The following is a 232,217-nucleotide window of genomic DNA, read 5'->3' as shown; positions in this document are numbered from 1 at the left end:
GCCATGAACCTTCAGTGTGCACCTTACCCTGTGAGGGAGACAATGCATACAAGGGAGAAGTGGGTTCACCAACACAACCTGGAGTTAGCAGGCGGCATTATGGTGAGAAGGGTGAGAAAGTATGTAATGAATCCCACTCAACAAATATTTACTGCTGATCTACTATATGTCAGGCTTTAGGGTAAGGCTTGATTAGGAGAGAAAAGGCATTTCCAATACAACAAAGTTGAGAGCTGGAGAGATGGCTTGGTGGTTAAGGTGCTTGCCTGCAAAGCCTAATGACCTGGGTTTGATGCCCCAGTACCCATGTAAAGCCAGATGCACAAAGTGGTACATGTGTCTGGAGTTCATTAGCAGTGGCTAGAGGTCCTGGGGTTCCCACTTTCCCCTTTCTTGCAAATAAATAAATATATAAAATTTATTTATTTATTTATTTGAGAGAAAGAGAGAGAGAGAGAGAGGCAGAGAGAGAGATAGAGAATGGTCATGTCAGGGCCTTCAGCCACTGCCAAATGAACTCCAGACGCATGTGCCAACTTGTGCGTCTGGCTTACATAGGTCCTGGGGAATTGAACCTGGATCCTTTGGCTTTACAGACAAGTACCTTAACTACTAAGCCATCTCTCAAGCCCAATAAAATATTTTTAAAATAAAAATCAAACTTTATTGAACATAGGCATAGATGGCTTCTTAAATTATTTTTGTTTCATGGCAGTTCTATAAACCATCTGGTCCATGGTAGTAATTACCATATAAAGATGCTTATCTGGGGCTGGAGAGATGGCTTAGCAGTTAAGGTGTTTGCCTGCAAAGCCAAAGGACCTTGGTTCAATTCCCCACAACCCACGTAAGCCATATGCACAAGGGGGCGCATGCATCTGGAGTTTGTTTGCAGTGGCTGGAAGCCCTGGTGTGCCTATTCTCTCTCCCTCTCTTTGCCTCTTTCTCTCTCTCTCTCAAATAAATAAATAAATAAATAATAAAGTTTTTGAAAAGATGCTTATCTGTTGTTGTCAAGTTTGTATTTTGTTTCAATTTCATATTCATAAAAATATATTGCAGTCTCGGTAGGAGCCCTTGTGACGGGTGACTAGTGCAGGGCAGAGCATGGTATAGACACGGTAGAAACGTTCACATGGATGTACAAATTGGAATTTTAGTGAATATTCTGGCTTTATTCTTATTTTTACATTAGCATAGTTGATATAAGTTACAGGCAATTGAGTACTTTTGTTTTTTACCTTCCAGCTGAACAAAAATACCCAACATGCCTTTTTCTTTGGGTTAAACACACTTTTTTTTTAAGACACACTTTTTATATCTCAACAAGAATGCCACATAAGGGCCGGCCGTGGTGGCGTACGCCCTTAATCCCAGCACTTGGTAGGCAGAGGCAGGAGGATTGCCGTGGGTTTGAGGCCACCCTGAGACTCCATAGTGAATTAACAGGTCAGCCTGAGCTAGAGTGAGACCCTACCTTGGAAAAAAAAATGCCATATAACCCTTCTTTGAACAAAATGACCAGGATACTAATGCAACTTTCTTTGGAGGAAGCTTAATAAGCATATTTAAAATACATTCTCCAGTAGTAAAAATTGGCGAGCTCACTGCCTTCACTTAGAAAGTAGCTGTGTAAATTGATACCTGTCAAATTTTTATGTGCAGTTCAACATTCCCATACTGGAAATGCAAGTTTGCACAACACAGTTTCCCCCAGAAAACTGAAGTCTCAAAATTCTGTGTTTCCCTTGGCTTGCTTCTCTCTTGATCCCACCCAGACTTTATTAATGGTTTGCTTCATGTCATCATCTCCATAAATTTTCTTTTTTAAAATTTTTTACTTATTTATTTGAGAGCAACAGAGAGAGAAAGAGGCAGATAGAAAGAGAGAGAGGGAGAATGGGTGCACCAGGGCCTCCAGCCACTGCAAACGAACTCCAGATGCTTGCACCCCCTTGTGCATCTGGCTAACGTGGGTCCTGGGGAATCGAGCCTTGAACCAGGGTCCTTAGGCTTCACAGGCAAGCACTTAACCGCTAAGCCATCTCTCCAGCCCTCCATAAATTTTCTTTAGGACATTCATTAATCCCTCACTAGCATCGGGCTCCAGGTCCTGTGAGGGCTTTGCTTTCTCTCTGCACTCCTTCCCAACTTGAGTCAAGTAGTCCTAGTGTGTGTTTTCTGCTTTCTTTCTAGGTAAGATAACTGTGTGAGTCTTGACTCTTTTTGAGCTGCCTTCCACAGAGGTGGGTTTCAAAAGATTGTTCACAATCATGGAGTAATTCTTCCCATTTCGATTCTTCACCACAAGATCAAATGATCTCTCTGTGAAATGCACTTTCACAAACTCACCTGACTGATCCCATCCACAGTGTCTGATCCTCACCTCATATATATCCTGCTGTAAGAGGAGCAACCACAGCAGCTGGCTTTTCACTGCCAACAAGTTCTGGTTTCTTCAGCAATTTCTGCTGCATCTTGTTCTTTATTTCTGTCTCAATTTTGGTTGATCCAACTGTAAAGGCATCACATAATCTTTTCCTATTGGACTTTCCCAAGAACTTTACCTCTTTTAGGTCTTTCTGCAACTCCTTCAACACGGAAGCCCTGGTTGGGCTAGGTCAGGCCACACAACGTGCTCCCCATGAGAGGGAAGCCCAGCCACCTCTGTAGCCTCAGCACCCAACTGGGAGTCCCAATAAAAATTTTTTTTAAGGGCTGGAGAGATGGCTTAGCAGTTAAGCGCTTGCCTGTGAAGCCTAAGGACCTGGTTCAAGGCTCGATTCCCCAGGACCCACGTTAGCCAGATGGACAAGGGGGCACATGCATCTGGAGTTCATTTGCAGTGGCTGGAGGCCCTGGTGTGCCCATTCTCTCTCTCTCTCTCTTTCTCTCCCTCTCTTTCTCTGTCTGTCAGTCTCAAATAATTAAATAAAAATAAAGACCAAAAAACATTTTTTAATTTTTTTTTTTAAAGTTGAGGGCTGGAGAGATGGCTTAGCGGTTAATGCGTATGCCTGCAAAGCCTAAGGACACCAGTTTGATTCTCCAGGTCCCATATAAGCCAGATGCACATGGTGGCACATGCATCTGGAGTTTGTTTGCAGTGGCTAGAGGCCCTGCCACATGCATTCTCACTCTCTCTCTTTCCCTCTCTCTAATAAATAAATAAAAATAAAATCTTAAAAAATATATTTAAATAAAAGCAAAAAAAAAAACCAAAAAACAAAGTTGAGTTTGGGCTAGAGAGATGGCTTAGCTGTTAAGGCACTTGCCTGCAAAGCCAAAGGATCCAGGTTTGGGTTCCCAGTACCCACATAAAGCTAGATGCACTAGGTGTCACATACATGTTTGTTTGCAGTGGCTAGAGGCCCTGGCATGCTCATTCTTGCTCTATCTGCCTCTGTCTTTCTCTCTGTCAAATAAATAAATAAACTGTAACTTTATTGCTAGGCATGGTGGTACATGCCTATAATTCCAGCAGTTAGGAGGTAGAGCTAGGATTAGGAGTTCATTATATATGTGTATGTGTGTGTGTGTGTGTGTGTGTGTGTGTGTGTGTATGTAATATGTCATATATATATGTAATATATGTCATATATATAATATATATAACATATATTATATATATATATAATTTTTGTTATTTATTTATTTTTGTGTTTTGAGATAAGGTTTTGCTGTAGCTCAGGCTGAGCTGGAATTCACTATGTATTCTCAGGTAGCCTTGAACTCACAGTGATCCTCCTACCTCTGCTTCCTGAGTGCTGGGATTAAAGGCGGGCGCCACCACACCTGGCCAGGATTAGGAGTTCAAAGTCATCCTCAACTACATAGCAAGTTTGAGGCTAGCCTTAGCTATATGAGACTAAATACCAAACGAAAACAAAACAAATAAAATGTGGGTTTATTACGCACACACAGTTCCTAAGTACTTTCAGCTAATGCACTTGCACATCAGGGGAGGAAGTGGGCTTGGAGGAGGTGTCCCAGGACCTTCTGTCCCCAGCTCATAGTTATTGTGGCTTAAATGTACAACATGCCCCATAGTCTCATGTGTTTGAACATTTGGTCCCTCACTGGTAGCACTGGTTTGGAAGATTGTAGAACCTGTAGCAGGTAGAACCTGTTTGGGGGAAATAGGGCCCTGGAGGTGGGCCTCGCGACTTCATAGCCTGGTCCCACTTCCTCTCTGCTCTCTGCTTCCCGACTGTGAACAGTGTGACTGACTGGCCATCTCGCTCTTCTGCCACCATTCCTTCCCTGCCATGATGGACTATAGTTCTTCTGTTCTTTTTCCCCAAATGAGCATTTTGTCTTTATTTTAACTTTCATGTTTCAGGTGTGTGTGGAATGCATGTATGGGGTGTGCCTGTGTGTGTGCACTCACCCCATGTAGATGCACGTGGAGGCCAGAGAAGATGACTTTTCTATCATTCTTCCGTGATGTTTCCTTGAGAGGAAGTCTTTCACTGAACCGGGAGATGCCTTTTTTTTTTCCAGTCAGACTAGCTGCTTAGCAAGCCTCAGTCATTCTTCCGTCTCCATTCCTCTGAGCACAGGAGTTCCAGGCATGCATGGTGAAGCCTAGCCCTTTATGGGGTACTGGAGATCAAACTCAAGTCCTCATGCTTGCACAGCAAGTGCCCTTACCTGCTGAGCTCTCCCCCAGCCCCACTGTGCCCCTTCTTAAACAGGGAATCAGAACAAATCCTTCCCCCGTAAGTTCCTTCTTATCAGTTATTTGGTCACAGAAACAAGAAAAGTAACCACCACAGAAGGCTGGGATCAGGAGTAGTGCTGTTGCTATGATAAACCAACAATGCCATTCATTCATTTGTGGTTTGCTAGAGAAATGTGGAAGAGTTTGGCACTGCAGGCTAGAAAAGCCCTGGAATGCTGTAAGCAGTGTTTACTGTGTAATTCAGAATGCTGAGAAAAATGTAGTCAGTAAAGGTCCAGCTCATGAGGCTAAGAGCACTATCAGGTCCTGAGCTAGAGGCCATTCCTTTGTGTTATAGCAAGGAACCTGGCTTCATTCTGCCTATGTTCTGAGAGCTTGAATGAGACAATTCAGAGTAATGGACTGAGCCAGGCATGGTAGTGCACACCTCTAGTCCCGGCACTTTAGAGGCTGAGGTAGGAGGATCACATGAATTAGAGGCCAACTTAGGGCAACAAAGTGAGTTCCAGGCAAATCTTGACTAGAGTGAGACCCTGCCTTGAAAAAAAAAAAAAACAATAACAACACAACAACAACAAAGTAATGGACTAGTTGTTTGGTAAAGAAAATCTCAAGAAAAGGTAATAATTAGGATGGATCATAGTTATTCCTTACTGCTGTTATCCAGGTGTACAGTGAGACAACAAGTACAGCAGAAAGAGATTTAAGGGCTGGAGAGATGGCTCAGCAGTTAAGGTGCTTGCCTGGCAATGCCTAATGACCCAGTTGCAATTCCCCAGTACCCATGGAAAGCCAGATGCAGAAAGCAGTACATGTATCTGGAGTTCGTTTGCAGTGGCCGCAGTCCTGGCACAGCCGAGCTCTCTTTCTGTCTCTGTCTTTCTCTCTGCTTGCAAATAAATAATTTAAAAAGGGAAGATATTTAAAGCCTGTATACTTTGGAGAGAAAAGAATCAAGGATAGGGTTGGGGAGATGTTTCAGCAGTTATTATAGGCATTTGCTTTCAAAGCCTGACGTCTTAGGCTTGTTTCCTCAGTACTCACATAAAGCCAAATACGCACAGTGGCGCATATGTCCGGCATTCATTTGCAGCGGCACAAGGCCGTGGTGCACCTATTCTCATTCTCCCTTCTCTCTCTCTGCCGTATATATGTATGTGTATATATGTATATATATGTTTTATTTATTTACTGTTTTAAGTAATTAATTTTAATTGATAACTTTCATAATTATAGACAATAACCTATGGCTCTTTACCCATCATAAATGCCACTCTCCATCATATGCCCGCTCCCTCTCAATCAGTCTCTCTTTTATTTTGATGTCATCATCTTTTCCTCCTATTATGAAGGTCTTGTGTAGGTAGTGTCAAGAACTGTGAGGTCGTGGATATCCAGGCAATTTTGTGTCTGGAAGAGTGCATTGGAAGAAGTCTTAGCCTTCTTTTGGCTCTTTTTTTTTTTTTTTTTTTGAGGTAGAGTCTCACTCTAGTCCAGGCTGACCTGGAATTCACTATGTAGTCTCAGGGTGGCATTGAACTCATGGTAATCCTTCTACCTCTGCCTCCCTAGAGCTGGGATTAAAGACATGCGCCACCATGCCTGGTTTTGGGTTCTTATATTCTTTCTGCCACCTCTTCCACAATGGACCCTGAGCCTTGGAAAGCATGATAGAGATGTTTCAATGCTGTGCACTCCTCTGTCACTTCTCAGCACTATGGTGCCTTCTGAGTCATCCTAGAGGTCACTGCCATCTGGAAAGAGAAGCTGCTCTAACCAAAAGTGAGAGTTGCATTAATATATAGTATGAACGTTAAGAGAAGTGTTCACCAGGCAGTTTGGTGAACATAGTATATACATTTAGCCAGACACCAGCAGACGTTACACCCCTAGGGCTCACGACTTTCCCCATCATAGGTTCTCAGTATCCGGTATGTTTTCCCTCCAGTGGAGCGGGTCTGCCATCCAATTAGAGAGTGGTTGGAGTCCCCCATAACAGACATGCCTCTATTGCACCTGTTGGCTCATTTGACCTGGCTGGCCAAACTTATGGCTTGCAGTGTACACTGTTGAGTATCTTCCACTGATGACTTCTCTTTCTCTCCCATGGAGCTGCATGCAGCATAGCTTTTTCCAGATTTCTGTCAGCTAGTCTACATAGAGGAGGTTTTCAGCTCAGCTCCAGCAGGATTTCTCAGTACTTTGCAGCCCAAGCATGTGTAGTCTTCAGCAAGAGGGCCTTACCATCTATTCCTGGGGGAAATCAAGAATCTTGTAAATGGCCTGTAATGTTTCCTGGGGGTGGGGGGCATATCAGGGACCTCCCTGGTCAACAAATCACTGGAAGGTATCCCATCCATGGCACTGAAAATGTTCTGGTAACAATCTATGGCTTCTGGGTGTGCCATTGTCCAAAAAAGTAGGTTTCCATACCCTCTTAGATTTTGATTAACCCTGCCCCTACATTTCCTTTAGTCTCTTCCCTTGACCTCAATTAGGCCTTTCCACTCTGAGCAATCTATTCTTCTGCTTACCATCATACAATACCATCCCCTTAAGTCCCCCTTTTCCTCCTGTCTTTATGTCCCCTTTCTAGCTTACTGGCCTCTGCTACTGAGTTTTATTTCAACTCACATACAAGTTCAAACATTTGTAGCCAGAGAACATACAGCACTTGGTTTTCTGGTCCTGGGTTACCTCACTAAGTATAATCCTTTCCAAGTCCATCCATTTTCCTACAAATTGCATAATTTCATTTTTATTTACCACTGAGTAGAATTCCATTTATAAATGTGCCACATCTTCATTACCCACTCATCATTTGAGGGACATCTAGGCTGGTTCCATTTCCTAGCTAATATGAATACAGCGCCAGTATACATGGGTGAGCAAGTATCTCTATGGTAGTATGATGAGTCTTTAGGATATATGCCTAGTAGTGCTATAGCTGTGTCATATGGTAGATCAATTTTTAGCTGTCTGAGGAGCCTCTACACTGATTTCCACAATGGCTGGACCAGATTACATTCCCACCAACAGTGAAGAAGGGTTCCTCTATTTCTGCATCCTCACCAGCATTTACTGTCATTTGATTTCTTGATAATAGCCAATCTGACAGGAGTGACATGGAATCTCAAAGTAGTTTTAATTTGCATTTCCCTGATGGCTAAGGATTTAGAACATTTTATTAGATGTTTATATGCCATCTGTATTTCTTATTTTGAAAACTTTCTATTTAGTTCCAGAGGCCCCCCCCCCCTTTTTTTTTGAGGTAGAGTTTCACTGTAGCTCAGGCTGAACTGGAATTTACTATGTAGTCTCAGGGAGGCCTCTAACTCATGGTGATTCCCTTACCTCTGCCTCCTGAGTGCTGGGATTAAAGGTGTGCGCCACCACGCTCAGCTTCCAGAGGCCATGTTTAAATTGGGTTGTTTGATTTCTTATGATTTAGTTTTTGAGTTCTTTGTGTATTCTGGATATTAATCCTCTGTCAGATGTAGAGCTGGCAAAGATTTTCTCCCATTCTGCAGGTTGCTTCTTTGCTCTATTCACAATGTCCTTTGCTGTACAAAAGATTTTTAATCTCATGAGGTCCCAGAAGTTGATCTGTGGTTCTATTTCCTGAGTAACTGGGGTTATATTCAGAAAGTCATTACATATGTTGAGGGATTCCCCTACTTCTTCCTCTAGCAGTTTCAGAGTTTCAGGTCTGATATTCAGGTCTTTGATCCATTTGGACTTAATTTTTTTTATAAGGGTGCTTGCCATTTTTTAATTTTATTTAACTAATTTATTTATTTGAGAGAGAAAGAGGCAGATAGAGAGAAAGAGAGAATGGGCACACCAGGTCCTGTAGCCACTGCAAATGTGCATCTGGCTTATGTGGGTCCTGGGGAATTGAAACGGGATCCTTAGGCTTCTCAGGCAAGCGCCTTAACCACTAAGCCATTTCCCCAGCCTATGGACTTAATTCTTGTGCATGGAGAGAGATAAGGATCATTTTCATCCTTCTACATATAGATATCCAGTTTTCCCTGCACTATTTGTTGAAGAGGCTGACATTTCTCTAATGAGTATTTTTGGCTTTTTGTCAAAGATCAAGTGGCTGTAGCTACTCAAGAGTTACATCTATATCCTCCATTCTGTTCCATTGATCTATGTGTCTATTTTTGTGCCAGTGCCATGCTGTTTTTGTTATTATGGCTCTGTAATATAGGTTAAAATCAGGTATGGTGATATCACCAGCTTTATTTTTGTTGCTCAAAATTGTTTTGGATATTCAAGGTTTTTTGTGCATCCAAATGAATTTTAGGGTGGTTTTCTCTATTTCCATGAGGAATGCATTGGAATTTTGATGGGGATTGCATTAAATATATAGATTGCTTTTGGTAAGGTTGACATTTTCCCAATATTGATTCTTCTAATCTAATAATATGGGATGTCTTTCTATGTCCCAGTGTCTTCTGAAATTCCTGTCTTTAGTGTTTTATAGTTTTCATTGTAGAGATCCTTTCACTTCCTTGGTTAGGTTTATTCCAAGGTACTTTATTATTGTTATTATTATTAGTTTATTTAATTAGTTTTGTACTCAGTGAATACAGTCAAGTTTGAACCATTGTTAGCCTCCTCCCTGTCCTCCCCCCTTTCTCTGCCCCCTCCTTGTTAGGGTATATGGGTCATGCATTGTGGGGTTAGCCCTCAGTAGTGGGTAGGAGGAAATGTCTCTGTGTATCATGACTCAACATGTGGCTCTGACATTCTTTCCACCCCCTCTTCTGCAAATTTCCATGAGCCATGTTGGGTGCGTTTTTGGTCTGCTTCAGTGATGAGGTCTTCGGAGCCTTGGTGTCTCTGGATATCTGATTTTGTAGTAGTTGATTGTTCTCTGTGTTGATCTCCTTCACCCCTGTGCTGGTACCAGGTTCACCAAGAAAACAGCACCCTTGTTTGTTTTGCCAATTATTCTTCGTTTCAGCTGGGGCCCTTTTGAGGTATGACAGGTGGTTCTCTCCTTAGGATTTGAATCTATCTGAAAAAGAGAAGCAAATTCTCTGATGGAGAGTAAAGTTAACACCAGATAAATGCAATAACAATTACTTTTTAAAGAGAGAATTTAATAGGTATAGGCCCTCTTATAGCCCACAATTGGTGGTAGGTTGATAATAGAGAGTGAGCTCATTTTTGGATCTGGTTCTGACTTGTATCCTAGCTCCAGCTATTGGTTCCGTTCCACTAAGCAGATCAGTTAGCCAAATGAAGAGCAGTTGGTTTTCCACCATGGCTGTGCACCACTATTGCACTTGTGTGAGAATCACAACAGGTTATTTGCTTCTAAGTAGGTTAGACCATGAGTGGCTTGGACAGATATTGGTCCATTTTCCCCGTTGCCCATGTAGCACCTTCTAGCACTAGACACACTGACTGTCTGGGGACTGACTCTCTTCCAGCTTCCAGTCATGTCACTCCATGTTACATGTCACCTGCACATGGTGTCTTCAGCAGTGGGCTCTTACCACTAACCTTTAGTGGGTCATCAAGTACTCTGACAGAAACTTGTCATTCTTTTAGGAAACCCTGTAGTTCGCTCTGATCAAAAGCTCACTGTGGATGGTAGCCACCTGCTGGTACTGGGAGTTACAGGTCAGTGCCCATGAATAGAAGGAGGAAAAATGTAAGTAATATAAAAGAGTTAGAGAGAAGAGGGAGAGAGAGAGAGGCAGAGAGAAGCAGTAGAAGATTAAGGTCAGTCTTCATCGCACCCTTTCCAGGGCCTTGTGAATCAGGTGTTCCCTTGAAGGGCCTGGTGAAGGTTCAACCATTTAGTCTGTCTTTTAGGATGTAGAATTTTATGGTACCATTGCCATTGGGTCCAGATTTGTGTCCCCATCCCCTCCTTTACCATCTCCTCCCTCCCCACCCTCTGTATTGTTCAGTTCTCGAGATGCTTGCTGGGTATGTCAGCATCTTGGGTAGATTCAGGTTAGGTGTTGTAGATGAGTGAGACTATGTGGAGATTATTTTTCTGTGATTGCATGAGTTCACTGAGAATTATCTGTTCCAGGTTCGACCATTTTTCTTCAAATTTCATTGTGTTGTTTTTTTCTTACTGCTGTGTAGATCTCCATTGTGTAGATATACCACATCTTAGTTATCCATTCATCTAGTGACAGACATCTGGGTTGATTCCAGCTCTTAGCTATTATGAATTGAGCAACTATAAACATGGCTGAGCAAATCTCTCTGGCCTGTAGTTTGAAGGTTTTAGGGTAGATGTCCAGTAAGGGAATAACTGGGTCTGTTGGTAATTCTATAGTCCGCTTTTTCAGGAGTCTCCATATTGCTTTCCAAAGTGGTTGTACCATCCTACATTCCCACCAACAGTGGATGAGGGTTCCTATTTCTCCACATCCTCGCCAGCATTATTTTCATTTGACTTTTTAATGTTTGCTATCCTTACTGGGGTAAGGTGGAATCTCATAGTTGTTTTAATTTGTATTTCCCTGATGATTAGGGATGATGAACATTTTCTTAAGTGTGTGTTTGCCATTTATATTTCTTCCTCTGTGAACTGCCTGTCCAGTTCTTTGCCCCATTTTGTGAGTGAGTTGTTTGACTTTTTATTATTTAGGTTTTTGAGTACTTTGTAGATTCTAGAGATTAGGCCCCTGTCAATTGGATATTCAGCAAATATTTTCTCCCATTCTGTGGGTAATCTATTGGCTTTGCTTATTGTGTGTTTGTCTGTGAAGAAACTCTTCAGCTTCATGTGATCCCATTGGTTGAGAGTTCGTTTAAGATTCTGTGCTACTCTGTATTTGTTCAGGAAGTCTTTTTCCATTCCTATATCATGAAAAGTTCCTCCTATATTTTATTCCAGTAGTACCTGAGTTTCCAGTCTTATATTGAGGTCTTTGATCCATTTGGACTTGAGTGTTGTGCATGGCAAGATGTGTGGATCAAGTTTCAATTTCTTGCATATGGTTATCCAGTTTGTCCAGCACCATTTGTGTAGTTGCTTGACCCACAGTCCAGCCTCAAGTCTATTCCATTGGTCTATACTCCTGTTTATATGCTAGTACCATGCTGTTTTTATTACTATGGTTTTGTAATATAGCTTTAGATCAGGTATGATGATGCCTCCAGAGGTATTTCTTTTGCTGAGGAAATGCTTGGATATCCAAGGCCTTCTGCCTTTCCATATGAATTTTGAGATCATTTTTTCTATCTCTGTGAAGAACAATGTTGGGATTTTGATTGGTATTGCATTAAATCTGTATATTGTCTTTGGTAGGATTGCCATTTTTACAAAATTAATTCTGCCTATCCAGGAGCATGGGAGGTCTTCCATTTTCTCAAGTCCTCCTCAATTTCTTTTTTGAGTGTTTTTATGTTTTTGTTGTATAGATCTTTCACTTCCTTGGTTAATGTTATTCCAAGGTATTTTACTTTTTTTCTTGCTATTGAAAATGGGACAATGTCCCTTATTTCTTTCTCTGTATCTTTATCATTTGCATATAGAAAGGCTAATGATTTTTGCAGTGATTTTGTATCCTGAGTAGTTAATCACTTTCAAGAGTTTGGGAATAGAGTCTCTCAGGTCTCTTATGTACAGAATCATGTCATCTGCAAATACAGCTAACTTAATTCTTCCTTTCTAAAGTGTATCCCTTTTATTTCTTTCTCCTGTCTTATTGCTTGAGCTAGGACTTCCAGTACTATATTGATGAGCAGAGGTGAGAGTGAACATCCCTGTCTTGTTCCTGATCTCAATGGAAATTCCTCCAGTCTCTCTCCAATAAGTATTATTTGGGCTTTAGGAGCTTTGTATATAGCCTTTGTTATGTTAAGATATGAACTGACCATGCTGATTCTCTCCAGTGTTTTGATCATGGAGTGATGTTATATTTTGTCAAAGGCTTTTTCTGCATCTATCAAAATGATCATGTGGTTTTGTGTTTAACCTTGTCTATGTGGTGTATTACATTGACAGATTTCCATATGTTGAACCACCCCTGCATTCCTGGGATGAATCCCACTTGATCAAGGTGGATAATGCTTTTGATGTGTTGTTGGATTTGGTTTGCAAGGATTTTGTTCAGGATCTTCACGTCTAAGTTCGTCAGGGAAATAGGCTGGTAGTTTTCTTTTCTTGTGGCATCTCTGCCTGGTTTTGGAATTAGGGTGATACTAGCTTCATAGAAGGAGTTGGGGGAGCTTTACCTGTTCTCCAATTATGTGACACAGTTTGGGAAAGTTTGGTTTGAGTTCTTCCATGAAGGTTTGATAGAATTCAGCTGAGAAGCCATTTGGTCCTGGAATCTTTTGGAGAGGTTTTTTATTACCTTTCTAATCTTGATGAGTGTGATAGGTTTGCTTAGGAGATTAATCTGATCTGAGGTTAGCTTTGGTAGATGGTATGTGACCAGGAATTTATCCATTTCCTCCATATTATCCAGTTTTGTGGAGTAGAGGTTTTTTTATTTTTATTTTTTGGTTTTTCAAGGTAGGGTCTCACTCTAGTCCAGGGTGACCTGGAACTCACTATGCAGTCTCAGGGTGGCCTTGAACTTATGTGAACCACCCACCTCTGCCTTCCAAGTGCTGGGATTAAAGGCATGTGCCACCATGCTTGGCTGGAGTAGAAATTTTTGAAATAAGTCCTGATGATTCTCCCAATTTCACTTATATCCGTTGTGATCTCTCCTTTTTCATTTCTAATTTGAAGCATCTCTCTCTCTCTCTTTTTTTTTTTTTGCTTGCATCAACTTAGCCAAGTGTTTGTCAATCTTGTTTATTTTTTCAAAGACCCTGCTCTTTGTTTTGTTAATTTTCTTAAAATGTTTTCTTAGTTTCCAATTCATTAATTTCTGCTCTTGATCTTAATTATTTCTTTCCATCTGGAGCTTTTTGGGTTGGATCCTTCTTGCTTTTTCAGTGCCTTTAGGTGGATGTTTAGGTTATTGATTTGGTATCTATCTGTATTTGTTATGAAGGTATTTAGTGCTATTACTTTTCCCCTGAGGACTGCCTTCATTGTGTCCCAAAAGTTTTGGTACCATGTGTTCTCATTGTCATTCATGTCTAAAAATTTCACAATTTCATTTTTTATTTCATCCACTACCCATTTATTGTTTAAAAGTGTGCTGTTCAGGGCTGGAGGGATGTCTTAGCAGTTACGACACTTGCCTGAAAAGCCAAAGGACCCAGGTTTGATTCCCCAGGACCCACGTTAGCCAGATGCACAAGGGGGCACATGTGTCTGGACTTCATTTGCAGTGTCTGGAGGCCCTGGCATGCCCATTCTCTCTCTCTCTCTCTCTCTCTCTCTCTCTCTCTCTCTCTCTCTCTCTCTCTGTGTGTGTGTGTGTGTGTGTGTGTGTGTGTGTGTGTGTGTGTCTTTCAATAAATAAATAATAATAAAATTTTAAAAATTATGCTGTTTGGTTTCTAGGAGCCAATGGGATTCTTGGTGAGTCTTTTGTTGTTAATTTATAGCAATGTAGTATTGTGATCTGATATGCAGGGAATTATGTCAATCTTCCTAAAAATATGGAGGCAGGCTTTGTGACCCAGTATATGATCTATTTCAGAGAATGTTTCATGGGCTGCTGAGAAGAATGTGTAGTCTGTGGATTTAGGATGGAATGTTCTGTAGATGTCCGTTAGGTCTAAGTGATGTATGGTTTTGTTGAGCTCTCTTTCTTCCCTGTTGAGTTTCTGTTTGGATGATCTTTCTATTACTAATAATGGTGTATTGAAGTCCCCAACTATGATGGTGTTGGTGGTTATTTCTGTTTTATTGTCAAGTAAGTTTTGATTTATGAACTGTGGTGCCCCTGTGTTTGGTGCATAAAGATTTATGATTGTGATACCTTCTTGATGGATCATTCCCTTGATAAATAGGAAATGGCCTTTGTCTTTTTTGATTATTTTTGGTTTGAAGTCTATTTTATCTGATACTAGTATAGCTATGCCTGCTTGTTACTTATTCCCATTTGCTTGGAATATTGTCTTCCACCCCTTTACCCTGAGGAGGTGTCTGTCTTTAGTGGTGAAGTAGGTTTCTTGACAGATTGAGCATATAATTTTCTGATCCATCTTGTTATCTTGTGTCTCTTTATGGGTGAATTAAGGCCATTAATATTTAGGGTAATGACTGTAAGGTTGGATTTGATTCCTGCCATATTGTGTTGGTATATGTGGTTTGGTGTTTTCATGGACTTTGAAATTTTTTATGCCTTCTCTGAGTTGGGTTATTGTGATCTGCTTCTTGTAGGCAATTTGAAGTTGATTATTTGATTCTTCTGTGTGGAGAATTTCCTGAAATACTCTCTGTAAGTTTGGTTTTGTGTTCATGCAATTGTAAAGCTAGTTTTGTCATGGAAAGTTTTTCTTTCACCATCTATTATGAGGGATACTTTTGCGGGTTAAAGTAGTTGGGGTTGGAAGCCATAAGTTCTTAGAGTTTGCAGTGTTCCATTCCAGGCCCTTCTCGCTTTCAGGGTTTCCATTAAGAAGTCTGGAATAGTTCTGATTGGGTTACCTTTAAAGGTGATGTGCTGTTTTTTCCCTATCTGTTTTTAGGATTTTCTCTTTGGTGTCAATGTTTAGAGTCTTAATGATAATATGTCTTGGAGAGTTTTTCCTTTGGTCCAATCTGTTTGGAGTTTTGATAGCTTATTGTATCTTGATGGACATTTCTTTTGAGAGAGTGGGAACATTTTCTTCAATTATTTTGTTAAATACATTCTCCATGTCTTTGGTCTGAATTTCTTCCCCTTCTGGTATTCCCATGATCCAGATATTAGGACATTTAAGGGTATCTACAATTCCCTCATGTCCTATTCACAGAAAATTTTGAACTCACTGAAACTTTTGAACTCTTGAACTGTTTCTTCCATCTTGTCTTCCAGATGTGTGTGTTTCTATCCTCCACATGGCTGACTCTATTCTTGAGAGCCTCTAAAGAGTTTTGGGCTTGTTCAATTAGGTTTGCATTTTCTACTATTCTATGCAGTTTCCATCCCTGTGACAAGTTCCCTTTTAATATCAGTTTCTGATTTTCTTGATGTTTCTTGGAATTCATTCTTGCATTTCTTTATGTCTTCATTTAGCATGGCCAGCCAATTTTTGAGGTTCTCTTTGTTTTTCACACTCCTTCATATCTTTTAACTGTGTTTGAATTCCTTCCATTTTCTTATCTATCAGAGCTAGTCTAGCAATGGTAGCATCCACATGATTATTGGTCCTTTGTTGCTTTTCTGCAAGTTCTACCAGTAGCTTGGTCAAGGGTTGTATTGCTCATAGCTTCATTTTGGTGTTCTGTTCCTAATGTCTCTCCTATGTTTTTATTAGAGACCTCCACTGTAGGACTGGGTGATCATACTGGATTTACTTGCATTTGATTTTTCATGTTATTTCTTTTGCACTGTGGTCTGCCCATCACAGTGTATGGGCAGGGAGAGTAGGGCTGTGGTCCCAATGGGTGGGACAAGTGATGCTCCTTAGGAGAGGGGGCCTGAGCTCACAAATGGGCAAGCGGATGGGCAGAGTGGTCTGAGCTCACTCATGGGTGGGTGGGCAGAGCGGTCCTGAGCTCACCTGTAGGTGGGTGGATCAGTCTGAGCTCCCACATGCAGTGGGCAGAAGAAGGGTTGGCTTGCATGGAGGATGGGCAGAGCCGGCCTGAGCTCATGCGTGAACAGGCAGCCATAGTGGCAAGTGGGCAGATGGGTAGAGCAGGCTGAGCTTGCATGGGCGAATGGGTGGCATGGGCCTAAGCTTGTGCGCGCACAAGATGGATGGATTGAGACCAAGTTCACAGGGGCCTCTGGGTGGAGCCAGCCCAAGGACACGCATGGGCAGGGGTAGCTGGACAATGACCACTGCACAGTGAGGCACGTGTAACTATGCTGGTCTGGGTCCCTTTTCCTGCAGTAAGTGTGGGAGTATCCTGAGGCTGGGACTGCGGCTAAGGCAGCTGTTTGGGAGGGTTGGGGGACTGGTGGGCTACCTGAGAGCGAGAGAATCAGCTGATTTCCCTTTTTTTCACCCTCCGCGCCCTCCCACTGGTGATCTATTAGAGATTGCTCTCCCCTGAAAGACCCAGTGAATCCTTAATGCCTTGCCTTTCCTTCCCTGGGAGGTGTGGTGCAGTTGGGTGGATGCCATCTTGACCAGAAGTCTTCTGTGGCACCTATTATTTTTTTAAGGCAATTATGAATGGGAGTGATTCCCTGATTTCATCCCCAGTATGTTTGTTGTTAGTATATAGGAAGGCTACTGTTTATTTTATTTTATTTTTTAAAAGACAGAGAGAGGGGCTGGAGAGGTGGCTTAGTGGTTAAGGCATTTGCTTGCAAAGCCAAAGGACCAAGGTTCAATTCCCCAAGACCCACATGAGCCAGATGTACATGGTGGCACATGTGTGTGGAGTTCATATGCAGTAGCTGGAGGCCCTGGTGCTCCCTGTCTCTCTCTCTCTCTTTCTATCTGTCTCTCAAATAAATAAAAATAAAATACATTTAAAATAAATAAATAAATAAAATAAAAGACAGAGAGAGAGGGCTGGAGGGATGACTTAGCAGTTAAGGCATTTGCCTGCAAAGCCAAAGGATCCCTGTTCAATTTTCCAGGACCCACGTAAACCAGATGCACAAAGGGGGCACATGCATCTGGAGTTTATTTGCAGTGGCTGGAGCTCTGGTGTGCCCAATCTCTCTCCCCCTTTTTCTTTCTCAAATAAATAAAAAAATATATTTTAAAAGAGGGAGAGAGAGAGAGAGAGGTAGAGAGAGAGAAAGAGAATGGACATGCCAAGACCTCTAGCCACTGCAAACAAACTCCAGACACATGTGCCACCTTGTACATCTGGCTTGCATAGGTCCTGGGGAATTGAATATGGATCCTTTGGCTTTGCAGGCAACACCTTTACCACTAAGCCATCTCTTCAGCACACATATATATATATATATATATATATATATATATATATATATATATAATATTTTATTTATTTATTTGCAAAGAGAGAGGGAAAATGAGAGAATATAAATGAATATGGGCATGTAAAGGAACTCTAGCTTCTTCAAAGGAACTCCTGTTGTATGCACCACTTTGTGCATCTGGCTTTATTTTGGTACTGGGGAATTGAACCCTAGTTGTTAAGTTTTTCAGGCAAGTGCCTTAACTGCTGAGCCATTTCTCCAGCCCTAATACATGCATGCATGCATACATACATACATGCATACATATATACATATATATATATATATATATTTTTTAAAGGAAGTGTCAGGCGTGGTGGCTCATACGTTTAAACCTAGCACTTGAGAGGCAGAGGTAGGAGGATCACCATGAGTTTGAGGCTACCCTGAGACTACATAGTGAATTCCAGGTCAGCCTGGACCAAAGTGAGTCCCTACCTCAGAAGAAAAAAAGGAAGCAAGTGTGAAGTTGCAAAAGATGTGGCACAGGCTCACCCCCAAGCAGCTGTTAAAGAGATCACCACCATTAATGTGAAGCCTCTTGCTCCGCACTAGGACCACTTTAAAGGTGCCTTGAAGGAAAGCCCCCCACCCATCAAGCACTCTCTTTCACATGAAAATGCAAATTTATTTGAAATGAGAGACCTGAACTGAGAATGCTACTGAAGGGGTTCCCTCCTAAAGCAACTGTTTGGTTCAGCTACCAAGGCACATAGAGGTCACTACAACTTTGTTCCAAAGGACCAAGCTGCATCTCAATCTCAAAGTGGAAACACAACTTGATAGCATGTGGTACTGGTTTTGCAGACATGAATGATGCTAATGTAAGGGGGTTACAGACAACTGTGCCACAGTTCCAGAGAGCCACTGAAGCCAAGCAATGTGCATAAAGTTGGAGTACCTGCAAGGAGGTTCTGGGAGAGCAATGTATGAAGCTGTGGGGGTGAAACCAAAGTTGCAGTGGAGACCCCAGGGTTTGGAAATGCCAGGACTATGGCAAGGAAAAGCTGCAGGCATGAAATGGAGCCAGTCCAAGAGAGCTTTGGGTGCTACAGGCAACAGAGCTAGAGGTACAGGGCTACCAATACTCTTTGGAGTCCAGATCATTCGATTATGAGTCCTAGGTGCTGGGCAGGGAGCTGAAGAATTTAGTGCTTGCTCCTCTGGGTTTTAAAATATATATGTTTATTTATTTGCAAGCAGAGAAATACAGAGAAGAGGAGCAGAGAGAATGGGCACTTCAGGGCCTCCAGCTGCCACAATGAACTCCAGAGGCATGGACCTCCCTGTGCATCTGGCTTTATGTGGGTACTGGGGAATTGAACCCAGGCATCTAGGCTTTGCAGTCAAGCATTGTGGTGGTTTGATTCAGGTGCTCCCCATAAACTTTTGTGTTCTGAATGCTAGGTGCCCAGATGGTGGCAATTTGGCAATAGGAGCCTCCTGGAGGGGGTGTGTTATTAGGAGTGGGCTTCTGGGTGTTACAGCCAGCTTCCCTTTTCAAGTGTTTGACACACTCTCCTGCTGCTGTTGCCCATCTGATGTTGGCCAGGAGGTGATGTCCACTCTCTGCTCATGCCATTGTTTTCCCCTGCCATCATGGAGCTTTCCCTTGAGTCTGTGAGCCAAAATAAGCCTTTTCCTCCCACAAACTGCTCTTGGTTGGGTGTTTTCTGCCAGCAATAAGCAATGGAAGCTAACTGCAACAAACACCTTAACTGCTGCGCTATCTCGCCAGCCCTCTGCTGGGTTTTGGTCTTGCTTTGGTCTGATCTTTCCTTGCTATCTTCCTGTTCCTCACTTTTGAAAGAGGAGTGTTTATACTATCCCATTGTATATTGGAAGACTGTGACTACTTGCTTTTGTGATTCTATAGGGGCTCACAGATTACCTTGAGTTTCAGAAAAGATTTTGGACTTTTGGGCTGGAGAGATGGCTTAGCAGTTAAGTGCTTGCCTGTGAAGCCTAAGGACCCGGTTCAAGGCTTGGTTCCCCAGGACCCACGTTAGCCAGATGCACAAGGGGGCACATGCATCTGGAGTTCGTTTGCAGTGGCTGGAAGCCCTGGTGCGCCCATTCTCAATCTCTCTTTCTGTCTCTTTCTCTCTCTCTCTGTCACTGTCAAATAAATAAATAAAAAATGAACGAAAAAAATTTTTAAAAAAAGATTTTGGACTTTTGAATAGTGTTAAGATAAAGACTGAGAGGGCTTTTGAAGCTGTACTGAATGCACTTTGTATTATGAGATGGCTGTGTGCCTACAGAGAACAGGTGTGGAATGTCATGGTTTGACTATAAACTGTCCCCTACAGGCTCATGTGTTTGAACACCTGCTCCCCAGCTGCTGGTGCAGATTTGGAAGGCTATGAAACTTAGGAGGTGGAACCTCGCTGGGGGAAGTGCATCACTGGGAGTGCATCTGGCTTATGTGGGTACTAGAGAATTGAACCAAGGTCCTTAGGTTTTGTAGTTAAGTACTTAACTACTGAGCATCTCTCCAGCCCTTTTGTTGTTTTGTTGAGGTAGGGTTTCACTCTAGCCCAGGCTGATCTAGAATTCACTATGTAGTCTCAGGGTAGCCTTGAACTCAAGGCAATCCTCCTATCTCTGTCTTCCAAAAGTTGGGATTAAGGCATGTGCCACCATGCCAGGCTCCTCCTTCTCCTTTTTTTTTTTTTTTCTGGTTTTTCAAGGTAGGGTCTCGTTTTAGCCCAGGCTGACCTGGAATTCACTCTGTAGTTTCAGGCTGGCCTCGAATTCACAGCAATCCTCCTACCTCAGCCTCCTGAGTGCTGGAATTAAGGGTGTGCGCCACCACACTTGGCCACCTTCATATATATAATTTATTAGAGATGAGAGGGAGAGAAAGAATGGGTACACCAGGGCCTCTAGCCACTACAAACTCCAGATGCATGTACTACCATGTGCATCTGGTTTATGTGGGTTCTGGAGAATTAAACCTGGGTCCTTAGGCTTAACCTCTAAGCCATCCCTCCAGTTCTCCTTCCTTATTCAAAAAAGATTATTTATTTATTTGAGAGAGAGACAGAGAGAGAGAGAGAGAGAGAGAGAGAAGAAAGTAGTGGGGGGAGAGGGAGAAAATGGACATGTCAGGGCCTCTAGCCACTGCAAAAGAGCTCCAGATACGTGCTTCACCTTGTGCATATGGCTTTATGTGAGTAATCAAACATGGGTCCCTTGGCTGCTGGCAAGTGCCTTAACTGCAAAGCCATATATACACATTTTTTGTCATATATATATATATATATATATATATATATATATATGGACTCACTCTAGCTCAGGCTGTCCTGGAATTCTCTGTATAGTCTCAGGGTGGCCTCAAACTCACAGCAATCATCCTACCTCTGCCTCCTGAATGCTGGGATTAAAGGCATGTGCCACCATTCTGGCCTTGAAAATATTTTTGTTGATTTATTTGCAAGTAGAGACAGACAGGCAGAGATGGACTGGGAATGCTAGGGCCTCCAAGCCACTGCAGATGAACTCCAAACACTTGTACCACCTTGTGCATCTGGCTTTACATGGGTATTGGGAAATTGAACCTGGGTCCTTTGGCTTTAAAGGCAAGCGCCTTAACCACTAAGCCATTTCTCCAGCCCCTTCAATCTTATTTCTGGTAGTTAAAACTTTAAGTGACCAAGATAGTTAACAATCAGGAATTTTTGAAACAAATTATATTGCCAGTAAGTAACTTAAAATGATGATTTGGCTCTCTATACATACTGCTAACACAGAAAGATGCCTGTGATCAGTTAAATTTAAGAAAATATTGGTTTGAAAATTGTATGGCCGGACATGGTGGTGCATGCCTTTAATCTCAGCCCTCTGGAGGCAGAGGTAAGAGGGTTTCTGTGAGTTCAAGGCCAGCCTGGCAAATTATTAAAAAAAAAAAAGTAAATAAATAAAGCCTTGAGGAGCTGGAGAGATGGCTCAGCAATTAAGTCACTTGCCTGTAAAATCTAAGGACCCAGATTTGATTCCCCAGTACACAAGTAAAGCCAAAGGCACAGAGGTGCATGCGTCTGGAGTTTGTTTGCAGTGGCTGGAGGCCCCGGTGTGCCCATTCTCTCTCCCTCTGTTTGCAAATAAGTAAATAAATTAATTAGGGAGCACCGGGGGCACCTGGCCTTCCTGCCGCCCATGGACGGTGCGGTGGTCGTGGAGTTTGGGCGGATCGCCGTGGAGTTCCTGAGGCGGGGATCGAACCCCAAGATCTACGAAAGCGCAGCCAGAAAACTCAATGTGAGTAGTGACACGATCCAACATGGTGTGGAAGGGCTTACATACCTCCTCGCTGAGAGCTCGAAGCTCATGATTTCTGAGCTGGATTTCCAAGAGTCTATTTCTGCTCTGGGGTTCTCTGAAGAACTGAACAACTTGTTACTTCAGCTTTATTCCGACAACAGAAAGGAGATCAGAGCAATTCTGAGTGAGTTAGCACCAGACCTTCCCAGTTACCACAACCTCGAATGGCGACTGGATGTACAGCTCGCCAGCAGAAGTCTCCAGCAGCAGGTCAGACCGTCCGTGACAATGAAGCTGCACCTGACGCAGAACGGCGACCGCGACACCAGAGTCCTGCAGACAGACCCGGCCACCTTGCTTCACCTGGCGCAGCAGCTCGAGCGGGCGTTGGAGGAGATGACCAGCCACTGTGGAAGAGTAGTCCGCAACATCAAGTAGTGCCACCGGGGCGCCCTGCTCCCTTTGACGGGATGACGCACATCTTAATTTGATTGCTTTGGTTACTTGAGGCAGCGTCTCACTAGCCAGGCTGACCAAGGCAGGCTTCAGATTCAAGGAGATCCTCCTTCCTCTGCCTCCCAAGTGCTGGGGTTAGAGTCCTTTGCCATGACGCCCAGCTGCAAGTTTGATTTCTTATTAATTGAGGGTGTTCATCTAGAATCCACGGAATTTCTTTTCCTAAACAGGATACTGAAGTCGGACTGGAAGCTACTGTAAAGTTCCTTTCTTGGTGCTAAACGTGGTCAGCTTCTTGAGTGATTAAAATGCATCTTAAATGTGCAAATGGGATTCAATCAACTAACATGAATCTGCATATCTGAATATTCTCCTAGTTTGGGTATTTTTGGTATGCTTTATTATTTTCTTTCATGATCAAAATTTGAAAATAAAATTGACAATGCAATACTAAAAAAAAATTAATTAATTAATAAAATTTTATGTTTGTTTGTACCAACACTCTTCATAAAGGTGAAAATGAGAAATGTCCCTCAACTGATGAATGTATATCAATAAAATAAGATGTGGGCTAGAGAGATGACTTGGTAGTTAAGGTGCTTGCCTACAAAGCCAAAGGACCCCGGTTTGATTCCCCAGTAACCATGGAAGCCAGATGCACAAGGTGGTGCATGCGTCTGGAGTTCATTTGCAGTGGCTGAAGGGTCTGGCATGCCTATATTCTCTCTCTGTGTCTCTAATAAATAAATAAATGTAGCTGGGCATGGTGGCACATGCCTTTAATCCTAGCACTCAGGAGGCAGAGGTAGGAGGATCGCCATGAGTTCAAGGCCACCCTGAGACTACATAGTGAATTCTAGGTCAGCCTGGACTAGGGTGAGATCCTATCTTGAAAAACCCAAAAGATAAATAAATAAATATGTAATAAGTAAAAAATAAATAAACATAACAAGTAAATAAATGTAATAAATAAATAATAAAAATGTAGCTGGACGTGGTGGCGCACACCTTTAATCCCAGCACTTGGGAGGCAGAGGAAGGTGGATCGCCATGGGTTTGAGGCCGCCCTGAGACTACATAGTGAGTTCCAGGTCAGCCTGGACTAGAGTGAGAATCTACCTCAAAAAAAACCAAAAAAACAAATAAATAAATAAAGTAAAAAATAAAATGCATCCATGAAGTGCACATCATGCATGTTCTGTAGAGAAAATCAGTGCTCTAGAAGAACTGAACCAATGGAATGAATACATATGTAGAAGTGAGTTATTAGAGTGGTTTGTATATGGGCTGGTTGTCCAACAATTGTTATAGAAACACAGGAGGGTAAGTTTAGACAGATTTATCTGGGGAAAACAAAGCAGAAGTAAGCAGGAAAGTCCAAATCTAGGAGGGGAGCCAAAGCAGGTAACCAACCCACCCGCATGGTGACTTGTATCAAGTCTTCTTATGACCTCAAAAATGTAAATGAGGCATCCAGCTGGGATGCTCCTCAAGGCCAAGTCCAAATTATATGTAGGGCCTTGATTGGCTGGTGGGTGAGGAAGGAGAGTGCAGACTCTGAAAGAGCTGCTGGCAGGCAAAAGCAGTGGAAAAAGAACCAGAAAGCTGTTTCTTTTTCTTTTTTTCTTTTTTTTTCCAGGCAGGGTCTTGCTGTAACCCAGGTTGACCTGGAATTCACTATGTAGTCTCAGGTTGGCCTCAAACTCATTGTGATCCTCCTACCTCAACCTCTTACATGCTAGGATTAAAGGCATGTACCACCACACCAGGACAAGAAAGAGAAAGAGAGAGAAAGAGAGATTGAGAATGAGCACACCAGGGCCTCCAGCCCCTGCAAACGAACTCCAGATGCTTGGGCTGCTTTGTGCATCTAGTTGTACATGTTACTGGAGAATTGAACTCCAGTTGTTAGGTTTCACAGGCAAGTGCTTTAACTATTGAGCTGTCTCTCCAGCCCTGAAAGCTCCCTTACTGTATCTAATCTCTAACAGTAGCATCAAGAAGAGTTTGTTAAATGACCATAAATGCTGGCGAGGATGTAGAACAAGAAGAACCCATCTACACTGTTGGTGGGAATGCAATCTGCTCCAGCCATTGTGGAAATCAGTGCGGAGGTTCCTAAGACAACTAAAGATTGATCTACCATATGACCCAGCTGTAGAACTCCTAGGCATATATTCTAAGGACTCATCTCATTACCTTAGAGATACTTGCTCAACCATGTTTATTGCTGCTCAATTCACAATAGCTGGGAAATGGAACCAGCCTAGATGTCCTTCAACTGATGAGTGGATAATGAAGATATGGCACATTTATACAATGGAGTTTTACTCAGTGGTAAAGAAAAATGAAGTTATGAAATTTGCAGGAAAATGGATGGATCTGGAAAGGATTATACTAAGTGAGGTAACCCAGGCCCAGAAAGCCAAGCATCATATGTTGTCTCTCATATGTGGATCCTAGCTACAGATGATTGGGCTTCTGTCTGAGAAGGAGAAAAACTCAATAGCAGAGGCCAGTAAGCTAGAAAAAATATATAGCTATAAATATAAAAATATAAAAAATATGTAGATATAAAGGGAAGAGAAAGGAAGGGAGGGGGTACTCATTAGGATGGTATTGTATATATGTAAATAGAAGAATAGATTAATGGTGAAAAGGCCCAAAATGAGGTCAGGAGAAGAGATTGAGTAAAGGAAAGGTAGAGGGAAGGCTAATCAAAATCTAAGAGGATATAAATAAATCTTATGGAATCCTACTTTTGGGGGCAATGAAACACTCAGGAGCTATAGATTGTTGCTAGAAAATTTTCAGTGCCAGGGATGGGATACCTTCCAGTGAGTTGTTGGCCAGGGAGGTCCCTGATGCCCCTAAAACATTGTAGGCCATTGCCAAGGCCCTTGGTTTCCCACCAGGAATAGATGGTAAGACCCTATTGCTAAAGACTCCACATACTTGGGCTACAAGGCCACTGAGAAATCCTGCTGGAACTGAGCTGATAACCTCCTCTAGGTAGACCAGCTGACAGAAAGCTGGAAGAAGCCATTCTGCATGCAGTTCAATGGGAGAAAGAGAAATCACCAGTGAAGATACTCAACAGTGGACACTGCAAGCCTTATATTTGGCCAGCCAGGCCAAATGAGCCAAAGGGTACAATAGTGGTATGTCTATCATGGTGGAAACCAACTGCCCTCTAATTGGACTGGAGGCCTATTCCATGGGAGGGAATACATCCCTGATACTGAAAACTTAAAACAGGGGTAGTCATGAGCCCTATGGGTGTAACGTCTGCTGTTTTCTGGCTAAATGTATATACTATGCTTATCAAACTGTCCAGTAAGCATTTCTCTTAATGTTCATACCCTTATATTAATGCTACTCTCACTTTTGGTAGAGAATCTTCTCTTTTCAGATGGCAGTGACCTTGGGATCACTCAGAAGGTATCATGGTGCTGGAAAGAAGTGACCACAGTGCTCAGTACTGCAATATCTCTATCCCACCTTCCAAGGCTCAGGGCCTAATGCGGAAGAGGTGGTAGAAAGAATGTAAGAGCCAAAGGAAGGTTAGGACTCCATACAACATGCTCCTCCAAACACACAATGGCCTGGATATCCATGGCCTCACAGTGCCTGACACTACCTGCACAAGACCATCATAAGAGGAGGAAATAATCATGACATCAAAATTAAAAGAGAGAATGATTGAGATGGGGAGGGGCTATGACAGAAAATAGAGTTTCAAAGGGAAAGTGGGGGGGAGGGAGGACATTACCAGGGGTTATTTATTTAATTTTTTTTGTTCATTTTTGTTTATTTATTTGAGAGTGACGGGACAGAAAGAGGCAGATAAAGAGAGAAAGAGAGAGAGGATGAGCACGCCAGGACCTCCAACCACTGCAAACAAACTCCAAACATGTGCGCCCCCTTGTGCATCTGGCTAACTTGGGTCCTGGGGAATTGAGCCTCGAACTGGGGTCCTTAGGCTTCACAGGCAAGCGCTTAACTGCTAAGCCATCTCTCCAGCTCCCATGGGGTATTTTTTATAATCATGGAAGTTGTTAATAAAAATTTGGAAAAAAAAATAAAGGGTTTGTGAGGGCTGGAGGGATGGCTTAGTGGTTAAGGTGTTCACCTGCAAAGCCAAAGTACCCAGCTTTGATTCCCCAGGACCCACATTAGTCAGATGCACCCAGGGGCACATGCGTCTGGAGTTTGTTTGCAGTGGCTAGAGGCCCTAGCACATCCATTCTCTCTCTCTCTCTCTCTCAATCTCTCTCCCTCCCACTCTCTCTCTCTCTCTCTCTCTTCCTCTTCTCTGTCAAATAAATAAATAAAATATTAAAACAAAAGAGGGGTTTGTTAGATTGATAGAGTTGAGGTCAGCAGCCAACAGAACTCTACGTGTCCTATGGAAAGACACCCACGACAATAAAAATACATTGTGTGCATAAAGAACAAGACTGAAAATGCAGTGGCTCAACTTATAACGCAACACTCAGATAATTGTTGCAGAGTTAAACACAGACATTTTCAAATGTAAAGTTTCTCTACAAAAATGAATAAAGAATACAAAGAATGGCTTTCCTCTGACTGGTGACTAGAGCAGAGAGGGGTGGCCTCCCTGTGTGCCACGTCTCTGCCTGTTTTACTGGAGTACTTCTACACATGCCCTGGGAGGGTGATCGTGGTACTTTCAGACAGATACTTTTCTTTGTCCCTGAGCACTTGCTTTATGTAATGAAACAAGTTTCTGAGACAGAACAAAGCTGTCAAAGGAAAATATGCTTTTCTTATTTCTGCCCTGTTTTGTATTTACTAAATATTTATTTATCTTATTTATTTTATCTGAGAGAGAGAGAGAGAGAGAGAATGGACATGCTAGGGCCTCTACTGCAAATGAACTCCAGATGCATGCACCACTTTGTGCATTTGGCTTTACATGGGTACTGGGGGGATTGAACCCAAAACATTAGGTTTTGTTTTTGCTTTGATGACATTAGGTTTTGTAGGCAAGCATCTTAACAACTGAGCCATCTCTCCAGCCCTACTAAATTGTTATGACAAGACATTTAACATGTAAAAGAAAAACCAAATAAATCTTAACACATTGAAACAACCAGAAATGTTTATAGTAAAAACAAAACTCATCTCCCAGCTTATTTTCTTTTTTAAAATATTTTATTTTTATTTATCAATTTGAGAGAGAAAGATACAGAAATAGGCAGATAGAGAGAGAGAGAATGGGCATGCCAGGGCCTCTAGCTACTGTGAATGAACTCCAGATGCCTGTGCCCCCTTGTGCATCTGGCTTAAGTGGGTCATGGGGAGTTGAAACTGGAAGCAAGTGCCTTAACTGCTAAGCCATCTCTCCAGCTTGCTTTCAAAGGGGAAAAAAATTTATTTGATTTTATTTTTTCAAGACAGGATCTCACTCTAGCCCAGGCTGATCTGGAACTCACTCTGTAGCTCCTTGCTGGTCTTGATTTTAGGGCAATCCTCTTACCCCAGCCTCCTGAGTGCTGGGATTAAAGGCATGAACTTCCATGCCCAGCCCTGAAAAAAATATTTTTCAAATATTTTATTTTTATTTCTTTGAGAGAAAGAAAGAAAAAGAATGTGTATGCCAGGGCCTGGAGTTGGTGCAAATGAACTCCAGATGCTTGTGCCACCTTGTGCATCAGCTTATATGGGTCCTGGGGAATTGAACCTGGGTCCTTGGGCTTTGCAGGCAAGTCCCTTAACCACTAAGCCATTTCCCCAGCTCCCCCCACCAAATATTTTAAAAGTCTTTCTGCCAGGCATGGTAGCACACACTTTTAATCCAGCACCTGAGAGGCAGAAGTAGGACTATCACCATGAATTAGAGGCCAGCCTGAGACTACATAGTGAATTCCAGGTCAGCCTGGTCTAGAGGAAGACCCTACCTCAAAAAAAAAAAAAAAAGTATTTCGGGCTGGAGAGATGGCTTAGCGGTTAAGCACTTGCCTGTGAAGCCTAAGGACCCCGGTTCGAGGCTCGGTTCCCCAGGTCCCACGTTAGCCAGATGCACAAGGGGGCACACGCGTCTGGAGTTCGTTTGCAGTGGCTGGAAGCCCTGGCACGCCCATTCTCTCTCTCTCCATCTATCTTTCTCTGTCTGTCACTCTCAAATAAATAAATTTAAAAAAAATGAACAACAACAACAAAAAAAAAAGTATTTCACCAAGTGCCATGCACAATGAATATACAACAGTTAAAAAGTATTACTGGCCAGATGTGGTGGCCACACCTTTAATCCCAGCACTAGGGAGGCAGAGGTAGGAGGATTGCTGTGAGCTTGAGGACACCCTGAGACTACATAGTGAATTCCAGGTCAGGTCAGCCTGGGCTAAAGCAAGACCCTACCTCAAAAAAAAAAAAAATTATTACTAATAAAAAAAGAGAATGTTCCATGGGTGACTGAGAAGGATGTGTAGTCTGTGGATTTGGGATGGAAAGTTTTGTAGATGTCCATTAGGTCTTAGTGATCTATGGTTTTGTTGAGCTCTCTTACTTCCCTGTTGAGTTTCTGTTTGGATGATCTGTCTATTACTGATAATGGTGTATTGAAGTCCCCAGCTGTGATGGTGTTGGTGGTTATTTCTGTTATATTGTCAAGTAGGTTTTGTTTTACGAACTGTGGTGCCCCTGTGTTTGGTGCATACAGATTTATTATTGTAATATCCTCTTGATGGATCATTCCCTTGATAAGTAGGAAGTGGTCTTCTTTGTCTTTTTTGATTATTTTTGGTTTGAAGTCTATTTTATCTGATATTAATATAGCTACGCCTGCTTGTTTCTTATTCCCATTTGCTTTGAATATTGTTTTCCACCCTTTAACCCTGAGGAGGTATCTGTCTTTAGTGGTGAGGTGGGTTTCTTGAAGGCAACAGATTGAGGGGTCTAATTTTTTGATCCATCTTGTTAGCTTGTGTCTCTTGATGGGTGAATTAAGACCATTAATATTTAGGGTAATGACTGTGAGATTTGATTTGATCCCTGCCATATTGTGATGGTAGATGTGTGTTGGTATTTTCATGGACTTTGAAATTTTTTTGTGCCTACTCTGAGTTTGGTTATTGTGATCTGCTTCCTTTAGGTATCTGAGTTTGATTATTTGTTTCTTCTCTGTGGAGAATTTCCTAAAATACTCTCTGTAGGTTTGGTTTTGTGTTCATATAATTGTAAAGCTGAGTTTTGTCATAGAAAGTTTTTCTTTCACCATCTATTTTGACTGATAGTTTTGCTGGGTAGAGCAGTTTGGGTTGGAAGCCATAGGTCCTTAGACTTTGCAGTATTTCTTTCCAGGCCCTTCTAGCTTTCAGGGTTTCCATTGAAAAGTCTGAAGTAATTCTGATGGGGTTACCTTTGAAAGTGGTGTGCTGTTTTTCCCTAGCTGCTTTTAGGATTTTCTCTTTGGGGTCAATGTTTAGAGTCTTAATGACAATATGTCTTGGAGAGTTTCTCCTTTGGTCCAGTCTGTTTGGAGTTCTGTTGGCTTCTTGTATCTTGATGGGCCTTTCTTTTAAGAGACTCGGGAAGTTTTCGTCAATTATTTTGTTAAATAAATTCTCCATGCCTTTGGTCTGAATTTCTTCTCCTTCTGGTATTCCAATGATCCTGATATTAGGACGTTTAAGTGTATCCCACAATTCCCTCATGCTCTGTTCACAGGAACTTTTAAACTTACTGAAATTTTTGAACTCTCGAACTGTTTCTTCCATTTTGTCCTCCAGATCAAAGTTTCTATCCTCCACTTGGCTGACTCTATTCTTGAGAGCTTCTAGAGAGTTTTGGACTTGTTCAATTAAGTTTGCATTTTCTACTACATTTTATGTATAATTTCCATCCCTCTGTCAAGCTCCCTTTTCACATCATTTTCTGATTTTCTTGATGATTCTTGGAATTCATCCTTGCATTTCTTTATGTCTTCATTTAGCATGGCCAGCTGATTTTTAAGGTCTTCTTTTTGTTCACTCTCCCTCAAATCTATGAACTTTCTACGAACTCCTTCCAATTTCTTATCTATTAGTTCTAGTTTAGTGATGGCAGCATCCACATGATTATCGGTCCTTTGTTGCTTTCCTGCAAGTTCTACCAGTAGGTTGGTCAGGGTTGCATTGCTCATAGCTTCAATTTGATTTTCTGATCCTTTCTCATCACTGAAGCAGACCAAAAATGAACCCAACATGGCTCAGGGAAATTTTGTGGAAGAGGGGACGGAAAGAATGTCAGAGCCACATGTTGGGTCATGATATGCAGAGACATTTATCTTACCCATAACTGTGGGTTATCTCCACAATGCATGACCCATATACCTCAACAAGGAGGGGCCAATGGGGAAGAGGTGGGTCACGGATGAGCCTAATAATGATACCAAACTGACTGTATTTGCTGAATACAAAACTAATTAATAAAAAAATAAAATAATAAAATACCCAGCTAAAAAAAAGTATTTTAAAATATTTTGCTTATTTATTTATTTGAGATTGAGAGAGAGAGAAAATGGGTGCCCCAGGGCCTCTAGCTGCTGCAAACAAACTCCAGGTGAATGTGCCACCTTGGACATCTGGCTTATGTGGGTATTAGAGAATTGAACCTGGGTCTTAGGCTTTGCTGGCAAGCACCTAAACTGCTAAGCCATCTCTCCAGCCAAAAAAAAAAAAAAAAAATTTAAGGGAGAGGAACAGTTTCTCCCACCTAAAATTTTCTATAATGTTATCTATTATTTTCTCTTAGAAAATATCTGTAATTATTTGAGTTTTCAAACATAAAGCCTAAATTCTAGGCAGCTGGGAAAGCAGTGCTGGCCTAACCTTGACCTTCAACAGTCCCCTCTGGCCCTAATTTCTCTGTGGTTTCCTTGGCACAGGGCTGCCTGTCCTCTGCCTTCATGTGGCTGCCCAGCCTGCTAAGGGGAGCCCTTGGGACTCCTGGGGAGAGCTGGCCCAGGACGTGGGACAGCTTCAGAGTCTCTTGGTGACACAGGGGCTGTTTTAAAGCCTTGTTTGTTCTAGAAGCACCATATTTTTACCTTAATGATATATTATAGACCAGAAAAATAAAGCTTTTTGGCGTATGGTATGCACATGTGAGTGCAGATGTACATGTCTCATGGTTCTCCTACTTGGGCAACAAATGGTCTGACCTGTTGAACCATCTTCCTAGACCCAAAGTAATATTTTCGGTTTTCTTTCTTTCTTTTTGAAAGTGAAAGGAAACATTTTCTTTTTTTTCTCAAGGTAGGGTTTCACTCTAGTCCAGATTGTTCTCAAACTCTCTGTGTAGTCCCAGGCTGGCCTCACACTCACAGCGATCCTCTGCCTCCGATGCACCGGGGTTACAGGCGTGTCCGCGCGCTCCACGCTCCGCGCTTTGTGCATCCGGCTCTACGCGGGCACTGGGGAACCGGACCACTGAGCCATTTCTCCGGCCCTTTAAAATGTTTTTATTTTTTTTGTTTGAGAGAGAGAGAAAATATATATATATGAATGTATATCAGTGTGCCAGATCCTCTTGCCACTGTGAGCAAACTGGAGATTCATGTACCACTTTATGTGTATAGCTTTATGCGTGTACTGTGACTCAAACTCCAATCAGTAGTCTTTGCAAATAAGTGCCTTTACCTTCCTTTAACCACTGAGCTATCTCTTCAGCCCCTTGGTTAAAAAACAACAACAACAAAAAAATTAAAAAAAAATTTTTGTTTTATGTTTATTTATTTGAAAGTAACAGAGAAAGAGGCAGAGAGAGAGAGAGAATGGGCACACCAGGGCCTCCAGACACTGCAAACGAACTCCAGACGCGTGCGCCCCCTTGTACATCTGGCTAATGTGGGTCCTGGGGAATCTAGCCTCGAACTGGGGTCCTTAGGCTTAACAGGCAAGCGCTTAACCGCTAAGCCATCTCTCCAGCCCAAGAAAAAACATTTTATTGACAATTTTCATACATGGACATAATGTAATTTGGCCATAACTCCCAAGTATTTCTTTTGTTCTCCTCAATTTGTTTGTTGGTTTTTCAAGGAAGAATCTTGCTCTAGCCCATGCTGACCTGCAATTTACTCTGTAGTCTCAAACTGGCCTTCAACAGCGGTCCTCCTCCCTCTCTGCCTCCTGAGTGCTGGGATTAAAGACATGTGCCACTACACCCTGCACAATAGAATTTTTGAAAGAAAAATTTTTATTTTTGCTTTTATTAGATTGAACAAACATAACCTAGCTATTTTAAAGACAAAAGAGGGCAGAAAGATTGAGCTGGGTGTGGTGGCACACACCTTTAATCCCAGCACTCTGGAGGCAGAGGTAGGAGGATCACTGTGAGCTTAAGACAGGGGGCCACTGGTGTGGCTTCCAGGGAATTTGCCCACTTCTTCCCTCCCTGATAAGGGACAGGGAAACACAGACCCCTACCTCCCCACATCCACACACGCCATTGCAAACACCCCAAGGGCTGCCCAGTGACCTGAGCTCAGCGGGTGTCTTCAATCCCAGGTCTTGTTTCCTGGGCCTTTCTCCACCTTGGCTTCCCGGAGGTGCTGTTAGGGAACAGCACACGTGGGCAGGGGGGGGGGGGCAGGTGACGCTCGGTCAGATGGAAGCAGGCCAGTGAGAAACTTTCCAAAATTTGCTGGGAGCTGCTCCAGGCAAGTACCTACTACTTCACAAGATCCCTCCAAGGCCTGGAATCCCTCTGAGAGCCATCATTTTATATCATTAATTCTGCATGGCTATGTTTTTAAATTTTGTTTTGTTGTTGTTTTATTTTTATTTATTTATTTGAGAGCGACAGAGAGAAAGAGGCAGATATATATAGAGAGAAAATGGGTGTGCCAGGGCCTCCAGCCACTGCAAACGAACTCCAGACACATGTGCCCCCTTGTGCATTTGGCCAAGTGGTTCCTGGGGAATCAAGCCCCTAACCAGGGTCCTTAGGCTTCACAGGCAAGTGCTTAACTAAGCCATCTCTCCAGCCCCTGCATGGCTATTTAATAGCAAGCAGAAGTTTTCTACTTACTCTGAATAATAAAAATATGTCTTTATGGTTTGGGGTTTTTTTTATTAATAATATTCTTTAAAAAAATTTTTTTTAGCTGGGCGTGGTGGTGCACGCCTTTAATCAAGCACTTGGGAGGCAGAAGTAGGAGGATGGCTGTGAGTTCGAGGCCAACCTGAGACTCCATAGTGAATTCCAGGTCAGCCTGGGCTAGAGTGAGACCCTACCTCAAAAAACAAACAAACAACAACAAAAAAAAGTTTTTTTAAGTATCTTTATTTATTTAAGGGAAAGAGAGAGAATGGGTGTGCCAGAGCCTCCAACCACTGCAAATGAACTCCAGATGGGTGCAACCCCTTGTGTATCTGGCTTATGTGGGTCTGGGGAATCAAACCTGGGTCCTTTAGCTTTGCAGACAAAAGCCTTGACCACTAAAAGCCATTTTTCTAGCCCATGAATAATATTCTGTTTTTGTTGTTTTTTGAGATAGAGTCTCACTCTAGCCCAGGATGAATAATGTTCTTAACTGATGTATATTCATGGTACTTGGTAAAGTACTTCTTTGTTTGTTTGTTTGGTTTTCTTTGAGGTAAGGTGGTGCTCTAGCCCAGGCTGACCTGGAATTCACTTTATAATCTCACACTGGCCTTGAACTCACAGTGATCCTACCACCTTGGCCTCCAAAGTGCTGTGATTAAAGGTGTGCACCACCACACCAGGCTTAAAAAAACATGTAGATAGCAGGTGCTGTGTATCCTAGCATACTGAAATAACCAGAAATGTTTACAGTAAAAATAGAATTCTCTTCCCAGCTTTCTTTTTTTCAGATTTATTTACTTGAAAGAGAGAGAGAAATGGGTGTGTCAGAGCCTCCAGCTACTGCAAATGAACTTGCCACCATGTGCATCTGGTTTATGTAGGTTCTAGGGAATTGAACCTGGGTCCCAGTGCCTTAACCTCTAAGCCATCTCTCCAGCCCCCTCCCAACCTTACTTTCAGAACACTCGAGTTCAAGGCCACAGTGAGACTACATAGTGAATTCCAGGTCAGCCTGGACTAGAGTAAAACTCTACCTCAAAAAAAGAAGTAAAAAAGAAAAAAAAAAAAAAAAGTAAAAAAGAATACTTTTTTTTTTACATATTAAATGTTGTCATGTTAGAAAGTATCAAAAAAGTAGAAATAAATTGGGTATGGTGGCACTTTAATCTCAGCACTCAGGAGGCACAGGTAAGAGGATGGCTGTGAGTTCGAGACCACCCTGAGACTACATAGTGAATTCCAGGTAAGCCTGGCTAGAACAAGACCCTACCTCAAAAAAAAAAAAAAAAAAAGCAGAAATAACCTTTCTTGAAACAAGGTCACAAAACCCCACACAGACATCCAGGACCTTAAATGAAACTGTTGTATTTGGCAATATTTCATTGAAGTCTTTAAATATATTTCAGAATCATTTTTAATTAATTTACTTATTTTAAATATTTTATTTTTATTTATTTATTTGAGAGAGAGAAAGAGGCAGAGAGAGAGAGAGAGAATGGGTGCACCAGGGCTTCCAACCACTGCAAATGAACTCCAGATGCCACCTTGTGCATCTGGCTTACATGGGTACTGGGGAATCAAACAGAGGTCCTTTGGCTTTGAAGGCAAGCACTTTAACCACTAAGCCAATCTCTCCAGCCCCTCAGAATCTTTTTATTACTGCTTTATCTAGTTGTGATCTTCCCATATATCAACTTTATTTCTTCTTTTTTAAACAGGGTCTTATTACATAGACCGGGCTAGCCTTGAACTCATGGTTCTCCCACCTTGGTTACTAGGTATTGCCACACCCAGAAATCTTTTTATATGTTTTGTTATGTTTTTCAAGGTAGAGTTTTGTGGTAGCCCAGGCTGACCTGGAATTCACTATGTAGTGTCAGGGTGACCTCAAACTCTTGGCTATCCTTCTACCTCTGTCTCCTGAGTGCTGGGATTAAAGGTGTGTACCACCATGCCAGGCTCACACCCAGAAGTCTTAATCCTTTGTTTTATAATAGGAAGTATTATTATTAGAACCCTGTCTGATATTCATTTAGCTGTGTGATCTTGGGCAACCTTTTTGGGCTGTTTCCTTATCTGTAAAATTGGATAAGGTCAGTATCCATCTTACAGGTTCTTGCGAAGATTCAATGAGCTGATGCTGGCAAAATGCCTTGCCAATAAACTGATGCAATAAATGTCAGCACTCATCTATTGCTAATACAGGCATGGTAATTTCACTTTTCAGCTGGCCCAAATAATGTTATGCTCTCCACTAGTACTTGGCCTAGAGCTTTGTCCATATTAAGGAATAATTCCTACAAGAGGTTCCCAGAAATGGCATTGCTGGATGGAAAGGGTCTGGATCTTTTTAAAGTTCTCATTTTAAATTGCCACTGGCACCTATGCCAGAAGAAATTCTCTGTGTTGATCTGTCCTCTGTGTTGAGTCTCTGTCCCTGATGTCAGCACACACAGCTTGAATGGGTGTGAATTAAAGAAGCTTCCTTCTTAGAACAAGCCTGTGAAAGAGACTGATAAGGCATCCTGGCATCCTGTGGGCCTCCTGGAAGAACCCTGAGACATCAGTTTCACTCTGGAAAACTAGAGAAAGGATCTTGCCCAAGGTGTGGTGAGGAGTAATCAATGGCTAATGGCTAGAGTTGACTTTTGTCCTTCTGTTCATAAAAGACCTTTGAATTGCTTGGTCACTTTTGAATTTCTCAGGAAAAGTGATAACATGTGGCCAAAGTTCATAGCAGTTGGTGAGGTTGCCTCTCTCTCCAGCACCCATGAGGCTGGAGGGCCAGAGAGGGGAACCAGTTCCATGAGTGTGGGAACAGGTCATCAGGTTGGGGTCACCAGAGCAAAAGTCATTTCTTCACTGACTCTTTCACACATCCCACCACAGAAAATGCCACAACTGATGGGTGTAAGCTTTGGCACCCAGTGCTCAAAGGACCCAGGTAGAAGGAGATAAGCCTGGACTGAGCCTGATACAAAGGACACATGAAAACTCCCCGCCTCCCACCAGCGCTTCCTGGAATAGCGGACTCAAAATTCCCTGTCCCTGCAGCTGGACATGTGCACTGTGTCCATCTCCTCAGACTGTGTCATCCAGCAAGTCAACCAAGGAAACACACCACCTTCTATCTACTCAGCTCTCCTCCGTGATCAAGTGGAAGACTCCCTGTGTCCCAAAGCGTCAGCTCTCTGCATGGGGTTCCTGGCCTCTGTCCTCCTGGGAAGACCCACCTTCCAGTTTTCCCTAATTGGTTGCCCACAGCAACCACTCTGGGAAAGGACTGGTGCCCAAACAGGCTGTGGACCTTACCTTTGCTGTGTTATCTTGTTAAGCCCTTCCCAACATTTAAGCCCCAATTTGAAGGCTACAACTCCAAGAGTATATTAATTTCCACAAAATTCCCCAAATTTCCTTCTTTCTTTTTCTTTTTTTTTTTTTTTTTTTTTCTGTTTGTGAGGTAGGGTCTCACTCTACACAAGGTTGACCTGAAACTTACTCTGTAGCCCCTGGCTGGCTTCAAACTCATCGTAATCCTCCTACCTGTCTCTCAAGTGCTGGGTTTAAGGGTATGCAGCACACATGGTTTCTGTCATTCATTTCTAATTTCACTCCACTTTTGTAAGAGAACATACTTTATATGCTTTTGACTCTCCCCCTCAATTTTTTGTTACAAAAACCAAAATAAATAAATAAAATAAAAATTGATTTCAAGAGACTGAGAGGGGAAGGGGATATGATGGAGAGTGGAGTTGTGAAGGGAAAAGTGGGGGAGGGAATTATCATGGTTCATTGTCTATAATTATGGAAGTTAATTTAAAAAATAATAATAATAAATTGATTTTAGAGCAAGGCATGGTGGCGCACTCTTTTAATCCTAGCACTCAGGAGGCAGAGTTAGGGTGATCACCGTGAGTTCAAGGCCACTCTGACACTACACAGGGAATTCTAGGTCAGCCTGGGCTAGGGTGAGATCCTTCCTCAAAAAAAAAAAAAAAAAAAAAAAGTTGATTTCAGGACCAGAGAGATGGCTTAGTGGTTATGGCACTTGCCTGTAAAACATAAAGACACAGGTTCAATTCCTCAGTAACCTCATAAAAACCAGATGCACACATGCACATAGTGGCGCATGTGTCTGGAGTTCATTTGCAGTGGCTTAGAGGCCCTAACATGCCCATTTTCTCTCTCTCTCAAATAAATAAATAATAAAATATTTTTAAAAAATTGGCTTCACAGGTTTTCAGGTTTTCACAGGTTTCACAGGCTTAGCTTTGTAGTCCTACCTATCCAGTTGCCCAAATTTAATGTTTTTCATAAGAACAGATTAATCTAACATAGACTAGTTAAGGCTTGAAGTACAAACTCTCAATGAAAACAGACTCCATATCTGATCCTCCTGGGGCAGTGATTGCTATATTAGGTTCTGGATGAACCAAACCTGGATGGTCCATTCAACCAGGACACATTTGTGTGTGTGTGTGTGTGTGTGTGTGTGGTTTTTTGAGGTAGAGTCCCACTCTAGCCCAGCCTAAACTGGAATTCATATCTCAGGCTGGTCTTCAACTCTTTTTGTTGTTGTTGTTTGTTTGTTTTGTTTTTCAAGGTAGGGTCTCACTCTGGCTCAAGCTGAGCTGTAATTCACTATGTAGTCTCAGAGTGGCCTCAAACTCATGGCAATCCTCCTATCTCTGCCTCCCAAGTGCTGGGATTAAAGGCGTGTGCCACTGCACCTGGCTGGCAGGCCACACTTTTTATTGACAACCTCTTTACATATAGACAATACAGCATATTAGTTGGGTGTGGTGGTATATTGTTGGGGGAGGGCTTATGGGTTAACACACTCTCCTGCTGCTATTGTCTACCTGATGTTGACTAGGAGGTGATGTCCACCCTCTGCTCATGCCCACATTCCCCCCTGCCATCATGGAGCTTTCCCTGGAGTCTGTAAACCCAAATAAACCCTTTCCTTCCATAAACTACTCTTGGTTGGGTGTTTTCTGCCAGTAACATGAAGCTAACTGCAACACTATCCAAGACTTAGGGAACATCAAGGAAGAGAAGACAGTAAGAATGTATGAAGCCAGGCATGGTGGCACACGCCTTTAATCCCTGCACTTGGGAGGCAGAGGTAGGAGGATCGCTATGAATTCAAGGTCACACTGAGACTATATAGTGAATTCCAGGTCAGCCTGGGCTAGAGAGAGACCCTATCTCAAAAAAAAAAAAAAAAAAGGAAAAGTGACTTTATGAGTCTGAGGGAGGAAGTACTGCAGAGTGTTGTCTTCAAAGCATTGCACTCTTGAACTCTCAGCAGTTATGACAACCTGCACAAGATCTGCACAACACTGGGCTCACCAACATTCCATTATGGAAGGGGGGAGGCTCATGAAGCCTCAACCATCTCTGAGGAGCTATTAGGAACTAATGGTTGCTGAGGAAGGGAGAGGTGTATCAATTGGTAAGTTGTCCATGCTCTATAAATAACCCCTCATGCTCCTGTAAGCCAATGTAATTAAACTCACTGGAAGCTGGGCATGGTGGCACATGCCTTTGATCCAACACTCGGGAAACTGAGGTGTGAGGCCAGTCTGGGCTACTGGATGGGCTTCAGTTCAGCCTGCGCTAGAATGAAACCCTGCTTAATAAAAACCAAAACATAGGCTGGAGAGATTGCTTAATGGTTAAGGTGCTTGCCTGCAAAACCAAAGGACCCAGGTTCAATTCTTCAGGATCCACAGAAGTCAGATGCGCAAGGTGGCGCATGCATCTGGAGTTCGTCTGCAGAAGCTGGCGTGCCCATCCTCTCTCTCTCTCTCTTTCTCTCTCTCTCTCTCTCTCTCTCTGTTTACTTCTTTCTTTCTTTTCTATCTGTCTCTCTCAAATAAAATAAATAAATAAATAAATAAATATTGAAAACAAACAAACATGCAACCCATGAGAGAGAAGTCATCAGTGGTAATAAAGAGCAGTGGACCTTACAAGCCTTAAGATTGGCCAGCCAGGTCAAATGGGCCAATAGTAGCATATCTGTTATGGGGGAAACCAATCACTCTCTAATTTGACTAAAGGCCAACTCCATAAGAGGGAATACATGCCTGGTACTGAAAACCTAGTCAAAACTCTATTGCTAAACTGAGCGTGGTGGTGCACGCCTTTAATCCCAGCACTCGAGAGGTAGGAGGATTGCCATGAGTTCGGGAGCACCCTGAAACTCCATAGTGAATTCCAGGTCAGCCTGGGCTAGAGTGAGACCCTACCTCAAAACAACAACAACAACAAAAAAAAGTGTCTTGCTGAGGAGCTCATGAACCCTAGGGGAGTAATGCCTGCTGTTGTCTGGCTAAGTGCATATATTGTGCCCACCAAACTGCCCTATGAACACATTTTTAAGGTTTATTAATATTACTCTCACTTTGGGTTAGAAAAGCTTCTCTTTTTAAATTTATTGTTTTTATTATTTATTTGAGAGAGGGAAAGAAGCAGAGTGAGAGAGAAAGAGAGAGAAGAGAGAGTGAGAATGGACACACCAGGGTGTCCTGTCACTGCAAACAAACTCCAGATGCATGCGCCACTTTGTGCATCTGGGTTACATGGGTACTGGGGAATAAAACTGAGGTCCTTTGGCTTTGCAAGAAATCACCTTAATTGCTAAGCCATCTCTCTAGCCCAGAAAAGCTTCTCTTTTAAGGTGGCAGTGACCACTGTGGTGACTCAAAAGTCACCATAAGTGCTGGAGAGATGGCTTAGCAGTTAAGACATTTGCCTGCAAAGCCAAAAGATACCAGTTCAATTCTCCAGTACCCATGTAAACCAGATGTACAAGGGGGTGCATGCATCTGGTGTTTGTTTGCAGTGGCTCGATGCCCTGACGCATCCATTCTCCTCCTCCTCCTCCTCCTCCTCCTCCTCCTTCTTCTTCTTCTTCTTCCTCTCTCTCTCTCTCTCTCTCTCTCTCTCTCTCTCTCTCTCCAGCCCTCTTTCTCTCTCTCAAATAAATAAATAATAAAATATTTAAAAAGTCATCATCGTGCTGAGAAGTGACAGTGAAGTGTTCAGCACTGAGATATCTCTATCACACCTTCCAAGGCCCGAGCCATCGTGGAAGAGGTAGCAGAAAGAATGTAAGAGCCAAAGGAAGGATTGGACTGTTCACAGTGCATTCTTTCAGACACAAAATGGCCTGGATATCCATGACCTCACAGTCCCTGTCACTACCTATACAAGACCTTCATAAGAGGAGGAAAAGATGATGACATTAAAAGAAAAGAGACTAATTGAAAGAGGGAGAGGATTTGATGGAGGATAGAATGGGATGGGAAGGAAATTATCATGGTTTATTTTCTACAATTATGGAAGCTGTCAATAAAAAGTTAAAAAAAAAAACAAAACACTTCATTGGAACACCCTTTTCCACCAAAAAAGACATGAAAGTAGAAGGGGAACTAGTTGGGAAAAGGAAGAGGAGTGGCAAGAGATCACACCCTACAAGAGTCCTGCCAAACCTAAGACCAGAAGGAGGTATTCAGTAGGTCACTACTGACTACAGGTGGCAAAGGAAGAGAGTCCAGTCCAGGTGGCCACCTCCTCTGGCTTCAATAGCCATAGCAGCCTCCTCACTGGTCCTCTTAGACCACTCCAGTTGTTTTGGGACCATGCCATATGCAGTAGCCAAGTGTTGTAGTGGTCACCCAAAGTCCAGATCCTTCATCAGGCACTCCTCATGGCCCCATATTCAAGTCCAAATTCTCAGCATGGCTCACAGAGCCTGCCTCACGTGACACATCTTAGGCTGACAGAAGATTGACTAGTGATATGTGAAATCTAGTGGTCCTGCGGGCACATAAAGGGCAGGAGAGAATGGAGCAATATGATGTTTAAGAAACAAAAGAAGGGGCTGGAGAGATGGCTTAGCAGTTAGGCTCTTGCCTGCAAAGCCAAAGGACCCAAGTTCTATTCCCCAGGACCCACATAAGCTGGATGCACAAGATGATGCATGCATCTGGAGTTCGTTTGCAGTGGCTGGAGGCCCTGGTACACCCATTCTCTCTCTCTCTCTCTCTCTCTCTGTCTGCCTCTTTCTCACTCTCTCAAATAAATAAGTAAAAATATTTTTAAAAAATAAACAAAAGAAGAAAGAAGGAGAAAGAAAAGGAGAGGGAGAAATGCAGGCCTCCTGGGTTCTGGGTCTGGCTGTTTAACCCAAGCCTCTGTTTCTCAGATCATCTAGCCACTAGATGATCTCTAATGGCCCTTTCAGTTCCAGGACTGTGATTTTACCTTGCTTGGTCTGTCTCTGCCTTGCTGTATGCCCTTATCATTCAACAGACACCTTTACAAAAATTGTTATCTGCAGATATGAGTCACAGATTAGACTAGCTCCAGTCTGCAGGAGGCTCTCAGCCCATGTTGCTGACATGATTCTCTGTCCAGAACAGCTCCGGGGTCCTGTTACAGACCTGAAGCTCAGATGAATCCTGGTGAGTGTCCTTTGAAACGGGAGAAGAGGGAATATACTTCCAGCCACCAAGACTCTCCTGGGCATAACTGTCTTGTGGAATGCAGCCAAAAGTACTAAGAGTGAGAAGGCCAGGCCCAGCCCTCAGATCGCAGGGTGCTGTGAAAGGAACCGGTCAAACTCCACAGGGGAAGTCATGGGCGGGCCATAAATCAATGGGCCACTCAGTCTTTGCCTTGACCTTGACAGAGTTGCTTGACCTCCAGCCCAATTTCTTTTTCAACTAGTAAATTCCAATCAGAATGGGTACAGTTTGGGTGTCTGGACCCCTAAAACTAAAAAAAAAAAAAAAAAAAAAAAAAATTAAAAAGGCAGGGAAGTCTGCACTTGCTGGAAATCAAAGATGATCTGACTTCTTACCTCTTGCCTAGTTCCCTAGACTTGTTTCTCCACAAACAGCCAGGACCCCTCCTGGGATGGAGGTCTTTCATAGGATTTAAACATTGTGGTCAGTTTAGTTCAGATCCTGGAAGTTGGTGTCACTTGGTGTCTTTCTGAGACAGCCCCTAGCCCTAACCAAGGAGCTGTCCCTCTGGTTCGCCTGAGCTGGCAGACAGCCCTCCACCATAAGGTTATAAATACCTTTGCAAGGGGAGGGCAGGCTCTCTGACCACTTGGGAACTTCCAGCTGTGGATGAGTTCTTCTCTCAGCTGGACCTGGACTTGTGGCACAGTGGCTTGTAATGGAAAAAGGAAAAAAGGAGAATAGAAAATAAACTTAGAAGCCATTTTGGCCAGCTGCCTTTGGCTCTTGAACCTCCATGAGAACTCCCCGTCCCTCCCTGTCCCCCGCCGCGCTTGGCTCAGCAGGACAGCCTCAGCTGGCTTGAGCTGAGGGGAGGTCCTTACTCTCCACATGGGTCCTTTACCCCTCCAGTTCCCCACATGGCAGGAGCTCCTTGAACTTTCTTTTCTCTCTTTTCTTTCCATAGTTCTCCCAGGCCTGTGGGATCTCTAGCCACATGAGTGCCTTTCCTTGGTTCTGTATTTCCCTCAATAAATACAACAATTTGATAATTATCCTTCTCAGTCTTTTTAAGTTCAATTCTTTGATTATAACTAGAAATGAACCTAGGGTTTGAGGTTCAAGGGCTTTCCTGGACACCTAACATGCCATTACAAGAACAGCTCAAGCTCATTCAATATTTCACAATATTTTCAACTTTACAAATAGTAGATATTGAATTAAAGAAAAATATAAAGCATGCATAGTCAAAAGGGGGAAATTCCTCAATCTCACCATCTAGAGATGAGCAGATGTTTTTCTATTTTAACCAAAATGTGGTCACAGTTGTGCAACCCCTTCTGTATCCTTTTTTTGCTTTAGGTAGAGTCAGACTCTAGCCCACACTGACCTGGAATTCACTATGTAGTTTCAGAATGGCCCTGGGACTCACAGCTATCCTTCTACCTTGGCCTCCCAAGGGCTGGGATTAAAGATGTGTGCCACCATGCTTGGTTCCAATTGTTTTCTTTAACAGTGTGTTGTGACATCTTTCCAAGTCATTACATTTTCTCCTGCATTGTGTTCCTCAGATGTGATTGGATGCCCGTGAGCATTCTCCCAAAATGTATATCAAATCCTGAAAGCACATTCAGGCACTGTATATTTTATGGACGACTTTGAGGGCCATGGAGAAGACAGTTACCTTGCCCACCATAAACAAGTGACCTCAAACATTCCCCTCTTTTGGAGTGTTCAGCACTATGACATCTCTGTCACACCATTCAAGAATCGGTCCATTGTGGAAGAGGTGGAAAAAAGAATGTAACAGCCAAAGAAAGGTTAGAACTGCTTACAAAGCAATCTTTCAGACACAAAATGGCCTTGATATTCATGACCTCACAGTGCCTTAACCTACCTACATAAGACCTTTATAATAGGAGGAAAAGGTGATGACATCAAAATAAAAGAGACTAATTGGAAGGGGGAGTGGGTTTAACAGAGAGTGGATTTCACTGTAGTATTAGTTACATATAATACATGCACTCACTTTATTGTATTAGAGTTTGACAAGCATACACAGTCACATGACATATGATATCAGCATAGACAGTCACATAATTTGCACCATAAAGAATATTTCTAGCATGCCCCAAAATCTCTTGTGCTCCTTTGCAGTCAGTCTTCTCTCTCACCCCTGTCTTCTAGTTCTACAATTTAGCCTTTTCTAAATTTTCATTTAAATAGAAGTGGACACTAGGCTTTAGTTGGCCTTTATTTTTTTTTTAATTTTTGAGGTAGGGCCTTGCCCAGGCTGACCTGGAAAATTTACTCTGTAGTCTCAGGATGGCCTCGAACTCACAGTGACCTCCTACCTCTGCCTCCTGAGTGCTGGGATTAAAGGTGTGTGCCACCACGCCTGGCTTCTCAAGGTTTTTTATTTTTATTTATTAGTTAGAGACAGAGAGAGGGAGAGAGAGAGAGAACGGGCATACCAGAGCCTCCCAGCCACTGCAAATGAACTCCAGATGCACATGCCCCCTTGTGCATCTGGCTAATGTGGGTCCTGGGGAACTGAACCTGGGTCCTTTGGCTTTGCAGGCAAATGCCTTAACTGCTAAGCCATCCCTCCAGCCCAGCATTTTGCATATCTGCAAAATTTGAATGAAAGGTCCAGTGTCTTACAATGTCGCAAAGATTTGGTATTGCCTGTTTTAAAATCTTATTCACTACTACAGTGGTATCATGTGGTGATTTTCTTTTTCTTTTTTTTTATTTTTTAGTTTTTTGAGGTAGGGTCTCACTCTAGGCCATGCTGACATGGAACTCACTATGGAGTCTCAGGGTGGCACATACTCACAGCATCCTCCTACCTCTGCCTCCACAGTTCTGGGATTAAAGGTATGTGCCCCACCACGCCTGGCCTTTTTTCGTTTTTTTAGGTTTTTCAAGGTAGGGTCTTGCTCTAGCTCAGGCTGACCTGGAATTCACTATGTCATCTCAGGGTGGCCTTGAACTCATGGCAATCCTCCTACCTCTGCCTCCCAAGTGCTGGAATTAAAGGTGTGTGCCATCATGCCTGGCTATTTTAAGTATTTATTTATTTATGAGAAAGAGAGAATGGGCATGATGGGCATGCCAGGGCCTCTAGCAAACAAACTTCAGATGCATGTGGTACCATGTGCATCTGGCTTATATGGGTCCTGGGAAATTAAACCTGGAGGTCCTTTGGCTTTGCTGGCAAGTGCCTTAACTGGTTGAGCCACCTCTCCAGCCCTTTTTTTTTTTTTTTTTTTTTTGGTTTTTCAAAGTAGGGTGTCTGTCTAACGCAGACTAACCTGGAATACACTATATAATTTCAGGGTGGCCTCAAACTCATCACAATCTTCTTACCTCTGCACCCCCCCCCCCCACCCGCCAAATTCTGGGATTAAAAGCATGTACCACCACACCTGACCTGAACTTTTTTATTGCCAACTTTCATAATTGTATACAATAATCCATAGTAATTCCCTCTCTCCCCACCTTCATTTTTTTTGAAACTCAACTCTCCAGCATAGCTTCTTCCCCTCTCATTCTCTCTTTTATTTGATGTCATCATCTTTTCCTCCTATTATGATGATCTTGGGTAGGTAGTGTCAGGAGCTGTGAGGTCATGGCTATCCAGGCCATTTTATATCTGAAGGAGCACATTCTTTCTGTCACCTATTATGCAACGGAACCTGAGCCTTGGAAAATATGATAGAGATATTTCAGTGCTGAGCACTCCTCTGTCACTTCTCAGCACTATAGTGCCTTTTTTTTTTTTTTTTTTTTTTTTGGTTTTTCAAGGTAGGGTCTCACTCTAGCCCAGGCTGACCTGGAATTCACTATGGAGTCTGGAGTCTCAGGGTGGCCTCGAACTCATGGCAATCCTCCTACCTCTGCCTCCCGAGTGCTGGGATTAAAGGCATGTGCCACCATGCCTGGCTTTAAGCACTATGGTGCCTTTTGAATTATCCCAGAGGTCACTGCCATCTGAAAAGAGAAGCTTCTCTAACCAAAAGTGAGAGTAGCATTAATATAAGGGTATGAACATTAAGAGAAGTGCTTACTGGCAGATTGGTGAGCATAGTATATACACTTAGCCAGACACCAGCAGATAGTATACCCCTAGGACTCATGACTACCCCTGTTGTAGGTTTTCAGTAACTAGGATGTATTCCTTCCCATGGAGTGGGCCTTCACTTCAATTATAGAGCAGTTGATTTCCCCCAAAACAAATATGCTATTATTGCACCTGTTGGCTCATTTGGCCTGGCTGGCCAAATTTAAGGCTTGCAGTGTCCACTGTTGAGTATCTCCACTAGTGATTTTTCTCTTTCCCATTGAACTGCATGCAGCGTGGCTTTTTCCAGCTTTCTGTCAGCTGGTCTACATGGGGGAGGTTTTCAGCTCAGCTCCGGCAGGATTTCTCAGTGACCTTACAACCCAAGTATGTGGAGTCTTCAGCAATAGGGTCTTACCACATATTCTTGATGGGAAACAAGAGACTTGGCAATGGCCTGTAATGTTTTAGGAGTATCAGTGACCATCCCTGGCACTGAAAATTTTCTAGTAACAATCTATGGCTACTGGTTGTTCCATTGTCCAAAAACGGTTTCCATATGATTTATTTATATCCTCTTAAATTTTGATTAGCCCTCCCTCCACCTTCCCTTTACTCAACCTCTTCCCCTCACCTCACTTAGGCCTTTTCACTCCCATTAATCTGTTCTTCTACATATATATATATATATATGTAAATAGATATATACATATATATACATATATATATATATATATATACATATATATATATATATATACACACACAATACCAAGTCCCCCCTTCCCTCCTTTTCTATTTTCTTTATATCCCCTTTCTAGCTTACTGGCCACTGCTACTGAGTTTTCTTCCTTCTCACATCATTTGTCCAATCATTTGTAGCTAGGATCCACATATGAGAAAGAACATGTGGCATTTGACTGTCTAGGCCTGTGTTATCTCACAGAGTATAATCCTTTCCAGATCCATCCATTTTCCTGCAAATTTCATTTTTATTTATTCCTGAGTAGAACTCCATTGTATAAATGTGCCACATCTTCATTATCTGCTCATCAGTTGAGGGACATCTAGGCTGGTTCCATTTCCCAGCTATTATGACTAGAGCTGCAATAAACATGGTTGAGCAAATATCCCTAAGGTAGTGAGATGAGTCTTTAGGATATAAGCCTACAAGTGGTATAGCTGGGTCATATGGTAAACCTAGCATTTTTATGTTTTTATTTTTATTTTTATTTATTTATTTTTTTTAATTTTTTATTTATTTATTTGAGAGCGACAGACACAGAGAGAAAGACACATGGAGGGAGAGAGAGAGAGAATGGGCGCGCCAGGGCTTCCAGCCTCTGCAAACGAACTCCAGACGCGTGCGCCCCCTTGTGCATCTGGCTAACGTGGGACCTGGGGAAGCAAGCCTCAAACCGGGGTCCTTCGGCTTCACAGGCAAGCGCTTAACCGCTAACCCATCTCTCCAGCCCATTTTTATGTTTTTATATATCTATTTGCAAGGGGGGAGAGAGAGAGGCAATGGGGTTGGGCTTGGTGGCACATGCCTTTAATCTCAGCACTCAGAAGTCAGAGGTAGGAGGATAGGCTGTGAGTTTGAGGCCAGCCTGAGACTATGAAATGAATTCCAGGCCAAAAAAAATAAACAGAGAGACAGAATGGGCATGCCAGGGCCTCTTGCCACTCTAAACCAACTACATATGCATGCAACACTTTGCTCATCTGACTTTGAGTGGACAAGGAATGGAACCTGAGCCAGCAGGGAACTTAAACACTGAGTCATCTCCACAGCCCTATTTAGTTGATTTTAAATTTTATTTTATTTGTTTATTTATTTATTGGACAGAGAAAGAGAGAGAGAGGGAGAGGGAGAGAAAATGGGCATACCAGGGCCTCCAGCCACTGAAGATGAACTCCAGATGCATGTGCCCCTCGTGCATCTGGCTAAGGTGAGTCCTGGGGAATCGAACATAGGTCTTTGGCCTTGCAAGAAAATGCCATCCCTCCAGCCCTATTTAGTTGCTCCTGCTGCTGCTGCTGTTGCTGCTGCTACCGCTGCTGCTGCTGCTGCTCCTGCTGCTGTTGCTGCTCCTGCTGCTGCTGCTACTGCTGCTCCTGCTGCTGCTGCTGCTCCTGCTGCTGCTACTGCTGCTGCTGCTGCTGCTGCTACTGCTGCTGCTCCTGCTGCTGTTGCTGCTCCTGCTGCTGCTGCTACTGCTGCTCCTGCTGCTGCTGCTGCTGCTGCTCCTGCTGCTGCTACTGCTGCTGCTCCTGCTGCTGTTGCTGCTCCTGCTGCTGCTGCTACTGCTGCTCCTGCTGCTGCTGCTGCTCCTGCTCCTGCTGCTGCTCCTGCTGCTACTGCTGCTGCTGCTGCTGCTGCTCCTGCTGCTGCTCCTGCTGCTACTGCTGCTCCTGCTGCTCCTGCTGCTGCTGCTGCTCCTGCTGCTGCTGCTGCTCCTGCTACTGCTGCTCCTGCTCCTGCTGCTGCTGCTGCTCCTGCTGCTGCTGCTGCTCCTGCTGCTGCTCCTGCTGCTGCTGCTGCTACTGCTGCTGCTGCTACTGCTCCTGCTGCTGCTACTGCTGCTCCTGCTGCTGCTGCTGCTGCTCCTGCTGCTGCTGCTGCTGCTGCTGCCTCTTCCTCCTCCTCCTCCTCCTCTTCTTCTTCTTCTTGAATTTCTTTGAGAGATAGAGAGGGAAGGAGGCAGAGAGAGAGAGAGAATGGCCCATTAGGGCCTTCAGCCACTACAAATGAACACCAGACACATGTGCCCCCTTGTGCACATCAGCAACATTGTGTGTTTGCATCAGTGTGAGTCTGGCTTATGTAGGACCTGGAGATTTGAATATGAGTTCTTAGGGTTTGCAGGCAAATGCTTTAACCACTAAGCCATCGCTCCAGCCCTGTATTTCTTTTTCTTTTCTTTTCTTTTTTTAAATATGTATATTTTTATTGACAAATTCTATACTTACAAACAGCATACCATTGTATTTCCCTCCCCTCCTCCACTTTCCTCTTTGTAACTCTGCTCTCCATCATATCCCCTCCCTCTCTCCATTAGTCTCTTTTTAAATTTGATATTATCATCTTTTTCTCCTACTATGAGGGTCTTGTGTAGGTATTGCTAGGCACCTCAAGGTCTTGGATATTGAAGCCAAGTTCTGTCCAGACAGTTGTATGTAAGGAGTGGAACCCTTCCTTTGGCTCTTACATTCTTTCCACCACCTCTTCAGCAATGGACCCTGAGCCTTGGAGGGTGTGAGATGTTTTGGTGCTGGGCACTCCTCCATCCCTTCTTCTCAACACTATGTTGCCTTTTGGGCCATCCCAGTGGTCATCACCACCTGAAAACAAAAGCTTCTCTAACCAGAAGTGAGAGTGGCATTAATATATGAGTATGAATATTAAGTATAGTGCTTTAAGGGCAATTTGGTGAGAGTAATATATGCATTTATCCAGACAAGAGCAGGCTTTATACCCCTAAGAGTCATGACCTCCCCTGCCATAGGCTTTTGATTAGGTTTTCAGTACCAGGCATGTATTCCCTCCCATAGAGTGGGCCTTCAGTCCAGTTAGAGAGCAGTTGGTTTCCCCCAGAGAAGACATGCCATTATTTCATTTGTTCAGTCATTTGGCCTGATAGCCATACTTGGCGCTTCCAGTGTCCACTGTTTTCACTGCTGATGAGTTCTGTCTACCATAAGACTGCATACAGTGCAGCTTTTGCCAGCTTTCAGTTGGCTGGGCTATAAGGAGGTTTTCTGCTCAGCACCAGCTTAATATCTCAATGACTTTGCTGCTCAGGCATGTGAAATCTTCAGCAATAGGGTCTTACCATCTCTTTCTCACAGGAAAACAAGGGCCTTGGCAATAGCCTATAATGTTTTAGAGGCAACAGGGATCTCCCTGGCCAACAACTCACTGGAAGGTATCCCATCCCTGGCACTGAAAATTTTCTAGTAGTAATCTATGGCTTCTGGATGTGCCATTGTTCAAGAAAGTAGATTTTAATATGTCTTATACAAAATATCTTGAATTTTGATTGACCCTACCCCTCTTCCCCACTTTTCTTTTATACAATCTCTTCCCCTGACCTCACTTAGGCCTTTCCCCTCACTGTAATCTGTTCTTCTAGTTATATATACCATCCCCTTAAGACCTTCCCTCTTCTCCCTCCCTTATAGCCTTTTTCTAGCTTATGGGCCTCTGCTACTGATTTTTAGTTCCAGATCACACAAAAGTCTATATATTTGTAGCTAGGACTCACATATAAGAGAGAACAAATGACATTTGGCTTTCTGGGCCTGGGTTACTTCACTTAGTATAATCCTTTCCAGATCCATCCATTTTCCTGCAATTTTCTTTTTCTTTTCTTTTTTTAACTGCTGAATAGAACTCCATTGTGTAGATGTACCACATCTTTATTATCCATTCATCTGTGGATGGACATCTAGACTGGTTCCTTTTCCTAGCTATTGTGAATAGAGCAGCAATAAACATGTTTGTGCAAGTGTCTCTAAGGTAGTGAGGAGTCATTATGATATATGCATAGGAGTGCTATAGCTGGATTACATGGTAAATCTATTTTTAGCTGTCTCAAGAACCTTCACAATGGCTGTACCAGATTACATTCCCACCAACAGTGTAGAATGGTTCCCCTTTTAGCACATCCTCACCAACATTTATTGTCATTTGTTTTCTGTTTTTATTTATTTATTATTTATTTTTTTATTAACAACTTCCAAGATTGTAAACAATGTCCATGTTAATTTCCTCTCTCCCCCCACTTTCCCTGTTGAAACTCCACTCTCTAGCATATCCCCTCCTCCTCTCAATTAGTCTCCCTTTATATTGATGTCATGATCTTTTCCTCCTATTATGATGGTCTTGTTTAGGTAGTGTCAGGCACTGTGAGGTCATGGATATGCAGGCCATTTTGTGTCTGGAAGAGCATGTTGTAAGGAGGCCTACACTTCCTTTGGCTCTTACATTCTTTCTGCCACCTCTTCCGCAATGGACCCTGAGCCTTGGAGGGTATGATAAAGATATTTCAGTGCTGAGCACTCCTGTCATTTCTTCCCAGCACCATGATGCCTTCCGAGTCATCCCAAGGTCATTGCCTTCTAAAAGAGAAGGTTCTCTACCAAAAGTGAGAGTAGCATTAATATATGGGTATGAACATTAAGAGAAGTGCTTACTGGGAAGTTTGATGAGCATAGTATATACATTTAGCCAGACAGCAGCAGACATTATGCCCTAGGGCTCATGACTACCCCTGTTGTAAATTTTCAGTATCAGGGATGTATTCCCTCCCATGGAGCAGGCCTCCAGTCCAATTAGAGGTGAGTTGGTTTCTACCATGATAGATGTGCCACTATTGCACCCTTTGGCTTATTTGGCCTTGCTAGCCAAATTTAAGGCTTGCAGTGTTCACTGTTGAGTAATCTCCACTGGTGTTTTCTCTTCCTCCCATTGAACTGCATGCAAAATGGCTTCTTCTGTCTTTCTATCAGCTGGTCTACAAGAGGGAGGTTTTCAGCTCAGTTCCAGCAGGATTTCTCAGTGGCCTTGCAGCCCAAGTATGTGGAGTCTTTAGCAATAGGGTCTTACCATCTATTCCTGGTGAGAAACCAAGGGCCTCAGCAATGGCCTGTAATGTTTTGGGGGCATCAAGGACCTCCCTGGCCAACAACTCACTGGAAGGTATCCCATCCTTGGCACTGAAAGTTTCCTAGTAACAATCTCTGGCTCTTGAGTGTTCATTGTCCATAAACATAGGTTTCCATATGATTTATTTATATCCCTTAAATTTTGATTAGTCCTCCCTCCACCTTCCTTTACTCAATCTCTTCCCCTTACCTCACTTAGGCTTTTCACCCACATTAATCTATTCTTATACTTACATACATAAATACTATACTATTAAGTACCCCTTCCCTTCCTTCCTATTCCTTTATATCTCTGTTCTAGCTTACTGGCCTTTGCTACTGAGTTTTCTTCCTACGCACACAGAAGTCCAATCATCTGTAGCTAGGATCCACATATGAGAAATAACATGTGATGTTACGCTTTCTGGGCCTGGGTTACCTCAGTTAGTATAATCCTTTCCAGATCCATCCATTTTCCTGCAAAATTCATAACTTCATGTTTCTTTACGCATGAGTAGAACTCCATTGTATAAATGTGCCATAACTTCATTATCTACTCATCAGTTGAGGGACATTTAGGCTGGTTCCGTTTCCCAGCTATTGTGAATTGAGCAGCAATAAACATTGTTGAGTAAGTATCTCTAAGGTAATGAAATGAGTCCTTAGAATATATGACTAAGAGTGCTATAGCTGGGTCATATGGTAGATCAATTTTTAGTTATTTCATGAAACTCTACACTGATTTCCACAATGACTGGACCAGATTGCATTCCCACCAACAATGTAGAAGGGTTCCTTTTTTGCTGCATCCTCACCAGCATTTATGGTCATTTGTTTTAATGATGGTAGCCAATCTGACAGGAGTGAGATGGAATCTCAACATAGTTTTAATCTGCATTTCCCTGATGACTATGGATGTAGAACATTTTTTAGATGCTTATATGTCATCCATATTTCTTCTTTAGAGAACTATTTTGTTCCATAGTCCATTTTTTAATTGGGTTGTTTGAGTTCTTATTATTTAATTTTTTGAGTTCCTTGTATATCCTAGATATTAGTCCTCTATCAGATGTATAGCTGGCAAAGATTTTTTTCCCATTCTGTAGGTTGCCTCTTTGCTTTACTTACAGTGTCCTTTGCCATACAAAATCTTTGTAATTTAATGAGGTCTCAGTGGTTAACCTGTGGTTTTATTGCCTGAGAAATTGGGGTTATATTCAGAAAGTCTTTGCCAAGACTGTTGAAAGGTTTTCCCTACTTTTTTTTTTTTTTTTCTAGAAGTTTCAGAGTTTCAGGTCTGATGTTAAGGTCTTTAATCCATCTGGACTTAATTCTTGTGAATGGAGAAAGAGAAGAATTTATATTTTCATCCTTCTACAGATACATATCCATTTTTCCCAGCACCATTTGCTGAAGAGCCTGTCTTTTCTCCAATGAATGTTTTCGGCATTTTTGTTGAATATCAGGTGGCTATAGCTACCCAAACTTACATCTGGGTCCTCTATTCTATTCCATTGATCTACATGTCTGCTTTTGTGCAATACCATGTTGTTTTTGTTACTATGGCTCTGTAGTATAGTTAAAATCAGGTATGGTGATACCACCAGCCTTATTTTTGTTGCTCAGTATTGTTTTATTTTTTTTAAGATTTTTATTTTTATTTATTTATTTGAGAACAACAGGCAGAGAAAGAGGCAGATAGAGAGAGAGAGAGAGAGAATGGGCATGCCAGGGCCTCCAGCAACTGCAAATGAACTCCAGACGCGTGTGCCCTCTTGTGCATCTGGCTAATGTGGATCCTGGGGTATCGAGCTTCGAACCGGGGTCCTTAGGCTTCACAGGCAAGCACTTAACTGCTAAGCCATCTCTCTAGCCCTCAGTATTGTTTTAGATATTTGAGACTTTTTGTGCTTCCAAATGATTTTTTGGATTGTTTTTTTCTATTTCTGTGAAGAATGCCATTGGAATTTTGATAGGGATTGTATTAAATGTGTAGGTTGCTTTTGGTATGATTGCCATTTTCACAATATTGATTCTTCTGATCCAGGAACAAGGGATGTTTTTCCATTTCCTAGTGTCTTCTGCAATTTCTTGCTTGAGAGTTTTAAATTTTCATTGCAGAGATCCTTCACTTCCTTGGTTAGGTTTATTTCAAGGTTCTTTATTTATTTTTTTTTAATGCACTTGTGAATGGGAATGATTCTCTGGTTTCATCCTCTGTGTTTGTTGTTAGCATATAGGAAGGCTACTGATTTCTATGTGTTTATTTTCTATCTTGCTACATGGCTATAGGTGTTTATCAGCTCTAACAGTTTGCTGGTAGAATCTTTAGGGTCTTTTATGTATAGAATCCTGTCATCTGCAAATAATGATTACTTGATCTCTTCCTTTCCAATTTGTATCCCTTTTATATGTGTCTCTTGCCTTATTGCTATGGCTAAGACTCCCAGTGCTATATTAAATAAAAGTAGAGACAGTGGACACTCTTCTCTTATTCCTGATTTTAGTGGAAAAGCTTTCATTTTACCCCATTTAGTAATATGTTGGCTGTAGGCATTAGGTCGTTTACTTGAGACCTTTCAAATTTCTTAACATAGGCACTTAAAGCTATTAATTTCCCTGTTAGGACTGCCTTCATTCTTCAGTGTGTCCCAAAGGTTTTGGCATGTTTTGCTGTCATTATCATTTGACTCTATGAATTTTTTTATTTCCTTCTTGATTACTTCATTGACCCATTCATCATTTAGTAGTGTATTGTTTACTTTCTATGATTTTTTGTATGCTCTATAGCTTTGCTTGCGATTTATTTGTAGTTTGATTCCATTGTGGTCAGATGGAATGCAAGGAATTATTTCAATTTTCCTGTATTTCTTAAGATTTGCTTTGTGTCCTAATATATGGTCTGTTTTAGAGAATGTTCCATGTACTGCTGATAAGAATGTGTATTCTGAAGCATTTGGATTAAATATCCTGTATATATCTATTAGGACCATTTGTTCTATGACTCATTTAATCCAGATGCCTCTCTGTTTATTTTTTCCGGGGATGACTTGTCAGTTGATGAGAGTGGGGTGTTGGTGTCACCCACCACCACTGTCTTTGGTGTTATCTGTGACCATAGTTCTAATAGTGTTTGTTTGATGAATTTGGGAGCCCCCATGTTAGGTTCATATATGTTTAGGATTGTAATGTCCTCCTGTTGGAGTGTGTCTTTAATCAATATAAAGCGACCTTCCTTATCTTTTCTAACTAATATTGACTAAAGTCTACATTGTCAGATATTAGGATAGCAACTCCTGCTTGTTTTCTAGGCCCATTTGCTTAAAATACCATTTTCTAACCTTTCACCCTAAGACAGTGTCCATACTTTGTAGAAAGGTGAGTTTCTTGGAGCCAATAAATTGAAGCATCCTGGCATCCTGCTGTTTAACCCAGTCTGCAAACCTATATCTTTTGGTTTGGGGCATTGAGGCTATTGATGTTAAGAGATATTATCGAAAGGAGTGTATTTATTTTTGCCATTTGTTATAGGTCTTCTGGTTTAACATTTGTATTAACTAGTATTTGAGTATCTTTTGTTTTTTCCAGGTTCCTTATATGTGTGCTTTTCTTTCTCTTCAGCATGGAGGATTCTTTCAAGTATTTTCTGTAGAGCTGGTTTTGTCTTCAAATATTCCTTTAGCCTGCTTTTGTTGTGGAATGTCTTTATTTCTCCATCTATTTGAATGAATAGCCTTGCAAGGTAAAGTAACCTTGGCTGGCAGTTGTTATATTTTAGAACTTGGCATACATTATTCCAAGCCCTTCTGGCTTTTAAAGTTTGTGTTGAGTAATCTGCTGGGATAGGTGTGGCTCTTAAGACTCTCAGAGTATCTACAAAATGACCCTTGATGTTGGGTTTGCCTGCTATGAGAGTATTCAAGTAGGCTGAGTGGAACAAGATACAGGCAGATTCTAAAATTTAACTAAACGATGTAAACATTCAGTGAAAAATGGTCCAGAATATTTATGCAGGAATAGGTATTATGATGACCAGATTCTCTGACAAAGTCACAGTCCCTTATGGTGTGTGTTGCCCCACACCCTTGACCTTGTCAACTAGGAGGCTAAGATTTCTGGTCTGTTGAGGGTTCCAAGTCAGCTTGTGACCAACTAAGATTCTTCCCTAATGAACAACAGAAGAGGAAACAAAGCCACTGTAAATCAGAAATCAACAAATGACAAGCCCAAAATATAGCTTTTTTAAGAATTACAAATCCGAGCCAGGTGTGGTGGCGCATGCCTTTAATACCAGCACTTGGGAGGCAGAGGTAGGAGAATCACCTTGAGTTTGAGGCCACCTTGAGACCACCTAGTGAATTTCAGGTCAACCTGAGCTAGAGTGAGACCCTACCTCGAAAAACCAAAGGAAAAAAAAAAAAAAAAAGAATGGCAAATCAGACCATCTCTCAGATTGAACATATAATTTATCCTGATATGGAAAGTGCAATTAGCACTTCTGGTTTATGCCTATATACCAGACTTATTCACGGGTACTGACCTGGTATAACCCAAATTACCTTTTGGGATTGTTTTGGTCACAGTTATGCTGTGCTCCTGCTTGGGTCCCTCTTTGCTCTGCTGTGGGTTCAAGTAGGCTGGCTGGGTCACTGGATTGCTGCTCTGATCGCAGGTGCTGGGTGCTGTGAGCTCCCTTCCCCAGGACTCTGGTGCTTGCTGGCATTTGTGCTGGCAGTGGAGGAGAGGCGGCTTTGGATGGTGGCTCTAGTTTTCCAACTGGTCCACGTGATCCTCTACCTCATGATTTGCTCCTCCATTGGTTGCTGAGGTCCTCCCTTCACATTTCTAGAGTTTGCGAGAAGCTCTGGTGTGAGTAGCAAATACCCTCACCTTGCTTTTCCTGCGGCTCAAGCCGAACCTTGCAGCTGTGGCCCTGCCGACCTGGTGCAGCCACTGCTGGAGCTGCTTCTTCCTGCCTGTGCGGGCTCTAGATGCTCCTCTGGATCTCTCCTACTTCCCTGCTGCCGTTGGTAATTCATTATACACCTCACTTTTTAGTAGAAGAGTGTTTTTTGCTGTTTTTTTGTTTTTGTTTTGGTTTTGGTTTTTTTCTCCCCTAGGCTACTTTGGCATGGTTTCTATACCGCCATCTTAATGGGAAGTCCTTCATTTGTTTTCTTGATGATAGCCATTCTGATGGAAAAGAGATGGAATCTCAAGGTAGTTTTAATTTGCATTTCCCTGATAGGTAAGGATGTAGAACACTTTTTAGATGCTTATATGCCATCTGTATTTCTTCTGATGAGAACTCTCTATTTAGTTCCATAGCCAATTTTTTTTAATTTTTTTTTTTTTAATTTGAGAGCGAGAGCGACAGACACAGAGAGAAAGACAGATAGAGGGAGAGATAATGGGCGCGCCAGGGGTTCCAGCCTCTGCAAACGAACTCACAGACGCGTGCGCCCCCTTGTGCATCTGGCTAACGTGGGACCTGGGGAACTGAGCCTCGAACCGGGGTCCTTAGACTTCACAGGCAAGCGCTTAACTGCTAAGCCATCTCTCCAGCCCCCATAGCCAATTTTTTGATTGGGTTGTCTGATTTTTTTTATTGTCCTGTTTTTTGGGTTCTTTGTCTATTCTGTATATTAATCCTCTGTCAGATGTGTAGCTGGTAAAGATTTTCTCCCATTCTGTAGGTTGTCTCTTTGCTCTATTCACAGTGTCCTTTGCTATGCAAAAGTTTTGCCATTTCATGAGATCTCAGTAGTTGATTAGTGGTTTTATTTTTCTGAGCAATTGGGGTTATATTCAGAAACACATTACCTATGCCATTAGGTTGAAGAGTTTCCCCTACTTTTTCCTCTACCAATTTCAGAGTTTCAGGTCTGACATTAAGGTCTCTGATCTACTTGGATGTGATTCTTGTGCATGGAGAAAGACAAGGATCTATTTTCATCTTTCTACATATTGATACCCAGTTTTCCCAGCATCACTTGTTGAAGAGGCTGTCTTTCCTCCAATGGATACTTTTGGCATTTTTGTCAAAAATCAGAAGACTATAGCTGCCTGGATTAACATCTGGGTCCTCTGTTCTGTTCCATTGATCTACATGCCTATCTTTGTAATACCATGCTCTTTTGATACTATGGCTTTGTAATATAGCCTAAAATTTGTTATGTTGATACTACCAGCCTTATTTTTGTTGCTCAAAATCTTTTTGGTTATTTGAGATTTTTTGTGCTGCCAAATGAATTTTAGGATGGTTTTTTTCTATTCCTGTGAGGAATGCCATTGGAATTTTACTGGGGATTGCATTAAATGCATAGATTGCTTTTGGTAAGGTTGTCATTTTCACAATATTGTTTCCTTCAATCCAAGAACATGGGATGTCTTTCCATTTCTTTGTGTCTTCTGAAATTTCTCACTTGAGTGTTTTAAAGTTCTCATTGTAGAGATCTTTCACTTCCTTGGTTAGATTTACCCCAAGGTACTTTATTTTTCTTGAGGCAATTTTGAATGGGAGAGATTCCCTGATTTCATCCTCCACATGTTTGTTGTTAGTATATAAGAGAGATACTGATTTCTGTGTATTTATTTTGTATTCTGCTATGTTGCTAAAAGTGTTTATCAGCTCTAACAGTTTGCTGGTAGAGTTTTTAGGGTCTTTTATGTATAGAATCATATCATCTACAAACAGTGATAATTTGATCTCTTGCTTTCCAATTTGCATCCTTTTTATGAGTGTCTCTTGCCTTATTGCTATAATTAAGACTTCCAGTACTATATTAAATAAAAGTGGAGACAGTGGACACCCTTGTTTTATTCCTGGAAAAGCTTCAAGTTTTTCTCCATTTAGTATTATGTTGACTGTATTTTTGTCATAAATAGCTTTTATTATGTTGAGATATGTTTCTTCTATTCCCAGTTTCTGTACTACTTTTACCATGAAAGGTTGTTGGATTTTGTTGAATGCCTTTTCTGCATCTATTGATATGATCATGTGATTTTTGTCCTTCAGACCATTTATATGATGCATTACATTCATTGATTTGTGTATGTTGAACCATCCCTGCATCCCTGGGATAAAGCCTACTTGGTCAGGGTGAATAATATTTTTGATATATTTTTGTATTCTTTTTGCCAGTATTTTGTTTAGGAATGCAAGGATGGTTCAACATACGCAAATGGTTTTTCAAGGTAGTGTTTCACTCTAGCACAGGCTGACCTGGAATTCACTATGTAGTCTCAGGGTGGTGTCAAACTAATGGCAGTTCTTCTATTTCTGCCTCCTGAGTGCTGGGATTAAAGCAGTGTGCCACCAAGCCCACCCTGATATTTCTTTTCTATTTTTGTTGTTGTTGTTGTTGTTGGTTTACATTGGTTTAATCCATGTCAAATGTAATTTACAAAGGGAAAGGACATGTACCTTTGTATAGAATATACAGACACAGCATCACACCATGGGGCCCACAAGAGAAGACAACACTTTCCCCTGGGAACAGCAGCTCTACTCCCAGGAATGCTTCTCAACAGAAGGCTGGGCAGCCAGAAGCACCTTCAGCCACCCAGATCTCAGCCTCTGCTTCAGCTCAGTCCCATTTCCTGCTCTGCCCCCAGCTCCTTATAAAGAGCCCCATGAGCTAAGACTAAGGAGAGAATCCTATCCCTTGGGGCATGTGCCCCATGTCTGGGAGAAGAAATGTACACCACTGAACACCGAGAGCATGGGAGTGGAAAGGGACACCATGGGAGAAGGAAAGGCAGGCCCCCTAAGACATGAATGTGCCGAGCCCCCAGCCAGCCCTGAAGGGGGCACTGCTTTCAGGGATCCTTAAAAAGAAAGAAAGAAAATCATACAATCAAAGGAGAAGGGGTGGAGGGCAAAGTTGTCTCATTTATACACAACATTGTAAACATACACAGTCTATATTACATGTGCTTCAGTCCGGTGTTTGCATGTCCGTCCGTCTGAGGGCTGGTTCTCAAGAACCTGGCCCTGCTACTCTCCACCCCCACCTCCTGGCCCCACTCTGGAAACAGAGGCCAGAATAAGCATGGTCCCCAAGTTGGGAGCCAATGGGCATGGCTGCTTCACTCTGGTTCCAGAGTCTCATGTGTGTGGGTGTGTGTTTATGTATGTATGTACACGGGGAACTGTGGGCAAGTATGTACAAAGGGAGAAGAAGGTCACTGTCACAGAGGTTGGGGCAGGTGCGGTTGCTCTAGGCAAGGCCCGTCTGGGTGGCTAGCTCACAAGTCGATCCTCCAAGGTCTCCAGGCGCTGTGATCGTGTTGCACTGAGGGCAGAGCTTCTTGGCACCAGCGTCCGCACCCAGCATTCCTCACAGTGCTGTGTCAACACTGAATTGACGTTAGGGGCATGGAGTATGAGTCCATGCAGATGAGGCATTTGTATCGGTTCCCCCGGGATAGCTGCCTCTCAAGCTCCCTGACCCGAGCCTTCAGGGCCTCAAACGTGGTGACAGTTGAATCTTCAGTAATTTTCTCAATGTCACTGTTCTTGCAGGTCTTCTGCATGGCCTCCTGCTTACTGCTTTCATCGTTGATGGTGGATGACATCTCATCACTGGCCCATTTAGAGAACTCAGGTGTGATGCGGGTGCTGCGAGGCCCACCATTTAGAACTGTGCCTCAGAGTGCCTCTCTCTCCTCGGCTTCCCCAGGCTGTTCACCTGTGCAAGGGGTGACATCAGCCTTGGTGTCTTTCCAGAGTGTCATCCCCATCCACATCCAAGTCAGCATCACTGTCGGCGTTCTCTTTGCCACTGCACATGATGAAGCCAGAGCCTCAGAAGCCACCTTCCAGGAGTGTTGTGTCCCAGTATCCGCTTCTGCCCACACCATTCATACTCCTCAAAGCGATTGCTATCCTCGTCCTCGATGTCCACGGCATCCTCCTCAGCCATGCAGGAGCCTTCTCTCTGCCCTTCATCTTGTTTCCTCCGTTTCATTTTCCCAACCTGAGCTTTCAGTCGGGTTTGCCGGTTGGCTTGCACTCGCAGGAAGATCTACTTCCTCCCTCCCGCAGGCCCCCTGCACCGCGGGGGGGGGGGGGGGGGTCTCTAATGGGACCCCGAGGCTGCCGCGCAGTGCTCTGGGACCCGATTCCCCCGACTGCCCACCAGCAGTGGCACTGCAGCTCCCAGCAACGACCGCAGCCATATTCTGATATTTCTTTAAAAAAAAATTATTTTTATTGAGTCAGGCATGGTGGTGCATGTCTTTCATTGCAGCACTTGGAAGGCAGAGATAGGAGGATTGCTGTGAGTTTGAGACCACCCTGACACTACATAGTGAATTCCAGGTCAGTCTGGACTAAAGTGAAACCCTACCTCAAAAAAACAAACAAACAAAATATGTTTTTTAATTTTTTTGTTTATTTTTATTTAATTATTTGAGGGCAACAAACAGACACACACACAGAGAGAGAGAGAGAGAGAGAGAGAGAGTGCATGGGCATGCCAGGGCCTACAGCCACTGCAAACGAACTCCAGATGTATGCGCCCCCTTGTGCATCTGACTTGCGTGGGTCCTGGAGAATCAAGCCTTGAACTGGGGTCCTTGGGCTTCACAGGCAAGCACTTAACTGCTAAGCCATCTCTCCAGCCCCTATATTTTTATTTATTTGTAAGCAGAGAGAGGGAAAGCGAATGGGCACACCAGGGCCTCTAGCTGCTAGAAATGAACTCCAGATGCAGGCACCACTTTGTGCATCTGGTTTTACCTGGGTATAGGGGAATTGAACCTAGGCCATTAGTATTTGCAGGCAAGTCCCTTAACCAGTAAGCCATCTCTCCAGCCTGACATCTGGTATATCTATCTATGACGATTAAGATCCAATCCTGGTCTTGATTCATTTGCTCTTGCCAGGAAGAGTGGGAACTTCTCTCAGTGTACCAGCGCATTAAAAACTGAACCCAGATGCAGAGGAAAACAAGGAAGAACCTTTACCTAGTCAGGCCTAATGGAGGCTAGCAGTGTTTAGGGAACTTGCACCCTGGTTCTGAACTGTAACATCAAGAAATGCAAGGCTGTTGTTATTCATTCCTTATCCATGCCTGAGCACTGTGCTCACGGGGCGGGTGGGGGATGGGGGAGAATGACACGAGGCAGGCAGACAGTGCCCCCGCCCGAAGGATCTCACAGAGTGGGGGCTACACATTTTCTTCTTTTCTCCAGGGCAACTTTTTTTGTTTTGAAAAAAAAATTCTACTTTTTTGAAAAAAAATCAGTTGTCATGGCTCACACTTTTAGTACCAACACTCAAGAGGCTGAGGTAAGAGTTTTGTTGTGAGTTTAAGGCCAAAGTGGGCTAGAGTGAGACTGCCTAAAAAGAAGGAAAGAAAGAAATGATACCTTATTAAAGAATAGCTAGCTGGACATAGTGGCGCACGCCTTTAATCCCAGAACTCAGGAGGCAGAAGTAGGAGAATTGCTGTGAGTTCAAGGTCACCCTGAGACTACATAGTGAATTGCAGGTCAGCCTGGGCTAGACCAAGACCGTATTTCAAGAAAGAAAAAAAAAAAGAAGAAGAAGAATAGCTAAGTGATGGGCTGGAGAGATTGCTCAGTCCTTGAGGTGCTTGCATGCAAACCTGATGGCCTGGATTCAATTCCCCAGTAGCCATGTAAAGCCAGATACACAAAGTGGTGCATGCATCTGGAGCTCGCTTGCAGCTCTAGAGGTCCCAGCATGTCCATTCTCATTCTCTTTCTCTCTGCTTGAAAATAAATAAATAAAATTAAAAATAATTTACAAAAAGAATAGTTAAGTGACTAGGAAACAGCTGAGCCAGATTTATGCTAATTATAAATGTTAAAGCCAGCCTGAAACTACATAGTGAATTCCAGGTCAGCCTGGACTACAGTGTGACCTTACCTCAGAGCCCCCCCCCCACCCAAAAGAAAACATTATAATTTCATACCAACACTAATGATTATGATTTTTTTCATTAAGTTCATATGACTTTTTTTTTTTTTTTTGAGCATTAAGAGCAGGCCACATGATCCATGAGAGGCGTCAGGATGGCTGTCATTGAAACTGTGAGTCAGAGACCTATCACGCTGACCCAAAGGCACTCAAAAGCAGAAGCAGTCTGAGTCTAAATCTGGGGACTTTAAGCTCAAACACTCCACTGAATAGTCTGACTACCATTGGCATAGTTTAGTATAATTTTAGGATTAAAGTACTAACTATAATCACTTAAAATGAAAGTCCAAGGGATTATGGTTTGGATTATTAAACAGGCTTTTCAAAATATCTACCCAAATCCCTCATTTGGCCTGAGAGGCACCTGAGTCTCAGTGAAAACGGCTCAGAGTGAGTCAGAGCCCAGGCACAGGTTTCTTGATTCGGCCCTGGTGCTGTGCAATAGCAGAGCCTCCTGGTGCTCACTCACTTGTCTGATCATTCCCTGTTTATTTAGTACACACACACACACACACATACACACACACCAGCTTGTACTGCCGTAGGCCAAGGACTGAAGGATGATGGGAAGGCAGACTCAAGAGCCCTGATCTCAAATCTCAGCTCTGCCACTTCCAACAGAATGATCTGGCAAGTAGCCTAACCTCCCAACCTCAGTTTCCTCATCTGTGGAATGGAGATCATAACAGCATTGACATAAAGTGCTGGAAGCATCAAAGAACTGCTATGTGGAAAGCCGTCCCCTTGAGCTCTGGATTTGCTTTTTATTGAATAACTGAAGATTGCAAATACCTAGTTCCCTGCTGGGCCCTTAATTAAGCAGTGGGCAAATTACAGGAGGGCCAGTTTTTCTGTTTTGTAATTATACTAAGATTATTCTTAAAACATTTTATTTTTTATTTTTAATATTTTATTTATTTATTTATTTGAGAAACACGTGGATAAAGAGAGAATGGGCGTGCCAGGGCCTCTAGCCACTGCAAACAACCTCCAGATACATGTGTTACCTTGTGTGCCTAGCTTAAGTGGGTACTGGAGAATTTAACCTGGGTCCTTAGGCTTCATAGGAAAACACCTTAACCACTAAGTCATCTCTCCAGCCCAAGATTATGTTTTTTAAAATAACTTTTTAAATTTTAATTTATTCACTTGAGAGAGAGAGAGAGAGAGTAAAAGAAAGAGAATGGATGTGCCAGGACCTCCAGCTGCCGCAAACAAACTCCAGACGCAAGGGCCACCTTGTGCATCTAGCTTATATAGGTTCTGGGGAATCAAACCTGGGCCCTTTGGCTTTGCAGGCATGGGTCTTAACTGCTAAACCATTTCTCCAGCCCCCAAGATTATTTTTATGAAGATCAGATTAAAGGAAATTTTAATAGAGAACATTTTCTCTAAAACATAAACTCAAATATGCTGCTTTCATCTTTTTTTTAATTTACTTATATATTTTTTAGTTGTTGTGAGCTAGGGGCTCACTCTGGCTCAGACTGACCTGGGTCAAACTCACTGGGATAGTGAGATCCTCCAACCTTTGCCTCCTGAGTGCTGGGATTAAAGGCATGTGCCACCATACTTGGCCTTTCTTTCTCTCTCTCTCCCTCTCTCTCTCTCTCTCTCTCTCTCTGTGTGTGTGTGGGGGGGGGGTGTTTTAAACTTTACCCGTACTTAGGTATTTCATTAAATTTATCATTTTACTTTTTATTATTTTTTGTTTTTTTGAGGTACAGTCTCACTCTGATCCAGGCTGACCTGGAATTAGCTATGTAGTCTCAGAGTGCCCTCCAACTCATGCAAGCCTCCTACCTCTGCCTTCCAAGTTCTGGGCTTAAAAGCATGCACCACCATGCCTGGCAAAATATTTTATTTTTATTTATTTATTAGAGAGATAATGAAAATGGGTGCACCAGGGCTTCCTGCCACTACAAACTCCAGATGAACGTGCCACCATGTGCATCTGGCTTATGTGGGTACTAGGGAATTGAACTGGGGGTCCTTAGGCTTTGCAGATAAGAGCCTTAACCACTAAGCCTTCTCTCCAGCCCTATTTTGCTTTTTTAAAAAATTATTGAACAGCGTGGTACTGGCACAAAAACAGACATGTAGATCAGTGGAACAGAATAGAGGACCCAGATGTAAGCCCAAGTAGCTATAGCCACCTGATATTCGATAAAAATGCCAAAAATACTCATTGGAGAAAAGACAGCCTCTTCAGCAAATGGTGTTGGGTAAACTGGATATATACCTGCAGAAGGATGAAAATAGATTCTTCTCTCTCTCCATGCACAAGAATTAAGTCCAAATGGATTAAAGACCTTAACATCAGACCTGAAACTCTGAAACTGCTAGAGGAAAAAGTAGGGGAAACCCTTCAACATATTGGTCTTGACAAAGACTTTCTGAATGCAACCCCAATTGCTCAGGCAATAAAACCACAGATTAATCAATGGGACCTCATGAAATTACAAAGATTTTTCACTGCAAAGGACACAGTGAAAAAAGCAAAGAGGCAACCTACAGAATGGGAAAAAAGTCTTCACCAGCTATATATCTGATAGAGGATTAATATCTAGGATATACAAAGAACTCAAAAAGTTAAATAATAAGGAATCAAACAAGCCAATCAAAAAATGGGCTATGGAGCTAAATAGAGCATTCTCAAAGGAAGAAATATGAATGGCATATAAGCATCTAAAAAAATGTTCTACGTCACTATTCATCAGGGAAATGCAGATTAAAACTACATTGAGATTCCATCTCACTCCTGTCAGATTGGCCACCATCATGAAAACAAATGATCATAAATGTTGGCGGGGATATGGAAAAACAGGAACCCTTCTGCACTGCTGGTGGGAGTGCAATCTGGTCCAGCCATTGTGGAAAACAGTGTGGAGGTTCCTAAAACAGCTAAAGATTGATCTACCATATGACCCAGCTATAGCACTCCTAGACATATATCCAAAGGACTCATCTCATTTCCTTAGAAGTACTTGCTCAACCATGTTTATTGCTGCTCAATTTATAATAGCTGGGAAATGGAACCAGCCTAGATGTCCCTCAACTGATGAGTGGATAATGAAGATGTGGCACATTTATACAATGGAGTTCTACTCAGCGGTAAAGAAAAATGAAGTTGTGAAATTTGCAGAAAAATGGATGGACCTGGAAAGGATTATACTAAGTGAGGTAACCCAGGCCCAGAAAGCCAAGCGCCACATGTTCTCTCTCATATGTGGATCTTAGCTACAGATGATTGAGCTTCTGCGTGAGAAGGAAAATACGTAGTAGCAGAGGCCAGTAAGTTAAAAAGGAGACATAAAGGGAAGAGAAAGGAAGGGAGGAGGGTACTTCATGGGTTGATATTGTATATATGTAAGTACAATGATTGAGATGGGAAGGTAATATGATGGAGAATGGAATTTCAAAGGGGAAAGTGTCAGGGGGGAGGGAGGGAATTACCATGGGTTTTTTTTTTTATATTCATGGATAATGTTAATAAAAAATTTTAAATTAGAAAAAAAAATGGGGGCTGGAGAGATGGCTTACTGGTTAAGGCACTTGCCTATGAAGCCTAAAGACTCAGGTTCGATTCTCTATATTCCACATAAGCCAGATACACATGGTGGCACATGTGTCTAGAGTTCTTTTGCAATGGTTAGAGGCCCTGGAGCACTCTCTTTCCTTCTTTTTCTCTATCTCTAATAAATAAATCATATTTGGGGCTTAGGGGGGATGGCTTAGCAGTTAAGGCATTTGCCTACAAAGCCAAAGGACCTAGGTTCGATTCCCCAGATCCCACATAAGCCAGACGCACAAGGTGGCACATGCATCTGGAGTATTTTTGCAGTGGCTGAAAGCCCTGGAACACCCATTCTCTCTCTCTCCATTAAATAAATAAATAAACAAATTTAAAATAAATAAATAAAATTTTAAAATTATTTATTTATGTGTGTGCCTGTGCACTCACCAGCATCTCTTGCTGAGGCAAACGAATACCTATATGGCTTTATGTGGGTGCTGGGGAGTTGAATCTGGGTCAGCAGGCTTGCAAGGAAGCACCTTTAACTATTGAGCCATATTTCCAATCTTTCTTTTGCTTTTTTTTCCTGAGGTAAGGTCTCACTCTGGCACAATGTAGTGTCAGGGTGGCCTTGAACTCATAGCACTCTTTCTACGTCTCCCTCCCAAAGTGCTGTCTTTTGCTTTTGAGACAGGATCTCACTCAGTAGCTCAGACTGGCCTGGACCTCACTACATAGCCCAGGCTGACCTTGAACTCTCAGCAATGTTCTTCCTGACTCAGTTTCCCTAGTGCTGGAATGGCAGTCATGCGCCAGCATGCCTAGCCAAGGCTAATTTTTTAAAAAGTATATTTTATTTATTTATTTGAGAGAGAGAGAAAGAGGTGGGGTGGGGGAGAATGGGCATGCCAAAGCCCCCAGCCACTGCAAATGAACTTCAGATGCATTCACCCCCTTGTGCATCTGGCTTATGTCCTAGAGAATCAAACTGGGATCCTTTGGCTTTGCAGGCAAACACCTTAACCACCAAGCCTTCTCTCCAGCCCCAAGGCTAAATTTTTACATAAAGCCCAGCACAGTTTTTATCTTTGCACACTGCTTCTCAGTATTTATCCAGATTTTATTTTTTTTTTTTGGTTGTTTGAGGTAGGGTCTCACTATAGCCTAGGTTGACCTGCAATTCCCTGTGTAGTTAGAGGCTGGCCTCAAACTCATAGAAATCCTCCTACTTCTGCCTCCTGAGAGCTGGGATTAAAAGTGCGTGCCACACCTGGCTCAGATTTTTTAAAAATATTTTTATTAGCTGGGTGTGGTGGCATATGCCTTTAATCCCGGCACTTGGAGGCAGAGGTAGGAGGATCGCCATGAGTTCAAGGCCACCCTGAAATTACATAATGAATTCCAGATCAGCCTGAGCTACAGTGAAACCCTACCTCGAAAAAAAAAAAAAAAGATATTTATTTGTAATAAGAGAGACAGAGGAGAGAGAGAATGGGCACACCAGGGCCTCTAGCTACCGCAAATGAATTCCAGACACATGCACTACCATGTGCATGTAGCTTATATGGGCACTGTGGAATCGAACTTGGGTCCTTTGGCTTTTCAGGCAAGCATCTTAACTGCTTAGCCATCAACTGGAGAGTCCTCAAGTTCTTTTATAAAATGGCATAATTTTGCATATAACCTATGCAATCCTCCATTTTGATTTTTTTTTTTTGGAGGTAGGGTCTTACTCTAGTCCAAGCTGGCCTGGAATTCACTATGTAGTCTCAGGGTGGCCTTGAACTCTCATCAGTTCTACTTCTGCCTTCGGAGTGCTGGGATTAAAGGCATGCACCACCATGCCCGGCTTACTTTAATTTTTTGTGTGTGGTATGCATGTATGTGTGCATGTTTATCTGTGTGTCCACATGTGTATATGTGCATGTAAAGGCCTGAGGCTGATGTCCATTGTCTTCCTCTTTAACTCTCCACCTTATTCTTTGAGACAGTATCTCTTGATGAACCTGGAACTTACAATTTGGCTAGACTAGCCACCCAGTGAGCCCCAGGAATTCGGTCTCCACCTCCCTACCGCAAGATTGCGGGTATATACCATCACGCCTGGCATTTTATATGGGAAGTAGGGATCTGAACTCAGGCCCTCATGCTTATGTAGCAAGAACATTAACCACATATCCATTTCCCGAGCCCCTCCAGTGTAATCTAATCACAGCAGAATCATGTTTACTGAGTACCATGCAGTGCTGTGTAAATAGTTGTTATGTGGCATTGTGAAGGGAATAATGACAAGAAGTCTGCACGTGTCTACTTTCTCTCCTGAATATTTTCAGTCCATAGTTGGATCTGTAAGTGGGAAACCTGTTATTGCAGAATGTACAGATCTGAAGTGTTCATTATATTTTATGTAAACTACAAAATCATTAAATGTTTATTATATACATAGACCTTAACATCACTACAATTCTATAAAGTAAGTACAAAAATTATCCCATTTTGCAGATGAAACAACTAAAGTCCAGGTTGTATGAATAAATTGTCAGAATTCATATAGCCAGTATTTCAGTTGTCTATTACTCCATCTAAAAAGAAAGAAAGAAAGAAAGAAAGAGAGAAAGAAAGAAAGAAAGGAAGGAAGAAAAGAAAGGAAGGAAGGAAGGAAGCAAGCAAGCAAGCAAGCAAGCCTTCAGAGCTGGGCGTGGTGGTGTACACCTTTAATCCCAGCACTAGGGAGGCAGAGGCAGGAGGATCGCCATGAGTTCGAGGCCACCCTGAGACGATATAGTGAATTCCAGATCAGCCTGAGCTAGGGTGAGACCCTACCCCCCCCCCCAAAATAAATAAGTAAAGCCTCCAAGTTGAGTGGCTTAAAAACCACAGGGTTGCCAGGCATAGTGGCACATGCCTTTAATCCTAGCACTTGGGAGGCAGAGGTAGGAGGATCACTATGAGTTCAAGGACACCCTGAGAATTCCAGGTCAGCCTGGGCTACAGCAAAACTCTACCCTGAAAGACCAATAAATAAATAAATAATAAAGACATTAAATTTTAAAAGGAAAATAAAAAATTATAGCCGGGCATGGTGGCGCACGCCTTTAATCCCAGCACTCGGGAGGCAGAGGTAGGAGGATCGCCGTGAGTTCAAGGCCACCCTGAGACTACAGACTTAATTCCAGGTCAGCCTGGAGCAGAGTGAGACCCTACCTCGAAAAAAACCAAAAAAATAAAAATAAATAAATAAATAAAATAAAATAAAATAAAGTAGGGCTGGGAGATGGCTCAGAAGTTAAGGCATTTGCCTGCCAAGCCTAAGGACTCAGGTTTAGTTCCCATGTAAAGCCAGATGCACAAGTTGGTATATGGGTCTGGAGTTCGTTTGCAGGGGCTGGAGGCCCGGGTGTGCCTATACTCTCTTTCTCCATCTCTTAATCTCTCTCATATAAATAAATAAAATATTTAAAAAACAAAATAAAGGGCTGGAGAGATGGCTTAGCAGTTATGCACTTGCCTGTGAAGCCTACAGACCCGGGTTTGAGGCTTGATTCCCCAGGACCCACGTTAGCCAGATACACAAGGGGGCGCACACATCTGGAGTTGTTTGTAGTGGCTAGAGGCCCTGGCGTGCCCATTCTCTCTCTCTCTCTCTCTCTCTCTCTCTCTCTCTCTCTCTCTCTCTCTCTGTATGTTGCTCTCAAATAAATAAATAAAAATAAACAAAAAATAAAATTTTAAAAACCAAAATAAAAGGCCACCATTACCACCTGTTTCTTCACGACTGCAGGTCGGGCAGGGCTTTGTGGTGCTGATCAGTACTGATGGAGGTGGCCGCACCCCGACCGCAGGATCAGCAGAGGAGACAAATGGCTGGGGGCCGGTTCTCATCTTCCAGGCTCCTCTCTTTCCACCGTTGTCTGTACAGCTGAGCAGAGCACTTCTTCCCATGGTGGCTGGCTCACCAGAGACAAAATCAGACCTAACCCTGGAATCAGCACACTGCCCTTTCTGCTGCATTCTCTTGGTCCAGTCTCCTCACAAGGCCATCCCAGAATCAAAGAGAAAACAAACAGATCCTCTCCCCCTGCTCTTGGAGGAGCAGCACCCCCTAGGCTGGGATGGTAACTATCCAATGACAGAATGGAGGTGCCAACACACTTGCCTGACCCCAGTTCCCAAAGTCAGCCTGCACACCTATTTCACTGGAGTCACCTCTTTTGTCTTCTGTCACTCACTTGTAGAACTGGTCAAAGGGCAGTGCTGTTGCTGTGTGCTGAGGCTGAGATCAATCACTTCTGCATAGCAAGTGATCTCATGAGAGTGCCTTCCAACACTGGATTTTATTTAAGTCTTTTTTTTTTTTTTCTGTTTTTGTCTTTCAAGGTAGGGTCTCGCTCTAGCCCATTCTAACCTGGAACTCACTATGTAGTCTCAGGGTGGCCTTGAACTCATGGCGATCCTACCTTTGCCTCCCAAGTGCTGGGATTAAAGGCATGTGTCACCATGCCTGGCATTATTTAAGTCTTCTTCTCACCTCCTCCTTTCTCTTTACAAAGAAGACTCAGGTTTAATTTTGTTCACTCCATTGTTACATCTGCTTTGGATGGGGAGATCTTGGCTCCTACCAAGAAAACCTCCTCAGGACTTCTAGACAACAGTGCAAGCAGAGAGTCATGATGATCAGCTGTTCCTGAGCTACACATAATGGTGCTTCCCGTGGCTCAGGGGCACTTAGGGAAAGCAACTTGCTGCTGACTTTTCACAGGACCTGGGATGTAGTGGAGAGAATACAGCTTAGACTTACCAGTCTTAAGTCCTCCCGCTGAAGAATAGCCTTGTATCTTTGCTTACTGTATCTGCTGATACCTTAAGTCTCATGTCCTGTCCAGTTTAGGGTTTTTCTCAGTAACACACACACACACGTTTGGAAATTTATCTGGTGCTGACTTCACTCTCTCTGTTGGAGACTTTGATTCTCTTTTTCAGATGGACACAGAACCTGAGGAGATAATCAGCCTATTGCACCTCACCAGGGCCCCAGCTGAAACCAAGAGTAATCAGGGAAATGAGTGCTGCTTTCTTGGTGAACCTGTTACCAGCACAGGGTGAAGGAATAGACACAGAGAATACCCAACTTCTACCAAACCAGATATCCAGAGACACAGAGGCTCCCAAGACCTCATCACTGAAGTAGACCTAAAATGAACCCAACATGGCTCAGGGAAATTTGTGGAAGAGGGGGAGGAAAGATTGTTAGAGCCACAAGTTGGGTCATTATGCACAGAGACATTGTCTCTTCCCCATAACTGATGGCTAGCCCCATAATGCATGACCCACATTCCCCAACAAAGAGGGTCCCTGCAGAGGGGGGAGGACAAGGAGGAGGCTAATGATGGTACCAACATGGCTGTATACACACTGTGTACATAACTAATAAAAAAGAAAAAGAAAAGACAGAGAGAAGTAATCTAGGGATATAGCTAAATGGTAAATCCAAGCAGATATGAGGACCTAGGTTCAGTCCTCACTGCTACTCCTAAATCAATCAATTTTTGAGCTATCAATCAGTGAAATTACATGGACATGTAAACAGATCAACTTCAAATCTTCTACATATTGTCATTTTTAAAAGGAACTCATGGGCTGGAGAGATGACTTGCCTGCAAAGCCTAAGGACCCAGGTTCGATTCTTTGCAGGACCCATGTAAGCCAGATGCACATGGTGGCACATGTGTCTGCAGTTCATTTGCAATGTCTAGAGGCCCTGGCATGCCTAACCTCTCTCTCTCTGCCTCTAGTAAAAATAAATAAGTAAATAAATAAATATATATGTTTTTTAAAAAAAGGACCTCATCTGCTCTTAGGCATGAAAAAAGGCAGAATACAAGCTGACCCGTTAGCCCCTCTCTGAGGTGTCCATTAGCTCTGCTGAGACTTGGAGTTCCTTTCCTGGTGCCGTCTATGCAGCGATGAGTTCCTTTCCTGGTGCCCGTCTATGCAGCGATCCAAACAATTTTCTCTGAGTGTATCATCCAGTGCCAACTTTCTGATATCTCAAATATCTGAGTAAGCAAATGGGATTGTTTCAAATACTTGCCTCTAATTGTTAAGTATTTTTATTTATTTTTATTTGGGGGGGGGATTTTCAAGAGAGGGTCCCACTTTAGCTCAGGCTGACCTGGAATTCAGTATGTAGTCTCATGGTAGTTTCGAATCCACAGTCTGGCTCCCAAATGTTGGGATTAAAGGCGTGTGCCACCACTCCTGACCATGAAGTATTTTTAACTTGCCTTCTCTAGTGAACTATTAAACTACTAAACTTTAACAGCAATTGTGTGTGTATATGTCACTGTGTAGTTGCAGGTTGGCCTCAAATTCATGGTGATCCTCCTACCTCTGTCTCCTCAATGTTGGGATTAAGGCATGTGCCACCATTCCCAGCTTTTCTTTTGTTTTGTTTTTAAATATATTTTATTTGTTTATTTGATAGAGAGAAAGAATGAGAGAGAGAGAATGGACACACCAGGGCCTTCAGCCACTGTAAGCAAACTCCAGATGCGTGTGCCTCCTTGTGCATCTGGCTTACGTGGGTCCTGGAGAATCGAACCAGGCTTTGTGGGCAAATGCCTTAACTGCTAAGTCATCTCTCCAGCCTTTTTTTTTTTTTTTGAGGTAGGGTCTCACTCTAGTCAGGCCAACCTGGTACTCACTGTTTAGTCCCAGGCTGGCCTTGAACTCATGGCAATCCTCCTACCTCTTTTTCACAAGTGCTGGGATTAAAGGTGTGTGCCACCACACCTGGCCAGTTTAATATTTATCTAGAGCACAACTTCCCAATTTGGACAATAATTATATGATCACTGCCTGTCATAGGAACTTGGAAAGTCATGTCTTCTTCAGGAGCCCCGGCTTCCCGCCTCATGGGGCTGTAGCTCATTGTTCATTTAACAGCATCTTCCACAAGGCAGGAGCTGTCTTGGGTCCAGAGACACAGTATATGTAACCCAATACATAGTTCCTTCTCCTCCTGCCTTATTTGTTATACAAGCAAACAAGCAAGATCATTTCAAAGATTGAATTTCTATCAGGTAGTCAGCCAGGGAGGGCCTCTGAGGAGATGAGATGTGAGCTAGGATGAATGATGTGAGCAGCCTACAGGGGGAGCTGAGGGAAGAGCATCTCAGGCCAAGGGGACCACAAGCGCAAAGGCCACGAGGCAAGAGACAATTTAATGCAGAAAATAGAATGGTGCTCCTGAGTAAGGTCATGTTCTATAAACTGCGAAGAGCCCTGATAGTAATTATCCTACTAGTGAGTGTTAAAATACTCTCATATCATTTATCTTAAATGATCTTCAAAATAATTGCAAAAAGGTTGGGGACACACAGCAGATAATTATTATTAATCTTGCTTTATGAAACAAAAATTCTTATGAGTTTTCTTTGCATATTTTTCTTAAATGGTCCCACTCTGCTTCTACATTTAAATTTAATTTACTGTATCTCCATTATCTTTTATTACTTTTGATGATTGGAACCTTTTGGGAACCAAAGACATCTTTATACATATCTTTCTGTTATAAGATAGTTCATTCCTGTTAAGTCCTCATGTGCACAGGTTTTGCATAGGTACTTGTAAGAGATAGTTACTTAGATGTTTTTTTTTTTTTTTTTTTTGTGGTAGGGTCTCTCTTTAGCTGACCTAGAATTCATTATGCAGTCTCAGGCTGTCCTCAAATTCACAACAATCCTCCTACTTTGGCTTCCTGAGTGCTGGGATTAAAGGCCTATGCCATTATGCCCACCAGAGAGTGAAGAGAGAGAGAGAGAGAGAAAAAAAAAACATGGGTACACCAAGGCCTTTAGCTGCTGCAAAGGAACGCCAGATGCATGTACCACTTTCTGCATCTGGCTTTATGTAGGTACTGGGGAATTGAGCTTGGGTTATTAGGCCTTGCAGGAAAACATCTTAACCTGCCTAAACCATCTCTCTAGCCCCTATCTTTGATTTATCTTGTGATGTCTTTGCCTGGTTTTGGTATCATAGTCAGGCTGTCCCCAAAGAGTGAGGCAGTAAGTGCTCCCTCTACTTTCTTTGGAAGAGGTTATGAAAAATTGGTATTGATATTTTACTTCATTTGTTTTGTTTTGTTTTTTCGAGGTACAGTTTCACTCTGGTCCAGGCTGACCTGGGATTAACTATGTAGTCTCAGGGTGGCCTCACTCTCGGTAATCTTCCTACCTCTGCCTCCCAAGTGCTGGGATTAAAGGCATGTGCCACCACGTCCAGCCATATTTTACTTTTTAAATATTTTTATTTACTTATTCAGAGAGAGAGAGAGAAAAAAAAGTGCAAGAATGAGTGTACCAGGCCTCCTGCCACTGCAAACAAACTCTAGATGCATGCACCATTTGGAATTGAACCATGGAGCCATCTCTCCAGCCCCTGATATCTTAAATGTTGATGGAATTCCCTCGTGAAGCCATCTGGATTGGGGCTTTTCTTTTTGGGTAGGTTTCTCTTTGTAGTGCTGGCAATCAGAGGACTATTTGTATACTAGGTAGGTGATGTACCACTGAGCTAACCTCATCCCTTGACTTTTTTTAATTTGAGATAGGGCGGGGTAGCCTTGAACTTGCAGTCCTCCTATATTTTCTTCCTAAGATCTGGGATGACAGGTATGTGCTGCCGGGCCTGGAACTTTGTGGGTAGTTTTGTTTTAATTTTTTTTTAAGGTAGGGTTTCACTATAATCCAGGCTGACCTGGAATTCACTATGGAGTCTCAGGGTGGCCTCGAACTCATGGCAATCCTCCTACCTCTGCCTCCTGAGTGCACCACCACACCTGCCCCCACCTCCCCCTTTTAATGCAAGAGAATGAGAGAGAGAGAATTGGCATACCAGGGCCTCCAGCCACTGAAATCATACTCCAGACACGTGCACCATCTTGTGCACATGTGTGACCTTGCGCACCTGAATCACCGTGTGCATCTAGCCAACATAAGCCTGCAGAGTTGAACGTGAGCCCTTTGTAGCTAAGCACCTAAACTGCTAAGCTATCTCTCCAGCCCTTTTGTTTTAATTTTTTTGGGGGGTTGGTTTTGAGGTATAGTCTGACTCTAGACTAGGCTGACAATTCATTATGTAGTCTCAGGGTGGCCTTGAACTCATGGCAATCCTCCTGCCTCTGCCTCCCTAGTGCTGGGATTAAAGGAGTGCATCACCACATGTGGCTTAATTTTTATTTATTTATTTACATGTTGGGGGGGAGGCACCAAGGCCTCTTGTTACTGCAAACAAATAGTAGATACTTATGCCTAGCTTACGTGGGTGGCTTGGGAATTAAACACAGGCTGGCAGGCTTTGCAAACAAGTGCCTTTAATTGCAGAACCATCTCCCAGACCCATGGGTAGTTGTTTCTTTTTAATTTTTATTTTTAAATATTTTACTTATTTATTTATTTGAGAGAGAATGGGCATTCCAGGGCCTTTAGTCACTACAAATGATTCCAGATGTATGTGCCACCTTGTACATCTAGCTTTATGTGGGTATTGGGGGATTGAACTCAGGTCCTTAGGCTTTGCAGGCAAGTGCCTTAGCCACTGAGCCATCTGTCCAGCCCTTTTTTATTATTTACTTATTTTGGTTTTTTGAGGTAGGGTCTCACTCTAGCTCAGGCTGACCTGGAATTCACTCTGTAGTCCTAGGGTGGCCTTGAACTCAAGGTGATCCTCCTACCTCTGCCTCCCAGGTGGTGGGATTAAAGGTGTGTGCCACCACACCCAGCTTTCAGCCCTTTTTTAAATTAAATTAAGTTAATATATTTCTAAGCAGAGAGATACAGACACAAACAGAGAGAGTTATAGAGAGACCGTATGTGTGCACCAGGGCCTCTAGCCACTGCAAACATACTCCAGATGCAAGTGCCACATTGTGCATTTGGCTTTACATGGGTACTAGGGAATCTAGCCCTGGTTGTTAGGCTTTGCAGGCAAGCACTTTAACCACTGAGCCAACTCTCCTGCCCCAGTTTCTTTTATTTTTTTATTCATTTTTATTGTATATTTAAATTATTATTTTTTTCTTCCAATTTTTTATTGACAACTTCCATGATTATAAAAAATACCCCATGGTAATACCCTCCCTCACCCCACTTCCCCTTTGAAACCCCATTCTCCATCATAACCCCTCCCAATCTCAACTAGTCTCTCTTTTATTTTTATGTCATGATCGTTTCCTCCTCTTATGATGGTCTTGTGCAGGTAGTGTCAGGCACTGTAAGGCCATGGATATCCAGGCCATTTTGTGTCTGGAGGGAGCACGTTGTATGGAGTCCAGCCCTTCCTTTGGCTCTTACATTCTTTCTGCCACCTCTTCCGCATTAGACCCTGAGCCTTAGAAAATGTGATTGAGATATTGCAGTACTGAGCACTGCAGTCATTTCTTTCCATCACCATGATACCTTCTGAGTCGTCCCGAGGTCACTGCCATCTGAAAAGAGAAGATTCTCTACCCAGAGTGAGGGCAGCGTTAATACAAGGGTGTGAACATTAACAGGAGTGCTCACTGCTGCCCCAGTTTTTTGATGACTAATTGAAACTCGTGTTTTAGATCTATTCAGAGGTTCCACTTATTTTCTTAAAATTGTATATATTGGGGCTAGAGAGATAGCTTAGCAGTTAAGGTGTTTGCCAGCAAAGCCAAAGGACCCAGATTTAATTCTCTAGTACCCACATAAAGCCAGATACACAAAGTGGCACATGTGTCTGGAGTTCGTTTGCAGTGGCTAGAAGTCCTGGTGTACCTGTTCTCTCTCTCTCTCCCTCTCTCTTTCTCTCTCTCTCTTGCTTCTCAAATAAATAAAACATTTTTAGGAAAAAAATATACATATTTAGGGCTGGAGAAATGGCTTAGCAGTTAAGGTGCCTGCAAAGCCAAGGGACCCAGATTCATTTCCCCAGGACCCATGTTAGCCAGATGCATAAGGTGACACATGCGTCTGGAGTCCATTTGCAGCAGCTGAAGGCCCTGGAGCACCTATTCTCTCCCTTTATCTCTATCTGCCTCTGTCTGTCTCTCACACTCTCAAATAAATGAAAAGCAAATAAAAATTATATATATATATATATATATATATACATATATATATATATATATATATATATTTTAAACTAATATGTGTGTGTATAGGTGCTCATGCCGTGGCCCTGACACCATTGTCATTGGCACATCACAGATGCATGCACCACTTTGCATCTGGCTTTATGTAGTTGCTAGAAATCTAAACCTGGAATGGCAGGCTCTGCAAGCAAGTGCCTTTAACTGCTGAGCCGTCTTCCTAGCCCTCCATGTCTTCTTGAGCCCAGCTTTAGCCAGACTCAACACATTGTATTTTTGCAGGAATTTGTCTATTTTATCTGAGGTTTCTCTCTCTTCTCTCTCTCTCTCTTTTATTTATCTATATATTTTTGAGGTAGGTCTCAATTTAGCCCAGGCTGACCTGCTGGATTAAAGGCATGTGCCACCACACCTGGCCATATCTGAGTTTTCTAATTCATTGCTATAACCCTTTTAGTAAATTGATAGTCATGTCCCCTTGTTATATTTCTTATTTTGTCTTGTTCTTTTATTTATTATTATTATTATTTTTTGAGGTAGGGTCTTGCTCTAACCCAGGCTGACCTGGAATTCACTATGTACTCTCAGGGTGGTCTCAAACTCACAGTGATCCTCCTATCTCTGTCTCTCAAGTGCTGGGATTAAAGGCATGTGCCACCATGCCTGGCCCACATTTCTTATCTTAGTAACATAAATTTCCACTCTTTTTTTTTTCTTGGTTATCTCACTAAAGTTTTGTTAATGTTGTTGGGTCGTTTTTTTGTTTTTTCAAGGTAGGGTCTCATTCTAGCTCTAACCCTGGAATTCACTATGCAATCTCCTACCTCTGCCTCCCAAGTGTTGGGATTAGAGGCATGCACAACCATTCCCAGCCTCTCTTGTGTTTTGATTTTATCCTTTTTTCTTCCTATTAAGCAGGTCATATGTATGTAGCATCAGTCATTGTGAGGTCATGAATACCATAGACCCATTGGGTCTGAAGACAGTATTTCCAACATTCCTCCCCTTCTTTTGGCTCTTACATTCTTTCTGTCACCTCTTCCACAATGGAACCTAAGCCTTGGAAGATGTGATAGAGATGTCTCACTTAACGCTGAACTTCTCACTGTCACTTCTCAGAACTTTGGTGAGTTTTGAGTCTCAATAGTGGTCACTGCCATCTGAAAAGAGAAGCTTCTCTAACTAAAAGTAAGAATAGCATTAATATATGGGCATAAACATAAGTATTTACTGGGCAGTTTGGTGAGTATAATATATTAATTTAAACAGACAACAAGTAGTAGTTTCCCCCATAGGGCTTATGATCTCCCCAACCATAGGTTTTTGATTAGGTTTTCAGTAACAGGATGGAAGGGGCCTCAAATCTAATCAGAGAGCAGTTGGTTTCCCCTATAACAGACATGCCACCATTGCACCAGTTGGGACATGCGGCATGTATGTCCAGCTATTAAGCTTGCAGAATCCAGTGCAGGCCAAGAGTATAGAGTCCTTAAGCAGTAGGGTTTTCTATCTAGTTCTGGTGGGAAACCAAGAGCCTTGGCAATAGCCCATAAAGTTTTGGAGGTATTAGGGACCTCCCTGGCCAACAACTCACTGGAAGATATTCCACTTCTGGCACTGAAATTTTTCTAACAATCTATGGCTTCTGGGTACAACATTATCCATCTCCACAGGGTACTTCTGCCCAAACTCACTCACTCTCTCTCTCTCTCTTTCTTTCTGTTTTTTCAAGATAGAATCTCACTCTGGCCCAGACTGACCTGGAATTCATTTTGTAGCCTCAGAGTGGCTGTTGGTGATCCTCCAATCTCTGCCTCCTGAGTGCTGGAATTAAAGGTGTGTGCCACCATGCCCAGCTGAACTCACTTTTTTTTTTCTCTCTCTCTCTCTGTCTCTCATATACACATATATACCACTGCTCTATATAGTCCTGGAGTATGTGGTTCACTGCCTTGAAAAGGCTCGTCTCCGATGAGCAGGTGTAATCAAGGAGCCTTGGCTCGATCCTGGACCTATGTTCCCACAGTTGCGGAAGGGCCTGCTTTGTAGAGCTCTTGCTCCTCTTAGTTAGTCTTAGTTGTGTGGTGTCACCTGTGAGGTGGGAAGCCTTCCTGCAGCCTCTTCAGCTGGCCTGTGTCCATTTGAAGTGGACACCTGTTTTTGCTGTCTTCTGAGCACCACTTGCCAACCTTCTGGCAAAGGCACCACTTTTCCTTTGGAAAGTCACCTCTCTTCCACATTATATCTAGTCCTTTGTCTATGCCATGAGCCCCTCTGAACCTACCTTGCAAGCCCCAAACTGATGTTTTAAATGTATCCTATGTACTGCATGTAGCCTAAAGAAGCCAATTATATTGAAATGTTCCAAATTATTAGAAAAATACAACTGTAATGTGGAAATATACTTGCTTCTTTATCACCGTTGTTATTTATTTATTGTAATTTTTTTATTTATGTCACCATTCTTAAAAACCAGGATCATGCTGGGCCCGGTGGCACATGCCTTTAATGCCAGCACTTGGGAGGCAGAGGTAGGAGGATCGCCAGGAGTTCAAGGCCACCCTGAAACTACGTAGTAAATTCCAGGTCAGCCTGGGCTAAACTGAGACCCTACCTTGAAAAACCAAAATACAATAAAATAAAAAATAAAAATAAAATCTAGGGCTGGAGAGATGGCTTAGAGGTTAAGGTGCTTGCCTGAGAAGCCTAGGGACCCATGTTCCACTCTCCATATCCCACGTAAGTCAGATGCACAAAGGTGAGGCAAGCACAAGATCACATATGCCCACTAGATGGCCCAAGCATCTGGAGTTCGATTGCAATGGCTGAGGCCCTGGTGTGCCAATTCTGTCTCTCTCACTCTATCAGTCTGCCTGTTTGTCTCTCTAAAGTAAAATTTAAAAAAAATAACTTTAAAAATTCAATAATTTCAAAGTAGTTTTTCAAGGTAGTGTCTCACTCTAGCTCAGGCTGACCTGGAATTCACTATGTAGTCTCAGGGTGGCCTTGAACTCAGAGTGATCCTCCTACCTCTGCCTCCCGAGCTCTGGGTTTAAAGGTGTGCACCACCATGCCTGGATTTTCTTTCTTTTTTTTTTTTTTTAAAAAAATTATTTTTATTTGAAAGAGAGAGAGAGAGAGAGAGAGGAACAGGCAGAGAGAGTGAATGGGCATACCAGAGCTTCTAACCGCTGCAAATTCCAGATATGTGCACCACCTTATGCATCTGGCTTACATGGGTTCTGGGGAATTGAACCTGGGTCCTTTGGCTTTGCAGGCAAGCGCCTTACTCACTAAGCCATTTTTCCATCCCTCTTTTTCCTTCTTTCTTTCTTTCTTTCTTCCTTCTTCCTTCCCTTTTTTTTTTTTTTTGAGGTAAGGTTTCACTCTAGCCCAGGCTGACCTGGAACTCACTTTATGCTTCCAGGCTGGCCTTGAACTCACAGCAATCCTCTTACCTCTGATTCCCAAGTGCTGAGATTAAGGGTGTGTGCCGCTATGCCTGGCCTGAGTTTCTTTATATACATGAGTGTAAATCAAAGAAAGAGTTGTGAGAGCCATCCCAAAGCACTGGTGGTGGGCACCTTTGAGAAAGTGGTCACCGGTTGCTCTTTCTCTGCATCATGTCAGTTTTTATTTAAAGACACAACAAATATGTATCATTTATGTAATTAAAAAAATTACAATTTAAAGATGAAACAAAACAATTGTGTTAAGAGATGGAAAGTTCTCTCTCAACTTGTCTTTTTCTGAAGTGTCTGTGAAGGATTGTTGGGGTAGCAGAAGAAGGCATGCCTGTACCCATAATGCTCTGCTTCACAGAGGACTTACAATGTCTTGCTTGTGGTGTTGCTGTGTTCCTGATGCTATGACACATCTGTGAAGCAGTGCCCTTCCTCAGGATCCTGCAACCCTTCAGGCTGCTCTAGAGCCAAGGAGATTCCTCCTCATATAAAACACTTCCTGGGTGGCCTACTGACCTGGATTCTCCACTAAGCATCTTGACTCCAGCTGCCTTGGCTGTCAAATTGCATGGCCCAGATGACTTCTGTAAAGTGGAATTAGAGCATCTCACAGTAGGACAGAGGCCCTGGGGAGAGGCCCATGGACAGCAGGTTTAGGATGGCTGGTCCAAAGAATCTGAGTCTCCAAGTAGAGAATTATCTTAACTGGGCATCAGCCCCTCCAGCCTCCACTGAAGAACTGATTACACCTACCAAATTTCCTGGGTCACCCCTCAGCCCTGCACATTGTGGAGCCCAGAGCTCTGAGCTCCTAGAGAGTAAAGGTTGAATGTGGCACCAATTGTGGACCTGTAGCATAGTGCCTGGCACCCAGCAGGATACAAAAGTGCTTGCTGAATATAGTACTTATAAAATCTTGCTGTAGTTTTCCTATCTTTTTTTTTTTTTTTTTTTTTTTTTTTTTGAGGTAGGGTCTTGCTCTAGCCCATGCTGACCTGGAATTCACTATGTAGTCTCAAGGTGGACTTGAACTCACAGCAGTCCTCCTACCTCTGTCTCCCCAGTGCTGGGATTCAAGGCGTGTACCACCACGCCCAGCTTCCTATCTTTTTTTTCTTTTCTTTTAATCAGACTTTAACTTCTCCAAGGGAGTATTACTGATGCCTTATAATAATAAATGTAAGGTTCAAAGTCTTATATAAAGAGAATTTGACCCACACAAAACTCTAGGTCAGGCTGAACACAGATGATTCAAGGAGTGATATTTCCCAAGACCCCAAAGCCATAACTGACAGAACATTCAGGGATCTTCTTCATCTGCTACCTTCCTAGTAGAAATGCATTGTAAACCATGTTGCCCTTTCATGGCAACATGTCTGTCTCTTTAAATGTTGCTTTTCTTATATACATGTATCACTCAAATATACAGACCATATACACAATACATTGACTAATAACCTGATATAAAGCTGGTGTTTAATTTTTTCTGTAAAGAAAAAAGAAAGACTCACATCTTTGGGCTTTTTCTTCACCTATTAAATGGGCATGAGAAGGGCTTAGTGGTTAAGGCACTTGCCTGCAAAGCCTAAGGACTCAGGTACAATTCTCCAGTTCTCATATGAAGCCAGATGCACAAAGTAGTGTATGCATCTGGAGCTCATTTGCAGTGACTAGAGGTCCTGGAGTACCCATTCTCATTTTCTCTCTCTCTTCTCTCTTTCTCTCCCTCCCTCCCTCTTTGCTTACAAATAAATAAATTAAAAGTTAAAAAAATAGACATGAGAAAAGTCCTGTCTACAAATCTTTGCCCTGTAAGAAGATAAGGGGGCGGGGGGAAAAAGCATGTTTCTACTTCCTCCCAACTTCCCTACGCCATGCTTTGTGCAGTCACTTTATGAGGCTGGGACTGGATCGAGGATAGTCCTTGCCAAACTTATCACAGCAAGAGCTGACTCAAGGCCTGCTGAGTACACTCACCTGTGGATCAGAAACCCTTTAGTCACTTGTAGCATACGAAAGAGAAAGTGAACTGCTGCATGTTCTCTCAAATGTGCTGGCGGACTCAGAGATGACCTCGGCAGGAACAAGAGGCTATTGCCAAACACAAAGAAATGCCTTCCTTGAGGTGGGTCATGACTGAAGGGAAAAGTGTCCTAGGACATGCTCTAGAGCCCTGGCTCTTCCATGAAGGGCTCTGTGACTCAAGCCATGTCCTCTACCTATACAACCAAGCCAGTTGGTAACACATTTTTTAAAAAAAAATTTTTAAAAATATTTTTAAATTTTTTATTTATTTGAGAGAGAGAACAAGACAGAGGAAGAGAAAGAGACAAAGAACGGGCACACCAGGGCCTCCAGCTACTGCAAACAAACTCCAGATGCATGTGCTCCTTGTGCATCTGGCCTATGTGGGTTCTGGAGAATCAAACCAAGGTCCTTAGGCTTTGTAGGCAAGTGCCTTAATCACTAACCTATCTCTCCAAACCTTTAATTTTTTTTATATTTTATTTTTATTTATGAGAGAGAAAATGGGCACACCAGGGTCTCCAACCACTGCAAATGGACTCCAGACACATGCACCACCATGTGCATCTGGCTTACTTGGGTACTGGAGAATTGAACCTGGGTCCTTAGGTTTCCCAGGAACGTGCCTTAACCACTGAGCAATCTCTCCAGCCTGGTAACACATTTTCTATTTATTGCCCCTTTATAGTTCTGAAGTTCTTTCAATCAACAGAAGGTGAAAATGACTATCAGGACAAACCATACAAAGCAGGTGTCTCAATAGTTTAGTTCATCTTGGCTCTAGTTCCTGCCTCCTGTGCAGAAGCTGGGAAATACCAGCATGGGGCCTTCTGGGCTGGCTATAGACTCATGGTGTTGTGGTGGCTGACCGTGACTACGGAGACTTATGCCCTCTCTCCCTCACTCCACAGTGGTTTGCTTTGCTTAGCCATCATTTAGGATAGCTTGGGATCAGAGAAAGCAGATGTTGTATACATGGATTTAACCATGGTGCCTAGTGTTGGCACATAGCAGGTGCTCATTAAACATCTTCTGAATGATGGTTAGTCCCCTGTGAGAGAAGCTGGCTAAATCTGGACCCATCCCAGATGTACTAAACTGGTATCTGTGGTGACAGGGCTCAGGTAACTGTCATGCCCTGCAAAGTTTGGGAACCACAGCTGCAATGTCTGAATAAAGCATTCTATTATATCAGAGGAGAAAAATGCTGATGTTTTCACTTTTAAACATTTGCCGGTAGAGACTGAAATAGTCAACTCTAATCCTATAGGCTCAATTTACCGTAGCCATTTCTGCGGAGCCTGGAGAGCTCCGGGCTTTGCTCTGGGCATGTACCACATCCACTTTCACTTCTCCCAGGGGAGGAAAGGCCAATAAAAATGCAGAGAAGGTGGAAGTGGGTCCACAAGAAGTCCAACTCCAGCAAGATTACTGCTCTTCACTTGGAAGTCATAAAGTCATAAAATGCCCCTGTTCCTGCTTCCTTGGAGTGGTCAGCCACCAAGAGGGCCTTCTCACTGTCATGTAAGGATCTGTTGCTGAGATTTGATGTAGATCTGGGCTCAGGCTACAGCTGGACCTCTAGGTGCTTGGTCTGGAGTTGATCATTTTAACTCCCTTTGCAGTACTGAAGGATTGAACCTAGGGCCTTGCACGTACTAGGGAAATGCTTTACCACTGAGCTGAATCCCAGCTTTAACCCTCCCTATCCCACTTTTTTTTTTTTTTTTCCTGAGGTAGGTTCTCAACACTGTATCCCAGGCTGACCTGGAAGTCACTCTGTAGTCTCAGGGTGGCCTCGAACTCACAGCAATCCTCCTACCTCTGCCTCCCGAATGCTGGGATTAAAGGCGTGCGCCACCACGCCTGGCCCCACTTTTTTTTTTTTTTTTTTCAAGGTAGGGTTTCACTCTGGTCTAGGCTGGCCTTGAACTCATGAGGATCCTCCTACCTCTGCCTCCTAAGTGCTGGGAATAAAGGTGTGTGCCACCATGCCTGGCTTTAACTCTTTTAAAATTTAGTTTCCTTGGGGTAAAAGTTTGGGCAGCATAATTCACTCTGTTGAGGGCCGTTAAAAGGATGAGAGATGACACAGCTCAGGTGCGCAGAGAAGCTGGGATGTCAGGCCACGATTATCACCTGCTAGCACATCTAGGCCAGAGAGCTCTGCAGAGCTTCATTTAGCCTGGCTCTTTCATTCACCAGGTGGGGGACAGTCTGAGGACAGGCGAAGAGCATGAGATGTTCTACCACCTTAAGTTTCTTGAGGACATTTTTATTTTTTTGAGAAGGTCTCACTATGTAACTATGCAATTCTGCTTCAGCCTTCCAAATGCTGGGAATATAGGCATGTACCATAACACTGTGCATGTGAAAATTTCTTCCAAAGGAGAAGTACACACTTCCATAAGGACTCCAGAGGGTGATGTGGCTGGTATATTGAGAATATCTGTGATAAAGGAGCTCATGGGACAAGATACTTCTCAAAAGCAAGCTAGTTATCTCAGGTGAAGGCTGACCTTAAATGCCTTGCCAACCAGGGTTTGCTTTGAGGATACATAAACTAGTGTGAGAAAGTCTCTGAGGCAGGGCAATGGGTAATATTTTTTTTTTCCTTTTGTGGTAGGGTCTCACTCTAACTCAGGCTGACCTGGAATTCACTATGTAGTCTCAGGGTGGCCTCAACCTCATGGCTATCCTCCTACCTCTGTCTCCCAAGTGCTGGGATTAAAGGTGTGTGCCACCATGCCTGGCATTGGGTAGTATTTTTGTCTTTCTTTTTAAACATAACTTAAAGGGAGGGAGGGAGACAGAGAGAGAGAGAGAAAATGGACGCACCAGGGCCTCCAGCCACTGCAAATGAACTCCAGACACATATGCCACCTCGTGCATCTGGCTTACATGGGTCCTGAGGAATTGAATTGAGGTCCTTTGACTTTGCAGGCAAAATGCTTTAACTGCTAAGCCATCTCTCCAGCCCTGGATAATATTTTTTAAATATAATTCATTCATTTATTTATTTGAGAGAGAGAGGAAGAGGGGGAGAGAGAAAGAAAGAGAGAGAGCAAAGAATGGGTGTGCCAGGGCACCTAGTCACTACAAATGAGCTCCAGATGCATATGCCACCTTGTGCATCTGACTTTATGTGGATACTGGAATCAAACCTGAGTCCTTAGGCTTTCCAGACAAGTGCCTTAACTGCTAAGCCACCTCTCCAGCCTCACTGGGTGGTATTTTTAATATATGTGCACCTATGTGTAGGTACATGTACGCATGTGGAGGTCAGAGGATAATCTTGGGTGTCATCTTCAAAAATACTGTTCACAGCCTCCTCCGCATTGACTAGCTGTCATAGTGCCGGACAGTGCTATGCAGCCTGCTGCAAGAGAAAAGTCATCAACATCTGCAGCAGCAGTAGATCCTGCAAGTTACACATTGGTTTACCAGGCAAAATGTGCCAACTGATACAATGGTGGAATGACTGTTATAGGAGAAAATAACTGCTGTCTGATTGGCTTTGAGGTTTGTACCACAGGTGAGAATCCATGCCTGGTACTAAAAACCTTGTCAAAAGACTATGGGTGGGAGCTGGGCGTGGTGGTGCACGCCTTTAATCCCAGCACTCTGGAGGCAGAGGTAGGAGGATGGCCATGAGTTTGAGACCTTACCTTGAAAAAACAACAATAGAAAAGAATGCTAAAAGACTGTGGGTGGGAGGTTATAAACTCTGGGGAGGGAGACTACTACAAGTGGATATATTATGCCCATCAAATTGCTCATATTTTTTTTTAACTTTTTTTTTGTTTATTTATTTGAGAGAGACAGGGACAGAAAGAGGCAGATAGAAAGAGGGAGAGAGAATGGGCGCGCCTCCAGCCACTGCAAACGAACTCCAGACGCGTGCGCCCCCCTTGTGCATCTGGCTAATGTGGGTCCTGGGGAGCCGAGCCTCGAACCGGGGTCCTTAGGCTTCACAGGCAAGCGATTAACCGCTAAGCCATCTCTCCAGCCCCGTTTATGCTCATATATTAATGCTACTCTCACTTTTGGTTAGAGAAGCTTCTCTTTTCATATGATGATGACCATTGAGGAAACTCAAAACTTATCAAAGTGCTGAGAAGAAGTGACAGCGGAGTGTTTAGCATTAAGTGAGACATCTCTAGCACACCTTCCAAGACTCAGGGACCTTTGAAGAAGAGGTGGCAGAAAGAATGTAAGAGCCAAAGGATAGGGAAGAGTGCTTTGTAATGCTATCTTCCAGACACAAAGTGGCCCTTGTATTTATGACTTCACAGTAGCTGATTCTAAGACCTGCATAATATGAGGGCAAATAAATTGATGGCATCACATTCTCTCTGCCTCTCTCTCTTAAATAAACAAATAAATACATATTTTAAAAATTTATAAAAGGGGCTGGAGAGATTGTGTAGCAGTTAGGGCAATTGCCTGTGAAGTTTAAGGACCTAGGTTCAATTCCCCAGTACCCACATAAGGCAGATGCACAAGGTGGTGCATACATCTGGAGTTTTGTTTGCAGTGGCAGAGGCCCTGGAATGCCCATTTTCTCTCTCTCTTTCAAATAAATAAATAAAATATTAAAAAAAATGATGACATCTAAAAGCACCTTTAACCACTGAGCTATCTCCCCAGCCCCAACTGACAACATCAAAATAGGAGGACCAGTTGGAAAGAAGGGGTTTAGTGGAAGAGGGACAGGGGAGGATGGTGGGAGGGGATTATAATCAGGATACATTGTATCTATGTATGGAGGCTCTCAATAAAAAGTGAAGGGGGAGGGGGGCTGGAGAGATGGTTCAGCCAGTAAGGCACTTGACTGCAAAGCCTAAGCACCTGGGTTTGATTCCCCAGTACCCATGTAAAGCCAGATGCACAAAGTGGTGCATGCATTGTCATTTTCTCTGAGAGAGAGAAAGAGAGAGAGAGAGAGAAAGTAGGCATGTCAGGGCCTCTGGCCACTGCAAACGAACTCCCATGTGCCACCTTATGCATCTGGCTTACATGGGTACTGGGCAATCAAACGTGGGTTCTTAGGCTTTCCGGGCAAGTGCCTTATCTGTTAAGCCATCTTTCCAGCCCCTAAATTTTTTGGGGGAGTTTTGGTTTTTCGAGGCAGGGTCTCACTCTAGCTCTGGCTGACCTGGAATTCACTATGGAGTCTCAGGGTGGCCTCAAACTCACGGTGAATCTCCCACCACTGCCTCCCAAGTGCTGGGATTAAAGGCGTGCACCACCATGCCCAACTGCCCCTAAATTAAAAAAAAAAAAAATCTATCTATTTACTTCAAAGACAGAGAGAGATAGAGAAAGAATGGGTGCATCAGGGCCTCCAGCTGCTGCAAATGAACTCCAGACACAAGTGCCATCTTGTGGGTCCTAGGGATTTAGACCTGGGTTCTTTGGCTTTGCAGGCAAGTGCCTTAACCGCTAAGCCACTCTCTAGTTTCCCCTCCCCCAACCACCTTTTATTTTTAATTTTTTACTTTTGTAATAGAGTCTCTCTCTCTCTCCTATTTTTTTTTTTTTTTGAGGTATGTCTCACTGTAGCCCAGGCTGACCTGGAATCTATGATGTAGCATCAGGGTAGCCTCAAACTCATGGTGATCCTGCTATCTCTGCCTCCTGAGTACTGGGATTAAAGGCATGTGCCACCAACCCTGTAAGGGTCACTTATTGGCCTGGAGCTCACCAATTAGGCTACAGTGGTTTACCAGTGAGCCTCAGGAATCCTGTCTCCACCTCCCCCTAGCTGAGATTACAATGATGTACCACCATGTCTGTTTTTTTTTAGCATGGGTACTATAGCTCGGACTCAGGTCTTCATGCTTATAAGGCAAGCGCTTTCCTGACTGGATTATCTTCCTCGCCCAAACCTGGAGTTTGTAAAATCAAAGCTGGGCCGGGCTTGGTAGCATTCAGGAGGCAGAGGTAGGAGGATTGTCTGAGTTCAAGGCCACTCTGAGATTACATAGTGAATTTCAGGTCAGCCTGGGCTAGAGTGAGACCCTACCTTGAAAAGCCAAAAAAAAAAAAAAAAAAAAAAAAAAAATCAAAGCTGGGCTGGAGAGATAGCTTAGTGGTTAAGGTGTTTGCTTGTGAAGTCTAAGGACTCATGTTTGACTCTCCTGGTCCCATGTAAGCCAGGCACAAAACGTGACACAAACATGCAAGGTCACACATGTGCACAAGATGGTGCACACGTCTGGAGTTCAATTCCAGTGGCTGGAGGTCCTTGTATGCCAATCTCCCCCCTCCCCCGTCTCTTTTGCTCTCTCTGATAAAAAATAATAAAAATAAATTTTTTAAAAAATCAAAGCTCTTTAGCAGCCCTATGGAGGCTTCCCTAGCAAGGTTCTGGAAAGCACTGCCAGTCTGTAAGCAAGGCCACAGCCAGAGACAACTGTCTAGGGAGAGGTCCTCTGAGTGTGGCCCCTGTCCTATAAAGCGCACAACACTAAAGGCCCCGCTTTGGAACCATCTCATAGTTCTCTGGCTCAGGGTCTCCATAAAATGGGCCTTGGGAGAGAGAGCTCCCTTCTGCTAGGCAGAGCCAGGCAATTTATTTTAGTTGCATTGTTTCATTTGAAACAATGTGGAGCAGGGTCATTCCACACACAGCCCCACCTCTTTACAGATGAGGAAACTGAATCTGAGAGAGGTTAAACAAAATAGCTCTCCTTTTGTTGGGGGGGGGAACAGGTTCTCATGTCATCCAGGCTGGACTCAAACTCACTATGTAGTTGACGATGACACTAAACTCCTGACCCTCCTACCTCTACATCTCCAGAGCTGAGGTTACAGGCACACCACACTCATTCAATGCAGTGCCAGGGCCTGAACTCAGGGCATGCTAGGCAAACACTGTCAGCTGAACTACTCCCACACCTTTAAGTAACAACAGCACATAGCTAGTTGGCATCAGGATTCTGATCTGAAAGAATTGGAGTCCAGAGTAAGACAGAGGCCTGTAAGTGCTGGAGGGAAGGTAAGTCACAGTGGCCAGTGCCTGCAATAGTATTTTCTCCTCGACCAGTCTAATATTTCCCGCAGGTCAGGCTCTGTGCCGGGCACTTCACTTATTTTCTCTCCTATCATCATAACATCTCTATGCAGTAAGTTATTTTACTATCCCCGTTTGTATAGATGAAGAAACAGAGGCCTAAAACAAACTGATTTGGGGAATTCAAAACCAGGCAGTGTGCTTAAGCTTCTGAATTATCCAGTATTGGTACAAGTGGTTGCAGGACCTGGACCAGAACCTAGGACTCCTGACTCCCAGTCTAATGCTCTGGAGCTCGATAGAGGCTCTCTGTTGGCAGCAATGTTCCTTAAAAGCATGCTGGCCTTAAGCCCAAAGAGTGAAATCACACCCTGAGGTTCTGGGAACCCTCAGACTGGGAAGAAGGAAGCTTTCGCTGGGCTGCTCAAGTCTGAGCAGGTGTGCTGGGGACTGTTTCCTCCTTGGGCTGGAAGGAGCAGAGCTGGCCCAGCAAGGTGGGCCAGAGTATGGGGTGGGAGGAGGTTGGGAGGCAGGTGTGCCCATAAAATAGGCCCGAATCTTCTCGCCTTTCAGCCTTTATCCAAGCCCGCCCTCTACTCCTCACTGGTAAAACAGAGTTCAAGGTTGAAGTCAGAAGGTCTGAGTTTTGGCTCTGCTTCAGGACTCTCTTCTTGTGCACCTTCGACTGTCAGTGTTCTCATCTGTACAGCGTTCAGTGGTGGCAGTGCTCTGTTCAAATTCCTCCAGCTTTTTCAGCTAGCACATTATTTATTAGTCACTTACCATGTACTGGAGAAATAGCCAGTGCGAAAGCCATGTAGGCCTTGCTTTCATGGGTCTTAGACTAGTAAGGAGGGACTGACTTATAGATCACATACCTTCGCTGAAATCAGTGTACAATCGCTGCTGAGACACCCTCAGGGGAAAGGACTACATATGTTGTGGGGTGAAAGAGGAGTGAATGGGTTGGTGGGTAGAAAGGTGGTGGGGGTAAGATGTCTTGAAGATGCTCTTGTGAAAAAGTTCGTCTTAGCAACAGAGAGAAGGTTCGTGGGTTTGGGGAAGCTGGCAGGAACCTAGCCAACACAAGACATTGTGGTTTGGGGTAAATGAAGTGGGTGGTGCTGGGGAGAGAAATGGTCAGGTTTAACAGGATATGGGTCAAAGCATCCTTCGAAGAAAACTTAAGTATGCCTCCTCCTCTGAGGAGCCGCCCCTGGTTTCCCCGCCTTTGACCTGTGTATTTCTCCCTGTTGCTCTGGCCTTGCAGTCTGGGTAAAGAACTGAGGCCAACGACGCTTTCTCTTCTTGCCGTTGAAACGCACTGCGGCTTCAAAGGCAGTTCTAAGCCTCCCGGAGCCTCAGTTTCCCCAGCGGTGTGGAAGCAGGTTGTCTCGTAGGGTCCGCCCAGCGCTAATGCAACGTGATCCGCTCGGGCAGCGAGGGGGAAGTGCCTCCCGCATTGCTGCGCAGGCACCGGCCGCCGGGCTGCGGTGCCTTCTCCCAGCCCGAGGCTGCGGGACCGGGTCGCGGTGGCAGACGCGGAGCGGGAAAGCGGGCGGCGACCCCCGGCCCGCGCGGCCCCGCCCCCGCAGCCGGCGGCCCTGCGGCAGCCCGGCGAGCTCCGCCCTCCGCCGCCCGGCTGCCTCCTCCCCCCCCCCGCCCGGCTCGCCCCCTCCCTGCTCCTTCCTCCCGGCCGGCTCGGCACTGACTCGGCCGCACGCTGCAGCCGCGGCTGGAAGATGGCGGGGAACGACTGCGGCGCTCTGCTAGACGAGGAGCTCTCCTCCTTCTTCCTCAACTATCTCGCTGACACGCAGGTACGGCCGCTCAGGGCCGCAGGCCGGGGGCCCTGGGGCCGCGCCGCGGGGCTGCAGCCGCCGCTGCGAAGGCTGGCCGATGCGGTGGGCTCCGTGGGGCGGCTGGGGGTTCCGGGCTGCAGATGCCCCTTCCACGCGCCCTGCGGTGCGCTCCGCGGCGGGGGAGGAAGCCGGTGCTCCCCGGCGCGTGCCGGAGCACTGGAGCGTACGGCCGCTGGAGAGGGGCTAGCCTGGACCACCTGGGGTCCGTCTCCCCCTCGGGCAGAGTTCGGGGTGTTCCCACGCTTCTTCGGGCAGGTGGGACCGAGCCAAGGCGGGGGGACCCCGAGGCTGTCGCTGGTGCTGTCGGCGCGCCCTCAGCGCCTGGCACTTGCTGCCGTACTTTCACGTGGACTTGTGGCCAGGGTACAAGGAGCCTCCCCTCACCCCGAGTCTTCTGGTTCTCCCGCCCCTGACACCCCAAGTGCTGCCGTGGGTCCCCTGCAGCTCCCCAGCGGCTCCCTCCCGGCGGACTTTGCTGTCAGTTGCCTGCTACGGGCATAGGGGTCCGAGGGGCACGTGGGCATGCGGTCGGAGACTGCGCCTTCCTGGTTTCGCTATCTGGGGGAGACCCCAGGGGGAAAGTCCGGCAGGCCCGGGCGGTGGGCTACGGGGGGGTGTTCCTGACTCCCCCGGCTCGGCGCGCGGCCTCGGGGCGCGCTCCACGGTGAGGGGGAAGGGAAGGCGAGGCGGCGTCCCGGGCTCCGCGGAGCCTTGGGGGCCCCGCCGGCGACACGCGCGTGACAGCAGAGGGTGCCGTGGTGTGCGGCGGGGAGGGCGAGGAAGCCGGTGGCGCGGGGACCCACGAGTGGGTGCTGCTGGGACCACCCGTGCCGGGAGCCCGTCTGCAGAAGGCGTGCGCGCCCCCCACTCCGTACCCCATTTCCCCACCCCATGCCTGTTGCAAGCATAAAGTTTGGCTCCAGAGTTAGGGCTTTTTCTCCGGGCTCTGGGCTGCGGGTCCCCGGGGTGGCTGCGGATGCGGCGGAGCCTGAGCAGTGAGCCTGCACGCGGCGGCACGCCTGGGCGCCGAGCGGGGCCACGGGGCGGAACCCCGCGCGACTCGCGTGGGCTGGCTCGGTGCCTGGAGTGGGAGCGCCGGTGCCGGCCCGCTTTGCATAACAGTGGGAGAGCGCGAGGGCGAGGGGCAGGCGGAGGGGGCTGGGCGGTGGGAGGGGAGAAGGAAACTTTGCTTCTGCTTATAGTCTGCCAGTCCTCGGGCGGTCGCAGCTGTCATGGGACCGGGTGGGCGGGGAGAGGCTGGAGAGCTGACTCTGGCGCGGAGACGCCGCCGCCGCGACCTTTCGGCGGTGGAAGACTCGGGCGGCGACTTCGGGCTGGCGGCTGGGACGGCGCGGGGAAAGCGGCCGCGCGGGGCAGCCGCGGGAGCCCTCTGCAGGCGTCGCCGCGCGCGGGGCCGCGGGGTGGGCTAGCGGCAGAGGCCGGGCACGGTGCGTGGCGGGTGCCCGCGGCTCTGGGCAGGGGAGTGTTGAGTGAGCGGGCCGCGCGCGCGCGTGTGCGTGCGTGTGTGCGCGCGTGTGTGCGCGTGTGAGTGCGCACGCCGGGCTCGTACCTTTACCTCTGACGAAACTGCGGTGGTGCTCCCGCGGCCGCCGCCGGCCTCTGTCGCACGCACCGCGCTCGGGTCTGCGCGGGAGGCGGCCCGGCCTCCGCAGCCCCGGGCGATGGCCGGGGAAGGAGGGCGGGTAGGGAGACGGGTCCCCTGGGGTGATGGCGCCCTTCGATTTTGGGATTTCCTGAAGTCTTTCCCAGTCTCTGCACCGAGACTCCGGTGAGGGAGGCCCGAGCAGCTCGTCTGGCACAGGGACCCATAGCTAGCTAGAGTGGTCTCCCTGCACATGACCTGGGTTTTAACTCCGGCTTTGCGGGGTCACCGATAAGTTGTTGGCCTTCATTGTTGCCCCTCAGTCTACTCAGCAGGGCTGTTTCGCCCAAGGAAAACTAGAAAATCGGGTAATCAGGTGTCAGCAGAAGCAATGCAGTGAAAGCTAATCCTGGACTCTTTTTTTATATTTGCCACGTGACAGGCCGAAGCTTTCTGGGTGATCCTTGCGGCCCAACTTGGGACTTGTAATTGATAGCGAGCCTCGCCTCCGCCCCTAGAAGGCTCGGGCTCTGGGGGAGTGGGCGGGCCAGCCGGCGGCCGCCTCATTTTACAGCTGGGGAAAGAGGCTGTGAGTGAGCGGCTTGTTCAGGACCAGTCAGCCAGGGGGTGACAGAGCCACCCAGGGCTCCTGACTCCAGGTCCTGTGTGTTACCTCGAAATAGCACTGGACTTGGAGTCAGAAGGCCTGAGTGGAGTCACTTTCCCCGCTCGCTGGCTGGGTGATCTTGGAGCAAGCCATTTTAACTCTCACGCCTGGTTCCTCCATCTGTCCAATGGGGCCTGCGGGGCTGCACGAGAAGCCAAAGGCTGCTGGTAGGGGTGAGCAAGTGTTTGCATGTGAGGTGTCTGCTTGTTCTCTGCTCCCCTCCTTCACAGCCCTTCCCTGACCCTCCTCTGCCCCCGCTCTCCCCTTGGAAAGTTTCAAGAAAGTGGATTGTCCTTGTCTAAACTACTTTCGTTGTCTTTGTAAGCTTAGATTAGACAGAGAATTTCTGTTTGGGAGACTTACCTTTTACCCACTGGGGGCAATGTACAGAAATTTAACAGAACTGGGGTGGTGAGAGTTTCTTGGAAAGTTTGAAGAATAGATCCCAAGAGACTTTGGGTTGCTTTCCCCTTTGCTTAGGCCTGCCCCTTACACAGAGTGCTCTTGCCCCGCAACCCTGCCTGCCTCCTTACCGCCTTAGGCTTCCCTGCCAGCTTGCCCCCCTTTCTTTTCAGGTTATCTTGGTTTTATTTTATTTATTTATTTTCGGTTTTTCAAGGTAGGGTCTCGCTGACCTGGAATTTATGTAGTCTCAGGGTAGCCTCCAACTCACTGCGACCCTCCTACCTCTGCCTCCGAAATGCTGGGATTAAAGGTGTGCATCACCATGCTGGCCCCTCTCCTGTTTTTTTTTTTTTTTTAAATATTTTATTTTTACTTATTTGAGAGAGAGAGAGAATGGGCACGCCAGGGCTTCCAGCCACTTCAAATGAACTCCAAGCATTTATGTGTGAGTTCTGTGTCTAGTAAGAGTCTAAAAACTAGAGTTGTGCCTTTTCTCTGTTTGTGCCCACATGGCACTGTCAGACAGCTGGGCTCCTTTGTCCAGCTCTTGGCTAGGCACATGGATTACAGACGGGTACAACTGGATCTTGCCAAGCAGAAGCTCCTGGGCTGGCAGGTGAGACAGCTGGGCAGTGAGTGTGGGGAGAAAGGAATGTAGAGGGCTGCAGCTGCCAGCCAAAGTGAGGGCTCCAAAGGCTGCAAGGAAACCCAGGAAATATGGGTTGTTTGAAATCCCTGGGGTGTTGAGGTAGCAATGCCCAGAATGTCAGAGATGATAAGAATGACTCTTACATGTCATCTATTCCAAATCCTTATTTAAAAATAGCTCTAGAATTGTTAGGAAATACTACCAGGCATTAAGAAAAAAAAAATAGAAGTATGGCATTTACCCAAAGATGGCCACTTTTTATATATATTTCAAGAATTTTGCCTCCTATTCACATGATCACTTTAATTTTTTTCCCAAGGTAGGGTTTCACTGTAGCTCAGGCTGACCTAAAATTTTCAGGGTGGCCGAACTTTCAGCGATCCTCGTACCTCTGCCTCCCAAATGCTGGGATTAAAGGTGCACGCCACCATGCCCAGCTTAAAAAAATTAATTAATTTACAAGGAGAGAATGAGAATGGGCATACCAGGGCCCCTTGTTGTTGCAAATAAACTGCAGATACATGTGCCACTTTGTGCATCTGGCTTTACCTGGGCTCTAGGGACTCAAACCTGAGTTGTTAGGCTTTGCAGACAAGTGTACTTAACTGCTGAACCATCTCTCAAGCTCATGGTCACTTCTTTTAAAAACAAATGGAGTTATTATATGTATGTTACTTTATAACTTGGAATTACACTATTTTTTTAAAAAAATATTTTATTATTTATTTGAGAGAAAAAGAAGGAATGAATGGGTACACCAAGGCCTCTAGCCATTGCAAACAAATTCTAGATATATGTATCACCTTGTGCATCTGGCTTACATGGGTACTGGGAATCAAACCTGGATTCTTTGGCTTTGTAGGCAAGTGCCTTAACCTCTAAGCCATCTCTGTAGCCCTCACACTGTTTTGTAAGTTGCTTTTTTCTCCTCCAATGTGAACATTGTTTGATATTAATAAGTATTCTTAATATCTTAATGGTTGTATAGTATTTCACATGTATTTAATCAATCCTTTATTGTTAGTCATTTGTTTGTGTTTTTTTTTTAGTATTGCAAAAAATGCTGAAACTTTGCATATGTGTTCTTTCATTTAAATTCCTGGAAGGGAAATTGCTTCATGAAAGGAATTACATAGGCATTTGGTAAACACATATCTGGATTGCCTTTTAGTGAAATTGTATTAATTTAAACACTCATTGGCATGGTGTGGAAATGCCTAATTCCCCAGCCCTAACTCATGATATTTTACATTTTTACCAGTTTGGTCTTCAGTAAATTCTGTCACCCTTATTGTTTTAATATGTATTTCTTTGATTACTTGTGATTTGATCTCTTCTCCCAGACAACACCATTTGCAGTTCTTTCTTAGGATTTTTTTTTGACTACTTTCATATAGACAGTATGTCATGATCATAATCCTCTCCCATCTCCTTCCCTTTTCCTCCCTTCCTGTGGCCACCCCCACTGAATCACTTCTTTCCAAGTATTCCATTTACAGTTCTATTCTATACAATGTCATGTTTGTGAACCTGGCCCATTTTGCAACTGGAATATTGACACCTCATTGCAAAGCACCTAGAAGGGACCCTAGCCACATGGAGTATTGGGAGATGACTTGAAATTCTAGTGCCCCTAGCCCTTGCAGCCAGAGCAGCTGTTTGCTAAGTCGAGAATTCTGGCCACGTGTAGAAGGAAAATGTGTAGCCCCTGTAGGGTGCTACACACACCTTTCACCTGCATGAGACCGGGGCCCCAGGAACTGCTTCACCTCAGATCCATTGGGAATGTGTTCCCCTGAGGCCTCAGCTCCTTTTATTTTCTGGGCTCCCTGGCTGGTACTCAAGCTGAGCATGCCTATGAAACCCAGGAAAGGCAACGTTCCAGCAGTTGGGCCCTGGGGGCTCATATTTCCCCTTCACTTTGGGGCCTCTTCTCCCTAGCTTGTGCTGGCCAGCCTTGAGCTCCATTGTGCTTTGATGTGAATCACTCTTTTCCTTCCCTCTCTGAAATAATAGAAGGAGCATTGGCTTGAGTCAGAAGCAGCCTTGCAAATGGGGCCTCGGGCTTGGAAGTGAGGTCATGACAAGAGCATTGCGGAGTTAACAGCTGTCTTCCCCCTTCATCGTCGTCATCGTCAGCAGTGGCATTTATAGCTCATCCTCCAGTTCACATGGGCTGCTGAGACTTCTGTTTGCAGTATTGATTTCTTCTCAGAGGTTCTGTAGAGGTGCTGTTTTACAGTTTTACAGATTCCACAGTTTGTGAGTGGATGCTCACTGACACGCCACTCTGCTTATTTTGGAGTATGTGAAGATGTGGGACTAGTGGGTGATGGGCCCAGCCACCTGACTCTACACTCCCTGGAGACCGGGACTGCTCCCTCTTTTTGCTCATCATTTGTTTTTCCAGAAACTTGAACAAATGATGACAAAGTGTGTAGGGAGAAAGAAGACAGAACTGCTTTTGTTTCTCTAAGTCTATAGGTCTTACTTTGTGAAATGATAACAGAAACTAGCTCTCAGTAATGAAAGAATATGTAGCTGGGCATGGTGGTACACACCTTTAATTCTAGCACTTGGGAGGCAGAGGTATAAGGAGCACTATGAGTTCAAGGCTGCCCGAAGACTTCATAGTGAATTCCAGGTCAGTCTGGGCTTGAGTGAAACCCTACCTTGAAAAACCAAAACAGAAAAAAAAAAAAAAAAAGAATATATTATGTGCAGCCAGGTTCGCATTGCTGGTACAAATCACCCAACCAAGAGCAGCTTATGGGAAAAAGAGGTTTATTTTGGCGTACAGGCTGACAGAGGAAGCTCCATGATGGCAGGGAAAACGACAACATGAGCAGAGGGTGGACATCACCCCCTGGCCAACATAAGGTGGACCATAAGAAAAGGAGAGTGTGCCAGACACTATAACACCTATAAGCCTGTCCAACAATACGCTTCCTTCAGGATACATGAATTCCCAAATCTCCATCAGTTGGAAACCTAGCATTCAGAACACCTAAGTTTGTGGGGGACACCTGAATCAAACCACCATGCTATATAAAATGAGCATTGAGCTGCTGCCTATAAAACGTGGAATTCTGTCTTCAAAGCATTTTCTAGAAGAACAGGATTAAATTTAGACCCTGTTCCTGTACATTCAGTCTTTTTTTGGTTGGCTATTTTGTAGTGCTGAGGGCCAAACCCAGAGCCTCACACATCCTAGGAAATGCTCTAACAATTGCACTGTATCCCTAGCCCCTCTTTCTACTTTTTATCTTTATTATTATTATTATTATTGTTATTATTTTGGTTTTTCAAGGTAAGATCTTGCTGTAACCCAGGCTGACCTGGAGTTCACTACGTAGTCTCAGGGTGGCCTTGAATTCATGGTGATCCTCCTACCTCTGCCTCCCGAGTGCTGGGATTAAAAGCATGAGCCACCATGCCTGGCTTCTATTTTTTTAAAAAAGTTTTATTTTTATTTATTTATTTGACAGAGGAGAGAGAGAGAATGGGCACATCAGGTCCTTTAGCAAATGAATTCCAGATGCATGCACCCTTTGTGCATCTGGCTAATGTGGATCCTGGGGAATCGAGCCTGGGTCCTTTGGCTTTGCTGGCAAATGCCTTAACCTCTAAGCCATCCCTCCAGCCTAGTTTATTTATTTTATTTCTATTTATTTATTTGACAGAGGAAGAGGTGCGCATGCGCACATCCGAGAGAAAGAGAGAGAGAGAGAGAGAGAGAGGGAGGGAGGGAGGGAGGGAGGGAGGGACTAGTTTTTATTTTGAGACCGGTCTCACTGAGTTGCCTAAGTTAGTCTTGAACTTACTGTAGCCCAGCCTGGTCTTGAACTTGTGATCCTCTTGTCTCAGCCTCTTGAGTAGCTGGAATTATAGGCCTTTGCTACTAGGCCTGGCTTGCAATCAATTTTTAATGTTAAAAAAAGAAAGAAAAACATACTTTTTGACTGTGTAAAGTGAATACAACCCAAATAAAGCCATTTGGAAGAGATTTTGCAGTTTCTGTCTTGTCCTTGACCAATTTCTATCTGTCTTCCTTTAAGGTATGGTGCAGTATCATTTGGATTGGATAGATAGACCTTTCAGTTCTCCCCTCTGCTGGCCTAGGTCCTTGTCTCATTCATTAATACAATCTTGTAGATAACACCAAAATAGTCTGCCACATTAGACACAAACTTCCATGTATTTTTTTTAATTTAAAAATTTTATTTATTATTTTAGTTTTTTGAGGTAGGGTCTCACTCTAGCTCAGGCTGACCTGGAGTTCACTATATAGTCTCAGGGTGGCCTTGAACTCACAGCAATCCTCCTATCTCTGCCTCCCAAGTGCTGGAATTCACTATGTAGTCTCAGGTGAACTCATGGTGATCCTCCTACCTCTGCCTCCCAAGTGCTGGGATTAAAGGTGTGTGCCACCATGCCCAGTTAGTCCTTTTATTTATTTATTTTTTTTGGTTTTTTGAGGTAAGGTCTCACTCTGGTCCAGGCTGACCTGGAATTAACTCTGTAGTCTCAGGGTGGCCTTGAACTCATGGCGATCCTCCTACCTCTGCCTCCCAAGTGCTGGGATTAAAGGCGTGCGCCACCACGCCCGGCCAATTAGTCCTTTTAAATTAAACACAATTAAGCACAAACATTAAACTTGATGTTCAAGGGCCTCATGTACTTGAACTTGGAGAGTAAGGCACCAGGATTTATCCTGAGTTGTCTACTTTCCCCAGGTTTTCAAGCAGTGTGACCTTGAGGAAATGTCTTATATCCTTGGCCTGAGATGATTCATGGATTTCCCCCCCACCCACCCATTTCAGAATAATTTCCCCCTGGGGGCCTGGGCTATGCTGTCTTTTGCTATCTCTTGGTCTCTTTTCATTATTTCCACAGCTCATCCTTCAAGAGCTAGCTTGTGGGTGTGGATGGGGCCCTGTTCTCCAAACTTCTGCCCTAATGCACTTTACAGTGGGCAAGGCCTGCTGAGCATTCTGGAATCATTTCCATTGGGCTTGAGGCCTGTCCTACAGTTTGCCTGCTGGAAAACCTCCCCCAGCCTTTGGAGGTCATGTCACACACCTATCATCCATTTTTGTGAAGAGTGGATGCAAGTCAAATGATGGGCAGCACCCTCAGCCTGCTTATCTAGGGTACCAGTGCTGGATACATCTCTGTGTGGGTCACATTTCTAAAGTCCATGGCATCAAGGAGTTTTGTCTGTTTTCCATCACCATTTTTCTTCTCCAGAGAGCATGCACGTAAGTGCCAGGGCACAGCAGAGGTTTAGCACTCCTCACCCAGTGAGTGAATACACTTTCCTGGGATCCCCTTCAGGGTGCCTACTGTTTTTTTCTTTGTATCTGCAGCCTGAGAGTTTCCCCAGAAGAGCCACTGCCGTCCTTGTCTTAATGTCTTTGTAGCCAACCTGAACTTTCAGCTCTAGCCTAAAAAACCTTGTCCTCCCTGGAAAGCCATTTAAGCTGGCTGTCTTGTCTTTCCCACTCATACGGCGTGTGCTCTTTACTGCCTTGTGGCATCTGGGCACGTTTTCATCCTTGCAGCTGCACTGAGGCTCTGTAATGGAGAGAAAGAACAGTGTTTCTCCCAGCTCACCAGTATCGTTACCACAGTGAAGACTAGTACCTAGAAATATTCAGTCATAGTGGACCTCCAACCCCCCCAGCACATAGCTGCTGCGACTCACTCCTGTTCCATCCACTGGTCTGCACATTATTTCACGAGTGTATTGCTCAACAGATGTTTGTGGCTATCATGGACTTCTCCCAGATACTCTGGGAGGTTAGTTCTGTGTTTCTACCCCCTATCCCCCACCCCCCAAGGTCTCACTCTAGCCCGGGCTGAACTGGAACTTACTCTGTAGTCCCAGGCTGTCCTTGAACTCACAGCAGTCCTTCTACCTCTGCCTCCCAAGTACTAGGATTAAAGGCCTGTGCCGACCCTTTTTGATTTTTCAAGGTAGGGGCTCACTCAGGCTGACCTGAAATTGACTGTGTAGTCTCAGGGTGGCCTTGAACTCACGGGGACCCTCCTACTTCTGCCTCCTGAGTTCTGGGATTAAAGGCGTGTGCCACCACACCTTTGTTTGTTTTTTGGAAGTAGGGTTTTCAATCTAGTCCAGGCTGACCTGGAATTTACTATTTAGTCTCAGGGTGGCCTCACACTCATGGTGATCCTCCTACCCCTATCTTCCAAGAGGTGTGGGCCATTTTTTTTTTCCTGAGGCAAGCAATAAAGACTAGCCCCCGCCCCTCTTAATATACAAGAAAGCTGGAGTAGGAGAGAGAATTTGTCTACCATGGCCTCCAGCCACTGTAATTGAATATGTGCACATGTGTGACTTGCACATGTGTCACCTTTTATGTCTGGCTTATGTGGGATCAGGGTTTAGGGTCCTTAGGCTTCACAGCAAATGCCTTAACTGCTAAGCCATCTTTGGTTTTGGTTTTTTTGTTTTTGTTTTTCGAGGTAGGGTTTCAGTCTAGCTCAGGCCGACCTGGAATTCATTATGCTGTCTCAGGGTGGCCTTGAACTCATGAGCTACCACACCCAGCCCCGCCATTTAAAAACATTTATTTATTTGTAAGGAGAGCAGGAAGGAGATAGAGATAGAGAAAAGGAATTGGGGGGCCTCTTGCTACTGCAGACAAACTCCAGGTGTATATGACACTTTGTGCATCTGGCTTTATGGGGGTATAGGGAAGCAGGCCTGGGCCATTAGGCTTTGCAAGCAAGCTCCTTTAACTGCTGAAACATCTCTCCAGCCCCCTGTGTTCCTTATTTTGTGAATGATGAACTGAGGTACAGAGAGATTGGCTCAGTTGTTCAGGGACTTACAGCCAGTGAATGGCTGGCCTGAGGTGTTTTTTTTTAATATTTCTTCTTCTTTATTTATTTATTAGAGACAGAGAGAGAACTGAGAGAGTGAGAAAGGGTGAGTCAGGGCCCCCAGCCACTGCAGACGAACTCTAGACGCATGCGCCACCATGTGCATCTGGCTTATGTGGGACCTGGAGAATTGAATCTGGGTCCTTAGGCTTTGCAGGCAAGTTACTTACCTTAACCACCAAGCCATCTCTTCAGCCCTGGCCTGAGTATTAAACCTTGTCCCCTAGCAGCTTCTTCCTTGGCTGTGCTTGGGGACCATCCTTGGAAAGCATCACGTTTAACCTGCCTTTCCCAGCAGCAGTTCTGAGGAGACCCAGGCTCTACCCCTACCCTTCAGCCACTTCTTATCTAGCACTAGGACTGGGGTTTTAGATCTTGGCTCTGTGGAAGGTCAGGGCAGGTAGTCTTCTCTGAAACATTGTTGCCTGGGGTAGCTGTGATCTGGGTGGCTAGGACCATGGTCTAGAATTTTCATTTTTTTCACATTCCTAAATCCCCAAGGCCCACCTGTACCCCTTGAAGTTGACCCACATGGGTCCTCTCATGAAATGTTCAGGACCTGCAGTGTAGGAGACTGGAGGGGGTGTTGGGAGTGTGTGGGTATTTAGTGGGCAGCAAAGTGGTTCTAAGCTCAGAGAGGCGGAATGTGGCTTAGGTCACACTGCTAGGCCAGACATAGGTCTTCAGGCTTATGGTGGCCCCTGGACTCCTGCTCCTGCCTCCTTTTCCTAGGACAGAGAGAGTTGCTACTCTAGTATAGATACACTTAAATGGTAGGTGGAGTCATTGATTAATTAGCTCTCCCTACAGGCCTGCCCTCGTGCTGCATGTTTCAGTTAAGACGTTAAACCTTTGCCTTCACTGTTCAGGCGGCTGAAGTGGCTTTGTGTTTGAGTACTGGTCTCTGTTTGTGGTGAGCCCCATGACCTTGGCCCAGGGTTCCTTTGTGACTTAGGATTTTCATCTATAAACTGGAACTGGCAGTAGCACCTGCTTTAAAAGGTCTTGCCAGGCGTGGTGGTGCACGCCTTTAATCCCAGTACTAGAGATGCTAAGGTAGGAGGATCACTGTGAGTTCAAGGCCAGCCTGAGACTACATAGTGAATTCCAGGTCAGCCTGGGCTAGAGCAAGACTCTACCTAAAAATAAAAAACAAGCCAACCAAACCAATAAATAAAGGTCTTAGTCCAGACTGGCTGAGGCAGTTCCTGCAAAGCGTGCAGAGATGTGCACGCGTATGTGTATGAAGAAGCAACACACAGAGTAACAGACTCTGTAACGGTGTTTGGCCCTGAGCTCCAGGTCCTCTAGGCTTCTCTGCCAGATTTTTTTGAAAAAAATGCATCATTTTATTTGTACACTTAAAAAAAGTTGTTCATAGAAACTTGTTTGTAAAATGAAGAGCTGTTAGGGGAAAGGGAGGAAAACCCTCTGTTTCTGGTCATAAAGAATGTCTGAGGTCTGGAGAGATGGCTTAGTGGTTAAGGCATTTACCTGCAAAGCCAAAGGACCCAGGTTCTATTCCCCATGTCAACCAGATGCACAAGATGGTGCATGTATCTAGAGATCGTTTGCAGTGGTTGGATGCAGTGGTGCACCCATTCCCTCTCCCTGTCTCTCAAATAAATAAATAAAAATTAAAACATTAAGAAAAAGAAACAGCCGGGCGTGGTGGCGCATGCCTTTAATCCCAGCACTCGGGAGGCAGAGGTAGGAGGATCGCCATGAGTTCAAGGCCACCCTGAGACTACAGAGTTAATTCCAGGTCAGCCTGGACCAGAGTGAGACCCTACCTCGAAAAACCAAAAAAAAAAAAAAAAAAGAAAAAGAAAAAGAAAGACCCTATCTCTAAAAACTAATGACAAAACAAAAATAAAATTAAAGCTGGGCATGTTGGCGCATGTCTTTAATCCCAGCACTCGGGAGGCAGAGGTAGGAGGATTGCCGTGAGTTCGAGGCCACCCTGAGACTACATAGTGCATTCCAGGTCAGCCTGGGCCAGAGTGAGACCCTACCTCGAAAAACAAAAAAACAAACAAACAAACAAAAAAAAAAAAAAAATTAAAAAGGATGTCTGAGAAATAAAAATACAGTGAAATGTTTTTAAAAATTATAGCTGCATATCCATGACCTCATAGAGCCTGACACTACGTACACAAGACCATCATAGGAGGAAAAGACCATGACATCAAAATAAAAGAGAGACTGATTGAGATGGGGAGGGGACATGATGGAGAATGGAATTTCAAAGGGGAAAGTGGGATATTTTTACAATTATGGAAAATGTTAATAAAAACTGAGAAAATAAATACATAAAAATTATAGAACATTTTTCAAGAAATTTTATAAATGCAAAACAAATTCACAAATTACTCTGAATGCTAAATAAATATCTAGTTAATAAACTCAGACTTATTTATTTTTGTTGTTTTGGTTTTTTGAGGTAGGGTCTCACTCTGGTCCAGACTGACCTGGAATTAACTCTGTAGTCTCAGGGTGGCCTCGAACTCATGGCGATCCTCCTATCTCTGCCTCCCGAGTGCTGGGATTAAAGGTGTGCGCCACCACGCCCGGCTTTAAACTCAGACTTAATACCTCCATCCAGCACTTCAAGGCTATGACATTGGATTCATTCATATGTAGTGGTGAAGCAATGTGCTTATTAAACTTTTTATTTTTATTTTGGTTTTTCGAGGCAGGGTCTCACTCTGGCCCAGGCTGACCTGGATTCACTGTGTAGTCTCAGGCTGGCCTCGAACTCGTGTCAGACAGAGTAATTTTGTTTCCTTCCCTTGTACTAAAAGTAAAGAGAAAAGTCCTTTGGAATCTTAGCGACTGCTGCTGGACTGACTTTTAGAACAAGTCCAGCTGGATGCCACCTGAAGACAGATGAAATATCAGGTAGTGACTGAGAACTCTGGGGCTTTGGAGTTTAACTAGGCAAGTTTTCCTTCGGGGCTGCACCACTTCTTAGCTGTATGACCTCTGGCATGTGTTTCAATCTCTCTGGCCACCATTCCTTTATATGAAGAATTGGGGGTAATAATTGTATGATCATCTTGGGAAAACGTAAGCTAACTGCAGAGGTTGCAGAAGGCTTACTACACTGCCTGACACTAAGTAAACACTCAGTAAATGATAGTCCCTGTGATAATGACAATGACAGTGATGTAAGTGTAAAATGTACATAAAAACGTCAGTGGAGTTTTCGGGGAGTTGGGATTGCCTTCAGGGACCATCTTGCTCAATGTCCTTACCTTGAAGTGAGGGAACATCTGGGAAGAGATGAGCCTCTAGCTCACCCAGCAGGGGCCAGATTGGACCCTGAGCTATTGTCTTCTTGCCAGGGCTGGCCTTGCAGCTCAGAACTCTCTGCCTGGCGATCAGCTGGGTGAGCCCTGCCTGGCTGAGATGGGTGCTCCCTGACAGCTCTGCAGCCGTATTTTTTCCTTGCCTGGCGTAACACAGTCATTTACTAGAGGGAGAGTGAGGAGACACTAGAAACCAGGCCCTGAGCAGTTGCAGCAGCCAGCCCACGAGTAGTTCTCTGATGTTGCCATGGCAAACAGCCTTGGCAACGTGGCTGCTCATGCTTTCATTTCTGGTCTCAGGCTCCTTGTGGGAAAATGTGGGACTCAGAATATGGGGGAGGGCTCTACCCTAACTTCTTGGCCTTGAGGATGACCTGGCTTCATGATCCTAAAAAGCCCAGGCAATAGGAGCCCCTTCTCAAACCACCTGCAGCCCACCCTTGCATGAGCTGTGGGAGCAGACTATTGGGTATGACCTTCAAGGTCACAGATGCCCATCTATCCACATGTGCATCTGTTGGTTCACCACTGAATGTGTGACCATGCCATATTGTACCACCTGTGACAAGAGCAGAAAAACATAGTATTCACAATGTAAGCTATGGTGTTAAGTGTTCCCAGTCTGGCCTCTTCTTCAACCATATCCTTCAACAGTGACATGGAAGTAGATAGGTGGCAGTTGCTTAATAGCCCTTGAAGAGATTGTTCAGCCAGGCTCGGTGCTAAATTCTTCCTACATACAATCACAGTTCATTGCAGATCAGCCTGTGAAAGCAGTCCTCACAGAGCCCCTTCTCACCCAGGCTGAACTCAAGTTTGTGGTGCTGGTGCTATTCTGAAGTTCCTCCTCTGGATCAAGAAACCCCTGAAACCTGCCCATGGGTGTCTATCTGCTCCTTTCTCATCTCTACTTGCATCTTCAAGACCTACTTCAAGTCCCACCTGCTGTTTGTTACTCTCCCTCTCAGAAGTGCTCTTTTTGCCCTGTAACTCCAGTCCATTACACTTTGTTTCTTACTTGTGTATTCTGCCACACGGAGGAGTCCTTCCTTTTCTTTTGGTGCTAGGAATGGAACCCAGGATCTTCCACATTGTAAGCAGGCACTGAAGCATTGAGCCCTCAACCCTGTCTAATGAGTTTTTATCTGCCCTTCAGTCACACTGAAACACCACACATGGAGAAATTGACTAACCAAGAGAGCTTTGAATACCCATTGAGAGGATTGGCTCAGCAAATAGTTAAAAGTCTGTAAGGATATCATTATCATTATTAATAGTAATCATTCCAAATAGTGAACACATAGGTAGGTTGGTGTGTGTCAGGGCCCAAGCCAGGACCTTCAGGTGCATTATCTTGTTTAATCCTCCACCAGCCAGGGAGGTTGGTACTCTGACACCTGAGAAAATGGAAACTTAGGAAACTGCCCCAACTTTCTGCAGGTCACTTGACTGGGATGGGAACCTAGGTGTACCTGCTTCAAAGTGCTTGGTCCTGACCACTGTAGTGTGACTATTTTGGCTGGGTACAGAAATACTGGGATGGGTAAGTAGAGGCATCTGGGTAAGAGGTGGGGCCTTCACCTGGCCTCCTCAGTGGGGATCAAGGTAAGCCCCCAGCCGAAAAATGGATTTGTTTTGAGGAACACTTTGTGTGGGGAAGACATCTGTTCATTCTGGGCCCACTGTATACTAGGTCTGTCCCTACATATGGCCCTGCTCTGAGCCTGGTTGAGTGCAAAATGGTGGCCTCTTCCTGTTACAGACTTGGTTTATGTATTTGCTCTTCACTCTCTCTGTCTTGTTAGGACTGAGGTTCTCTAAGGAGAAGGGACCTCAGTAAACCAGTTACTTTACATAAGGTTCCCTTGTGCCATAAGGGCATTTGGCACACCGCAGTCCTCAATGCGTGCTTGCTGAGTGAACCAATGACTTTTGACTGTTCAGAAAATGCACCTAATATTTGCCTGACCCCAAAGGCTCCCTGTGCTTAGAACTGTTCTATGATAAATCAGTAAGATGTAGGGGGCATATTTTAACCTCCCCACAGGGGCCCACTGCCCTTGTCTCCAAGATAAGTCTTGCATACAGAAGAATCAAAGGTAAACCCTTTGTGGAGCCTCTGGAACTCCGTGGGAACACACCTCTAGAGGGTGGGGCCTCGTGGAATGTTAAGCCCTTCCAAGAATGCTTCAGTTACAGGGCCTGGCTCTAACCAACCTGGGGAGGGAGCTTTAGGAATTCTCAGAACTCCTGAGGTAGAGGCCGAGGAATCAGAAGATCAAGGCTAACCAGCCTGGATTACATGAGATCCTGTCTCAGAAAGGAAAAAGAAAACAGAACAGTGTATATCAGTCCCATGGAAAGTATATTCTGTTCAAAAAACGTGTGTAATACGTTTTGATAAATTACCATTAAAAAAGTCTGTCCAAAGCAGGCATGGCATGTCTTTAATCCCAGCACTTGGGAGGCAGAGGTAGAAGGATCACTGTGAGTTTGAGGCCACCCTGAGGCTACATAGTAAATTCCTGTCAGCCTGGGCTAGAGTGAGAACCTACCTTGAGCCCTCCCCCAATAAATAAATAAATAAATAAATAAATAAACAAAGCAAGCCGGGTGTGGTGGCACACCCCTTTGATCTTAGCACTTGGGAGGCAGAGGTAAGAGGATCACCATGAGTTCAAGACCACCCTGAGAATACAGAGTAAATTCCAGGTCAGCCTGGGTAGAGGGAAACCCTACCTTGAAAAATCAAAAACAACAACAACAAAAAAGCAACAAAGTAAACAAAAGCTTTCCTTCTATTCACACTCCTTGATGATGTCAGGTAACTAAGGTGTTAGAGCCTTTGAGACTTAATGCAGTTTGTGAAGCTGGGGTATGGTTTTCCAGATTCCCAGACTGCATGGGGCAACATCACTGGCTTGGTAACAGACAAACACTGACTGCCCTCAAGATGCTGCAGCTTAGAATTAGTGGAGCTTTGGCTTCAGAGTCAGATTGTCTCGGTCAGTTTTGGGACTTTCAGCTGTGTGATCTAAGGAGTGAGATCAGCTGCTCTGTTGCTCTACTTAGCCAGCTCCCAAATGAGAATAATGATAGGCCTTACCTTCTAGGACCTGGAGAGCTAATCAGTGGTTCTCAACCATGAGTACACATCAGAACCAACTGCAGTGAAAAAAAAAATCCTCATAATTACGCATCTGGGGCTGTCCCAGACCCCTTGAATGAGAAGCTGTAATAGACTCTCAAGCCTGTATAAATTATGTCTTTTTTTTTTTTTTTTTTTTTGAGGTAGGGCTCAAGTTAGGCCATGTAGCTTCTGCTGCTGTCATGAGAAATTTATGCTTGCTGGTCCTCTTCCTGAATGTTCTGAACTAGTCCCTCATCTCCAGGACCATGGTGACATCTCACAGAGGCTTTCTGTGACCCTTTTGCTCTCCCCACTGTCTGCTCTGAGACCCAGTTCTCTAACCCCTCCGCCTTTTTTTCTTGTTTTTTTGAGGTAGGGTCTCACTCTAGCTCAGGCTGATCTGGAATTTACTATGTAGTCTCAGGGTGGCCTCAAATTCATGGCGATCCTCCTCCCTTTGCCTCCCTAGTGTTAGTGTACCGCCACACCCAGCCCTTTTTTCTTTCTTAATTTTTTTTTTTTTTTTTTTTTTGTGAGTGAGTGAGAAAGAGGGAGAATTGGCATGCCAGAGCCTCCAGCCACTACAGTTGAACTCCAGACACAAGCGCCATCTTGTACGCATGTGCAACCTTGCGTGTTTGCATCACCTTGTGTGTTTGGCTTACGTGGGATCTGGAGAGTCAACATGGATCCTTAGGCTTTGCAGGCAAGCACCTTAATGACCAAGCCATCTCTCTAGCCCAGTTCTCTTCTTTAAGATATGTGGCACTTGGGGACACTCCTGTTTATTGGTATAAATCTTCTTGATTACTTCTCACCCATTAAAGCACAGACAATTCTGAGGACTGTTGTTGCCTGTGTGTTGCCCATAGCATCCCTTGGACAAATTAGGGCATGGTACATGCTTGGCACTCACTGCATTTTTTTAAAATTTTATTTTGATCTGTTTCTCAGATTTTAAAAACATTTATTTATTTGAAAGAGACAGAGAGAGAGAGAGGCAGAGAGAGAATGGGTGCACCAGGGTCTCTTGCCACTGCAAACAAATTGCAAATGCATGCTTTACCTTGTGTATTTGGTTTTACGTGGGTACTGGGGAATTGAACCTGGGTCCTGGGCCCTTTGGCTTTGCAGGCAAGTGCTTTAACCTCTAAGCCATCTCTCCAGCCTATTTTTGTTGTTAGTTTCTTTGTTTTTCGAGGTAGGGTCTCACTCTGGCCCAGGGTAACATGGAATTCACTATGTAGTCTCAGGGTGGCCTTGAACTCACAGAGATCCTCCTACCTCTGCCTCCCAAGTGCTGGGATTAAAGGTGTGCACCACCACACCCAGCTACTGTTGCTGATTTTGAGGTAGGGTCTTGCTGTAGGTCAGATTCACTATGTAGTCTCAGGGTAGCTGCAAACTCATAGTGACCCTACCTCGGCCCCCTAAGTGCTGTGATTAAAGGTGACAGGCTACCATACCTGAATAATTTTTTTTATTGTGGCAAAATACACATAAAGTTGGGACTGGACTCAATCTGTAGCCACAGGCTGGCTTCAAACTCATGATGATCCTTTTACCTTAGCCTTCCAAGTACTGTTAACCTGCTTCACTAGTGTAATGATGATTGAGCATCTCTTCACATGCTTATTGGTCATTTACGTGTCTTCTTTGGAGAAGTATGTGGTCAAGTTTTCTATTACTATTACTATTACTACTATTATTATTATTAGAGACAGGATCTCATGTAGCCTCCGGTATTTGAACTTGGTTACTGAAGTTGTCCTTGAACTCATGAGCCTCCTGCTTTCATCTCCTGTGTGTTGGAATGACAGGTGTGTGCCAACATGTCTAGCTCTAATTTTGGATCCGATTGTTTGGCATTTGGCTATTTTAGTCACTGTAGTTAAGGTATTAATTCCTTAATGGGCACATGATTTATAAGTATTTTCTCCCATTTGTTGGGTTGCCTTTTTGCTTTATTAATAGTGTCTTTTGGTTCATAGAATTTTTTAAAAAGTCATGAAATGCACTTTGTTAATTTCTTTTTTTTTTTTTGCTTGTACCTTTGATGCTGTGACTAAGAAGTCATTGTAAAATCTTGTGTCATGAAGCTTTTACCCCATTGTTTCCCCTAAGCATTTTGTATTTTTAAGTCTTACATGTAGTGCTTGAGTCAGTTTTAGTTCATCTTTGTATGTGGTGTTACATAAGGGTTGACCTTCATATTTGTAATGGTCCTTTCTATCTTTTTTTAAAAATATTTTTTGTTCATTTTTTATTTATTTATTTGAGAGTGACAGACACAGAGAGAAAGACAGATAGAGGGAGAGAGAGAGAATGGGAGTGCCAGGGCTTCCAGCCACTGCAAACGAACTCCAGACGCGTGCGCCCCTTGTGCATCTGGCTAACGTGGGACCTGGGGAACCGAGCCTCAAACTGAGGTCCTTAGGCTTCACAGGCAAGCGCTTAACCGCTAAGCCATCTCTCCAGCCCTCTTTCTTTCTTTTTTTCCCTCCCAAGGTGTAGGGTCTCACTCTAGCCCAGGTTAACCTGGAATTCACTATGTAATCTCCAAGTGGCCTTGAACTCATAGTGATCCTTCTACCTCTGCCTCCCAAGTGCTGTGATTAAATGTGTGTGTCACCACACTTGGCTCTTTGTTTTTAAAAAAATATTATTTGCAAGGATAGGGAGGGAGGGAGAATGGGCACACCAGGGCCTCTTGCCACTGCAAAATGAACTCCAGATGTTATATACCAGTTTGTGCATCTGGCTTTATGTGGGTACTGGAATCAAACCTGGGTGGTCAGGCTTTGCAAGCAAGTGCCTTAACCACTGAGCCATCGCTCCAGCTTCTGTAATATTTCTCGAATAGATGAATGAATGAATGAACAAGTGGATGAATTGACTATGATATACTGGTCCCTGTGCTGAACTTACTGAACCTTCCTAACATCCTAGAAATAAATACTCCTGGCCTATTTGCAGGAGAGATCTGGAGCTCAGGTGTGAGGGTGGTGCTGGGTTATAGCTCTTTTGCTGACTGAACCATGCAGAGGTCCATCTCTCTCCAACCCAGCAGGCAGGGACAGCCAGTGTCCCACCCCCAAATTCATGCCCTACTGGCCCAGTGACCTCAGGCCATTTTCTTCCTGAAGTTAGGCAATAACTCTCCTGTCTTGTGGGTGTGGCCCCCCTACCTGCTTTGCAGAGCTCTGGGCTAGAGGCCTCTTATTCTTTGTCTTAGTGGCTAAAGCCACTCTGTTCCCACTTTGTGGTCCATCCCCCAGCAGACATGTGGCAATGCCCCCTCACCCACCTATAGCCTGTGGCCTTGTGTCCTTAGGGATGGTGAGGGTTGTTCTGGGCAGGGCACTGCAGCTAGGCATCCCAGAGGACAATTAGTGTGTCTTGGCAGAGACTGCTCTGCCAGAGGCCTCTCTCCATATATGTTTTAAAAATATTTTTTTTACTGGGCTAGAGAGATGGCTTAGTGGTTAAGGCATTTGTCTGCAAAGCCAAAGGATCCTGGTTCGATTCTCCAGGACCAACATAAGCCAGATGCACAAAGGGGCACATGCATCGGGAGTTTGTGGTGGCTGGAGGCCCTGACGTGCCCATTCTCTCTCTCTCTCTCAAATAAATAAATAAAATTAAAAAAAAATTTTTTTATTTATTTGTTTGAAGGAAGGAGAGATAGATAGAGCACACCAGGTCCTCTTGCTGCTGCAAACAAACTCCCGATGCATGTGCCCCTTTGTGCATCTGTCTTTACTGGGGAATTGAACCTGTGTTGATAGGCATTGCAAGAACGCACCTTTAGCTGCTGAGCCATCTCCCCAGCCTGCTCTCTCTCCTTAGAGTCAAAGTAGATCCACGTGGTCCTCCTCCACTCCCAGATTGGTTGCTGAAGTCTTGATGGTGGGGTGGACTGGAAGAGTTGGACAGGAGACAAGCAGGAGAGGGAGGAGTGGGTGCAGAATCTATTCTTCAGTTGGTGGAGTTTTATCATTTTGGTTGGTGAACAACTAGAGAGGTATGAACTAGTTCCTGGTAAGGAACATAGCCTGGGATTCATTCTAGATTTGGTTAAGAGCAGCCTGAGTCAGGTGAGTCCAGGGCCTGCCATTTAGCAGCTGAGTGACTGGCTTAATCTGTTTGGGCCTTGGCTTCCTTGTCTGCAAAAAGGGTTTGCAGTGTCGATCTCAGTAGGTGGTTGAATTAATGACAGTCTGTAAAATCTGTTTAAGGTGGTGTCTGGGTGTTTATATCACCAGTAGGGACATTTATTATTGATCTGATGCTTGGTGAAGGAAACCAGTAGACCCCATGTGTTCAAAGATTGTGGACAATTGCTTAGTACCTCTTTCTATTCATGCAACAATCACACCCTCTGTACCAAAAGTTGGGGTGGCAGATTTGAACAAGCCTCACTCCCTGTTTTGGACATGATCTTCAGAAGGTTGCAGAGAGTGGCCAGGGTAGAGTGCAGACAGCTTTCAAAGCAGAAGGGTGTTGAAGTCTGAGCAGGAGTTGGCAGACATGTGGGAGGGGCCTAGTCGGTGACTGGGTGATGACTGTGTGGAATGAGCTGGTGTGGAGGACCTGAGCTTCTTGGAGGACACCAGTGAAGGTCAAGAATAGGCAGGAAGAACTTAGTGGAAGAATCACGAGTAGGAACAGCAAGATTTTCAGCTGGAGTAACCTGCTGCAGGCTGCTTAAGTGGAGAAGTGAGGAGGCCTTAGGAGAGGTCCCAAGGGAGGGTGACTTGGTTTTCCCAGGCCACATAAGTAGGGTGGAAAGATTTTTGTCCTGTGGTCTGCACAGATCACAGGATATGAAGCGGAAGTCCGAGAGGAATTTGCAGACAGGAAGGCTGGGGCACAGTTCTCATCTCAGTCCTGACTAGACTCCACCTTTATCATGGCCCGAACCCACCAGGTACCTGGGGGACAGGGAAATTGGTTGTTTTAATGGAGTAAACCCTTACTAAATTTAACAAGGATACTCAGTATTGCCATAATAATTGTTACTACCCCTCTTCCACCATTATTAGCCTTTGCATATAACACTGAAATTTATTTCCACATCCAGAAGTCCCATCACTGTGAGCATTTTTGTTTCCATTGTATAGACAGGAAGCCTGAGGCCCAAGGATGTTGAAGTAACTTGCCCAGTAAGGTCACCAGTGGTGCATGAACTTGGCAGGAATGTGGGACTTCTGACACCCATGCCCACTCTCCCAATCTGGGGAAGGGATGGCTTTTGAATGGACCCCTCAGCAATGCATGTCTGGGCCTTGTCTAGACTGTGTTTCCAGTGCACCTTGTCTTCTCTTTGGAGCAGTGATCCCCAGCCTGTTTGAGGTTACAACATCCTCCCATTGTGTAATTTTGCAACAATTGCAACTGTGAACTCCCCCAGAAAAATATAACTTCCACTGCTTTCTCTTTAGTTGTGAGTTAGGGAAGAAAAAGAAAATAGTTGCAGTGGCTTGGAGATTAGTGTTGTGGAGGAAACAGTATGCCTGGGAGCCTGGAGGGAGGCTGGGCTATCCCCTTAGCCATGTGATTTTGAACTAATCTAGTCCCTTCTCTGGGCCCATGTTCTCCTCCCCACTCTTCATCCCTTCCAATCCTGGAACAGAACTATTCTAAGTATCTCGAGCTCTTTGGTAAAGGCTGCAGCAGGACCCACCAAGTATTGGGCAGAGCTGGAGAAGATGACTTCTGCAGACAGATGGAACAGGCCTGTCTCAAATTGATCTCATGTATGCTGTCTCCACATCCAGTAGGCAAAGCCAGTTGCAGGCGCTTAACTCCTAGATTGTGTTCCCTTTCCTGGTGACAGGTGCTGACTTCTCTTTGAACTGTAAGTTGGAAGAAATCTGTCATGAAATCATGTGCCTTAAGTGAGTGGGTTGGAAGGAGGAGAACATGGAGGAGGAACTCCAACAAGAGAATCCCTGATTCCTCACCTCCCCAGTGAATCACAGAACACTGGATGGGGGTGGCAAGATTGGGTAAAAATGGGGAACTATGATTTTTTGTTGTTTTGAAGCAGGGTCTCACTGTAGCTCAGGCTGACCTGGAACTCACTCTATGACCTAGGCTGGCCTTGAACTCATGGTGATCCTCCTATTACAGCCTCTTGAGTGCTGGGTTTTTTTTTTTTTTTCTTTCAAGGAACAAGTAATTAAAATCCTCCACTGACATATTATATATAAAATAATTTATTCCTTTCCCTTTTTACAGTACTATTTTATCTATCTTGAACCAATTCTTTTTTAATCAAAACTAAGTGCTTCATTCTACCTGCTTCTTTCTCTCTCAAATAAATAAATAAAATAAATATTTTTTAAAACTTAAGTGCTTTATAGTTTTTGAATATGTTTTTAGTTTAAAAGTGTTTGTTTGTTTTGTTTTTCAAGATAGCGTCTTGCCTACTGTATGTAGAGACAGCATACATGAGATCTCTAGTCCAGGCTGACCTTGAACTCAAGTTTCAGGCTGGCCTTGAACTCACAAGGATCCTCCTACCTCTGCCTCACAAGTGCTGGGATTAAAGGCGTGTGCCACCACACCTGGCTCAAAAGTGTTTAAATAAGTGAGGCAGTGTAGGTGAGCTCTCAGGTGTCTGTAGGGTCTGCAGACTAGGCTGAGGGTGGTTTCCAAGGCTCAGGGTGGTCATTCTTAGGTCACTCTGGTGTCTCTCACACTGAGCTGTGGTTGTTGACTATGAGGTCTGTAATTATTTAAAGAAAGCTCACATCAAGTGGAAAGAGTGACTACACTTACCATGCCATGTGGCCAATAGGCAATTCAACACCGGAGCTACCCAGCTTCCTCTGACTCTTGCCAGCTGCCAGATTGTGTGGCTGGTGGATTAAGTGACCTGAACTGACAGGAAGGGCCAAGTGCCCACAGTGGGAGCCTGTGCACTAACTACATCCTGGGGCTGAAGCTCCCTGGTTCCTGGGGAGCTGTGCTTTGAGCCTTGCAAATCAGGTTAATGTAAAGCCATATTATTTTTTTAAATTATCTATCTGATGGGGGGTATACATAGAGAGAGAAAGGCCACGCCAGGGCCTCCAGCCACTGCATATGAACCAGATGTATGCACCACCTTGTGCATCTGGCGTACATAGGTAATGGGTAATCAAAACTGGGTCCTTTGGCTTTGCAGACAAGTGCCTTAACTGCTAAGCCATCTCTCTAGCCCAGAGCCACTTTATAAAGTAACAGAAAGCTAAAAAATGACAAATTTCAAATAAAAATTTGTACTGCTAAAATTCAGACATTTGTTTAATTGGGTTGTATAGTTTATTATTAGTCCCAAACATTTAGGGAAGTTACTTTTTTGCCTTAAATTCCTTTGACTGCTAAGCCATCTCCCTAGCCCTTAATCAATTAATTAAGCCACTACTATATAGTCCAGGTTGGCCTCAGTCTCCTCACCCTCGTGAAGTGCTGGGATTAAAGGCATACTTCATCTACCATACCCAACCTCTTTTAGTTTTACATATGTTTAAAAAATAATAGTTTTATTTAGTTAGTTGCAAGCAGATAAAGATAGAAGATAGACAGACAGAATGGGTGTGCTGGGGCCTGTAGCCACTGCAAATGAACTCCAGATGCATGGACCAATTTGTGCATCTGGCTGTATGTGGGTGCTGGGGAATTGAACCTGGGTCCTTAGGCTTTGCCAGCAATGGCTTAACCACTAAGCCATCTCTCCAGCCCAGTTTCACATACCTTTAAATTTTATATTTTGATTGTTTTGTACAACAAATATCATATATGTATACTTTTCTTTGAGGTTAGGGTCTCATTTTAGCCCAGGCTGACCAGAAATACTCTATAGTACCAGGCTGGCCTCAAACTCACAGTGATCTTTTTACCCCTGCCTCCCAAGTACTAGGATTAATGGTGTGTGGCACCTCACCTGGCTAATTACACACACACACACACACACACACACGTATGTTTTTCTTGTTTTTTCATGGCAGGGTCTTGCTGTAGCCCAGGCTGACCTGCAGTTCACTATGTAGTCTCAGGGTGGCCTCAAACTCATAGTGATGCTTCTGCCTCTGTTACCAGAGTGCTGGGATTAAAGACGTGTGTCACCATGCTTAGCTACTATATATATTTTTAAAACTAACATTTACAAACACTTAAAAAGTAATATTAAAAAAAAAAATTCAGGGGATGGACTTCCGGCCAAAATGGCAACTGCCTAGCTGCCTTGCAAATCCCAGGGAAAGAAAGATAGATGCAGATCATAAGGAGAAAGCCACCCCATCATACCTCAAAAGGGTCCCGACTGAAACTAAGGAAAATTAGCGAAACAAGCAAGGGTGCTGTTTTCCTGATGAACCGGATACCAGCACAAGGGGGAAGGAGACCAACACAGAGAAAAACCAACTCCTACCAAATCAGAGAGCCAGAGCCTCAGAGGCCCGCAACACCTCAGCACTGAAGCAGACCAAAAATGAACCCAACATGGCTCAGGGAAATTTTGCAGAAGAGGGGCCGGAAAGAATGTCAGAGTCACATGTTGGGTCAGGATATGCAGAGACATTTATTGTACCAATAACTGTGGGCTAACTCCACAATGCACGACCCATATACCTCAACAAGGAGGGGCCAATGGGGAGGAGGTAGGTCATGGATGAGCCCAATGGTACCATGGTACCAAACTGCATGTATTTGCTGAACAGAAAACTAATTAAAAAAAAATTCAGGGGCTGGAGAGATACCTTAGTGGTTAAGTGCTTGCCTGTGAAGCCTAAGGACCCCGGTTCAAGGCTCGACTCCCCAGGACCCACGTTAGCCAGATGCACAAGGGGGCGCATGCGTCTGGAGTTCATTTGCAGTGGCTGGAGGCCCTGGCACACCTATTCTCTCTCTCTCTGCCTCTCTCTCTCTCTCTCTCTCTCTGTCACGCTCAAATAAATAAAAATGAACATGAAAATAAAAAAAAATTCATAAGCTGGGCATGGTGGCACATGCCTTTAATCCCAGCAACTTGGGAGGCAGAGGTAAGAGGATCACCGTGAGTTTGAGGCCACCCTGAGACTACGTAGTGAATTCCAGGTCAGCCTGAGCTATAGTGAGACCCTACCTCAGAAAACCAAAAAATAAAAAAATAATAAATATATTTATTTATCAGAGAGAGAGAGGGAGAATGGGCGCACCAGGGCCTCTAACCACTGCAAACGAACTCCAGATGCATGCACTCCCATGTGCATCTGGCTTACCTGGGTTCTAGGGACCTGAACCTAGGTGCTTAGGCTTTGTAGGCAAGCACCTTAACCACTAAGCCATCTCTCCAGCCCCTTAATAATTTATTTATTTATTTACTTACTTGAGAGAGTGAGAGAGAGAATGGCAGATAGAGAATGGGCACACTAGGGTCTCCAGTTCCTGCAAATGAACTCAAGATGGATGTACCACCTTGTGCTTTTGGCTTATGTGAGTCCTGGGGAGTCAAACCTGGGTCCTTTGGCTTTGCAGGCAAACGCCTTAACTGGTAAGCCATCCCTCCAGCTCAACCCTAAATAATTTTGTAAAACAGCCACATTGTAGACCTTACCTTTGGCCAAGTTTCCCTCCTTGGGCACAATTGTCCTCTGAGGTCATATTTATGGGTTGATGTCTTTCTGTGACCTTGAGAAAGAAAGGCCTAGTATGTAGTTTAACTGCTATCCCCACATGACCTTCTGAGCCTCTCTGTCTCTTGTTTCACAAAGTAGGAAAAGCCTCTGCACTGCTGTAAGAACAACCATGATGGGTCTGAAGGCTCAGGCCACCTCACTGTCATAAACAGAAGCTCAGCTATGCCACGGAACCTCACCAGTTTCCACGCCACGGCTACTATAGCCATGCCTGTTTGTTTATTAATGCAAGCATTGCCTTAAGCTCATTATATTCAAGACCTATATGTATTTATAAGAAACAATAAGAAGAGGTCCTATGCATTTTTTAAACCTTTTCATTGGCAGCTTTCATAATTATAGATAGTAAACCAGGATAATTCCCACCCCTCCCTCCCCTTCCTCATCACATATCTGCTCTCTATCATATCCCCGCCCTTCTCAATTACTTTCTCTTTTATTTTAATGTCATCCTTTTTCCTCCTGTTATGAGGGTCTTGTGTAGGCAGTCCCAGGCACTACAAGGTCATGGACATCCAGGCCATTTTGTGTCTGGAAGATTGTATTGTAAGCAGATCCACTCTTCCTTTGGCTTTTTAAAAAAATTATTTTAATTTATTTAATTAATTAATTAATTTGAGAGTGACAGAGAAAGAAAGAGGCAGAGAGAGAGAGAGAGAGAGAGAGAGAGAGAGGGAGAGAATGGGCACACCAGGGCCTCCAGCCACTGCAAACAAACTCCAGACACGTATGCCCCTTTGTGCATCTGGTTTATGTGTGTCCTGGGGAATTGAGCCTTGAACTGGGGTCCTTAGGCTTCACAGGCAAGTGCTTAACCACTAAGCCATCTCTCCAGCCCTCTTTAGCTTTTTAAAAATTCATTTATTTGCAAGCAGAGGGAGACAGAGAGAATGGGTGTGCCAGGGCCTCTATAGCCACTGCAAACGAATTCCAGATGCATGTACCACTTTGTGCATCTTCCCCTACATGGGTACTGGGGAATAGAACCCTGGATGGTTAGGCTTTGCAGTCCCCATACTTTTTTGTTTTGCTTTTTTTTTTTTTTTAATTTTGAGGTAGGGTTTCAACTCTAGCCCAAGCTGACCTGGAATTCACTATGTAGTCTCAGGGTGGCCTCAAACTCACAGCAATCTTCCCACCGTACTTATTTTAAAACAGGTAATACCCATCTTAGTCAGTTGATGGTCACTGCCAAGTATTCCACACAGCTACCAGCCATTCTGTCAGGCTCCCATCACCCTGGAGCTTTGGCTTTTAGGCCACCCAGCACATGGGGTGTGCCTCATGTGCATTTGTTAATGTGTACTGAATAGGCTGAACTGCCTTGCTGGCAGGGAAGGCAAGGCATTTATACCAGGGCTTCCTGACTTAATCTGTTACTCAGCTGGACTGTTTGAAGTGTTAACTGATCCATCCTGTGATTCAGGCTGCAGCAGCCAGAGCCGACCAAAGGGAAATGACTGGGGAAGGCCCAGAGGAGCCACCCATTCCCCAAGGAGACCCCACTGCTTGACAAGCTGACTTCCACATTAGTTTCCACTATGGTTCCGCTGGAAAGAAGTGAATGGACCTGTTTTTGTGTTGTTTTGAAAATGTAATAAAGGCTTTGGTTTAAAAATTATGATAGTTATGATTAGAAGTCATCCCCTGTGTTCCTATTCCTGTATTTCTTTTTAAAACATTTTTTTTATTATTGTATTTTTGAGAACGAGAGAATGGGCATGCCAGGGCCTTTGCAGACGCGTGCATCCCTTGTGCGACTGTGTGACATTGCTCACTCGTGTTACTATGTGTCTGGCTACATGGGACCTGAAGATTTGAACATGTGTTCTTAGGCTTTGCAGGCAAGCACCTTAACCACTAAACCATCTCTCCAGCCTCTATTCCTTTTTATTGGGGAAAGGGGTTTTGAGGTAGGGTCTTACTCTAGCCTAGGCTGATCTGGAATTCACTATGTAATCTCTGGTGGCCTTGAACTCATGGCGATCCTCCTATCTCTGCCTCCTGAGTGCTATGATTAAAGGCGTGCGCCACCATGCCTAGCTACCAGCCCCTATTCTTGTATTTCTATTCCCTAGTGCAATTCTGTACCAATTTTAAATGTGTCCCTGAAACAAACAATGTGGACACAGCAGATAGATGCTATGACTTTTCTTGCCTTTATTATTTTACTTTATTTATTTGAGAGAGAGGTAGGTAGGGAGAGAGAGAGAATGAATGGGCACCAGGGCCTTCAGTTGCTACAAATGAACTTTAAACACATGTGCCATCTTATGCATCTGGCTTATGTGGGTCCTGGGGGAATAAAAGCTATATCCTTTGGCTTAGCAGGCACATACCTTAACCGCTAAGCCATCTCTCCAGCCCTCTTTTCTTTTTCATTTTGCAAAAACAGTAGCAAACTAAGAGCATTGTTGTATGACTTGCTTTTCTCCAATTAACACTTAAAAATATTTTAATTTATTTATTTTGGAACACAGAGAGACATGGGGGGGGCCACACCAGGGCCTGTTACTACCTACCGCAAAGGAATTTCAGATGCATTCACTACTTTGCATATTTTGCTTATGTAGGTGCTGGGGAATTAAACTCAGACCAGCAGGGTTTGCAATCAAATACCTTTAACTGCTGAACCATGTCTCCATCCCCACTTCATTTTTTTTTTTTTTGAGGTAGGGTCTAGCCCTAGCCTAGGCTATCCTGGAATTCACTTTATATTCTCAGGGTGGCCTCAAATTCACAGCCATCCTCTTAGCTCTGGCTCCCAAGTGCTGGGATTGAAGGAGTGTGCCACCACACCCAGCTATTTTTTTCTAAATATTTTTATTTATTTATTTATTTATTTGCAAGAAAGAGAGAGAGAGAAAGAAGAGAGAGACTGATGGGTATGCCAGGGCCTTTAACCACTGCAAATAAACTCCAGATGCACGTGCCACCTTGTGCATCTGTCTTACGTGGGTCCTGGGGAATTGAACCTGGGTCCTTTGTCTTTGTAGGCAAATGTCTTCACAGGTAAACCATCTCTCTAGCCCCACTTCATATTTTTTAAAGATCATTTTATGTCACTGTGTAAAGGTCCACTTTAGTTTTTGGCTTGAGCAGAGATTGTTTATTTGAGGCAGAAAGAGAAGGACAGGGGGAGAGAGAATGGGCATGCCAGGGCCTTTAGCCCCCACATGTCCATATGTATAAGCATAAGACGAATTCCTCAGAGAGGAATTGTCGAGGCTCAAGGGTGTATCTGCATTTTGGTGAGTATGAACACTGTCTTCTTCACTAAATTCTATCAATTCATATTGTCATGGAAACTAATAAGAAGAAATCTTTGTTTCCTCAGCCTTCACCAACTTTCTTACTATTAAACTTTTTTTATTAGACTTAAAAAATTATTTTTATTTATGAGAGGGAGAGGGAGAGAATGGGCATACCAGGGCCTCCAGCCACTGCAGATGAACTCCAGACACATGTACCACCTGGGTCCTTTGGCTTTGCAGGCAAGTGCCTTAACTGCTAAGCCATCTCTCCAGCCCTATTAAACTGTTTTTGATGTTTGTCAATCTTGTGTCTCTTGGAAGTTTTAATTTTTAGTGGGGGTTTCTTTACTTTTTTCGTTTTTTAAACAAACTGAATTTTCTGTGCACTTCTATGCACTTTTTAAAAACTTTTTTGTTTATTTTATTTTTTAAATTTTTGTTTATTTTATTTGAGAGTGACAGACGGAGAAAGGCAGAGGGCGGGGAGGGAGGGAGGGAGGGAGAATGGGCACGCCAGGGCCTCCAGCCACTGCAAATGAACTCCAGATGCATGCGCCCCCTTGTGCATCTGGCTAACATGGGTCCTGGGGAATGGAGCCTCGAACCAGGGTGCTTAGGCTTCACAGGCAAGTGCTTAACCACTAAGCCATCTCTCCAGCCCTTTTTTTGTTTATTTTTATTTATTTATTTGAGAGTGACAGAGAAATGGGGGGGGGGAGGAGGAGAGAATGGGCACGCCAGGGCCTCCAGCCACTGCAAATGAACTCCAGACACGTGCGCCCCCTTATGCATCTGGCTAACATGGGTTCTGGGGATTTGAGCCTCGAACCAGGGTCCTTAGTCTTCACAGGCAAGCACTTAACCGCTAAGCCATCTCTCCAGCCCTTTCTTTTGTTTTGGATGTAGGGCCTCACTCTCACCCAGGCTGACTTGGAACTCTCTCTGTAGTCCCACCTCAAACTCACAGCAGTCCTCCCAAGTACTGTGATTAAAGTTGTGTACCACCACACCTGGTCCTTTTGGAAATTTTAATTTTCAGTAGTTCCCACATAATTAAGACTCACTATGTTTCCTTTCCTGTGAACTGCCTGTCAGGCTGTTGATATCTTATTGATCATCATAGGTAAGCCTGTTTCATTTTTTTCCCCATATTCTCTAACAGGACCTGGGGTCTTTCTAGTGCTCTCCTAGTCCTCTGCAGCTTGGTTTGCAGAAGACCCTAGGGCTGAGTCCTGACCCTGGTTCTGCCTCCTTCCTACTGTGAGTAGGACTAAGTCACTTCATCCCTCCGAGCCCCTGTTACCTACTTGTTTTTTTGTTTTGTTTTGTTTTGTTTTGTTTTGTTTTGTTTTGTTTTGTTTTGTTTTGTTTTGTTTTGTTTTGAGGTAGAGTTTCACTCTAGTCCAGGCTGACCTGTAATTCACTATGTAGCCTCAGGGTGGCCTGGAACTCATAGTGATCCTCCTACCTCTGCCTCCCTCCCTCCCGGTGCTGGGATTAAAGGTGTGTGCCACCACGCCTGACTCTGTTTCCTACTGTTTTTTTTTAAATTTTGTTTCACTTTTATTTATTTATTTGAGAGTGACAGAGAGAGAGAGAATAGGTGCACCAGGGCCTCCAGCCACTGCAAATGAACTCCAGATGTGTGCGCCCCCTTGTGCATCTGGTTAACATGGGTCCTGGGGAATGGAGCCTTGAACCGGGGTCCTTAGGCTTCACAGACAAGCACTTAACCACTAAGCCATGTCTCCAGCCCTGTTTCCTACTTTGTAATGTTAGTTTGTAATCGTCAGCAATAGGCATGTTGGATTAGATGAGATAATCACTATAAATGTGTTTTCCTAAACTTTGGAAAGCTGTCACAACATCATATCACAGTCATATTTACTTGGTTTCAAATAAATGAAAAGATTTTAGACTCAAGATCTAGTTCAGTGGGCAGGCTAGGGCAGAGGAGAAAGGGCTTTGTACACAGAGTCCATACATAGGAGGCACATGTAAAAATACATAGTGGGCAGGATGGATCAGTGGTTAAATGCATTTGCTTGCAAAACCTGTTGGCTTTGGTTCAATTCCTCAACCACCCACATAAAGCCAGACACCTGTCAGAGGCAGGGCATGACAGATAATAACCCCTGATATGTCTTGCTCCTAAGAGCCATGACTCCTGAGTTACATGGCAAGTAATTCCACTTTCCAGAACAGCCTTCTTCTTTTTTGGCTGAACCTTTACACTGCAAAATGTCTGTTGGAATTCCCATTCTGCCTACTTTTGGCTACAGACCCTGGACTGGGAGTTACCCTTTTCAGGTCACAGTAGCCTTATCTGTGGAGCTCAAAGATCTGTGAAGATCCCTGAGGCCACAGGGCAGAGCCCTGCCAGTCTGACACAGGGTTCGGTTTAGTAGTTGGTGTTATTATTACTGCCTGGCTTTGTAGGAGGTGGGGGACCCCATAGTCCAGATTCAAGGCCTTGCTCAACTCTTATTTACGGGTTGGGTGACCTTGGGCACACTATGACTTTACCTCTCAGACAATAAAGGGAGACCTGTCTATTTGATGAATTGTAACTGGATATAGTGGCTTATGCCTGTAATTCTAGCACTGTGAGGCTGAGGCAGAAATATTGCCATTAGATCAAATCCAGCCTAGGCTATATAGTAAGTCCAGTCTAGCCTGGAATCCAGTATGAGATACTGCCGCAAAAAAAGAAACCCAATGGGCTTTGTATATAGAGTCAACACATACATGTTAAAAATACTTACTGGGGGCTAGGGAAATGGCTTAGGGTTAAGGTGGTTGCCTAAGAATCCTAAGGACCCCGGTTCAATTCCCTAAGACCCACATAAGCCAGCTGCACAAGGGGGCACATGCATCTGGAGTTTGTTTGCAGTAGCCCTGGTGTGCCCATTCTTTCTATCTGCCTCTTTCTCTCAAATAAATAAGTAAAATATTTTTAAAAATTGGTACAGACGATTCAGTGGATAAAGACATTTATTTGTAGCAGCAAGAAACCCTAGTGTGTACAACATGCACAAGTGCGCGCGTGTGCACACACACATTTACAATACTGAAGTGGAGTTGGAGAGATGTCTTAGAGATTAAGGCATTTCCCTGCAAAACCAAAGGACCCAGGTTAGATTTCCCAGGACGTACGTAAGCTAGATGCACAAGGTGGAGCATGCATCTGGAGTTTGTTTGCAGTGATTGAAGGCCCAGGCATTATTCTCTCTCTCTGCCTGTTTCTCTCTCTCTCAAATAAAACATACTGAAGTGCCTATTTCATGTCCAGATGTTGGTGATTTAGCAGAGAAGCAGGGTCTCTGGCCTTGGGGACCAGTGTCGGAACCTGATGCATTCATTGTCTGTTGGGCTGCTCCTGGAAGCTGTAGGGCATACATTCTGTTTGAGAATTTATTTTTTCCTGTGGGATGCTTATTTTGGGGTGTGTTTGTGTGTAGGGGGGAGAGGGAAAAGAATGTCTTGTGTGAGCACGGGCACGTGCATGCCATGACGTGTGTGGAGATGAGGGACACTTGGGTAATGATCCTTGCCTTCCATTGTTTGAGGCAAGATCTCATCACCACCACAATCACCAGACTAGTTGGTTCCTAAGATTCAGAAGGATTCTCCTGCTTCCGCCTCCCATTCGGCCGTAGGCACACTGGGATCCCAGATTCTTGCTATTGCATCTGTCTTTATGTGGGTTCTGGGGATTTGAACTCCAGGACTCACGCTTGTGACCTAAGTGCTTTCTAACACTGGATATCACTAAACATTCTCCTCCAGCCCCGAGGTATTCTTTGTGTAACCATTGGAGACCCAACTCTCCCATTTCCTCCTTCCCCCCAAATTGGTGTGGGCTTACCTATTTGGTCTGGGCAGAAGCCATCAGAGCTACCAGGACTGGGCTCTGGCCCTGTGTTCTGGCCTTATAAAGAATGAATTTAGTTTATGGTCCTCTAGACTTGTATTTTGCCAGCTGATTATTGTGTGTCATGGGGAGTTTCTTCCTCAGACAACCCTTGTTTAATACCCATTTCCTGTGTGCCAACCATGGGTTTGGGCCTGGCTGTACAGAAGTGAGTTCAATCCTCAGATGGTCCAGCAGCTGACACAGGAAGACAGAATGTGTTCCAGCTAGTGTCAAACCAGAGAAGACAACCCAACAGCAAGGGGGTGTGTGAAGGAGGCAGTGGCTGTACTAAAGAGAGGGTGGGCCACACTTCACCAAGATGGTTCTCATCCTGAAGGCTGAAGAACCAGAAAGGAAGCAACATTTTGGTGGGAAATATCCCAGCCAGACTTTGAGCTGTATCACCTGTCACTCTTCACAAAGGACATGAATGATGCAAGGAGGTCTTGCAAAGACCCCTTGTACATAGGAACATTGTTTTATTAGACACTGTGCTAGCTAATGCTGGCCCCACCAGAGAGGCTGGCAGTATGATTTGAAATGAGTAAATTCTACAAGGCCTCTCTAAGATGCAGAAGGAAGGCTTCTTGAATTCAGAGTAGCCCTGGCAGACTGTCCTGATAGGTGAAGGCTTCCTTGCTGGCCCCTCATCTCATGGTATCACCACTGACACAAAGTCAATTTCCTCTCTTGGATCTCCTGTTTGATGCCTGGCTGCTTGGAGAATTGCGGAGAGTGGAGTCAGGGGGATAATTTGGTTGCTTAATATAAGGGTGGATTTTATAGCTGGAATACTTGGGCCTCAGGTGAGGTCACTGTGCAGGGAAAGGAGCCTGGGCGGATGAAGCGGCGAGGCTGGGAGTGGGAAGGGAGGGCCAGCTGAAGAAAGCCACTGGCCACAAAGCTGGACAAGTAGGATCATTGGTAAGCCTTGAGATCCTTGAACTTCTGCCTAGGGAGGAAGTCCTTGTAACCTCAGTTTAAGTTCTAGAGAAGGCTAGGTAGATAGCCTGAGGCATTTTATGGCTCAGATTAGTCTCCCTGACTCAGAGTCAAGTAGTGGTTAACTTTCTCCTTGTCTCCTTATAAACCAATATCCTTGCCATCCACTGCTCAGCACTGTGTGTGCCTAGTGCCAACCAGGGCAGGGTGTGGGTCTGACAGCGTGATGGCCATGCGAGGGTACAGCTTTCACAGTTATGTGGTTATGTGCCCAGGCAGATACTCTGTTCTCTCTTTTGGGAGTAGGCAGTTAAGGTGTGCTTTCCAGGAGCTAATCACAGGGCCTCAGGGTGCCATGGATAGACATACGCACATACTAGAGCCTTTCTTCCGTTCTTCATGGTGTCTTGTATCTCTACTCTCTCACTGGATTCTGTTCTATTTTAAATCCAAAAACTATTCAATAACCATAACGTTTTCGTATCTTTGAAGATATAGTTAATTGTATACATTCCGAATTCCTGATACTCATGGGTGCATTTATCTGTCTTTCTCTCTGCTTTATTTTTTGAGAGTGTCTCACGTAGCCTAGGCTGACTTTGAACTCACTGTGTAGCTGAGGTTGACCTTGAGGCTGATCCTCCTGCCTCCACCTCTCAGGTGTCCTACTTTGTTTTTGAAATTTGAAACAAAACTTAAAGTTGAATTACAAAGTGATTTTGTTGTTGTTTTTTGAGGTAGGGTCTCACTCTAGCCCAGGCTGACCTGGAATTCACTATGTAGTCTCATGGCAGCCTCAAACTCATGGCAATCCTCCTACCTCAGTTTCCCAAATGCTGAGCTTAAAGGTGTGTGCCACCATGTCCACGAAAGTGATTAAATCTTTATGGAAGAAAATTTAGGAAGTACATATATATTCTTCCAGAGAAAATAAAACCCACTCATTATTTTACTAAGTTGCTACCATGAGCACATTTGTCTTCTCATATTCACCTTTTCTTTTAAAAAGTATCCAGGGCTGGAGAGATGGCTTAGTGGTTAAGGTGCCTGCCTGCAAAGCCAAAGGACCCAGATACAATTTCCCAGGTGGCACATTGATGTGGAGTTCATTTGCAGCAGCTGGAGACCCTGGTGGACCAATTCTCTCTCTTAAATAAATAAATAATAATTTAAAAATATATTTAAAAATACTATCCACTCATTGTCTGTGATCTCTTTTCACTTAGCATTGTGTTGGATAATTTGTCTTTATTAGGTCTTATTAATCTTTAAAGTTTGAGAGTTCTTTCCCATGGAGATGGAGATGGATATATGTATATATTTAACTGATATTAAATGTTCTAACTCACTATGTTGATGATGGCATGTGATGTGTTTTGTGGTTTGTTCTTGCGAGCTTGTCATGTTTTACTCCGGACCTTTTGTGAGGAAGTCCTTCTTTTTTGCCTCCTTTTCTTGTGACCTGGCAAGTGGCTGTCCGTGGTGAGTAGTCCTGAGTGAGCCAGCAGTGGGCCTGCTGCATGCAGCATGCCTTCCTTAACCCTATAGTTGGCACATGGGGGCAGGAGGGTGGGGAGATGCTGCCATTTCTTATTTGGTGGCCAGTGAGAGGCTGGAGCTGAGTCACCTGCCACTGCAGCTGTGGGACAGCATACAAAAGAAGGCTGGGCTGAGCCTGGGCAGGGTGACTGGTGCCCTGTAAAGATGGGGCACCTCCCCTCTCTTCAACCACAGGAACAAGGATTTGGTTAAGGAAGACCCACATTCATCCCTAGGCAGCATGAACAGCTGTAAAGCTAGGCTTTGAACCAGTGACGTGCCTGGCTATCAACCCCCCACCCCTTGACCAGACCAGGAGCTGCCCACACCTACCCTGGCTAGTGAGGCTCAGAGAGCTCAGGCTATACCATTTGCCCAAGTCAGGCAGCTTATTAGTGGCAGAGGTGAGATCTAAAGTGTGCATTAAGTATAAGAAGCTTGTGGGGGCAGATACAATGAAGAAAGCCATGGGACATGGCCCTCATAGTGCAGAGAATCTACCACAGTAAGGTGGTCCATGGACTTAGTTTTTCAGCATATGCCGTATAAGTCCACGCTTGACTTCTGCTGCTGTGAGCAGACTGACCTCAGTGAGCCCGTGAACAGCCCTGCTGGAGGATTGCTGTAGGCTACCCGGGCAGTGGGGCCCTTGTAGCCCCAGTGCTATGCAAATCTAACACACATTGTCCTACTAGCATCTCCTTCACTGATCACACAAGTAAGAATGCACCCAGAGGCTGTTCATAGCTGCCCCTGGGGAGGAGAATAGTCTTCCTGCAGTGTGTACCAAGGTATTACTGAATCCCATTTGAACTGGCCCATTGAACTTTCAGGGAAGCCTGTCAGTTGTTGAAATAAAAAGGAAGACTTTGTGGGTCTGCCACTGACTCTCTTTTCCTTTTTCCAGCTTTATTGAGGTATTCTTGACAAGTAAATATTGTAGGAACTTAAGGAACACAATAATTTGATACATGTACATCTTGTGAAATGACTACAATCAAGCGAATTCATGTATCGTCCCCAGAGCAGTCTGTGAGTCTGTGTGTGTGTGTGTGTGTGTGTGTGTGTGTGTGTGTTTGTGTTTTGAGGCAGGGTCTCACTCTAGCCCACAGACTCACTATGATCCTCCTACCTCAGCCTCAGCTGGGAATAAAGGCATGTGCCACCATATCTGGAACCTTTCATTATATTTTAAGAGTACAAAATAAAAGGTACAATATTGTATTACAATACTCACATGGATTTGCTACAACTCACTAGAACTTAGTTCTCTTGCCTATTGAAACTTTGCACTCTTTGACCAATACCTTCCTTTGCTTTTGGTCACCACCACTTTGCTGTCTGCTTTACCTTGGAGTATGTAGATAGTGGAAATGAAAGCATACCCTTGAAGAGATAGCTGTATTCGCCTTCATGGAAATCAGTGTGGAAGCTTCTCTGAAAGTTGAGCTGCCACATGAGCCAGCTGTACCAAAGGTCTCTATCCTGCCACAGAGGTGCTTGTACATCCATGTTTGTTGAGGCTCCAGTCACAATAGCTAGGGATGGAATCAGCCTATATGCCAATCAACTGATAATTAGCTAATGAAAATGTGGTACACATACACAGTGAAGTTTTACTCAGCTATAAAGAAAAATGAAGTTAGGAAATTTGTAGGGAAATGAGTGAATTGGAAAAAAAGTTAGACCAAGTTGAGGTAACCAAAGCCCAGAATGACAATAATCACACGCTGTCTCTCATATGCAGATCCTCACATTTTTTACTTAATATATATACATATATATATATTTTTTAACAGCTTCCATGCTGTGTAAACAATATCCCATGGTAATGCCCTCCCCCTACTTTCCTCTTTGAAACTCTGCTGTCCATCATATTCCCTCCCCCTTTCAATCAGTCTTTTATTTTGATGTCATGATCTTTTCCTTCTGTTATGATGGTCTTTTGTAGGTAGTGTCAGGCACTGTGAGGTCATGGATCAGAGGATCAGATCCTCACATTTAATGATTGTATGTAAATAAGGGGAAGTGAGAGTGAGCATAGGCCAAGATTTGAGACGGGTGGTCATAAGAGGGGAGCAAAGGTGAAGGGAGGGGGAGACAGAAAGAAACATGTAGTATGAAAACAGAAAAGAGGCTATGTTGTATATTGTGGGGGAACCCAAAGAGAAAGGGAGACAAGATTTGTTTGACAACACTATCATGAAACCCGACTCTTTGTATACAAATTAAAAAAGAGAGATAGCTGTACTTCTGTCATTACTGAATGTAATAGCCATGTTATGCAATAGCCTACATGCCCACCAATGAATAAAGAAAATGTGGTTCAGCATGGGATATTATTCAGCTATAAAGGAGGAAATTCCTCATTTGCAGTAAAATATGATAGAACTGGAGGTCATGATGCTAAGTGATAGACACTAGATGCAGACCAACACATGCTACATGATTTACTTACACATGGACTCAATAAAACAGTTGCGACAGCCAGCTAGGCGTGGTGGTGCACATGCCTTTAATCCCAGCACTCAGGAGGCACAGGCAGGAGGATCGCCATGAGCTCAAGGCCACCCTGAGGCTACATAGTGGATTCCAGGTCAACCTGGGATAGAGTGAAACCCCACCTTGAAAAACTTAAAAACAGTTGTGACAGTAAATTGACATATCGTGGGTCCCACTGTCTTCAGTCCCCTCATCCAGAGCCTAGGAGCTTGGTCATCCATGGACAGCCAGAGGCATTGCCAATTCCATGGCGGTACCTTAAGGCTAACCAAGAGACCATGTTGCTAAGGAACTCAGCCCAGTCCTAGGAAGCACCCAGAGTTTCAGATAGATTTCTGCTTGTCCTATGCCAGCCCCTTCCACCCAGAAAAGCTCAGGATGCCTTCTGGCCTCTTCTTTGGCCAGACCTGATTCTCGCTGGGTTCATGTGTGGACCTATGTGAGGGGGTCATGTAAGGCACAAGGGTAGTGACAAGTAGAGAGACAGGTAGTAACTTATATCAGAATGTTCTCAGAGCTCTGGCCACTACTTTCCCAGTCGCAGCCTTTTCTTTGTTTTGAGGGGGAATTCCAAGACCCTCAAGAATGGACAAGAGGAACCAGGTATCATGGCCCACGCCTTTAATCCCAGAGGTAGGAGGCTAGCCTGAGACTACATAGTGAATTTCAGGTCAGCCTGGGTTAGAGCAAAACCCTACCTGGTGGGGGGGAGGGATGGACAAGAGGATGTGTTACTCAGCATCTTCTGGGGTGGGCTTAGATTATCTACCAGCTGATTTCTGTATGAGATAGCTGTCTCTGTAGGCAGTCTGGGTGTAACTGAATAAATCTGGTTTCCATCCTCTGCTTTTCCCTGCAGGCGATGAGGTTCTGGGAAGAAGTGGATTGTGGAGCACCCACCCAGGCCCTTCCCTGCCCTGAAGCCTCCCCGCTGTTCTTGGCTCTGGTCCTGCTGGTCCCATTCTAGAAACTTGCTGTGGGCTATGTCTGTAGGTGACTTAAACCTGTTAGGAGTTATAGTCAGGGCTGGAGAGGTGGCCCAGTCAGTAAAGTGCTTGCTGCACAAGTATGAGAATCTGAGTTTAGATCACCAGCACTCACATGAAAACCGGATACAACAGTGTCTGTCTATAATCCCAGCAGGGCAACAGGGTCTAGTGATTAGCAAGCAAGTCAGGATAAATCAGTGAGCCCCAATAAGCTTCAGGTTCAGTGAGAGACCCTCTCTCAAAAAATAAGGTGCACGCCTTTAATCCTAGCACTTGGGAGGCAGAGGTAGGAGGGTTGCCATGAGTTCAAGGCCAGCCAGAGACTGCAGAGTGAGTGAGTGCCAGGTCAGTCTAGGCTAGAGTGAGAGCCTACCTCCAAACAAACAAAAAGGCGGAGAGCCATTAAGGAAGACACCCACCATCAACCTCTGGCCTCTACCTCACAAGGGCACCTGCATACACACATAGCATATAAACATGCGCACACACAAATATGCATACAGGGGCCTGGGGAGATGGCTCAGTGGTGAAAGGGGTTTTCTTGCAAAGCCTGTTGTCCTGGACTTCAGTTCCCAACACCAATATAAAATAAGGAATTTCTCGTCCGTCCGTTGGCCTTTCCCAGCAGCCTGTACCTGCCCCAAGGGGACGGCCATATCCCCCCCATACTTGTCCTCCAGAAGAGAGGACGGGGCCCACCAGGGGCCTTTGACAAATGAGGGCTTACATTTCTGTAGGTTGTTTCAGAATTGAAATCGTAGCTTTCAAGAAATTAAAACCACTTGGATTTTGTAACTGCCTGAAGTCATCAGAGAAAAATAAAGGAACTTTTTGGGGAAAGTATAAGTAGTTTCTGTTTTAAAAACAATTTATCTATTTACGAGAGAGAGAGAGCACAAGAGTGAGCGCACGCACGCCAGCCCTGTGGCCACTGCAAGTGAACACCAGACCACATATCCACCTTGTCCCTCTGGCTTTAAGTGGGTACTGGAGAACTGAACCAGGGTCCTTAGGCTTTGCATGCAGACACCTTAACTGCTGAGCCATCTCATCTATTCCCAGCCCATTTTATTTGTAGGGATGAGGTAGTCTGAAATAAGGGAACTAACCAATTAGAATATTGAGGGTAACTAGGAAAGAATATACCAGGCCTGGTAGAGCTTTAATGAATAAACTAATCCATATTGGTCAACATTATCACTTATGAGGCATTTTCTGGAAGCCATGCAATTTGATTAGCACTTTGAAGCCAATGTCTCTACTCCATTTTATATAACAAGAGCAGTATCACTAGTGCCATAGTTCAAAAAGAGAAATTGAGGCTTAGCAATAACCAACTCTGCTAACAATACAAAGCTTATGTACAACACAGCAGAAACCTTGACCAGACAGTGTAATTCAGCCTTGTAGGAAGTAAGAAACCTCTTAACTGATGTCAGGCTAATCCCGAGCCAGGTGTGGTGGCACATACCTTAAATCCTAGCACTCTGGAGACAGAAGTAGGAAGGTCGCTGGGAGTTCAAGGTCACCCCAAGACTCATAGTCAGCCTGGGCTAGAGTGAGAGCCTACTAGAAAAACTCCAAAAAAAAAAAAAAAAAAAGTCTGTCTCAATTCTAGGTCCGTCCCAGAGGGCTCAGTGGGCTGTGCTGTTGGTCTCTACCTTAGGGGCTGGGTTTCTGCCTTCATAGAGCACAATGGCACCCATTCACATGATTTCATTGCATCCTGCTGAAGGCAATTGTGGGATGATGGAATTCTCTCTCCCCCACTCCAGATCAGGTGAGTGTCCTCCTCAGGGAAGTTCTCTGTGCCTGAGTGAAGCAGGGATTGAGTTTGTGCTTTGAGAAGCTGGCTGTAGAACCAGTCCATGGGGAGGTGGCAGGGGTGTGAGCAGGAAAGAGAACCAAGGTGTTTCCCAAGTCATTTTGGCTGGTGGTACTGGCCTGCTGTGGCTGTCATGGAGAAGAGGACCAGGTCCCCTGTGGAGTGTGGAGAGAACTGTCCTAGCAACACCCTGCATGCTGGCAAGGCTGTCCCTCTGCACCAGGGAAGGAATTCTCCCTGTATTGGAAAACAACAGTTTTCTTTCTACAAAGTTGGGCATCTCAACCCATTTCCCACACAGGCTTTGCTGGAGGGGAGAAGGTGGGTTGACAGGTCCAAGGAGGAAAGTTCTGGGGTCTGGAGCTGTTTGTGCAGGAGGAACCAGAGTAGATGTAGATATGTCTTCAGCTTCTAGCCCTTTTCTCTGCTCCAGCGGATATAGTCTGGGTAAGGCAAGTTGGAAAAATTCCTGGATAATAAGATAATTGTTTGGGGGCTGGAGAGATGGCTTAGCGGTTAAGGTGCTTGCCTGCAAAGCCAAAGGACCCAGGTTCGATTCCTCAGGACCCACGTAAGCCAGATGCATAAGGTAGCACATGTGTCTGGAGTTCATTTGCAGTGGCTGGAGGCCCAGTTGTGCTAATTCTGTCTCTATTTCAAATAAATAAACAAAAATAAAATATTAAGCTGGGCATGGTGGTGTACGCCTTTGATCCCAGCACTAGGGAGTCAGAAGTAGAAGGATCACCATGAGTTTGAGGCCACCCAGAGACTACATAGTGAATTCCAGTCAGCCTGGACTAAAGTGAAACTCTACTTCAAAAAGCCAAGTAAATAAATAAAATATTAAGAAAAATATTAAAAATAATTTTGGGGCAGGTGTGGGGGCACACGCCTTTAATCCCAGCACTCAGGAGGCAGAGATAGGAGGAGTGCCATGAGTTTGAGGCCACCCTGAGACTCCATAGTGAATTCCAGGTCAGCCTGGGCTAGAGTGAGGCCCTACCTTGAAAAACCAATAATAATAATAATAATAATAACAACAACAACAACAACAATAATTTTTTGGGAACAATGGTTTAATCTGGACTCCCAAGGGAAGTTTTCTTCCTGGTTTTTCTTCAGAGTAGGTCTGCTGTAGGCATTGGGGAACTTTGAGGATATGACAAGATGGTCTTGTGACATGCTTATAGGCATGGGATTCAGCGTCAGTAGATTCATGCTTAGAATTACAGGTAGCTAGATCCTTATTCCAGATACTTCTTGGTCGAAATTTGTCCCACATAAGAAAGTGTCATGCTGCCCCGGTTCCTGCTATGCCTGCTTAGCATTGTGGCTGAAGGCTGGACCTTTCACACATTGCCATAGGCACCTCACAGCTTTAGAGTATAGGAATAAGCCTTTGGGTCTTTCTCCCTACTTGAAGGACCTGATCATACCCACCCCCCTGCTCTCTCAATTTTGTTTTTATCACTTATCATTCAGCAGGGCCTGGATTTGCTTCCTTTTGCTGCTGTTACAAATCATCACAAACTTAGTGGCTTTAGGCTGGCCTGGGGTTTGATACAGAAAGAGTGGTGGGAGGAAGGGAGAGTGCGCACACATGCCAGCCTCAGGGTAGTTACTTGAACAACCTTGGACCAGTACCATAACCTCCCATACTCAGTTTCTTATCTGTTAAATGGGAATAGTATCACGTCTTATTCTTGTGTTAAGAATAAGAATCAGAAAAAAAATTTAGAGACTATTATGGTGACACAAAATTTATTAGGAAAGCATCACAGGACTTGGGTGGCTCAGCTTGATGCACAGTTGTTACAGGACCAGACACACTGAAGCTTATGTGGAAGAGGTTGCTCTAGAGGAGAGCAGGTCCTGGAATTTGAAGGACCATCATCATTGTCATTTCTAGCTCTGATACAGTATCTTATAGGCATTGGGTGGTTGCTTTGTGGAGGTAAGGACAAGTGTCCCTGCACATGTGCTTCATGCCCATGCATGTGGGCACTACTCCTGCAATTGCTACAATGTGAATATTACCTGCAAGGCCAGTTTAAAGCTGCTGCTGTGTCACCGAATGGCCTCTCCAAGATATTCTAGTGGCTCAGCTTTACAATCTCATTTGAACCCCTAGGCAGCCCTGTGAGTTGGGTGTCATCATCATCCTAGGGTCACAGACAGGGCCATGCTCATAGTCATCTGCCATGGGCATTGTGTGTAGTCAGGGCAGGCCTTAGAGACCATGTGGTCTGGAACCTGTGGAGTAGACAGCCAGATTAGACAGACCATAGTGATGCATTATGTGCAGAGGGAAGAGACCCCAAGGGACCTGTTTCAGTCTGGATTGGGGCTGGTTCCATGAGCCTCTGGCAAATAGCTCTAAGAGCACGATGGGTATTTGGCCATTGGTTTAGTGGCTTTGGTGGTGGAGGCATCCACTGTGAGCTTGTTGAGCTGACATTTTGCCATGATGTACCTGTCAGGGACATGCTGGTGGCATGTCAATGGCGGGTTGGCTGTGGTGCTTGCTTCTCTGGCTGTCATGGGATGTTTGGATGAACAATGTGGCCGGACTCGCCTGTGCTCATAGAAGGGATTTGGTTGTGCTGGCATGGTGATGCTATGTTGCTCATTTGTTTCTTTGCTGGTGCTGTTGTGATTAAGTCCCATAGACCTGATAACTTAAAACAACAGAAGTTCATCTTCTCATACTTTGTGGTGGTTTGAAACTAAAATGTCTCCCATAAGCTCATATATTTGAATATTGATCCCTAGCTGGTAGAAATTTGGGGAAGCTGTGGGGCCTTTGGGAGGCGGGGCCTTGCTGGAAGAGGTGTGTTAATAGGAGTAGGCTTTGGAGTGACACCGCCCAGCTCCAAGTTCACCGCTCAGATGACTTTCTTCCTGCTGCTATGGAATGGGGTGCCTGGCTGTCTGTTTCTGCCACGCTGAAATGTCCCCTCAAAACTGTAAGCTGAAATAAGCCCTGTCACTACGTAAGCTGCTTCTGGTTAGGTGTTGTCCCAACGACGAGAAAGTAAATGCTACAGCCTCCTAGAGAGTGGCCGTCCAGCCAGGCTGGTTCTCTGAGATCTCTCTGGCTGGATGTAGGTGACATATTTTCCCTGTGAGCTCACATTTACCTTGCCGACCAGCTGTACATGCCCCATCTCCTTTTCTTGTGCTGCCACAAGTGATGTTGGCCTATTTCATGACCTTCTCCTGGGAAGATGAACCAGTGTATTCTTCCCAAACAGGGCACCTGAGGACTGACCATAGAAATGGTTCGGTGAATTTATTTAGGGCTACTTATAGGAGCATGAACAACTTAAAAAGTTTCTCCCCAGCAGTTGTTAACTGCCTGTATATCTCTAGGGAGGGACAGAGCCTCTTGAGCCCTTCCCCCTAGAAGCAGTTATCTGTCTATATACCTTCAGGAAGTACTGGGACTTCATGAATAGTCAGTCTCCCCACCCATGACACAAAGTTAATGAGCTTAGTTGTGTGCAAGGCTCTTGGAGGCAATCAGAGTGTCTGAAAGCGCAAGAAAGCAACAACTTTGTCATACCTGGAAAACAGCATTCTACATCACTCTCACTTTAATGTCCCTCTCTGAAGACCCTTCCGTACAGTCACATCTGAGGGGAGACTTTAAGGCTTCCTTATGAGCCTAGAGTAGTTCCTGTAGGCAGTGCTTTCTGTAATCACTATGGTGGTGGTGGTGGGGTGGAGGTGATGGGACAGTGCCTGGGGAGCTGATGTGTCATGTTCAGTGTGGCAGCCTCCTGAAGCTGTGCTCAGCTGGGAGTGTGTCTGGTATGGGAGGTGATGGATCTGGCTTGACCAATGTGGGGAGACGATTTCCAGGCATAGAGTTTTTTGTTTGTTTTGTTTTTTTCATCGAACTGTCCTGCCACTGTTCCAGCCAGGTCCATGCTTGGTATTTCTGGCCTTTGCTTTCTTGGTTTTTGGGGCGATCACATGGACTGTGTATGGTGGTTGCTCAGTCATGGTTACCCACAGGAGGGGAAGATACCTCCAGCTCTTGTAGGCTGGGGGGCAGGGCAGGGCTAGACCCCAGGGTTATGTCCTTGACCAAGATCCATGGCAGCCAGCACACCTCATCATGTACAAAGGAGGTGTCTGACAGTACACCTTGGCACCCTGGACAGAGCTTGGCCATTTTTAATCCCAGTTAGGAGGAGAGGAGGCATTTTCCTGGGGTCCCTCCTCAGTGTTGGCCTGAGTACCCTTCTGAGAAAAGTCATGGTGGCATAGAGCATTTGAGCCCCAGTGGGAGGTCAGGGATGGCCCCATGCAGTGGAAGCTTGATGGAGCCCTGTCCGTCTCTACACCATGGTGGAGATCCTCAAAGCAGCTCTACAGGGTCTGCTAGGTTTGCTTCTGTTAACTATTCATGGGTCCCATTCCATCAGCTGCAAAACAGGCTCAGAGATATGCCATAACCCAGTGTCTGTGAAGTGGAAGTGGTACCATACAGGCAATACTCCTGGCCAGCCACCTGGCATACAGTCAGGGCCCCGTACAAGTTTGCTGTTCCTGTTTTCCTGGGTTTGGGTTCCGTGTGGCCACAGTTACTACATCCAACGCTTTGGAGTGGGTAAGTTGGGATGTTCTCTGTCTCCTAGCTTTGACATTGAGCATGCAGGCCACACAGCCCTTTAGAGCCAAGTCCCATTGGGATGCCAGAGCTTTAGGGATGAGTATAATGGGGGTGCTAGGCACTTGTGTGATCTAGCTGCAGAGCCTGAGCCTTACTGCCCTCCCCCCGCCCTGCACTAAGCTCAGGAGCTGTCAGAAAGTGACTGGGATTCTCTAGGACACACTCAGTAGTCATGGAGGTAGGGCGAGGCTGCTGGTTGTGAGCTAAATACTTAGTGGCTGGATCTTCCCGCTCCATGCTTCTCAGGATTAAGAGCTGCAGCCGGCCCTGACAGGTGCAGATGGTGGAACTGGTTCCTGACTCCGCCTGGAGTCACCTCCCCTCTTTGGTATTGTACACCTGGCAGTTGAGCACTCTGGAAGAGGCGTGCAGGGTGGGGTGGGGCACAGCCCAGCTGTGAACTCTCACCCTCCTTGGGTTTCCTGCAAAAGCAGAGCCCACAGGCCAGTGTACTTCTGCATCACAAGAGGAGCCAGGGCGTCCCAGGTGCTCGTCCCCATCCCTAGCATGGACTTTTGGATGGTTTCCCCTCATTTTCCTTTCCTTCAGAGGATCCACTCATCCTGGCACCTCACTGGATGATGCAATAGGAGGTGGGATAAAGGGCAGGACTGAGATAGCACGGAGACTGAGATGCCCCTTTAGCACCCATGGCAAGCAGAACTTATCAGTGGCTGTACTTTCACCCTTGAACCTCGATAGGGCTCAGAACTCCTGTGATGCTCCTGCATTCTTGATGGAGCTGGCACTCTTCCTAGATCTCAAAGAACTACTAGATAGGCATGCTGTGTGCTAAGGGATTTAGCCTTAGCACGAGGCTTGCCACTCCCCTTCCTTTGCCCCAGAAGGGGAGCCAGGAAGCACTCAGAGCCCTAGACCTCAGGCGTTTTTGTGACAGGATTCCATGTAGCCAGGGATGGCCTTGAATTCTTGGTCCTCCTACCTCCAACTCTGGGGTGGACCATTATGCCTGACACATCAGGCTTTTCCTCTCCCCTCTCCCTCCCACCCTCTACAAACCTCTCTCCCTGGAAACTCTGGAGCACAGGGTTGTCTGTAAGGAAAGTAAATCAAGAGAGACAGAAATCAATATTCAATATACAGTCTTCCCCTTTCTGCTTCCTGGCTCTGGCCTTCTTTTGACATTCTTTCAATACAACCAAGCTGCTTGAGGCCAGCACTGTCCTCTGGTCCTTAGATTTCAAAGCACAAACACATCTTCCTTGGCTGCTGTTTTCTGAGCCTACCGCATTCCCGCTGCTTTCCTGGTGGGTACCTTTGAGACCCCTCCTGTGCTCTGCACTAGCTGTAACACGCACATAAAACAGGCAGTGGTGTGAGGGGAGTGAGGTGATGGAAGAACGCGGCTCGGAGTAGAACGAGCCAGACTATATATAGCCCCATTACCATTTAGCTCGTGACCGTGGCCATTTGTTGTTTTCTCCCTGGCCCTTGGTTTGCCAATCTACACTATGAAAACTTTGCTTGGATGCAGTGTTTCCCAGAGTGACACATTTATTTTAGGTTGGATAGTTTTATTCTTTGGGACTGTCCTACACATCCACTTTTAGCTTCCCAAGCCTGAATCAAATCATTGTACAAGACAGAGTACCCAGCGCTTCCATCCGGCCCTAATACTACCTAAGGTTGGCAACCGTTGGCCCTGGAGATGTTGAGATTGTGGGTGAGGTGGGTGGATGGTTGGCGATAATGCAGTGAGAGTGTGACGTAGACCTTGAGGGACAGACCCACTCAGAAGCCCCACTGTCTGTAATGGAAGGTTCCCTTTATTGAGTCTCCACTCTGCCTCTGGCCAGTTGTGCTCCTCAGGCAGTTCCAACAGGATGGTTGTGTGGTTCTTTATTGTTGGTGGAAATGGCCCAGAACCTTTTCCCTCTGGCAGTTGTAGTGGGTAGGGCAAGTCAGTTCAGACCCTCTGAACTCCGCCCCACCCCACACCCTCGGGCTGCCCCGCCTGCTTCCTGCTCCTGCGGCGGACCCCTGCCCCCACCATCTCTTCTGTGACAGTGGCAGGCGCTGTTGGGCTGGCAGCACACTTCAGTTTACAAGAGAGAGGTTGAAATTTACATTTTGCAAAAGCCAGCCCAAGACTCAGGTGGGGGCCTTGACTTGCATGAAGCCACAAAGGCCAGGGCTGAAGTCAGTGTGAGTGAGTCCTACTTCTCCCCCGCTGGTAGGGTCTCCTAACTGACCTGGAATTCACTGTAGTCTACCACCTCTGCCTCCCGAATGCAGGGACTAAAGGTGTGTGCCACCATGCCCGGCAAATATGACTTCTTGTTGCTAAAGCAAGTTTGTGGTTTGTTTCATCTATTACTTATCAGGCACTTAATATGAACCATGGCTAAATAATCTCTCTCTCTCTGCCTGGTTTACAGATGTAGTAACTGTTCTTCAGAGAGAAGTCCAGAAACAAAGGTCCTAATTGCTTAAGTTTTGTGTCTCCAGAGTCTGTTCCCTTCCTGCCTCCCCCACCAGAAAAAAAGCCACCACCCCCTGGGCTATTGGCTGCTCCTGTGTAGTAAAGACTGGCTTGAGCTGTGCTGAAAGCCAGGAGTGGGAGGGGGCCTCTGGCTGCCAGCCCAAGAATGTGTTGGGAAATTCCTCTACCCGCCCACACTGGGGTACTAGGCAGGAAGAGTTAAGTGGCTGCCTCTTGTCTGTGGATCACAGAGGCCTCTTCACTCCTTTTACAGTCTGGCTTTTCTCAGGAAACCATTGGGCGGTGTCCCCTCCCACTGCATCTGAACTTTTTTTGCCTTCTTTGGTTCTCTTTTCCCAGGAGAGCTGCACAGCCTAGTCCTCCGCCCAGCGCTTGTAATTTCCCAGGAGACACGGAAGTAGAGATTTGAAAGCTGTCCACGGCATCCTGGTGCCTACATGCATGCATGCATGAACCAGTGTCAGCTGAGGGGGGGGGGGAGGGAGAGGGAGAGAGAGAGAATTGGCGCACCAGGGCCTTAGCCACTGCAAACGAACTCCAACCGTGTGGGCCACCTTGTGTGCATGTGTCACCTTGTACATCTGGCTACGTGGGTTCTGAGGAGTTGAACCTGGGTCCTAAGGCTTCACAGGCAAGTGCCTTAACCACTAACTAACCCATCTTTCTATAACCCCCTTTTTAGGGGGTGGGTTTTGAGGTAGGGTCTCTAGCCCAGGCTGACCTGTAATTTACTATATAATCTCAGGGTGGCCTTGTACTCACTAAGATCCTCCTACCTCTGTCTCCTGAGTGCTGGGATTAAAGGCACGCTAAGTTTTTCTGACCCAGTCTTCTCATAGTTAAGACAGAAGTGAGGAGCTGGGAGTGTGGCTGAGCACTTCCTAGCAGTCCTGACTTCTATTCCAAGCACCTGGGAAAATAAACAAATAAATCAAACTTTAAAGGTGAAAGATGTTAGAATTCAGTGGCATGAATGTAAACCTGATGTATCATGCCTGGCATATTCAATAGCAGACTCTCTTGCCCTTGGGGGGAGAGAGGCTGCCTCTTATTCTCAGTGTCAAGTTTTGGTAACCCCTCACCACATGGTGTAGCTGGACTGCCTCAGCCACCACCACAACACCTATGTTTTTAGGGGACTTTCACTGAGGATCTACTCCATACCAGACCAAGGGTCCATGGATTGCCAGTGGGCTCCTGCATCCAGGGAGCGCTGGTGACTGACATATCCACAAGTAGACAAGTTAGATGAGATAGCTGACCAGGCTGAGGGAAGAGGTAATGAGGGGTGGGAGTGGGGAATCAGGAAAGACGCTCCAGGAGCTTGGCCGGGAAGAACATTTGAAGGAGCCCCTATGGAGGCCGGTGTGGTAAGAATAGGTGTGGAGGACAGAGAGGGGTGGACAGGATCAAGTCCCAGGGTCCTAGCTCTGGCTGTGTGAATGCTATGCATGTCTGATGAAGGAGCAACAGGAGACCTTTCCAGGCCCCTCCATGTGGTTCAGCCAAATTGTTCCCGTCAACAGGTGATGTTTCACCACCCTCTGCCTGGCCTGGCAGTGACTACCCCCAGTGGAGCAGCTGAAAGGACATCTGGGTGAAAGGGCTTTCATGGGGCCAGGTGGAGGGACTGGAACCTGGCTCAATGTGCCAAGTTGTTCCTGTGGTGAAGTAGAGATGTGTTGGGGGAGGCAGCTTGAGCCCACACACCCCAGGCTTGCCTCTGCTGCGCCATGAGCGACAGTGGGGAAGCAGGAACCACATGTGGCGAAGGCCTGCCCCAGGCCTAAAGGGTTCACATTCACCTACTTTGTTTTCCAGTCTCTGCTGTGATCTTGTTTTGTCCTCTGGACCTTAAATTGGGTGGAGGACTTCAAGTCAAACATAGCCTAGTATTTGGTGGGTAGAGTCAGACTGGGAAGAAAACGGGGGTTTAATCTAGCATCACTGTCTCTCCACTGAATGGGAGACAGGGCCTCCTTCCTCCCCAGCTCCACGTTCCCCATCTATCCAGTGAGAGGTTTGAGCTAGGGTCTCTTTGGCCCTTCTAGTTTTTGACAGTCTATTCTTCCTGTTGTACTTTTGTAGATCCTTGGCAGAAGAGGGGTTTGGGTTTGTGCAGAAAGGTGCATAGTATGAAGCATGTTGAATCTCAAAAAGCATTTATATTTCTGGGCTGGAGAGATGGCTTAGTGGCTAAGATGCATGCCTGTGAAGCCTAAGGACCCCAGTTCAATTCTGCAGGTCCTCCATAAGCCAGATGCACATGGTGGCGCATGCATCTGGAGTTCATTTGCAGTGGCTAGAGGCCATGACATGCCCATTCTCTCTCTCTCTCTGTCTTAAATAAATAAGAATAAAATCTTTAAAAATAGTCCTGGTTATTTTTTTTTTTAAAGCATTTATATTTCTAGCATTAGGCTAGAAGTCTGGGACCCAGAACTAGGGCGGAGGTGATTCTATCACCAAAGCAGACTTAGTCTTAGAGAAGCTGAATGAAAAACAAGAAGACTCTAAGCCAAGTTTCTTCCAAGTGGGCAATGGCTGTGGAAGTTTTCAAATCAGAGGGCACAAGCCTGAGGAGGGCATGAGAGCTGCCTGCAAATCTTTGTCACAGAGATTGGGTTCCTTGGTGACTGAAGGTCATGGGAAGAGGTGCCAGTGTGGGCTGAGAGGAGCAAATGGCCAGAACTGGGCCCAGGTAGAACAAACTGCCTGCGTGGGGTTGTAGGTAGCTTCCTGATGGGGAGGTATGGGAGGGCACATGGATGGGCACCTGACAGTTGGCTAGCCTTTGTCCTTTGGAGCCCTGGCCCGGGTGATTCTGCTAGTTCTGGATGGCTGCCATTCTGTAGCTTGGGTTCAAGTTTAGGCCTGCCACACGACCCTGGGCCAGCCATGCCTCAGTTTCCTCCTGTGAAAAGGAGACAGCATGGCTGTCTACCCTGTGGTTCCTTGACAGGGGGACAGTGAAGTCCGAGCTGTGTGTGCCAACCGCTGAAGCTGGTGAGGGATAGCTGCCGTGGGCCAGCATGCTGGCATCTAGGGGCCGGCAGGGAGAGGAAGCTTCTTATTTTCAGAGCTTAAGTCAATTCATCTACATAGCTGTATTACCACTTTAAGAAATTTAGTTTTGGGGACAGCTGAGTGAAGGTAAATGCACAAACAGGGCTGGGCATGGTGATGCATAGCTGTACTTGATCCCAGGACTCAGGAGGCTGAGGTGCAGCACTTGTCCAGTGTGCATAAGACCCTGGGTTTGACTCCCAGCATCGCAACACATGAATACACAGTACACAAGTAAGTAAATAAGATAAATGCATAAGGGATAGTCAAACCTGGAATGAGTGCCAACATATGCAGACATCACCGGTCCATCTCTACCTTCTCCTGCTGTTCTTAGTAATTTATTTGTTCGTTACATGGCCATATAATCTTCATATGTTCAGTGACACTTTACTTTTTTAAATTATTTATTTATTTATTTGGCAGAGAAAGAGGGAGACAGAGAGAGAATGGGCATGCCAGGGCCTCCAGCCATTGCAAACAAACCCCAGATGCATGTGCCCCCTTGTGCATCTGGCTCATGTGGGTCCTGGGGAATTGAATCCGGGTCCTTTGGCTTTGCAGGCCAACGCCTCAACCACTAAGCCCTTTTTTTTTTTTTTTTTTTATCAAGGTAGGGTCTCACTCTGGCCCAGGCTGACCTGGAATTCACTATGTAGTCTCAGAGTGGCCTCAAACATGGTGATCCACCTACCTCTGTCTGCTGAGTGCTGGCATTAAAGATGTACGCTATCATACCCAGCTTAATTTTCTTATTGACAATTTCCATAATTGTAGACAATAAACCATGATAATTCCCAACCCCCTACTTCTCCTTCATAACTTCCCTGTCCATCAGACACCTTATTATTAACTAATAAGACTTGACCTATGAGTTAGACTCTATTTGCCATTGCTAAGTAAAGGAAAATTAAGCATAAATGCTATTTTTGATTTGTGTTGAGCAAGTGACTCAGTTGATGTATTAAGGGGAGTATGTGCACGTTTCCAGGGATTGAGTGGGGTTGGAGATAATTGTGATTTGTTTCCAACCAATTAAACTGGGATGAACTCTTGGTGGAAGTGGTTATGGGCTGAGCCCAAGAAGGGAGCTTGGCCATGAGCAAGGTACAATCCAAAGGGTTAAGAGGTTGGGACTGAGAGAGGGTTGATGGTCAGCTGGGATTGAGGTGAGCCTGGCTTGGAATCTGACCCCTTCCTGCCACTCACTTGCTGTGTGACCTTGGCCAAGGTATTAGAAGCTCTTACTTGTTTTTTTTGTTGTTGTTGCAAAGATCAACAATCATAACACACATGCATGTGCGTACCTTCCTTCTCACCAGAGAATAGGCTCCTAATAAATGTTTTGGTGGTGGCAGTCTACCACAGTGAGATCCGTGTGACTCAGAAATGTGGGGGCTGGAAGCAGTAGCTACCAGGATAGATATTAGGAGAAGAAACAAAGATGTGGGTGAGTGGGACTTAGACATTTGACAGATCCCTGTACTTTTAGAGAATGGATGGAGTCTTTTCTCTGAAGTAGAAGGTTTGAGCTCAGAGTCACCAAGCTGGTGTCCAGGTCTGCAAGGCGCCCTTTCATGCGAGGCTGACTGGAAGGGGAGCTGGTCCGGGCAGGGTACTGACAGGTTCTCATTTATTTATAGCTGAATTTGGGGTCATGTGTCCCTGAGTACTGTTATGGCTGGGTGCCTTGCCTTGCTAGTGAATCCTAGGCCTTCTGGCCCAGAGGTTCTACACATTTTCTGGTGCCCTGATGTGAACCCACAGGGCTGGGCTGGCCTCCTACTAGATGCTTAGCATTCTCTCCTGACTCCCAGCAGGCTTCTGGGGTGTTGCCAAGCATCTGCTGAGACAGAGGTGGGGGGGGGGTTGTGCAGGGAGGAAGGGAAAAAAGAGTATGTGTGTGCAACAGCTAGTGGGACTGGTCAGCCAGGGCTCTGAGCCTGCAGAGGGACCCAAGGCCGTGGTGCTTAGAGCAGGGTTCCTGGGGTGGACATGAGCACTCCTGAGTTCTGGTGCTGAAGGCACACCGGACTGAGAGCAACAAGGGGAGGAAAAGAGAGAGAGAGAGAGAGAGAGAGAATATGAACATTGGCTCCTTCAGGCTATCATCATCCTGAAGTACATCCTTCCTGCCATATTCAGCCCCCCAGAAACTAATGCATTAGTTTTCTTTGAAATCCAGGGCCAGTCCACAACGAGCATGTGTCATGACCCAGTAGCCTACTTGCTCTGTTGGATCTCAGCTGTTTCCCCTTCCCTTCCATCTTCTTCTCTTTTCTCCCATCCCTTCCTTCTCTAGGTACCCCCTGCCCTCTCTGGGTTGCCTTCCTGAGTTCCTCCTTCCTTATTGCTCACAGCTTGCTTGTCACCTGGTCTGGTCAGTTCTACCCTCAAATCTAGATCATAAATAAATTCAATCCAGCCACTTCTCTTCATTTTACTGCCCTCCCCCCAGCCCAATGATACATGCTGGTATAGAGAAGCTACCTGATTAGATCTCCTGCAGTCATTTTTACCCTCATGTCCATGTGTCAGCCAGACTGTAAACCTGCCATGTCCCCATCCTGTTTGTGCCTTGCAGAGCCTCAGTAACTCCATGATTTTAGGGCAAAGGCCAGCCTCACCATGGCCTAGATAGCCCATCAGTATATACCCTATTCCTTGCCATCATCTTTCATGGGACCCTACACCAGCTGGGTAAGCTTCCCTCAGTTCCTTCTTACCAGGTTCTAACGGCCTGGCCTGAGTCTTGCCCCATCTGACCAATGGAGGGGAAGTCTGTATCACTGCCATATCTTTCTTCCACCTCAGGTAGGGACATGGTGTTGGTTAACACTGAAGTCTCAGGACAGGGGAGAGTGTGCATTTTCATCTCTCAGGTGACCTTGGCTCCTTAGGGGGATTTCCACACTGATGCTAGAGGTCAGGAGGCATGGAAAGCCTCTTCTAGGACAGCGGGAACCCTGAGTCCTGGGTAGTATCTTCCACTGGGACCCACTACTCTCAGTGCCTCAGTATTCTGTGTATCAGGACTTGGGTCAGCTGCTGTTATATAGGGACCTGCTAGTTCTAAAGGTAGCACGGGAAAGAGGCAGAGTGCCTCCTAACAAGTTGGTGTGTAGCCAGCCAGACCCAGGCTGGGATCTCACTCTCATCACTCATTAGCTGGGTGATCTGGGGCTTCTTGTGACCACCCTGGGTTTTCTTCATCTGTGACGAGGGGTGAGGTAGTTGTTTCTGTTCTGAAGTACTAGGAAGTTGGAATGAGATAGCCCAAGGATGGCGCTGGAACCAGGTAGCTCAAATGTCTGCTGATTCTTCATCATCAGGAAGAATTCTTTGCTTTCCCTCTTTATCTTGTATTACCAAGTGTTCATGGACAGCCTGTGAACCTGGCCCTCCTCTCTCCTCTATATGAACAAAGGCAAGACTCTTCTTTTTTGGTCTTCTGAAGATGCCAGACAAGTGATCCATGTGTCTCTGAGTCAGGATTGTGACTGTCAGGCACTGGTGGCGCCCCAACCCATGTTGGCATGACTGAAACCAGAGAATAGAATGGTCCTGTTGACTCTTCCCCTCATCTGTGTGGTGAATGAACCGAGGCTGAGGCAGTGCTTGGCTTGCAGCAAAGGCAAGGCAGGGCCAGAGGCTGACACACCTTCTTCCTAGAAAGATGCCTTGGGCAGGAGCCACTGTACAGAAGCAGGTGCGCATATATGTGCCACCCCACACAGCACTGTCAGAGGGTAGGCTCCTGTGAGTCCTGCCATGTGCATGCTGTTGACTTCAGTAGCAGCAACGGGGGAGAATCAGGGCGGAGACCATTAGATTTCAGTAAATGCTGATGACTAAGTGAATGAATGACCTTTCAGTAGAAGCAGAATCCTCTCCCAGGCCTGTGAGCAGAGCGTTAAGCCACTTGGCTGAGCTCTTAGCAGTTTTGTTTCCCAGAGTCACTAAGTAAGCACAATGCATTTGAACCAAACTGTTGCATTTAGTGATCCCCACAAGTCTTTTTTCCTATCATGTATGTTAAAAAGCTAGGCTTAAAAAAAACAAAACAAAACAACAAAACAGGCTTGCTGGCCTCTGCATGCCCAGATCACAGTGGTGGCATGTTTAGGAGAAGCTACAGGATCCACGTCACTACAGATACCTTTCCTACCTTCATCAGAATGGATTTAGCTGTCAAGCATGTTTTGATTATAAGTGACATATTTCACTTAAGAGTTCCCTCCCTCCAGAAGGAATTGGTTGGTTCCTATAACTAAAAATGTAGGAAACACGAAAATTCATCTATTCACCACAGATAGGACACAGACAACAGATCAAAGTGTGATTACACCAAAACCAGTTTTGGTGAACCAGTGAGTTTAATGGGTTACTTATGGAGCAGAGTGAGGGACCACTTAAAAGAACATGGAACCTCTAAAGCAGCTGTATCACCAAGAAGTCTTATCCCAGCACAGATGACAACCTCCCCATGGCCACTTCAAGGAGCTCACCGTGTTATGCTACTCTGTGGATACGCTGTCCTCAGGTTTTTACTGAAGGGTTACTTTCAGAGCACGGAGACCTCAAGGCACTGTGCCATGGAGAAGTCTCATCCCAGTATGGATGAGAACCTTCCTATAGTGCTCGGGAGAAGCTCATTGTCCCTTGATCCATTACCTTCTTTATACTGACTCACTCTCTCTGCCTTGGCCACAAGATCTGTCTTTGCACACAGATGGCACATGCGAGCCTGAGCTCTCAGGTGGGAGGTTGACTGATGGCCTTCCCCACACCCTTCCTTCTATGGAGGGATGTGAACAGACCCAATCTCATAGGCCTCTTGTGAGTTGTCTCGTCTGCTTTTGATAAAGCTGGCAAATAGTTGTTTACTGCTTTCAATTGTGGAGGAATTTGCTATGCAACAGTAGGGTTCAGCTTCATTTGGATCCAGGAGTTCCATCTCTCAACTCTGCCTTTCTCTGACGTGGTTCTGTTTCATGCAGACTCTTTTAGTCAGTGAAGAAATAGCCATGAGGGTGTTTTTTCAATGATGTTGTTATTGTTTTTTTTTCTTTTCTTCCCCTTAGTCCTGGTATAGTACTTAGTACTGTATTGAACCTAGGACTTCAGACATGTTAATCAGTTGCTTTATCGCTGAGCTATATTTTCAATCTTTTTGTTTAAAAAAAAAAACTTTTTATTTTGAGACAGTATTTCAGTAAGTTGCCCAGGTTGGACTTGAATTCAGACAAGCCTTGAGCTTGCTGTCTTCCTGTGCCACTAGGATTACAGGCCTGTATCATCAGCCCTGACTGCCACAGGGTTCCTTGTGGGTCAGCTTGATGCTAACAGCAGGAGAGCACCTCTTTTCCAGATATGGCCATGTTTAATGGGACACATGTTCAGCTTTGAGTTGATCATGGTGGCTGAGAAAAGTGACTCTTTGGTTGCCTAGGACTGGACCCTGGGCCCAACTGCTAGGACAAAAATGTGTCTGTAGGCTCAGTCTCACTGACAATTAGGAGAATTGGGATGAGAGGCCTTGTCTTTCAGGAAGATGATGTAGGGGTTAAGACCCCTCATGCCCACACAGCCTCCTTACTTTTATATTAAATACCCAGTCCCTTTCTGGGTTAGGATTTGAATGGGGTTAGTAACATATTACCTCCCACGCCCTCCACTGGTGTCCACAACCTCCAGAGGGGCTGTGCTGATGGAGAACACTAAGAACATCTGCTCTTACAGTCTGGCTGTCAGGAAGGTGAGGCTGTGGGGCTGAGCTAAGCAAAGCATCTGTGTCGAGCAGTTGGGACCTAGAGAAAGATAGATGTAGCTGTGATTATGTTTTACACGCAGGGGCCCTATGATTAATGACTGGATCTGTAGGAAGGTTGGTGTATATAAGGGCATGCACCCTGTCTCCCAGACATAACTAGGTTTAGAAATCTCCTGAGTTTGGATGGAAGATTCTGTCTATACAATGGGAAGGTTAGGTTTGGTGATCTTCCATCTGTGATCATTTTTAACAACTGTTGGAAAATCCAAAGCTGTGGTGTGGCTCAGAAGCAGCCTGTGATTGATTAGTAATGCCGGCTATGGGCAAGGACATTAAAAGTATATGTCATTCATGTATATTTTTTCAGCTCTCTCACTTTAGATGTGAATCCACAGAACAAATAAGAGCAGCCTTGGGGCTCTAAAAAGAAACAAATGAAAGACAGACACTTGCATGGAAAGTGACCTAAGAATTCAGAATTATTCTACTTGGTGTGTGTCCTTAGGGAAGTCATGTTCCTTGCTGGAGTTCACTGTCCTCATCTGCAAAATGGGACAAACCATCCATTCCTGTGAACTAAGCAGGGTTGTTAAAGAGGATGGGATGAAGTCATAACTGTGAAATGATTTTGTCATACTTAAAATAGCAGCAGCAATTACATGGCACTTTTTATGTACCAAGCACTGTGCTGAGTTCTTTGTTTATATCCTCATTTAATTCTCAATCACCCCATGAAGTATTTACTATTGTTTTCCTTGGTTTATAGAAAATGATACATGGGCACAAATGTCAAGTCACATGCCCCACATCACACAAGTGTAGAGCAAGGTTCAGGCCCAAGCAGCCTTGTTGTAGAGTTTGTTCTGAACCCCTTTTTTCAGGTGCTGCTTTCTGCAGACTGGAGGGCCATTTACCCCATGGGGTTCCCCAAGGCAGCACCTCTAAATCCTTTTTTGCTTAGAAATACCTCATGAACGCAGGTGGAAATAGGTCTGCTGCAGACTGTGTTGACATTACAGGACTTGATGACACTGTCCCCAGAACTTATGGGAGGTAAGGAAGCGGATAAAGTACAAGCTTAAGGATCTGCCCTGATCACCAGTCTCACTGTGTTCACCTGTTGGCTATACCTCTGAGTGACCAGGCAAGGTCCCTAAAGACTCTGAGCATTAGTTTCCTCACCTGTGAACATGGGTGCTAATCACACGTGCTGTGTAGGGTTATTCTAGGCAGTCAGTGGGGTAACATAAGAGATGTTTGATAACATGAGGATGCCGAGGTCAAGAAAAGTGGCAGCCTGTGCTGCTCATCTCGGGACCAGGGCCTTTCTGCAGCATTATTTATAGTAATGTTCTGGTCAGCTGTGAGCACACCCTTCCTCTCACACTCTCCACTCCAGATCTCAGGCTTGTTGATCCCTTGAGGCGTGTCTCTGCCCTCACCCCTTCTCCCCTCCACCTGCTCTCCCTAGGCACAGACAGCTCTGCTGGCAACAGCTGGTGGCAGACTCCTTGTCTTTGCTGCTATAGCTTCAACCAGTCCAATCCAGAATGAGCTGGTCTGCAGCCTAAGCTGGCTTTCGGGAGGCCTCTGCTGCTGCTTAAAACATTTTAATGGTAAGGAGCATAGTGGAGAGGTTCCTGGCTCAGGTGTGAGCCAGTGCCATGCCAAAGGAATGAGCAAAGACAGGTGTTAGATCACCAAGGGTCCTTTTCCCATCACTTGCTCTGAGCCTGTTCTGCTGGGGTCTCAGCGAGATCTGCTTGTGCAGTGGGACCTGTGGTCTGTGGGATTGTGTGTGAAGTATACAGATTCCAGGACCCTGGCACTTAGATAGTGACAATTAAGGTTATTTCATTACTTGGGGGCTTGGATAAAGTACAGATTTCTGGGTCTTCCCTGAGATGGATGCAACACCTCTGGGGCCCATGTACAACCTCCCCAGGAAGATTCTGTAGTGGGTGGTTAGAAATCAAATCTGGAGGTGGCAGAAAAAATGTAAGAGCCAAAGGAAGGACACAAAATAGCCTGGATATTCATGACCCCACAGTGCCTAACACTACCTACACAAGACCCTCATAATAGGAGGAAAAGATGATGACATCAAAATAAAAGAAAGACTTAGAGGGGGAGGAGATATGATGGAGAGCAGATTTGTGAAGGGTCAGTGGGAGAGGGTAGGAAATTATCATGGCTTGCTGGCTATAATTATGGAAGTTGTCAATAGAAAAATATTTTTAAAAAAAGAATTAAAGCCAAGGAAAATTTGGTAGAATATTGAATTTCTTCATAACAATATTCTGCCAGAGCTGAGTCCAGTGGAGTGGGCCTGTAATCTCAGGTACCTGGGAGGCTGAGACAAGGTCAAGGTTGGCCTGGGTTATGGAGCAAGTTTAAGTCCAGTTTGGACAACTTAGTGGACCTATCTCCAAATTAAAAATGCAAAAAGGGCTAGATAGAGTTTGGTACAGCATTTGCCTAGCATGTGTGAATCCTGGGTTCAATCCTCAGCACCAAAACCAAACAGACAAATCAAAATTCTTGCCCAGTTTGAGGATGCACATCTGTAATCCTAGCTCTCAGGAGGCAGGTGCAAGGAGGATCTCAAGTTCAAGGCCAGTTAGGACTGCATTACAAATGCCATGTAAATTTTAAAATCTTTTAGCCTTGTGTGGTGATGTATACCTTTACTCTCAGAATTCCAGAGGCTAAGGTAGGAGGATCTTTCATGAGTTCAAGTTCAGCCTGGGGCTATGGAGTAAGCTTTAGACCAGCTTGGGCTAGAGTGAAACCCTACCTCCAAAAATATGAAAAAAAACAAATCTTTTCTGTTAGGTTTCTTCTTGTCTCCCTTCTCTTGAGACTGCAGGATGCTAGGCCCTAGCACTGCTCCAGAGTGTCTGGAGATACCCCTGCCTCTCCGTAAGCTTCTGGCTCCTAGAGGTGGGCCAGGAGTTCCACTCAGGCCTTCTCATTGGTGGAGCTGGCTGAGCCTGACCTTGTATCCTCCCCTGCAAATGTGATGCTGTGATTTCATGGCCCAGAGAGACGAGCGTTTCCACAGCAGAAGTATTTCTGTAAAACAAGTAGTAGAGAATATTTGCACCAAAAGGGAGTCTTTCACTGTGGGAGCCCTTTTTCCCTTCTGCAAAGGAAGTCCAGCTTGAAGGCCTTGAAAGCCACAATAGTAAAGAAAACATTGAATGTTGTACAGATTAGGACAAGGACCTATCTCAGTGCTGCAGGCTTTTCCTCGTTATACACCAAGGGTTCACCTATGAAGGTGCACTCAGCAAACTGGATGAATGAGCTCTTTCTAGGCCCGGGGACCCCCTAGGGCACATATTATAAATCCTTGCCTTAGGTCCAATCAGGGGCCTCAGTAGGGTGTGAGGTGTCCCTTGGGCAAAAGCAAGAAAGAGGGTGTTGAAATTCAGGGAACACACACCTGGCTGAGCAGGCTAGGGCAGAGCATGGAAAAGGTGGAGCCCACACATGTTATTTGGAGTAAAGGGTGGGGACGGCAGGACACAAGGCTGTAAAATAGGAACTAGCAAGTAGACTTTGCATCTGGTGTCCTCAGGACCCAGTAGGGCTCTTTTGGAGCTCCCACTCTCAAGGAAGACTTGCGATCCTTCTAGGGCAGAGTAGAAAACAGCAGATGTGGAGTCCCCATTCTCATGCTGTAGAGCAACTCCCAGAAGCGGAGTGAGCAAAGGAAGGCAAAGTCAACCTGTTCATCCAGTGTTGGGGCCTGGATTATTAATTTTGAAACAGGGTCTCATATAGCCAAGGACTATATGATCCTCCTGCCCTCACCAACCAAGCATTGAGATTCTAGGCCAGTGCTGAGATTACGGGCATGTGCCACTAGTGCCAGGTTTATGTGGTGCTGGGCCTGCAGCCCAGGGCATTGTGCATGCTAAGCAGAAATACAATCCTAGCCCCAAGAATGACATGGTTTTTTTGTTTTGTTTTTCCTCGGCTAGCCTAGAATTAACTAGGTAGTTTCAGGGTGGCCTTGAACTCACATGATCCTCCTACCTCTGCCTCTTCAGTGCTGGGATTCAAAGCATGCACCACCATACTGCGCTAGGAATGAGTTTTTATACAGACACCGGTACTGGGTAGCTAGGATTCTAATTATGGCCCTTAGGACTCCCTTGCCTGTCTGTTACAACCTTAATTTTTTTTTTTTAATTTGTTTGTTTGGGGCTGGAGAGATGGTTTAGTGGTTAAGGCACTTGCTTGTGAAGTCTAAGGACCTAGGTTCAATTCCTCAGTACCCACGTAAGCTAGATACACAAGGTGGCTCATGTGTCTGGAGTTTTTTCACAGTGGCTAGAGGCTCTGGTGTGCCCATTATCTCTATCTGCCTCTCTCTCTCTCTCTAATAAGTAAATAAATAAATAAAATAAAAATAAAAATAAATGGCTGGGCGTGGTGGTGCATGCCTTTAATCCTAGCACTCAGGAGGCAGAGGTAGGAGGATCCCTGTGAGTTCAAGACCACCTTGAGACTACATAGTAAATTCCAGGTCAGGCTGGGCCAGAGTGAAACCCTTCCTTTTTTTTTTTTTAAGTTTTTTGAGGTAGTGTCTCACTCTAGCTCAGACTTACCTGGAGTTCACTCTGTAGTCTCAGGGTGGCCTTGAACTCATGGCGATCCTCCCACCTCTGCCTCCCAAATGCTAGGAGGTGTGTGCCACCATGCTCGTCCCCTACAGGCTTTTCAAGTACTGTAACTACCTTCTCATCGCTGGGACAACACACTTTAACAGAAGCAACTGGTGGGAGGAAAGTATTTTGTCTTACAGTCTCAAGGGGAAGCTTCATTATGGCAGGGGACAGCATGACACGAGCAGAGGCTGGTCATACCTCTGCCACAGCAGGTGGAAAATAGCAGCAGGAGAGTGAGCCAAACTCTAGTGAGGGGGAGCTGGCTATAACACCCCTAAGCCTGCCTCCAACAGTACACCTCCTCCAGCAAGGCTCCATCTTCCAAATTGCCATCAGCCGGGGAACAAGCATTCAGAACACATGAGTTTATGGGGGACACCTAATTCAAACCACCACAACAAGCAGTGCCTTGACTGCTTGCTGAGCCATCTCCCCATCCATGTTACAGCCTTGAGTTCTCCCATTGCAGTGACGCCTTGAGGGTTAGTGTGGGATTGGAGGTGTGGGCTGAGGAGTCAACCTGAAACAGACAGCGCGCGCGGCTGCACGGAGTGTGTGCTGCTCTTCTTGAGGCCGTCAGAGCTGTGTGGATAAAGCGACAGGCCAGATATCCTCAGTCACTGCCTCCAGGTCACCTTCCTGAGGGTCCCTCTACCCCTACCCTGGTGGGTCCTCCCTCGCCCTGGCTGCTACTGTTCTTTCCTCCTGGCTTCTCTGACAGCAGGTGGAGGCGGCTGTGTTCTGTGTGGGCAGGGAGTGGTTTCTGCCTGCCAGGAGCCCCTGACTCAGAGGAGAGGGTTCTTGCCAGCAGAGAGCAAGTAGTTATATCATCAAGTCCCGAGGGAAAACAGAAGGAAGTTGGTTTGTCCCGTGAAAGATCTGAGCATGTTGCTTAAAGGAAGGCCCTGTACTGCCCTGGTTGTCATTCAGTCTGTCTATGTGTGTGGGAGGCAGGTCACACTAGAGCTTTCCCACACATCTTGCATAGCCAGCCTGTCTTCTGGAATCTAGCACAGAGCCCTGACAACCATCTCAAAGACCAGGTGCTGTCCATGAAGCAGGTCTTCAAAACCCAGAGACTTGTGTCACGTGGAGCCTTGGGTTTGGAGGGCTGGTGGGCCAGTCACTGCAAGCGGGGACAGCACCTAAGTAGGGAACTGTGGCACTTCCTAAAGACAACAGAGAGAGGCAAGCTAGCTGAGAGCCAGCTCTAAGAAACTGGAGGTCAGATGCTACACCTGAGTAGAGGCGGACACTTTTTAAAATTTTTTATTTTTGAGAGACAGAGGGAGAAACAGGCAAAGGGAGAGAGAGAGAGAGAGAGAGAGAGAGAGAGAGAGAGAGAGAATGGGCGCATCAGGGCCTTTCAGCCACTGTGGACAAACTTCAGATGTGTGCGCCCCCTTGTGCACATGTGCAACATTGCATACTTGCGTCACTTTTGCACCTGGCTATACGTGGGACTTGGAGATTCAAGATTCAAACAAGTGTTGTTGGGCTTTGCAGGCAAGTGCCTTAACCGCTAAGCCATCTCTCCTGCCCACCACTCTTTGTTTTGTTTTGTTTTAATTATTTATTTATTTGCAAGCAGAGAGAGAGAAGAGCAAGGGGGAGAGATAATGGGCACCACAGGGTCTGTACCCACTGCAAATGAACTCCAGATGCATTTGCCACTTGGTGCATCTGGCTTTATGTGTGTGCTGGGGAATTGAACCCGGCTTGTTAAGCTTTGCAGGCGAGTGCCTTAACTGCTGAGCCATCTCTGCAGCCCGAGGTAGCAACTCTTAAGAGCCCAGTGCCTGAGGCAGCATGGAAGCAAAGAAAAGGACGTGTGTGTGACAGACAATGATGATTCCAGGGCTCAACAAACTGCCTTACAGCCTTGTGGGTCAAATCCCTATCCACAGCCTATTTTCGTAAATTTGTTTATGTGGCATCTGAGACTGTTTTCACAGGGCACATGAGGTGGTTGTAAAGAGAACGTACGGCTCAAAAGTCTGTAAACAGAGAAACCTACCAGCCCCTGATGATGTATGCTGTATAGGAAGGGTTAAAGGGTCAGCTTTGGGTAGATAAGGTCAGGAGGCACAAAGTCTCTTGGAGATCTTCTCTGTATGGCTGATGCCGTCAGCCACATGTTAGGGCTTTAATGAATGGGAAGGTGTCAGATCATACGGGTTTCTTCATAGAGTCCTCAAATGTTAAGGCCAGAGGATGGTGCTCTCCAGTTTGACCCTTGCCCAACCATATTAGAGAAACTGAGGATAATGGAGGCAAGGGAACTTGGCAGAGAGCAAGTGTGGCGGAGCTCAGTCTCAAGAGAACCCTGGCCAAAGTACTTTGTTCAGATTTGCTGTTTTACTGCACACATGTATTAAAACCCCACAAAGCAGAATTGTTTCTCAATAAAGTGACAGCGATGTGCTTGCCTCTAAAGGGCAGTTGCTTATTTTGTTTCTTCTGTGACCATTGCTGTGGAGCAAAGAGAAGAGTGGGTATAGGTTCCTTTCTTGCCCTATATAAGGAGGCTGTTGTCCTGGCCAGGCCTGTGCCATAACAACAGGGCTAAAATGGTCACAGGCACTTCTGTTGAGAACCAACTCCTGCACAGCAGCTGCCTCTCTGCTGCTGATGGCGTGCTGTGCTTAGCACCTGCCCTTCCTGCTGTAACTCAGTTGGAACACAGGCTTTCTCCACTAGACCCAACATCCTGGAATGCATCCATTGTGAGGCCCAATCCCTTGTGGATATATGGCCCTATGCATCCTGACTATCTCAAAATAGAAAGTGAAAAGAGGGCTGGAGATATGACTTAGGATGCATGAGGCCCTAGGTTCAATTCCCAGTTCTACAGTACTCAGGACTTAAAAGATTTTCTCATGTTGGCCCTTAGTTTCCTGTTGTGGCAAAGGTTCCTTCTCATTATGCATATTCTAGCATAGAGGTTCAATGTTACAGTTTAGGGTTCCCAAATCACCAAAGGAAGTTAGCACACCCCTGTGGGCTGGTGCCCCTGCCTGTGAAACAGGGATCGGCAGGACTCTGCCTGGACTCCCACAGCTGTGGTGCTTATAGACCTGGGTGAAGGCTGGACCAAGGGCTGTTCCACTGGAGTCTGTAGGTGTACACCCCAGACCTCCAGCCTCTTGGACAACATTGGCTAGGGAATTTCCCAAGCAGAAGAGATTTGCATGCTCTGGAAACCTGATCTGGAAATTAGAGGCCTGGAACAAATCTTAGGAGCAGGAAGCCATTGGCTTCCCAGGGTGCTGCATGCTAATGTGAGTCTAGGTGTGGACGCCACAGCCCTGCCAGCCCTCTCCCTTCGAGGCACCAGGTCTAAGAGGCTGTGACAGCTAAGCAGAGTAAAGCTATCCCCTCCGTCCCACTTCCGCATTTTTCTGGACAATCCTCTTTCCAGCTGCTTCTTTTGGGAATTGACTTGAGTAGGGGTGGGGTGTGTGGATGCGTATATGTTTAATGCTTAAAGCATCATAGTGATTAAGAACCTGGTTGTTGTTTTTTGTTTTTTCCGAGGTAGGGTCTCACTAGCCCAGGCTGACCTGGAATTCACTATGTACTCTCAGGGTGGCCTCGAACTCCGAATGATCCTCCTACCTCTGCCTCCCAAGTGATAGAATTAAAGGTGTGTGCCACCACACCTGGCAAGAACCTGTTTTTGCAGTCTGACATCCTTCCACCAGCTGGGAAAACTCAGTTTCCTCCTCTGTAAAATGTAGATGATGCCAGTAGAAAGATAAGTGACAGTGCATGTGAGAACGTAGCTCACTTTCCCACACCAGATCAGCCCATGGTAAAATCTGAAGACTGCCTACTGCATGCCAGGCAGAAAACTGCAGGAAGTAAGATGGCATTTGGAGCAAAGCTTCCATTCTGGTGTGTGGGGACAAATTACACACATGTGAACAGAATGAGCGCCATCATTTTAGACAGTGATGTGTGTCATGAAGCAAGTAAGACACAGCCACAGGGTGGGGAGTATGACAAGAGGGAGGAATTGCCACTTCAGAACAAGTCTCAGAGAGCCTCTTGGAAAAGGTGATGTTTGGGAATGCCTGGGGCTTAGTAAGTAAGGCAGAATCGGCAGAGAGAATACGAGGACCTTGGCAAGGACCTTGTAAACCACAGGTGCTTAGATTCCTAAGTGCAGTAGCAGAGTCTTCAGACATTTTTGAATAGCTGGTATGGTGATAGCACATGATTTTACATGTATTGGGTCAGACTGTGTGCCCAGGTCTGATGGGGATTTAACTCCCTCCCATCCCTAAGCTTCTGGATTAGTCTCAAATTTCCTCCTCCTTTACCCTACAGCCTCATATGGCCCATATCCTACCCTGAGTCTTTGGGGCCCAGAACTGCTTCAAATGCTTCTTTGCAGAATGTACACAGGTAGATCCTTGAGCCCTGTTTTGTCTGGGGACAAAGCCTGGGGTGGCCATCTCCAAAGAACAGTTATACAGACTTCCAGACACTGTATAAAATGCTAAACAATGTCATGCTTAGGAGGTCTGTGAACTTAGAAGAACATATGTTTATTTTCATTAATTTCTAGCTATGATTTAGGATTTCCTTAATTATGAATGTAGGTGACAAATATTATTGGTGCCTATGACATCGTCACTAGTACAGATCACAGATATTTTCATATCACATTACAGAGGTTCTCTAGAAATATTTAGGGTTATTGCTACTTTGAAGTTGTGGGTAACTAGACTTGCCACTTACTCATTATTTGATATGTTAATCAAGAAATTACTTCTATAACAGAAATTTGCCCTTTTAAATATTGTATAAATGCTTTGATATCATTGCTTCCTGTGGTGGTTTGAATAGGATAGCCCCCATACATTCAGTTCTTTATTGTTTGTAGTTTGCATCTGCTGGCTACCTGGCTGGAGGCAATGTCACTGGGTGATCTTAAGGTGTGGTGGTGGGTTTCCAATTTCAATCTAAAGATATGCAAAGTGTGCCTAGTTGGAGTGTCTGAAGTGTGCTGTGTGACTTTTGACCTTTAGGCTTGTACTTTCCCTCTCTGCTTGGTCCTGTGAAGGCAGGTCAGCTTCTTCTGCCATTTATGGAACTTCCCCTGGATCTGTAAGCTTCAATAAACATCCCTTCCTCCATAATTGTGCCTGGTCTGAAAGTTCATCTCAGTGAACCTTAAGCTGTCTGTTACACTTCCTTTTATAATCCTTTATTTATTTGTTATTTTTCCCCCAGAGGCAGACTAGCCCAGGCTGGCCTCAAACTCCCAGGGATCCTTATACATCAGCCTCCCTAGTGCTGGGATTAAAAGCTTGTGCCGCTGGGCGTGGTGGCGCACGCCTTTAATCCCAGCACTCGGGAGGCAGAGGTAGGAGGATTGCCATGAGTTCAAGGCCACCCTGAGATGACAGAGTTAATTCCAGGTCAGCCTGGACCAGAGTGAGGCCCTACCTCGAAAAACAAAAACAAAACAAACAAACAAACAAAAAAGCTTGTGCCATTATGGCTGGCTCATAATTCTTTTATTTTTCTCATTTGAAATCATTTCATTTATTTATTTTTTAAGATTTTTTTTTAAATTTTTTGTTTTATTTTTATTTATTTATTTGAGAGTGACAGAGAGAGAGAGAAAGAGGCAGAGAGAGAGAGAGAATGGGCACGCCAGGGCCTCCAGCCACTACAAACAACTCCAGACGTGTGCGGCCCCTTGTGCATCTGGCTAACGTGGGTCCTGGAGAATCGAACCTCGAACCCGGGTCCTTAGGCTTCACAGGCAAGTGCTTAACTGCTAAGCCATCTCTCCAGCCCTAAAATATTTTATTTATTAGAGAGAGAAGAAAAGATACCATGGGCATACCAGGGCCTGTTGCTGCAGCATACAAACTCCAAATGTGTGCATCTGGCTTTACATGTGGGTGATAGTGAACCATACCCAGGCCATCAGGCTTTGCAAGCAAATGCCATTAACTGCTGAGCCGTCTTCCAAGGCCTAATTTTATTTTTGTTTCACACATTCATAGACATTCTGAGATGTCTATAACTTTACCACATAGCAGCAGACCCATGACTCAGACAAGGTTCAAGGCTTACTTTATTTTATTTGTTTGTTTGTTGGTTTATGTGAGATAGAGACAAACAGAATGGACATGTCAGGGCCTCTTATCACTGCAAGCATACTCCAGATATGCGTGCCACCTTGTACATCTGGTTTTACATGGGTACTGGGGATCAAGCCTGGGGTAGGCTGACTTTGAAAGCAAGTACCTTTAACCACTGAGCCATCTCTTCAGCCCCAATGCTTGTTTTAGAGTCATTCCTACTTTATAGTGAATGAGCTGAGGTTCAGAGTTGCTGAAGGTCTTGGTCACAGTCTCAGAGCTGGTTGAGTGACTGCTCAAATCCATGCAGATCTTTCCCATTCCAAAGTCAGAATTCTTCACGACCTGTCAGCATCTCAAAAGCAGCCCCATCAGCTAAACCTGCAACTGCTTTGAACAGAGTCCACGCCACATCGCTTCTTGACCTTTTGGCTAAGATCAAGTGCAGAGTCCATACCACACACATACAAATTGTATTTTATCTGAAAAAGAAAGCGCCACCTGTAACCCTTTCGCTGAGGTGTTGCAGCAGCAGGAGGAGTAGCTCAAGGCCACCCTCAGCTAATAGCAAGTTGACAGTGGTGGCACACAGCTTTAGTCCAAGTACTCAGGAGGCAGAGGTAGGAGGATCAACGTGAGTAAAAGGCCAGCCTGCGCTTGAGAGAGACCCTACCTTGAAAAACAAAATAAATAAATATATGGAAAGGAAAGAGAAAAACAATTTTTTGCATTAAATTCCTAGCGTGCCCTTGTTTTCCTGGGATAGGCAAACATTTTCCTTAACCGGTAAATGATCTATCTGGTCTTGAAGGTCTTAGGTATGAAAGGAGCTCTAAGAGTGCCTCTTTTTAAAAAAAATATTTTATTTTTATTTATTTATTTGACAGAGAAAGAGGGAGAGAGAGATAATGAATGGGTGCACCAGGGCCTCCAGCCACTGCAAACGAACTCCAGCAGCATGCGCCCCCTGTGTTAGCCCCCTGGCTAACGTGGGTCCTGGGGAATCAAACCTGGGTCCTTTGACTTTGCAGGCAAACACCTTAACCATTAAGCCATCCCTCCAGCCCTGTGAGAGCATTTCTTAGTCCTCTTTGCTCCCATGAGTGTGTGATCAGAGACAGAGAATGTAGACTGGCATGGCAGTGAGCAGGCAACAAAGAGAGTCTGGGGCCAGGGGCCTCTGTAGTCCTCTAGCTCTGGCCAGTAGCCTCAGCACAGCTCTGATGTGGCAGACCAAGGTCCTGTCATGACCGTTGCTAACTTAACACTAATCTTGACCGTGTTACTTAGTTTCCTAAGGTGAACTGGACAGTATGTCTGCCTCTAATCTAGTTTGGGGCATTGAAGTAAGGCATCTGTAAGGTACTTGGTATCTTGAGAGTGGTGGTTATTATTGGCTGAATAGTACCTAGCTGTCAGAGATCCCCGGAAGGGTGGGCCAAGAAGGGACACCTCTTTGCCGCCTGAAATGAGCTGGGACAATTGCTAAACTTCCGCTGAGCCCTTAGCTATTGCTGAAAGCATCCTAGGCGAGCTACCAGCGTGGTGACGGGCTCTTACCCCTGTCTCTCTCTGTCCCTGCCCCAGTACGAGCAATGGAGGCTCTATTTCACACACCTCTGTATTTAATAAGCAGGACCATGATGAGGTTTGGTGACCTCAGGGCCCAAATGGACTGTCTGCTGGCAGCAGCAGCACTTGAGTCATTGCCCAGGGACAAGCCGTTGGCTGACGGCCAGCAGTGGAATTTACCTCTGACTCTCTGCTTTCTGTCTTCCCTCCCCTGGCCCCCCGCCATCTTAGGCTCCACTTTAGGATTTTCAACTTTTTTGGTTTCAGGGGCCCATGGGCCTAGATAGATGGCCAAACATTGACATATTCTCATGCTCACTCAATGACCCACATCTCCAGTTGAGGCCCGGGCTCTGGGTGGGGTTTGACCCTGGGGACCCAGGACCTGACTCAGGAGATTAGGGCTCTGAGAATGCACACACATGGAGGACACACCCAGTGGCCTAAGTGTCCAGAAGGAGAGGGAGAAGAGGGACAAGCTGGGGTAGTCAGGCTGGCTGAGTGGAGTGTACAACTGGGTTTTGAAGGATGGGTTCAAGCATGGATATGATAAACAAAAGCCAAAGCCTGATGCTGGCAAAGGGTGTTAAGGGAAGCTGTAATCTCCAGCCTCTCCCCACGAGCAGTTCTTCATTCCTGCTCCCTCAGACTCTTCTTTTGCTCGAGGTGGGGTCTCTCTCTAGCCCAGACTGGCCTGGAACTCACTCTGTAGTCCCAGGCTAGCCTTGAACTCATAGTGATCTTCCTGCCTCTGCCTCCTTAGAGCTGGATTAAAAGCATGTGCCATCATGCTCAGCTTCTTCTTTCTTTTCCAGCTTCTTTAAAAAAATTATCTATTTATTTAAGAGAGAATCACCTCCTGAAATGCCTTCACCACTTTGTGCATCTGGCTTTATGTGGATACTGAGGAATTGAGCCTGGGCTGTCAGACTTTGAAAGCAAGTACTTTTACCACTGAGCCATCTCTCCAGCCCCTTCCCTCATACTCTCATTATTTCCTTGTGTGACCTGGTAGTCATCAATGCCCATAAGAAAGATTTCTTCCATCAGTATAAAACCACAGGCAAGGTCATATAGTGCCATCTCTGTCTTTCCCTCATGGCAATGGCTGTGTTCATGGAGAAGGAGGTTTCTGATCAGTGCTGTAGGAACAGTGGTGGTCATTGCACATGGCTAGAAGGTTGTTGCTAAGAACCGAGGGATGAGAAGGCCCACAGTATATAGGGAAGCTTGGATGGAACCTTGTCTTTGGATTCAGAAGATTTGGTGTTGAATCCCAGTTTCAGTTTTTTTTTTTTTTTTTTTTTCTGAGGTAGGGTCTCACACTAGCCCAGACTGACCTGGAATTCACTGTGTAGTCCCAGGGTGGCCTCGAACTCACAGCGACCCTCCTACCTCTGCCTCCCAAGTGCTGGGATTAAAGGCGTGGGCCACCACACCCCACTTGAGTTTCAGTATTTTCTAGCTGTGTGACTATAGAGAAGTTTCTTTGTCTCTCTAACTTTCAATTTCCTCATTCCTCAAATGGAACTGATAATCCTTCCCTTTGGAGCTACTGGGGACTTTACAGAGAGAACCCTCACTCCCCCCAGAGCCACCTGATCAAAAAGAACAACCACCTTGTTTTTGCTGCTGTTATCATGTGACTGACTGATGGGTGGGGTTGAAGGCTGACCCCTGACAGGCAGGCCAGGTGCATGCTGGGCAATTCAGGAGTGATATTTGGAAGGGGGAGAGCCAGCTGATTGATCTGCAACTCAAAATAGCCTGGAAGTGCAAGAACAACAATAAATAAATGGGTTCCGGATGCTTTTAAATCTTGGCATTTCCTGGTCTTGGTTCAGCTGGACCAGACAGAGCTTCATCAGCATTTACTGTGGAGGCCACAGCACATGCCTCCCCTGGCCCCAGCCCAATGCTGCTTTCAAGAAAATCAGATCTAGAAACATTGGGATCTCTGGCATAGGGCCTGTGGGTGCTGGGGATAGGCTGAGGATCAGGCAGTATCAGGGTTTGTCCTGGGTGGGGATGGGGTGGGGGCGGGTAGAGGATGAGGTCAAATGAGGGCAGGAGGCTATACTTGCCTTGAGGTATGGCATGATGGTGCTGTGGGTTGGAGCCATCTCAGAATTTAAGGGTTAGCTTACTAACCTGGGTCTTGAGGAAGCTGTGGAGCAGCACAGTGACCCAGACTGTCTGCAGCTATTCCAGCAGCTGCTTTAGGACTGAGTTATTTTTTCACTAATGGTGGCTGTCTTGAGCGCTGACTGCGCCAGACACCATGCAATGCCCTTCTCCAATGAGAACCTGATAAGAACCTGAAGGACCTGGATAGGGCTGCTGTTCTGCTCTATGGTGCTGAGGCTCAGAGAGAACTGGCCAGAAGCGCACAGTACAGGCCCTCCCCTTGCACTGGTCTCTTGAGATGCCTGTTTTTGGTCCACTTGGAGACTTCTTGGTGTGGCTCGTGGCTCTGGTTTAAGTCTAGTTGCTTCAGTGACTCTCAGTGTTTTGGCCACAAGAATTAGTTCAGAGCCAAGCTAGAAAGGCAGTGTTGCATTTGGCCTGAGTGGACAGTCATGTGGTCCTTGATTCTTGATCAGGCCTGCTGCCTTTTGGCAGCTCTTGATTTTAGCATGTAAGCTGGGCAGCTATGCCTCTCAGATTCGAATGGTCTTTGCCATTTGTTTTCTTCTTGACTTTTCCCCTCCTTCCTTTTCTCTTCCTCCCCCCTCCAGTTCCCCAGTTGCTACCACAGGGTTTTTGCTCTCCACTCTCAGATGTACAGACAGGACTGGAAATGGAAGAGGCCTTCTTCCTCCCAGCTTCTCTCTGGAGGGATAGAAATTGGCAATTTGGGCAGCTGTTACATGCTGGGCTCCAGGGGCAGCTGTTGACTTCTGTGATTTTGCTGAGCCTCGTGGCAGTGCCCAGAGCAGTCCTCAGTGTTAGCAGTGGTCTCTAGATGTGGGTAGCCAGTCAGAAGTGTTTGGGGGTGCATCCACTTGACATGCTAAGCTCTCCTCCTGATTTTAAAACCTGCTTCCCAGCTGGAGATATGGCTTAGTGGTTAAGGTGCTTGCCTGTAAAACCTAAGGACCGGAGTTTGATTCCCCAGCTCCCACGTAAAGCCAGATGCACAAGGTGATGCATGTGTCTGGAGTTCATTTGCAGTGGCTGGAGGCCCAGGCACTCCCATTCTCTCTGTCTTTCCCTCTGCTTGCAAATAAATAAAATGAATAAAAATATATATTTAAAAACAACTTGCTTCCCAAACTTGAATATGCATGTCTTTTACCAGGAGATCTTGTTAAGCACAGGTTTTAATTCCCAAGGTCTGGGATGAGCAGGAAAAGCTGCCCCAAATGAAGCTGTCACTACTGGCCTTAGAGACCCCACTGTGAGGAGCATGTGAGGACCTAGCACTGCCATGACACTTGGTCTCTCATCTTCCTCATGAGGAGTTGCTGAGGGGCCCTTCAGGCTTTTTGTCATACCCAGAATGTCACATGCTGACCTTGAGTGTGCCAAGGCGTTGGTTGGCTGCCCTTGGTCTTAAGGCTGACCAGTGTTGGGATATGAGGAACAGACGTTTAAAGAGCTAACGTGACCCATCCAAGGGCCTATGCCATTAGCACAAATAATTCAGGTCATGGCATGCATTCTCTGTTACTGTTTCATTGTGTGGGTCTAGTTTTCTTCTTCTCTTTTAAAAATATATTTTAAAGACTTTTTTTATTTATTTGCAAGCAGAGAGATACAGAAGAGAGACAGAATGGGTGTGCCAGGGCCTCTAGCCACTGCAAATGGATTCACGATGCATGCACCACTTTGTGCATCTGGTTTTATGTGGGTACTGGGGACTTGAACTCAGAGTGTTAGCCTTTGCAGGCAAGTGCTTTAACTGCTAAGCCATCTGTCTAGCCCTTCTTCTCTTGAACTTACTGTGTAACTTTACAGAAGTCACTTCTTTTTTCTGCTTCTCAGCATCCTGTTGGGAAGCAAGGTTTAACATTTGCCCTGTTGAGAAGAGCAAAAGGGAGAATGTCTGCTTTAGTGTGCAAAGGTCTTTTATGAGCTCTGAGACCCCCAGTTCCAGGAGTGTGGGAGGATAGGCTTGATCCCACTGTTGTGTACTGCAGATGAGGGCTCCTAGCCTCTCACCTGTTTCCTGATTGGCCTTGATGACAATCAAGCATTTTCTGCGTTTCTAGTACTTTTGTTCCACCACCGTGTGCTGTCAAGAGCCCTGTGGCAGTATTACCCCCATGCCAGAAACCGCCCTCTTTCTTAAAGGTGGTGGATCAGTGATAATCTCTCTACCTGCCTCAGTCCTTCACTTTGGAACATGTTCGGCAGAAGGCAGGTTCTACCTTGGCCAAGGCCTGCTGAGCCTGTCCTGTGGAACATCCTGCCTGGCCCATGGTTCTCCCTGGCTGTATGACCAAGAGGGGCCTGTAGAGCCAAAAAGAAAATAATAAAGATAATAATTTAAAAATGTATTTTCCCACAGCTTTATCTGGGAGCCTGTATGTCTGTATTTCTCATCATCTGACCTACTGGAAAAGGGAAAGTTTTCCATAGGGAATAAATGGATATGGAAGCCCCTCCCCCCTCCAAAGGGGGGTGAGTGTGAGAGAGAACATCATTATCCCTGTAATGTGAGACAGATGAAAAAACTGACCAGACAAGTGGGGCTCTGCCCTCTGCCATCCCACAGAGGCTTAGTGGTCACCTAGTCTGTACCTGGTACCATTCTAGGTAAGTTCAGGGGTCACTGGCAGAAAAAGGCCTGATCTAGCCCTGCGCTACGGAGACAGTTCCCAGGTTGGCACTGTGACTATAAGTACAGCCAGTGCTATGATCCTTAGAGAGTGGGTGACCTGGCGGGCCAGGAGTCTCTATCCTGAAACTGCATGGTGGGACAATGGCCTAGACATAGGAGCATTGAGGTGTTCAGGTTGGGATTTCAAGCTTTGAGTGCTGTGTTCAGGAAGGAAGTCCACTGTGCTGCTATGAGAGAGGCAGGGAGATGGCAGGTGGAGTTTCCATCAAGAGAGAGCGATTGACTCTAGTCTGCAACCTGCCTGGCTCACTGGGATGCCAGGCCAGTCCTCCCCTCCCCTCCCTGGGTACCTCACTAGGGTGTTGCCTGGGCTTCTGAACCAGAAAGACTCAAAGGAGCCAATAAGCACTGAGAACTTTCCCCTTCCTGTTATTTCAAAATCTAACCAATAAAGTTGCTCAGAGCCAGAACTTTCTCCATAGTGTCAGTCACAGCACTGGTTAGCCTGAGTAGCAGCAACAAGGAATTCAGGCTGAGGTCTGAGCTCACATTGGCCACATTGCCCCTCAGCTTCTCTGTTCATAAAACATGGTAAACCCACTTTGCATGGCTCTCTTTATTTATTTATTTTTAAAATTAATTTTTTTATTGACAACTTCCATAGATAATCCTATTAATTCCCTCCCTCCCCCCACTTTCCCCTTTGAAACTCCACTCTCCATCATATCCCCTTCCCCTCTCAATCAGTCTCTCATTTATTTTGATGTCATGATCTTTTTTAAAATTTATTTTTATTTATTTATTTATTAGAGACAGAGGGAGAGGGAGAGAATGGGCACACCAGGACCTCTAGCCACTACAAACGAACTACAGACACATGCGCCACCATGTGAATCTGGATTACGTGGGACCTGGAGAATTGAACCTGGATCCTTAGGCTTCACAGGCATGTGCGTTAACTGCTAAGCTAATTCTCTAGCCCAATGTCATGATCTTTTCCTCCTATTTTGATGGTCTTGTGTAGGTAGTGTCAGGCATTGTGAGGTCATGGATATCCAGGCCATTTTGTGTCTGGAGGAGCACGTTGTAAGGAGTCCTACCCTTCCTTTGGCTCTTACATTCTTTCCATTACCTCTTCTGCGATGGAACCTGAGCCTTGGGAGGTGTGATAGAGATGTTTCAGTGTGAGCACTCCTTCTTCTCAGCACCCTAGTGCCTTCTGAGTCATCCCAAGGTCACTGCCATCTGAAAAGAGAAGGTTCTCTACCAAAAGTGAGAGTAGCATTAATATATGGGTCTGAACATTAAGGGAAGTGCTTGCCAGGCAGTTTGGTGAGCATAGTATATACATTTAGCCAGACACTAGCAGATATTATACCCCTAGGGCTAATGACTACCCCTGTTGTAAGTTTACAGTATCAGGGTTGTATTTCCTCCCATGGAGCAGGCCTCCAATTAAATTAGAGAACTGTTGGTTTCCCCTATAACAGACATGCCACTATTGCACCTGTTGGCTCATTTGGCCTGGCTGGCCAAATATAAGGCTTGCAGTGTCCATTGTTGAGTATTCTCCACTGGTGATTTCTCTTTCTCCCATTGAACTGCATGCAGCATAGCTTTTCTAGCTTTCTGACTTGGTTCTCTTTTGAAAATTTTATTTATTTATTTATGTTGAGAGAGAAAGACAATGAGAGAAAGAGGCAGAGAGAGAGTGTCCACACCAGGGTCCCCAGCCACTGCAAACAAACTCAGATGCATGTGTCACCTTGTGCACCTGGCTTATGTGTCTACTGGGGGGTGGAACCTGGGTCCCTGGGCTTTGCAGGAAAGATCCTTAACCACTAAGCCACCTCTCCAGCCCTTGCTTGGCTCTCATGGACCACTCAGACTAAGTGGTGGAAACTGCAGTCTGGGTCAAATTGAGCTCACAAAGCCCTTGAATCACCATCAGAAGGTTTGTGTGTTTATATGCGCATGCACACACAAGCAGATTTCAAATGTAAAAGATTTCAACCTATTTCTTATGTGTAAATATGTAAGAATAGAAACAATGTTCCCCCCCCCCCCTTTGGTTTTTCAAGGTAAGGTCTTGCTCTATCTAGCCCAGACTGACCTGGAATTCACTCTGTAGTCTCAGGGTGGCCTCGAACTACCTCTGCAGGGATTAAAGACATGCGCCACCACACTAGCTAAATGTATTTCTTATTGTCTAGGTGCATCATGTTGCATTTACTGAAGTTAAATACTGTGATGGCTGGCCACTGTTATGGCTCTTGGTTGATAAAAATGGAAAAACTACTTAAGTTCCTTAGAATCCCTCCCTTTTCAAAGCCCAGGTCCTTGCTGGGGTTGTGAGGGCAGAGCGCAGGCTGGGGTCCCCCAGGGAGCCCAACGTAGGAGCCACAGGACCAGATGGGCCATGCAGTCCTCCAGCTTCCGTGCAGCGCAGCAGCGGGTGGCGGTGGCCCAGTGCTAAGTCACTGTTCCCTGTCGGTTGGGTTTGAGAGTAGGCTGAGGAGCCCACTCTGCTGTGCAGTCTTGCTTTCACCCTGCTAAGGCCAAGGGAGACTTCTCAGATTCCTACCTGAGGCTCCATTCCCAGCCAAATCCCCCAGGAACCAGCCACCTCAGGGCCACCTGTCTTGAGCAAGACACAGCAAAGCCTCAGTGAGCCGCAGCTGAAAGTAGACACGTACCTTGCTGGCCTGTTGAGCGTGACATTTCCTCAGCTGCTACACAGGGGCTGCCTGACCTTCATTCTCCTGCCAGGACCCCTTTCTGCCTCTTTCTAGGTTATTTATAACAGTGCTAACAGGCAAAGGACTTTTCAGCTGAGCCCTGGCTGGGCTCTGCCATCCCTCCTGCCAGCTGGGGCAGGAGACCACATGAAGAGAAGCTGTGAAGAAAGTGGAGCTGCAGAGCTCAGAGGGGCCTCCAGGGGGCGTATGCAGCTTCTCCCTGCCCCCCCCCCGCCCCGCCCTTCTTAAGTCTTTGGGACTTTTTTTTAGCATTTTCGTTTACTGTGGTAAAAACGCATAGCATTTACTGTTCTTAATATGTACAAAACAGTGGCATTAAGTACATTCACCATGCTGTACAGTCACCCCAGTCACCATTTCTTTTTTGTTTGTTTCTTTTGTTTTGTTTTGTTTTTTGAGGAAGGGTCTCTCTAGTCCAAGCTGACCTGGAATTCATAATGTAGTCTCAGGCTGGCCTCGAACTCATGGCCATCCTCCTACCTCTGCCTCCCAAGTGCTGGGATCAAAGGCGTGCGCCACCATGCCCAGCTCCTAGTCTCCATTTCTAAAGTCTTTTCCATCTACTCAAACCAGTACTTTTTCATACACCTCACCCAGAAGGGTGGGCAGCTTCTTTGGCCCCTGACCTGCCCCCACCCCCATGAAACGTGGCGAAGAAGTGGAATGCAAGGCAGTGTATGACAAGAAGTCCAGAGGTTGCTCCTTTAGCAGCAGAGGGGCAGAATGGGAACATTTGCTGTGCTGGCAGGGACTCCTGCTTTCCTTCTTGTTCAGGAAGGGGTCAGAATGTGAATGGATGCCCTGATTCCACCAAACCTGGAATCTGCTTTCAGCTTTCACTTTTCCTAAGCCAACTCCATTCACTTAAAGTCTTTATGCCTTTATTATAAACAAAGGAGGTGTTTTGCAGTTCACTTCAAAACTCAAAGCCAGGCTTGGTAGCACAGGCCTGTAATTTCAGCTATTCAGGAAACTGAGGGAGGAGGATGGAGAATTCAAGGCTCCTCTGGTCTGCAAAGTACATTCAAAGCTGGCCTGGGCAATTGTCTTGAAATGAAAACATATGGAAAGGGTTTGGGATGTTGCAAGGCTTAGGTTTCAATCCCCAGTACCTCAAAGCCAACCAACCAACCGACCAACCAACCAACAGTAAAGTAAGCTGAAGGTCAAACAGGTAGGTGGTGTGTGTATGTAATTCCAACACTCAGGAGGCTAGGCAAGAAATCAAGAGAGTTCAAGGCCATCCTGGGCATATAGTGAGAACCTGTCTCAAAAGCCAAACCAAAACAACAAAAATTTGAAGGTCACTCACTCCTCTTTTAGTCCATTTGCTACCTCTGTGAGGAATTTAATTGCAGTTCCTATGGAAAACACTTTATAGCTTTCCCAAACGCCATCCAAAACACCTCACCAATTAGGGCCTGTAAAATTCCATAGCTAGTGGAAGGCTCCATTGCAGAGATGTTAAAATAGAGTAGCTGGGCATGGTGGTGTACACCTTTAATCCCAGCACTCACAGAGGCAGAGGTAGGAGGATTGCTACAAGTTCAAGGCCACCCTGAGATGACATAAGAGAATTCTAGGTCAGCCTGGGCTAGAGTGAGACCCTATCTCGGAAATAAAAACTAGAGGTCTAGCAAATGACATGACCTAGGACATGATTCCATTTCAGTCTCCTGCAGGAAATCTGTGACGTTCCACCCTGGTGGAGACCAGCATAAGGCACTTGGCTCCTCCAGTACAAATGAGTCAGTAATCAAAATAAATCGTATTTAGGGCTGGAGAGATGGCTTAGCGGTTAAGGTGCTTGCCTGCAAAGCCAAAGAATCCCAGTTCCACTCTTCAGATTCTGCATAAGCCAGATACACAAGGGGGCGCATGCATCTGGAGTTCCTTTGCAGTGGCTGGAGGCCCTGGAGCATCCATTCTCTCTCTCTCTACCTGCCTATTTCTGTATCTCTCTCAAATAAATAAATATAAATAAAAATAATAAAAAATCATATTTAATTGTTTAAAAAACAAAAGCTGGGCATGGTAGTGCATGCCTTTAATTCCAGTACTTGGGAGGCAGAGGTAGGAGGATTGCTGTGAGTTTAAGGCCACCCTGAGACTACATATTGAATTCTATGTCAGCCTGGCCTAGAGTAAGACCTTACCTTGAAAAATTAAAAAAAAAAACAAGTAGTACAAAATAACAAAATACATATGCTGAACAAAATACCACATTTATAAAATTATTTTTATTTTTATTTATTTATTTGAGAGAGAGATACTGAAATAGGCAAGTATAGAGAGGGAATGGGTGTGCCAGGGCCTCCAGCCACTGCAAATGAATTCCACGTGTGTGTGCCACCTTGTGCATCTGGCTCATGTGGGTCCTGGGGAGTCGAAGCTGGGTCCTTTGGCTTTGCAGGCATGCACCTTAACCATTAAGCTGTCTCTCTAGCCCACAAGGCAATCATTTTGTCTTTTGCACATATATTTATTGACCACCCACTATATGCCAAACATTGTGCTAGACACTGGGGTCATGATAGGGATAAGATGAATGGGGCCCCTGCTCCCAGGAAGCTACTGATTGAGGGAATCAACAAAAGTCGAAGCTGGGTCCTTTGGCTTTGCAGGCATGCACCTTAACCTCTAAGCCATCTCTGCAACACCCATATTTTAAAATAAATGCAGGAGCCTAGGTATGTCATGACAGCCATACTGGAACCTGGTGCTAAAGAAAAACTAAGTAGTACTGCTGACCCTCCCTTTATTTATTTAGAATTCTGGTATTTTGTTAATCATGGGTGAAGTTTTTTGAAAAGAAGATTGCATTTAGGGCTGGGGAAGCATCTCAGGCAGTGTAGTGCTTGCTGCACAAGCGTGAAGACCTGTGTTCGGAGCCCCAGCACCATGAAAATGCTGGGCATGGTGGTGTGCATCTTGAGTATCAGCACTGAGGAGGCCAAGACAGGGAATTCTTGGGGTTCACTAGGTCCAACAAGAGACTCTGTTTCAAAATATGACATGGAGATCAATTAAAAAAGACACCTGATATTGACCTCTGGCCTCTATAGACAGCACATATCTATGTGTATTCACCCACACATACATATGTCCACACATATAACAAGTACACACACCACATGCAACCATACACAGACAAAACCAAAAAAATGCTGCATTTAAAACATGCAGTATTTTTTATTATCTAGGTTTTTGGTGCCCAAGGATCTTTCAATTTCTATACACTACTGTGATAGATGACTCTGCCCCCCCTCCCCAAGTCCCCAGGCCTCCCAAAGCCTTTCAACCACTCCTGAGTGTCAAGAGAGCAGCTGAGGGTGGCATTTGATCCTCACAGTCTATTTTTGGGCCTGCCCTTCAGCAACTGATAAATGTTGCATTGAGCAGAGTAGATGTGCTGAACTGGTGAGTGTTGATGTCAGCTGGCTTCTGCGATCATGTGTCTTCATTCCTGACCTCTCAGAGGGGCCTAGAACGAGATAAGGAATGCTCAGCAGTTTTGTCCCCATAGGATTTGACCAAACGTGAAATTATCATATGCTAATTGAGGCCTCCAGGCAATACAGCCTTGTTTTGAGCTGTATGGAAAAAAAAATTAATACATGCTCTTTTGCTCTTGTTCACCACCCGTAACAGTTTACAAGGCACTTGTTTTTACTTTACTTTATTTATTTGGGGGGCGGGGAGCACATATATATAGAGAGAAAGGGCACACCAGAGGTTTAGCCACTGCAAATGAACTCCAGATGCATGTGCCACCTTGTGCATCTGGCTTATGTGGGTACTGAGGAATCGAACCTGGGTCCTTTGACTTTGTAGGCAAGCGCCTTAACCATTAAGCTGTCTCTCCAGCCCACAAGGCAATCATTTTGTCTTTTGCACATATATTTATTGACCACCCACTATATGCCAAACATTGTGCTAGACACTGGGGTCATGATAGGGATAAGATGAATGGGGCCCCTGCTCCCAGGAAGCTACTGATTGAGGGAATCAACAAAAAGCATGTAAATTTAAAATAGAATATTCTGAAAGTAGAGGATGATTGCGCAACAGTGTAGATAATTAATGCCACTAAACTGTATGCTTAAAAGTATTTAAAATGTGGGCTGGAGAGATGGCTTAATGGTTAAGGCTCTTGACTACAAAGCCAAGAACCCAGGTTCAATTCCCCAGGACCTGTGTAAGCCAGATACACAAGGTGGGCACATGTGTTTGGAGCTCTTTGGAGTGGCTAGAGGTCCTGGCGTGCCCATTCTTTCTCAGTTTCTTTCTCTCTCTCAGATAAATAAATAAAAATAAAGTAGTTAAAATGGGCTGGGAAAATGGCTCAGCAGTTAAAAGGTGCTTGCTTGCAAAGCCTGCAGTTCTGGGTTCAGTTCCCCAGTACCCACATAAAGCCAGATGCACAAAGTAATGAATTATATGGAGTTCATTTGCAGCAGCAAGAAGCCCTGGTGTGCCCATATTCCCTCTTCTCTCCTCTTCCAGTTTAACTACTGGTAAATTTTATGATGTATTTGTTTTACTATAATTTTTTTAAGTCCTTTGTCCATTTTATTTTTTAGTTTAGTTTGATTTTTTTTTTAATTTTTAAATTTTTATTAACATTTTCCATGATTATAAAAAACAATATCCCATGGTAATTCCCTCCCTCCCCCCCTGACACTTTCCCCTTTGAAATTCCATTCTCCATCATATTACCTCCCCATCACAATCATTGTACTTACATATATACAATATCAACCTATTAAGTACCCTCCTCCCTTCCTTTCTCTTCCCTTTATGTCTCCTTATTTTTTTAAAGATATTTTATTTTTATTTATTTATTTGTTTGACAGAGAAAGAGGGAGATAGAGAGAATGGGCACATGCCAGGGCCTCTAGCCACTGCAAACAAACTCCAGACACATGCGCCCCCTTGTGCATCTGGCTAATGTGGGTCCTGGGAAATTGAACCTGGGTCTTTTGGCTTTTCAGGCATACACCTTAACTGCTAAGCCATCCCTCCAGCCCATGTTTTACTATAATTTTAAAACACTAAAAGTGGGTGTGGGTGGGGAGGGTATCAGAAAAGTGTTCATTTTCCCAGCATGGTGCTAGGAAAGCCAGCGAGGGTGGTCTGGTCAGGATGCCAAGGCCAGGGAGGCCCACATGGGGAGAACGCTTAATCTGGAATGGAGATGGTGAGAAGAAAGCAGCCACAGTGAGGTGAAGGGTGCAGAGGCCAGGTGGAAATCCAAGATACTCCTTTCTGCATGCAGGAGGCCCAGCTGCTACTTGTAACCGGGAAGGCACAGCCAGGGGCAGCTCTGCCTCCAGATCTATACCTGTGCATCACTGGGCAGTTTAGCAAGTGCCTTTCCTGCCACTCTGCTTTGAATTCAAGAGGCCCTTGAGCTCAAGTGAGTAAAATTGACTGAACGAGCAGACAAGTACGCCGTGCATAGCTCAGCACTTTGTGCTATACCGCTGCGCATACTCCAGCCTCTTACTATTTCAAAATAGGCGCTGCCTCCCTGGGCCAGGCAGCTGTGCGCCTGCTGAGAGGAGCTCCTGGCAGTGGCCAGTATTCATGTGCCACAGGTAGGAAGGGATACCCTCTGAGACCTCAGTGCCAGATGAGAGGAGCCGGCTCCAAAGGCTGTGCCAGACCCTGCAGAGCTCCCCACTCCCAGGTCACCCCACCCTGCCCAGCAGCCTGGGGCCACAGATCTGAGATACATCTGAGGGGTGAGGGGCTGCTTGGAGGTGACAGGGAGTAGGAAAGGTGATAACGAAGCAGGATAAAACCTGTCCTGGGGACCTCTGTCTCTCCCTTGCCTTTTCATGGTGGGCCGGAATCTGGTGTATGGGCCACGGCTGTTGAAGGAAGCAGTGGTCTCTTGGAGAGCTCTGAACAGAAGACACAGGAAATCCTTATCTGTCGGTGTCTTGACCCTGCTAGGAGCTAGCTGTGTGGGTCTTGGGTGACTCTTGCAGCCTTTCTGTGAACCTCATTCACTCAATTTCATTTGCAAGATAAGAGACTGATAGCAACAGACTGCTCCAGCACCCAAACCCCTGCAGTGTTAAGCAATGCCTGTGAGGCTGTGTTTCCTGTGCAGTGGAGGCAGACTCTGGCTGCAGCAGTCCCCTTATCTGATGATTGGAAACTGTGGTAGGGGATGGGAATTCTTAGGCAAAGGTTAGATAAAGCGCCAAATCATGAAATCCAGTGCTTAAAATCTCAGTAAAGGGCTGGAGAGATGGCTTAGCGGTTAAGCACTTGCCTGGGAAGCCTAAGGACCCCAGTTCGAGGCTCAGTTCCCCAGGTCCTACGTTAGCCAGATGCACAAGGGGGTGCACGCGTCTGGAGTTCGTTTGCAGTGCTGGAAGCCCTGGCATGCCTATTCTCTCTCTCTCCCTCTATCTGTCTTTCTCTCTGTGTCTGTTGCTCTCAAATAAATAAAAACTGAACAAAAAAATATAAAAAAATTGATATTAAAAAAAAATCTCAGTAAAGCCATGCATGTGACCTGTGCTTTCATTTTGTTAGACTTTGGCTACAGGATTGTTGGTGGTGCTAGGTTAAGATCCCAAGTTATGGGAACCGTAAGATGGCTTAGAGGTGCTAGGTTAAGATCCTAAGTTAGGGCTGGAGAGATGGCGTAGCGGTTAAGCGCTTGCCTGTGAAGCCTAAGGACCCCGGTTCGAGGCTCGGTTCCCCAGGTCCCACGTTAGCCAGATGCACAAGGGGGCGCACGCGTCTGGAGTTCGTTTGCAGAGGCTGGAAGCCCTGGCGCGCCCATTCTCTCTCTCTCTCCCTCTACCTGTCTTTCTCTCTGTGTCTGTCGCTCTCAAATAAATAAATAAAATTAAAAAAAAAATATTAAAAAAAAAAAAAGATCCCAAGTTATTCCTAAAGTCCATGTCCCATGATCAGTGTCAATCCACGTCCCAATGTCCTGTCAGGGATTGATGCAGTTGGATCAAGACCTTAGAGTCTTATCAAGCAATCTAAGTGCAAAATCCTTCTAGGTTCTTGCCATTATCTACTCATCTTCGACTGATCTCATCCATATATAACTTGACAGCAATTGATTTGTCTTTAGTAACACATTTCTTTGATCCTTCCTATAGCCCACCACTTAGTTTTACTGAGAATTTTTCTTTGCTCATGTTCTCTGGGTATGAACCAGTCTGTTAAACTTTGTAAAGATAATAACAAGTGGGTTGGGAAAAAGCAGTGGTTCCCAGAACACAGGCTTCTCAACTGGGGAAGCAGGTGTCTGGGCCAGAAGAAGAGAGCCAGGATGTGGCCTGGAGGAGAGGCGAGCATGGGCACAGCTGGCTGGCGGGTCAGCTTTGGGCTGTGTGCTGGGTACCAAACACCTCATAGGGTTAGGCTTGGCTACAAGTAGCAAAAAACCCAAATGGCAAGAGTTCTGAGTGGTCTTCCATCCAGGACGTAAAGGTCGATGCCCAGCATAGCCCTGACGCCCTGCTCATGTGCAGAGCTGCTGCTCCAATTACAATGGTACCTGGGCTCCTTTGAAATAGGCAGAGTCAGGCCCAGGATTGTAGCCTAGCTCTGAGCAATAGTCCCTCCCTTCCTTCCCGGGCTGGAGGCCCCATTCTTACCAGACCTTCTCTCCAGTCCCCTTCCACTAGCCTTGACCTTCTGTTTGGCTGGGGCTTGGGGCCTGGCTTATGCCATGTGCTTCCATGGGGTGCCAGCGGAGGGGCTTAGCCATGAGTAGGCCTTTCCAAGAGTAGGTATATCTCTGCCTTCTTGCAGTTCTGTGTTTTTGGGTGGTGTCAGAGCCCCACCATTTTATCTTTTTTTGTTGTTTTGTTTACTTTTATTTATTTATTTGAGAGCAACAGAGAAAGAGGCAGATAGATAGAGAATGGGCATGCCAAGGCCTCTAACTACTGCAAACGAACTCCAGACTGGCTAATGTGGGTCCTCAAACTGGGATCCTTAGGCTTCACAGGCAAGTGCTTAATTCCTACGTCATCTCTCCAGCCTCCATTTTATCTACTTATTCTTTCTGGAGCTTAATCTTGTGTTTGTGTCTTCTGGGTGTTAGATCCGGTGATGCTGTGTCTCTGTGGGAACTAAGATCATCTACCATTCCTACTGTTCTTCTAGAAGTCACTTTAGGAATTTTGTATTAATCTGGAAGACATTTTTTTGAGGTAGGTTCTCACTCCAGCTCAAACTGACCTGGAATTCACTGTATAATCTCAGGTGGCCTCAAACTCACAGCGATCTTCCTACCTCTGTGCCACCATGCCTAGCTGTTTTTTCCCCCCTAATGTAAGAGAGATGAATTATTAGCCTTCACTTTTTCATTGATAGGTGATACAAGTTTCAACTGGCACACATTCTACGAAGGAGATTTATTCACTCACAACTGCAGAGCATGGGGAGGGGGGCCACAGTGGATACAGCATCATTCATAAATGGTTCTGTCTGGAAACTGCCTTTTTTCATTGCTTGGTGCTTGGCTTGTGTTGCTCTGGTGGCTGCATTCTTCAACTGCTGTTCCCAGGCAGTGACAAAGATGGCTGCCAGGCTCTCTGGAGTAGCTGAGCCCCCTTGACCAAATGCTCTAGCACAATCTTGGTGTTTGTTCCCACTCACTGAAAGGAAATGGCTTTGTGGAGGCTTCACATGCCTTTATCTCACTTTCTTCCCAGAAGGCAACGAGTCATGGGGTTTGGGGTCTAGACGAGGCCAGTGGTAATGGGTTAGTACTGGCTGCTAATGTTCCATGATATAAGGGCACGAACCCGGTCATAAGAACTCCACCCTCACTGCTCAGTCATCTCCTAACACTATCACTTTGGGGATTAGGACTTCAACAAATGGATTTGTAGGTTCACAAACACCTCATAGCAATCTGTGACCACTATTCTGACAAGTGCTAGGCTCTCAGCCTGTCTTCCTTATTTTTGTAAGAGGCCTGGGGGTAAGCTGCTTTTCACTCTCTGTGTTTGCTATGGAACCAAGGCAGCGAAGGTTCACTTCTTGGTCTTCGTGTCTGTCGCAAGCCCAGAGCCTGCCTTCTGCCCACTTTGGCTCTACATTTTCCATTTCAAGATGGTCCTTTTTGCATTTGTGTGTCCCTCTGGAAATTCGTTAATTTATTTATTGGTTTGTTCATTACATACTGAGTTCTAGCAAGACATTTTCCCCAAAACTACTAGGAGCTAATACTTTTTTTTTTTTTTTTTTTTTTTGAGGTAGGGTCTCACTCTGAGGCCCAGGCTGGTCTCAAACTCATAGTGATCCTCTAACCTCTGCCTCCCAAGTACTGGAATTAAAGGTATATACCACCACACCCAGCAGATATGAGACATTTGATAAGTTCAGAATTGTATGGAAGGCTTGGGCTAGAGGGATCCTGGAGCTCTGTCCAGTCTCAAATTCTCTTTGAGAACCAAGGGGGGGGGGCAGTGACTAACTGAAGGATTCGGGGTGCCTATTGCATAGGTCCAAAACCCAAGCTGTCCTTATAGCCATTTTCCACCCCTACTGCTTCCTTCTACTCAAGAATTCTGAGAATTTGCTCTGGGCTAGGTGCCAAACTAGGTGATTTGCTGATTGTAGGCAAGATTATGCAGCCACCAATTTTTCCTGGAGATGCATTCTTTCTGAAACAGGGAATTGATTTCTGACAAGATACATGGGCTTTCAGTGAAGCCACTTATGTGAGTCTGGATAAACCCTGTTAATCTACTGCCATGGTCATTTATCTCCCTGGCTTGAAGAAGCCGCAGCCCTCTGGGATGTGGTGTTCCTGGAGGAAGGGACACATGGCCAACACCTGAGCAGGGGACCCAGGAGGGGTGAGCCAAAGCGAGGCCAGTGGCTGTGCCTGGGAAGCTGCGCCTCATACATGCCTGTCGTCCACAGGCCTGTTCTTGCCCAGCTGCATGCTGGTTATGGGACTTGGGCCATTCCCAACCTTCATCCTAAGCCACACTTCCCCTCTGAAAGGGCCAAAGTCCTAAGTGTTACCTTCACTTACATAAGCAGGGTGACAGACCTTGGTACAGACTTTCTAGGAAGAAGAAAAGTTTAGATTTAACTTTCAGCCTCACCTCTCTAGGACCCTAAGTGTTTTGAGTTGAAATGTACCCTCCATAATATCATATGCTGAAGTCTTCAGAATGGGACTTTATTTGGAGATAGGGTCTTTGCTGAGAAGACCAAATTAAGATAAGATCATTAGGGCACACATAGCCTCATCTTACATGTCTGGTAGCCTTATCAGAAAAGGAAATGTGAGTGGGGCATGGTGGTGCACGCCTTTAATCCCAGCAGAGACAGAGTCAGGAGAATCACTGTGAGTTGAGGCCACCCTGAGACTATATAGTGAATTCCAGGTCAGCCTGGGTCAGGGAAACCTTACCTTGAAAAAAAAAAAAGGAATGTGGACTGGAGAGATGGAGAGATGGCTCAGTGTTTTAAAGTGCTTGCCTGTAAAGCCTAAGGACCCAGGTTTGATTCCCCAGTATCCATGTAAGCCAGATGCACAAGGTAGCACATGAGTCTGGAGTTGTTTGTTTGTTTTTGCAATGACTAGAGGCCCTGGTGCACCCTAGTGCACATTCTCTCTTTCTCTTTCTCTCGTAAATAAACAAAAAAATATTTATTAAGAAAAAAGGAAATGTCTGCAGAGAGGCTTGCATAGAGTGAGATAACCTGCCAAGCCAGGAGTGAGGTATCCATGAAAGTAAGCGCTTTCCTAGTGGGTCAGAGGAGCTCATTCAACTGGCAGCCTGGTGTCCAGCCTCCAGTCATGTGACATTGTGTGTTTCCCTTGCTTACGTCCACCCATACTGCAGCCCTAGTAAAGTAATCCGAGTGTTCCAAGTTTCCTGGCCAGTAAGGTGGGGACAATGGCACCTACCCTGCTGGGTTATTTTAGGTCCATGTGAGGTGCTTAGAAGGGCCTTTGGCATACAATAAGCATCAGTAACAGCAGTGCCTATTAGTCCTATGTGTGACCTTCTGACTCTGCTGGCAGAGGCTGTGGAAGGCAGGAAACCGGAACAGAGCCAGAATGCCTCAGTTGGGACCTTTCCCAGGGATCTGGGTTACCTAAGGCACCCCTTCAAAAGCCTCTAAATGTGGGAAAAGCCAAGGACTCCCCATTAGCGTAGTGCCTAATGGTTTTTAGCTGGAGTGGTCTTGGCCTAATTGACAGGCTGCAAAATTGAGACTATTTTATATGCTGACTACACTCAGAGTATGTTGAGCTACTGTGGAATCAGTAAGTGCTGTCATCATGGCCACTCTATGGGCATTTTGTAAAGGAGGTGGCATGACTGCCAGGGAGGGACACTCCCTCGAGACCATGAGCAGGTTCATTATCTGCTTTGGACCTCAATTTCCATATTGGCAAAATAAAAGAACAATTAGATCAGGAGCTCTTAAGCCACATCTCAGGAGGCCTGCAAGTTATGGATGAACTTCATGTATGAGCGTGCATCTTGGGGAAGAGTCGAGAGAGCTTATTTGGTTTTTCTTTTTTTAAAAAAATATTAATTAGGTGGGGGTGAATGTGCATGCTAGGGTCTCTAGCCACTGCAAACAAACTACAGACGTATGTACCACTATGTACACCTCTTGCTTACATGGGTTCTAAGGAGTCAAACCTGGGTCTTTAGGCTTCGCAGGCAAGCACCTTAATTGCTAAGCCATCTCTCCAGCCCTCTTTTATAATTTATTTATTTATTTATTTATCTTTGACAGCACTGGAGATTAGACCCTCGGCCTTATGCATGCTAGGCACTCTACCAATATCCCAACCCTTATCTAGTTCTCTAAGGGGCCTTTGACTGCCTGGCTGGTCTGGGATTCTGATTCTAAAGTTGTTTCTGAGAAACAGGTCCTCTGGAGGTAGCTGCTCCGAGGGACCAAAGACATAGTAAAAGAGTATCCCAAGAGCATAATTACTGCTGACAGCTTGGCTAGCCAAACAGGCCCCCGCCACCCAGCACCTCCTATCTTGGCTTTTGGCACTTTCCTATCCCATAGATCCTAGGTGTTGTTCAAGGGGTGGCTCTCAACTTGTCGCCTCCCCTTTCCTAGATGGTCCCAGCAGAGTAACCCATCTTCCTGCTGCTCTCTTGTCCCACCCCCATGACACTTGAAGTAAAACCCAAATCTCTTACAGTCCCCAACGGGGGCTGCTTCTCTGCTGTCATCATCCTCCATCCCTCAAACCCCTGTCATGTCACTGAGCTGCAGTCTCACTGACTTCAACACCTTGAACCCAAGACTCAGTCCCCACTGGGGCCTTTGCCTTGCTCTGACCTGCCTGGAATGTTCCTCCTCCCTCCTCTATCACCTCTCTTCCTGCTCCTCCAGGAAGCCTTGCCTGCCCCACCCTCATCTAAGATCCTGGGCTCTCTGTCACCCACTACTAGAGCACCTGCTTTTCTCTTCCTTCACAATGCTAACCCAACTAGTCATCCATGTGCTTTCTCCCCACACAAAGAAGGACTGAACCCTATGTGTCGCAGTACTTGGCTCTCCACAGCAATGTGTCGGAGCCAGAATGGCTAACATCAAAATGCCTGACAATACCAAATCTTGGTGAGGAAAGGGAACAATTGGACTCTCACCCAGCTGATGGGGGTATAAAGTGCCACAACCACCCTAGAGAACAACCTGTGCGTTTTATTGTTATATGAAATGACTCAGCATTTAAACCCACACACACCTAGTATTTGTCCCAGATAAATAGACATATGTCCATATAAAGACATATACAAATATTGCAGAAGTACTCATAATGGTCAAAACTTAGAAGCAACTGTCCATGTAGAACAGACAAAACGTCTGCATTGCCACAGCCTGCTTGGGCACTAAGGGGACAGAAGCTCCAAGAGGCAGCTTAGAGAACCATCCTGAGGTCATTGTGCAGGCAGCTGCTGCTGGGTGCTGGGATTCCTAATAGGGATTGGATAATGATCAAGGGCCTGGTGAGACTGTGGAGATCCAGACTTCTAGGTAGTGCTATTCTCTCCTCCTCTGTCTCCCATCCAAGTATGAACTGGGCCCAACACTGCTTAGCTTCCGAGATCAGATGAGATCAAGCGCGTTCAAGGTGGTATGGCTGTAGACCCCTCCTCTCCCTCAAATTTATTATTAATACCCTTTTTCCTTTGAGGCAGGGTCTCACTCTAGCTCAGGCTGACCTGGAATTAATCATAGGATGGGCTCTAACTCATGGCAATCCTCCTACCTCAGCCTCCCATGTGCTGGGATTAAAGGCGTGTCTCACCATGCAGGACGTGGCAGCAGTGTTCTCGCTGGTCTTCAGGCTCCCAGCCAGGCCCCGGGTGTGCAGCTGGTCTTTGGAGTCACTATTCATGCAGTATCCACTCCTTTTTTTTTGGCTTTTCGAGGTAGGGTCTCGCTTCCTAGCCCAGGCTGACCTGGAATTCATTCTGTAGTCTCAGGGTAGCCTTGAATTCATAACAATCTACCTACCTCTGCCTCTCAGCTGCTGGGATTAAAGGCGTGTGCCACCATGCCTGGCTCAGTGTCCACTCTTACCTTTGGAGGATGTGTTTCAAGTTCCCAGGTGGATGTCTGAAACCTCAGATTGTTCCAGGTCCTGAATACTATGATTTTTCCTACACACAAAATTAAATTGTTTTTCCATCTTTACTAAAGTGCTTATTCCTCATGTTGGCCTTTTGCAGTTTGAAGTATGAAAGCAAAACCAGTACATACTTCTTTTCTCTTCTTTATAGATTCATGGATTGATTCTTTATCTTAGCAATCGTAGCATAGGATTTTTCCCTTTCCTGGCTATCTCTCTCTTTTTTTTATTTGTTGTATTTTATTTACTTATTAGAGACCAACAGACAGACATAGAAAGAGGGAGGGGGAGGGAGAGAGAGAGAGAGAATGGGCATACCAGGGCCTCCAGCCAAAGGAACTCCAGATGTATGAACTACCTTGTGCATCTGGCTTATGTGGGTACTAGGGAATCGAGCCTCAAACTAGGGTCCTTAGGCTTCACAGGCAAGCACTTAACTGCTAAGCCATCTCTCCAGCCCTTTCCTGGCTATTTTTTTTTTGTTTGTTTGTTTATTGATTGACAGAGAGAGAATGAGAGAGAGAATGGGTGCACCAGGGCCTCCAGCTACTGCAAACAAGCTCCAGATGTATGTGCCACCTTGTGCATGTGGCTTATGTGGGTGCTGGGGGAATTGAGCCTCGAACTGGGGTCCTTAGACTTCACAGACAAGCGCTTAACTGCTAAGCCATCTCTCCAGCCCCTTTCCTGGCTATTTCAAGAACTCTAACCTTTCACCTAAAGAAAGTACTTTACTGATTCTCTTCGTCATATGTGCATCTCTGCCCTTGAACTTTGGGGCCATTAGTAAGTAAAAGAAGGGTTAACTGAACATAAGCACTGTTGTGCTGACTGCAACAGTCCATGCGCTTGCTATAGAGGATGGCTGCAAAGAGACTAACGGGTGTGTGGGCTGCAGGGTGGATACTGTGGACGAAGGGAGGCCTCATACTTACGTATTCGCATCCAGGGAGACTGAGCAGGAGGGCTCATCAAGACTTCACTGTGTTCCCAGAGTGGCACATAATTTAAAACTTAGAAAAAACTACATATTTCTGGAATGTTGCATGCGATTGATGGTGGGTTAGTAAACCCACAGAGAAGGGGAAGTTACTTCAGATGTGTGTTTTATTTGTATAATTATTTGCTTAACATTCGTCTTCCACTCCCAGCGTATGACCTCCAAGTGGATAATGGGTGTTTTGTTTGTTTGGCTTTTTGTTTTGTTTTGTTTTTTTGGTCTGTGTCCATAGTTATTGTCCATGGCCTATTACTTGGCTCAGAATGACTTGGAGCTCAATATTTAGGGCTGCTGAATATGCGTGGATTGGAAAAGGAATGGGCAGGTGGAGAGGAGGAGTGGTGGGAACACATCCCTGGATGAAGTAGTGCCATGGCCTAGACAGCCAGACGTGGCTGTGTGTGAAGGCTATGCGAGCAGGAGTGTTTCAAAATGTCAGTTTGACCCACATTTGGATAAAAACCCTTTTCCTGTGTCAAGCTAATTATATACATTTATTCATAATTTATGAGGCCTAGTAAGTGGGAACAATTAGGAAATGGGCTGGGCAAAATCTATTTCTCTGTTGCATTCACCCTTTTTTGTTCTCTGAAGCAGGTCTGCCCTTCTCTGCCTGCCATGAACCATTGCTGCTTTTATTATGACCTTATCTGAAGTCACTACTCTGCCTTGACATTTATAGAGCACTCACTGGACCAGGCTATACTATTGCCTCTTTCACTCTTGACCCTGTAAGACAGGTACTGTTACTGTCCCCATTTCACAGACAAGGCAGTTCTGTTTCACAGGGTCAGAAGGGTCTTGTCGACTCACAGCTGTTAAGTGAAGGTTTCAACCCAGGTTAGCCAGGCCCTGGGCCATCTTCCTCATCTCCCTGGTATCCCACTGCAGGAACAGCCTCCAGGGATTCAGTCTTCAGGGTAGTCCTTCAACTAGATGACTGGTAACCTGGGTTATCAGGTGAGGAAGTGATCACCTGATTCAGTGGGTCTGGGGCTAGTCTGAGAATCTGTATTCTTTCTACTATAACAAGTTCCCTTGTACTTTGAGAATGCTGATCAAGATGGTGCTGTTAATAGAGCCCCCCCAACTCCCTTCTACCCCACACTGCTGGTGGATGTGGGATTCTGTAAACCTCCATGTCGACATGGACATGTCTGTAGCAGTGGACAATTCTCATTTCCTTCTCTTCCCTCATGTGTATTTTCTGCTATATGTGACTGTTCTGAAACTTAGATGATGATAATGATGCTGCTGATGATGATTATTATTTTGATCTTTCAAGGTAGGGTCTCACTCTAGCTCAGACTGACCTAGAATTCACTCTGTAGTCTCAGGGTGGCCTCAAACTCTTGGTAATCCTCCTATGCCTGTTTGCCTTCCAAGTGCTGGGATTAAAGGTGTGTACCACCACACCTGTATTTTTAAATATATATCTATATATCTATATATGTGTGTGTGTGTGTGTAAAATATATATGTATGTATGTATGCATGTATGTATATTAGAGAAGGAGAGAGAATGAATGGGTATGCCAGGGCCTCTAGCCCCCGCAAATGAACCCCAGATGCATATACCACAATGTACGTGGGGTCTGGAGAATCAAATCTCTCCAGCCCTGAAACTTAGATTTTTTGATTGACATGTCTTCAAAGTGATCCATAGATTTGCCTCATTCTTTTTTTGTTGTTGTTGTTGTTATTTTTTTAAATTAATTTATTTATTTATTTGAGAACGACAGACACAGAGAGAAAGACAGATAGAGGGAGAGAGAGAGAATGGGCACGCCAGGGTCTCCAGCCTCTGCAAACGAATTCCAGATGCATGTGCCCCCTTGTGCATCTGGCTAACGTGGGACCTGGGGAATCGAGCCTCGAACTGGGTTCCTTAGGCTTCACAGGCAAGCGCTTAACCGCTAAGCCATCTCTCCAGCCTGTTGTTGTTATTTGAGAGAGACAGAGAGGGACAGAAAGAGGCAGATAGAATGGGCACACTAGGGCCTCTAGCCACTGCAAATAACTCCAAATGCATGCGCCCCCTTGTGCATCTGGCTAATGTGGGTCCTGGGGAGTCGAGCCTCGAACCTGAGTCGTTAGGCTTCACAGGCAAGCACTTAACCGCTAAGCCATCTCTCCAGCCCTTGCCTCATTCTTTTCAATGGAGCTATAGTGTTTCATGATACTTGTGTATATAGGTTGATTTGCCTCTTACCTACTGACAGATGGTCTTCCGCATTTTAGACATTACAGATAACCCCCTAAAACCCCTGGGGACATGGGTGTTTCTTCAGAACCTGATAATCACTTGATAATGTCAGTCATTACTATTGCTATATCTTGTGTCATGATGATCATGCAAGGATGTTAGCTTTAAGAAGCCCCTTTACAGGTGGAGACATTTGTATAAGGGAGTAACTCTACTTTCAGGCTGTAATAAAGTTTTCAGAAAGACAGGGGGTGTGTAGGAGAGTACAGGAGAAGGGGAGGAGGCAGCAGAGGGTTTATGCTGCTAGGGCACAGTAGATTAAACAGTGTCAAGAGATGTGGCATATCTTTTCATGTGTTGGTCATCTGGCAAAACTGGGCCTTGGGAGGGAGGGTCCAGATCTATAGCTTTGTGATTAAGAGAGTCCCTGGTTGGGTCTAGTTGAGCTCAGTTCTGATCACCTCTTTCCCTTCCTGTTTCCTCAGGGTGAGGGATCCGAAGAGGAGCATCTCTGCGCTGACTTTCCAGAACTTGACCTCTCCCAGCTGGATGCCAGTGACTTTGACTCAGCTACGTGCTTTGGGGAGCTACAGTGGTGCCCAGAGACTTCAGAGACTGAGCCCGGCCAGTATAGCCCTGATGACCCTGAGCTCTTCCAGGTAGGCCCCTGACTCTCACCAGCCCTGCCCCATGTCCCTCTCTGTCTCCCAAAGCCAGTTCCACACTACTCTCCCACCTTCTGTGCTTGCCCAGGGCAAGATGTTCCCTACCACCCCAGGCTCTTGATACCCTATTTCCTGCCTTGGATCTGGGCTACTTCTCTCTTGTCCCCCACTCTGATGTTGTCACTTCTGGAAAAAAAGAGTCCTGTGTTATCACTTCTGGAATGAGCCGCCCCCTCAACCCTCCCAGGGAGAAGCAAACCCCACAATGGGCTAGGGACTCCGAGTCCTCTGTTCCTAATTATACATCCATTTTACAAATGGGGAAACAGGCCTGGAGAAGTTGGGCAAGTAACTTACTTAGTAGCTGAACTAAACTCAGCCGTCTGAATTTGTGGCTTGTACCTGTAAATACCAGCACTTTTCCTTCGCAATGCTGAGGCTGAGGCAGAAAGATTCCTAAGGATTTGAAGCCAACCTTGGCTACAAAGTGAGACCCTGTCTCAAAAAACCAAAGTGACCACCACAACAAAAACCTGATCTGCTGTTTCCTGAGCCAGGAGAACCTTGTGACCAGCAGAATGCCAGGATGAGGAGTGGTATTACTGAGCATCTTGTTCCACAGCTCAGTCCATATGATTAACTCATTCTGCTCTCTCAATGATTCTTAGAGCTAGAGAGAGGACCTAGAGGTTCTTTAACAGATGGTAGTGCCAAGAGCCACTCTGCAGCAGGCTTTTCAGCCTATGTTAAGGTGATGTTCCTGTTACAAAAGCCATTTCTGTGGAGTAATGGGATGGGGTGGAATGTCTGTAGTGTGCCTCAGGATAAAGCATCCTGTGCATATTTTTGCAATGTGTGTGTAGGTTCAGGGCATGGAGGGCCGCAGTTGAAACAAGACTGGCCATGTCAAAGCTGGGTGATGGAGGCCTTCGGGCTCATTATTCTTTCTTTGAAATCTCCCCCATAGAGATGAGAGGTAGACGCCATAGCTGTGTGTGCCCATTGGCAGCAGACACTGCATGGTGTACACGTGTTGTGCCCATATGCTACCATGTCTTCTCAGAGAGTACTGCCAGCGAATTTTGTCAGTCCTTCTAGAAAGTCCTAGCAATCTTCCTGCCTGTTAGACCTGGAGAAAAACCCATCCCTAGATCAGCACCCATGTCCACAGCCACAGAGGTCATGGCCGGGTACAGGAGCAGAGTACACCCTGCAGACCAGCGTCAGAAAGGACTCTTTAAGGAAGAGCATTGCAGCCTCAGGAAGCAGACGGGCTGGAGAAGCAGGAAGCTTGCCGTGCTGTGGAACAAAGGCTGCAGGAAGTGCTGGGAGATAAGTGTGGACATAGGCCAGGGCCTCACCATGCGGTCTGGTGCACCGTGCTAATGAGTTTGGATCTTTCCCAAGACTATTCTAACCTGTAAGTTACACAGTACTATTTGGTTAGTCAAGGTAGGTTCTTGCTCAAGCCCAGGTTGACCTAGAATTTACTCTGTAGTCTCAGGGTGGCCTCAAACTCAGGGCAATCCTCCTACCTCTGCCTCCCGAGTGCTGGGATTAAAGGCATGTGCCACCATGCCCAGCAAAGTTGCACATTATTAATAAGCCATTTTATAGGCGAGGAAAGTAAAGCCCAGAGAGCTGAAGTAAGTGGCCTGAAGTCCTGCAATTAAGAAGGGCCAAGGCACAGACGAGCCAGTACCCTATGCTACTATGCAGACCCCTATATGAAGGGTGGACCCTGGCTCTGGCTCCATTTGGAACTCCACTGTTTTTATTTTTTTCAAGGTAGGGTCTCACTCCAGCCCAGGCTCACCTGGAATTCACTATGCAGTCTCAGGGTGGCCCGGCTCTTTCTATGTTTTGAGGTTGGGTCTCTCCCTAGCCTAGCCTGACCTGGAATTCACTATGCAGTCTCAGGGTAGCCTCGAATTCACAGTGGCCCTCCTATCTCTGTCTCCTGGGATTAAAGGTGGGTGCCACCATGCCTGGCTATGGAAACCCCATTGTTTAAAAAAATATATTTATTTATTTGAGAGTACACACACACAGGAGAGAGAGAGAGAGAGAGAAAATGAATGGGCACATTTTCAGGGCCTCTAGCCACTGTAAACAAACTCCAGACATATCTGCCACCTTGTGCATTGGCTTTACGTGGGTATTGGGGAATCAAACCCTGATCCTTAGACTTGGCAGGCAAGGGCCTTAACTGCTGAGCCATTTCTCCATCCCTGGACCTTCATTTTTAAATAAATTTGAACCTTGGGGACTAGTGGACCATTTCTCCAAAACACTTTCAGGTTGAGAGGGGTTAATATGAGAAGGGCCAGCAGTCTCCACAGCACAGGCCCACAGTAGCACAGCTGCTCTGAGGCAGAATAATATGTGGTCCGCATTTTGTTTCCCATTCACCCATTGATGGATACTCGGGTAGCTTCCACCTTCCAGTTGCTGGGAATACTGCTGCTATGAACATGGGCATACTCGTGTCTCTTTGAGACCTGCTTTCAATTCTTCTGGATATTCATGGAGGAACACAGAGTGACCAAAACTGAACACATAGCTACCGTAGAAGCCCATGCAGTGGCCCCACAAGTGCAGCAGGTCCATGTGGCCACTTACACTGAGCACAGTATGCTCAGTGCTGACGAAGACTCTCTCTCTTCCCCCCGAGGACACCTCCTACGATGACTCAGACATCCTCAACTCCATGGCAGCTGATGAGGTAACTGCCCAGCTGGCTGCGGCAGTGCTGGGGATCAAACCCAGGGCCTCGCATATACTAGGTCCTGTGGGAATGGCTGCTGCCGCTGCTGTGGCAACAGGGAAGAAGTGGAAATGGCCTCATGTGTTTGAGTCTAATCCTTCTGTCAGGAAGAGACAGCAAACACGTTTGCTTCGGAAACGTAGGGCCACATTGGATGAATATACTACTCTAGTGGGACAGCAAGCTATTGATCTCTGTATCTCAACCTCCAAACCTAACCCTGTGTTTAAAGTGTTTGGCGTGGCACCTTTGGAGAATGTGGTGCGAAAGTACAAGAGCATGATCCTGGAAGACCGGGAGTCTGCTCTGGCAGAACACGCCCCTGCGCCACAGGAGGTGAATTCCGAACTGCCACCGCTCACCATCGACGGGATTCCTGTCTCTGTGGACAAAATGACCCAGGCCCAGCTCCAGGCATTTGTCCCAGAGATGCTCAAGTACTCCACAGGCGGGAGAAAGCCCGGCTAGGGGAAGGAAAGCTGCAAGCCCATCTGGTGGCCTGAAGATATCCCATGGGCCAATGTCCATAGTGATGTTCGAACAGAAGAGCAAAAGCAGAGGGTTTCATGGACCTAGGCACTCCGGACCATAGTTAAGAACTGTTATAAGCAACATGGGTGGGAAGATCTTTTGTATGCTTTTGAAGACCAGCAAACACAAACACAAGCTACCACTACACACAGTATAACCCATCTTGTCCCGTCAGAGACTGTAGTGCAGACCTTTAGCAATCCTGACAGCACCATCTCGCTCATCCAGGTTGGTACAGGGGGCAACAGTAGCCACATTGGCTGATGTTTCAGAACTGCCAACTACAGTCACTGTTGCCCAAGTGAACTACTCTGCTGTGACTGATGGGGAGGTGGAACAAAAAATTGGGCCATGTTACAGGGAGGTGAAATGACCATCCAGACGATGCAAGCCTCAGAAGCCACCCAGGCAGTGGCATCATTGGCAGAGGCCGCAGTGGCAGCTTCTCAGGAGATGCAACAGGGAGCTACTGTCACCATGGCACTCAACAGTGAAGCTGCCGCCCACGCTGTCGCCACACTGGCTGAGGCCACCCTACAAGGCGAGGGACAGATAGTCCTGTCTGGAGAAACCACTGCAGCTGTCGGAGCACGTACTGGAGTCCAAGATGCTAATGCTCTTTGACTTCCCGGATTTCGGTGCATATCCAGAATAAGCAAAAGAGATAAAGTCCATAGAAATGTGGTGGCAAAAAGTTACAACTCCAGCCAAGCTCTTTGGATCCACTTCAGCAGGCTGTAGGAGTCAGTGTCCAAGACTTGGGCTGCCCAGGGAAGTGCCTCAGCAGTCTAAGTCAAAGTGGAGGACCAACCCTGATCTGTGAGACTGTGATTGTTTCTTAAACTTTAGGCTGGACAAATTAAGTACTGTATGGTGTGGGAGAATTTGTTGCTTAAAAGTCCCCTGGTAAGTGGATAGACAACATACTTTTATTTAGGCTAGAAATTCCTTAATGGCATTACATGGCCAAAAAAGAAGTTTCAAGACCCCATGCCCTTTTTGTAGTCAGTACCTAAGAAGTAAGTACCCTACTAGTTGGAAGTCTTTTCAGGAAGACGCAGCACTTTGGAAGTAGACGGAAAGAAAGTAACCTAGAGAAGAAGGATGATGTCTGAGAATCATCCCCATCTAAAACACAGAAAGAAAAGAAAAATCCATTGCCACACTATAGGTCTATTTTTTTTTTTTTCCTGTAAGATTAAGGGCTTTCTTGAACTAACCTAAATGGAAATAGGACTGTTCTCTGGTCACAGTGCTGCAGGATAAGACAGCTTGCTGGGGTTGAGCTGGGCCCTGTATGGGTTGATGAAAAGCCCCTTCTGTGGTGGGAATGTGACCCCCCAGTTGCTCAACATTTCTGTTCTTCATCTGAGTACTAATCTGCTCCAAACAGAAGGCAAGGTATCTAGCCATGTCACATTCTTCTGAAGTATAGCTTGCTGTTACTGGAATGAAACTGAAGTACAGGATCCCTGTGTAGTTTAGTAGGAAACTTTACTGACTGCTTTCGATTTCTTGCTCGTCCCCAGACTCACTTTTCAGATGGGAAATTTATAGGTAGGTTTAAGGATACTCTGGTATCTAGCCACATAGCCCTGCCTGGCCATATAGCAAAGTGGAATTACATCCTCTACTAGTCATTATTAGCCATTGTTTTCCAGGAGCCTTCATATTATTGGTTGCATTTGTGATAAAAGAAAATTCTGGCCTATACCAAAAAAAAAAAAAATATGAGAAGGGCCAAGGTGCTACTGGAAACCACTCCCCCAACTTCCCCCATGCCTACTTCTCCCAGACAGAGCTCCAATAAGCCTCTGAAGTCCTGCTATTGCATGAAGTGTGTTCAGAGCCAAGAGAGCTCGATGTCACTGCCAGGCTCCCAGCCCAAGGAGGAAAGCAGTCCTTACAGCTGGAGGAGCTGTCCCCAGACCAGGGCAGTGCTGTCTAGTGCAGCCCAGCACAGCATAAGCTCAGGGGCTGTGTCTTCATTGTGCATGTTGTATTCCTAGGACTTTGCCCTGACTGTGTCCAGTATTCTGTTGGTGCCTAAGTCATCACATGAATAAAGCCTTAGACACCTGGAGCTCAGGCTGCTTCTCCTGATTCATTTGGCCAATTACTTGCCCTCATAGACATATATCCTCCTACTGTGGGCTCCCTGATGACAGCAGTCACATCTCTGAGGCCCTCCCACATGGTAAGGGCTTGGTAGATGTTAAACACACAAACTGATTGTAATGTTTTCTGTCCTGCCCAGGGCCAGGTATGACCCCTTCCAAAACCTTGAGCTGAAACCCAAAGGGTACAAGTTCTGGTCTGTCTTTCTTTCTTTCTTTCTTTCTTTCTTTCTTTGTTTTGTTGGGTTTTTGTTTGTTTGTTTGTTTGTTTGTTTTTCAAGGTAGGGCCTCACTCTGGTCCGGGCTGACCTGGAAGTAACTAAGTACTCTCAGGGTGGCCTCAAACTCATGGCAATCCTCCTACCTCTGCCTCCCAAGTGCTGGGACTAAAGGTGTGTGTTACCACGCCCGGCTTTCCTTTTCTTTTTAATATTCTTTTCTGTTTGTCTGTCTGAGAAGAGAAAGGCAAATAGAAAGAGGAAATCATATATATATATATATAGAGAGAGAATGGCCACTGCAAACAAACTCCATATACATGCACCACTTTGTGCATCTGGCTTTATGTGGGTACTGAGGAATTGAACCTGGGTCCTTAGGCTTTGTAGGCAAGTGCAAGGCCTCTAGTCACTGCAAATGAACTCAGGATGCATGCGCTACCTTGTGTGTCCGGCTTTACATGGGTACTGGGGAATCAAACCTGGGTCCTTAGGCTCCACAGGCAATCACCTTACCCGCTAAGCCATCTCTCCAGCCCAGGTCTTCCTTTTCTGACTAGCTCAGACAGTTTTCTCCTAAGTCCAGTGGGTGGGTATTGCTGAGCCTGACACCCTTGTCAGAGTCCTGTTCTAACAACTGAATGACATCCTTGCTATGGGGACAAACAGGGAGAGTGGAGAGCAAGCAACAGCTATAAAGATTAACAACGTTTTGGGACCAGGGACATTGCTTTCCATTGCTCTGTATGTCCCAGATAGGTACTTACTGATTGTCTATTCAAAAAAAGGTGTTTGCTGTGTGGCCTAGGCAGCTAGCCCCCTTTGATGGAGCCTCAGTTTTCCCATGTGAGGAATGGAGAAGGAACATGGGCTAGATATGTGGTTCCTAGTCTGTTTAGGGTAGAGGAAGAATAACTGGCTCCTTTCAGATGCTGATAAAATAAATTATGGGCTATATCCCAGAAAACTGGCTTGTGAGCTTCTCCGACCTGTGAGGCGCCCTGGACAGGGGCGGGTTTCTGAGGTTTCTTCCAGCCCTGGCAGTCTAAACGCTGCTGTGTGTCATTCCTTCAAACCACCCCTGGCCCCCAATTACAATATTTCCCTCAGATTTCTCAAAGGCTCCTTTCCTCTAGCTTGAAATGAGCCAAAGAAGGTGGGGGTGGGGAAAGTCTATTAATATCCCTTCCTCTGCTGATTAGCACTCCATTAATTTGCACTCTGCTTCTAAACCAAGCAGGGAGAGTGAGCTAATGGGTCCAGACATAGGCTAGGTGGCCGGCTCCAGTGATGTCTTCTTCTGTTCCAAGGCGCCTACAGGATGGCCTGGGGGCCCAGAGGGAACCATGGCAGCATAAGCAGGGATGGCCTTTCTTCCAGCCTACCCCCGATGCTCCAGAGCTGAGTGGACCCTGGCAAAGGAGTGATGGGCACGCCTTGTGTTAGCTGTTGTTTCCGTCCAACATCATGGTGCCTCGAGGTCTCTGCCATTGTGTGCTCATTTCTACCCCATGCCTGAGCTCAGTAAGTCAGCGCTGGTTTTCTAAGACCCAGTTCTCACCCTTGACCCTGATCTCTGTGGCTTTGACCAGTCTCTGTTCTGAGTCCTCAGGCCCCCTGTTGTAGAAAGAACCATAGGTAGGCTCCCCGAAGAAGGCCATTTGAGCCTGGTTGGGAGTTGGTGCCTAGAGCCTGTGTCAGCAGAGGTGCTGGCCTGGAAAGGGTCAGTGCCGCGTGGGAATATGTATAGCATGTGTTTGATACCCCTGGTCACTAGATGAAAGAGAGCCCTTCCAGCTCCAATGTGTGATAATTCAGAGCCTCCTATGGAAAGAGTGGGGATTTTCATTCCAGCCAGGACTGATGATGTCATCTCTGGATGCCTTCCTCCTAGAATCTGGCCTCTGAGGCACTGGATTCAGCTCCCTCTGTGTTGTTCCTTGTCTGTGTCATTCATTCAGCAGCTTTGTTGCATCCAGGCCGCAGACTGAGCCTCAGGGCTATGCCTTCCCTTTCACATAGAGCCAGGGGAGGGACACAGCCTGCAGAGCCTCCCTGCCAGTGGCCGAGCCCCATCTGCTCAGCCCCAAGTGTGGACATTGGGCCCCACGTTCCAAAATCTTAATTCCTCATTAGTCTAGACAAATTATTTTGGGGTCAGAGCCTTTGAGGTCTGGTTTGGAGATGGAGATGCTTACAGCTTGGGGCAGCCATGAGTCCATGGGCCTGGCTCAGACCCATTAAAGTTTTCTTTTTGACCTTTCTTTTATTCTTAACTCTGTTCTAAAAATTACAAACACTTTTATTCTCCTATTCCCAAGTTTGCCCTTTGAGTCACTCAGCTGTAGCTCTGGTCGTAAGGCCTGTGACAGATTTAGTGCAGCCATAAGGTCATCACAAGATCATATTTTAGATGCATTTCTTGACGGAAGGATAAGCAGACACTCTGCGGTGGGAAAGCATGCCTAGGGAGGCATCATGTGACGTCACATACTTCTAGGATTGGGCCAGGGATTGGGGTTTCTGACTTAGGCCCTGTGACCTCACCAAGAAGCAGTGTAGCCTCTGTTACTGGCCTCTGGCATGGGGCTCAAGGACTGTGCTCCTCATAGATACAGGCAGTAGGAAGGGCAGAGCCCTGCTTCATCGGTGCACGGGGCACATGGCCAAGGACCTAGTCTGCCCCAGACTTGCTGGGTGGTCAGTTTTCTCTTCTGCAAAATGGAGGTTAGAGTAGTGCTTTCCTCACAGGGGTGTTGTGGGAATTCTTCAGGTGCTATTGGTAGAATCTTTTTCTCCCTCTCATGGCCGGGCCTTTGTACTTGATCTCCCCTTTTCCAGAGTCTTCTTTTCTGTGTGCACGTGTGTGCACATGCACTGGTGCACATATGTACATGTGTGGAGTTAAGAGCACAGCCTCAGGTTTGTCTTCAGGAATGCTGTCCACCTTTTTGGGATAGTCTGTCCTTGGCCAGGAATTTACCAATTAAGCTAGACTAGTTAGCAGAGGAACTGCCTTTCTCTTCCTCTCCAGTGCTGGGATTACTGTGATGCACCTGGCATTTATGTGAGTACTGGGGACTGAAGTCAGGTCCTCATGCTTGCAAAGCAAGTACTATACAGGCTCAGTTGTCCCCCAGCCCTCCAGTCTTACTTTCTTTTAGCCTTTTGCCTGGCTTCTACCTTTCAAACTGAAGTTTCTCAGCAGCTCAGAGAAGGCTTTCTAGCCACCCTGGGCGGTCTGCAATCTTCCCATTCTTCCTCTATCCCAGCACCAGCTGGATTCCCTCAGCTTTTCTCACTCTGAGCTGTACTCGCTTCTTCTCTTGTTTAGCTCCACTCAACACCGGAGGCCAAGCTCCAGGCACCAGGTCTTGTGTGCTAGGCACAGCGCCTTGTGCTGGGAAGGAAGGTGGGAAGTGGTGGTTGCAGTCAGGTTCTCACTGCTGGCAGAAATCACCCGACCAAGAGCAGCTTTGGGGAGAAAATGGTGTATTTTGGCTTACAGACTCAAGGGGACACTCCATGATGGCAGGGGAATACATGAGCATGAGCAGAGGGTGGTCATCACCCCCTGGCCAACATAAAGTGGACAATAGCAACAGGAGAGTGGGCCAAACACCAATAAGGGAAAACTGGCTATAACACCCATAAGCCCACCCCAACACGATACTTCCTCCAGAAGGCATCATATCCACCAGCTAGGGAGACTAGCATTCAGAACACCTAAGTTTATGGGGGACACATGAATCAAGCCACTACATTTTATCTCTGACCATCATAATATATAAAATCTGATATGCAATACAATGCATTCAGTACAACTTTAAAAGTCCCCACAGTTTTTATCAATCCTAATGATGTTCAAACATTCCCATAGTCCAAAATCTTTTTTTTTTTTTTTTTTTTTGGTTTTCTGAGGTAGGTATGTAGTCTCAGGGTAGCCTCAAATTTACAGCAGTCCTCCTACCTCTGCCTCCCAAGTGCTGAGATTAAAGGTGTGTGCCACCACGCCCAGCCCAAGATCTTTTTAACTGAGCCATAATGCCAAAAAACATACCAAAAAAAAAAAAAAACTCATAATGGTACAGAATAAACATTCACACTACAAAAGATGGAATTGGGCATAGCAAAGAAATATTCAACTAGTACAAGATTTAAAACAACCAGGGCAAACATCAAACATTATAGTTCCAAGTCCAACTACTCTAGTTAGTGACAAATCTCCAAGTCCAATGATTTTAACCAGCAGCAAGTCTCTGGAGTTCCAGTTCTGTCCCTACAGCTAAGCCACTCACAATCCTGGAAAACTTCATCTGGACTGGTGGTCCCAGCATCTCCACTGGGTCTTTCCTGCAACCCACAGTTCATCCTCTCGGCTCCATCAGGTCTTCATGCAGGTAATCAGCAAACCTGCTTCACACTGCCCATGGCCGTTTCTAAAACACAAGACCATGTTGCAAATTCAGTGACCCTCTCCTGCATTTCTTATGCTCCATAATTACAGGTAGGGTGCCAATTTATTAATCCAGGGAGGAATAAAGCAGGTTTTGAAGAACAGTATACTCCTTGAGCACTCAGGCCCCTTCAAAACAGTCTAAAACATTCTTCTGTTGCCCCAGTGCAGGTCAGGTGGCCCAATCTCAAAAGTTGTGGTCTCATATAATTGCAGCTGAACGGGCAGAAATTTCAGCCTAAAGATTTCATTTCTATGGCATATTCCTCTGTTCATGCCAGTCCATTTCTATGCAATGCAACCCTGCACAAATTCTCAGGACATGGGCATAACATCAAACCTCTCACACGAACTGTTTCTAGCCCCATCCAGGCAAAGCTCTTTCTCACCCCTAAGCCAAACCTCATGCCCATAGTGCTTACTGCATTCAGGTCTGAGTTTGACCAGAATAGTCCATCAAGCTATACTTACAACACCACAGGGAATCTCTTAGGCCAAGGTTTCAAATCCTTCCACATTCCTCTTGAAAATCAGCTCTAAAAGGCCAAAGCCACACACAGTTAGGTAGGTGTCTAGCAGAAAATGACACCACTCCTTGGTACCAACACTACTGTTGCAGTCAGGTTTGCATTGCTGGCAGAAATCACCCGACCAAGAGCAGCTTTTGGGAAAAAAAGCTTACAGACATGGCTTACAGACTTGAGGGTAAGCTCCGTGATGGCAGGGGGAAACAAAGACATTAGCAGAGGGTGGCCATCACCCCCTGGCCAACATAACGGGACAATAGCAACAGGAGAGGGTGTTAAACACCAGCAAGGAGAAACTGGCTATAATACCCATAAACTTTCCCGCAGTAATACACTGCCTCCAGAAGGCATTAATTCCCAAATTTCCATCATCTGGGAACCTAGCATTCAGGACACCTAAGTTTATATGGTGGTGGGGGGGCACCTGATTCAACCCACCACAGTGGGTTTGGGGGAGGGGGAACTGCTGTCCCTCTATCATTGTCATTAGAATGATAGAACTATAGTTGTCACAGTAATGAGCAGTAGCTTTGTGCCAGGCTCTGTTTCCTAACCTTCTTACCCACAGTCACTCAACAAGAACTTCTTGGAGTTAGAAGGCCTGTCTATTGTACCATCTGATAGGTAAAAATTAATTTTCCTGAGGACCCAGTTTATAAGTGTGGTCTCTGAGCTTCTACCACGACACGCCTTGCCTCTCCCTGAATAAGTGAGGAAAGCAAGTCCTGGGTCCCACAGGAACCGGAAGCCATTTTACCATTGCTCCCATTATCACCAGCACTGTTGACCCCTGGAGCATCTGGCCTCAACCAAGGGGCTGGGATGGAGTGATGGAGAGCAGCTGAGACCCTGATGGAGGAAGCAAGTGTCTTCTGGTGGACTGCACTCTGCCCCAGGTCACAGCCTGATGAGCAGCAGAGTCAGCACTAGGACTCCAGCAGGGAAGAACTCAGTGCCATGCTTCTCAGAGTCTGACAGGTGGACATGTGCTCTCCCAGGAACACTCAGCGGAGCTGGTGGAACAAGGCTGCAGGGGACTGGCAGCAGGGGGTGGTACTTCACTGGGCAAGAACAGGTTTGCTTCCTGCAAGCAGCTGGTGCCACGGGGTGACTAGCCCTTTACCTTCCCCTCCTGGTCTTTTCCTCTAGATTGACAGTGAGAACGAAGCTCTCCTGGCCGCCCTCACCAAGACCCTGGATGACATCCCTGACGATGACGTAGGGTTGGATTCCTTCCCAAGCCTGGATGGTGGAGAAGACACACGGCCCTGTGTCCCCACTTCACCTCCCCCCTTGTCTACACCCCCCAGCCCTGCCCCAGTGTCTGAGGTGGATGAACTCTCACTGGTAAGAACATGGTGGCCGCTAGGGCTGGATGTGTGCTAGATGGTGGCCATCTGTTACATGTCTGTCCTCTTTACGGCTTTGTTTGTTTGTTTGTTTGCTAGTTTTCTGAGGTAGGAGTCCCTCTAGTCTAGGTTAACCTGGAATTCACTAATGTAGTCCCAGGCTGGCCTTGAACTCACAGTGATCCTCCTACCTCTGCCTTCTGAGTGTTGGGATAAAAGGTGTGCATCGGGCTGGAGAGATGGCTTAGCGGTTAAGCGCTTGCCTGTGAAGCCTAAGGACCCCGGTTCGAGGCTCAGTTCCCCAGGTCCCACGTTAGCCAGATGCACAAGGGGGCGCACGCGTCTGGAGTTCGTTTGCAGAGGCTGGAAGCCCTGGCGCGCCCATTCTCTCTCTCTCCCTCTATCTGTCTTTCTCCCTATGTCTGTCGCTCTCAAATAAATAAATAAAAAATGAACAACAAAAAAAAAAGGTGTGCACCACCACCCCCTGTGTTGTCCTCCTCTGTCTTCTTTTTTCTTTTTCTCTCTCTCTTTTTGTTTTGGTTTTTTCAAGGTAGGGTTTCACTCTAGCTCAGGCTGACCTGGATTCACTCTTTTTTTTTTTTTTTGGTTTATCAAGGTAGGGTCTCACGCTGGTCCAGGCTGACCTGGAATTCACTCTGTAGTCTCAGAGTGGCCTTGAACTCATGGTGATCCTCCTACCTTTGCCTCCCAAGTGCCGGGATTAAAGGCGTGTGCCACCATACCCAGCCCTCTTTTTTTTTTTAACTTACAAAATGGAGCCTGCACTTTGTCTTCACTGAACTATGTATTTTAGAAACCCTTCAGGTGAGTGTGTGGGGCTCTGTCTCCTCCTTCTCATTGCTTATGTAGTACCCCCATGTAAGAATATGCCATTGTGTAGTTAACCATTTCCTGCTTATGGAAACCCACACTATCCACTGCTCCATTGTTTTGTGGTCATTGGTTACAATATCTGGATAAATTACTGGAAATGAAATTTCTGGAACTGAGGATATATTGATCTTTCAGTTCAGACAGGCCCTTCTAGGTTTCCCCTCATAGAGACTGGTCTAGTTTCTGTTCCTACCAGTACAAGTCAAATGCTTTCAGGGTTAGTGTGCACGGAGTCTATGTAGAGCTGAGAGAAGATACTAGCTGATGGCATTGCAGTGGGTTTGGACCTCCCCAGTTACCAAGGGCATTTGCTCTCAATTGGAGCTGAAAGCATTGTGGGATGTAAAGTCCAGCTTCATACAGATGCCTTGGGCTCTTTTCTCTCCATGAAGCTGTGGCTTCTGGGGCTGGTTAGACTCAGCTGGGAAATCAGCCCATTGCAAGGGGTGGGAGCATTCTCAGATCATGGAGGGTTGGAGCTGAAAAAGGTCCTTGGTTCACTCAACTCTGGGGGAAACTGAGGCCTAGAGGAGGGAAGGATCTCTGCTATGGTCACATGGTGAGTTGGCATGCCAGCAAAGCCTAGAACCTAGGTGTTTTTGACCTGTATGCTCAGGTCCTGTCCCTCTCTCACTATCTTTAAGGTCCCCAAAGCAGTGGGAAACACTTAGTAAGTATCTACCATGTATTGACCCAGAGTGCACTCAGTCTGACACTGTGCCTCTTGCTGATGGGAATCCTCCTCCTTCCTTCCCAGCCTGGAACAGACTACCTGGGTTTGAATTCCAGTCCTGCCAATTAAGACAGAAGCCCTCCCTTAGCCTCTTGCTGACTCATCCTTGTGACTCGGCGGGGGGGGGGGGGGGGGGGGGACAGACCACTGCTACCTGAGAGACACTTGAACAGTGTCTGGTATACAGACGTTCCCAGGATGTAATGGTTAATGGTCCTGGCACAATCATTGATAGTAACAAGGTTGAGAAAGCCATTTTTAAAAAATTTTTATTAACATTTTCCATGATTATAAAATATATCCCATGGTAATTCCCTCCCTCCCCACCCCCACACTTTCCCATTTGAAATTCCATTCTCCATCATATTACCTCCCCATCTCAACCATTGTAATTACATATATACAATATCAACCTATTAAGTATCCTCCTCCCTTCCTTTCTCTACCCTTTATGTCTCCTTTTTACCTTACTGGCCTCTGCTACTAAGTATTTTCATTCTCACACAGAAGCCCAATCATCTGTAGCTAGGATCCACATATGAGAGAGAACATGTGGTGCTTGGCGAGAAAGCCATTTTTAATTTATTTATTTTGGTTTTTCGAGGTAGAGTCTCACTGTAGCCCAGGCTGTCCTGGAATTCACTATGTTGTCTCAGGGTAGCTTCAAACTCACAACAATCTGTGCCTAAGTGCTGGGATTAAAGGTGTGCACCCCTCCCCCCAGTGCCTTTTCTGCACAGCTTCTGCAGAGGGACCGGATTTCGGTGAGGGAAAGCTGACCCTGCTGGCCAAAAGTCACTTTCCTCCCTATGCACATAGGTTGCCTGAGGGCTTCTGTTTCAGATGCTGTGCTAAGTTCATGGGGAGTAGGCTCACTAGTCTACCAGCAGTTCAACAGTTTTAGAAAGGCAGTGAGATGTCATCTAGACACTAGATCTTGCCTTAGATCCCAGAGAACCCACCCATGGACTTAGAATAACCTGTAGAACTCTGCATATCTTTGTGTTCCTGAGGTCCTAAGATCTGTTGGCCTCTTGGCATAAAAGAACAAAATTTCAAATTCAGCTGTTTCACCTTTTTGCTACTCCTTGTGCCTGTGCAGAGGAGAAAATGGCTTGTCCAAAGTGTCACCAGGGATGGGATTGAGCTAGGCCACAAACCTCTTTCCTCTGGTCAAGGGGTCTTCCTATACAAAGTCAGAGTCACAAACACCTGTGCTGGTCATGGGTGGTGGGGAACCCTTCATCTCCTCAAAGTGTAGGGTGTAGCTCCCCAGGAACCATTTGGTACCTCTGCAGTATTTTCTTTATCCTCTTGCCTCTTTCCTACCCTTGGGTGTGGGGAACCTGCAGATGCGCTCAGCCTCTGCTCTCTCCACTGTGTACCTGCCTGCAGCGGGCAGAAGCGGGGTAGCGTTCTATTTAAAACAAGAGCTGAGGCCCGGGCTGCAGCTCAGATGCTAGCATGCTGGCCTAGAATGCACAAAGCCCTAGATTCCATAACAGCACCACATAAAGAAGGCATGATGGTGTACACCTGTAACCCCAGCATTTGGGAAGTAGAAGCAGGAGGATTAGAAGTTCAAGGTGATCTTTGGTTATACATAGTGAGTTTGAGTTCAATGCCAGCCTGGGCTGCATAAGACCTTGTCTCCAAAGGGAGAAGGGGGAAAGCAGGCATGGAGGCTAACATCTGCCATCTCAGCAGGCTAAGGCAGGTGTGCTGCTATGAGCTCAAGGCCAGCTTAGTCTACACAATGAGTTGAGGACAGCCTGAGCTATAACATGAGATCCTCATCTCAAAATACAACAAAGAAGCCGGGCGTGGTGGCACACACCTTTAATCCCAGCACTCAGGAGACAGAAGTAGGAGGATCGGGAGACAGAGGTAGGAGTATCGCCAAGAGTTTGAGGCCACCCTGAGATTACAGAGTGAATTCCAGGTCAGCCTGAGCTACAGTGAGACCCTACCTTGAAAAACAAAACAAAACAAAAAACCAAAAAATCAAAATACAACAAAGAAAAGCTTAGACTAATGAAAATTTAGCATTCTTCTACTTGTATGCAAAAATCTGGGTAGTTTGGAGGCTTAAATTATATGAATAATATTCATAAATGATAAATATATGCCATTATAAGGTGGACAGCCGGGAGTGGTGGTGCACACATGTAATCCTAGCACTTGGGAGGCAGAGGTAGGTGGATTGCCCTGAGTTTGAGGGCACCCTGAGACTACATAGTGAATTCCAGGTCAGCCTAGGCTAGAGCATGACGCTACCTTGAAAAACCAAAAAAGGGAAGAGGAGGAATACATGTTTTAAATGTCATATAAATTCTGGAGTCCCATATCAGAGAATCATTTTGTTACCTAATTTCCCAGTCTGCATGTCTATGTGTGTGCATACACACATACCTACTACGCACATGCCTATGCAGGGTATACCAATAATCTAACAGAAGAATGAATAGGCATCACGCAGGACCTGTTTTTCTTGGGTCATTGACTCTGCTGCCCATAGGATGATGGTGTTAGGGATTTTGATGGGCAAACTGCTTTCTGTATTTTCAAGTCTCCCCGGGGTCCCTGGGGGCATCCATGTGGTACACCCTGTCTGAGCATGCTTGACCTCTCTCCCTCTGCCTCTTCCCAGCTTCAGAAGCTCCTCCTAGCCACATCGTCCCCAACATCAAGCTCTGATGCCCAAGAGGGAGCTGCCTGGCGCCAGAACAGCCTCAGGTCCAGAAGCCAGCGGCCTTATGGCAAGGTATTTCTGCACATGCTCAGAAGTGGCTTTGACCCCTGTATGGTCTTTTGGGAAATCACTATCAGCTTAGCAAGGAGTGACAGGGTCAGTCCATCTCAGTTTCTCCCCCTGTTCCTTACATACTTCTTGCTGAGGTGGTACCCTGTGCTCTCCTAATTGAATCTCAGCACAGTAGGAGCTTCTAGAAAGAGCTCTAGATTTCCCTACACTGGATTGTTTCAAGCAGTAAGATGTTGGCCTACAAGCAGGAACAGGAAGGCATGCTCTCCTTAAAGGCTCAAGATCTCATGGGGTAGAAAGGAGCGGGATCCTCACTGGCTGTGGAGGCCACAGTCTGTAGTGCTAGAGTTTGGGGATTTCTTTCTACAAATTTAGAGCCCTGTACACCAAGAACTGAAGCAGGTACTCCTTTCTCCTGGGACCTCTTTCAGATCTAAAATGTGGTGAAACAACTGATTTCCAAGGGTTGCTGCTACTGACAGCTGCTGCCCTTCATATGGCCCTCCAATGGCTTGTGCACTGGTTCCCACCCAGGCAGAGCTGGGTGCCCATCACCCAATAGCTCAGTGGCAGGAGCCTCTCTTGCCTGGGCTCTCTGGGGAATAGGCCTGTCCCTAGGCTCCCTCCATGTTGGTCTTTACCGACCTGAAGCACAGACCCCTTTCTTGTGTCTCCTTGTTTTCAAAGGACTGCCAGGCCTCTCTGGGACTGTCTTTTTGCCCCCTAGGATGCCCGGCACAGTTAGAGGGTCTAGACAGAGTCCTGAACTTGGGTAACCAGGTGAGACACACCTGGCAGCCATGTGGGAACTATCTAGCAAGAAGCAAAAAGAGGGGCCAGAGAAATGGCTTAGTGTACCTGTGAAGCCTAGGGACCAGTTTTGATTGCCCAGTACCCACCATGAAAGGTACTACACAAGATGCTGCATGCTCTGGAGTTCGTTTGGAGTGGCTGGAGGCCCTGACACACCCAGTTTCTCTCTATATCTGTCTCTTTCTCTCTCTAAAATTAGTAAAAAAAAAAAAAAAAAAAACAATTTATTTATTTTGAGAGAGAGAGCAAAAGGCAGATAGAGAATGGGCACTACAATTGAACTCCAGATACATGGGCCACCTTGTACAACTGGCTTATGTGGGTCCTGGGGAAGTGAACCTGGGTCCTTTGGCTTTGTAAGCAAGTGTCTTAACTGCTAAGCCATCTCTCCAGCCCATAAATAAAATATTTTTTTAAAGGGAGAGGGGAGGGGACCTAGGTTCAGTTCCCCAGTTCCCACATAAGCCAGATGCACAAGGTGGCATTTGCATCTGTAATTTATTTGCAGTGTCTATAGAGGCTGTAATGCACCCATTCTCTCTCTTTCTATCTTATAATCACGGAAAATGCTAATAAAATTTTAAAAAAAGGAAGGGGGCTGGAGAGATGGTTCAGTGGTTGCTTTCTCTCCAATAAATAAATAATTTTTTTGTGTGGGGGGGAAGGTTTATTTTGGCTTATAGAGACTTGAAGGGAAGCTCCACGATGGCAGGGGAAAATGAAGTCATGAGCAGAGGGTAGACATCACCAACATCAGGTGGACAACAGGAACAGGAGAGTGTGCCAAACACTGGCAAAGGGACACTGGCTATAACACCCATAAACAACAGGAACAGGAGAGTGTGCCAAACACTGGCAAAGGGACACTGGCTATAACACCCATAAACCTGCCTCCAACAATACACTGCCTCCAGGAGATGCTAGTTCCCAAATCTCTGTCAGCTGGGAACCTAGCATTCAGAACACCTGTGTTTATGGGGGACACCTGAACCAATGAATCAAACCACCACACATGGGGCATCAACCACCTTTCCATTACAAAGTTAAAAAAAAAAAGCAGATATCACACGAATTGACAGAAACTGCTTGAGCTGGACCCTCTGCATAGCCAGCATAGCACAGTCTTGGTGCTGGGAAGGAGCTACTGTCCTGGCCACTCCAGTACCTACTTCCTTATTTTATTTATTTTTAAACACATCACTTTAGTATTTATTTATTTATTTATTTGAGAGTATGTGTGTGAATGGGTGTACCAGAGCTCTCTGCCTTTGCAAATGAACTCCAGATACATGCACCACTGGCTTTACTTGGCTATTTGGGGAATCAAATCCAAGCCACCAGGCTCTGCAAGCAAGTGCCTTTAACCACTGAACCATCTCTCCAGCCCCCTTCCTTTTTTAAAATTTTTATTAGCATTTTCCGTGATTATAAAAAAAATCCCATGGTAATTCCCTGCCCCCCCACTTTCCCCTTTGAAATTCCACTCTCCATCATATTACCTCCCCATCTCAATCATTATATGTACATAAGTAAATAATTTTTTAAAGGGAGAAGGGGAAGATCCTGTGGTCAATAGATGGGATGGATAGAGCTGGAGAGAGACATGGGCTGGTGCCTGGGACCACATGGCTAAGGTGGCCGATACCCACCTAGAGAGCATCCCCCTTTATCTGTGGGCACTAGGAAGCCACTGAGTGTTTTTTTTTTCTTTTTACAAAGTTTTTTTTTTTTCATTTTTAAAATTTATTTATGAGTGACAGAGAGAGAGAGAGAATGGGCACACCAAGGTTTCCAGCAACATTGCAAACGAACTCCAGATGCGTGTGCGCCCTTGTGCATCTGGCTCTTTGGGTCCTGAGGAATGGATCCTGGATCCTTTGGCTATGCAGGCAAGTGTCTTAACTGCTAAGTAATCTCTCCAGTCACTCCCCACCTTTTTTTTTTCGAGGTAGGGTCTTACTCTAGCCCAGGCTGACATGTTGTCTCAGGGTAGTCTCCAACTCATGGCGATCCTCCTACCTCTGCCTCCCAAGTGCTGGGATTAAAGGCGTGCACCACCACACTCAGCTGGAGTTTTTCTTTAAAAAATTATTCATTTATTTATTTGAGAAATTGAGAGAGGTGGGGGGGGGATGCATGCACAAGGGCCTCCTGCCACTGCAAATGAATTCTAGATGCATGCACCACTTTGTGCATCTGGCTTTACCTGCATACTGGGGAATTGAATCCTGGTCATTAGGCTTTGCAGGCAAGTATTTTAACTGCTGAGCCATCTCTCCAGTCTGAGTTTTTATTTTTATAACAACTTTGTGTTCCATTTACATATTACAAACATCTATTTATCTGTCTATCATCCTTCTAGAAATGGAGTCCAGCTGTGTTACCCAAGCTAGCCTTAAATACCTAATCTCAAGTGATCTGCCTCAGCCTTCTGAGTGTTGGGACACTAACATTTGTCACTGCACTAGTCTAAGAGCTATCTACTGTAAAAGTACAATTCTATGATAACTTAGTAAATGTATTCTAATGTAGCCATGACCACAATTTAGTTGGGGGACATACCTGTGGTTCCAGAAGGATTACCTTATGCCTGTATTTACAGAGAGCCCTCCCAGGGCCCAGCTCCAGGTGATACCCATATCTGTCCTGGCCTTGTTGCTGGAAGGTGTGGAGCAGGGGATAAGGTTCTCAGTGCAGGCTTTGGTGTATGTCTGGAAGGATCTTCAGGGGCTCAGAGGCTAGGAGCCCTCTTAGGAGGCTGATATCTCTCCCTCACCCACTCAGCATGTCAAGGCTCAGCTCTGCCAGAGGCTCTGGTGAGGTGAAGGAGCCCTCTGGCCATTCCTGTGGGCCTGGTGAGTCACACTGGGCCACAGAATAGGCAGAGGGAGGAGCACTGTACTGCTCCCTACTCACTTTGGCTTCTTTTCATCTCCAGGTGGACAGCACCCTGGACAAGAAGGCCCCCGTTCCACGGTCTCAGAGCCGAGCTTGTACAGAGCTGCATAAGCATCTCACTTCCATGCCACCCTGTCTCCAGCCTAAAGCCTGCTCCCCAGCTCCACCCCTGAGTCCCCAGCTCCTTACCAAGGATGTGGGGGAGGACTGTCCGAGCCCTTGTCCAGAGTCAGCCTCCCCCCAGAACTCCACAGCACTGGGCAGAGCCAGCCCCAGTGCCCAGGTTTCCCAGGAGGATATGCAGGCCATGGTGCAGCTTATTCGCTACATGCATACCTACTGCCTGCCCCAGAGGAAGCTGCCCCCAGGTGCCCCGGAGCTGGCCCCCAAGCCCTGCTGCAGCCCCTCCAGGCAGGTTACACCCCGGCCCTGGCATCCTGCCAAAGCTTCCTGGGCAGAATTCTCCATCCTGAGGGAGCTTCTGGCTCAGGATGTCCCCTGTGATGTCAGCAAACCCTACCGCCTGGCCACGCCTGTCTACGCCTCCCTCACACCCAGGCCCAGGAACTCCAGAGACAGCCAGGCCTCCCCTTCCCACCCCTCCCCAGCAGAAGAGGTGAGGATCACAGCGTCCCCTAAAAGCACTGGGCCGAGACCCAGCCTGCGCCCACTGCGGCTGGAGGTGAAAGGGGATGTTGGTGGGTCCACCAGGCTGGAGCAGGAGGAGGAGGAAGAAGACGAGGAGGAGGAAGAAGAAAAAGAGGAGGAGGAGGAGGAGGAAGAGGAATGGGGCAAGAAGAGGCCAGGCCGAGGCTTGCCATGGACCAAGCAGGGGAGGAAGCTGGAGAGCTCTGTGTGCCCTGTGAGGCGTTCTAGGAGATTGAACCCTGAGCTAGGTCCTTGGCTGACATTCACTGATGAGCTGCTGGTCCCCTCAGAGCCCCAGGGTGCTCTGCCCTCACTGTGCCTGGCTCCTGAGACCTATGTCGTTGAGGAGGAACTGGGTAGCCCCACAGATAAGGATAATAGTCAAGACCAGCAACTCCTTCTGGGATCCCAAATCACTGCCCTGGAGAGCCCGTGTGAGAGTGGGTGTGGGGACACGGATGAAGATTCCAGCTGCCTGCAACTCCCTTCCAGAGGTACTCAGTCTGTGGTCTACAAGAGGAGCTGGGAGTGGGCACAGCATGCCTCACTGGTTGGGCATTCCCTCTGGCTTTCTTCTACTTCTCTTTGTATACAATGAGCTGTTGGGCATATCTTCAGGAAAACACCTGTATATGTCACCTATGGGAAGAGCTAGGCACCTCTTACTGAACAAGGAGCAAGGGGCCTGCCCCCATAGGGCTCATGTTTAGTAGGGGAGACAGACAGACAAAGAGTGAACAGCTGGGCATGTTGGCTCAACCCTGTAACCCCAGTACTCGGCGAGAGGACAGAGAGTTAGAAGCCGGTTGCAAAAGGAGACCTGTTTCAACAAATAAGCAAAAAGAAACCGAGGCTCATAGCTGTTTAAAGAAGGATTCCATCCATGACTATCCAGAACCCACAGCTTGGGTCCTGGGGAGTTAGCACTGAGAACACCTCTGGGCCTCTGTGTTGAGGTGTCCCAGCAGGGGTCGCCCTTGTGCCCATCTGCTCTTTCTGCAAAGTCAGAAGTTACACTGGCTGAAACCCTGGGGTGCAAATATATGCTCCTGCCCCTCTAAAAATGGCCAATGGCCATATGCCATCTGCATGAAGGACAGCTGTGCTTGGCATCCCTGGATGTGTGAATTCTTCCCAGACGTAAACATCTATTTGTGGTATGTGTAGGGGAATCTTATTCTTCTTTTTTCTGTCTTCTTTTCAGACTCCCCCAGGTGCCTCATGATGGCCTTGTCACAAAGGTAGATTTTAGAAATTATTGGTATATTATTCCATGATACTTTTGTCTTATTGAACTTGTGGACTTGTGCATTGGGGAGGGAGTTCATGAGCTCCTGAGCCTGGCTCTGTCTCCAGGCCTTGGCCTGATTGCCGTCAGGCCCTCGGGAGCCAGACTTGAAAGGGAGTTTGTTTTCTAAACTGGTCTCTGCTGGCCCAGGACCAAGAAGAGGACTTGAGGCATTCCCGTAAGCTGTCCTCGTCAGGTTCTGAAGATGCTTCCCTTCTCTCTGGGGAAAGTTGATGAGGCTGTGGACACATAGGACATGTAGTGAGTTTCTTACCCTTTCCAGGCCTCAGTTGCTCTGTAAAGCAAAGAGCAGCAGTGCTTGTCCTCTCTCTGCTCTCTAGCAAACTTGGCTTGTGTCTCCCAAGAGCTATATAACTTGAATTTTTCCCTGACAGAAGAACTAGGGTCCATCACAGTATCCCTTGCTCCCCTTAATCTAGGGCCCATAGAAACCTGCTGCTGACTGCCTCTTTACTTTCTGCCCTCCCCTTATTAGTGACCCCCCTTTTGGCAAGAAGAGCTTTGAGCAGACCTTGACCGTGGAGCTCTGTGGCACGGCAGGTAAGCCAGGGGTTGGGGAGCTGGGAAGGCCTTGGCCATAATTCTCCAGTGAAGACTCTTGTTTCATCCTCGAGCAATAGCTCAGATGGGAGCGCTTCCTGCTACTATGGCTCCATAGGCTGTCCTGGCATTGAGGTACACAGGCCAGCCCTTCCACTGCCAGTGCTGGTGGCTGAGGTGATACGGGGATCAGAAAAGAAAGACACAGCTGGGCATCAACGCCCGTCACTGTATGTGTCCATACACTTTGAATGTACAGGCTGGAATGTTACAAGTTCAAATCCAGCCTTAGCTACAGAGTGAGTTCCAAGCCAGTTCCCATGAGACCCTGTCTCAAAATAAAAAGTATAAAGTGAGCTGAGGATCTACTTGAGTGGTAGTATTTGCCTAGCATATGCAAGGTTCTAGGTTCCATGCCAAGGCCACACACAAAAAGCCCATGGTCACCCACTTAAGAGCACTGTTTAATATATGCTCATTTCAAAGTTAGATTACAAGAACTCTGGGAACACAAGAGGGTCGGTCCTTGGCAGGGATGTGGCTGGTTAGACTGTAGCTCATCCAACACAGAAAAGCATTGAAACTGACCTTGGAGAACCAACAAACATTGGGAAAACAAAAAGGCATTTGTCCAGAAGCAATATCGGTGCTTCCGAGGTGCTGGTCACCTGGTCCTGCTATGGAAGTGTGGAGTGAGGGAAGAGCAGTCAGAAAAGGATGGAAACACAGAGGTGTTCTCATACTTATTCTGTAGGCTTCAAGAGCACCAGAGGAAGAGATTGGCATTGTAGCAAGTTCCTGTGGTATAGTAGGGAGACCAGAGGCCAAGGTCAGGTACAGGGGCCGTCTTTGCAAGGTAGGAGGTGAAGCAAGAGCAGATACCGTATTTCCAAAGCTATCAAAGGAATAGCTCAGGCCTGATACCTGTCATCCACCCACCCACTGGAAAGAGGTGACAGACACATAGCCACTTCTTAGCTACCCCCAAGCTGAATTCCAACTGTCCTTGCCTTTGCCCTCACATGTCTTTCTCTTGCCTGGGCAGGACTCACCCCACCCACCACGCCTCCATATAAGCCCATGGAGGAGGACCCTTTCAAGCCGGACATCAAGCACAGCCTAGGCCAGGACACAGCTCCCCCTCCCTCCTCCCCTGAGGCTATCCATCTCACAGCCACCCTAGGGGCTGCCCACAAGCTGCCCAAAAGGCACCCAGAGAGGAGCGAACTCCTATCTCACCTGCGGCATGCCACGGCCCAGCCAGCCTCCCAGGCTGGCCAGAAGCGCCCCTTTTCCTGCTCCTTTGGAGACCATGACTACTGCCAGGTGCTCAGGCCAGAGGGTGCCCTGCAGAGGAAGGTGCTGAGGTCCTGGGAACCATCAGGGATCCACCTTAAGGACTTGCCCCAACAGGGTGCCTCCCTGCCTACTGAGACAAAGGCCTGTGGGAGGGAGGCAGAACAGAGCTGTGATGCCCCACCCAAGGACAGCCTGCAGCTGAGAGATCACGAGATCCGTGCCAGCCTCACCAAGCACTTTGGGCAGCTGGAGACTGCCCTGGAAGATGAAGACCTGGCCTCTTGCAAGAGCCCAGAGTATGACACTGTCTTTGAGGACAGCAGCAGCAGCAGTGGCGAGAGCAGCTTCCTCCTGGAGGACGAAGAGGAGGAGTGTGGGGAGGAGGATGATGAAGAAGAAGAGGACTCAGGGGTCAGCCCCCCTCACTTTGACCACTGCCCCTACCAGAGCCCACCTAGTAAGGCCAGTCGACAGCTCTGTTCCCGTAGCCGCTCCAGCTCTGGCTCCTCATCCTGCCGCTCATGGTCGCCAGCCACCAGGAGAAATTTTAGGTATGCTTGGTGGCCTCAGGAAAAGTGAGGGCGGCTGATCACCCATTAGGTGCCAGGGGATGAGGAACCCCACAGACTTGTTCTGAAGCTGGGGCTGCATGTCCTGGTGTGTCAGAAGCTGATGTGGGCCACTTCTGGGGTGGAAGGCAGTGTGTGCCTGGGGAGTACTGGAAGCAGGCAAAGCCTGGCGTGAGACTGTTGAGGGGAAAGAGACTCACCTTCTGGTCATGTGTGGCTCATGTCCCAGTGAACTTTCCCTTCTATATGTGTCAGATGGCTAGATTTTGTTGTGCACGAACAGACCTACATGGCTTAAAATCAATGTGATGTTAGCCTATAAAAGAAAATGAGTATAATTCCAAACTTCTGAAAAATACCCAGATGTAAGCCATGATGAGTTTTTTTTCCCAGTCGTGGTCTTACTGTGTTGTGCATTGCCCATGACTTGCAGCAGTGAGGGGCCTTCAAAGAGCCAAGCAGGCGGATCATCATCTTTGTGCACTGGCTCCAAAGAGGGATCCGGCCCAAAGCCCAGCTTAGGAGCCAGGCAGAAAACACAGAGGCTTGGCAGAGTTGGTAGAGGGAAGGAGAGCAGTTTTCCTCTTTCTTTGTTCACAGAAGGACCTCATCTGTCCTATGGTCCCCAGCACTGTGCCTGAGATGTGCCCAGGTGGCCACTAGATGGTGCAATTGGATCCAGAGCAGAGCAGCAGAATCACCAGGGGAGTCTCCATGCTGAGCTTGGCTTAGGGGCACACTGAACACGTGATTCCACAGGAGTGGATCGTTTTCATCTCTAACAAGTTCCTAAGTGATGATCTTGCCAAAGTGCCCACACTGAACCAGTGTTCAGATCAAGCAGATATCTTGTTTTTATATTTACACATCTCTACTAATGGCTGTTAACTGTTTGAAGGTGGCATGTAAGCAAACACCCTTCTCCCCATCAAACTGTGCATAAGCATCAATATTATAGGGTTCATGGACCCTCCCTCCCCACAAGCCAGTGTGAAGAAGCCCTTCTTCACATCTCTTTTTTCCGAATAATTTGTCCTTTGTTTTCTATCATAAGCCTTTTCATAGTGAGCCGTAGCTGTTGGAGCAGGCACGTTCGTGCAGAACTCCCTTGCCTCTCGGGCTCTGCTCTCCTTTCCTGGGGGGGCCGGTCGGTCCTGCCTCACAGTCCTTTATGGTCAAGGTCCTCTACAGCTGAGCTAAACTTTCCAGTCTCTATGGGAGACAGTCCCCCCTGCAAAGGTTTGCTCATAACACCACTAAAGTTCTCCGGATGTGCCCACCCCCCTGGGACAGCCTTTTCCTCTCACACCCAGCTTGGGGCTTTGAATGGGTTCTGCATCCCCAGGTTCCATGGGTTCAGAATCTTTTTGAGACTCCATTGCTTCCCTTTTTCTCTTTTCACATGTAGGCCAGGTACTGGCCTGGCTGTTTCACTGGAGAGAATGGCTTGGTTGTCCTGCTTCCTGCACAGCTTCCTGTAGGGATCCATACCTGACAAGCATGGAAAGCCACCCCCTCTGCCTCCTCCAGACCTACTTTCTTCCCCCTGGCCAAGCCTCCCTCAGCAGGAGACACACTGAGGCCAGTTTAACATCACCAGCATAACTCCACCATCCAGTCCACTTTCTGGCCCCCTGGAGGAAAGGTCCACCAATCCTCTTCCAAATGAATGCTGGTCTCTTAATCAGTAGCATTTGAAAGGCATGCCCCTTCGACTTGGGCTTCACAGATGCACTTGGAGAACACTTATGTTTCTTATCCCCATTTTACAGAGAAGCCGAGGCTTAGAGAGGTTAACCAGAACAGGCATTCTATGAAGCAGTTACTGTGCCAAGCATCTAAACACATTTTCTCATTTAGTGATCACCAGTGACCTGATCAGAGATGGACACAATTGGTTTTCCCTATCTTACAGATGAGGAAGTGAAACTGAGAAGGAAAGTTTTTTTTTTTTTTTTTCTTTTTGGTTTTTTTGAGGTAGGGTCTCACTCTGGCCCAGGCTGACCTAGAATTCACTATGGAGTCTCAGGGTGGCCTTGAACTCACGGTGATCCTCCTACCTCTGCCTCCCAAGTGCTGGGATTAAAGGCGTGCGCCACCATGCCCAGCAGAAGGAAAGTTTTTATATCACTGAATCGAGGTCATCAACAGGGAGGTGGTAGAAGAAACACAGGCTATGTGACTCAAGAGCCCGTGCTTTTAGCCTCCAAGCTGTATTCTCAAAAACTCATACTGGGCCAGGCATGGTGGCACACACCTTTAATCCCAGCACTTGGGAGGCAAAGGTAGAAGGATCACCGTGAGTTTGAGGCCACCCTGAGAAGACATAGTGAATTCCAGGTCAGCCTGAGCTAGAGTGAGACCCTACCTCCAAAACACAACAACAAATGACTCATACTGGCCAAGGGCACAGCATGTGGTACTATGGATGATGATCAGTCTGGTAGCTGGCCAGTCACGGGCACTATGATGCCTGGATACAGCTGTTCCGGGCCAGGGTGTAAACCAGTGTGCCCCTGGAGCAGAGGCCCTGCTTCTAGCTCTGACTGTTCTCATTTCTCCCTTTGGGCAGATCTCACCATGAATCTCAGGTTTTCATCTGGGCAGGGGTGGGAGGGTTATAGCTCAGTGACAGAGTACTTGGCTAGCCGGTGCAACACCCTGGGTTTGGCCCCAGCACTGAGAAAAAATATGTCTCATTTGGCAAATGGGAACATATAAGACCTTTTGGTTTTTCATCAGATCCATTAAGACATGGATATGAAAAGTCTTTTCTAGAGCAGAGAAAGGTGGGCTTGTGAAGGATAGAACTAGAATTATGGATTGAGGCCTGGGAGCTGGCACTGGGCATATGTACTAGTGTTCAGTGTGACCCAGCTGCCACATGAGTCCAAGCCGAAGCTGGGTTTCTGCAGGAGGGAGACTGGTCCCACGCGCCCACTGTGCTCCTGAGAGTGACTGTCTCTGCTTCATTCACCGACAGATACGAGAGCAGAGGGCCATGTTCAGATGGAACCCCAAGCACCCAGCAGAGCAGGAAACAGCGGGAAAAGGCCATTGTAAGTGATCTGGGGCCCCAGAACCTCAGGTGAATAGAACCAGCTGGAGTAACAGGAAGTGCTAAGCCTGTCAGCTTTCAGCACCAGCCCAGGGAATAAGGGACTGTGGTCTTCACGCAGCGCCATGATTATGTTTCTCATTTGAAATCACAAGGCTCACTGAAAGCCATCATCATAATAGGCAGTTGGTGGCCACTTAAGGATCAGCTTCAGGGGCCTTGAAAGAACCAAGAGGGAAGATGGGAAGGGGGAGTCAGACTGAGCCTTGTGTGGCCTCCTGGCTTCCCTGGGAAGCAGGGATTTGGGCCTTGTGCTTCATAAGGGTCTCCTCAATGTAATTCAGACCAAAAGAGCTAGAGAGTCTATTTTGCCTCCCTACACAGCTCCTGGATCTTCCCAGAATCTGGCCCTAGGACCTGACATGTGAGGTTGCCCACAAAGCTACCCAGAGAGGACCCCTAGGAGCCTGCAGTGTGGAGCTGTGGACAGCCAGCTATGCCATGTGTCTAGAAAGAAGGGAAGAATGACAATATGGGCTATTGTCTACAATTATGAAAGTTGTCAATAAAAAATAAATTAAATTGAAAAGATTATAAAAATACAGAAGGACAAAAAGACTCACTGGATGCTGTGCTTTAAGGAATTGGGGGATGTGTAGGGGCTGTGGGCATGGCTGTCTGCCAGAGGACTTAACATCAAAGGCTGAGCATGGAGAATCTTCCTCAAGAGCACAGGAGATCAGTCAGCACTTTGACAAGCCTGGTATAATCCTAGATTTTTGGTGACAGTAATATCCAAAGCAGATGAGGTCCCCACTCCTATGGTTGAGGCAGGAGGAAAGAAAATGACCTGTGAACAGGAGCAGTCGTGGGATTCAGAATTGGTATAAACTCTGTGAGATTAATAGTCATGACTAAAATGTCTGAACTCAGCAGCTGTGTTGGGACTGTCTAGGTGATGTCTTTACATGGGTGATGAAAGAGAGGAGCTGGCCTAGAAGGATGAAAAGGAGCATCTGGGGCAGCAAATCGCAGGAATTCAGGACCTGCTGAGCGTCTTTGAGGAGGAGCTTTCTCTACTGATCTAAATGGACCCAGACATGTCATAGTGTGGGGTGTACAGTTCTGGTAACTGTGCATACAGTCTTGCTTTAGAGGCTGTCTCTGGGATTTCTTCCCTTGTGTCTGTGGTTGGCAAGTGGGTCACCTGGAGAGTCGCTGGTAATGCCTGTTCTCAGAGAAAGCATGTCTGAGCCCCACACTATATCTTGTCCATTTGTCCAGGCAGTACCTGTCACTCCATCATATCCCAGTTCTATTCCCTCTGCCAGTCTGGGTGCCCGCCCTGACTGAAGGTGACCTTGTGGACACAGTGTGCTATGGCTTCAGCCATCTTGCCTTGAAAACTCAAAGATGATGGTAGTTCCAGTTGCCTAAGTGCTGCTGTATCATTATCTTCCTTTAAAAAAAAAAACATATTTTATTTTTATTTTTTTATTTATTTGACAGAGAAAGAGGTTGAAAGAGAGAGAATGGGTGCGTCAGGGCCCATTGTGCATCTGGCTAACTTGGGTCCTAGGGAACTGAACCAGGGTCCTTTGGCTTTGCAGACAAACTCCTTAGCCACTAAACCATCCCTCCAGCCCTCATTATCTTTCTTTACAGTGCATTCTGATCCTTGCAAACAATCAAGCTTCCAGTGCATCCTCAGCCTAGTCAAGCTCCCCCTGCTACCCCCCCCTCAGCTAGGCTTGAAACAAGTGCCAAACTCTAGAGTCTGCAATTGTGCTAATGGGGTAAACCCTCCCTCTCAGCCCAGGCTCTGCTCCGTCTCTTTGTGCACATGGGTGCTTCCCCTGGAGGCCACTTCCCCTCCAGCACAAGGGCAGATCCTCTGGTACAGTGGTTGTCATTGTCCTCTCTCTGACTCCAGCAATGTTGCTGCTCAGCCAGGTGTGGATAGGGATGAGGATTTCATGGGAGCAATAACCAATGACAGGGACCCTCTCCGTCCCTCTTCTTGAGCAGGGTGAAGGCCGTGTGGTATACATTCGAAATCTCTCTAGCGACATGAGCTCTCAGGAACTGAAGAGGCGCTTTGAGGTGTTTGGCGAGATTGTGGAGTGCCAGGTGCTGACAAGAAATAAGAGGTGAGTTAGGCCACTGTAGACAGGGAGAACCGGGAGGGGACACAGGATCCATCCAGGGCTCTGCACACAGAAGATGCCGAGAAGATGTATGGGAACAAATGGGATGAAATTCCCAGCTTATGTCTGGAGAGCCAGGCTGGTGGTGGTCACGGAACCAGTGATGGCAGTGAACACTGCTGACTGGTGATCAGGTGCCAGGCAGTTTCCGTGCATTCTGTCATCTAAACAGTTGACACTCCTGTGACTCAAGTGTTGTTATTTCTACTGCCCTCCGCACTGGAGGAGCTCAGACAACACAGTGAGCCAGAACTGGAGCCTGTGTCTGCCTCTGTGTCCCAGTAGTTGTGAAAGCAGCAAGCGCCCTTTGGCAGCTTGAAGTGCTGCCTGTGCTGGGATGTCACTGAGGTGCATCTCCATGCCGCTTTGCTCTGTAGCAGCAAGTCCTGGCCTTCTGTCTGCTAGGCAGTCCTGGTTCGTCCTTGCTCACCTGAGGGAGCAGGACTTTATCTGCAAGGGAATCTGCAAAACAAACAAATGAACAAAAAAGAAAAAGAAAGAAAGCCCCCAAAAAACTGGTTGCCTAAGAATGCTCTGTAGAAATTTCTATTTTAAAGCATTTCTTAATTATCTCCTATTCCACCTGCAAACTAAATTATTAGGATTTTAATATTCTGACTTAACTGATAATAAAAAGCATCAATAAGAAAATAGTCTCTTCAGCCTGGACTAAAATGAAACCCTACCTCAAAAAAACTAAAAAAGAAAGGAAGAAAGAAAATAGTCTCTTGTCCAACTAGTCTCTTGTCCAACAATTGTTACATATTTCATATTCATTTAGGTGACTACTATTAAAAAATGAAATAGTTCCAGTGTTCCAAAACAGGAAAATTTTCCATTTCCTGTTTTGTTTTGTTTTGTTTTCATTTTTCCAAGGTAGGTGTCTCACTCTAGTTCAGCCTGACTTGGAATTCAGGGTGGCCTTGAACTCATGGCATCCACCTACCTCTACCTCCCAAGTGCTGAGGTTAAAGGTTTGCACCACCACAGCGGCTCCATTTCCTCTTTTCATGCACATCTGGATTTACATATACACTAAGGAATTGAACTCAGATCAGCAGGCTTTATAAGCAAGTGCCTTGAAGTGCTGAACCATCTCCCCAGCCCCCTATTTCCTCTTTATTTTTTTAAATTTTATTTATTTATTTTGGTTTTTTCAAGGTAGGGTCTCAGCCTGGCTCAGGCTGACTTGGAATTAACTATGTAGTTTCAGGTGGCCTCGAACTCACAGCGATCCTCCTAGCTCTACCTCCCGAGTGCTGGGATTAAAGGCATGTGCCACCTTGCCTGGCTTTATTTCCTCTTTTTAACCTGTATGGTACTAGGTGTATTGGTGCATGCCTTTGATACCAGCACTCAGGAGGCAGAGGTAGTATTGCTGTGATTTAAAGGCCAGCATGGGACTACAGAGTAAGTTCCAAATCAGCCCAGGCTAGAATAAGACCCTACCTCAAAAACCAAATTTGTGTATATGCTTTGTGTCTAAACTGTATGATGTTCCTCAAATTAACAGCAGTTGTACCTTGTGCAACTAAATTTCCAATGTGCCAGTTATTTTTTAACTGTGCTTCAAATAAATAGAAAAATAGTTATAAAAAGATGAAACAGAAAATAAATGCTACAAGGATGTAGGAAAATTTGAGCCCTGGTAAAATATGGACGGATATATAAAATGATACAACTAATATGAAAAACACCTTTTTAGCAGTTCCATAAAAGAAATAAAGACCTACAACATGATCCAGGAGTTTGACTTATGACTTATTCAAAACCACTAAAAACAAGATTCCAAAGAGATTCTGGTCACCTTGTTCATAAGTAGCCTTTTCCACAACAGCCAAGAGGTAGACACAACCCAAATGTGGTATATACATATAGTCAAGCCTTAAGAACATCAAGAAAAAAGCAAATTCTGATGCAGGCTGTCATATGGATGAATATATATGGATAGCCATTGGCAACATTATGTTGTCAATAGGTTACTTGCAAAAAGACCAATACTGTATGTTTCCATCTATGTATGTAAAGTAGCCATGTATTTTTACCACAAGTGTTTTGTTTTGGTTTTGGTTTTTTGAGGTAGGGTCTCACTCTAGCCTCAGGCAGACCTGGAATGCACTGTGTAGTCTCAGGAGGCTTTTAACTCACGGCGATCCTCCTACCTCTGCCTCCCAAGTGCTGGAATTAAAGGCGTGCGCCACCATGCTCAGCTTTACCATAAGTTTTTGAGTGATTACTGTATCTATTACTTTCTTGCTATGACCAAATAGGAAGGAAAGAGTTTATTTCAGCTTAGGTTTTGAATCCATTTTGTTGGGGAAGTCACAGCAGGCCTCTAGTCACATTTCAGCCAGAAGTGGTGGGCAGAGGGTGAACAGGAAGTGGGACTGGACTACAAAACCCTAAGGCCCACCCCGGTGACCTCCCGCAGGCTCCTCATCCTAAAGGTTCCACAGCCTTTCCAACACACTAACTGGGGACCAAGTGTTCATGGGCGTGAGCCTTTGCAGGGTATTTTACATTCAAAGTCCATTCAGATTACACAGATAGAACTTCGTAGTTTTCTAGTCTTTAGGTTGTCATATAACAAAGAAAAAAATTAATATCCAAGGAGAAGGGTCAGTTTATTAAGTAAGCCCTTTAACATGAAGTCTTAGACATACTGCTATTTTCAGACATTTGAAGAAGCAGAAGGGTTCCAACCTTGCCCTGGCTGGAAGTGTTGGTAGATGTGATTGCTTTTAGTGTTATTAGCTATTGCTTGTCAGCCTGCCCCTGAGCAGCTGGAGGAGACTGGACACCAGAACCCTTCCTGTGGCTTTCCTCCTGGGTACCATATCTGCCTCTAGCTGCTCTTAGCAGCTTAGAGACCCCAAGGGAAGCAGGAGTTTCCCTCATAGTTCAGGCAAAGATCTGGGATTGAGCTCTTTGGATGTTGGCTTTGAGTGACAAACTCATGTCCAGGGAGGGCTACCATCAGCTGACTTTCATCTTTGCAGGGGAAAGAGCATGAACGCTGAGCAGGGCATATGTAGTAGATGTCATCCACACAAGATAAGATGGGTTCAGAACACCAGCAACATTAGGATGGTGGGAAGTTGGCTGCCAAGAAAATGGAGGCTGAAGATGGTTTTGAAGGGTGCAGAGGATGGTAGAGTGGGATATTCGTGAGAAGAAGCACAGCAAAGGACAGGGCAGGAATGAGGAAGGAAATACAGGGAAGTATGAAGAGCACTGGTTTCACGTGGGGCATGGTGCCTGGTGGCTGACAGGCATCCAGGTCAGCTTCTCCCGATGCGGCAGAGGTCATTTCTTGTGGGGGTGGGGGAGCATGACATGGGTACCAAACCTTTGTGGCTTCCTGTATCTCGCAGTGGTGGGGTCTTCAAGTGTGTAGCATGCTGGCCTGGAAACAACCTCCCTTGTCCTCTCCCCAGGGGTGAGAAGCATGGCTTCATCACCTTCCAGTGTTCAGATCACGCAGCCCTGTCCCTGAGGAGCGGCGCGGCCCTGAGGAAGCGCAGCGAGCCCTCCTTCCAGCTGAGCTACGGGAGGCTCCAGCACCTCTGCTGGCCCAGACACGCCCGCTACGGTAAGCATGCCCAGCCCGGCCTTGTTTAGTGAGGACACAGCCGAAAGAGCAGCGGCTTCCTTTCCTGACACCCAGGCCGAGAGACTGAGCCCCTCTGGACACAGCTCATACCAAGCTCTACTGTGCCTACTTCTGATCGGTGTAACTCTGCCACCTTGCTTTTCTTTTGGCATCTGGTACATCTTGTTCTGTTTTGCAATTAGTACCAACAACAGAAAGTCAGCTTCCTGTGCCTTTAGGAAGTTGAATTCTGTGCTCCCAGCTGGCTGGCAGGACCATGGCTGTTATGACACTTTGACCTCAAAGGACAGCTGCTGCTCTCCCCCATGAAGGGGAACCATCCCCCTGACCACGCAGCAACTTTGCCATGAGTGGACCGCAGTGTGCCAGCACTGTCATGCCCCTGGCATTTGGGAACAGGATGTGAAGATAGACAAAGGACAGCATAGGAAAGAAGGACCCTGACCAGGAGAGCATCAGGAGACCTAGATGGGCTCAAGTCACATCCTGGTCCACTTGGCTGCATGTCACTGCACGAGATAGGCTCATTAGCCTTCTCTTATGTGACTTGGCAACAGTTACTAGTGGGTGGGAAGAAAAGTATGAGGGAAAGGAGAAATCTAGGATGTTTGGCTGGACAGGATACACTGCTTAGGGATCTCTTGCCACTGAGACCCTAAGATGTGGACAGCATGGCAGAGATGTCACAGCAGGATGGCAGTTGGTGTTTGCATTCCTACTTGGTGATACCCTGGCCACACCTGCTCTATGGTGCCCACCCTCAGAAGCAGGTTCATGGGTCATCTGGGCTGTCTGAGTTGCTCACCACCTTCCCTCTCACTGACCCCCAGATCCCACCTCAGAAGAGGCCCTTCCCACATCTGGGAAAAGCAAGTATGAAGCCATGGATTTTGACAGCTTATTGAAAGAGGCCCAGAGGAGCCTGCATTAATATCAGCCTTAACCTTCGAGGAATACCTCAATACCTCAGACAAGGCCCTTCCAATATGTTTACGTTTTCAAAGAGATAAGTATATGAGAAGGAGAGCGAGCAAGCGAGCGTGAGAAAACACACATGAGAGAGACTTGAACCTGCTGTCCTTTCCTTTTAAAAACAAATCAATGTTTACATTGAACAAAGCTGCTTCTGCCTGTGAGTTTCCATGGTGTTGACGTTCCACTGCCACATTAGTGTCCTCGCTTCCAACGGATTGTCCTGGGTGCACTTCAAAGTGCTGGGTCAGTCACCTTCTGCCCAGCTGACTTCCTCTTGTAGACTTGCAGCTGTGTTCACCATAACATTTTTTGTCTGTAGAGTGTGATGATGACTTTGTTACCTGTGAATAGAATCAGGATTATAACTCATTTTTAATTGAAGAAAAAAAGTATATCCTTAAAATAATGTATTTATGGCTCAGATGTACTGTGCCTGGATTATTGTATTGCTTCCTTGATTTTTTAACTATGCACTGTCACAGGATGTTTGCCAGTGAGCTGTGCTGCTCCCCTGGTCACATTGTCCTGGAGATGCTGAGTGACCAGTAGGCTGATCCCAAGAGTATGCTGTGCAGTCACAACTCGGGAGAGTGGAGAGAGGTGTCTCATCATCTTCTGCCAAGCCCACATCCATCTCTTATTTTGAACAAGAGAGCCCCCTTTCATTCCCACCTCTCACTTAGAGAATGCAACTGTTAGTGCTTAGAGCCCGGAGTGTACGATGAATAGGAAGGTGGGGTGAGCTGCATTTGTTTCATCCCCCGAGGGAGGAAGATTATGCCCTGAGAGGGGAAATGTCTTGCCTGAGGTCCCATGGCCAGGGAGTAGACAGAGCAGTGACCTCCTAACAGTCTTCTGACGCCTTGTCGCAGACCGCTTCTGCAGTGAGTACCGACGCGCAGAACTACGGGGCTGGGAGAGGTGTGTTTGGCTAAGGTCGACAACAGAGCGGAAGCCTGAAGGCTCGGTGTGGGGCTAAGTCAACGTTAAGCAGATTCCGGCTCTGGCACATGCTCAGGTGTGCCTGCAGCTTTGATGGTGAGTGGCTTGCCCTGCCTGTGGATCAGCCTGCAGTGGTGCCCAGACTCCATCTCGGAGCAGTCATTTTGGGGGACAGCTGCTAGCCCAGCCTATGACTGCTCTTACTTGCTCCTCTTGTGAAGTTGTAGGTGGGATCAGGTGGGAGCCGGCAGGGTGTGTGGCGGGGTGAGGAATGCACCTTCCAGTGACAGCTCAGGGGGCATTGGCAGTGGTTCTGCTTCTTGACTGCCGTCAAAGCCACATCCGTGGCGATGTAACGGCAACAGAGGATGAGCACTCGTATGCTTCGTACAGAGTCCTTCTTGACCGCTTTTGTACATCAGGGTTCCCTAGAATATTTTCATTTTTTAAAAGATCCTGCCATTTTAAGAAAGTTTGAAAGTAACTCATTAAACTAAGCTAAATTAGTCTGCTGCTAATGTCAAAACTAGTCCTTTGAGAATTAGTGATCTTTCTTTTAAAGATCATCAAATACCTCAAGTAGGGAAGTTGAGCCTGTGATCTTGTCCTGAGGTTGGAGACCCCACTCACAGATAGAGTAGATAAACTTTAGCAGAAATGGGGAAGTTGAGTACCCGTTTATCAAGCCAGTTGATTTTAGACGTGTTTTCTTTTCTGGGAAATGGATTGAGGGGCAGTGGTAGGTAGGTTCCCACAGTCATAGCTTCTCTTAAGGCAATGTCTAGTTCAAGATGGCAAGTCTCCAGCACATATTCCACTATTATAACTAATAGATCATATTCCACTTATTCTTTAAGCCCAAATATGCTATCAGAACCCTCAATACAGTGTGCTGGGCAGTCATTACTAATTGATCAGTGTTTTAATTTTTTGACAGCCTGGTCTAATCTTTGGAAGATGCTCATCATTCTACAGTGCCATATGCTAGCTGGGTTTCCCACTGGCCTGGCCTGTCATGTCCTGATCCATGAAAGAAAAAGCCCTGGAAGCCAGTACCTGGCGCAAGACTCTCAGTGCCACTGTGACACACTGCCCTATAGGAAGGGGAGGAAGGAAGGAGTAGAATGGCAGACAGGAACGTATCTGGGAAAGTAAGCTTTGACCCTGAAATCAGCTGATGGAAAGAGACTAGATTCAGTACAGAGAGCTGCATGAGTTCTGACTCCATGAATTTCTTGCATGTCTTTACTGAGTCTTTTGTTGGGTCTTGGAGTGTGACAAGTATTGTCCAGATGACTCTGGGGCCTCCTATATTCTTCCTCAGCTGTATTAGGACAAGGGTTCTCCCTTGGGCTGTTGATTGCAGACGGTAAAGAAACACAAAATTTTAGCAACACAGGAGTCTTTTGTGCCCCCTTCAGAGCCAGAGTCAGTGTAAGCTGCCTTGTCTCTTCAACCCGGGTACTTGGAAGTCACTTAGATGTTGGCTTGAGCAGAACAGGGCCCTGAGCATGGCGCTGGGGACTGACGTCTGGAAGGTCACACTGACGGGAGGGTGCCTGCCAACAGCATCCAGTAGTCTCTGTCTGCCCTCCCATGCAACAAGGTGACTAGTTCTGCAGATAAGCAGCCCTGCAAGTGACCTCTCTCCACAAGACTCAAGTGGTGCTGTGTATTATTTACCGAGGAGACAGCAAGGTTTCTCAAGAACCACGAGTCCACCATTCTCTCTTTCCCAACAAATTAAGGAGGAACCCAGAGGGAGCAGCTGCCATTGGCAACCATCTCGTTGTAGCTCTGTCCTGGTGTGTCTTGATGATGTTTACATGTGATTGCCATACAGCGTCCTGTAGACTATTGACAGCCACCCAGGCAGGGTAGGCTCACTGTCATCTCTGTGCCATGCTGGTGTTTTCCAGAAATGTCTATTCAACCGCTAAAGTGGAATTCTTCCATCTCCTTCCTCAGTCGGTACAAGGCTGAATCAGAATCCTTGTTCTCAAGGGCTCTGGTTACTGAAGGAAAATGCATCAAAGAGGTAGAGAACATGAGTGGATGGAGTGCAGCTAAGGCCCTTTCTCTCTCTCCCTTGTGGGCCACTGTCATCATGCCTATGAAAGCTGCTGTGCAGATGGTGAGCGGAGGGCCATGGAGACATGGGCAGCCTGGTTCTGCACTGCCAGCTCCAGCCGGGGTCCACCCCAGACCTTGAGTTCAGTTCACCTCTCAGCTGAGCCTGCCTCTGGAGAGGCAGGGCACCCCTCTGTGAAGCAGAATAAATCTTAGAGGATGTGTTGATGTGATCCACTGAGGTCAAAAGTACTTTTCTTAACATTTGAAATGTATCTGTTGCCCTTAGCTTGGGGAATCCCATATCCCAGAGTCAGATGTGACCCAGGAAAGTATAATAGCAAATAGAGTGAACTTAATGGTCTCATTGGCCAAAGAAGTGGGATTGATCCTCTCACCATTCCCACTGGGTCAGAAGGAAGCTGACTAGTACCTAGGTGCAACTTGTGAAAGCTGGTCCCAAAGTTCCTGAGGCATTTGCACACAGAGATGGGATCCAGGACTGTTTGCAAAGTCTGGAGAGACAGGGTAAGTACAGAGTGAGCCTGGGAGCTGGAGATCCACATGTACAGAGGAGGCCTTGGCCTAGAACAGAGGAGCTGGGGGAGCCTCTGCTGTCAGCTACAGAATGCCCAGGAAGCAGGTAGGCAGAGGAGGATGCTTGCACTAGCCAATGAAAGCACTTTGAGAAAACCCGACATTGAGCCTGGTCTACATTTTCTCTGGAAAATATGGGTGTCTGTGTGCAGTGCTCTCCTAGAGACTTGGTCAGTGTCAGGAAGAGGGCTGATGTAAAGGAAAGAGCAGAGGAGGTTTCCACATAGTAGCCACGGCAGGGAAAACTGCAAGGGCCCAGCACTTGCCTGGCTTCTTTGCTGAAAGCCCTAGAAACAGGGACTGATGGATTTACATCTTGGTACCCACTTTGGTAAAAATTAAAAACAGTCCATTGAAATGCTTTGTGGAGCAATTCATTTAACTATAAGCCATCTCAGAATGAGGATCCCAAGTTTTCTTTATTTGCTCTGCAATCTAGGGCCCATTTCCTGAGCTAGCAAATGAGGCAGCAGACTGTCACTCCCTGGAAGTCAGTTCCAGTCTCTGGCTGTGCCTGCCTGGCTCAGGGGAAAGGCTCTCTGCAAGATTGCCACCCCAGAAGGATCAGACCCACAGAGTCCTGGCTGAGTCACCTTGTATGAGGTGGCCAGCTCTGCAGGACAGATCCAAGCCATAGTTTATTGTGGGGTTGGTGGCTATGTCCAGTCTCACATCAGCCCTTTATCATCCCCACTGAACAGCTTTTAATCTGAATGCTGTGCCCACTTGGCTGTTTCTCTGTCTTAGTTGCAGACAATACTTAGCAATATACTTGTTTTCCCTGAATAGCTTAACTTCAGTACTTTTCACACATTTCTTTCAAATGATTGTAAAAGACATGGGCAACATCGACCATACTGCATATGTTTAGAGCAGCTTTTGGTTCTTGCTTCTTAGTGGTACAGCACTTCGGGATTTGAGTGCTGAAACCCAGTTGCCCCAAATAGAGGCTTGGGATAGACGGTTTTGTAGGTGATCAGTCTTGTGTTGTACAGCAGCTCCCAGAGATGTTCATGTGGCTTTGTGCCTCCGCGCTCTACTTGTTTTTGTCAATGGATACTCCAAGGAAGCCTTAACAAGCCTCCTTTCTCCCTCTGCTGGCTTTGCCCACTGTGCTCGTAGAGGGGATGAGTTTCCACCTTAGCACTTTGCCTTATTAACATGTGGTCACCATTTAGTGGCCAAAGACAGTATTCACCAGCCACCCAGATGAAAGGCAGATGACTCACTTTGGCATGCCACCATGCCGTCCAACATGAACTTGAGAAAGAAATTACAATAGCATGAGTGAATTGTCTGTGTGCTCAGAGCTCAACAAGGTCGGAAGTTCCAGGAGCAGTCACTCAAGGTCTCACACAGTCTGATCAATGCACTAGTTATCCTGTGGGTAGGAAAGATGGGTGGGAAGGGGTTTACTGTAACTGCAATACTGGCAGCCCAGCTGCTGATCTTGTTATGCGAACCTCTGCTAGGTGACCCACTCTGTACTCTCGGGACAAGAGAGAAGGTTGGCTATGAGGATTGGGGGAAGAAGGGCCCTGGCCATCACATTTGATGTGGTCCACTGACTAGCCAAACAGGTTTTATTGTTTTGTTTTTGTATTTTATATTTTAAAATCTTGTCAAATGTATTTTGTGTTAGGAATAAAAAGTCATAAACTACTCCCAACTTTGTTTCTTGAGGGATGTTCAGATTCCAATTGAAACAGGTTGGAAATCCTTCGGGGAGCATGGTCTCAAGTGGGGGGACATGGGTCAAGGTAGTGTGCACCTGGATTTCCAGATGGTTGTAGAGAAGATGACCATCCAGAAGTCCAGCTCAGTGCAGTCTGCCCCCAGAAATTCACACTCGCTCCCTCACCTCTTGTGTCCTGCTGATAGCATTGTCCCGGAGGCAGCTGCTAATGGAAGCCAAGGCGACCTCCAGCCCTCAACCCCCGGGTTCCACAAGGTGGTGTCTGCAGCCAGCCTTAATCTACCGGCAAAGTGGTCCCTATGGTCCCTTCCATCATTTCCAAACCTTGGGTTTAAAATTCTTTTCTCTCGCTATGACCATGCAGCCTAGAGAATTCTTAGCAATAGGGAGCCAGGGCTCTCCTGGCTCTGTGACAGGGTCAAACAAGGGAATGGCTAAACTTGAGAGGTTTTGTCATCCCCAGGGGTACTACTGTAGGGGCATTATTTATTAGAAAGCTCAACAAGGTAACTACAGTCTGGGGTGCATGAGTGGAAGGTTGTGTTTTTAGGGTGTGGAGTGTGTGTGTGTGTATGTGTGTAATCACATTGATGCATTTCTTGAGAAAGGTGCAAGAATTTCACCTACACAGAGGGACACATCTGCTTTGTTATTTATAATAAAGAGCTAAATTTTAATTTTTTAAAGGACACTGCTAATGATTGAGAATCAAGTTTTTAGTTTTGCTATTTTTTTTAATTGGTAGAGGATTTTTATATATTTTTTCCATTTTGTTGGGTTGTGTCCATATTTATATATATACTTTATCTGTAAGAGGCAAGGTAGAAACCTTGGCTTTTAATTATTGTGGTTGTCATTGTCCCTATTTTATTTTCAGTGTGATTTCTCTGTCTTACCTTCTAAATGAGAAAATGTTTTCCTGTATTTGTACATTGTCAGATTCTATAGTTTCATAGATAATTTAACCAAATTGCTGTACGTATTGTTCTCCTGTGAGTATAAAGCTCTATTTTATTGTCTGTAAATACTTCAGAACTGGCTTCTTTCCTCAAGCTCCCACTGTGGAGTTATTGTTTACATCACAAAACTGTAGAATCTCTATGCTCATGTACTGTAAATAGTGAGGTGATCTGCTTATAAATAAACTTAAATACACTATGGAGATTAAAAAGAAAATACCACCTACAGCCCTGCCCAGATGTGTTATTCTTTCTTGGTCCTCTGAGCTCACTGGGGACACTAGCCACTAAAATGGAGAGATTACAGATCCAGCCTCACCTTCTCAGAGAAGGACCTTGTCACAGGTTTGGTTTACTTTGGTTTTTATTTATTTATTTTTCAGGGCTGAAGATTGAATTCAAAGGTTAGTGGGTATGAATACCACTGAGCTACATCTTCTGCTCCTTTAAATTTTTATTTATTTATTTATTTTCTTTTCTTTTTTTAAATATTTTATTTATTTGTGTGTGTGTGTATGTGAGAGAGAGAGAAAGAGAGGAAGGAAGGAAGGAAGGAAGGAAGGAAGGAAGGAAGGAAGGAAGGAAGGAAGGAAGGAAGGAAGGAAGGAAGGAAGGGTGTTCCAGGGCCTCCAGCCACTGCAAACAAACTCCAACAGATGCATGCATGCACCACCTCGTGCATCTGGCTTATGTGGGTTCTGGGGACTCAAACCCAGGTTCTTAGGCTTCACAGGCAAGCACCTTAACTGATAAGCTATCTCTCCAGCCTTCCCCCACTTGAAATTTTGAGACAGTGTCACCTATTTGGCTCAGTCTGGCCTACAACTCACTATGTAGCACAGGCTGGACTCAAATTTAGAATTCTCCTGAATGTTGAGATCATAGGCACACACAATCACAGCAGAACCAGGCAAAGGTTGCCCTTCATACCTCATCACAAATCTCAGTTCTGAGGCTGGAGACATGGCTCAGCAGTTAAGGCACTTGCCTGCAAAGCCTAATGATTCCCTAGTACCCATGTAAAGCCAGATGCACAAAGTGGCACATGTATCTGGAGTTTATTTGCAGGAGCTGAAAGCCCTGGCCTTCTCTCTCTCTTCTTGCAAATAAATAAAAACATTTTTTTAAAAATTCTTAGTTCCCTCTCCCTACCCAACACTTCCAATTCTTGATAACCATTGAGACTCATCTCACATGTCAACAGTTCCATGGGTGACTTCCGGCCGTGACCTACACTTTCCGAATAGACATCCTTGTTTCAGTCAGCTTCCCCTGTAAGCATATTAAGTAAATATGCTCTAAGTGATAGCTGACCAGTAAACATCTGTTCACTGTTAGACATTTTACAGAGAACAGGTCTGAACTGTGAGGCATGATTGGGTAAACTTGAAACCTTTTCCTTTGTACATCTTCCTGTAAGTGAGGTGAGAAAGCATTATCTCCAAGACTGGAATGTGTATGTGTGGGGGGGAGGGGTGATTTCCTCATGTGTTAAAGGGTGTAACTGTTATATTACTTTAAAGCATTTTTTTTAATTTATTTATTTGAGAGCGACAGGCACAGAGAGAAAGACAGATAGAGGGAGAGAGAGAATGGGCGCGCCAGGGCTTCCAGCCTCTGCAAACGAACTCCAGACGCGTGCGCCCCCTTGTGCATCTGGCTAACGTGGGACCTGGGGAACCGAGCCTCAAACCGGGGTCCTTAGGCTTCACAGGCAAGCGCTTAACCGCTAAGCCATCTCTCCAGCCCCTGTTATATTACTTTAAAACTGTTTTGGGGGCTGGAACCAAGCCTCGAACCGGGGTCCTTAGGCTTCACAGGCAAGCGCTTAACCGCTAAGCCATCTCTCCAGCCCCTGTTATATTACTTTAAAACTGTTTTGGGGGCTGGAACCAAGCCTCGAACCGGGGTCCTTAGGCTTCACAGGCAAGCGCTTAACCGCTAAGCCATCTCTCCAGCCCCTGTTATATTACTTTAAAACTGTTTTGGGGGCTGGAACCAAGCCTCGAACCGGGGTCCTTAGGCTTCACAGGCAAGCGCTTAACCGCTAAGCCATCTCTCCAGCCCCTGTTATATTACTTTAAAACTGTTTTGGGGGCTGGAGAGATGGCTTAGCGGTTAAGCGCTTGCCTGTGAAGCCTAAGGACCCTGGTTCAAGGCTCGGTTCCCCAGGTCCCACGTTAGCCAGATGCACAAGGGGGCGCACGCGTCTGGAGTTCGTTTGCAGAGGCTGGAAGCCCTGGCGCGCCCATTCTCTCTCTCCCTCTATCTGTCTTTCTCTCTGTGCCTGTCGCTCTCAAATAAATAAATAAAAAATTAAAAAAAAAACTGTTTTGGGTTTTGAGTATGTGTGCATGTACACACACACTTGCTTTAGACAAGTGCTGTGTCTCTGAATGGCAGCTTCAGTCCTTTGAGTGCAATCTTTGTGCAAGATACCCATGACCCCCAAAGAGGGCTAAAATATCAGTGAATTACATGCTAACAAGAACAGATATGAGGCTGGCTTAATGGCTAAGGCACATGCCTGCAAAGCCTAATGACCTGGGTTTGACTCCCCAGTACCCACATAAAGCCAGATTGCACAAAGTGGTGCATGGAGTTCATTTAGAACAGCTGGAGGCTATGGCATGCCCATTCTCTCTCTCCTTGCAAACAAATAAAATATTTCTGAATATATTAAAACAAATTTTAAAAAGAAAGTAGAAAGACAATGCACAGTCTGCTAGAAAGTTTCTGCAAATCAAATCTGAGAAAATAATGTTTTTTAAAAGGGTACACTAATACGTTACAATTTCACATTATGAACACAGTTTCATGTCATGTTATAAACAAAATAATTCAGATACTATATTTTCTCAATCTAAAAATATCTTAGGTTGTAGAGGTGGGAAATGGCTCATTGGTTAAAGGTGCTTGTTTGCAAAGCCTACTGGCCCCAAGTTGAATTCCCTAACCACCCACATAAGCTGGATAAGTGTATGATGGTTCTTTGCAAGAGCAAGAGGCCCTGGCATATCCATACACACATGTTAATAAATAAATAGTTTTTAAAAAAAGCAGATGATGATTTTTCCCAGTTACTGAGTAGGGCTATTTCTACTTTGAACAGAACTCTGGCATGAGTTAGGATCTAACATTTGTGTGAATGCTCAGTGTTTGCTGCCCCTGACCTTATTAGAATTGGTAGATAAGCCCTAGCGGCTTGTCCGTTCACTACAGGGCCCTCACTCCATCAGCCAGGAATTTCTGGATAGGTCTAACCTATGATACCTTCTTGTTGCTGGAGATGATACCTCACTAGAAGCAGCTTATGGAAGGAAAGGGTTTATTTTGGCTTACAGGTTTTTTTGTGTGGGTTTTTTTTTTGTTGTTGTTGCTGTTGTTTGGTTGGTTGATTTTGGTTTTTTGGTCTCACTTTAGCCCACCTGGAATTTACTAGGTTGTCCCAGGGTTGCCTCAAACTCATGGCAATCCTCCAACCTCTGCCTCCCAAGTGCTGGGATTAAAGGTGTGTGCCACCATGCCCAGCTTGGCTTACAGTTTTAGGGGGATGTTCTAAAATGTTCTATCATGGTGGAAAAAGCAGGGTCAGAGCTGACAGTCCAGACGCCGCAACTCCATAGCAGCAAGACGGAGATAGTCCTGAGCATTGGCGGAGCTGGGCTACACCATCCAGAAGCCCACCCCAGGGACACACCTCCTCCAGCAAGTACCCACCTCCCAGAGGCCCCGCACTTTCCCAAACTGGCACCAGTTAGAGCACATAAGCCTATGTGGAACATTTCATACAAGCCACTACATACAAGGAATGAAGAGGCAGACACCTTGAGACCTGTGTTTGACTCAGCACTGTGTCACACTTGTATACAGTGTGAGCTCAGACAAGCCCCCTCCTTGACTCCTGCTTCCCTAGACCGTGAAACGAGAATTGCTTAGACACATTCAAAGGGCCTTGCTATTCTTAGGAAGGTGATTCTCAGAAGCCGTACTGTTCAAGGGAACGTGGTTCCAAGCTAGGGTTCTGGGGTCAGGCTATTTGGATTGGAATTCTGACTCCACCCTCATGAGCTGGTTGTCCTTGGCCAGGTTTCCTAACCTCTGCAAGGCTTTTCATCATCATGTGCAAAGCAGAAATAGTAAGTTTCTCTGTATGGCTATGAGGATAGCACTAGATCATGCCTAGTGCTTAGGATAGCGACAGCCCTTAATATTAACTATGATCCTCATCTTGCACAGACTTGAGGTGCTGCCCATATCCCAGGGCAAGGATTCTGACCCTTGAGACTGATTGAGTAGGCTGAGACATGGAAAGGAAAAGGAACCTGTCCCAGGGGCTCAGAAATGTAGTCATAAGGCCAAGACCACCTCCAGCAACATGCCTATGTTCTCTACCCTGCCACTTCACCACTGCACAAGATGCTTAGGAACAGGACCAGTGCTCTTAGAGTATCAGCGACAGCAGGGCTGCCAACCCATCTTGGGAATTAAAAGGTAGGAGGCCAGATGTATCCCTCTGTAACGTCACCTAAGCCATGTTACGTGTGACATGGAGAGAGCTAAAGCCTCAAGACCACAGTTCAACCTACAGTGGAAGTCATGGGATATGTGCATAGTGCACTGTGTTCTCTGACCTTGAACATCTTCTGGAGGGAAGCCAGAGAACTGGACTATGAATTTGGCCCAGCCCCACCCTTCCCTGGCCTTCAATTTCCTCCATTCTCTAAAAGAGAAGGTTAGAGTTAGATGTGTGATCTGCATACAAGCAGCTTGGGGAGACCAGACAGTGTGGTCCCTCTCCTCAAATAAACTGCTTTAGCTCTCCTACAAAACCTTCATTGTGGAAGGAGGAGTGTTCTAGACCCGAGGTCTGTTTGTGGGAGATAGGAATGTGTTGTATGCCACCACAGAAGTAAATAGAAAACTCCAGAATGTGGGACAACTGACATGGTTTCACTGGCAAACTTAAGAGGAGCATTTGCAGATTTAAAGAGAAACAGTGGGCTGGGGAATAGCTCAGCAGTTAAAGACACTTGCTTACAAAGCCTGATGGCCCCGTTCAATTCCCCAGTACCCATGTACAGCCAGGTGTACAAAGTGGCACATGTGGCTGAAGTTCATTTTCAGCAACAGGAGGACTTGGCACACCCATTCTCTCTCTCTGTCTTCTCTCAAATATTTGTTTAAAAAGGAGAGAAAGAGAGAGTAGGCAGGCATGGTGGCCTTTAATCCCAGCACTCAGAAGGCAGTGATTGCTGTGAGTTGGAGGCACCCTGAGACTACATAATGAATTCCAGGGCAGCCTGGACTAGAATGAGACCCTACCTCAAAAAACCAAAACAACAACAAAAAGTCTGTCATAACCTATGTGAAATCTGGATTC

At 45.7% G+C, this 232,217-nt stretch overlaps 2 protein-coding genes and 3 pseudogenes across 2 annotated transcripts; 3 read left to right on the top strand and 2 right to left on the bottom strand.

Annotated features, from left to right (window-relative positions):
* Positions 1-1,729: 1,729 nt before the first annotated feature.
* Positions 1,730-2,600, bottom strand: LOC123454015 (annotated as a pseudogene).
* A 13,747-nt stretch (positions 2,601-16,347) lies between these two features.
* On the top strand, positions 16,348-22,843 carry LOC123454054 (COMM domain-containing protein 2-like). The gene is made up of 2 exons (XM_045132131.1): positions 16,348-16,405; positions 21,785-22,843. The coding sequence occupies exons 1-2, from the start codon at positions 16,348-16,350 to the stop codon at positions 22,375-22,377; spliced, it is 651 nt and encodes a 216-aa protein (XP_044988066.1). The 3' UTR covers positions 22,378-22,843.
* A 37,021-nt stretch (positions 22,844-59,864) lies between these two features.
* On the bottom strand, positions 59,865-60,640 carry LOC123454053 (annotated as a pseudogene).
* Positions 60,641-91,436: 30,796 nt separating this feature from the next.
* On the top strand, positions 91,437-220,889 carry Ppargc1b (PPARG coactivator 1 beta). The gene is made up of 12 exons (XM_045132841.1): positions 91,437-91,550; positions 186,103-186,276; positions 198,048-198,245; positions 202,528-202,641; positions 206,393-207,494; positions 208,205-208,241; positions 208,785-208,849; positions 209,895-210,699; positions 213,701-213,776; positions 215,801-215,925; positions 219,420-219,574; positions 220,426-220,889. Exons 1-12 carry the CDS (start codon positions 91,473-91,475, stop codon positions 220,524-220,526), a joined length of 3,030 nt encoding a protein of 1,009 aa, XP_044988776.1. The 5' UTR covers positions 91,437-91,472; the 3' UTR covers positions 220,527-220,889.
* LOC105944502 lies at positions 188,745-190,204 on the top strand (annotated as a pseudogene).
* Positions 220,890-232,217: the final 11,328 nt, after the last annotated feature.

Source organism: Jaculus jaculus, chromosome 13 (genome assembly GCF_020740685.1).
Source record: "Jaculus jaculus isolate mJacJac1 chromosome 13, mJacJac1.mat.Y.cur, whole genome shotgun sequence".
In the NCBI taxonomy this organism is placed as follows: domain Eukaryota; kingdom Metazoa; phylum Chordata; class Mammalia; order Rodentia; family Dipodidae; genus Jaculus; species Jaculus jaculus.
The sequence above is the reverse complement of the archived record's forward strand: the minus strand, read 5'-3'. Positions and strand labels throughout refer to the sequence as shown.

What these genes read in the sequence shown, in the direction of transcription:
- LOC123454054 (XM_045132131.1), top strand. Translation starts at nt 16,348, where the DNA reads ATGGAGGATGGGCAGAGCCGGCCTGAGCTCATGCGTGAACAGGCAGCC. An exon ending in ACAGGCAGCCATAGTGGCAA is followed by an intron (nt 16,406 to 21,784) that starts GTGGGCAGATGG and finishes TTTGCAAATAAG; the next exon opens with TAAATAAATTAATTAGGGAG.
- Ppargc1b (XM_045132841.1), top strand. Translation starts at nt 91,473, where the DNA reads ATGGCGGGGAACGACTGCGGCGCTCTGCTAGACGAGGAGCTCTCCTCC. An exon ending in CCTGCAACTCCCTTCCAGAG is followed by an intron (nt 207,495 to 208,204) that starts GTACTCAGTCTG and finishes TCTTCTTTTCAG; the next exon opens with ACTCCCCCAGGTGCCTCATG. An exon ending in GCCCAGACACGCCCGCTACG is followed by an intron (nt 219,575 to 220,425) that starts GTAAGCATGCCC and finishes ACTGACCCCCAG; the next exon opens with ATCCCACCTCAGAAGAGGCC.